Source organism: Panthera pardus, unplaced genomic scaffold, assembly GCF_024362965.1.
Source record: "Panthera pardus isolate Hobbes unplaced genomic scaffold, ASM2436296v1 HiC_scaffold_17, whole genome shotgun sequence".
NCBI lineage: Eukaryota > Metazoa > Chordata > Mammalia > Carnivora > Felidae > Panthera > Panthera pardus.
Window position 1 is genome coordinate 150780402 of NW_026526732.1, and position 277724 is coordinate 151058125.

At 45.1% G+C, this 277724-nt stretch overlaps 18 protein-coding genes and 2 long non-coding RNA genes across 44 annotated transcripts; 9 read left to right on the forward strand and 11 right to left on the reverse strand.

Moving 5' to 3' along the window:
- The first annotated feature begins 14684 nt into the window (after nt 1–14684).
- IER3 (immediate early response 3) lies at nt 14685–15992 on the forward strand. Its single transcript, XM_019419978.2, has 2 exons — nt 14685–14937; nt 15035–15992. Exons 1-2 carry the CDS (start codon nt 14728–14730, stop codon nt 15293–15295), a joined length of 471 nt encoding a protein of 156 aa, XP_019275523.1. The 5' UTR covers nt 14685–14727; the 3' UTR covers nt 15296–15992.
- Nucleotides 15993–16359: 367 nt separating this feature from the next.
- On the forward strand, nt 16360–28451 carry FLOT1 (flotillin 1). The gene is made up of 13 exons (XM_019419975.2): nt 16360–16551; nt 16858–16918; nt 17214–17289; nt 17381–17471; nt 17709–17852; nt 17989–18108; nt 18197–18292; nt 18516–18668; nt 25351–25532; nt 25694–25739; nt 25858–25995; nt 26255–26419; nt 27802–28451. The coding sequence occupies exons 2-13, from the start codon at nt 16876–16878 to the stop codon at nt 27829–27831; spliced, it is 1284 nt and encodes a 427-aa protein (XP_019275520.1). The 5' UTR covers nt 16360–16551; nt 16858–16875; the 3' UTR covers nt 27832–28451.
- A 2099-nt stretch (nt 28452–30550) lies between these two features.
- On the reverse strand, nt 30551–34214 carry TUBB (tubulin beta class I). The gene is made up of 4 exons (XM_019419960.2): nt 33972–34214; nt 32478–32586; nt 32093–32203; nt 30551–31792 (listed from the first exon to the last, which is right to left on the reverse strand). Exons 1-4 carry the CDS (start codon nt 34026–34028, stop codon nt 30735–30737), a joined length of 1335 nt encoding a protein of 444 aa, XP_019275505.1. The 5' UTR covers nt 34029–34214; the 3' UTR covers nt 30551–30734.
- A 1616-nt stretch (nt 34215–35830) lies between these two features.
- On the forward strand, nt 35831–50748 carry MDC1 (mediator of DNA damage checkpoint 1). Of its 7 annotated transcripts, none has more exons than XM_019419949.2 (15): nt 35831–36123; nt 38347–38485; nt 39037–39417; nt 39503–39572; nt 39858–41323; nt 42075–42140; nt 42309–42398; nt 43109–43885; nt 43991–44034; nt 44505–46538; nt 46620–46739; nt 46868–47050; nt 47281–47406; nt 47518–47628; nt 49220–50748. In XM_019419949.2, the coding sequence occupies exons 1-15, from the start codon at nt 36115–36117 to the stop codon at nt 49385–49387; spliced, it is 5784 nt and encodes a 1927-aa protein (XP_019275494.2). In that variant the 5' UTR covers nt 35831–36114; the 3' UTR covers nt 49388–50748. The 7 variants fall into 7 exon arrangements, with proteins under 7 accessions (XP_019275494.2, XP_019275500.2, XP_019275498.2 ...); XM_019419950.2 differs by lacking the exon at nt 35831–36123 and adding an exon at nt 36274–36511; XM_053905291.1 differs by lacking the exon at nt 35831–36123 and adding an exon at nt 36274–36507.
- LOC109249514 (uncharacterized) lies at nt 50254–54279 on the reverse strand. The gene is made up of 4 exons (XR_002072612.2): nt 53656–54279; nt 53075–53228; nt 52239–52380; nt 50254–50499 (listed from the first exon to the last, which is right to left on the reverse strand). It is a non-coding gene; the product is annotated as an uncharacterized LOC109249514 (long non-coding RNA).
- On the forward strand, nt 53258–56436 carry NRM (nurim). Of its 2 annotated transcripts, XM_019419970.2 has the most exons (4): nt 53267–53702; nt 54278–54474; nt 55090–55266; nt 55616–56436. In XM_019419970.2, the coding sequence occupies exons 1-4, from the start codon at nt 53570–53572 to the stop codon at nt 55895–55897; spliced, it is 789 nt and encodes a 262-aa protein (XP_019275515.1). In that variant the 5' UTR covers nt 53267–53569; the 3' UTR covers nt 55898–56436. The 2 variants fall into 2 exon arrangements, with proteins under 2 accessions (XP_019275516.1, XP_019275515.1); XM_019419971.2 differs by lacking the exon at nt 55090–55266 and having other exon boundaries at nt 53258–53702.
- Nucleotides 56437–57260: 824 nt separating this feature from the next.
- Nucleotides 57261–66743, forward strand: PPP1R18 (protein phosphatase 1 regulatory subunit 18). 2 transcript variants are annotated; one of them, XM_053905294.1, is made up of 4 exons: nt 57261–57397; nt 58254–60101; nt 64752–64962; nt 65853–66743. In XM_053905294.1, exons 2-4 carry the CDS (start codon nt 58470–58472, stop codon nt 65870–65872), a joined length of 1863 nt encoding a protein of 620 aa, XP_053761269.1. In that variant the 5' UTR covers nt 57261–57397; nt 58254–58469; the 3' UTR covers nt 65873–66743. The 2 variants fall into 2 exon arrangements, with proteins under 2 accessions (XP_053761269.1, XP_019275504.2); XM_019419959.2 differs by having other exon boundaries at nt 58404–60101.
- Nucleotides 66744–68311: 1568 nt separating this feature from the next.
- Nucleotides 68312–84374, forward strand: DHX16 (DEAH-box helicase 16). Of its 2 annotated transcripts, XM_019419957.2 has the most exons (20): nt 68312–69018; nt 70458–70705; nt 70792–70954; nt 71263–71319; nt 74927–75181; nt 75368–75571; nt 75652–75843; nt 76491–76601; nt 76773–76888; nt 78543–78753; nt 78950–79048; nt 79153–79305; nt 80714–80854; nt 81480–81642; nt 81741–81859; nt 81973–82040; nt 82747–82909; nt 83014–83175; nt 83466–83639; nt 84154–84374. In XM_019419957.2, the coding sequence occupies exons 1-20, from the start codon at nt 68812–68814 to the stop codon at nt 84280–84282; spliced, it is 3135 nt and encodes a 1044-aa protein (XP_019275502.1). In that variant the 5' UTR covers nt 68312–68811; the 3' UTR covers nt 84283–84374. The 2 variants fall into 2 exon arrangements, with proteins under 2 accessions (XP_019275502.1, XP_053761267.1); XM_053905292.1 differs by lacking the exons at nt 68312–69018; nt 70458–70705; nt 70792–70954; nt 71263–71319; nt 74927–75181 and having other exon boundaries at nt 75372–75571; nt 75652–75790.
- Nucleotides 84375–84425: 51 nt separating this feature from the next.
- On the reverse strand, nt 84426–88309 carry CUNH6orf136 (chromosome unknown C6orf136 homolog). 2 transcript variants are annotated; one of them, XM_019419968.2, is made up of 6 exons: nt 87976–88309; nt 86199–86597; nt 85840–85928; nt 85457–85657; nt 84802–84871; nt 84426–84722 (listed from the first exon to the last, which is right to left on the reverse strand). In XM_019419968.2, the coding sequence occupies exons 1-6, from the start codon at nt 88045–88047 to the stop codon at nt 84609–84611; spliced, it is 945 nt and encodes a 314-aa protein (XP_019275513.1). In that variant the 5' UTR covers nt 88048–88309; the 3' UTR covers nt 84426–84608. The 2 variants fall into 2 exon arrangements, with proteins under 2 accessions (XP_019275513.1, XP_019275512.2); XM_019419967.2 differs by lacking the exon at nt 87976–88309 and adding an exon at nt 87398–87664.
- Nucleotides 88310–88427: 118 nt separating this feature from the next.
- Nucleotides 88428–102875, reverse strand: ATAT1 (alpha tubulin acetyltransferase 1). Of its 6 annotated transcripts, none has more exons than XM_019419963.2 (13): nt 102725–102875; nt 102239–102299; nt 102021–102112; nt 101841–101901; nt 101700–101723; nt 101311–101412; nt 94109–94154; nt 93921–93989; nt 92284–92355; nt 91873–92116; nt 89262–89341; nt 89128–89170; nt 88428–88795 (listed from the first exon to the last, which is right to left on the reverse strand). In XM_019419963.2, exons 1-13 carry the CDS (start codon nt 102829–102831, stop codon nt 88621–88623), a joined length of 1176 nt encoding a protein of 391 aa, XP_019275508.1. In that variant the 5' UTR covers nt 102832–102875; the 3' UTR covers nt 88428–88620. The 6 variants fall into 6 exon arrangements, with proteins under 6 accessions (XP_019275508.1, XP_019275506.1, XP_053761270.1 ...); XM_019419961.2 differs by having other exon boundaries at nt 101610–101723; nt 102725–102874; XM_053905295.1 differs by lacking the exon at nt 102725–102875 and adding an exon at nt 102405–102715 and having other exon boundaries at nt 101610–101723.
- Nucleotides 102876–103343: 468 nt separating this feature from the next.
- MRPS18B (mitochondrial ribosomal protein S18B) lies at nt 103344–109322 on the reverse strand. Its single transcript, XM_019419972.2, has 7 exons — nt 109191–109322; nt 107894–108002; nt 107687–107784; nt 107491–107559; nt 106086–106152; nt 104498–104557; nt 103344–103921 (listed from the first exon to the last, which is right to left on the reverse strand). The coding sequence occupies exons 1-7, from the start codon at nt 109266–109268 to the stop codon at nt 103626–103628; spliced, it is 777 nt and encodes a 258-aa protein (XP_019275517.1). The 5' UTR covers nt 109269–109322; the 3' UTR covers nt 103344–103625.
- A 470-nt stretch (nt 109323–109792) lies between these two features.
- Nucleotides 109793–128610, forward strand: PPP1R10 (protein phosphatase 1 regulatory subunit 10). 2 transcript variants are annotated; one of them, XM_019419958.2, is made up of 20 exons: nt 109793–109904; nt 110127–110649; nt 116834–116951; nt 117628–117714; nt 117869–118004; nt 119250–119301; nt 121559–121636; nt 122020–122193; nt 122401–122506; nt 122619–122731; nt 123870–123970; nt 124230–124377; nt 124455–124613; nt 124715–124961; nt 125146–125209; nt 125310–125504; nt 125653–125728; nt 125979–126092; nt 126252–127052; nt 127348–128610. In XM_019419958.2, exons 3-20 carry the CDS (start codon nt 116845–116847, stop codon nt 127455–127457), a joined length of 2868 nt encoding a protein of 955 aa, XP_019275503.2. In that variant the 5' UTR covers nt 109793–109904; nt 110127–110649; nt 116834–116844; the 3' UTR covers nt 127458–128610. The 2 variants fall into 2 exon arrangements, with proteins under 2 accessions (XP_019275503.2, XP_053761268.1); XM_053905293.1 differs by lacking the exons at nt 109793–109904; nt 110127–110649 and having other exon boundaries at nt 116876–116951; nt 117628–117652.
- Nucleotides 128611–133664: 5054 nt separating this feature from the next.
- On the reverse strand, nt 133665–148546 carry ABCF1 (ATP binding cassette subfamily F member 1). 3 transcript variants are annotated; one of them, XM_019419940.2, is made up of 25 exons: nt 148405–148546; nt 144017–144063; nt 143708–143797; nt 143466–143592; nt 143279–143316; nt 143086–143193; nt 141569–141643; nt 141371–141487; nt 140421–140525; nt 139739–139861; nt 139231–139331; nt 139052–139137; nt 138639–138778; nt 138405–138553; nt 137993–138076; nt 137674–137798; nt 137373–137485; nt 137082–137253; nt 136842–136916; nt 136679–136749; nt 135218–135250; nt 134967–135135; nt 134723–134787; nt 134564–134636; nt 133665–134439 (listed from the first exon to the last, which is right to left on the reverse strand). In XM_019419940.2, the coding sequence occupies exons 1-25, from the start codon at nt 148475–148477 to the stop codon at nt 134273–134275; spliced, it is 2526 nt and encodes an 841-aa protein (XP_019275485.1). In that variant the 5' UTR covers nt 148478–148546; the 3' UTR covers nt 133665–134272. The 3 variants fall into 3 exon arrangements, with proteins under 3 accessions (XP_019275485.1, XP_019275484.1, XP_019275486.1); XM_019419939.2 differs by having other exon boundaries at nt 143466–143595; XM_019419941.2 differs by having other exon boundaries at nt 143466–143595; nt 144017–144082; nt 148405–148544.
- Nucleotides 148547–155086: 6540 nt separating this feature from the next.
- Nucleotides 155087–160473, reverse strand: PRR3 (proline rich 3). Of its 4 annotated transcripts, none has more exons than XM_019419944.2 (5): nt 160210–160473; nt 159403–159465; nt 157317–157499; nt 156674–156964; nt 155087–156378 (listed from the first exon to the last, which is right to left on the reverse strand). In XM_019419944.2, the coding sequence occupies exons 1-5, from the start codon at nt 160313–160315 to the stop codon at nt 156272–156274; spliced, it is 750 nt and encodes a 249-aa protein (XP_019275489.1). In that variant the 5' UTR covers nt 160316–160473; the 3' UTR covers nt 155087–156271. The 4 variants fall into 4 exon arrangements, with proteins under 4 accessions (XP_019275489.1, XP_019275490.1, XP_019275492.1 ...); XM_019419945.2 differs by lacking the exon at nt 160210–160473 and adding an exon at nt 159716–159920; XM_019419947.2 differs by lacking the exon at nt 157317–157499.
- A 689-nt stretch (nt 160474–161162) lies between these two features.
- GNL1 (G protein nucleolar 1 (putative)) lies at nt 161163–168431 on the forward strand. Its single transcript, XM_019419943.2, has 12 exons — nt 161163–161507; nt 161921–162086; nt 162460–162596; nt 162758–162909; nt 163016–163087; nt 164063–164270; nt 164439–164534; nt 164934–165128; nt 166903–167081; nt 167159–167321; nt 167568–167708; nt 168082–168431. The coding sequence occupies exons 1-12, from the start codon at nt 161435–161437 to the stop codon at nt 168321–168323; spliced, it is 1824 nt and encodes a 607-aa protein (XP_019275488.1). The 5' UTR covers nt 161163–161434; the 3' UTR covers nt 168324–168431.
- A 49057-nt stretch (nt 168432–217488) lies between these two features.
- Nucleotides 217489–220164, reverse strand: RPP21 (ribonuclease P/MRP subunit p21). The gene is made up of 5 exons (XM_019419938.2): nt 219068–220164; nt 218895–218995; nt 218716–218798; nt 217779–217904; nt 217489–217632 (listed from the first exon to the last, which is right to left on the reverse strand). The coding sequence occupies exons 1-5, from the start codon at nt 219122–219124 to the stop codon at nt 217535–217537; spliced, it is 465 nt and encodes a 154-aa protein (XP_019275483.2). The 5' UTR covers nt 219125–220164; the 3' UTR covers nt 217489–217534.
- Nucleotides 220165–220284: 120 nt separating this feature from the next.
- On the reverse strand, nt 220285–233650 carry TRIM39 (tripartite motif containing 39). 3 transcript variants are annotated; one of them, XM_053905296.1, is made up of 8 exons: nt 233556–233650; nt 231083–231542; nt 229808–229903; nt 224931–225161; nt 223725–223747; nt 223023–223138; nt 222122–222306; nt 220285–221823 (listed from the first exon to the last, which is right to left on the reverse strand). In XM_053905296.1, exons 2-8 carry the CDS (start codon nt 231533–231535, stop codon nt 221752–221754), a joined length of 1176 nt encoding a protein of 391 aa, XP_053761271.1. In that variant the 5' UTR covers nt 231536–231542; nt 233556–233650; the 3' UTR covers nt 220285–221751. The 3 variants fall into 3 exon arrangements, with proteins under 3 accessions (XP_053761271.1, XP_019275481.1, XP_019275480.1); XM_019419936.2 differs by having other exon boundaries at nt 220285–222306; XM_019419935.2 differs by lacking the exon at nt 233556–233650 and adding an exon at nt 232853–233487 and having other exon boundaries at nt 220285–222306.
- A 181-nt stretch (nt 233651–233831) lies between these two features.
- On the forward strand, nt 233832–260888 carry LOC128777762 (uncharacterized). 2 transcript variants are annotated; one of them, XR_008423122.1, is made up of 2 exons: nt 233832–234563; nt 259446–260888. It is a non-coding gene; the product is annotated as an uncharacterized LOC128777762 (long non-coding RNA). The 2 variants fall into 2 exon arrangements; XR_008423123.1 differs by lacking the exon at nt 259446–260888 and adding an exon at nt 235256–235564.
- Nucleotides 260889–267857: 6969 nt separating this feature from the next.
- LOC109249401 (DLA class I histocompatibility antigen, A9/A9 alpha chain-like) lies at nt 267858–269263 on the reverse strand. The gene has a single exon (XM_053905297.1). It carries the CDS (start codon nt 269193–269195, stop codon nt 268929–268931), a length of 267 nt encoding a protein of 88 aa, XP_053761272.1. The 5' UTR covers nt 269196–269263; the 3' UTR covers nt 267858–268928.
- A 29-nt stretch (nt 269264–269292) lies between these two features.
- On the reverse strand, nt 269293–270153 carry LOC109249400 (WASH complex subunit 1-like). The gene has a single exon (XM_019419769.2). It carries the CDS (start codon nt 270013–270015, stop codon nt 269509–269511), a length of 507 nt encoding a protein of 168 aa, XP_019275314.1. The 5' UTR covers nt 270016–270153; the 3' UTR covers nt 269293–269508.
- Between the last annotated feature and the right edge of the window lie 7571 nt (nt 270154–277724).

Genomic DNA, 277724 nt, shown 5'->3' on the forward strand with positions numbered 1-277724 from the left:
GCATACATATAATGTACACATATTAATGTATACATGTATGTATATAATATACACACATAAATACACGTGTATATATGTACAATTATATAGTTGTTATGTGTTTCCCTTATTTTCCCTTCATTGGGAATTGTGATCCCATGATTCCCCTTCATTGGGGATCATCACGAGATGATCTCAAGTCCTTATGCTCTTGAGATAAAGAGCTGGAGGAGATTTCTTGGGCATTATTTGTTATGTGTTTCTCTTATTTTCCCTTCATTGGGTTATAAGCTTCTTAAAGCATATTTTATCCATCCTTCTGTCTTCTACTGCTCTTAGTTGGAACACAGTTGTTACTCAATCTACTGATGTTTTGAGTATGGGGATTTACCTCCACCATTTCACAAGTACATGACCTTCAGCCACTTACCTTCACTGCCCTTCTGTGTCCTACAGGGCTGTTGAGAGGACCAGATGAGATAATGGGCACAAGGCACCCTGGAAGGGTTAGTTCCCTGTGGCCTATGACAGAAAGAAAACTGTGGCTTTAGTTCCTCCTTCAATCTCCTGTCTTCTTTTTCTCAGAAGTTTGGGTCATGGGTGTGATCAGAGATATATTTCTCTTTTTCAATAATAGATTTCTGAAGTGATTCCGAGACTTCTAAATGGGCAGTATGCAACATAATCTAATGAGAGAAGACTGATCTAGGCTGTTTTTATATTATTTATTTATTATTTATTTATTTATTTATTTATTTTTCAATATATGAAATTTATTGTCAAATTGGTTTCCATACAACACCCAGTGCTCATCCCAAAAGGTGCCCTCCTCAATACCCATCACCCACCCTCCCCTCCCTCCCACCCCCCATCAACCCTCAGTTTGTTCTCAGTTTTTAACAGTCTCTTATGCTTTGACTCTCTCCCACTCTAACCTCTTTTTTTTTTTCCTTCCCCTCCCCCATGGGTTTCTGTTAAGTTTCTCAGGATCCACATAAGAGTGAAAACATATGGTATCTGTCTTTCTCTGTATGGCTTATTTCACTTAGCATCACACTCTCCAGTTCCATCCACGTTGCTACAAAGGGCCATATTTCATTCTTTCTCATTGCCACATAGTACTCCATTGTGTATATAAACCACAATTTCTTTATCCATTCATCAGTTGATGGACATTTAGGCTCTTTCCATAATTTGGCTATTGTTGAGAGTGCTGCTATAAACGTTGGGGTACAAGTGCCCCTATGCATCAGTACTCCTGTATCCCTTGGGTAAATTCCTAGCAGTGTTATTGCTGGGTCATAGGGTAGGTCTATTTTTAATTTTTTGAGGAACCTCCACACTGTTTTCCAGAGCGGCTGCACCAATTTGCATTCCCACCAACAGTACAAGAGGGTTCCCGTTTCTCCACATCCTCTCCAGCATCTATAGTCTCCTGATTTGTTCACTTTGGCCACTCTGACTGGCGTGAGGTGATATCTGAGTGTGGTTTTGATTTGTATTTTCCTGATGAGGAGCGATGTTGAGCATCTTTTCATGTGCCTGTTGGCCATCCGGATGTCTTCTTTAGAGAAGTGTCTATTCATGTTTTCTGCCCATTTCTTCACTGGGTTATTTGTTTTTCGGGTGTGGAGTTTGGTGAGCTCTTTATAGATTTTGGATACTAGCCCTTTGTCCGATATGTCATTTGCAAATATCTTTTCCCATTCCGTTGGTTGCCTTTTAGTTTTGTTGGTTGTTTCCTTTGCTGTGCAGAAGCTTTTTATCTTCATAAGGTCCCAGTAATTCACTTTTGCTTTTAATTCCCTTGCCTTTGGGGATGTGTCGAGTAAGAGATTGCTACGGCTGAGGTCAGAGAGGTCTTTTCCTGCTTTCTCCTCTAGGGTTTTGATGGTTTCCTGTCTCACATTCAGGTCCTTTATCCATTTTGAGTTTATTTTTGTGAATGGTGTGAGAAAGTAGTCTAGTTTCAACCTTCTGCATGTTGCTGTCCAGTTCTCCCAGCACCATTTGTTAAAGAGACTGTCTTTTTTCCATTGGATGTTCTTTCCTGCTTTGTCAAAGATGAGTTGGCCATACGTTTGTGGGTCTAGTTCTGGGGTTTCTATTCTATTCCATTGGTCTATGTGTCTGTTTTTGTGCCATAGGCTGTTTTAAAAGTATCAAAATCAAGGTAAAGCTATCAGCCTTCAATAAATGTTTTCCCCTATGCACCAGTTTTCCTTCTCTCACCCCATCATCTAACCCAGTGTTGTCCAATAGAACTTTCCGTGATGATAGAATTGTGCTATATCCATGCTTTCCAATATGATAACCATCGTTATCTTCATTTAAATTTTCTTTAATTCAAATTTAAATAGCTACATGCAACCCTATGGGACAGCACAGAGCTAAACTAAGAGAATCTGGGTCCTTTATTCATTCATTCAATCAGTCAATCAACCAATCAGTAAAAATCTATTGAGTACCTAATATGTGCCAGGTACAGTATTAAGCCCTGACAAGGGGTTCAATGATTGTCTCTCATCTGAAAGAATTCAAAATTTGTTTATGAACCCAGCAATAGCACTACTAGGAATTTACCCAAGGGATACAGCAGTGCTGATGCATAGGGGCACATGTACCCCAATGTTTATGGCAGTCCTTTCAACAATAGCCAAACTATGGAAAGAGCCTAAATATCCAACAACTAATGAGTGGATAAAGAAGATGTGGTTTATATATACAATGAAATACTATTTGTCAATGAGAAAGAATGAAATCATGCCATTTGCAGCAATGTGGATGGAACTGGAAGGTATTATGCTGAGTGAAATAAGTCAGTCAGAGAAGGATAGATATCATATGTTTCACTCATATGTGGATCTTGAGAAACTTAAGAGAAGTCCATGGGGGAAGGGAAGGGGGAAAAATAGTTACAAACAGAGAGGGAGGGAGGCAAACCACAAGTGACTCTTAAATACAGAAAAATGGAATGAGGGTGTGTGGGTAGGGGTGGGGGAGAGGGGGAAATGGGTGATGGGCATTGAGGAGGGCACTTGTTGGGATGAGCACTGGGTGTTGTTTGTAAGCCAATTTGACAATAAATTATATTTAAAAAATTTGTTTATGGAAGCAAATAATCCCTTCAGATGATCTCAAGTCCTTATCCTCTTGAGATAAGAGCTGAAGGAGATTTCTTGGGCATTATTTCTGCAAATAACTTACCTCCCTGACTTTGCCTGCTAGATTAGGATTCTTGCCTGAGCTAGAGGCAGTTCTCAAAGGGCAGTGATATAGCCAGGGGTACCCATGCCCAAAAGTCCTACCCACCAAAGTTATTCCATCCTGGGGAGTGAGTGCACAACACATTCAGAGTTTGAAAGTGAAACCTAAGCAAAGATGCAAATGTCAAAGCAGTGTAAAACCCCAAAGACACTAAAAGCCAGGGCAGTGAGCCAAATAATAACATTAATAATGAGGATTGTTGAAAGACAGGAAAACATAGAGGTTGGTTGCTCTGTCTCTGGAACCAAACTTCCTGGATGGCAATCCTAGCACTCCCCCCACCCTCCGCTGTTGCATAACAGCCTTGGTATCTCTTCACTTGTAAAATAGATGTTATAAAAGCCCTCTTTTCAGAGGCTTACTACAAATACTATATAAATTTGAACAATGAAATTGAACCCAAGTGGACTAGCTCTGGACTTCACTCTGACCAATATGCCACACAGCTGGACTGCAGAATGAGATAGACCAGAGATCCAGTCTAACTCCTACTACTTTATAGTAATGCAGTCTTGGGAAACTGAGCTGCCTCATTGAACCTCTCATTTTCTTCCTCTGTAAAATGAGGGTATAAATAATAATAGTAGGGGTTTGTGAAGACTAACTAAATTGATTCATGTATAGCAGTCAGAAAGAACAGTGCCTACAAGGGAGTGGGAAGCAAGGCAGACAGAGATACTGAGCCACAAGGTTGTTGGGTGAGGTCAGGAGGGTGTGTTCTTGGAGCTGCTGCAGTTCCAAGGGAAATTGCTGCAGCATCCTGAGGACATGCCAGTCCTTTAGAGGATCAATAGCTAACCAAGGACATAGCTGCATTCCATCCCATCCCTGTCCCTTGAGGTAATCTAAAAGAGAACCTGTTCTCTGATGAAGAAAACATTTTCACTTGGCAGATTTGGTTGACGGGGATTTTTTGTTTGTTTTGTTTTTAAGTAAGCTATACTTAGCCCAAAGTAGGGCTTGAACTCACCACCCTGAGGTCAAGAGTTGCATGCTCTACCAACTGAGCCAGTCAGCTGCCCCAGCAACAGAGATGTTTTGAGGCAGCTTCCTTAAAATAGTCCTGTCAGGGGCGCCTGGGTGTCTCAGTCGGTTGAGCGTCCGACTTCAGCTCAGGTCACGATCTCGTGGTCAGTGGGTTCGAGCCCCGCGTCGGGCTCTGGGCTGATGGCTCAGAGCCTGGAGCCTGCTTCCGATTCTGTGTCTCCCTCTCTCTCTGCCCCTCCCCCGTTCATGCTCTGTCTCTCTCTGTCTCAAAAATAAATAAACGTTAAAAAAAAAATTTAAAAAAAAAATAGTCCTGTCAAAGAATAAAATGGCAAACCACTCTGGAAAACAACATGGAAATTTCTTATTAAGTTAAATCTATACTTAATTATACTACTCCTAGATACTTACTCAAGAAAAATATAAGAACGCATGTCCACAAAAAGAGTCATATAAAAAGTTCATGGCAGCATTGTTCATAATAGCCAAAAAGAAGAAAAAAACACAAATGTCCACCAATGGTGAATGAGTAGCCAACTGTGGTATATTTATACAATGGAATACTATTCAGAAATCAAAAGGAAAGACCTACTGATTTGTGCAAGAACATGGATGAATCACAGAGATATTATACTAAGCAAAATAATCCAGACACAAAAGAGTGTCTCATATAGTCTTATTTATATGACATTTTAGGATAGGCAAAACTACATGAATGGAAATCAGATCAGTGGTCGCTAGGGGCTGGGAATGGAGAGCAGGTATTGACTACAAAGGAGCATGAGGAACTTTCTGGGGCAATGGAGATATTCTATATCATGTTGGGGTGACATTTGCACAACTATATGAGTTTGTCAAAACTCATCAAACTGTACTCCTAAAAAGGGTGCATTTTACTGTATGTAAGCTATACTTCAATATACCTGACTTTTTATAAAAGATAATATCATCAAACACTAGCAACTTCTATGTGAAAAGGTGAGAGGATGAGCACAACCCATAGAGATGGGTTGAGAAAACCTGGTTTGTACATTTCTTTCTGATTTTATTTATTTTTTAAGTTTATTTATTTATTCTGACAGAGAGAGAGAGAGAATGAGCAGGGGAGGGGCAGAGAAAGAGGGAGAGAGAGAGAGAGACAGAGACAGAGACAGAGACAGAGAGAATCCCAAGCAGGCTCTGAACTCTGCACTGAGCCTGTTGTGGGGCTCCAACTCACAACTGTGAGATTATGACCTGAGCCGAAATCAAGAGTCAGATGCTTAACTGACTGAGTCACACAGGCACCCCTCTTTTTTATTTTCTCTAAGTGCTGACAATTTAATAACTTTTTAAAAACTTTCTTTTCTTAATGTTTATTTTTGAGAGAGAGAGAGAGAATGAGCAGGTGAGGGGCAGAGAGAAAGACACAGAATTTGAAGCAGACTCCAGGCTCTGAGATGTCAGCACAGAGCCCTATGTGGGGCTCGAACTCACAAACCGCGAGATCATGACTTGAGCTGAAGTTGGCCATTCAAGCTATTGAGCCACCCAGGCGCCCCAATTTAATAACTTTTTTTGCCTTGTCAAAATGTTCCTGGCATCAAAATGGCTGCATCACAGTGTCTGGTCATGGCAACCAGAAAGGGCAATGGCATGTCCAGGCAATCAGAAAGATCAATAAACAAATGACTATAGTAAATTGTGTTTTATGCCTCAAGAGGTTTATGTACAAAGTAGATGGACTAGGGGTGCCTGGGTGCCTCAGTTGGTTAAGTGTCTGACTTCAGCTCAGGTCATGATCTCACAGGTTTGTGAGTTTGAGCCCTGCATTGGGGCTCCGAGCTGTCAGCACAGCCTGCTGTGCTGGAGCCTGCTTCAGATTCTGTGTCTCCCTCTTTCTCTGCCCTTCCCCCACCTGTGTTCTCTCTCTCTCTCTCTCTCTCTCAAAAATAAATAAATATATTTTTTTAAAAAGAAGTAGATGGACTAATTCTGCATGTGGGAGTAAGGGCAGGGTATTCCCAGGAGGATGGAGAGGAAAAAAAGAGAGGAAACTGCATGTGTCATGTGTGAAGGGTCCAATGGGTAAGAGTTTGGCACATGTGAAAAAATAGTGCTGTATCTCCGGTCAGGAGGAAAGCATTGGGGGAGTTGAGAGAGAAAGCCCACGAAGTTGCCCGGACTTAGGTTGGGAAACCAGCGCAGCCCTACTGGAGAGTTTGGAGGCACAGAATTGCTTGGCAAGCACTGACTTGGTCAAGTCCATCTTTTTTTTTTTTTTTTTAAGTTTATTTATTTTTGACAGAGACAGAGTGTGAGCATGAGCTGGGGAGAGGCAGAGAGAGAGGGAGACACAGAATCCAAAGCAGGCTCCAGGCTCCAAGCTGTCAGCACAGAGCCTGACTCGGGGCTCAAACTCACGAACCGTGAGATCATGACCTGGGCCAAAGTCGGATGCTTAACCGACTGAGCCACCCAGGCGCCCCAGTCAAGTCCATCTTTTAACAAGAAAGCTCTGGGGAAGACATAGAAGATGGACAGTGGGGAGGAGAGTTAGGAAGGTTCTTTGTGGCCCATCCTTGTCATAATTTCCACTGAAATAAAAAGTGCATTTCTGGTAGTGGACTGTTCTGCATGCCAAAAATATTAGATAAGTCTCAGTATAAAGCAACCCTGAGGGTAGCTCAGCTGCCCAGTAGTTTGAGACCCTCTGTTTCTTTCCTGAAACAGGGTTAGAGGCCCTCAGGGTTAGAATCTCTTGGTCTATTCCAGAGATTCAGTGGTTACAGGAGCAAACCCAAACAAGTCATGGTTCCTGGTGGAGATCAACAGACCCAAGGGATAGAGTATTTTCAGCCTCCCCTTGTGAGCAATCCCCTTCTGTGCCGGGTGGGATTTCCAACCTGGGGAAACAACTGACCAATCGTCTGGGAAGGGAGACTGTCATAAAAGGGTCAGGGCCACTCTGGAGACAGGATGACGGCAACATGAGGCCCAGACACTCCAGGGAATCTGTGAGGCCACGGAGAGAAAACTTGAGGGAAGGCAGGGCTACTGTCTGCCTGGCCCAGCTTCCTCTTTCATGAGCTCATGGCCAAAGCCAGGCCAGGCAGGAGGGTGCCGGAGATTGAGTGAACATGTTTTTTCCCCTACTTGGTTCTGAGTCACACAGGCACCTACCCTTCCCAGAAAACCAGCTTCAGGGCTCACCCCCTGGCAGGCAGTCAAGCCCTAGTGCTAACACGCAATACCAGGAGGAGGGCCGGCTGGCAGCTGGAGTCAGGCCAGCCTGGAGCTCTTATCCCACCCCTAGAGGCCTCTCCCAACCTTCAAAGAAAAGGGCTTATGGTGGCTGTGTTGAAAATAGGAGGGAGGCCTAGTTTAGCTTTTGAGAACCCATGGGAGACACTGTGAATCATGGGGTTGCAGAGGAGGGAGAGACATCAGAGAGCCTTTAATCTAAACACTTGACTTTACAGATACTCATCCAGTAAATACAGGGTGTCTGAAAAGGTCGGACAAAGGGGGGAATACTTTACTTGTTGCACTTTCCCCTTCCCCACCACCCATATTATGCTTTGAATTAAATCGCAATCATACTCTCCAATGCTGACATGGGAGCACTCTACAGAGAGATGCAAGCTGTTTCCCACATGAACAACTCTGTAACATTGAGTTAAAGGGCCCTACGTGTCCAGCTTTTTCAGGCAGCCTGTAATGATGGAGAAGTAAAGTTCTAGGCACTGAATATAGAGCAGTGAACAAGATGGATAAAGTCCTGCTTTCATGGAGTTATTATCTGATAGGAAGAAATGTGAGGCCAAAGGGAGGAACTACAACACCGGGTCCTAGAAAGCCAGTGTTGGCACAAGAACAGGCACATTGGGTCCTTTCCCAGCTCCCCATTCTCAGCAGCCTCCAGGAAATTTTGGTTGAGTTGGACTGAACTAGCATGGACCAGGCAGTATATCAGGACAGGGGATATCATGCTCTCTTGTGACCTTGCCTTGGTGCTCCAGGCACTCTTGCCTTCCTTTTGCATCAGGGAAAACTGTCAGGGCCTGATCTTGACCTTCCTAAGGCCCAAATGGGCATCTTTGAGGGTCATTTATTAACTTGCTGCCAAGAATTCACCAGCTCACCCTACTGCCATGCCTCTAGCAAGAATTGTTCCAGCTAGAATGTGTGTGCATGGGGCCAGGGGAAAGGTGTTTAAAATCAGTCAACTCGCTGAACAAGAACTAGGAATGCAGAAGTCTCTGCTTCTCTGAAGAAAAGAAAAAAGCCACAAAACCTGCCTGAGATGGAGAGGGAAGCAAGGGGTTGGGGCGAAAAGAGAAAGAGAAATTCCTTTCTTTTTAATTTTTTAAAATATTTATTTATTTTTGAGAGAGAGAAAAGCAGAGTACGAGCATGGGAGGGGCAGAGACAGAGGGAGACAGAATCTGAAGCAGGCTCCAGGCTCCAAGCTGTCGGCACAGAGCCCGATGCAGGGTTCAAACTCGTGAGCCGAAGTCAGACGCTTAACTGACTGAGCCACCCAGGCACCCCAAAAGAGAAATTCTATGTCCTGATGACGTTAGCACTTTGAGGCTATTTTGTCACCCTGGTCTTCTACTCCTGGATTAGCTCACTGCTGCCCATATCTCCCCCGAAGTAGCCCCTCTTCATATAATCATAATAGTGGCCATCATGGGAAAAAGCGCCTGCTATGTGCCTAGGAGCAGTATACTTATATACTTAATCCTCACAGTAACCTGAAAGCCAATTTGCCCATTATTCTTTCTTTTTTTCTTTTTTTTTTTTCTTTTTCTAATTTACATCCAAGTTAGTTAGCATATAGTGCAACAATGATTTTAGGGGTAGATTCCTTAGTTCCCCTTACCCATTTAGCCCATCCCCCCTCCCACAACCCCTCCAGTAACCTTCTGTTTTTTCTCTGTATTTAAGAGTCTCTTATGTTTTGTCCCCCTCCCTGTTATATTATTTTTGCTTCCCTTCCCTTGTGCTCATCTGTTCTGTGTCTTAAAGTCCTCATGTGAGTGAAGTCATATATTTGTCTTTCTCTGACTGACAAATTTTGCTTAGCATAATACCCTCTAGTTCCATCCACGTAGTTGCAAATGGCAAGATTTCATTCTTTTTTATTGCTGAGTAATACTCCATTGTATATATATACCACATCTTCTTCATCCATTCACCCATCGATGGATATTTGGGCTCTTTCCATACTTTGGCTATTGTTGATAGTGCTGCTATAAACTTTGGGGTGCAGGTGCACCCACATTTCAATTGAGGGAACCTTTTCAGAGAAATTAAGTAGCTGGCCCAATATCATATAGTTAATAGGTAGCAAAGCTGGGGTTTAAACCCAGTTTCCTCTAACACCACTAGATTCTAATATGCTCTTTTTGCTACATCATGTCTCCTTTCTACTGCAAAACCAAGTCAAGTCAACAAAGTTACTGAGTATCTACCAAACATCCAGGTGCTGCTGAGCTTTCTGTTTCTGTTCCTTGAGTACCCTGACTCCAGCCCTCTAACCCTGTTACCCTTTTTCAAAAGTTCCCACTTCCAAATATCTGTCTCCTTCCCATTGCCTTTGTCCCCCATACTAGCCTTCAGTCAGCAATGCAGCAATACTCTAGGTGGCCAACAGGCACGACTCACTCTTATGCCAGGGATTTATACAGAGTGAGGGCCAGGGCTTTGCCAACCATCGCCTGCACAGTTATTTCCAATTTAATGGCAGATTCCCCTGAGCCACAGTTGAGCATCCCCCGTCTCCTCTTTGGAGAGGAAGCTTTGGAGGGGGGGGGGGGGGACAGACCTTTGAAGGGACACAGCTGGATAAACAGATACCTCTGAGGGTGAGGGGTAGCTCCTCAGAGAAGATGGATTTAAGAATATTTATGAACCCCCTACTAGGTGAAAGGCCATGTACTGGAGACACCACCAAGACATCATGAGGAAAAGGGCGGATGTGGTCCTGTATATTTATGGAGATTATATTCCAGTGGGGGAGACAAACAACAAAAAGTAAACAAATAGATAAAATGATTCCCCAAGGTAGCAAGTGTTGTAAGAAAATGCACAAGTGGCTAAGAAAGAGGTTGGCAGGAGGTCAAGCTCACGGGTCAAATGAGGGGAGTGAAGGAGCATGGCAATCCTGGGGAAGATGGAAAGGAAATGAGGAGTAGTGAGAGCAGTGGAATGGAAAGGGGCCAGCGGCCTGTTTGCCCAGGATTAGGGCAGTGAGAACTGGTGCAGCTGCCATCTCAGCCCCTGGCCCTTCCTGGCCTTAACTCATCCCCCAGCACTCACCCCCGCACCCTTTCATTGGCTTAATGATTCACTCTCAACCTTTCCCTAGCTTCCTGTGTGTCAGGAGGTGGTGGGGAGAGCTGTGTGTCTCTGAGGGTAGCAGAAACAGGGATGACATTGGTTGAGAAGGAATGGTGAGCAGTATGGGTTGTCTCGTTCTGCTCTGTCCCATTCTGGCCTTGCCACAAAGAAAGGTCTCTCTGTGCCGGGAGGACAGTAAAGATAACTAGGCCCAGCTGGAGGCCCAGATTCCAGATGTGGGAGGTAGTGGTGAAACAAGATCCTGACAGCCGGCTTTGTTTCCCCTCCCCTGCCTAATGCCCTAGAGAAAATTTCCATCATAAACAAGTTGTGCATTCCTGACCTTGGGTGCCCCCACCTCTCTCCCACCAAGCCTGTTTCTTCCATCATCACTATCTCCCCCACCCTCAATTTACATCTGTGTGAGCACGTATGTGGGCCCATGCACGCATGCCAATAGTCATGTATTCATTTTAATAGTTGTGTGGCGTGCAGGTTCCCTTGGAATAAGGATGCAGGTAGCTGTGTGGGCTCACTGTTTGGGTGTGAAAACAAGGATGGTGGCAGGTGTGAAAGGCAGGTATGGGAAAGGGATGTGTTTCTGTAGAGGTGTGTTTTATGTTGGTCAGGAAGAAGTGTTTAATACATGAGTTTAGACAGCAATGATGGGTGTAAAATAAAGAAACATAGAGGCCTAGGAAGCAGTTGTATACACAGAAATAGTGTATCTATTTTAGCCCAGTTCTGGGGATGTCCTCTATTTGCATCCCACATGTCCTTGGTTGAGAAACACCATCATTTGTTCCTTGTTTGTTATGTGTGTAAGAATTGTCCCAGCTAGGGGCACCTGGGTGGCTCAGTTGGTTGAGCGTCCAACTTCAGCTCAGGTCATGAGCTCCTGTTCATGGGTTTGAGCCCCTCATCGGGCCCTGTGCTAACAGCTCGGAGCCTGGAGCCTGCTTTGGATTCAGTGTCTCCTGCTCTCTCTCACTTGTGCCATGTCTCTCTCTGTCTCTCAAAAAAAAAAAAAAAAAAAAAAAAAGAATTGTCCCAGCTGTTCTTAAGATGTAACTTTGTATGTGCGGCTTGAAAGAGTGTATCCATGTCTCAAAGCTTGGGGTGACCCGGCCACTGTGTGAATACCACATGTGCATTTTCAGCTTTCATTTAATAAGACTGTTGAGCCACTACTACATGTAAGGCACTCTGCTGGGTTTTATGGAGGGCACAAAGACATGTGTGACACAGCACAGCCTGTAATGGAAGAGATCATATACGTACTCTGTGTGCACCAGGCATAATATGATCTGGAGTAAAGACCTGAGCCAGATGCATTTCAAATCCCTGGAGTCAGCCTTAAAGCCTTCATATTCTTAACTGTCAGCACCGCACTCTCCATGCTCCGTGATTCTAACGATTCCCATCTCATTATTAAATCTCTGTGGTCTTGTGCTACAAGTGTCTCTTACTGCACCCCTCTTCCTGGTTCCCTCTGCCATAGCCCATCTCAGGCCCTTGTTATCTTCCACCTGAACCTTTCCAATAGCCTCCTATCCCATGCCCTACTTAGTTCCCAGCTTGAACTGTCCTCCTTTTATATCCTCCCATGACCCACAGAATCCACAATCTAGAGTCAAACTCAATTTCCTGGCCTGGCAGCTAAGTTCTCTTCACTCTGCCTACCTCCTTTCAAGTATCATTACTTCCCACTACTCCTTTACAGGAAACTTACTGTAAGATTGTTTTTCTTGTGATTCCCCAAACATATCCTGTACTTTTCCAGCTCAAGGCCTTTGCTGATTCCATTCTCTTCCTCACAGTCATCTTACATATCTGACTCTGTGGTATCCCACCCACAGTTCAAAGTCATCTCAAATGCCACTCTTCCATGAAGTCTTACCTTTTTGTTTTTTCCACCTTATTGATTAGACAGGCGTGAACACTAGTTCCTTTGGGTCCCCCTTTACGCTTAGTCTTCAGTTTCCTTAAGACCCTCAAAACATGGGAATGCAAGCTGGTGCAGCCACTCTGGAAAACAGTATGGAGGTTCCTCAAAAAACTAAAAACAGAACTACCCTATGACCCAGCAATTGCACTACTAGGCATTTATCCAAGGGATACAGGTGTGCTGTTTCTAAGGGCACATGCACCCCCATGTTTATAGCAGCACTATCAACAATAGCCCAAGTTTGGAGAGAGCCCAAATGTCCATCGATGGATGAATGGATAAAGAAGATGTGGTATACATATACAATGGAGTATTACTCAGCAATCAAAAAGAATGAAATCTTGCCATTTGCAACGACGTGGATGGAACTGGAATGTATTATGCTAAGTGAAATTAGTCAGTCAGAGAAAGACAAAAATCATATGACTTCACTCAAATGAGGACTTTAAGAGACAAAACAGATGAACAAAAGGGAAGGGAAACAAAAATAATATAAAAACAGGAAGGGGGACAAAACATAAGAGACACTTAAATATGGAGAACAAACAGAGGGTTACTGGAGGGGTTATGGGAGGGGGGACAGGCTAAATGGGTAAGGGGCACTAAGGAATCTACCCCTAAAATCATTGTTGCACTATATGCTAACTAACTTGGATGGAAATTTTAAAAAATTAAATAAAAAATTAAAAAAGACCCTCAAAACAGTTCTCCTGATTGGGGTCCCCCCCCTGCATGCATAAGGTAAGGCCCACAAGGGTGAGGTGCCCACTAAATCTGGCTTGCCTCACTCAGCAGCCCATATGCTGGAATTCATAGCCCTAGTACTTTGATCAGTACCTTCAACAGGGTACCCAGCACCAGTGAATGCTCAAAGGATGTTAAATTGTGTGTCCATGAGCAGCTGTCTCTAAGGCAGTTATGAAAATGTGTCAATTCTCTATTTTTTTTTTTTAGCCAAGCGCCTCTCCCTTCTTATTACCATTACCATATTTGTATAACATCTCACAGTTTAAAATGTTCTTCACATAAATTTTGTTATTTTTTCTATATGACAAGGGACAAATCTGGGTGGCTGCTAACCTCTTGCCTTTCTGCACCAGCCTTATGTGAGCATTTCTGCACACATCTAAGTGGGTAGCTTTGTTATGTTATCCTTGCAAAGTCTCTGCACCTTTGCTCTGTGTGTGTGCGCGCACACGCACATGCATGTGTTATGTACACGTTAAAGAAGAGCAGAATAGGCCACCCCAAAATGTGCCACTATGCCATGTGAATTATTTTGAGCTGAAGGCAATCAACACCCAGAAGACTCAGGAAAAGCTTTTTACCTCTCTCCCTCAACTGGCTAAAAGAATTTAGATAGAGGCCTGAAAGATAAAGAGAGCTATTACACAGATAACCTTTTATCTGAAAGACTTACTCTTGGCAAGGCAAACTTCTGACTCCCAAACTTCGGTTCTTATCTTCCTCTGAATTGGCCTCCTCCTCTTTGAAGCCCCAGGCCACTGATCCATTCCCTAGCTCAAGATTGCTTATAAGCCTCAATTGCCTTACTGCCTTGAGTCTCATGGCTTCCTGGGTTCCAGAAGTAGGTAATTAAACTTGTTGTTTTTCCTGTTAATCTATCTTATATCAATTTAATTATTAGACCAGCCAAAGAAGAGACCATTTTTACTGCCCCTACAATACAGTGTGTGTTGAGGCAGGAAGCATTGTGTCTGTGTGTAGTTCATTTTTCCATGTCGTCTTGGCTATTTCACTAATAACTTTCTTCTTGGGGTGTGTGCGTTTTCTGCGTGCATCTACGAGGGTATAAATGTGCCTGTGTAACTGTAATTTCTTGACTTGCTAGGTCACTATTGTAGCAGTAAGATTTCTTTTTTAAGTCCTCCTGCTTCCCAAGAGATGGGACCTGTGGCCCAACCACCTTCTAAGCTGTCTGTTGGCCCCTCTCCATCTACCACATGTCCCGACATGTGCCTGAAGTCCGGGAACTCACCCACTCCACTCACAACTCACACACTCACAACACACTTGGGCGCCTAACCTTGCATAGGCCACTCCCTCTCTCGGCTTAATCTTCGGAATTTCCAGCTCGCTCCGGCCACCACTCCCAGTCGTGGGTGGAGTCGAAAAGGATCCGCCCATTCCAGGGCGCACAAAAATTGCTCCGCACGACCGCGGGTCCTCATCCGGCCTTCCGCCCAGCTCAGCTCACGATGTGTCACTCTCGCAGCTCCCTCCCCACCATGACCGTTCTGCGGGCCCCAACCCCTGTCTCCTCCACCAGCCCCGGACCCCGGCGGGGATCTGGTCCTGAGATCTTCACCTTCGACCCTCTCCCGGAGCCCGCGGTGGCCCCTGCCGCGCGCCCCAGCGCCTCCCGCGGGCATCGAAAGCGCAGCCGTAGGGTCCTGTACCCACGAGTGGTGAGTGTCGAGGAAGTAGGCAGCAGGTGGGGCAGGGCAGCCGGAACAGCCGAACCCCGAGATCTCAGCTAACCTTCCCTTCGTTGTCTCTCTTCAGGTCCGGCGCCAGCTGCCAGTCGAGGATCCGAACCCTGCCAAAAGGCTCCTTTTTCTTCTGCTTACCGTCATCTTCTGCCAGATCCTGATGGCTGAAGAGGGTGTGCCGGCACCCTTGGCTCCAGAGGACACCTCCAGCGGCGCATCCGCCACGCCCACCCCTGCGCCCCCGGTCCTCGAGTCCCTTAATCTGACCTCTGAGCCCTCGGACTACGCTCTGGACCTCAGCACATTTCTCCAGCAACACCCGGCCGCCTTCTAACCGGGACTCCCCGCATCCCCCTCAAAAGAATCCGAAAAACCAAAGAAACACCAGGTGTACCTGGTGCGCGAGAGCGTATCCCAAACTGGGACTTCCGAGGCAATTTTAACTCACAACACTGCAGCGGAGACTCCAGCCCGAGCCTGGGATTAGAGGAGCACCGACACTCCGGGGCGAGATCGGGTGGGGAAGAGCGTCATTAATTTATTTCTTATTGATCCTAATTAATATTTATATATGTATTTATGTATGTTCCCCTAGGTGATGGAGGGGTGTATGTAATATTTATTTTAACTTATGCAGGGGTGTGAGATGTGCCCCCCTACTGAAAATGCAGATCTCTTAGTATTTGAGCTTTGTGGGAAACGTGGAAGCAGGGCTCCCAGAACTTAGGGAGACCCTTCTCCCGAGAAGGAATGGAGAGGATCTGGGTCCTGGAGAGCGCCCGGGCTGAGGCAAGGATGGTGGCGGGTCTTAGGTTTAGGGACTGGTATTCCGTCCTCCAGGATGTCACCTCCGCGGATCTATTGTGTGAGGCTTTGGCGGACTGTTGGGAATAAGGTCCTTGTCCGAGGATCTCCTCGAAGTTGCCCCCAAGGGGTGGCTACAGTGTCAAAGGTCGGTGGGCTATCGGGGGCGGCTGTGGGGTCGCCCGGTATGTTCTGTGAACACAAATAAACTCGATTTACGGTCAGCAGTCATCTGAATGTATCTTTGCAAGCGGCGATTCCCCATTCTTCCTCGGACCGGCGGGAGGAGCTGGGTCCACGTCCCTAACGGGCGCTCCGCCCCAGGTGACCGGATACGGTCGTTTTTTGCCCAACGCGTGGTTTTCCCAGTTAGTACAGCCGAGCAAATCCGAGATGAAGCAATGTCCCCCGCCCTGGGTTGCCAGGCCCACGGAAGTCACGTCCTGCATCCCGGGGCGGAGCTCGCAGCTGGGGAAGGGCGACGGCGGGGGCGGCCGCTAGCCCAGCAGCCTCGGTAGGCCGGGCTGCTGGCTGGCTGTCTGCGAACCAGAGAGTGGCCTGCCGGGAAAGGGGCGGGCCGAGGGCGCAGGGGTGAGGGGGGCTGGCTCGCCGCGTGGGGCGGGGTCGCGTTTGCCGCAGCAACAGGGTGCGGCCGGGTGAGCGGCGCGGGCGCAGGCCCAGCTTTGCGGAAGGCGGTGCGTCGGGACCGCTGCTCAGTCCCCAGATCGGCTGCGCGCCCCAGCTGTTGCCGAGACCCCAGCCCGGCCGCAGCCAGCGTGCAGGGAGGTGGGTGGGGAGGGGAGATGTAGTCGGGCTGCGGAGGAGCGGGGAGGGTGGCTCAAGGTCTGGGGTCCGCTAGGCGCGGGAGAGCATTATCAGATAAGCAAGAAACCGTCCTCACAGAAGGCGGGACGGGGCAGGGGCAGGGAGTGGCCGTAAGCCGGCGTGGGAGGGAGCCGCTGGGGATCTGTGGGACTGCAGAAGGAAATGTCTTAACGGACCCACGGGTGTGGAAGGGACTGGGCCTTGGAAAGAGAGAGTATTCACTTCTGTGGACCTCGCCCGCAAAGTTTTTCTCTCCCTTTCCTCCAGCTCTAACTAACCTGAGCCATGTTTTTCACCTGTGGCCCAAATGAGGCCATGGTGGTCTCCGGTAAGTAATGTTCTCTTCTCAGCCAGTGCCCCCCAGACTCTTGCGGTCCTGCCTCTGTCCTTTACTCTTCTCCCTACCAGCTCCCCAGCGCCAAGCCTTCTGTCCACCCCACCCCCCCATGGCTGCAAGCCACCCATTTGTGATTACCAGTCGCTACCCTTACGAGGCCCAGACTGTCTCCCCTCCAGCTCCCAGATTTCCTCGTGGGGATTATCCCCCCAACCCCAGTTTTTCAGTCTTCCATATTCTAGCCCTACCCCTCACCACTGCAACTTACTGCCCCCTCACCTTGCAGGTTTCTGCAGAAGCCCCCCAGTCATGGTAGCTGGAGGGCGTGTTTTTGTTCTGCCCTGCATCCAGCAAATCCAGAGGTAAGTAGGAGAACCAGGGAAGGGGAACCCTAGTTTTCTCTCTTTCCTTTTTTTTTTTTTTTTTCTCACTGTCCACTCCTTTTTCCCATAGGATCTCTCTCAACACACTGACCCTCAATGTCAAGAGTGAAAAGGTTTACACTCGCCATGGGGTCCCCATCTCAGTCACTGGCATTGCCCAGGTGAGGCTTTCAGAGCCTTTCCCCTGATGTCCATTCCTTCATCACCTTCTTTGTCCCCAGACATTAAGAATCTTCTGACCATGGCCTTCCCAACCTCTGGCTGCAGAGAAATTTCTCTGCGAAGTCTCACTTTCTCCAGGGACTCCCGAGGCGCTTGACTCTTCCATTCTTTTCCTGCTTCCTACCTGGCTTCATGAGACCTTCACCACACTCCCTCTATCCCTATTCTGGCTACAGGTGAAAATCCAGGGGCAGAACAAGGAGATGTTGGCAGCTGCCTGCCAGATGTTCCTGGGGAAGACAGAGGCTGAGATTGCCCATATTGCACTGGAGACTCTGGAGGGCCACCAGAGGGCTATCATGGCCCACATGACTGTGGAGGTGGGCTTGAGGGCAGGGAAAGATCTGGGAGGCATACCAGAGTGAGTTGGGCCTCTGGGCCAAGCTAGTCTGTGGGAGACAGTAGCCAGAGGACTGAGAGCTTAAATTCCTCCTTCCTACCATTCTGTTACCCTAGGAAATCTATAAGGACAGGCAGAAATTCTCAGAGCAAGTTTTCAAAGTGGCCTCCTCAGACCTGGTCAACATGGGCATCAGTGTGGTTAGCTATACCCTGAAGGACATTCATGATGATCAGGTATACCTAGGTGGCTGATCTTCTCCAGTTCCCTGCTCCCATCTCTTAAACCTTCCTGAGGATTCTGATTTCTGCTTCTCTCCCACAGGATTATTTGCACTCTTTAGGGAAGGCTCGAACCGCTCAAGTCCAAAAAGATGCTCGGATTGGGGAAGCAGAAGCCAAAAGAGATGCTGGGATCCGGGTGAGATAGATCCCACTTGGGGGGTCAGTTGGTCACTATGGATTTGTTGGGCATGCAGCGGGAGAGGGGATGGAAGAGGCACATCTGAGTGAGGTCTGGTAGAGCTGGGTTGGCAGAGGATATAGATGAGGCCACGTGCAGGGGAGCCTGGTGAGGAGTAGGCTCTCCCCGCGGGGCCTTCCTCTCCCTACTCTGACTTCCTTCCTGATCTCTGTGTGGACAGGAGGCCAAAGCCAAGCAGGAAAAGGTGTCTGCTCAGTACCTGAGTGAGATCGAGATGGCCAAAGCACAGAGAGACTATGAGCTAAAGAAGGCTGCATATGACATCGAGGTCAACACCCGCCGAGCACAGGCTGACTTGGCCTATCAGCTTCAGGTCAGAACTACCACACTGGGCAGTTCCTCTCAGGCCCTCCATCTCAGGCTACCACACTTTCTCAGGTTCTAACTCTGATCCCTTTACTCTGGCTGTCCATTTCTGACCCAACTCCTCCATATGAGGAAGATTTGAAAAACCTAACCATTTCAGTTGAAAAGTAAAGGCCAAGAAGGGATATGGTCAATAGGACTGGTCATATGTTTGGGCAGACTGTTCCCTGTGAAAGGGCACCTGGGTGAATGGGGTGAAGCAGAGCTAGGATCCAGCCCATGCTCTGCTCACCATACTGTGCATTCTGCCACAGGTCAGTGGTTCCGCATCCACCCAGGGGAAGGGGCACCTTTTTCTGATTTTCCGTGGGCTCAAAGCAGCCCTGGTGATCCAAGAAGGGCGTGAGGAAGAAAAACATGGATGTGAGCTTTGAATCCTGCAAAGTGAGATATGGGCAGCCCTTGATATTGCAAGGAGGCATGATCAGTCCTCTTTGTTTGCAGATTCTGTATTTGAGAATTTGCCTACTCAAAAATTTATTGGTAACCCCAGAAACAGTACTTGTGGCACCTTTGTGGTCATTTGCACACAATGCACAGAGCAGTGAAAACTTTGAGTTGCCTAACGTGCAGCGGAGGTTGAACAAGATGTTCTGCCTTCCTGTTTCAGCTCTCATAAGGTAAAAAGTGTCATTTTCACAGTATATTTACTGCCATGTTTTTTGCATTTTTGTACTTTTTGTTGGTGATTTTGCTGTTTAAAATGGCCCCCAAGCGTACTGCTAAAGTGCTAAGTATTTCTAAGTGCAAGGAGGCTGTGATATGCCTATAGAGAAAATACATGTGTTAGATAAGCTTCTTTCAGACAGGAGTTATAGTGCTTTTGGCTATGAGTTTGTTGTTAATGAATTAACAATGTATATTACATAAGGTATCTTTTAACAGAAACACATGTAAAACAAGGACATATACTAATCTGTCGATGAAAATGTTGTGACCAAGGGCTCACAGGAACCTAATAGCAAAATAAGTATTTGCTAATTCAGTATTCATGGCTACTCTATAGATCTACCACAAATAATGAAAATCAACTGTATTTTGAGACCTTTACCCAAAGGATGGCAATATTATGAAATTTGGTTTTGCCAAGAATTGGTACAGGCTGAAAGCCTAATGAAGTGCAAAACCTCTTTAGTTTATGATGTTAAATTCCTGGTGTTTTGACAGGTAATTGAGTGTAGCATAGTGCTTTGCTCCTCAGCATGGTCTGCCTACCAGCAGCATCAGCATCAGCATCACTGTGGAACTTGTTAGATACAAAATCTCAGGCTCCAGTCCTACTGACTGAATCAGAATCTGCATTTTTTTTTTTTTTTAAGTAGGCTCCAGACCCAGTGTGGGACATGAATGCACGACCCTGAGGTCAAGAGTCACATGCTTTACTGACTGGGCTAGCCAGGTGCCCCCAAAGCCTGCATTTTTAACAAAATCCCCAGGAGATTCATGTACACACTGGAGTTTGAAAAGCACTAACATTGTGGAAACCATTTGCTTGAGTGGTCCTTAACCTTCTAAAAATGGCTTTATTTGTCTGAAGATCAAAGGATTGAGCTGATTTTGGCTCTGTTCCAGCTTTTATGAGTTCTTTATTTTGTGCCAGGCTTTGTGCTAGGTGCTCATGAAATAAGAATTCATTCAATAAATATGTATTCAATAAATACATATTCATTCAATAAATATGTAAGTGCTTACTATGTGCCAGACATTGTTTTGGAGGTAAGGATATAAGGCAGAAAAGATTCCTGCCCTTGTGGAGCTTACATTATAACACAGGAAACAGCTAATAAGCAAGTACATAATTTTTATGGGTTCTTGTTTAAGTGCTATGATGGAAATACACAGAGTGAGCAAAAAACAGTGGAGAGGTACTATATTAGGTTAGGGGTGATCCAAGAAAGCTTCAGTGAGGAAGTGACTTATGAGATGAAACCTGAACATGAGAAGGAGCCAGCAATGTAAAGAGTTGTGGACCAAGAACATTCTAGGCCAAGGCTGTTCAAATAGAACTTTCTATGATGATGGAAGTGCTGTAAATCTGTGCTGTGATTTTTTTTTTTACACATTTTTTAATTGTTTTTATTCGTTTTCAAGTTTATTTATTTTTGAGAGAGAGAGAGAGACTCACACACAATGCAAGTGGGGGAGGGGCAGAGAGAGAGGGATACATAGAATCTGAAGCAGGCTCCAGGCTCTGAGCTGTCAGCACAGAGCCCAGTGTGGGACTTGAACTAACGAACTGCGAGATCATGACCTGAGCTGAAGTCGGATGCTTGACCACTGAGCCACCCAGGCGTCTCTGTGCTGTGATGTTCAGTGCTTCAAATGTGGCTAGTGAAATGTAGGAACAGAATTTTTAATTGTATTTAATATTAATTTAAATATAAATAGCCATATGTGGCTAGGCAGAGGACCATCATGTGCAAAGGCCCTGAGGTAGGAAAGCTTGGTATATCCCAGGAACAGAAAGGAGGGTTCTGATCTGGTGTGGCTGGTATGCAGTGAGATGGCAAGGTAGGCATGGCCAGGTCACATAGGGTTCAGGTGGTCGTGATGGAGACTTAGAATTCAAAACCCAGTAGAATGCTATTGGAGAACTTTTTTTTTTTTTTTTTTTTTTTTTTTTTTTTTTTGAGAAAGAGTGTACACACAAGAGCAGGGGAAGATGAGAGAGAGGGGGAGAGAGAATCCCAAGAATGCTCCACACTACCAGTGTGGAGCCCAGTGCAGGGCTCGACCCCACGAAACTTGAGATCATGACCTGCATCAAAACCAAGAGTCAGATGCTCATCTGACTGAGGCACTTAGGTGTCCCATACTATTGGAGAACTCTAAGCAGCGTGCTGCCATGGTCTAATTTACATTTTCACAAGGATCAGTATGGCTGCTATGAGGAGAATTGATTGTCAGAAGACAAGAGAGGAAGCAGGAATTTAAGTTGGAAGCTTTCTCAAAGATGATGGATTGAATAAATATAGTTAATTGCACTCCCTCTAAAACCTCACTAAAACCACATAGAGTGATTTTTGAAAAGAAAGGGAAGACAAAAACAGATGCAGAGAATAGAATCAGAGGGAACAGAAAGCATTTTGGAAGCCAGAAAGCCATCGTAATTGACTAAGCCAGTCTGAGACAGCTGAGCCAGAGCTGCAGGGAGAAACAATGTAATCAGCTGAGGCTCAGGAGATAGCAGCAACAGGTGCCTCTGGAGTTGTGATGAGACTGTTGAAATGAGGAGAAATGAGGTAAATGTGATAAAAAGTCACTTCTCAGCTCCTCTGGCTCCCTATGTCTTTGGTCATAGGCTCTTCTCTGCCCTAGTAGACATTGGGAAGTTTATTATCTGACAAGAGAAAACTAGAGGATATGATATGAGCCAGCTAGGCACAGGTGAGGGCCTGGTACTTTATCAATGACAGGCACGATGTGACTGACCATTGAATACTAAATGCTGACAGCCTCCCCTAACTCCCTTACCCCATTTGCCCCCCAGACCCTCCATCTTCCAAAGAAGACATCAGAAGACCATGCTGAGGAACATGACCAATCCAAAGGGAAAGTCTTAAAGATTCTGAATCAGAGGTTCCTCAGCAGGTGACCTGCCCAATCACCCTAGAGTGAAGCTCAAAGTCAACAAGCTTTATCCACATGCCCACAGTTTCCTTTCACTGTTTTAAACTTTAAACAGTTTTAAACTGTTTAAAACTGTTTTAAACAGTTTTTTTACTGTGAGCAGACAGCCAAGAATTACCTGATATATGAGGGAATACTGCAACATGGAAGACTGAGACCAAAACCACAAACAGCAAAGTGATTTGAAGGATATATATACTATGCAGGGAGAAGAAAGTTAAAAAAAAATTTTTTAATACCCCCAGTGAGATAAGAGGAAAATTCACATCCAGAAAATCAGGACATAGAACAGAAAACAAAAAAAGAGCTCTTAGGGGTGCCTGGGTAGTTCAGTTGGTTGCATGTCCGACTTCAGTTCAGGTCAAGATCTCACGGTTTGTGTGTTTGAGCCCTGTGTTGGGCTCTGTGCTGACAGCTCCGAACCTGGACCCTGCTTCGGATTCTGTGTCTCCCTCTCTCTTTGCCCCTCCCCCACTGGTGTGTGCGTGTGTGCTCTCTCTCACTCTCTCAAAAATAAAAAATAATAATAATAATTAAAAATAAGTAAATAATTAAAAGAGCTCCTAGAAATTAATAAGATGGCAGAAATGAGGGCGGAAATCACATTGAAAGAAATTCTAATCAAGGGATTTATTAACCTAATTCTAATAAATTATTCTAATTTTAATAAATTCATTAATCCTAATCTGTAGATTTATTAATCTAATAAATCAACAGAACAAAGTAACTGGGAGGAAAATTGCCAATGGAAAACATTTTTAAATGGTTATTCTGAAAGGTATGACTTTCTAGGTTGAAACCCTCTACCAAGTATGTAATACAATGAATGAAAAACAACTACACCGTGAAATTTCAGAACATGGAGAACAAAGAAAGGATCTAAAAGCTTCCACAGAAAAAGAACAGATCTCAAAGGGTCAGGCATCAAAATGACTTCAGATTTCTCAAGAAACTAGAAGACCATGGAGAAATGCTTTCAAAATGCTGATGGGAAATGAATTCTAAAGTTTACTTATTTTGAGAGAGAGAGAGAGAGAGAGAGAACAAGTGAGGGAGAGACAGAGAGGGAGAGAGAGAGATTCCCAAGTAGGCTGAGCTGACACAACGTGGGGCTCAAACCCATGAACTGTGAGATCATGACCTGAGCTGAAATCAAAAGTCGGATGCTTAACTGACTGATCCACCCAGGTGTCCCCCCCCCCCAACCTTTTTAAAACTTTATTTATTTATTTTGGGAAAATGAATTTTAACATAATAACTTGTACTCAACCTAATTGTCATTCAAATAGAAAGGTAGGGGAAAACCTCAGAAAAGCAAGATCTCAAAAAACTTATTGTCCACATACTCTTTCTGAGGAAGCTGCTGGGGGTTATTTCATCAAAAGGTGGGCTTAAACAGGAGGGGTGCCTGAGTGGCTCAGTGGGTTGAGTGTCAAACTTCTGCTCAGGTCATGATCTGATGGTTTGTGGGTTCAAGCCCTGCGTTAGGCTCTGGGCTGACAGCTCGGAGCCTGGAGCCTGCTTCAGATTCTGTGTCTCCCTCTCTGCCCCTCCCCTGCTCTCACTCTGTTTCTCGAATTGTCTCAAAAATAAACAACATTTATCTTTTTTTTTTTTTATTTATTTATTTTTTTAATTTTTTTTTTAATTTTTTTTTTTCCACGTTTTTTTTTTTTTATTTATTTTTGGGACAGAGAGAGACAGAGCATGAACGGGGGAGGGGCAGAGAGAGAGGGAGACACAGAATCGGAAACAGGCTCCAGGCTCCGAGCCATCAGCCCAGAGCCTGACGCGGGGCTCGAACTCACGGACCGCGAGATCGTGACCTGGCTGAAGTCGGACGCTTAACCGACTGCGCCACCCAGGCGCCCCAAAAAATAAACAACATTTAAAAAAAAAAAAAAAAAGGTGGGCTTAAAGCGGGCAGGAGGGACTCCAACACAGAGAGATCCTGCACTCTGGGGTAGAGAGCAACTAGTCCAGTTTGGGACCTGTTTGGAATTTTAGGGTCAAAGACACTGGAGGGTGCCATACTCAGAAGCATTGTTCTCGAGTGAACAGATGGCTGCATTAGAGGCTGGGCACCATCTCTGGTATTGATAAGACCCACAGAGATGTTGGTACATGGCTGAGCCAGAGCAGTGAGATAATAAAGACACATGTTTTTCTCTGGTACCTCTCACCAAAGTCTTGGCAAGAGCCTTCTGATCTCTGTACTCTACAAGGAATTAGAAAAAGAAATATGCCTAAATAAGAGGAATTCTATATGTACACATTCTTGTAGATGCTTTGAATGTCCCTGGGAGAAGAATACACAAGAAACTGGTCACAATGGTTGCTTCTGGGGAAAGGAACAAGGTGGTTTGAGGAAATAAGTGGATGGAAGCCTTGCTTATCATTATTCGTTTTTTTTTTTCTTCTGAATTTGTACCATATGCAAAAAATAAAAGTGAAAAAGATACATACATACACCCGCCCCTGCCCCTGCCCCTGCCCCAAGCCAGTTAGGCAGCTGTTGGCAGGTCAGGCTAGAGTTGAGGGTGACTTGCAGGAAGTTTACAGGAGTACAGATGGAAAGAAGTACATGGGTTTGAGTGAGCCTAAAGGTGGAAGACGGCCACTGTGCACCAGAGCCCTCCAGTGCTCGTACTCTAGCAATGGACACTGTGGAGAAATAGACTAATAGGGGAGCTCAACAGAGGGAAACTTAGCATGGCCAAGGGAGAACAGGGACTGGATCCCAGCCCTATGCATCTCTTGATGCTGAGGCTGCCTAGAAAATGCCCTACCCTTGATATTGCCTCTGAGAAGGATCAGGCCATCCCCCAATCTATGACTGGGATCCATATGGGAAATGGACTTTGCTGGGCTGGCTGAACCCGCCAAGGACTAACTTCATGTACCTACTCTGTTTATATCTCTCCTGGAGCTCTGGCTTCTCTCTGTGGTTCCTGGGAACTTGCCCTTCAGCCCTGATGTTGAGCATCTCTCCTACCCAGGTGGCCAAGACTAAGCAGCAGATCGAGGAGCAGCGGGTACAGGTGCAGGTGGTGGAGCGGGCCCAGCAGGTGGCAGTGCAGGAACAGGAGATCGCCCGCCGAGAGAAGGAGCTGGAGGCCCGAGTTCGGAAGCCAGCCGAGGCTGAGCGCTACAAGCTGGAGCGCCTAGCTGAGGCAGAGAAGTAAATGCCCCTTCCCAGGCCCCATCCTGGATCCTTTACCATGTGGGTGCCCCCATATGAAGAACTGAGTTCTATGGAACTCGGGTTACAGGAGCCTCTGTCTCTCCAATGGGGTCTGCCTTTTGCCCCTCCTCAGCCCCTCCCTCCCCTTGTGTGCCCAGGTCTCAACTGATTATGCAGGCTGAGGCAGAAGCTGAATCTGTGAGGGTGAGTTAAGAGGGGGCTCTTGCTGGCTTGTGGAGGGAGTAGGGGTTGCTGTATCAGCTTGGGTTCCTTATCCTTAACTACAGCCATCAGTACCACAACTTTCCTGTACCCTTCTCAGATGCGTGGGGAGGCTGAGGCCTTTGCCATAGGGGCTCGAGCCCGGGCCGAGGCTGAGCAGATGGCCAAGAAAGCGGAAGCATTCCAGCTGTACCAGGAGGCTGCTCAGCTGGACATGCTGCTGGAGAAGCTGCCCCAGGTCTGGAGGTTGTGTGGGCACCAGGAGAGGAACAGAACCAGGGAATGTAGGGTGGGCGGAAATGAGGGGCAAGAGCTTGGGGAGAACCAGGCTAGGGGACCATAAATTAGGGGTGGGAATTATAAGCCAGCAACCAAAGTGAGGAAGGATGATCTTTACAAAGTGAAGCAGATCAAGGATCTTGAAGCCCAGGGTAAGGCGTTTTAGGAAGGAGTGTGGTCAGACCACAGGTGCTGAGTGGGCATCTCTCACCTACCAGGTAGCAGAGGAGATCAGTGGTCCCTTGACCTCTGCCAAAAAGATCACACTGGTGTCCAGTGGAGGCGGGGCCATGGGGGCGGCCAAAGTGACGGGGGAAGTACTGGACATACTGAGCCGCTTGCCAGAGAGCGTGGAAAGACTCACAGGCGTCAGCATCTCCCAGGTGAGGGTCTGTAGGGTGGGAGCTGTGGAACAGAATTTCTGGGTTCCTGGGGCATGTGATGCAGTGGGCCTAGTAGTGGGACCAGCACTAAGGAGGCTTGGGGACCATTGACGTTTTTGTTTTCTATGTGCCAGACACACTGCTAAGCTTCTACACATATGGTTTGTTTTTTAAAATCAAAGTATCCTTTGGGTAAGTAGTATTTTACAAAGTAAAGAAACAACTTCCAATATGTTAAGGAACTCAGCCCCTGTCATACAGCTGGTGAAGCTAGGCTTCAAACCCAGGCTTACCATCCTCTAGAGCCTTGTGGCCCCACTAGCACAAGAAACTAGTTGCAGCCTGTTGACAATTAATTCCAAGCCATATTACTACTTTTCTTGGTGTCTGTTTATTCACCTATAGATTATGGTAGAGGTCAGAAAGCAGGCCCTGGAACCAGACTGTTCTGGTGTGAATCTTGGCTTCAGTGCCTGCTAGCTGTGATCTTAGACAAGTTCTCTACTTCCCTGTACCTCTTTCCTCACCTTAAAATCATGTTAATAATACTATTTACTATGTTGAATTGCTGAAGGGATTTTGTATATATATATAAATATATATATATATCTATATATAAATATATATAGATATATATATAAATATATAAAGTCGATTGAGCATCCAGCTTCAGCTCAGGTCATGATCTCACGATTTGTAAGTTCAAGCCCCACATCAGGCTCGCTGCTGTCAATGCAGAGCCAGCTTCAGATCCTCTGTCTCCCTCTCTCTTCTGCCCCTCCCCCGTTCCTGTTCTGTTGCTCAAAAATGAATAAACATTAAAAAAAAAAAAAAATATATATATATATATATATATATATATATATATATGGGGGTGCCTGGGTGGTTCAGTTGGTTAAGTGTCTAACTCTTATTTCAGCTCAGGTCATGATCTCAGTTTTGAGTTTGAGCCCTGCATTAGGCTCTGTGCTGACAGTGCAAAACCTGCATGGGATTCTCTCTCCCAGTCTCTCTGGCCCTCCCCTGCTCGCTCTCTCTCTCTCTCTCTCTCTCAAAAAATAAAAATTAAAAATATATAGAAGTGCCCTTCAAGTTAGTTTCCTTGGAGTCTTCTTGAGGCCTTCATTGAAAGCACTGAGAGATTAGGAGCTGAGGAAGGTCTGTGAAAGGGCTCTGGCCCTCTCCGCTCCTCTTCAGTGATATATTGCTGTACATGGGGCCTAATGACCACTTGACAAGAGGGTAGGGTAGGGTGGCAGAAAAAAAACTTCTTAGAAGACTCCTGGAAAATGCATGTCCTCCCTTCAGCCTTCATCCAAATGGGGACCTGGGAGAATAGGGTACCTGGTTCCCAAGTGTCATCACCATTGTCTTTTTGCCAGGTTAACCACAAGCCTTTGCGAACAGCTTGAGCCGTCAACCTTCGCTGATGCCTAGCCTCATGGCTTAAGTTGCCAGAATGGTTCCCATACTGCATGTACAACTGGCTTCCCTGAGCATGTCCTTTTGACATTGGGGTCCCACCCCTCATCTCCTTGCCAAATTGCCTGTGCCTTGCCTTGAAGGGGAATGGTCACTCCCCTTGCCAACCCTACACTGCCAAGAGTATCAGTCCCCCAGGATTCCCATGCCAGTCTTCTGATTATCCTACTCACCCAGCTTATTTAACTTCCTAATTACACTGTGTGAGCCTAATTACACTGTCTAGAATTTTCCTGACCCAAACTTGAGGGATGGCCTGGAGGTTCGCAACTTTGTCAAATCAATTGCTGTTAAGAAGCACTAACACTAGTGTCTGGGTGGCTCAGTCAGTTAAGCATTCGACTTCAGCTCAGGTCATGATCTTGCGGTTTGTGGATTCAAGCCCTGCATTGGGTTCTGTGTTGACAGCTTGGAGCCTGGAGCCTGCTGTGAATTCTGTATCTCCCTGTCTCTCTGCCCCTCCCCTGCTCACACTCTCTCAAAAATAAAAAAAATTACAAATTACAAATACTGATGAACAATTAATAAAGCAGAATTCATTCAAAATGAATGCTAGTATGTAGCTTATTCCCTTCGTTCAGTAGACTTTTGGGGCACCTGGGTGGCTCAGTCAGTTAAGCATCCAACTTCAGTTCAGGTCATGATCTTGCCATTCCGGAGTTCAACCCCCGAATTGAGCTCAGTGCTGATATCTCAGAGCCTGGAGCCTGTTTCAGATTCTGTGTCTCCTTCTCTCTCTGCCCCTCCCCCACTCATGCGCGCGCGCAGCGCGCGCGCTCTCTCTCTCAAAAATAAACATTAAAAATTTTAAGGGGCGCCTGAGTGGCTCGGTCGGTTAAGTGACTCACTTTGGCTCAGGTCATGATCTCACGGTTCCTGCATTTGAGCCCCACATGCTGACAGCTCAGAGCCTGGCGCTGGCTTCGGATTCTGTGGCTCCATCTCTCTCTCTGCCCCTCCCCCACTCATGCTCTGTCTCTCTCAAAAACAAAAAAGATACAAAAAAAAGTTTTTAAATACTTTCTAGAATGGGAGAAGTTACTTGTACACTGTTAAAGTTGCACAACTTTTTTCCTGCAAAAAAGTTGGCTACAGGCGGAAAGCGTGCTGAAATGGGAGGAATGGAGAGAACTGCACTAGTCCCCAGAATTACTGAAAATAGGGCCAAGGAAAATTATGTTGACTTAAATTTCTAAGGTAGCTTTGAGACTTATTTTGTGTACTTAGAAGTATGGGGTAGGTTTTAGGTGTAAGTCACTTTAGACCATAACGTGGCATCCCTCACTAGTTATCTTTCCCTTGTGTTAACTGAGAAAATGCCAAAGGGTAACAGAAAACAGGACACAGAGCCATAACCCAAATGAACCCTGGATGTGCTATACTTTGGAAGTGGTGCAGTAGTAACTTCCAACTCTTCATTCATGAGATTCTCCCAGACTACGGTTAAAACAGATTGCTGTAGTCAACTGGTTTCTGGTTTAGTACATCCCAGTAGGCCTGAGGATCTGCATTTCTAGAAGTTCCAAGAGGATGTTGATGCCTGCTGGTCTGGGAACCAGTTACACAAACATTCATCTCCGTTCCCATTTCTGTCCATAGATCCTGCATCTGAGCCTAGGACTATCCCAGTTACTGAGACTGGTAGTAAGGGTGGTGGGGTGGTTTGGGTACTAGGGCTAAGAAATGAAAGTCAATTAAGTATAAGGATATTCTCGTCAGCTTATGGAAAGCAGAGTATATGTATAACTGAACTTGAGCTTCATGTGTCCACTGGCAAGCTTTCCCTAAATGAGCACACATCTCACAACTTCTTTTCAATTCTCATTTATTTTTGGCTCTTGGGGCAATGTCATCTTTTCAATATGAAAAAAAGCAAGTTCAACACAAAATAGAAATTTGAAGTGTAGGACAGGACAAAACCAAGGGCAGGTGGATAAAAGGAATAGCAAAAGGACGAGATGAGATGTTGCCAAAAGATGGAGGGTTCTCCTTGTCCCTTCTCTGGAGGAATGACTCAAGTATTTAGGTGGCAATACACACCTTATACATGGCAGGGCTAGGTTTGTAAGAAAAAGTGGGGATGGGGAGGGCCTTTCTGGAGGCTTTAGGGACCAAAGTCAGTCCCTCTTCCCCCTTTTGGCCTTCTTCTCCAACCATGGGAAAAGGAATCCAACATGTGAAAGAGGTTGCATAGAAGAGGGAAGGATCCCACTCAACAGAGTGGGCAGACCCCTACAAAGGAAATAGGACAGAGCTTGGAAGGGGACTAAAAATGGAGATAATACTGTTAACACCTTCCCTAAAGCTGAGAAATAACAGGGAAATTCCCGGAAATCAGGACTTCAATAGCCTGTATAGCCTTCCCCAAAACCACTCTGGAATAGAAAACCCTAACCCTTCCTTATAGGTACCCCTACCTGTTATGAAGTGGGTTGGTTTCCTTTCCCTTGGGCTACCACATGGGCTTAGGATGGTGGCCATCTACTGGGTTTTCAGCATATGGTTCTAAATGAGATCTAATGAATTCCAGCTTCTTAAACAAAGGGAAATATCAACTGGACAGATGAGAGAAATGTATACCTAAGGGGAATACCAGGTTACCCAGAATGGCAGAAATCTAGGTTTTCCCAAAGTGGAAGAGAGGAGACATTCAACAAACAACAAATATTTATTGAGCGCCTATTATGTGCCAGGCACTGTTCTAGGAACCCCCCTCCAAAAAAGGAAAAACAAAAAACAAGATAGAGGCAGAAAATGCAAATTCTGAGGGAGAGGACAGGGGCAGTTGAGGAAGAAGGCTGAGGGAACAGAGAAGGCTACGGTGATGATGCTCTTAGGCCTCCTCTTCAGCCTCCTCGCCAAAATCCTCTTCTTCTTCTGCGGTGGCATCCTGGTACTGCTGGTACTCGGAGACAAGGTCGTTCATGTTGCTCTCAGCTTCAGTGAACTCCATCTCGTCCATGCCCTCACCTGTGTACCAGTGGAGGAAGGCCTTGCGCCGGAACATGGCCGTGAATTGCTCTGAGATGCGCTTGAAGAGCTCCTGGATGGCCGTGCTGTTGCCGATGAAGGTGACTGCCATCTTGAGGCCACGGGGTGGGATGTCACAGACAGCCGTCTTGACATTGTTGGGGATCCATTCCACGAAGTAGCTGCTATTCTTGTTTTGCACATTGAGCATCTGCTCATCTACCTCCTTCATGGACATCCGCCCACGGAAGACAGCAGCTACAGTGAGGTAACGGCCATGGCGGGGGTCACAGGCAGCCATCATGTTCTTGGCATCGAAGACCTGCTGGGTGAGTTCAGGCACAGTAAGGGCCCGATACTGCTGGCTTCCACGGCTGGTCAGAGGTGCAAAGCCAGGCATAAAGAAGTGGAGACGTGGGAAGGGCACCATGTTAACTGCCAGCTTGCGGAGGTCTGCATTGAGCTGACCAGGGAAGCGAAGGCAGGTGGTGACACCGCTCATGGTGGCTGAAACAAGGTGGTTCAGGTCCCCGTAGGTTGGAGTGGTCAGCTTGAGAGTGCGGAAGCAGATGTCATAAAGGGCCTCGTTGTCAATGCAGTAGGTCTCATCTGTGTTCTCTACCAATTGATGGACGGAGAGGGTGGCATTGTAGGGCTCAACCACAGTGTCAGACACTTTGGGTGAAGGTACCACGCTGAAGGTGTTCATGATGCGGTCAGGATATTCTTCTCGGATCTTGCTGATGAGCAAGGTGCCCATTCCAGAGCCTGTGCCCCCACCCAGTGAGTGGGTCAGCTGGAAGCCCTGCAGGCAGTCACAGCTCTCGGCCTCCTTCCGTACCACATCCAAGACTGAGTCAACCAGCTCAGCCCCCTCTGTGTAGTGGCCCTTGGCCCAGTTGTTGCCTGCCCCAGACTGACCTGGAATGGGGTCAGGAGGCAATCTTGGTTAGTAAGGTGAGAGATAAAAGACCAAATTCCACCTTCAACTTTTGGAAAAATGTCCATGAATGTGCCTTCTTTCTCACTCACCTGTGATATACCGCCCCCCCCCCCATTATTTACAACCTAGGGTAGTCACTACCAACACCCTGCATTAGAGATTTCAGAACACAGCCCCAGGTAAGCTCTCCAGTATAACAATTATCTCCTAATTCTTCCTGTTTCCTTCATACTAGTAAATTGAACAGCACATTATCTACTAATATGTGTATAACTCACCGAAAACAAAGTTGTCTGGTCTGAATATCTGCCCAAAAGGACCTGAGCGAACAGAGTCCATGGTCCCTGGTTCTAGATCCACCAAGATAGCACGAGGAACATATTTGCCACCTATATGGAAGAAAGTAGAGTAAAAATTGGCAGACAAGATAAATTGGGGCTGGGAGACCAAGGACCCAAACTTGTGATTCCAAGTGCTGCCACCAGGGGGCAGGAGAGCCAATCTTTTGCTCCACGGGGAAGTCAAATTAAGTTGAGTTCTCCTTTAAAAAAAAAAAAAGACAGACCCATCCGAAGGTGGTAAAGGGTTCTCCAGGGCTGGAAAGAGACCCCAGAGAAGGGGGAGAGGAGATAGGAGGCAAACTTCCCAGGCTCCCGCCCTTACCTGTAGCTTCATTATAGTACACGGAGATGCGGTCCAGCTGCAGGTCGCTGTCACCGTGGTAGGTACCGGTGGGGTCAATGCCATGTTCATCACTGATTACCTCCCAGAACTGCCGAGGGAAAACAATGAGACCTCAAAAGCTCTGGTCCCAGCCAATTAGGCTCCCCCGATCCACACATTTTAATCCCAGACACCCCGGTGGTGAGCCTGGTTCTAGGGCCCGGTATTCCCATCTGCCTGCCACTTCCTTCCACGAGCCACCCGCAGGTTTCACTGCTTGGGATGTGAACGGAGTTGCGGCTGAGGATGCCCGGCGATAGCAGGAAATTGTGGGGTGGGAGTGTGCCGAGGGGGATGGAGGCGGCAGACCAGACTGGACAAGCGCACCTCCCGGACTTGTACAAAGGGCAAGGGGTAGAGAAAGAAGCAGCTGCTGCGGTGGACCACCCTCCCTCCACGATTGAGGCGCACGCGCGCGCCATGCCACTGACAAAGGGTGCGTCGCGCGTGGGCGGGGGCGCGAATTCCGCGCGAGGCGGGGCTCAACTCGGACTAGCGCGCCCCCAGCCGGTCGGCAGGGCCGCATTGTCCCCGCGCGCCAGGGGCGCCCGGCCCCGCCCTTCTGCTACAACGTAGCAGCAGCACTTCCTCCCCGCCCTTCCCCCGCTACACTGTAACGGCGCGCAAAAAAAAAAAAAAAAAGAAAAAAGAAAAACCACCACTCCCCAACTCTGCCTTGGTTGGCCTCGGTATTTTATTCCTTGGCTAGCTTTTAAGCCCTCGCTTTAAATACGGATTATCTTCCTTTCTCCCCCTGGTTATTCCTGAGGGACCCTTTAAAGAAAAGGACTCTCCCGCCCTCTTTCCCGGTATCTGTTCACGCCCTAAAAGGGTCTCTTTACGGGAGATGAAAGGAAATAAAATTAATTCAGCACCTATTAGTCTTCCATCCACGAAGAACTACGGGGCCGCCCCTCAGGGATCGCGGGCGCGCGAGATGCCTATCTTTTGCGAAGGGCACCGCTCAGCGCAGCCCACCCTGGCGCACCGCGTCCCCCAGCCCACGGGTGGGATTCGAGCTCTCCGCAGCCGCCGCCCAACCTCTCTCCTTCCCCCTCCGACGAAACCCAGCCAAGGGGGATGCACATGGGGGAAACCTCGCTTCGCTTTGTCTCGAACCGTTTCCGCATCTTCCTCCCTCCCCGGTCCTCAGACCGTTAGAACACTTTCAGGTAAAATCTTACAGAACCACGGTCTTCCCACCCCCAAACCCGAAAGGTACTTAATAGCTTTCCCAAAATAAGCCAGCCAAGAATTCCCCATTTTTCAAAAGCGAAATCTAGCTACAGAGGTCTATTATGTATAGAAAACTTTTGGGGGGCAAAGTTCAACTATGGATGAAATGCAAATATATCCCACAACTATTCTTCATCATTTATCTGGACTTTTTCCATCTCAAAAGAAATATAATTAGAAGAGGTTTAAAATCCTTACCTTGGCACCGATCTGGTTGCCACACTGACCGGCCTGGATGTGCACGATTTCCCTCATTGTTAAAATTTATTTTAAATTTTTTGCTCGCCTCAAGATGTGTAGGGGGCAAGAAAATGATACGGAATTTTTTTTCTATACTGCTAGTCGCAGGCTGGAAGGATGGGACGTGTCCCGGAGCCTAGAGCAGCGAGGTCCGAACGCAGCTGCAGGAAGGTTCTGAGAGGGAGAAAGAAGAGGGGAGGGCAAAGGAGGGAAGGCGGGCAGGGCGGGGCGCGCGTGCGCCCAGGCTGGGAGGCGGGAGAACGCGCCCCGCGCCGCGGTCCCGAGACAAAGCCTTATCTAGGCTGGCCCTGATTAGTCGATGCCACTCACGTATGAGACGTCCATTGGTCTCTGCTTGGATGGAGGAACGCAGGCCTCACTGGGAGTTGTAGTCCTCCATTGTTGTCCACGCTGGAAAAGGAAGGGAGGGATGGGTGGATACTGGATTTTTGGTTTGGGTTTTGTTTTTTGTTTTGATGAAAAGTGATCTTGCGCAAGATTTCTTTCCCCCATGCCTGAGTTTTTGTACTAAGAGGGAGTAGTTTTCGGGGACACACTAAGTGGGAACCCTAGGGTGCCAGGCGTTGGAAGGTGGAGTGGGCACGCCCCGAACGCTCCCTGCTGCGGTAGCTCTTGGGAAGAGAGGGCCGCTTAGCTCAGCGAAAACGGGAGAAATGCGGCACCCTGCTCTGCTAACGGCTGGTCCTTTGGTGCCCCTAGGCATGAGCGCCAGTGAGCCGCTGCTCCCCCAGATAGAAAGAGCGTATTGCCTCTCTATTTCTTTGTAAGTTTTCTAATGATAATGTTTAGAAAGAAACCAAATTGCAGCAAGGGCTTTTTAGAAGAGAGATATAATTGTCTGAGGGTGTGTTCAAAGAATAAGTTGAATGGTTTAGAGAAACTGTATCTGGAATCTGTGAAGCCAGAAGTCTTTGTCTACGTGTAACGGGTTCTGGGCCTTAGAGCAGCACTAAAGACGCTTTGTGTCACAGAACTGTTGAGATGAAGTGCGTGGTAGAATTTTAGTGTCTTCCAGCCTGCCTCTCTAGACACTTCAGTGGAACTGTTTTTCAGTTTGCTGAATTCACTGACTAGGTGGCTGGTCATTGCAATCTTTCAAAAGCCTCAGGATTGAAACAAAAGAGGGGAGCTGATGGGAGAAAATTGGATGGGCTCAAGTCAGGGTAGCATGCCTCTTCTTAGGGGTTAATTCGTTTGATAGAAACTAGGTATCCAACAAACCAGAAGCTACGGATACAAAAAGAGTAAAAATTAGCTCCCGGGTCTTCAGGATCTTGCAATTTGATGGGAAGTGTGTAAACAATGGAGTGTGGTAAGCACTGTAACAATATGGGACAACAAGATCATTCACAATCCATTCAACACATTTCTCCTCACCTAAAAAAATAAACATCAAGTTGTATAAGACCCCCTCTACCCACTAAAAAGAGAATATTTCATGTTTTGGAGCATGATCACCATGAAAGCAGTTATTTTGTGGTAGTGGGGAGGGCTCAGAATTTAGAATTAGAGGACTTGTTTCAAGTTGTCTCTACCTAACATTAGCTGTAGGAACCTCGGGAGGTCCGCGCAGACCTTCAGTTCCTTCTGTAAAATCTACTTCTCCTTATTTGATTGTTGTGGTCGGAAGAAAGTGAGATAAAGAATGCAAAAAGACTCCCTAAATTATACACATATCGAATTGTTACTATTCTCTTCTCCTCTTAGTATGAGATCATGAAATAGATGATTTTATCATCCTTTCTACACCTCTTGAAAGACCTTGGTCAACCTTTAAGATAGTTAACAAAACAGTTCTCTCTCTTCGCCTACGGATCCTTAGGAAAATGACCTCCAAATGTCCATCAGGGATGTATTCTCAGGGAGCAACAGACATGACTTCTACTAAAAAAGCCAAATCAGAAGGAAATGAAGTTCCATGAGGGAGTCCTCAAGCGCCACGCCTACGGGCCGTTCTCCAAACTGCAGCCTCCAGCCACGACTGCAACCCACACCTCATTTTCATTTCTCATGAGTCAGCGGACTCCATGTCTCGGAGGACCGGGGAAGGGCTCTCTGGTTGCAGTAAACGCATCCGGCAATGACTATGGTAAGCCCCTCTATCCGCCGGCGGCAGCCAGACTCTGTGGTTGCGGTTTGGAAATCTACGCGGGAAGTGGGCGGTGGGTGGTGAAGCGGTGGTGGGTTGTGCCTCGGAGCTGTCCAATCGAGGTGCGCGATTCTGTGCGCACAGAGCAACCTCCGATTGCCGCCTCCCTCAACCGATTTCGGGTTCCCGGGAGAAGCAGCCCCTTGAAGCTGTTAAGGGTGGGGCGGGGCTTTGTGTCTCGGCGTTGGGAGCTTCGTCAATCGTCGCGCAGCAGGGCTGTGAAAGACAGCAGCAGGAGCCAATCAGCGAATCGGCTCCCTCCCGGCACGAGCTCTAGCGCCACTGGGTCGTGGCCGTTACTGGTGGCGCGCGCGGGGACTCAAAGTAGGTGAGTTCTGGGGGCCTCGCCCACGACTCCTCGGGTGCCATCTTTGTTCTCCCGGAGGGCGGGAGGGGCGTGCCTTGGGTGCGACTGGGCGGAGGATACTTGGAAGTTTGCTTCTCGGATTGTAATACTCATCCTTACTTGACGCTCCTCCCCGAGTTTAGGTATGAGACATTGGGCCTGGAGGGAACCCACTGGGGTAGGGATCAAAGATGGTGGTCCACTGGATTGGAGCCAAGGGTCCCGGGCTCCCGCCGAATCCTCCAGTCTTAAGGACGGAGTTAGCACTGTCCCCATGGACGCGTCCTACTTTCCCTGTCAACAATTAACCTATGGGATGGCATCCTTCTAAGTGAGTTCCACCCATCCTGTTTTGAGTTTTCATCCCCTTTCAACAGGAGGGCAGGGTTAATTTTATGTTTGGTTTGAACAGTACCAGGTACACAATAGGTACTGTCGAGCGAATATGGTGTGCCCTAGGGGAAAAGACACAGTTCTGCTGGTCCAGTTCTCGAGAGGGTGTGTGAAGGCAGAAATGGAAAGTACTGGTTACAATATAGTGAGAAAGGTTAGGGGAAAGACAAGTTTACTGACCACTGTGGAACATGTGGGTACACAAAGAACACCAGAAAGCAGGGAAGACTCCAGGAAAGGCTTTGTTGGAAGTGACATTTGAACTGAATCATAAATCATGGGTAGGAGTTGGATCAGAAAACTAGGAGTTAAGGGCCAAGGTACTGGCTAAAGCATGCAGGTGTGGGAGACAACAGGAACTGTGTTGGGAAATTGGGGAGAAGGTCCATATGGCTGAACCATAGGCTTTGGGGGAGGGGAGCATACATTGTAGGACCTGAGGTTCAGATCATGGAAGGTCTTGCTATGGAGTTGAGATTTTACTTTATTCTGTGGGCATGAAAAGCCACCAAATGTTAAACAGAGGATGGACAGTATCTTGGTGATCTTGGGCAAGTTCTTGAACCCATGTATGTTGCAGTTTCCTAATCCGAGAAATAGAATGTAGTAATAGTTGTTTACAAGATTCTTGTGAGGACTGAATCTGTATATATAAATATATGTACTTATATGTATATATGTACATATATAGAGATAGGTAGATAGATATAAAGTAACTAGAGCAGTGCTTCACACATAGCAAGCATGTATGTATATCAGCTGTTAGGATTCTTTGAAGTTTACTCTGATCATACTGAGATGTTCTGGTAAAGTGTAAAAACCATGGGCTTTGCCTCCAGAAGCATATTTATTCTTGTCCTTTCCACCTACTTGCTATGTTATTCTGAGCAACTCATTTAATATTTTTAGCATTACTTTCCTAAATGCATGCCTCCTATGTCTGCTATGCCTGACATATAACACAATGCCCAACACATAGTTGATGCTTAGCATAATTTGGCTCCCTTTGAAATGTTTTTTTTTTTCAAACTGTGTGTTGCAAATCAGCATTTAAAAAATAGAGAACGGGAATGAAAACTATCAGTATATTGTATATCCTAAGGCAAACATTGTTTCTGAAAATGTTTGTCTCTGTATGTAAGCACGTGTGTTTGTATATATTTGTGTACTTGGGACCTTGTAATATTTATCCCCCACCAATATTTATTTTTTATCATAGTCACAAATTTTTATTTAGTTTTGAGAGAGGGAGAGCATGTGCATGTGTGTAAGTGGGGGAAGGGCAGAGAGAGAGGGGGACAGAGGATTCAAAGCTGGCTTTGTGCTGACAGCATAGAGCCCAATGTTGAGCTCCAACTCACTAACCATCACAAATATTTTTTAAATGTTGTGATAGAGATGATGATAATGTGTTTCTTTCCCAGGTCATGGAAGACACCCAAGCTATTAACTGGGAGGTTGAGGAAGAGGAGGAGAAAGAGATACCCAGTGAATCCTTGGGGTGTAGCTTGGAGCCCGTAGGACGACTGCATATCTTCAGTAGTGCCCATGGACCAGAAAAAGGTCAGAGGTTATTAGATGCTCGAGTACTGACACAGGCCCCTTATTTTTATGGGGAGGTAGTTGGAAGGTTGCAAGACGCTTATATATATTTCAAGGAGATCTGAAAATGTTTTTCACTGGGAATGGAGAAGAGGGGGCTGATTGAGTTGATTGTTCCAGGCAAGTGCCCTGGACTCAATGGGCTCAATTTTACTTTGGTAGGAGAAGGTGAAGAGATTCAGATAGAAATTGAGCATAGTCTGGAAATGGATGGTGGTGATGGTTGCACAACAATGTGAGTGTACTTAATGCCCCTGAACTGTACACTTAAAAATGGTTACATGGTAAATTTTAACATATATTTTACCACAATAGAAAAAAACCCAATATGGATGGATGGATATTGACAATGAATAACATTGCTTATATTCTTCAATACTTAGGTGTACTACAGCCTTTATTTTCTTATGTATGTGGAGACCTTGAGTTAGTAGTGGGGTACTTAACAGGAATATTTTCCTGATAGCAGGCCAAGACTCTGGCCTTAATCTATCTACCTCTCTAATTCTTAGATTTCCCTCTGTATCTCGGGAAGAATATGGTAGGCCGAATGCCTGATTGCTCTGTGACCCTGCCCTTTTCATCCATCTCCAAACAACATGCAGTGATTGAAATCTTGGCCTGGGACAAGGCACCTGTCCTTCAAGATTGTGGCAGCCTCAATGGTACTCAAGTCCTAAGGCCTCCTAAGGTCCTAAGCCCAGGGGTGAGTCATCGGCTGAGGGACCAGGAGTTGATTCTCTTTGCTGACTTGCCCTGCCAGTACCATCGCCTGAATGTTCCCCTGCCCTTTGTTTCCCGGGGCCCTCTAACTATAGAAGAGACACCCAGGGTACAGGGACGAACTCAACCCCAGGGACTCCTGTTGGCTGAGGACTCAGAGGAGGAAGTAGGTATGTTTGTGTATTGGGAGGGTGGGTGAGAAGATGGGGATGGTGAGTTTAAAATAGTCAACTTACTCCTTTCTATTCTTTATAGATTCTCCTTCAGAAAGGTGTGTGGTGAAAGAACCAAGAACCTGCCCTCTAGCTGCAGTGGTTCCAGAGAGGTGAGTGCAGAAGACCAGATACTTGAGTCTTCAAAAGGAGGAGGAACCAGGGCTATAGGATCCATCTCTGAGAGATGATTATCATGAAAGTGGGGCCGGGGAATTGCACATTGTCTTTTGCTCAGCTGAACTTTCATTAACCTGACATGCCAAGTAGAGAACTAATTGCTGGAGAGAAAAAAACAGCTACTGCCTTGTGTCTGCTCTCAGGGAGCTCCCTGTTGAGTAGAATATTCCTTCTTGGGAAACATGCTTTAGATTCTTTCCTTTCTGTTCCCTTCACAGTGATGAAGAGGGGCCTTCCCCTGCCCCAGATGGCCCTGGGCCACCTTTTGTATTCAACCTGGACAGTGACACAGATGAGGAAGAAAGTCAACATCCAGCATCAGGAGAGGCCTCCTCAACTGCCAGAGGAGGCTCCACTACAGAGACAAAACAGTCTACAGCTATGGCAACTGAAATCCAGCTTGAAAAGAATCAGTGTTCAGTAAAAGAGAGAAACAATGACACAGAAGTTGAAAGGGATGCAAGGAATGGGGTGGTTTCACTTGGGGTGATACTGGAGAGGAACCAACCTACTGGGGAAGACAGTGACACAGATGTGGATGATGAGAGCAGGCCTCCAGGAAGGCCTGCTGTGGTCCATTTGGAAAGGGCTCAGCCTTCTGACTTCATAGACAGTGATACTGATGTGGAAGAAGAAGAGATCCCTGCAACCCCAGCTGTAGTTCCTATGAAGAAGAGGCAAATCTTCCATGGAATTAGTACAGAGAGTCCTCGGACACATGCCTTGGTACATCTACAGGAGAGCCCAACTGGTAATGATACAGATGTGGGGGAAGGTGAGATCCAGCTGGCAGTCCCTCTAGAGAGAAGCCAAGCCTCTGTGGTGATTGACAGCAATACAGATGGTGAGAAAGAAGTCTTAGCAGCACTCGCTTTGGCACATCTGAAAGAGAGCCGAGCCACTACATGGAACAGAGATACAGATTTGGAAGAGGACAGGGCCCAACCTGTGGCCCTTCTGGAGCAAAACCAAACCTCTACTGGGAGAGACAGCGACACAGACATGGAGGAGGAGGGGCTCCCAATGGAAAAGAGAGGAACTGTTTTCAAGGGTCACACAGACCAGGCATATTCAGAAAACAGGCAACCTCCTCCCCAAAACAGTGATCTAGGGGTGGACAAAGATAAGAGCTCACTTGGGGTCCATCTGGAGAGAAGCCAAGCCTCTGCCACAGTGGACATCAACATACAAGTGAAGGAGAAAGTCCCACCAGGGTCAGCTGTTATACTTGTGGAGAAACATCAGGTGCCTGTGGTATGGACAGATCAAACAGATGTGGAAGTAGAAGAGGGCCAAGCAAAGCTGCCTGTGATGCATCTAGAGGAAGCCCAACCTCCATCTGGGGACTGTGAGACAGATGTGGAGGGCATATCCTTAGCAGCTTCAGTGGTGGCAGATATAAGAAAGAGCCAGCTTCCAGCAGAAGAGGATGCTGGGGCAAAGAGGGCTGTAACTGTTCTTGAGCACAAGAGAGATCTTGAGGCGAGGGCCCAGGGTGGGTCACTTGTGTCACAGGTGGAGCAGGATCACCTCCCTGTCTCGAGGGAGGACATTAATGATCTGGTGGTCACAGGCACTTCAGGGAAATCCATCCAGCCACAGAGAGAGGGAACCCAGACCTCCATAGAAAGGGAGAGAGAACCACATATGGACAGGACCCAGGACTCTGGAGACAACCACGGTGGTAAGTGCTGGCCTTCTCCCTTGACCCCTAAAAGAAAGAATGCTTATAGAGTATCTTAGTCCATTTGGGCTGCAATAACAGAATACTGGTGGCTTATAAATAACAGAAATTTATTTTTCACACAGTTGTGAAGGCTGGTAAGTCTAAGATCAAAATGCCAGATTGGTCATGTTCTGGTAAAGACTTGCTTCCTTGTTCATAGGCAGCTGTGTTCTTACTATGTCCTCACATGGCAGAGGGCACAAGGGAACTCTCTGGGGTCTCTCTTTTTTTTTTTTTTTTTAATTTTTTTTTTTTTAACGTTTATTTATTTTTGAGACAGAGAGAGACAGAGCATGAACGGGGGAGGGGCAGAGAGAGAGGGAGATACAGAATCTGAAACAGGCTCCAGGCTCTGAGCTGTCAGCACAGAGCCCGACGCGGGGCTCGAACTCATGGACCACGAGATCATGACCTGAGCCAAAGTCGGATGCTTAACCGACTGAGCCACCCAGGCGCCCCTCTGGGGTCTCTTTTTAAGGGTACTAGTCCCATTTACGTGTGTTCTATTCTTATGTACTAATCATCTCCCTAAGGCCCCACCTCCTAATAAACTCACGTTGGAAATTATATTTCAGCATATGAATTTGGGGGATACACACATTTGGTCCATTGCAGAAGGATTTGGGTTAGGGAGAAAATGGTAGAGAGAGTAAGGAATTAAGGGTCAGGTAGAGTTTTTATTATCTATCCTCTATTCTTCCTCCACCAGATTCTGAAGACCTGGACCTACAGGCTACTCAGTGCTTTGTGGAGAGAGACAGTCAGAATCTGGAAGGTGAGGACATCCATGTCATGTGGATGTTGGTGCAGGTGGGACCTGGGAGCCCAAAATGGTGGTCCTTGAAGGTTGTGAAAGCTAGCATGGGTGAGGCAAGAAACCAGGAATGGGACCCTGGAGTTCTGTGGAGGAGCTGTGCTTGAGTTGGCTTTTCTTGTGCAACAGCCCAGAGCATGGAGGATGAAGCCACCCAGGCGTTTCTGGTTACTCTACCCCAAGAGCCTGGTCCTTCCTGCCGTAGCTTCCAGGATACAGGTATAAGCTATTCTGTCTTTCATGCCCCTAACTTGGCATCATTGCTTTCTCCCTCTACATGCTTTTTTCATATTGTTTGACTTTTACTGATGTTTCTCCATCTCCATCATCTTTTTAAATTTTTTTTTTTAAGTTTATTTATTTATTTGAGAGAGGGAGAGAGAAAGAATCCCCAGCAGGCTCTCGTTGTCAATGCAGAGCCTGATGCAAGGCTCAATATCCCGAATCATGAGATCATTACCTGAGCTGAAATCAAGCCGGACACTTAACCAACTGAGCCACCCAGGCGCCCCTCCCTCATTTTTAAAGAGGCTGCTATGAGAACTTTTTTTTTTTAACTTTATTTATTTATTTTGAGAGAGAACGAGCTGGAGAGGGGCAGTGAGAGAGGGGGATAGAGGATCCGAAGCGGGCTCTGTGCTGACAGCAGAGAGCCTGATGTGGGGCTTGAGCTCATGAACCACAAGATCATGACCTAAGCCAAAGTTGGATGCTTAACCAACTGAGCCACCCAGGCACCCCTATGAGAATTTATGTACGTGTGTGGGGTCTTATTTTTTAGAGAAATACTAAATGTTATAACTGTCCTCCTTATTCCCAACTTTCCTTTAATAATCCATTTAGGTTTATTATTCATGAATTTATCTTAATCTTTTCTCAACCTGTTACATTTTCAATCTGTATCTCTCTCTCTCCCTCTCTCCTTCCAGGTACCTTGGATGAGCCGTGGGAGGTCTTGGCAACACAGCCATTCTGTCCGAGAGAGTCTGAGGCCCCTGAGCCCGAGCCCATTGTTGCTCCTCTTGATGCCCATGGATCCTGCCTCTCTACACCTTGGACAATACCACAAGGCCAAAATCCAGGAAGCCCAGTTCACATAGAGCCATTGGGGATTCAGGACAAAGGGATGCAGACTATGGAGAAAGACATGGGGATACCAAGAGAAGCAGCAGAGGGGGTGGCCCCTGAGAGAGGACCATTGGACAGGGAAACTGAGAACCTGCCATCAGGAGAACAAGAAGATGTGATAGGAGAAGAAGAGTTAACCAGAGGGATACAGGTGTTAGCTAGAGATACTCAAGGACAAGAGTCTGACCAAAAGGTGAAAATTGCAAGTATTAAAAGAAATATGGAGAGTTTGAACATAGAAATTGAGATAACCAGGGAAATACAAGAGAAAGAGATAGAAAAGCAGATTCTTGCAAGAGAAATATTTGAGAGAGAAACAGAGAAACTAGTACTAGAGAGAGAGGGTGAGCCAAATGGATTAGGAGTTGAGGTACCGGAAGTAATACTGGAGAGAGGCCCACAGAGAGGGGAGACTGAGAAAGGGAGCCAGGACCAGGAAGGGCAAGCCTCCAGTCCAACACTAGAGCTTGAAACAGGGACAGGCGGTCATCAGGGACTTGCTTCAGCCTCAGTAGCTTCTGGGAGCCAGTCAGGTGGAGGAGAGGGAGTCCCAATGAACCCCAGGAGGCAGCAGAGAGGTAAGTGAAGACAGAGGGGAACTCCAGGTTAGCCTTCGTGCTAATCAACCCCCAAGTGACTGACTGCTTAGACTTCAGCTACACTTGTTTTTACTTTCTGTCTAGGCCACTTGACTTGTGAGGTGCCACCTGCTGAGAAGGCCTTCGGGGTGAGAGCTGCTGTTTCTGCCTCCTCCTATTCCACTGTTCCTTCCCCTGACCTTGCTCCAATCTACTCCTTTCTCTGTCTTCCCAGTTTTAATCTGTTGTCACCACTCCTTAGCTGGTTTCTTTCCCTTTCCCTTGGCACCTGTCATTTTCTGTATCTGTTTTTCAAGTTCTGTCTCCCTGTACCTAACTCAGAATATCCATTTTTTTTGTGTCTTTTCCCTCTTTTTTCCAACCATCCTCTTATTGCCATCATCCATCTATGGAGAACACTATTCTAGCATGAGGCGGGGTCTGTGGGAACGAGGACTGCTCCCTCCCCAGGAAGTTTCCAGTCTTAGGAAGGGAGGTCATAGACAAGTGAAATGCCAGGAACACAGTCTAACCATAAACAAGTATCAAGAACAGTATTCAAGTACTGTCTTTCTTCTTTCTGCCTCTTTCTCCCTCACTTGCTTCTATTTCTCCTCAGGGTGATCAGGAATCCACAGATGCTTGTCAGCCTCCTGCAGTACCTGAAGCTTCAGCCCCACACCAAAACCCCCTCCTCTTTCAGAGTCAAAAACATCCTGTGCCTCAGCCCTTCTGTTCTTCCTCTCCATCTTCTTTAGAGCCCATTCCCAGGACCAGGCAAAACAGGAATCAGAAAGTTCCAGAGACTCCCTTGCCAAAACCCAAAGTCAGGCTCCGAGGGTCCTCCAGGAAGACACCCTCTCCAGTTTCTTCTGTAGCCCTTGAACCTCATACTGCCATTCCCACAGACCAACCCCTCAGTGCTGAGCCCACATCTCAGGTCACTCGGGGCAGGAGACGTAGGTCCTCTGTGAAGACCCCTGAACTGGTTGTCCCCACAGCCCCTGAGCTCCAGCCTTCCATTTCCAAAGACCAGCCTGTCACCCCTGAGCCCACATCGCGGATCACTCGGGGTAGGACACAAAGGTTCTCTGTCAAGGCCCCTGAACTAGTTGTCCCTACAGCCCCTGATGTTGAGCCTTCCACCTCTAAAGACCAGTCTGTCACTCCTGAGCTCATATCTCAGGACAGGACACATAAATTTGTAAAAACCCCTGAACCGGTTATTTCCACAGCCTCTCAGCTCCAGCCTTCCACCTCCAAAGGCCAGTTTGTCATCACTGAGTCTGTATCTGGGGCTACTCAGGGCAGGGCACGTAGGTCTTGTGTCAAGACTCCCAAAGCAATTGTCCCCACAGCCCCTGAGCCCCAGCCTTCTACTTCCAAAGACCAGCCTATCACCCCTGAGCCCACATCTCGAGTCACTCGAGGCAGGACACGTGGGTCCTCTGTCAAGATCCCTCCTGAATCAACTGTCCCCACGGCCCCTGAACTCCAGCCTACCACCTCCAAAGACCAGTCTGTCCTCACTGAGCCCACATCTGGGGCCACTCATAGCACGATACCTAGGTCTTCTGTCAAGATTCCTGAGCTAGTTGTCCCAACAGCTCCTGAAGTCCAGTCTTCCATCCCCACAGACCAGTCTGTCACCCCCAAACCCACATCTCAGCGCAGGACATCCAGGTCTTTTGTCAAGACCCATGAACCAACTGTTCCCACAGCCCCTGAGCTCCAGCCTACCACCCCCAAAGGCCAGTCTGTCACCCCCAAACGTAAATCTCAGGGCAGGACACCCAGGTCTTCTAGCAAGACCCCCAAACCAGTTGTCCCCACAGTCCCTGAGCTCCAGGCTTCCACCCCCACAGACGAGCCTGTCACTCCCAAACTCACACCTCGGGCCACTCGGGGCAGGACACAAAGGTCCTCAGTCAAGACCCCTGAGCCAGTTGTCCCCACAGCCTCTGAGCTCCAGCCTTCCATCTCCACAGATCAGCCTGTCACCCCTGAGCCTACATTTCGGGCCACTCGGGGAAGGATACATAGGTCCTCTGTCAAGATCCCCCAACCAATTGAATCTACAGCCTCTGACCTTGAATCTCTCAACCCCATAGATCAACTGGTCACCCCTAAGGCTATAGCTGAGGGTGGTCAGGGTAAGACACTAAGGTCTACAGTAAGTGCTGTGCCAGTTCTTACCACCCCTGAGTCCCAGAATCCTGACCCCATAGGCCAGCCTGTTCCCCCTGAGCCCATCCCTCAAGCCAACTGCAGCAGTAAGCGGAGGGCCACAAGGAAGCATGGGTCCTTCACAGCTCCCATTGTCCATGAGCCCCACTCTGCACCCTCTGAACCTAACTCTCGATCCTCAAAGAACCAAAGACGAGCAGTGAGAGCAGTGGAGTCTCTTAGGACCATTCCCGAGCCTGCTCTTGCCCAGCTTCCTGAGGCCCCCACTCATGCTACCCAGATCCAAAAGGTAGAGGCAGCAGGCAGATCTGAGTTCACCCCAGAGCCCCAGTCTAAGCCCTCTCAGAGCCGCAAGAGGCCTTTGGCTACTGTGGATTCACCCCCACTTCAAAAACGGCTCCAACAGAAGACCGTGTGCCTCCACAAAGAGGAAGAAGATTCAGCAGAGAGCCCAAGGAAGGATAAGGTGAGGTGAGGGCTGGGGCCATGAAGCTAGGAAAGGGCTTGGAGGCTCAGAAACTCCCAGCAAGATCTTTCTCAATCCCAGGTTGCAGTGATTCCAGGACCAGGCAAGAGAAAGAGAGACCAAACAGAGGAGGAGCCCAGGGGAATCCCAAGCCGCAGCCTTCGGCGGGTCAAACCTAACCAAGAGTCCACAGCACCCAAAGTAGGAGAGAAGGGGCCTGGGGCTTGGTGGGAGACAGACATGGGAGGATGGGAGGAGACTTAGGGGTTCAGAGATAGACACTGATGGCGTGGGTTGCCGTGACCAGCTTAGGCTAACTCCCTCCACAGGTACTCTTCACAGGTGTGGTGGATGCCCGTGGAGAACGGGCGGTGCTGGCCCTGGGTGGGAGTCTGGCCAGCTCAGTGGCAGAGGCTTCCCACCTGGTGACTGATCGAGTCCGCCGCACGGTCAAGTTCCTGTGTGCCCTGGGGCGGGGGATCCCCATCCTCTCCCTGGACTGGCTGCACCAGGTGAGAGGCCAGGAGGTGATAGCACACCAGCAGAGATATTGATGGCAGAAGACTGCTCACATGATGCTCTAGAAAGTAGTGAGGGGAAAGAGGGTAAAGGAAGACAAGGGAGGTGAATGAGGCAGAAAGCTTAATTCAAAGAACATTTCATAAGCTCCGTCCACATGCTAAGCAGAAGAGCTGGGTGGTAGGCTGGGCTGAGCTTTGATGCTCACTGCTGCTATCCTTAGTCCCGCAAGGCTGGTTGCTTCTTGCCCCCGGATGAATATGTGGTGGCTGATCCTGAGCAGGAGAAGAACTTTGGCTTCAGCCTTCGAGATGCCCTGAGCCGGGCTCGGGAGAGAAGGTTGCTAGAGGTGAGAGGCTGTCTTCTACCCCATGTTTCAGGCCTCCTTCCTGAGGCTCTCCAGCTGTTCATGGGCTCTCAGTGCATACATCTATGGTCTTCACTGTTTTCTTCTGCTTAGGGCTATGAGATCCATGTGACCCCAGGAGTCCAGCCACCACCACCTCAAATGGGAGAGATCATCAGCTGCTGTGGAGGCACTGTCCTACCCAGCATGCCCCGCTCCTATAAGGTATGGGTGGTATGTTTTGGGTCTAGTGAGGTGGCAGTTAAAGAGGTGGCTGGAATGGGAAAAGTTTGGAGAATACTGGTATGGATAGAAACACAGAGTAGTGAGAGGGTGGGGGTAAGCTCTGTGGTATATAAAGGGATAGGAATGTAGGAGAGGTTTGCTGATTCCAAATGGATTTTTATTTTGCATTTTTAATATTTTAAATATACACAAAGGGAGAGAGAACTTCCATATATCAATGAACCTCCACATATCAGTCACTCAGATTTAACAAGGTAGCTTAGATTTTGCTACATCGTCTGCATTTATCCCTTTTTTTTTCTTTGCTGAAGTACTTAAAAAAAAGTTTTTTAAAGTTTATTTATTTTGAAAGAGTATGAGCAAGATAGGGGCAGAAAGAGAGGGGAGACAGATCATCCCAAGCAGGCTCTGCACAGAGCCTGATGCGGGGCTCAGACTCACAAACCATGAGATCATGTCATGGGCTGAAACCAAGAGTCAGATGCTTTACTGACCTAGCCACCCAGGCGCCCCTTTGCTGAAGTATCTTAAAGGAAACTACAAGCATCATATTATTTCCCCTTACATACTTAAAGTATACTTCTGTAAGAAATGATGTATGTTTGTTTACATAATCACAATGCCATTATTGATCCATAACAAAATTAACAATAGTTTCTTGTCATTTTCTCAGAGTCCATTAGTCAGATTTTTCCAATTGGCCAAAAATGTGTCTTTATAATTCAAGTCAAGATTCAGATGAGGTCCAAGTATTGCCACAATTGCAATCTCCTTTTTTTTTAATGGTTATTTAAAAAAACTTTTTTAATGTTTATTTATTTTTGAGAGAGAGAGAGACACAGTGCAAGCAGGGTAGGGGCAGAAAGAGACAGAATCTGAAGCTGGCTCCAGGCTCTCAGCTGTCAACACAGAGCCTGAGGTGGGGCTCAAACCCACGAACTGTGAGATCATGACCTGAGCCAAAGTTGGAGGCTTAACCAACTGAGCCACTCAGGCACCCCTGTTTATTTTTGAGAGAGAGTATGCTTGCACATGTGAGCAGGAAGGGGCAGAGAGAGAGGATCCCAAGCAGGCCCTGCCCTGACAACACAGAGCCCCAACTCAGGGCTCCATCTCATCACCCCTGAGATCATGACTTGAGCTGAAATAAGTTGCTTAACTGACTGAGCCACCCAGGCTCCCCTCACAATTGCATGTCTCTTAATTCTCTTTTACTCTAGAAGATCCTCCCCCCCCCCCCCCAACCCACCCAGCCTTTCTTATTCCATTGACTTCCTGCAGAAACTATGTCAGTTGTTCTTTAGAATGTTCCAGTCTGGGTTTTTCTGTTTGCTCTTTTGCTGTGTAATTTATCTTGTTCTTCCATCTCTTACATTCCTTGTAAATTGTAGTTAATTTTAAAAGCTCGAATAAATTCAGGTTCAGTTTTTCTGGGAAGAGTACTTCCAGCAAGTGTGCTTCCTATCAGGAGGTATATTGTAGCAATGCTGAAACTGATTTGTGGACTCCAAACCTATTTCTAGGATTGTTTTTCACCCATGACTTTGTCTTTGCTCTCTGTCTTTCCCAGCCTCAGAGAGTTGTGATTACATGCTCCCAGGACTTCTCTCGATGCTCTATTCCATTTCGGGTTGGGCTGCCCATTCTCTCACCTGAGTTCCTGCTGACAGGAGTGCTGAAGCAGGAAGCCAAGCCAGAGGCCTTCATCCTCTCCACTTTGGAAATGTCATCCTCGTGAAAACATCACCACAGTACTTACTGTTTTCCCTCCCAGACCAGTAAATAAAGTGTTAGAAAAGATTTGGAAGAAAGAACCTAGGGCTTTAGAAAGAATTGGGGTATACTGACCTGATTTGTCTTGGAACATGGGTGGGGCTAAAAAGGCTTATGGATAAACAAAAAGATAGTGAGATTTTAGCCACAGGTTTTTTTTTTTTTCTGGTTTTTTTTTTTTTTTTTTTTTTTTTTCAGTAAACAACCTAGTCTTTTATTTGCCCAAGGCTGGCTGTTGCAGGCACTAAGGCCCCAAAACTTCCAGAAGGGATGGAGGAGGGAGGGGCAAACCATCCTGCCTACCAGGTGCTACCTGCCCCCATCCTGCTTCCTGCAGGAAGCGGGAAAGGAGATGAAGTCTACATTTGTGCCATCAAGTATCAAGCCTGCTTTCAGATACTATAAATACTCAGTTGCTATTGAGGAGGAAACTGAGGCACTCTGACTCCCCAGGCCTCTATCTGCCAGTCCAAGTTTTTGCCTGCTCTCTCTCTCCAGAATGAGCTGCAGGCAGCCCTTTGCTGGGGGAGGGTCTCAGGAGCCCATCTCGTGGCCTGTGTGTGGGGGAGAAGGCCAGCCAGTGTCAAGGGCTGGGGCAGCAGGAGGAGGGGTGTGTTTGGAAGAGAGCAGCTGCTAGGAGGGGGGAGTCAGCACTGAATAGGGACCCCAGCTGGGGTTCCATAATGATATCAGTGGGGGACAGCCAGAGCCCTCTGCTCTCTAGAAGGGGAAACTGAGGCAGAGACCCCTCCCATCTTTGAGAAGGGAGGGGCCTCCTATAAGCTATTCAGGTCTATTTACCATCTCCACAAAGACACTACAGCCCAGGAGTTGGAGCATGTCAGTGGTCACTCAGTGTTTAGATTGAGACACAAGGAGTGGGAGGCAGCTGGGTCACCTGATGAGACACAGATTTCTCAAATGGCCACTTAGAGTTGGGTAATCCCATTCTCAGATATCATAAGTGGCTGCCCTTAGCAGGACTGATGTACTTACTTCTGTGTGGCACACATGGTGTCCTGCCTCCTGTTTGGAAGCCATCTCTCTCCCTCTTTGACTGGGATTCTTATTCATCCTCTGAAAGAGAGTAGAAACAATTTTAGTGTCAAGAACTTGAAGGGATGCTTGGAGTAAGTAAATTTGAGGTTGGAGGTATGGAATGCTACTAAAATATTTTCCTCTCTCCTCACCCCATCTTGTTAGAAGTGTTCTTTAGTTTTGACTTTGAGCAGATCTTTGCACTTTTCTGGCCTGCTTTTCCAGTATTTATAAAATTAGAGCTTACGTTTAATTTCTGTGATAAATAAATATTCACTCTGTGCCTTATGGTGTAGTGCAGGTTTTTTTTAAACATCTTAAATTTATGTATTATTTATTTATAATCTTACATCTTATTTATGTATTTGTTTATTTTTGTCTTTAAAGTAAGCTCTACACCCACTGTGGGGCTTAAACTCACAACCCCAAGATCAAGAGTTGCATGTTCCACCAATTGAGCCATCCAGGTGCCCCTTAAATTTAAAGTTTAAAAGTTGGTTGATTTCAATGATGTGGAGAAATTGGAACCCTTATCACATATTGCTGGTGGGAATATAAAATGGTTCAGCTGCTGTGGTAAACAATCTGACAATTTCTAAAAAATTAGACAGAGAATTACCAAAAGACCCAGTAATTCCACTAGTAGGTGTGCACCCAAAAGACTTAAAACACATGTTGAAACAAATACTTGTACACAGATGTTCATATCTATACTTCATTAGAGCCAAAAGGTGAAAAGAAAAATGTTCATTAACAGGTGAATAAACAAATGTGGCATATCCACACAACAGAATATTATTCAGCCATAAAAGGAGATGAAGTATTGATTCTTGCTACAATGTTTTGAGAATGAACCTCAAAAGCATTATACTAAGTGAAAGAAGCCAGACACAAAGTCGCCTGGGATGATTCCACCCACATGAAATACTTGGAATAGGTAAATTCATAGAGACAGAGTAGAGTAGCGGTTGTCAGCAGCTGGGAGAAGGGGGAAATGGGGAGTGACTGCTTAATGGGTATAGGGTTTTATTTTGGGATGATAAAAACGCTTTGGAACTAGATAGAGATGGTGATTGCACACATTATGAATTGTATTAAATGTCACTGGATTGTTCTCTTTAAAATAGTTGTTTTTATGTTATGTGAATTTCACTTTAATAACAAAGATGGGTGATTAGTTAGTGGCTTTTCTGCAAGTAAATTATACTTAAGTTTGTAAAACTTTGGTGTAGTAGAAAGAGCATGAGCTTTGCCACTACTGCTGACTTTTAAACATATAAACATGTCTCTCTTTTTTAATGTTTATTTATTTTTGAGAGAGAGAGAGCACACACGCGCAAGGGGGGGAAGGGCAGAGAGAGGGAGACAGAATCTGAAGCAGGCTCCAGGCTCTGAGCTGTCAGCACAGTAGGACCCAAATAAATATTAGTCCCCTTGCACACTCAGAATCTTGTACTGTGTAAAACTGTCTATGGCCTTGAGGTTCATGGGACGCCTTACAGTACTAGCTGTCTCTATACTCCCATTTTAGCACTCATCTGCACCTTGACTTAGTGACATTGAAGTGCCCCAGTTTAAACTTCTGGAGAATAGAGATCTTTTCTTACACTTCCAATGAATACTATAGTAGTACAAATAATGTATTTCTATCAGGGTCCTAGCAGGAAATAACAGCACAGTCAAATTAGGATAATTGGAGAGAGTTTAATACAGTGAAAATGACAAGGAAGTTGGGAGAGTGTAGAGAAATCATAATGTTACAGTACCCTAGTACTCACAGCTCTATTGTGACCACCTCTAAGTCCAAAAGGTTGAGAGGAGAGAGCAGTTATGCAGAGAGGGCTTCCTCAATAAAAGCTGTGATTTTCATTGATTTAGTCCATTCGGGACAACCTTGAACAAGAAGGGTGAAGGGTGCATCTGGAGGGAAAACATAAGACTGGTATAGTTTACAACAGCACTGATTCAGAGGAGGGTGGGAGTACTGATCCTCCAACAGAAGGAAAGTAAAGGCTGTGGGATGCTGCCTGGCAATTTTCTCATCCATGAGCCCACAGGACTAGCAGCAACTTAGTTCTCATCTTGGTCAATTTTCTTTATATTCTTATGTCTGTAAGCTGAAGGATTTCGCTACATGATGTTCTAAGGTCCCTGCTATGGTCCTAGGTACTGTGACTAGGTCCTTAGCAACATGATGTTTAATTCAGATGGAGGAAAACCTTATTTTTACTTTGCTTTTCAAATATGTTATTCTGTAGGTATTACAAACAGGTCTGAAGGAAAAAATTCAGACAAAAGATCTTAGCGGTTTCTGACTCGTGGATGGTGGTCAGGCTTATGAGCTTGCAGAGTAAAGTCATAATTATCACAAGCTTGGGTAAAATTAACCTACTACAAAGTTTACAACACAAAATTTTCTATCACAAATATTTAACATTGTTATTCTCATGATTATAGATCAACAGCCTTTGGCATTATTAGAAATAATCTAAGTGTTACAGAGAAATTCTCTGTCCTTGGCAAGTGGAGAGAATAAGTTACAGAATAAACATTAATTTACTTTATGGTAAAATGGTCACTAACTTTTTAACAAGATACAATAGGTGATTCAGACCTTTGGGTTTTCAGCCTCGGTCAACAGTCTTCCGTTCTCTCACCGTTTCCTATTTGAAGTGTTAACCGACGCTTTGTAACCTCTGACTTTGGCTATGTTTAGTGGCTAAGGTTACAGAAAAGGGGGTTTATAATTCTCGTTTTCTACAAGAACCCTGAAAGAAACGAACGAACTGTCTTCATTTTAGATGAGACAACTAGCCGAGCTGCGACTCAACCCACACGAGTGGCTGCAGAGCAGCTACGTTTCCACTTGTCACTCAGAATTCTAACATTCCCTTCTATGACGCGGCAACCGCAGGCTCAGTCAAGGCGCCGGGACCCGCCCTAGGGACAGTGTGGAAAAAAAGCGCGCGGAGAACGCACGCCGAGGCAGCGGCGCGAAGGGGCCACGCCTTCCTGGGCAGGACCCCAGGCTGGAGGTGGGGGCGGGGGCGGGGCCTGCGGCCGCGGGAATCCCATACCCGCCCTTTTCTCAACCCCTCCGAGTGTCGCCATGGCCCCAACTCTGCTCCTGGTCCCTGCTGCCCTCGCCTCTTTCATCCTGGCTTTTGGCACCGGAGTGGAGTTCGTGCGCTTTACCTCTCTTCGGCCACTTCTTGGAGGGCTCCCGGAGCCTGGGGGTCCGGGTGAGCGGAAGGGATCGAGGACGAGCTCTGTGGCTGGAGGTGGAGCCGGACGAGAGCGAGGGAGGGCGGGGCTTCGAGACAAATGACAGGGGAAGTCCGGGAGAGGGAACTAGAACCTTGAAAGCCCGAGAAGCTTCAGGGCTGACCGGAGGGCTAAATTAGGAACTCAGGGATTAGCGGTTTGGAGAGGCGGAAGAGTTAGGACTGAGTGGGGAGGGAAAAAGCGATAAGAAGCAGAGGAAAGGAAAGTGCTTTTGTAGAGAGGACTATGGAGAGGGGAGTGTTAAAAAGAGGGCACATTTGGAGTACCGAAAACACGAGGATCAGTCCAATGGTGGCCTCTCCAGCCAAGCCTTTTGTGATTGAAGGAATCCTCCTCCCCACTCTGAAGGAGGCCTGGGGAAAAGGGAAAGGGCAGAGAATGGAAAAGCGATATGGGAAAAACCAGGAGAGGAAGCATTAAGGCTCGTGAAAGCATTAAAGGACATGGCCTGGGACCCCCAAGAGGAGATTAGGGTAGGGGGTGTTTCCTGAAACTTTCTTGATCTTTTGTCCCCTTCTTGAACTCCCCCTAGATGCCCGCCAAGGATGGCTGGCTGCTCTGCAGGACTGCAGCATCCTTGCCCCCCTGGCTTGGGATCTGGGTCTCCTGATACTATTTGTGGGGCAGCACAGCCTCATGGCAACTGAGACAGTGAAGGCGTGGATGTCTCGATATTTTGGGGTTCTTCAGAGGTCACTGTACGTGGCATGCACTGCCCTGGCATTGCAGGTATGAGGCCTTGGCCACTGAGTCCCCAAGGGAAACAATCTGTGAGAAGGGTGCCCTCAGTTGAAGGGGCAAGGACCTTAGCCTTCTGATAAAATGTGGGTTTAGGGGAATTTAGGTTGTTTAGGACTCTAATCTCAGCTTCCATTCCTCCACAGCACATATCCTTCTTCTTATCAAGAATGGTGTACCATTCCTCATTCCCCAAGCACCATATGTGCATTCTCACCTTTGCAACTTTGTTCATGTTGTTCTGCTTGAGATCCCTTTGGTGACACCTCTTTCAGTCCTACCCTTTCTTCAGAATCACTTCCTGAGGTCTCAAGAGGAGGCTTCCCAGTTAGTACACATTTGTTTTCTCAGTGTGTGCTTGGCACAGGCTACTTTATGTACCTATCTGGTCACCCCCATCTGTTCTCTTAAGTCCTCAGGGTAGATACAGGTTATCCTTACATCCTTGGGACCCCACCTAGCATGCTCCACATGGTGAATTTTTGTTTATGATGCTCATGGTAGAGGTGGGGAGAACTGCAGGCCAGCCTGGGGTGGGGGCAGCCTCTGGGTCTAGGTCTTTCAAGGGTAGGCTGCTGAGATACCCAGCCCCTCATCCTTTCCCAGTTGGTGATGCGGTACTGGGAACCTGTACCCAGAGGCCCTGTGTTGTGGGAGGCTCGAGCTGAGCCATGGGCCACCTGGGTGCCCCTCCTCTGCTTTGTGCTCCACGTCATAGCCTGGCTCCTCATCTTCAGCATCCTTCTCGTCTTTGACTACGCCGAGCTCATGGGCCTCAAACAGGTGAGGCTCCCAGATTCCTACCTGAGACCTCTGATTCCCTCTAGAATGCCTCTTTCCCTTTCAAGGATTTCCCTCCTCCTCCTCCTCCCATGCTCTTCCACCTTCCTCTTCTTTCAACTCCCTCACCTACTTCCTTTTCTTATAAGAGAGTCTCCCCTCAGCTTTCCCTCAAAGGTCAGAAACCATAGGCCTCCTGGGCCTAGCAGAGATGAGAATCAGGAGTCCAAGTCTCAGAAGGGTGGTTCTTGGGCCTGAGTTATAGAAGGGGAAGTTTCCTCCAAAGGGAGGAAAGAGGTGGCTAAGTTGCAAAAAGGGTTTGACTTCATTTCTAAGCTGTTCTCCCTCCTAGGTATACTACCATGTGCTGGGGCTGGGTGAGCCTCTGGCCCTGAAGTCTCCCCGGGCTCTGAGACTCTTCTCCCACTTGCGCCACCCAGTCTGTGTGGAGTTGCTGACAGTGCTGTGGGTGGTGCCCACTCTGGGCACTGACCGCCTCCTCCTTGCTCTCCTCCTTACACTCTACCTGGGCCTGGCTCACGGACTTGACCAGCAAGACCTCCGCTACCTCCGGGCCCAGTTACAAAGAAAACTCAACCTGCTCTCCCGGCCCCAGGAAGGTGAGGCTGAGTGAAGAGCTAGCCTGGTTCCAAGCCCTGAACTTCCTCTCCTTTAACATCCAGGCCCTGGCTGCTTCAGACCAGAGGCCCAAATCTATGGACTGAAGGGGCTGTCCCTTCCCTTGTTTGAGCCTCCACTTCTTGGGCCCAGCTCCATACCCTAAATTTTGAGTTTCAACCACTGGACCTCCAAGATCTTCTTCTCACCAGCCAAGAAAAGGAGGTGGGAAACTTATGTCTCCTCACAGTTTAGGGCTTGATCCCCCCCTTCCCCTCCCACCCACCTGCCTCAAGAACCTCCTTATAAAGGAAGAAGGGTGGGCCTGACCACTTCTCTCCCACTGTTACTTGATTCTGTGCCTCAGGGATCCCCTTCTCCTCCAGCTTCCCTTCCTAGGAGCAGAGTCTGCAGGTTTGATGGTAGTGCCTGCCCCACTGGCCTCTTTAGGCCCTGCCCCTGGCTCTGTCCTCTAACCTAGTTGAGAGGATCCTTCCGCTCTTCTGTTCTCCCGAGGAACACGCGCAGCAGAAAAATAAAATTCAGCCTTTTTTTTCTACATATGCCATGTAGTCTGTCAGTGTCTTCTCTAGCCGGAGGGCTAACTTTGGGACGGAAGGCAAGCGGAGCCAGGGCACGCCAAACTCGAGTCTGGGCAGCCACCGCGCCCTCTGGCGACAGCTGGGCGGCGACCACTCCGGCAGACCCACCCCCATCTCCCTGGTCCCCCTTCCTCCAAATTCCCCAATTTTCCCACTGCAGACCAGGGGACCCATGGAAGACAGGATGAAGCTAGAGAGTGGGGCATTGGCTCTGGTGGGGGAACCAGTTTCCAAAGTCGTTGGCTTCTGAGCACTTCTCCAGCCGCCCCGGCTCTCCACAGACCCACCGCAGCCTGGTGGCGGCCCTGGACCCCGCAGTAACAAAGGCTGTCGGGGTGGGGGGCGGGGGGGAGGCAAAAGCGTGGGGAGGAGCGGCAGGAGATGGGAAGGGCGGGCCCGGCTCGCAGCAGCTGCTGCTTCCTCTCCAAGTCCCTGGAGGGGCCTGAGTCATGGGCCGCTGCCTTGAGTCTGTGAGCTGGGGGCGAGGGTCTGGACACCTAGGTTCTCCAGGACTACTGGGAGATGGGGGTGGGTTGAGGGTCCTGAAGACAGAGAGCGGAGGGCCAGGGGTTGCGGCGGGAAAGGGGTGAGTCGAAGAGTCTAGTCCCACGCGGGGATCTCTGGAGCGAAGCCCCGCCCCCTCTGGCACCGCCCCGCGCCCCCTTCCCTTTCCCCATTGTCCTCAGACAAAGCGGTCGCCGCCCCCCGCCCGGCCCCCAGGTCTCTGTCTCCGTCCCTCCTCCTCTACTCCCTCTTCCCTCCTCCTCCTTTCCTTCCCTCCTCCTTTCCTTCCCTCCTCCCCTCCCTCCTGTCTCCGGATCTCCCTCAATCCCACTCTCCTCCTCTTCCTCTCTCCTCCTCCCTCCGGACGCCAGGCTCCTCCGCACCCCCTCCCCTGGGAGCCCCGCTGGCTAGTGAGTTGACTGAGGGGCTTCAGACTTGGGGAAGGGGTGTCTCCTCCCTCTGTCCCCGCTCCTGCCCCCAGCCAGGACCTTGGGCTGTCTCCTCTTTGTGCCGAGATTGTCTGTGCGGTCCGAGCTGGGTGGGGATGGCCGGCTATGTCAGGGTTCGGTGAGATCGGAGACCCGGGCATAGGACTCGAAGGTCCGGAGAGCAGAGTCGTGGAGCCGGTGCTCCGCACCCAGGGTCCCGGGCCCGGCCGGTGGGAGAGGCAGGCGGTGGTGGCGGGACGGGTGGGGGTGGACGCCAGGGTTCCGAAAGTCCCCAAGGGACGGTATTTCCCCCCGACCTGCCTGGGGGCGGAGTGCAGGGCGGAGGGGTGGCGGCTGGGGGCCGGAGAGGTGTGGCCCGAGCGGATCTGGGAGGGGAGCCAGGACCTCCCCGGCCCGCGCTGAAACGCGCGCCCCGCTCCTCCCGCGGAGCTCTATTTCCCCTCTGCCTCCGGAGTCCCCTTGCTCCCCTGGACCTCTCCACTCTCCGCCCCTCCTCACCTCCCCGCCCCCCCCTCCTCAGGTCCCACCACCCCTTCTCGGGCGGGATTCCCTGACCTCCCTTCCCACTCTAACCGCCTCTGGAGTAGCTGTGGGGAAACCTCGCCTGACCCCTACTCCCCCGCAACCCCCCCTCCCCCGCCTCTCTTTTCTCTCTCCTCCCTCATGCCGGCTTCTTTTTCCGCCTTTCTCTCCTCTCACATCCTTGGGACTGTCTGTGATACCATTAACCGTACATTACCAAATCTGACTCCTGCCTCTTTGCCCTGAATCTCCACTCTTCCTCTCTGCCACGACCCCACCCCCACTTGGTCCACAGCTTTTTCTTCACTTTCTTAGTTTTCCCCTTTCTCTGCTTTCCGTCTTCTCCCTCTTTCCCTCTGTCTTCACCCTCAGCTCCTTTGCCCATCTCTGTGTCCCACCTCTCCCCCTCTACTTCCTCTCCGCCCACCCCCAGTCTCACCCCCAGGGCCTCTGGAGCCTCTCCTTCCTGTTCTCTGGCCCCAGCGCTCGGCACCCTTAGCTCAACGCGGTCATGGCCACCATCCCAGACTGGAAGCTACAGCTGCTAGCCCGGCGACGGCAGGAGGAGGCAGCCCTTCGTGGCCGGGAGAAGGCAGAGCGGGAGCGTCTGTCCCAGATGCCAGCCTGGAAGCGGGGGCTCCTGGAGCGCCGCCGGGCCAAGCTTGGTCTGTCTCCTGGGGAGCCTACCCCTACACCTGGGACTACAGAGGCTGGACCTCCAGACCCAGACGAGTCGGCTGTCCTCCTAGAGGCCATTGGGCCAGTGCACCAGAACCGATTCATTCGGCAGGAGCGCCAGCAGCAGCAGCAGCAGCAGCAGCAGCAGCAGCAGCAGCAGCGTAATGAAGAACTACTTGCAGAAAGAAGGCCTGGGACTTTGGAGGCCAGGGAGCAGAGATCCAGCCCTGGGGAGATGCGGGATCAGAGCCCCAAGGGAAGAGAGTCGAGAGAAGAGCGGCTCAGTCCCAGGGAGGCCAGAGAGAAGAGGATAGGGGGAGCCCGAGAGTCAAGCCCCAGGCCTTCAGAGGCTTGGGACTGGAGGCAGAGCCCAGGAGAGGCTGGAGACAAGAGCTCCAGACTGTCAGAAGCGCGGAAATGGAGGCTGAGCCCGGGAGAAACTCCAGAGTGGAGTCTGAGACTGGCAGAGCCTGGAGAACAAAGCCCGAGGAGAAAAGAGGTGGTGGAAAGTAGACTGAGCCCAGCGGAGTCTGACAACCAGAAGATGGGCCTGACAGAGGTCCATAAATGGAGGCCCGACTCTGGAGAGTCTCAGGAACAGAGTTTGGTACAACTGGAGATATCAGAGTGGAGGCTGAGCTTAGAAAAAAGAAAAGACTGCTCAGAGGAATGTGGGAGAAAAGAAGAGAAGCCAATTCCAACACTGGCCTCAGAAGAGATTACAGAGCTGTCAGAGACCCTGAGTAGGGAGGCTCCAGACAGCAGCTCTGGAGAAGTGGAGGCAGCAGAACAAAGGCGTAGCCCTGTGCAGGATGGTGAGAGGGGACTGAGGCTGACAGAAGGATGGAAATGGACCCTGAATTCTGGGAAGGTTCGAGAATGGACACCCAGGGACACAGAGACTCAAATTCAGAAACCAGTCCCCCCAGAGTCTGCTGAGAAGTATCTGGGGCCCTTTGGTACAGAGGCTGGAGAAGGCGAGGCTGAGAAGGAGAAGGCGGGGGCTCTGGGCAGGCCTTTGAGAACCCTGCAGAACTGCAGCTCTGTGCCCTCCCCCTTCCCACCAGAGGACGCTGGGACTGGAGGCTCTAGAGGGCAGGAAGAGGAAGCAGTGCAACCCCGGCCCCCACCAGCAGCCCCTCTGTCTCCCCCACCCCCAGCCCCACCTGCCCCCCAGTCCCCTGGGGATCCCCTCATGAACCGACTGTTCTATGGGGTGAAGGCAGGGCCAGGGGTGGGGGCCCCTCGCCGCAGTGGACACACCTTCACAGTCAACCCCCGGCGGTCCCTGCCCCCTGCAGCCCCCACCACTCCTCCGGCCACCCCAGCCACAGCTGATGTTGCAGTCCCCGGAGCTGGGAAGAAGCGGTACCCAACTGCTGAGGAGATCTTGGTTCTGGGGGGCTACCTCCGTCTCAGCCGCAGCTGCCTTGTCAAGGGGTCCCCTGAAAGGCACCACAAACAGGTAGGGAACAGCTAAGCCAGCTTTCTTTAGAAGCCTGCTCATTGGTTCTTTCTGTACTCCTTTCTTTTTTTATATCCCTATGTTCTGGTCTTCCTCTATTCTTTCGTGCTAATTCCTGCCACAACCCTTCCTCCTCTGCACACACACCCTTCCTTCTTGTTGCCCTCCTTTTCCATTCATTTCCAAGCCCAAGAATCCTGCCCTAAATCAAGTGCTGTCTCTGGGTGTGTCTCTCTCAGGGTGTGCCCAGGCTGCTCACTCTTCATTCCCTCAGGCTCTGAGTCCCTCCCTGCCCCCCATTTCTTTCCTTCCTTTCCTCTGAGTCTGGGACACAACCCGTCTGGTGGAGACCTGAGCTGAGGCTACAGCCTAGAATCTATGAGAGCAGGGTCCTCAGATTGAAAGCACACACAGCCTCCCAGGGGAGGGAATGTGGGGCCAGGAAGCCTGAAGAGGCACAGGGGGTGCCTTTGGGGTTCTAGGGGAAAATGGCAGGGAGAAGTGAGTGGAGGAAGTTCTCAGTCCCAAGGCAGAGGGGGCAGAGCCAGTGAGGGAACTACTGGGATGAGGGTGGGGGAATGGAATAAGGCTGGCCAAAGAGAAGACTTTTGAACCCCAAGTCTGCTCCATGGGAGAGGCACACACAGAAGCCATTTGAAGTGGGTGACCTCAGGGTTGCACACCCCCAGCTGGGCCACTGCTTTAAACAGTGCTCCCTTCTCTCTTGGGACAAGAAAAGCCTTCTCTTCTTCCAAAATACCCCCACCCCTCACTCCCCTTCTTCCTTCCTCCCTGGACTTCCCCTCCCTCCCCAGAACTGGCTCAGCAGTTGGTTTTCCCCTCTCTTCCTGTTGCCCTGGCCTCTCCCTCCCTTTGGGGTAGCAAAAGAGAGAAGTGAATTTGGAGACACTGAGCTGAGAGCAGGGAATACAATGGGAGTTGGGGACAGGGATGGGGGCTGAGGCCAGCAGAGGGTTAGAGGTTAAACTGGAAAAAGGACAAAGTGCAGGAAGTGGGAGCAGCCAGGCTTCTTGCTGTGGCTTCAGCCCAACCCCTTCCTTACACACCAATCAGTTTCCAGCTTGAAAATCTCTAAGGAAAGAGAGGTCCCTGCACCTAACACATCTCCTCAGAGACTGAGAAGCCCTTCATAGTGTCCAGTTGTCATCTCATCTGACGTCCTCAGATTTGTCTTGTGTGTGTGTGCGCGCGTGCGTGCTTTGTCAGTGGGAAACCACAGGGACCAAAGACCTAGATTAAGCTTGCAGGACACTTGATCCCCCAGTTCATCCTCATGTGCAGCTCAAGCTCCCCTCCCTGAGCCATGGTACCTGAGTCTATCCTGAGCACTCTGACTGCTACCCGCCCCTTCCCCTTTGGGCTGGACAGATGTTAGGAGGTAGGCCAGGAACTGCCAGAGTGAGGTGTTCAGACAAGTCACTTCCTATAGAGGTTGGCCTGTGCCTTCGGGGAGGAAGAGCAGAGGGAGGCATGAAATTCAGGGCCCAAAGCTGGGGACCATGTGAGTGCAGGACAGGACCTGTGATGGTGACCATACCTAGGTTAGGGAGCAGGGAAGCCGGAAGCAGATCACCCAAACAGGAAGCCTGGGGTGGGGGCCGGAAGGCTGGTGGGGCTGAGTGGGGAACCGCTGGGCCCTAGGCCTGCCAAAACTGCTCAGGATGTGGTGAGAGAATGAGGAAGCCATAGCTGCTCTAGGGGTGGGGGTGGAGAGAAGCAGCACAGAGTTTTCTAGACCCAGACACCTCCCCCTCCACCCTGTCTGAGGCCTTCTTCCCTCTCTCTGCACCCTGCTCAGCAGGGACTGACATGCTTGTTCCAGCTCTGACCCAATCCACTTGCTCTGGGACCAGAGGACTGCCCCCTCACCCCCTTCCCGAAATAACTCTTGTTTGGAAGCTAAGGCCATCAAATGCATCCTTGCCATGGGAGAGAAATCCCAGCCCTGTCTTGTGGCTGGTGTCCTTCCCCAGAGGCCCTTCTAGCTGAGAGATGGGCCCCTCCCCTCTTTGGCCCCCTTGTGACTTTATATAGCTGATGGGAGAGGAGCAAGTGAGTCACACCCCTCTGTACTCCCTCCACCAAACTCCCATGGAGGCTGTGCATTCCTGAGAAACCCAGTCAGAAGTTGTGGGGGGGGGGGGGGGGGTGAGCAGAGAAGCAGGATTGGAGAAGAGAGACAAACAGATTGAGAACAAATAAAATGAATCATTTTTCAGAGTGGATAACAAACCATGGAGCTTGTTATCCCAAAAGGGAATGTGAAAAGAAAATAAATGGGTTCCCAGAAGTTTGGGTAAATCTGTCAGTAACAGAACCAGAACTGGTCCTTCTGAAGAATTGGGATATAAGGGATCTGGTTGCTGTCATGCATTTCTACCAGCAGTTCCACAGATAGACTGTGTACCTTCCACACTGGTCCCCAGTGTTGGTTGTCTGTGGGGATCACACCTGAGGTCTGAACCAACTCTTCCTTACTCACCATAGCAACTTTCATGCTCTTATGGACAGTGGACACAGAATAACAAGTAAATTCTCTGGTAGATTAGGAGGTGGTAAATGATTATGGAAAAAAATTACAACAGGGTAAGTGGAACGTAGACAGCGAGAAAGTTGGGGGAGTGAATATGAACTTTAAATAGGGTGACTGGGAGAGAGGGAGCTATGGGGGTATTTGGGGGAACAGTGTTCCAGGCAGAAGGAATAGCCAGTGCAAAGGCCTTAAGACTGGAGTGCCCCTGTTGGCCTTAGAGGAACTGTGACCAGGGTGGCTGCAGTGGGAGCAGATAGTTGCCTGAGAAGTGGGGGGTAGGGAGAAGTGGTACAGTGGGAGTACCCTGTGGGCCTTCGTCAGGCTCTGGCTTTTCCTCCCAGTGAAATGGGGAATCAATGGTGGGTTTGGAGCCAAGGGGTCTCTTAGTTCCAGCTTCCCATGGGAACCCATGTTGCACATTCTGTACAGCCCTTAGCATCCACTTGTCCAGCCACCCTCCCGGTTTCTCTTTTCTCACACCCCAGTCCATGTGGAGACTCAAGGATGCAGGGCCCAAGCTCCAAGTTTCCCAAACAGGTCTTCTGGGAAGACCTGAATAGATGGTCTGGACCTTTCCAAGTAGTTCACACAGAATCCTCCTGTTTGTTTCCTTAATCGCTTTGGCTCCCAGAGTTAATCCCACTCTGCCCCTGCCCCTGAGCTTCTTAAAAGGGCAAAGGGGAAGAGTAGAAAGGGAATGAGAACATCTGGGGCTCGCCTGCTCTTGGGACAGTGTGTTTGTGGAGGATTTCTGCCCCCTCCAGGTCCCCTCTGGCTTTTTGCCTCTGTCTCTGCATGTTTCTCCTGTTGCGCTTTCCACCCCAACCTGTGTTTGCATGGACTTTCTTCTCTGCCCCTGACGCCTCACCTAGCTTCCCTTGCAGGGACTCAAGGGCCCATCTCCTCTCTGTGTTAGGGGAGAGTCTTGTTTCCTCTGGGCTTTTCAGCAGAGTCTCTTCTTCCCTCCCAGGCCCCAGCCCCACTTTGTTGTGAGTTCACTCCAGCTGTAGGAGAGGAGTGAGGGGGGGGAGCAGGAGGGCACAGGTGTCCAGGGTTTCTCAGGAACAGCCAAGGGTCTGAGGATGTGGAAACCAATGTGCTCTTCCTTGCTTTTGCCTGGGACTCCCTCTAGCCACCTATTTCCTGCCAACTCAAACTTCCTACCTCTGGGAAGCCTTCTTGATTGCCCTCAGGGTACCCAAAGATTCGGTTCTGATCACAGGGGTTATCTCCACGTATTTTCTTTTTACCCTTCTGCCACCCACAGTCTAAAGAGTAGGAAGCTGGGTCCTTTATTACTCACTTCTGCACCTGTGTCAAAGTTCAGGCAAAAGTCTGATGTTTTGGAAATGATATGATAGAAGAAGGGAAATCTGGGATTGGAGAGCCTATATCAAAAGGAAAACTGGGTGGGATGCCTGGGTGGCTCAGTCGGTTAAGTGTTGGACTCTTGGTTTTGGCTCAGGTCATGGTTTCACAGTTGGTGAGTTCAAGCCCCCTCACGGCTAGCTCCATGCTGACAGCAAGGAGCCTGCTTGGGGTTCTCTTTTTTTTTTTTTTTTTTTTTTAACGTTTATTTATTTTTGAGACAGAGAGAGAGTGTGAATAGGGGAGGGGCAGAGAGAGACACACACAGAATCTGAAACAGGCTCCAGGCTCTGAGCTGTCAGCACAGAGGCCGACGCAGGGCTCAAACTCATGGACCCCAAGATCATGACCTGAGCTGAAGTCGGCCGCTTAACCGACTGAGCCACCCAGGCACCCCATGGGGTTCTCTTTAACTCTCCTCACGTTTTCTCTCTCTCAAAATAAACAAGTATTAAATTAATAAATGCATAATAAGTAATATTTATAAATAATTTATTATTATGTATTATATTATATTAGTGCTATATATATTATAATAATTAATACATAAAATAATAAAAATTTAGGGGGAAAAAAAGGAAAACTGGATCCCTGGGCCCCAGAGTGGATAGGGAGGGTAAAGTCAGTAGGGTGCCCAAATCCAGCTCCCCTCCCCACCTGGCACGTGCTTCCCTAGGAGCTTTCCCAGGCTGAACTCCATGCCTCCTGCGTTTCTCTCCTACTCTCAGCTCAAGATCTCCTTCAGCGAGACAGCATTGGAGACCACGTATCAATACCCCTCTGAAAGTTCAGTGCTGGAGGAGCTGGGCCCAGAGCCTGAGGCTCCCAGTACCCCCAGCCCCCCAGCGGCCCAACCCGATGACGAAGAGGATGAGGAAGAGTTGTTGCTGCTACAACGGGAGCTCCAGGGCGGCCTGCGCACCAAGGCCCTGATCGTGGGTGAGCTGAGGCTCTGCTGGTCCGAGGACACCCCCTGGTGTTCCTATTGGGCACTGCAGTCCAGGAGGGAAGGGGAGGAATTAATTAATGTTGTGCTCCTGGAAGAGACTTGGTAGGATCTCTAACCCCACCCACTCCCTTGACAAATGGGGAAACCAAGGTCTTAGAAAGTGAAGTGCACAAGGGATCTCCAGATTTCAAAACCATAACTCTGAGCACTCTACTGTGGTTAAAAACACAAGGTTTTGGTCAGACAGGACTGTGTTTAAATTTTTTTTTTTTTTAATGTTTATTTATTTTTGAGATAGGGAGAGACAGAGCATGAACGGGGGAGGGTCAGAGAGAGAGGGAAACACAGAATCTGAAACAGGCTCCAGGCTCTGAGCAGTCAGCACAGAGCCTGACGCGGGGCCCGAACTCCCGGACCGCGAGATCGTGACCTGAGCCGAAGTCGGACGCTTAATCGACTGAACCACCCAGGCGCCCCAAGACAGGACTGTGTTTAAATTCCATCTTGTCTCTTACCTGTGGTGTAATCTCCAGGAAATTACCTGCTCTCTGGCCTTATTTTTAGCAATTATGACATGGAGCTAAAAATAACCACCTCCTGGGGTTTACTGAGAGGGTTCAGTAATTTTTATGAAGCATCTTGGAACTATGGCTGGACATTAAATTACTTAAACTCATCTGGGGTTATTGTGTGATTAAACAGGTTGTAAGAATGCCTGGCACAGAACGCAAGCTTAGTGAATGATGGCTGCTGTTATTGTAGTAGCAAGCACTCAGCATGAAAGATATAAAGACTTATCTTCAGTGTGGAGAGTAAGGGGGAAAGGCAGGTGGCAGAGGCCCTCACTCATTCTCTATCGTTATTGCCTCCTCTCCCACAGATGAGTCCTGCCGGAGGTGACCCTCTTCCAACATACGGTCTATACCTTCCCCTTTCCCAGAACTGAAGATCCTGGAGCCCAGAAGATTGAGAACAGAGAAACCCTGAACATGAGCTTGGAAGGGAAGGCAACCGACATCTTCCAACTTGCTTTCCTCATCCTGTTTATAGGGGCAGAGCTAGTTACCCACAGTTTCCACATTCACCAAAGGTCTCTGATGTGAGTGCATCAGACATGCTGGTGCACCCTGGGTGATTCAAGAGTGAGCATCAAGTCCTGGGGAGGAGCACAGAGCTCATGGGGGTGAGGGGTTGGGGGAGGGAGATGAAGCACCTCTTACATCTCCATGGACAGAGTACACTCTCCAGCCTTCCTTTACTCCCCACCACCCCTTGAGGGCTCTTACAATTTAAACACTCATCCTGGGCAGCCTGCCCCCATTCTATTTACAGGCCCCTCTCCTTCCTGTTCCTTAGGTCACTGCCCCTTTGTTTACAGCTCCTGCCACCTCCCTTGACCACCAGCCTGGTTTACAAACCCCACTAGCTCCCAGCCCTACCTGCCAAAGTCCCAGGTTTACAACCACACCTACATGTTGAGTCTATGTGGAATCCTCTCCCCTGTCCCTGGCAGTTGCCTCATTGGGGGTGTGGCTTCTTCCACTTTTGCTCAGTCTGTACCTCTGTTTTCCCCAAGAGGAAAGTCTGGGAATCCTAACCCTAACCTTGTACCCCCATTTAGTTATTTAATTCTGTTCCTCCTAGTGGTTCACAATTGAATTGCAAGGGTGTGGAGTGACAAACAATGCACCTCAACTCTTCTCTCCCATTTCTCCTTCCTTATCAACTGCCTGTTTGGTTTTTGTTTGTTTGTTTGTTTGGTTGGTTGGTTTTTTTTTGAAGTTTTCCATAATAAAATGGAGATCTCTCCAACTCTCCTGCTGCTTTTCCTTCTTTAGAAAAAAAGTATGTGTGTGGGAGGTTCTGTGTTTCTCATACCAAGCCTCTCCCATCTTCCTATTGACCTTGAAGAGGTAGTGGCTACGGCTGCAGGAGGGAAAAATGATGGAAGTGAAACAGGAACTCAATACTGACATGAAGAAAGGGCTCTGTAAGAGCCCTGTATCTGTTTCTCGAAGGACTAGCAGGAAAAGGACTGGTTTGAGGAAGGGCAGGAAGAATCCACTAAACTGGAAGTGCCACAAGGGCAAACGATGTCAGTTGGGTTTAATGAAGTAGCCCAGGCCTCACAAAACTATTACTAGATTGAATGACTGAACAAATACAGGAATAGATGAAAATAGCTAAAATATTGGAATTGAAGAATTTCAGTATTTAGAAGCCTGCTAGAAGCAGCCAGCTAGTGTATAACACTGGCTAGTCCAGGGGCATTTACTTCAAGACTTGGGACCATATATAACAAGACTAAAATTGCTGCAAAATATAGTGTATGTACAGAAGTGCAGTTTTCTGAAAACGAGTCCGCTAGACAATGGGTTTTATACCTAAAGGTTTAAGAGCCATTGATAATTCATGGGTTTGTTGCCCAAGTACACTGAATGTTGGCATTTCAAAGAATTTCTATCTTCTATAAATGTGGAAGATCTATACATGTAGTTTGCTTATCAAGTCTTTTTTTTTTTTTTCTTTCTAGTTTGCTAAGGTAGTAAAGACTTGTTTGAGTAGTTATAGTCCTACTATTACGGGAGTTTTCTCAGCCTAGTCAGAGGAGACTCCCTTTTACTAAATACAAAATAAGACAAAGTGATCTTAAACACATACCAAAAGTCTTCAATTTACTAGCAAAGGAACAAGCAAGGTGTTAGAACAATGAGCCAATTTAGAGAGGGTGTGAGTATAGAGGGAAACAATGCTTACATTAGTAGCTAATTAAGTAAAGATCCTAATCTGTTGTAACCCAGGAAAGCAGGGCAGGAAGCTCTGATATGCCTGTGGTGCCCAAAGTCCATCTCAGAAACAGAAAACAATGCATCTAAGAAGTCAATGCTAAGGAGCTACCTGTGGCTGTTGGATTATTTCATTTCCCAACAGTAGTGTCTGATCAGTCCAGTTAGTCATAAAAGTATGAAACAGGGTCAAACCGACGTCAGATAAGCAGAGAGCAAGGTAACAAGTTCTGCTTATTTTTTGATTAAATGCCACCAGAGAATTCAAGCGGTTAGCGAAAATGTAGAACACAGTTTACACATTTCTTAGTTTGGAGACTTTTAAAAATAACTTTAAGACAGCACAAAGAAAAAAGGGAACCTTTGTTTTTTTCCCAAATCCTGTTTCTTCCTGCTTGGAGGTCCTTGCTTATTCCTAACCTGTATTCCTTCCTGCTGCAGGTACAGTGCTAACAAAGGTAACTCCTAAACAGCATGGGCTAATCTTTCATCAGCATGTACCTGACCTTCCATTTGAAAGAGAATCTCCCCCCACAACACACAAACCTTGCATTATTTTTTGACATATTTTTGACCATAGGACTTACATGTTTTATTATGTATCTCGTCTTCGACCCTCCCTTCGGTAAGGGATTTTTTCTGATTAGTTCTTTGCCATATCCCCAGCAACTAAAATTGTGCTTAGCACACAGCATTTGTTGAATGAATAAATGAGAGAGGCATCCACAGACCGACCATCAGGGGACGACTGAGGAACTTAGTAGAGGCGGAAATAGAACATTTTATCCCGAGCCTCAGGGGCGGTACCGCGAGGTTTGAACTCGCTCGGCCACCATAGTGCTTAGACCGGAAATGATCGGACGCTTCCGGCCTCGGTGGTCCGGGAGGAAGGTTTGGGGCTGTCGAAAACCAAACCTCAAGGTCCTAAGGCAGGTCCTTTGCGGAGCTGAGACTCCAGCCTAGGACTCCAGGTCTCCGGGCCTCCGACGGGACGGCCGCCAGCGTGGCTGCTCGAGAGAATTCAGGGCCAGGAACGGGGCAGCGTGGGTCACCATGGCGACGCCAGCTGGGCTGGAGCGCTGGGTGCAGGACGAGCTGCACTCGGTGTTGGGGTTGAGCGAACGGCATGTAGCCCAATTTCTGATCGGTACCGCGCAGCGCTGTGCCTCGGCCGAGGAGTTCGTGCAGCGCCTCCGAGACACCGATACTCTGGACCTCAGCGGGCCGGCCCGGGACTTCGCCCTGAGACTCTGGAACAAGGTGTGGGAAAGGGTGAGGCAGGGCCCACCGGGAGAGGAGGTGGAGCAGGGGAGGGGCCCCAGTTTATTTGTCCTGGTGAGACTGGGCTAACTGTTGTTCGGGGAATTAAATAAGCTCAGTTTACAAGCACCTAGCCTTGTCCGTTGTCGCCTGGGTCCTGTGCTAGGTGCTGGACGTCCAGCTGTGGGGAGAAGTTCAAGGAGGGTTAAGTGCTACAGAGCAGTGTTTCTTGAACTTTAATATGCAGAGACTCATTCAAGACCCTTGTTAAAGTGCAGATTCCGATTTATTAGTTATGGGATGGGATCTTAATTTTTGCATTTCTAACTAGTTTCCGGGTAAATCCGATAGTCCACAGACTACACTTTGAATAGCGAGGCCAGAGAAGAGAGGTGCTGGGGCACTTGGGTGGCTCAGTGGGTAAAGCGTCCGACTTCAGCTCGGGTCAGGATCTCCCGCTCTTGAGTTGGAGCCCTGCCACCAGCTCTGTGCTGACAACTCAGAGCCTGAATCCTGCTTCGGATTCTGTCTCCCTCTGTCTCTGCCCCTCCCCCGCTCACTCTCTGTCTCTCTCTTTCTCTCTCAGAAATAAATAAACATTAAAAATTTTTAAAAAGAGAGAGAGAGAAGTTCTGTGGAAGGGCAGAAAAAGGTAGCAGTACTGATCAAGGCATGAGGGCCCAAAAATTCCTTGAAATTTGTCAGAGAAGGGGAAAGTAGTAAAGGTGTAAAGGTGAGCTTCTAGAGGACAGAACTGTGTATTTCTTGTCTTTGTATTTCTCTCACCTGACAGCACCTTACAAAACAGGTATATGGAAGAGTGAAAGTGTTTGGCATGTTGCTAGAATGGCATATAGCCTGCTTTAGCTGTCTGGTGAGAGATATGGTGCCTGGTGAGAGATAAGTTTAGAATGTAAGTAAGATGAGGGTAGATGATTTATGTTAATCTGTTTAGCATCTCTGGAATCTGATACAGTGCCAGACATATGACAAGCCTTTGCAAATCAATCCTCGTAGCATGTCGGCCGCCAGCATGGCTGCTTCAGAGAATTCAGGGCCAGGAACGGGGCGCGTGGGTCATCATGACGACACCGGCTGGGCTGGAGCACTGGGTGCAGTGGTATCAGAATGACTTAATCATGAGGAACAACAGAGGCTGAGCAACTGAGAATTGATTTTGAGAATGCAAAATAAACTCCATGAAGGCAGGGATTTTTGTCTTTCGTTTATTCCTGTGTTCGTACCTAGCAAGTACCTGGTGCATTGGACAGGTTTCAATAAATGTTAATTACTGGATGAACATGGTGTGAAGCCATTGGAAAGAGGGACAATGAAGGCTGGTTTAAGATCAGGTCATTCCTTAAATTTGGAATGGGGCAAACTTGGTGGGCAGAGATCAGGAGTTCCTCACATCCCATTATCTTCCCTCCTACTGAAAGGTACCACGGAAGGCAGTGGTAGAAAAGCCAGCTCGAGTGGCAGAGCGAGAGGCCCGAGCCCTGCTAGAGAAGAACCTATCCTATAAGTTGCTGGAAGACAGTGAGGAGAGCAGTGAGGAGACCGTAGGTAGAGCTGGGAGCAATGTCCAGAAGAAGCGTAAAAAACGGAAACACCTCAGGAAGAAACGTCAGGATGAAGAGGAAGAAGAGGAGCAAGAGGTTTCTGAGAAGGAGAAGAGAAAGACAGGGTAAGACAGAAACAGGATGGGGCAGGGGATGATGGGATGATAAACCTTCTAGGAGGCCTTATGTGATCCTTCGGGCTGGGCTGCAGAGGAAGTAAACAGCTGACTGAGAAGCCAGAGTCGGAGGATGAGTGGGAGAGGACTGAGCGAGAGCGCCTTCAGGACCTGGAGGAACGTGATGCCTTTGCTGAGAGGGTTCGGCAGCGGGACAAGGATCGGACTCGAAATGTCTTGGAGCGGTCAGACAAGAAGGTACATAGGAGCAGCATGTTTTGTAAATCCCCAGGAATATTCCTGGTTGGGTGTGATTGCAGAGATAGTAATCTTTGGGAAGACCAGCGATGGCCTCTGGTGGTATTCATCTGTATGGTAAAAGGACCCCTCAGGGTGCTTTGGCTAAGGCGACCCTCTGCTGAACCTGTAGCCCTAGAGATTCCCACTGAGAAGGGACATTTCTTCATGCTATGGTATATCAAAACCTTGTGATTCTAAAGGGGGAGTGACTGTGGCTTTGGGAGATTTTGTCCTCACAGTGCTTTACTCTTGGCTTCTTTTCCTAGGCTTATGAAGAGGCTCAGAAGCGCCTCAAGATGGCTGAGGAAGACCGGAAAGCCATGGTGAGTCCCAGTGCCCAAGAAGCCAACATCAGAAGGCAAAAGGAAAGACTTTCTAATGAAGTGGTTTGGGGTAGGGGAAAAAGGACACGAAATACAGCGGGGATGCTGATGGGGTGTCAGGTCCCTGTTGACAGGAGCCTACCAAGGACAAACTTAAGTTGTAGAGGGAAGGAAGCTACACACAAACCCTCCTGACTCCTTAGAATTAAATCACGCTGTGTTCGTAAAGGAAGTGTGAGCTTTCCCTTTTCCTGAGACTTAATGAGATGTAATCAAAAGGCATCTGGAACATCAAGGGGGGTGGCTGGAGGGCAGGGGCAGGGCAGCTATCCCACTGCCCAGGGATCTGCCTAGGGATATGCTGACCATTCAGTTTGGACACACCCAGTTCCAAATACCTTCGTACCATCTAGTCTCTCTATCCCGGACATGGCCTTGTGATCTTCCTCTAGTTTCCTGAGTTGGTCTTCTTACTGAATGGGGACACAACCCTTGTAATTCATGAACTGCACTTGTTATGGTATAAGTTTAGTTAGGGTAGGTGGTTTTCCAAAGGTTTGGTCTTCCCAAGTAAGGTTATACTTTGGTTTCTCAAAAGAATTTTGAGACTCTTGATGTCCTAAGAATGACCTATTAGAACTCAGGTCTCTCCTGACCAAGCCGTCTCGTGACCCACCCCACAAAACAATTGTGGTCAGAGAGTACTAAGACATTTGTCTGTACAGGTGTAATGTTTTTATTTGCCAGAATTTAATTTTCCTTTTCTTTTTGAATCATGAAAACTTCCAAACAAATAAGAATGTTGAAAGCATTAGTATAATGAACATTCATATAAACTGGATTCAGAAATGGTTAATTTTTTTCTTAAGTTTTTTTTTTTTTTAATGTTTATTTTAGAGAGCGAGCACATGTATGAGCGGGAGAGAGGCAGAGAGAGAGAGGGAACAGAGGATCTGAAGGGGACTCTGTTCTCAGAGCAGAGAACCCCATGCAGGGTTCGAACTCACAAACTGTGAGATCATGACCTGAACTGAAGTAGGATGCTTAACCAACTGAGCCACCCAGGCACCCCTAGAAATGGTTAATATTATGTGTAGTATTTGCGATGTCTGTGTGAGTGTAGGCTTTTTTTTCTTTTTGAACCATTTAAAAGAGTTTAGACATGGCATTTTATCCTATTAACATGTACCTTCTAAAAATAAAGATATTGTCCTCTAAAGCCACAGTGCCATTGTCACACCCCAGAAGATGAACAGTACTTCTCATGTGTCAACTAGGAACCTGTCCATAGTAAAACTTCCCCAGTTACCCCAAAATGTGTTTAGTAACTGCTTTTCCAAGCAGGAACCCAGTTAAATTTCCTACATTACATTTGGTGTTTCAGACTGTTATATATTTTTTTGTTTCATTCTCTCTCTCTCTCTCTCTCTCTCTCTCTCTCTCATCTTGTACTATGTCCTACATTCTGGATTTATCTGACGCTTATCTTGTGGTATTGAGTTCTTCTATGCCCCATGCTTCCTTTAAAGTGGAAATTATATCTAAATCTTGCCTCAACTCAGATTAAAAAGTTGTGACAGGAACACCTCTTGGGTGGCGATGTGCACTTCACATTATACCACATCAGGGGGGACATCCTATCCGATGGCTACCTGTTAGTGCAGATATCCTTTTTGCCAACAGCCTTTCATCTAATGGTTTTAGTAGCCATTAGATGCAGATCCTTTCCTGAATCTGCTGTTTCACTGGGGATTGCAGAAGGTGATTTTTGGAGTTTGACATCCCTTCTACATTTTTTGGCTATCCTTGTTATGTAAAGAAGAGTTTTTCCTTAACAAGTAGGAATGAGCTATCATTCCTTTTTAAAAGGCAGGGAAAATGTTTAATTACTAATTTTCAGAGTAAGGAGTTTGGTGTAACAGCCACCTCACTGGGGGCAAAAGCTTTTTCCCATTCTTAGTGTGTATGTGTGTCACATTGGACTCACGAATTTCTATTTTGCAGTATTTTATAGTTTCATATCATTATTCTTTTTTTTTTTTTATTTTGAGAGACAGTGCATGTGCATGAGTGGGGAAAGGGCAGAAAGAGAGGGAGAGAGAAAGAGAGAGAGAGAGAGAGAGAATCCCAAGCAGGCTTCACTTTGTCAATGCAGAGCCCAATGTAGGATTCCATTCCACGAACTGTGAGATTATGACCTGAGCTGAAATCAAGAGTTAGATGCTTGGGGCGCCTGGGTGGCGCAGTCGGTTAAGCGTCCGACTTCAGCCAGGTCACGATCTCGCGGTCCGTGAGTTCGAGCCCCGCGTCAGGCTCTGGGCTGATGGCTCGGAGCCTGGAGCCTGTTTCCGATTCTGTGTCTCCCTCTCTCTCTGCCCCTCCCCCGTTCATGCTCTGTCTTTCTCTGTCCCAAAAATAAATAAAAAAACGTTGAAAAAAAAATTAAAAAAAAAAAAAAAAAAGAGTTAGATGCTTAACTGACTGAGCCACCCAGGTGCCCTATCATGATTCTTTTTGATGTTTATATTGCCCTGGGTTGTTTTTGTTTGTTTGTTTGTATGTTTGTTTGTTTGTTTGTTTGTTTTAGTAATAGCTACACCCAGTGTGGGGTTTGAACTCAGGATCCTGAGATCAAGAGTTCCATGCTCTTCTGACTAAGCCAGCCAGGTGCCCCTCAAATTGCCCTGGTTTTTTGTCCATATTTTAAAAGGATATCTTCTGCTTTACCCATCAGGTTGGAAGGGTATTTGATTGTGTACTCACATTAGATCATGAGCATAAACTTTTAAGTCTTCACAGAACGAACAAGAAAAGCCAAGCAATTAAACCGAATTGGAGCCCCCAACGAAAGGGCTTAATGAGGTTTTGCCACCACAGTAGAGGAGGTTGTTGTGATCTGGAGAAGACAATGTTGCCACAGTGGGAGGGCTCAGGATGAGAGCTGAGAAAGGTCTTATGGATGTGGCCAGTCTTTTATTGGTATCCATAATATGTCCTAAAAAGCTCATATCAAAGGAACCTGTAGAAGCCAAATGACACATTGTAGGAGGCGGGGAGAGGTTAGTTTCAGAGAGCTAGGCCTTTCTAATTACATCTTGCCTTACAGAACACTTTCTGATGTTATACTTCCATTTTTTTGTATATAGTGTATTTTTCCCCTTTTCCCAAACCATAGTCATTTGATTTAAGACCAGGGAGCATCTAACAGACTGAAGATTACCTACTGTTTTTGGCACAGCCAGTGGTTTTCGTTTGAGACCTGTGCTTCTAAATGCTGGTATTAGCCCTTTTGTTTTCCTCCTTTCCACTAAGTTGAATAAAATAATAATATAATCTAAAATATTCAAATAATTGCCCTGATGTATTTGTGTTGACAAAGATGGTGAGACTGTCCAGAAGTCCTTCCAGTTGGATCGTGCTGCTAGAAGATAGTGTGTGGGGTCAGTGTGTGGCTTTCAGAGAGGCCCAGCTTGGAGTATACCATTAGGTTGGACATTGCAGAGGGACATTGCCAGCCTGTTGGGGAATTTGTCACTTTTACAGATAGATAAGGAAAGGGGTTGCTATTCTAATAAGATAAGGATTTGGTTGCCCTGTCCTGACCCAGGTCCCTGAGCTGCGGAAGAAATCCCGCCGAGAGTACTTGGCTAAGAGGGAACGAGAGAAACTTGAGGATCTGGAGGCTGAGCTGGCTGATGAGGAGTTCCTTTTTGGGGATGTGGAGCTGAGCCGACATGAGCGGCGGGAGCTCAAATACAAGCGGCGAGTGCGGGACTTGGCCCGAGAGTACCGGGCTGCTGGGGAGCAGGAGAAGCTGGAGGCCACCAATCGTTACCATATGCCTGAGGAAACCCGAGGACAGGTGAGATTAAGCAGAATCAGCTTCAGCCCTGCTCCCCAAGCTGAGGGGAGGGAGGTCTTGAAGGCATTGACCAGGGCTGTGGCTAGCCCCTTCTTTGTCTTGCCTTTCCTGGTGGGCAGGGGTAGTGACTGGGGAGGAGGGGCCTGGAAAGAAGGCATCACCTATCTTCACATGTCCTCTCCATAGCCAGCACGAGCTATGGATCTAGGGGAGGAGGAATCAGGTGCCCCTGGGGAGGAGCAGCGGCGCTGGGAGGAGGCCCGGCTGGGGGCAGCGTCCCTGAAATTTGGGGCCCGAGATGCTGCCTCCCAGAAGCCCAAGTATCAGCTGGTGCTGGAGGAAGAGGAGACCATCGAGTTTGTCCGGGCCACTCAGCTCCAGGGTGACGAGGTGAGCGGGAGAACTCTGGGACATCCTAAGGAGGTTGGGAAGCTGGCTCTGAAGCTCATGCCATTCTTTCTCCTTCTCAGGAGCCATCAGGCCCACCACCTCCAACCCAGGCTCAGCAGAAAGAGTCCATCCAGGCTGTCCGCCGCAGCCTCCCAGTGTTCCCATTCCGTGAGGAGCTCCTGGCTGCTATTGCTAATCATCAGGTCCTCATCATCGAGGGTGAGACAGGCTCCGGGAAGACCACCCAGATCCCGCAGTATCTCTTTGAGGAGGTACAGTCATCCACACCCTCCAGGTTGCTGGGCACTGGCCCTTGACAAGCACAGTCCTGTCAGACCTTCTTTTACATGGTGTTTTGAGTAGCTGCTTACCTTTTCGTCTTCAGTCACTTAGTCTTTTCCTCTAAATTGTGAGTTTCTTAAGAATAAGGACAAACCCTTTATGTTTCTATTCTCACTTGCTGCCACAATGTTTGTGTCTGGTTCCATACATTCATGTTGGAAGAACATGTAAAGCGGATAGATGGTGGGCTGTGGACCTTCCCATGCCAGCCAGCTCAGCTGTTGCTCCTCTGCAGGGGCCAAAGAACGAAGAGTCAAAGGACTCATTTTCCTTTTTCACCTTCTTTTGTTTTCCATTGCATCTGGGTCTGCCCCAGTTGTCTGTCCTGTTCCCCCTCAAATCTAGCAGGGCCTGAACATGATTACCCAGACGCTGGGACTCTCAGGGCTGGGTGACGACGCCCTCAAGGGCCCTAGGTGTGCTGTCCTATCCGTTTGCCCTTGTGGTCTGGTTTTCAGGTTCTGTCTGTTCCCTCCATTCCCCCTGCCCTGTCATGAATTTACATCTCTTTCTCTGAATTGTCCTGGGTTCCAGGAGCATATTTAACAAAGAGAAAACCTCTTCTCTTGTCATTCAGGGTTACACAAAGAAGGGAATGAAGATTGCCTGCACCCAGCCCCGGAGAGTGGCAGCCATGAGTGTGGCTGCCCGAGTGGCCCGGGAGATGGGTGTGAAGCTTGGGAATGAGGTGAGATATGTGGGGACCGAAGGGCAAGGGGAGCCTCTAGGGTCTGGGACGTAGCCCACACTGCACAGGGCTTCACACCACAGGTCCAGGCCCTGGCACCTCGTCCCCTAGCCCTGCACTCCCTTCAGGGAGCACCAGCCCAATTTTGATTGCTAATGGCCCCCTTAACAGGTTGGCTATAGCATCCGCTTTGAGGACTGCACGTCGGAGCGAACTGTCCTCCGCTACATGACAGATGGGATGCTCCTCCGGGAGTTCCTCTCTGAACCTGACCTTGCAAGTTACAGGTACACAAGGGGTCCCCACCTCCCACAAGAGAGCCACCATCTTCTCCTCTACCCCATCTGCTGCCTTCCTCCCCCTTCAGTATCTTCCTGTATCTCCTTTAATTTCTGGCCTTTCTTCTCTTTAGTCTTACCCAGCTAGTTTGGCCTTTGTCTTCTGACTAGCCCACCACTTCTTAGATCTTTATGGTGTGGATGGTACTAGGACTGAACTGCAGGCGCCATAGAGATGGGGTAGAAGAGACTGCAGAGAAGTCCTCTCCCTTCCCTGCCCACCCACCGCCCCCTGCCCTGTTGCTTCCAGAGTGTAGAAAATACCAGGATGGTAAAGTAGTGCTGTAGAGACTTGAAAAGCCATGTGAAGACCCTTTGAAGAAACTTAGAATGTTCAGCTTAGAGAGAAGAAACTCAGGGGACACATCCTGGTTCCCTCTAAACATGGGAAGGGGTGTTACTTGGAAAAAAAGGTCAGACTTGTTTCACGTGACTACAGACAGTACATGGAGCAACCATGGGAGAGGTTATAGTGAGACAGATTTCAGCACAATACCAAGAAGCCAGAGTGGTGATTGGAGGGGCTGTCAGTATGCCTGGACCCTCACTCTTGGGCCTTTGGCCAAAGTCTTGGAGTGCCTTGGCCTGTGAATAGTGAGTTCTCAGTGTTGGTGTTGGCCAAGCAAGGCTTTGCATGAACATGTGTTTAGGAGGAGAAGGGATCTGTGCATGGGCTAGTGGTGGGGTCAGGCCAGCTGAGCAATATGTGCCTTTTTAACTTTTAGGAGGCTATAGATTTCTGGTCCTAGGATATCATATATGGAGCAATAGAACAAATATAATTTGAGCCTTCACATCCCTTGCAAAAATCTCAGAACCCCTAGAAGGCTAGCCAGTGTAAGAGTGTTTGGGGCATGGAGTTTTCCCATCAAATCAGCCTGCTTTGTGAAACAGCTGGGGACTACACCAGCATAGTCAGGGTTAGGCACAAAGGGTTGAGCCAGGGGGTGAGCTCCTGCAGGCTTGACTGTCACTTGGAAATCCAAAGACTTGAGCAAGGATAAAGAAGCATGGCACACATGTAACTAAGGAGGAAACCAAGAAGCCTGCAAGGTCCTTTAAGTTTGGGGTAGAAAGACTTAACCGCTCCCTCTCTCCACAAAGAGGCAGCAGGACCAACAGGGACACATCACAGCAGTCCATTGGGAGCCTGGGAACTTCTGGGCTGTTCAGATCGTGGTGGCTCAGATCTGTCTGTTCATCCCCAGCCAGCCTGGGGAGCCCAGCCTTATTTGAAGAGGCCCTGCTCTCACTTTTTTTCCGCTTTAAAACAGATATTCTTACTTCTGTTGACTCTGACAGACCTTTGACTCTGATCCAGAGAGGATTGTCTGACTTGTCCTGGCCTTGGCTTCCAGCCTCCAGATCTTGGTTATTGTTGTCTGCCAGGCTGGAATAGGCTGCAGACCCTGGGGTCTTGACCTTCTTTAACTTTTTGTTGGTCTTCCTTAACTGGGGTGATTGGCTTCTCCTTGGAACTCCCTCCTCCCACATTCACCTTTGGGCTCTTTACTTCCATTTGTGCCCTTATCCAGGGCACCCTAGTGTCCTCTCCTGCAATGCCCAGCTTTCCTTGCTCACTGCTCCCCTGTTCTTTCCCCAGCGTGGTGATGGTAGATGAGGCTCATGAACGGACCCTACACACAGACATTCTCTTTGGGTTGATCAAGGATGTTGCTCGCTTCCGGCCTGAGCTGAAGGTCTTGGTGGCTTCAGCCACACTGGACACTGCCCGTTTTTCCACCTTCTTTGATGACGCCCCTGTCTTCCGAATCCCTGGACGCAGGTTTCCAGTTGACATCTTCTATACCAAGGTGCTCCCCTCAGGGAGGATGGACTTAAGTGTGAGGCACCAAAGCTTGAGCCTTTGGAGAAGGTTGTTCTAAAGATGGAAGGGGAAATGGAGAGTCCAAAGGGGAACTGGGATAAAGTGGTTACTGAGCTGGGAGAAGAGGAAGAGGTTTCCTGAGCAGATGGCCTTCCTGTGACCCTTCTCCTCCTCATCCCCAGGCTCCAGAGGCTGACTACCTGGAAGCTTGTGTGGTGTCTGTGCTGCAGATCCATGTGACCCAGCCTCCCGGGGATATCCTGGTGTTCCTGACAGGACAGGTGTGACATGTAGGGGAGGGATGATGATGTGTGTATCCCAGGGGAAGACAGAGCTGGCATGTCAGCTGTATGTCACTGGACTGTTCTCCCCATCCCAAATCTAGGAGGAGATTGAGGCCGCTTGTGAGATGCTCCAGGATCGCTGCCGCCGCCTGGGCTCCAAAATCCGGGAGCTCTTGGTGTTACCCATATATGCCAACCTGCCTTCTGACATGCAAGCTCGAATCTTCCAGCCCACACCCCCTGGGGCACGAAAGGTTAGTTGGAGAAACCCACACAACTAGTAATGGAAAAGAGAGTATGTGCCTGCCCTGTGCAGGATATGTCCTGGGCACTGTTGCAGCTACAGGGTTCAGTAATAGTCCCTCACTTCCAGAGCTGGAGAGAGAGAATAATTCAGCATGAACTGAGACATAGCCAAATACATGATCTGTTAAGTAGCACTGTAGGGGTGCAGAGGAGGAGGGAGGTCCTTGGTGTGCCAGCAGGTTAGATTTGATCTGGACCTTTAAGAAAAATGGTGGGGAATATCAGAGCAAGGCCTAAGGTGAGTTTGAGATCAGAGCGTTATCTAGAAGGCTGAGTGGAAAGTTCACAAGGTGAAAACTTTGGACTGATATTAGGGAGGGCCTTTCATAGCAGTTGAAAGCATTTGGACTTCAGACGATTGGGTGGCATTCAAAAGGTTTTGAGCAAAGATGTAACTTTCATTCAACAAATATTTAACAAGCTCTCCCACATGCCAGTTACTGTTCTAGGGAACGAAGATACAGTGATAAACTAAGTCCCTAGCCTCCCAGAGTTTATAGTCTAACAGAGGTTAGGAGACAGTGGACATGTAAATACACAATGCTGATTTATGACAAATGCTAATGCTGTGGAGAAATACAGTGCAGCTTGGGAAGATGGAGACTGACTCTAGGGGGTGGGAGTGAGGAATGGCAGGGAAGTATTTTCCTTGGGGTGTAGGGAAGGCCTCTCCCTCTCCAGTAAGGTGAAAGGGAAGCTGAGGCCTGAACCTGGTGAGGGAGGGAGCCAGGCTGATAATCTGGGAGATGAGTGTGTCCAGCAGAGGTAAGAGCTTATGCAAAGGACCCGAGTGAGGAGTATGCTCGGACCAGCCTGGGAGCCTGGCTGGGAGCCCTTACTCAGAGGTAAGGTCAGAATGGTAGCCAGGGCTGGATGACTGAGGGCCTTAAGGGACTTGTATATAATTCTCAAGTAGGCAGGAAGCCACTGAAGGATGGGGTTAGAGACGTGACAAGTTAACATTTTTAAAGAACCATCTGGATGCCAGGTAAACAGGGCTTGGAGTAAAGCCAGGAAGACACATGAGGAGGCTATTGCAGGAAGTAGCGGGGGAGGGTGAATGTGAAAGTGGTGTTGGACAAGATGGAGGCAGGGACCTGGACCCACCCTCTCCCATTTCTGAAAAAAGTTCTAACTCCTCTTCTCCCTATTCCCTTTCCACATCATGTCCCTGTTTATCCCTACTTCTCCCTTGCCTCTGCCTGGCCTTGGACCTCTCTCCTGCCTTTGGATATGAATGCCCTCAGCTCTTGCCCCTTGTCTGCACCTGCTTGTCTACTTGAATCTTCCAGGATTACTTTTTCTAGGTAACTTGGTGGGTGGGGTCCCTGGGTGATTCTACATCCTTTCACTCAGGTGGTTGTGGCAACAAACATCGCTGAGACGTCACTCACCATAGAGGGCATCATTTATGTGCTGGATCCAGGGTTCTGTAAGCAGAAGAGCTACAACCCTCGCACAGGCATGGAATCCCTCACTGTCACACCCTGCAGCAAGGTCAGCCTGATTGGGCTCTAGCAGGGTCTCCATGGGGAAGGTTCAACTCAGAAACCTGTGGGAGCTTCTCAGAGGACAGGAAATAAGCAACCTACATCCTCTCAGATTTCTTTTTTTTTTTTTTTTTTTTTTTAACATTTATTCACTTCTGAGAGAGAGAGAGACAGAGCATGAGTGGGGGAGGGGCAGAGGGAGAGGGAGACACAGAATCAGAAGCAGGCTCCAGGCTCCAAGCTGTCAGCACAGGGCCCGACGCGGGGCTAGAACTCATGGACTGCGGGATCATGACCTGAGCCGAAGTTGGATGCTCAACCGACTGAGCCACCTAGGTGCCCCCTTTTTTTTAAATGTTCATTTATTTTTGAGAGAGACTGAGTGCGAGTGGCAAGGAGGGGCAGAGAGAAAGGGAGATACGGAATCCAAAGCAGGCTCCATGCTGTTAGCACAGAGCCCAACGTGGGGCTCAGACTCACTAACCATGAGATTGTGACCTGATCGGAAGTCAGATGCTTAACCGACCAAGTCACCCAGGTGCTCCCATCCTTTCAGATCTCTTGCATAAATATTGCCCTTTGTCTTTTCCCTCATCAGATTGTCAGCTGTCCTGCTTCTCCTTTCTTTCCAGGCCTCAGCCAATCAACGAGCTGGTCGGGCGGGTCGGGTGGCTGCAGGGAAGTGCTTCCGCCTGTATACCGCCTGGGCCTATCAGCATGAGCTGGAGGAAACCACTGTGCCAGAGATCCAGAGGACCAGCCTGGGCAATGTTGTGTTGCTGCTCAAGAGCTTAGGTTATTGGGGTCCCCCAGTTTTCCTGAGAGGAGGGAGGTGGGGTTAGAGTCACTGGTCCTTGCAGAGAAACTGTCTATTCCCTCATATCTTTCTTTAGGGATCCATGACCTAATGCACTTTGATTTCCTGGACCCTCCACCATATGAGACCCTGCTGCTAGCCTTGGAGCAGTTGTATGCTCTGGGAGCCCTCAACCACCTTGGGGAGCTCACCACGGTGAGGTGGGAGGGCAGCATGGGCTGGGCAGGATGAAGGGATTGGGGGTAACCTCTTGAATGGTGGAGAGACACCTGAAGGAGGACTGGCCTCACCTCTCTTTCCTTCCTTAGTCTGGTCGAAAGATGGCAGAGCTACCAGTGGATCCCATGCTATCTAAAATGATCTTGGCCTCTGAAAAGTAAGCAACCCTCACCCTGCCCAAACCCCCAGCACACAAACCAGCTGTGCCTCTTTCTGTCTCTTGGGGCCATCTTTGTTATCTTGCTTTTTTTCTCTACTGTATTATTCTTTAACAAGTAAGTTAGAAAGCTCTTACTGCCCCTTTTGAGGCTCACAAGGGGCAGTAAGACACTGTCTTGCCCTTCCTTGATCGTGATATGAAATGGATAAGATTGACAGAAAATTTGGGGGCATGAATGGATGTGGAAGTCCCTTCACACCTGTGCAGAGTGCTATTTGTGGACTGGTTTGGGGACTTACTCATTCCTAAGGTTTCAGACTGTAACATTCAGATGTAGTTGTGGAGGGATCACCTTTAAATGCCATTCCCCTGCCATGGTTGAGGTCAGAGGTGATTACATGAAGTGCTGTCTTTCCCTGATGCACACAATACACACCTTCCTCCTATAGAACCCTCAGAAGTCCCAAGTGCTTTCCTGTCCCCACCTCCAAGGATAGCCCTCCTCTGTTATGTTTCATGTCCTCGACACGCATATTGCCATTGCTGCAACCAAAATCTGTCTGCTCTGGTTTGTAGCCATTATCCTAACCAACAGTTTCCATGTGAGGACATAGCTACACACAGTGATCACTTTTCCCCTCACCGTGTGTCTGTTCCTGTGTGTCTTCCTTTGAATCCTCATGTTTTCCCCTTCCTGCCCCAGGTATAGCTGTTCAGAAGAGATCCTGACAGTGGCTGCCATGCTCTCTGTCAACAATTCCATCTTCTACCGACCCAAGGACAAGGTCGTCCATGCCGACAATGCCCGTGTCAACTTTTTCCTCCCTGGTGGGGACCACCTGGTTCTGCTAAACGTTTATACACAGGTCACTGGGCATGGATGATGGGAATGAGGGAGACATGGGGGGAGACTCTGGTTCTGCTACTTATCCCCCCCACTTCTCCCCCCTTTTTTTAACCGTCTTCACAGTGGGCTGAGAGTGGTTACTCTTCCCAGTGGTGCTATGAAAACTTTGTACAATTCAGATCAATGCGCCGAGCCAGGGATGTGCGGGAACAGCTGGAGGGGCTCTTGGAACGAGTGGAAGTTGGTCTCAGCTCCTGCCAAGGGGACTATATTCGTGTACGCAAGGTCAGCGTTTCTTTAGTCTGCTGTTCCCCACACCCCCTCAATCTATGGAGCAAGCTTCTCCAGCGGCCTGCAGTCATCCCTCCAGCCTGAGGATATGTCCTCTTCCCCTGTGGAAAGTGTGCTCTTCTGTGCTTTCTCCCCCACGCCAATGAAGGTTCCTTCTCAGTGGGTTCTTCATGCATCCTTTACCTTTCTAGTTCTCCAGAAGCCTGAACTAAAAAGGTAGTGAGTGCTTAGGGTGCTTGGATATCTGGCTTTCTGGTTGACTTTCTTTCCTGTCTGCCCTTAAGGCCATCACAGCTGGTTACTTTTACCACACGGCGCGACTGACTCGTAGTGGCTATCGCACAGTCAAACAACAGCAGACAGTGTTCATTCACCCCAACTCCTCTCTCTTTGAGGAACAGCCACGCTGGCTGCTCTACCATGAACTTGTCTTGACCACCAAGGAATTCATGAGACAGGTGAGGGGACCTTCCCCTGCCCAGGAAGGTGGAGATATGTGGGGCGGTGGGATCCTAGCAAGCTCAAAATCCAGATTCAAGTTGCTGAGACCAGCAGAGAAAGGAAAACACATTGATTTAAGGTAGGATAAAATAGAAAGACATTGTTTCTAACAGCTGTGTCAGCATCTACTAAGATCTGCATACTCATTCAATGAATTAATGAATGAGAATGCCTGTTGTCTCAGTATTTTCAGATGCTGGGATGAGAATGGTGAACAAAGCAGATGTGGTCTCTGTCATGAGTGTAGTTTATATAGCTTTATGATCAGATTTTTTAGGGATAGTTTGCTTGGGATCCTGAATGACATGTAGAGGTGTGTCTGCCTTTGGGGTATATAGTATTAGAACCTGGCACCTTTCCCCTAGCCCTGTAGTCAAAGGTGGAAAAAAAGAAACTTTCTGGTCAAACACGTACATTATGAATCTAGTTTGGAAAAAGGGGAACCCTGCTAATTTTTTTCATCTCTTCTAGGTATTAGAGATTGAAAGCAGTTGGCTTCTGGAGGTAGCTCCCCACTATTATAAGGCCAAGGAGCTAGAAGATCCCCATTCTAAGAAAATGCCAAAAAAAATAGGCAAGACACGAGAAGAGCTAGGGTAAAGAGAAGGGAACACAAACACAACCCAACGCCAGCTCCTTTTCTTTCTGTAGTATTATTTAATATCTATTAATAAAAGTATTTTTGGAATAAAGCTTTGTAGGAACTTTTGAGATGCAGAGAAAGTGACGTGGAAATTCTCATATATTTACTTAGACTTTATTATTTACAAATTAAATTACACAGCAGCTTTACATGGCATGAGATGGCAAAAAAGGAGAGAAAAGAGAGGAGGAAGCTGGCTCCCAGAGATTCTAGGCCACCTCCACCTCCACCACTTGTGCGTATGTAGCAAAGTCTTCAGTGCTGCCTCCACCCAGTTCCTGGATCAGGTCTTAGAACACAGGTGTAAGTTGGGTTCTGGCTCTGACAGTCCTAGAGCCACCAGGGCTCCCACTAGCAGTTTCTTCACAGGTGTTGGGGGTGAGTGTGAAGGCATCAGCTGCAGGAACAAAGGTTAATGCCAGCTGGTGGGATGTTCTATCCCTTCACCCCATCCCCATCCAGTCTAAAGGACTCACTTTGTCTAGGCGATGGCGACAAATGAGGCCATTGGAATTCAGGAAGAAGGTGGAATAGGCATCATAAGTCCTGGTGAAGGGATAAAGAAAGGCTTACTGAGGGAGGTGACTGATCGCAAAGTTTAATTCAAGCATTTGTTTAAACCAGTAGTTGCTAAATTTTGCTACACACTAGATCACCTGGAGAACTCTGAAAAGTCCTGATTGCCGAGGCTGTACCCTGTCCCACTTAAATCAGAATGTCTGGCACCAATATTTTTTAAAGATCCTTAGATGATTCCACCATGCAGCAAACTTTGAGGACCACTGGTTTGGGCTGAGCCTAACAATTTCTTGAGATTCTACTCTCTGCCAGAAACTTACCAAATACTCTACCTAGGGTTGCGAGGCTCAACTTATTACACAGGAATTTTCATTTGTTCAATAAATATTTGAATGCCTACTATGTACCACACAATGTACATGAAGAAACCCGAGTTTAGAGGTTTCCTTACGCTCAGTCCCTATTTCTGTATATTAAAGTAGACTAAAACGAAATCCCTGCCCTCAAGAAAAAGCTTGCAGTCAAGTCAGAGTAGATCAAGGATTGTCTGGAAGACTAGACCATCAGAGTCCTAAAGTAGGATTAGGAAACTGACTGGATCTTTTCTCTTACTGGTAAAGCTCTTCCTTGTCACGCTTGTAGAAACGCAGGAAAAGCATGTGGATGGGCAGCCCCACAAGCCGCCAGCGGGCTTGCAGGGTCCAATTCTCTGGGTGGCGGGTCAGCTGTAGAACCTCCAACCGAAGTTGTGCAAAATAGTTCCAGGCCAGAAAGCGGCAGAGGGTCAGTGACAGAATGTACCATGTTAGGCCCCTGTGAAGAAGGGATGGGAAAGCTATCTTATGATGGCATAATGAGAAAAACCTCACTGGCCTCTGGGGAATGGGAAACAGTTGTGAGAAGTAGCAGGACCTTCTCTGGTAAGTGAAAAAGGTCAAATATAAAGCATTGGGTGGTTTTCTTTCCCAAGGCCCTACCCGTGCCTGGATTCTCACTTGGTGCGTATGTTCAGGATCTCATTGATGAATTCCACATCCGATGAGTAGAGAGTATAGTCGTGGGAGTGAAGGAAGAGATTGGGAAGCTAGGTGGAAGAAGAAGGCATCAGTCCAGTAGGAAAGAAATTATCCTATTTCTCAGTTTTCTCTTTTTGGTGCCTCTTTACTCCCCTCTGAAAGGAAATCTCATTCCATGTCTAACTTCCCTTAAATCAAAACTGAAGAACATCTCTTCCTTGGGAAATGACATAATACATATATTTGCCTGCCTCGTGATTTCAAGAAAATCCTCTATTTCCAAGTATTGCCTACATCCCTTCTCACTGTGGGTGAAGCCCACTTTCAGGCTGACTTACCTCGTGTCTCAGTCTCTCATACATGATAGCCAGGTGCTCCTCCATACTCGGATCTCCTGATGGCGTGGCAGGGGAAGGGCAAGAGGTCCCAGGGGCTTGGAAAGGTATCAAAGCCCCAGGATAGGGGCAGGGAGGTCCCTCAAATAGGCTCCTAAGCCCATCCAAGCAGCCGCTATGCATCTCAGGTCCTGGTCCCTCCTCTCCCTTTCCTGGAGGGAGAACCACCCATGGTGAGCTGAGGGCCTGGATCTGAGGAAGAGGGAGGGGGGGAGCTCGGGGAAGCAACCAGATAGGAGGGGGTGGGAGTGGGGGAGACCAGAAAATAGAAGATGGAGAAGTGGTTGTTGTGGAGTGGGGCCAAAGTGGAGGAAATGGTAGAGCCCGTGGAGAAAGCTGGTCCTAAGGAGGAAGAATAAAAGGAAAAAAGGTAAGAATCTAGCTGCCTGATACCCCCGCATCTAAACTCTGTTCATTAATATGCTTCCAATCCTGCTCCTCCTGACAGGAGAGAGAAAATTATTAGAGGAAAATGGGATGAATTCACCTCTACTGAAAACAGGAGGAAAGAGTTTCCTGTGACACAGGTACCAGTACTTCCCCCAAAACAGTACACTTGTTTAAGATCCTAACACTGTTTTGGGGGCAATTCCACCTCTCTTACAGGAAGAATCATAATATATTTTTTGAAAAAAGAACGAGTAACAGATTTTCGCTTACTGTGGATGAAATAACGTAGCCTGTAAGGGAACTCCACCAAGCAGTGTTTAACAGAAAAAAAACATCCAACTGGAAGTAGGAGACATTTCTCTGAGCTCCGATTACATTGTGACACCTTAGGCATTCTCATTACCTATGCCTATCTCTTATAAATGTCTTCTTATAAACGAGGACGATGAAGCCACACTGAGTTATTATGAGGACTATATGACCTAATAAATGTAAATAAAACTCCGCGACCTGTAAAGTAGTATGTAGATGTAACCTACTATCATTTCGGGCCCCCCTATGACAGAAACAAGCCCAGGAGACCGTTAAAGGTCTCCAGACCTTTAACGAAGGTTAATGAAACCAGAGGGCTTCATTCCTCTGGTTTACCTACGCTTAAAGTGCGATGAGTGGGAGGCCACTCATAGGCCTAGACCAAGTCTCTCCGCTCTCAAGGAACCCCCCCCCCGGGGGGGGGGGGGGTGTCTCACTACCGGGAAGGCTGGCGGGCCGTGCAGGTACCTCTGTCCCCAAAGGTGTCCCTGAGGCACCGTCTCCGCCGGGGGCGTGGCCATCTTGCCCACCCTGGAGCTGGGGCCCGAGCCCAGTCCAGCCGGGCCGGCCTTTCTGCCAGGACCGCTATCCGGGTGGAAGATGCGCGAGCTGCAAAGCGCGGCCCCTAGGTCTTTCCGGTCGGGACTTGGAAACTCCCGGGGCAGCTCCGCGGCCGGGCTGCGAACCTCTCCACCCACTGCCCTTCAAATCACCTCCAGGCACAGGTAACCGCAGAAGCTGGGACGAAATGCGGCCTCGCCCCGCCGTCCCAGCTTCAATCCAACCTGCACAACCCAGACCCGGGAGAACCAACATCCTGTGTACGCCACCGATGGCGGCGCAACCCTCCAATCCTCGCGACCCCTCGCCCCTCCATGCACCGCCCAGCCCAGGTGAAAAGGGGCGGTAGGACGCCACTGCGCCTGCGCGGACGGGGCGCGCGCTCCGCCCTACGCGCCGGCTCTGAGGAGGGTCTCACCCCGCCCCCTCCTCTCCCGGGTTTCCTCTTTGCTCTCACCTGGGGGCGAGCCTGGTAGGTACGGAGGCAGGGGCCGAGACGCCGGGCCGCCCCCCGGCTGGGCTGATACATGATCTTCCGGGAGCGGAGACAGCGCCTCCCGTGTCCGGCCTCTTCACAGGGGTGAGCGCGCCCTGGAGCCGGTTTCTTGAAGGGGAAAGGAGGTGGGGGGGGGGGGGGGCTGAGAGGAGGGAAACGGAGATGTTGCGCGCTTGCGCACTGCAGCGGATTCCAGGGAAGCGGTGAGGCACTTTGTCTGCACTAAGTGCGCCTGCGCTCGCCTGTTCTTGAGGCTGCCTCAGAGCGCTTGCGCAGTAAACTAGCGTTCAGGGGAACACAGCTGCCTCACGTGCGGCGCTTACGCAAAAGTCTGGGCGATGATAGGCCTGAACCAGGTGCAACAAAGAACGAGGGGTGGGACTGAAATAACGACAATCAAGTTTTTTAGCAGCTCTCGTGATAAAAATAAACTTTTATTGCTCTGGTTAAAAATAAAATACAAATGACTTGGCACTGGTAAGAAAAGCTGTTGAATGAATGAAAGAATTAATGAATAAATATTTCCATTATGAGGGAGGGCTTTGTTTGGCTACCTCCTGTAGTGAGAAATTATACTGACTTTGAAGGTGTGAGAAAGGGTTTCCGTCACCAAGGCCTAGTGCTGCGACGGTCCTGCAAGTTTCGAATGAACCTGGCGTTGAACATGTCCCCACCCATTGTCCAGGACTGAGCTGGTAGGGTCTGGGCCTGTGGAGGAACTGTGTGCATGAGTTCCTCCCCAGACCCATCCTGTGACAAGACCTGCTCCTCGCTGGCAGACCTGGTAGGTGAGAGGGAGATGGAAGGTGAATTACTGGGGTACTAGAGTGGCAATTAAGATCAGGGGCTCTTCAAGGTCTGGCCCTAATGTAGAGTAGGATACATGATGGAGTGAGTATGAGGCTGAAACCATTAGTGCTATGTGTCCAAATCTGAAACCCCTTAGTGCCAAAGTAAGCACGAGTTGAACCTATGGGGAAAGAGGGTTTAAGGATGTTAGGTGGAACAATTTATGGGAGGAGCTGGTGTTCAAAGGAGAAAGTAGCAGACAGTGATGTTAGGAAAGGAGTCAGAAGTGGTGGGAAGCTGGTAGAGGAAGGGCTCAGACCTCACCTATTCTGTGTTTCCTGTTCCCCTTGCTTCCACTCTTGATTGCCTGTGGAAACACCAGGCATGTCATGGGAAGGCTGGAGTAGGTAGTGAATATGGTCTACTTGGTTTGAGGATAAGGAAGGATGAATACTTACCTGTATTGGGGGATGAGGAACTCAATCCCCCATGGCGGCTGTAGCAGCAGCTTTGGGCTACCAGCCCTGGGGGAGCCCCCCTGTAGAAGAAATGGGAGATGATGGGGAAGAGGCTACAGGAAGAAAGATAAGTGGGTTTGGAGGGGGGAATCAGAGAAGAGAAAGGAAAGGAATAGTACAGGATAAAGACAAAGGGGTAATTACCATTCCTATGGGGTTTTAATCTAATCTATGCTTCAGAAAAGGGTAGGGAGCTCATTTTATACCCCAAGATTTTTTGGAACAGTCCTAGTTTGCTGTAGTCTTAGTTCTAGTTGAGGTAGTGTGTTAAAAATAAGGCTAAATGTGATTCGAGTTATGTCAGAAAACCAGAATCACATATAGGCAAAAAAAATTGTTAGACCAGATGCCCTGGTGTTTGGTTTAGAAAACATGGTTATTTTAATTATAGGATATGTCAGACCAGAGGGAAATAGGGAGTGACAAGGCTTAATTTAGGAGGAAAAGAAATTGTACGGAGAGAGGTCCAAGGGTGGGAGAGGGGCAGGAAACCAGAATGGGAAGAGGAATCCAGGGAACAGTCAGGAGGCAATGAGCAGGTCCCAGAGATGTTGGCAAATCTTGACATCTCAGCAATGGCTGGCCTATGCAAAAGGGTAGAAGTCACTGGGGAGAGCTGGAGGTTTCTGGAGGGAATGGGAGAGTAGATCCAGAAGCCTACCCAGAGGATCCAGTGACTGCATGGACAGGAGAAGGAACCTGCAGAAGATCCAGTAGATCTCAGAGGTAAGGAAGATGAGAGGCACAGAGGTCCAGAGATCCCAAGGAAAAAAAAACAGGTGACACACAAACGAGGCTGAGACCTGAAGTTTGGGGTTTTTTTTGTTTTTTTGTTTTTTGATTTTTCTTTCATTGAAAATGTCCATTTAAAAAACACAAAAGAATGCAGTTTATTCAAACAACAGTGAGAAGGGGAAGGAAAAGGAGTGAGTTGGGAGAGAGGGAGATCCTGCTCCCAAGTACTGGGATGGGGGAACACACTGGGAGTAACCTGATCTACCACACATTCAGAAGGTAGGGAGGGGGAAGGATGTTCCATACCCTGGGTATGGAGCAGGGAAGGTTCTTGCTATGGAAGAAAGAAAGGAAGGCCAGAGGAAGAGTTCCTCCATCATCTCAAGACAACCTCACCAGACAGGCATTTATCAGCATCTAGCTACTGGGGAGGGATGTATACAAGAGGGGATCCCAGGAGCTAACAGATACTTGAGACTCAGGGCCTATCTTCTGAAACATGGCTAAGAGTGATCACAGGGTGCTCAACAGGATCTGCTGCCAAGAAACAAACTCCCTCACAGTATCTGGATCTGGGGGACGTGATGGTATCTTTAGAAGTGTGGGGAGTCTAGAGCCTCAAAGCAGACATCAGCTTGGGGGTTCCCAATACATACACAAAACATGGGGAGATTTAGAGTTTGGCAACGTTGAGTGGATCCCTTTGGGGAGCTGGTAAGACCCTGTCCTAGATCACTGAGCTGCTCTGAAGCAGAGCTCATTAGTTGGCTTCAGCAGGCTGAGAAGATAAATGTGGTAGGCAGCACAAAGCAGTATTAGAGCCACCAGTAACACTGTGGAAGGACTATGGGATTTATTCCATGGATAAGACTCCTTAAAAGTTTCCCTGGCAGAGGAGGCCCTTGGACCTTCCTTGGTGTTCTAGGGTCTAACACAGCAAGCAAAAGTGTGCTTCTCTGGATAATCAGTATGAGCCACCCAATCAATGGATCTGGCAGCAAATCAGGCTGTCTGTGGGAGTGTTCGCAGCCCACTTAGGAAGAAGGCAGAAAAGCTACAAAGTATTTGGCCATGTAGGACCCTGACAACACTGTTGCCCAAGAAAGTGGAAGAGGGAATCCTATGAGCTCTGTCAGGTTCCACCGAACCCTAGGGACTACAATGGAAGAGTGGGTCTGGGGTTCTCAGGGAGAGGGGGCTCTGCCCATCCCGGGTCTCCACGGGAGGGGAAGGGGTAGCTGTCTGTCAGTATCGACTCTCATCAGAGCGGGGAAGGGAGCTGAGGAAGGGTGTTATGGACAGGAGAAAGAGAAAGGGAAAGGGAAAATGGGGGAGAGAGAAAAACAGAAAGCAAAGTCAGAAGTGAAGAGAAAGCTAGGGAGAGAAATCAATGAGATGCCCACTCCACCTGTTAAGATGGGCTGCTGCCATATAAAGCACTAACATGGGGCCAGTGGCTCCCCAATATGTCAGAGACACTGCATCTTCCCAGTAAGTATTAAACCAAGATTTCCCCAATTTGACTCCATTTCCCCACCCAATGGATCTGTGTTTTTCCTTCCTCCTGTCTCTCACTTTAAAACTAGAGTCCCTAGATTCCGTATAAAGTACTATTCTGCTCCTTCGTTTATTTCTATACCACTCCTACCACTCCATACCACTCTGTTCCAATATATTCTTATCAAAAGGTTTCAGGCCTCTCCAATCCACATGTCCTACTGCTTCACATCTCTGGTGGATTCAAACTGCCCTTTGCCATTTCTAACAACCTCTCTGACAGTTTTGAGGCTCCCTAACCTTCCCTAACTCCTATTACCTGGTGCGGCGACGCTGGGCTGGACTGCCCCCAGGGTCGGTAGCAAGCAGAAGGCGGGCAGTAGGGTGTGGAGGGCAGAGGCGCAGGGAACGCAGCAGCTCCTGCTCTGGCACAAAGGGGCGGAGGGGACCCCGTTCTGGTGAGTTTCCCAGGCTGCTGGAGCGGGGGGGTGGGTGAACTGGAGGCGTAGCACGGCGAGGGGCCCTGTTTAGGGGCCAAGGAGGCTCCACAGCTACCTTCAGAACTGGCAAGAGGGAAAATACCACAACAGAGAAAGAAGAAAAAAAAGAGGGAAGAGAGTGATGACAGCAAAGATTTGGGTAGAAAAAAGAGAAATCAGAGCCTTTAGAGAGAACTAATCCTTCCCCTGGATTAAGGTCCCCAAGCCCAGGCACCCAACCCCAGTCTTACATTCTCGGTCACTAGAGGAATATGGCTTAATGTCTCCCTCTGCTCTCTTGGGTGGCAGCTTTCTTGCTGGAGCTGTCAGTGAAGAAGACACAGGCAAAGCAAGCATTAGGAGACATACCCTGCACCCCTCCTCCCAGCCACTACCCCCATGACCCCAAACCTCTACTCCCTGACACCACAGTTCTTCCCAGGGAAGGAGAGTTCAGCTCCATCACAGAAGCAGCTCTGTGGCAATGCCTTCACACCAAGAGGGAATTCAAGGAAAATGTTGGAGCATTTTTGAGGGGAGCCAGAAGGAGTAGGTCAAATGCAGAGTTGGGGGAAAAGTTCCAGGGGGAGACTCTGGGGCCTGGGTGATGCAGGAGAAGGATGGCTAAGGGAGGTGAGCTCTTACTGTCAGTGGGTGCTGTCGGGCCCCCCTGGGATTCTGGGGCAGTGGAATGGTCCCAGCTGGGCCAACGAGGACCCCAGGTCCCTCTAGATGAGATGGACAAAGCCCTTGGTTAATCAGGATTGCTTTGGATAGGTTGGGGTGGGGCAGAACCTCTCCTTCTGGCGCAAAAATAGGACAAAACTTAAGCTTTTTTTAGGAAAAACAAAAGTTTGAGGAGAAAACAAAGACATCTGGAGTTAGCAGAGTAAATGGGAGGCTAACATATTATCCAAAGCTCTACTTTCCACCCCCTTACTTTCCTATTTGCTCCCTCCCTTTCCCTTTCCAGAGGTTCTCTATCATGTGTGGTAAATGAGAGACTTCTCAACAAATCCACTTAGGCTTTATCTGTGCTCTCCTCCCCTGTGGATATTGGTCCTCACTGTCCTTGTTGGCTCTCACTCCCTCTTACAGCCTGTAAGTCAGCAGGAGCTAGATGGAAGAAGCCTTGGCAAGCAAAGCAAGTCATGGATATGAATTGCCTCCCAGTGCCTGACACTGGTCGAAACTAATAACTGGTAACAGACTGTTCTTTGGGTGGCTGCTACTCCCTTTCCTGGCCATGGACGAGGTGAGAGCTAGCCACAAAACCAGATCAACAAGGGAGCACTTCTGTGCAAGCTGTGCTTCTCTACCTGTGGGAGGCAGTGAGGAAGAGTGAGGAGTGGGGCCCAAACTGGCAAGGAACATGTGTGTATGATGGAATGGGGAAGCTGGGCAGCATTTCAGTACCTCCTAGGTTTGGTTTCTCCAGATCAATTTCATTATTTGGTTGGAAATACTAAATTCTGAGCATTGTTTTTTAAAACTAATATATATTTAAACTTTGGACCATTTGTGTCACTATTCTATGATTGGAAATGGAAGGGCTGACTACACTTGTCTGTCCCTCACTGACTGACAGAAACCTGAGGGGTTTGCAAAGAAACGTGACTCTGGCCTATTTTGACGGACCTGAAGGGGCAAGAGACTCCATCAATACCAATCCTCAAACAGGCTCCCAGTGAACTCACTTGGTTAAAGTTCTAACAAACCTAAGATGCACTAAGCTCACAATGGCAATGGCAAATGGGTAACAATTGCCAGAGACTTCGGCTGCTTTAGAATTCTCCCAAATTGCCCATGATTGCACTATGCTCCCTGTGGCCTCCAGAGGAACTACCCACTATGGCCCTACAGTTCTACCCATTCACTGCAGCTTTACCAGCAGGTGTAGGATCAACCACAGCAGCACGAGAATGTCGAGATGCTCTCAAGGAGGGAGCAGGGGGCCCTGTGAGGAAGGAAGTGGTGGTGCCCCTCAGTGAGGGGGCCAATGGGATCAAGAATCCACCTCTTTCCTTCCCCTCACCCCAACTACTTGGCCAACACACACAAATTGAGAGAACTTACGGTGCTGATGGGCAAAGAAGCCTTCGAAGATCACAAAGTTGTTGACCTATAAGATGAAACAAGTGAAATATAGTTGTCCATTCAGCACTACCCGGGACAGAACTTGTCCTAAAAAAACATAGTGGGAGGAACAAAAAGCCAGCCTTCCTGTCCTTGTTGACAGAATCAGTCAAAAACTCAAACCCTGATAAGCTGATCCTAAAAGTTGATATGGAATTATAAAAGATCTCAAATAGCCAAGACAATCTTGGAGGATTCACACTTCCTGATTTCAAAACTTTCTACAAGGTATGGTAATCAAAATGGTATGGAAGAGGCCTAAAGATGGACAGAGAGAGAGACCATTGGAATGAATAGAGTCCAGAAATAAACCCATGTGTTTATGGTCAATTTTCAACAAGGATGCCAAGATGATTCAATGCAAGGAAAAGCAGCTTTTTAAACAAATGGTGCTTGGCACTCTGGAAGGTTCCTCAAAAAGTTAAAAATAGAACTACACTGCGATCCAGCAATTGCACCATTAGGTATTTACCCAAAGGATATAAAAACACAGATTCAAAAGGGAACATGCACCCCGATGTTTATAGCAGCACTATCAACAAAAGTCCAACTATGTAAAGAGTCCGTGTGTGTGTGTGTGTGTGTGTGTGTGTGAGAGAAATGGTATATCTATAATGGAATATTACTAAGCCATAAAAAAGGATGAAATCTTGCCATTTGCAGTGACATGGATGGAGCTAGAATGTATTATGCTAAGTGAAATAAGTCAGAGAAAGACAAATACCTTATGATTTCACTCATATGTGGAACTTAAGAAATGAAACAAATGAACATATGAGATGGGGGAACAAACTGTAAGAGACTCTTTTGCTTTTTAATTTTTTTAAGCTTTATTTTTTTTGAGAGAGAGAGAGAAAGCATAAGCAGGGGGGCGGGAAGAGAGAGGGAGACAGAATCCCAAGCAGGGTCTGTGCTGTCAGTGCTGGAATTCACGAACCATGAGATCATGACCTGAGCGAAAATCAAGAGTCGGACGCTTAGCTGACTGAGTCACCCAGGTGCCTCAAGAGACCTTAAAGATAGAGAACAAACTGAGGGTTGATGGAGAGAGGTAAGTGGGGGATGGGCTACATGGGTGATGGTTATTAAGGAGGGCACTTGTTATGATGAGCACCAGGCATTGTATGTAAGTGATGAATTGCTGAATTTTGCTCCTGAAACCAATATTGCACTGTATGTTAACTACAATTTGAATAAAAATTTGAAAAGGAAAAAACAAAACAAAACAAAAAACGGTGCTTGGACAACTGAATATTCACATGCAAGATACTGAATGTAGGCCTACACCTCACACTAGACAAAAATAACTTCAACTGGGTCAAAGATATCAATTTCTTTTTTAATTTTTTAAAGTTTATGTATGTATGTATGTATGTATGTATGTATGTAGTCTCTGCATCCAACATGGGGTTCAACTCACAGCCTAAAGACCAAGCATTGCATGCTCTTCTGACTGAGCCAGCGAGGTGCCCCAAAGATTTAATTGTTAAGAGCTAAAACTATGAAACTCTTAAAAGGAAACATAGGGAATAATATTCATGACCTGGATTAGACAATTGTTTCTTAAATATGACACCAAAGCATAAGAAAGCAAAGAAAAAAATTAATTGGACTTCATCAAAAGCAAAACCTTTTGTACTTCCAAAGACACAATTAAGAAAATGCAAAGGCGGGACACACCCGTGTGGCTCAGTTGGTTAAGTGTCCAACTCTTGGTTTCAGCTCAGGTCATTGTCTCCTGGTGTTTGAGTTAGAGCCCTGAATCAGGCTCTGCGGCTGGCAGCATGAAACCCGCTTGGGATTCTCTCTCTCTCCCTCTCTCTGGCCCTCCCCTGCTTGTGCTCTGTCTCTCTCAAAATAAGTAAACTTAAAAAGGAAGGAAGGAAGGAAGGAAGGAAGGAAGGAAGGAAGGAAGGAAGGAAGGAAGGAAAGAAGGAAGGAAGAAAGGAAGGAAGGAAGGAAGGAAGGAAGAAAAAAATGAAAAAACTCACAGAATAGAAAATATTTGCAAATCATACATCTGATAAGAGTGTTATATCTAGAATATATAAAGAACACTTAACAACTCAAGAACAAAGAACACAATTTAAGGGAGGGTGTAAATGGGTGGCTCAGTCAGTTAAGCGTCCAACTTCAGCTCAGGTCATGAACTCATGGTTTGTGAGTTTAAGCCCCACGTTGGGCTCTGTACTGACAGCTCAGAGCCTAAAGCCTGCTTGGGATCCTGTGTCTCCTGCTCTCTCTGACCCTCCCCCCTCTCACGCTCTGTCTCTCTCTCTCAAAAATAAACATTAAAAAAAATTTAAAAAAAGAACACAATTTAAAAATGGGACTTGATATTGGACTTGGAATAAACATTTCTCTGAAGATAAGCAAATGGCCAATAAACATTTGAAAAGATGCAGATCTGCATTAGTCATCAAGAAGATGCAAATCAAAACTGCAAAGAGATAACAGTGCATAGCCACTAGGATGACAAATGTTAGTAAGGATAATGAGAACTTGGAATACTGTATATTGCTGGTAGAAGATGTAAAATGTTGCAGTCATTGTGGAAAAACATCTTGTCAGTTCCTCAAACAGATAAAGAATTACCATTTGACCCAGCAATTCTACTCTTAGCCATATACCTAAAAGAACTATAAAGATATGTTGAAACACAATCTTGCCCACAAATATTCACAGCAGTATTATTCATAATAACCAAAAAGTAGAAACAACCAAATCTGAATCAGCTGATAAATGGATAAACAATGATAAATTGATAAACAAAATACGATATATCCAAATAATCGAGTATTATTCACCCATAAAAAGTGATGACGTACCAATACATGCTACAACGGATGAACCCTCTGAAAACATTATGCTAAGTGAAAGCCAAACACAAAGGCCACATATCGTATGATTCCATTTATATAAAATGTACAGAATAAGCAAATCCACACAGTAAATTACTGGTTGACAAAGGCTGGGGAAAGGGGAATGGGAAGTCACTGCTTAATGAGTTCTGGGTTTCTCTTTGTCATAGAAATGGTCTAGAATTAGCAGGAATAATCACACAACATTGTGAAAATACTAAAAATCACTAAACTGTATATTTTAGATAGTTAAAACAGTGCATTTTATCTCAAAAACAAAAAACCCATACCCTACTTTTTAGTTCTCCCAGGACCCAAGCAAATGGGAAAGACAGCACACAAAACATCAGGGAAGATGAGGCATCCCGAACTGTCAAAACAAAAACTTAAACATTCACACACATTAACAAGACCAAATAGTTTAAGTATATAAACAATGAGAAAAACTAAGAATTAAGCAGGGTTCAAATGGGTGGAATTGTTAAGAGAAGACATGCTGGAGGACAGGGTGCCAATTGACCATTTTAGAGTTATTTTGTCAAACCACATTCAATTTGACCTTCACAACAATCCTTGTAGTCATAATGTTAAAGAAGAATAAAAAGGCTTGGAAACATGGCCTGCCGAAAGCCAAGTAGCTAACAAGTGACACAGCCAGGACTTAAGCCCCAGAATCTTGATTCTAGCTGCAGCATTTCGGCCAGGAATATAGTGTAGTCATAAAGAGTGGCCAATAGCTGGGATGCCTGGGTAGCTCAGTTGGTTATGCATCTGACTTTGGCTCAGGTCATTATCTCACAGTTCATGGGTTCTAGCCCCATGTCAGGCTCTGTGCTGACAGGTCAAAGCCTGGAGGCTGCTTCAGATTCTGTGTCTCCTCTCTCTGCCCCTCCCCTGCTCACACTTTGTGTGTGTCTCTCTCTCCCTCAAAAATAAATAAAAAATTAAAAAAAAAAAGAGTGGGCATTGGGTTCACGTTATTGCCACTTATTAGCTGTGTGAACTTGGTCAAGTTGCTCATCTGTATAAACCCCTAAGTGGGGTCAATAAAAGCACCCATCTCAAAGAGAGGTACAAAGATCAACTAAGATGATGCATGTAGACAGCACACAGAGCTCATGAATCATTATTTACATAATTATACTCTACAATGCTTTGGTCTACAGGTTACCTTGGTATGCCCAATATGGTATGCTCCTCCCACCACTCTCCACTGCCTCTTAATGGAACAAAGTATTAGGGGAGGACATTCTAAATATAAATAGATCCTGCCTATCTCCTGCCTTAACCCTGTCTACAGGCCCACCCTCCTACTCCAGCAATAATTATTGCACATGCACAGCATTCCTGCCACACCATACTGCCTGTAGTACCCTAAAAGGTATCTGAATACCTATCTGCTTGTGCTCATGCTGGTTCCTCTATAGGAAATGCACTTTAGCCTGCCTACTTCTGTCCCCATGACATTCAGCTTTCACGATTAAACTAAGTCAAGCCTTCCTTTACCCAACCCCCACCCCAAGGTAGCACTCACCACCATGTCTTTATGCCTTCTTCTGTAAGTACATCAATCAAATCATGTTAGTGGATTGTCCATGCTCCTATCCAAAGCTAACTTGTCAACCCAATCCCAACCCCTCCTGCCCATTCAATGACATTGCTTCTGCAATTCTCCCTATGTTCTGACATCACATTTTCTATTAAGTCATTCTTATATTGCTGGTTCTTCCAAACGGAAACTGTCAACCCTGTCTTAATCCACTTTCCCCTCTAGCTCTTGCTCTATTTCTTTGTTCCCCTTAAAGCAGCATTTATGGCCTATTCTTGCCCTCTCCACTTCCTGGCTTCTCAATCTCCTTAAACCCAATCCATCCAGGCTTCTACCCACCACTACACCAAAACCCCTTGTCAGGATCACCAGTGGCCTCAGGCAGCTAAATACAACAGTCACCTCTCAGGCCTCTTCTGACCTCACTAATCAGCAGCATTTGACTCAGTAAGCCATTTCTTCCTCCTGGAAATGTTTTCTTCATTAGTCTTCCAGGTCACCCTACCTACCTGTAAATTTTCATCTACTTCACTAGTCGCTCCTTGGTCACATGTGCTGGTTCTTCTCCTCCTCTGGTGACACCCCTTAAAAGAGTGCTTGGGGTACCTGGGTTGAACACCTGATTCTTGGTTTCAGCTCAGGTTGTGATCTCATGGCTCATGGGACCAAGCCCCACAGTAGGCTCTGCACTGACAGTGTGGAGCCTGCTTGGGATCTTGGGATTCTCTCTCCCTCTCTCTTTGCCCCTCTCCCACTCACAGCTCTGTCTCTCTCAAAGTAAATAAACTTAAAAAAAAAAAAAGAAGTGCTCAATGGCTCAAGTCCTTGAACCACTTTTCTTTCTATTCTCACTCCTTGGTGATCTCCTCCTATCTCATCGCTTTCAACACCCTATGTATGCTGAGACCTTTCTATTCCAAATCTCTTCTGTGGACTCCAAAGAAGTACCCAACTGTCAACTCAACCTAGGATTAACAAAATCAAAATGGACTCCTACCATTTCCCTCCAAAGGTGCTCCACCTACCATCTCGGTTAAGCAAATTTCTTTTTTTAAAAAAAAAATTTTTTTTTTTAACGTTTTATTTATTTTTGAGACAGAGAGAGACAGAGCATGAACAGGGGAGGGTCAGCGAGAGGGAGACACAGAATCTGAAACAGGCTCCAGGCTCTGAGCTGTCAGCACAGAGCCCGACGTGGGGCTCGAACTCACGGACCGCGAGATCATGACCTGAGCCGAAGTCGGCCGCCCAACCGACTGAGCCACCCAGGCGCCCCTAGGTTAAGCAAATTTCATCTGTCCAATGCCTCAGGCCGAGTGTGGGATCATCCTTAACTCCTTCTTTCTCCACAGATCATCTATTAGGATATCTTATTTAACTTCAAAATATTTAAAATCTGACCACCCTTTACCCTCTCTAATGCTACCACCTTGGTTTCAGCCCCACCATTTTCCATCAGGATTGTTGCTTCCTCACTAGTCTGCTTGCTTATATCCTTGCTCCCCTATTGCTATTCTTAATAACCAAAGTGGTCTCGTTAAATCAGATTGTATCATGTCTCTGCTCAAACTCCTATGATGACTCTCCTTTTTTCACTTAGAGCAAAAGCCAAAGCCTTTGCAATACCTGTAAGGTCTGAAATGTTCTTCCTCCCCCTTGCTCCTTGATCCACCACACTCCCATTCACTCAAACTGCTCTAGCCACACCAGCCAATTCATTCTCATTCAGGCACATTCTATCTCATGGACTTTGCACTAGCCATTCCTTCTGCCTGGATGCCCTCTCTCCAGATATTACCTGGCTCTTATTCTCACTTCCTTTAAGTTACTGCTCAAATGGCACTTTCTCAGGGAGGCCTTCCCTGATTATCCCATTTAAAATTTTTGAAGCTTACTTATTTTGCAAGAGAGAGTGAGCAGGGGAGCGAGCAGAGAGAGAGAGACTCCCAAGCAGCCAAGTACAGAGCCCAATGCTGGGTTTGAACTCACGAACTGTGAGATCATGACCTGAGCCAAAACCAAGAATGGGATGCTTAACAGACCACCCAGGTACCCCTGATTATCCTATTTAAACTCGCAACCCCATGAACTCCCATCCCCACAATGGTACTTGCAAGCCTTCTCAGTGGCTCTCCTCTTTCCAGAGCACTTATCATCAACCATACTACATAGTCATTTGTTACGGTTGTTTCCCCAACGAGAATATAAACTGCACAAGGGCAGAGACTTTTGTCTGTTTTGTTGAGTAAGGTATTCCTAGTGTGCAAAACAGTGTCAAGTGCCCAATAAATATTTGTTAAATGAATGGATAGCATTAGTACATTGTATCATATTTACTTATACACAAACCACCTTCCCTATTAGGCCAAAACTCCTCCAAAACAAGGAATATATATTACTCTGGGCCTTAATAAATATTGATTAAAGGCCTGTGTAAAAACGAGGTGAAAACTGGCTATGTTTGGGGCACAAACATATTATTGGGTATACAGAACAGCCAATAACGAAAAATCAAAATACATGAAAGTGAATAGCTGCAGAATGAGAGATGGTACCATAAAAAAATGGGCGGGGGGGGGGGGGGAGCCGGGGGAGAAGAGGTTAGCTACGCAGAATAAATCCTATATAATGGGTAATAAGGAATGCATGGAAGATGCCATTTCGTTGCCCCCAAATAATAAATACATTCAATGGGAATGTTCAATGAGGATCTACCCTCTGAAGCCTCTAACCTGTGGGACTGTGGTCTCCAGGTTGTAATGTTTATTCAGGAACTTAAGCAGCTTCTGTGATGGTCGGTCAATGGCCAGTTGGTGTGGTTCAACCCGCTCCTTCTGCAAAGACAGGAGACTCAGGGTAGGAGAAGTTTGGGGGAAAGCATGCCAAGAGGAACGCAGCAGCCTGGGAAGGGGATAGGAGGATATGGGAATGTGGCAGGGAGGAGGGTGGAAGTCAGGGCCTTTGGGAGGGGTCAGGGCAAAGGGGCCTTTGATCTCTATTTTGGATGGACTAGTGAAAAGCTAAATGACACCTGCAACATATAGTGGAAGAGTTCTCGTCCATGGCCATGGCGTTGAAGTGACTCATGGATGTAAAAGTCCAGAATGCAAAGTGGTTCTACCTCATTGTGAGCCTCACGATCATCCTAAGAGGTAAAGAACAAATATCTTTTAGGACAGACATCGTTGCCCCCTCCCAACATCCAGCCCTTTTATTCTCAAAAGCCAAGGCATGTGAACTCTCAGCTTCCAGTAACACTCACCAGTACAAAGAGTTTCTTGTATCCAACTTTCAGGAAGCCAATAATGGCTCCTTTTCCAGCTCTGCAGGATGGGAAGAATAATGAAACAAGCTAGTAGCATCTATTGGGAGAGTCAAAAAAGGGAGAGGGGCTGGAGTTGGAAGGAATAAAATATGGGATGGAAGGGCATTTGGCACTTACGGTCGCGCTGAAGTGTCTTTGAGCACATACATAACATGGCGGTTACTCTGCATCCTTGATGCACTGGTGATGGGAGCAGGAAGATGCTGGGCCTGCCGGGAAGATGAAGACAGACTTTCTGCAAGTCCATTCCCAAGGACCTAGGCCTCTCTTATCTACTGGCCCCAGAGAGATTCCCCCCACCCCGCCCTTTTCTCCATCTAAAGACTCCCCAGTACCTTGGCAGAAGCCTTGCCCAGTTCATCTACAATGGTCATAATTTGCTGTTGCAGGTCAACACTACAGAAAGAAAGAAAGAGTCAGATACTTACTGAATTAGAGGATCCTGGTAACATTGGCCACAACCTCAATCCAGGTTCAGCACTTAAGACTCTCTGACTTTACCTTTCCAATCTGATTTTCCACCCCACCTTTCTGGAACCCAAGCTTTTGCCACACCTCTTTTCAATACAGTACACTCCTTCCCTGAGGTTATTGTGGGGAAGCCGGAAGGGCTTTGGTTAGAACAAATCAGGCCTAAGAGTGAAAGGTCACAGATGCAAGTGGCGACCAACTCCACCAGGTCTAGGGTCAAAGGTCACCAAAGGGCAAGCCAGGACCACAAAAGGCAGGGCCACTATTCCGTGAAAAGGGGGCGTGGTGCCTGGACCATTTTTTGAGAGAAACTAGGAGAGAAGGGCCTTGGGGCGAATTTGAGATGTCACCGGGCCGGCGTTGTGGTTCCGGGTCGCCGAGCTGGGGGTCGCAGGTGCTGGTCCAGCACCGTGATCCGCTCCGGCAGCAGGGCGTCCACATCGAAAGAGAACTCCATGGCCCATTGTGCGTGGACAGACCCGCCCCGCGACACGTCACTTCCGCTCCTCCTCGAAGGAGGTGGAGGGGAGGAAGTGCTTCTGGGAACCCTTATTTCCTGGCAGTGGAGGGGCTCAGGACCCGCCTCTAGGGGCAGCACGAGCTTCCTGGCAGCCAGCCCTGGAGAAGCCATTCTCCCCAGGCCAGTCAGTCCCTTAGCAATGCCACTCCCCTACCCCACATCCCACATAGCTAGGGCCATAGCAATGCATTTTTCCTAGCCTAAAGACCCATTCTCCAACCCTTTAACATACCACCCCGCCACACAGCTGGTATGGTGGGAACACTAACACAGAGTTGGGCACAGGAGGCCAGAAAGGTGATCATCACCTAATGGCCCAACTGCTCATTTCTGGTGGCTCCTGGTTCCAAGAGTCACTGGCTGGTCTGGTGCAAGCTTCACCCCTCCCCTCCCCACAGCAGCACCCATTCCCCCCACACAAATGGCATTAATCTGAAACTCAGACCATAAACAGAGATATAGCTTTATTGTGGAGAGTTGAGTTAGCAGAAGTCTGAAGCAGTAACAGAATGTTTAGCCTATTTACAATATATAGGGGTTGGGGTTTCCCATACACATCTGTCCTGCCCTCCCTAAGCCTCAAATGTATTTTTTCCCTTCAACAATACAGTCATTTCTTTTCTCAGGCCCTGGGCCTGCCACTGGCCACAAACAGACACAAGTCTCCAGAGTCAAATCCCATCATGCAATTTTTAGGCACTATCTCTTAATCCCTTCCCAAGATACAGCTCCTACAGAGCACTCTGGGGGCTCTCCTGCTCAGTGGAGGAGGCTTCAGCTGGGGTTGTGAGTGGCAATTCGGCCATTGACTCAGGTGGGGGACCACTCTCTTCTCGGAGATGACTCTGATAGAGGCGTCGAAGACGGGACAGCTCTCTCTCTGGTGGCTGTTTCCAGCTGTACCATGGGTACCAGGGGTCACCTGACACCAGGCTGGGCGCTGGTGGAGTAACACTCACAGCTCCATGAGAGGTACTGAAGTCAAGGTCCCGAGGTTCAACCTGAGGAATGTGGTACCTGAGGAGACCTAGGGGATTAAAAACAGAGAAAGTGAAGGAAGCAAGCAAGGAAGAGTAGTTCAGGTCAAGACAATAAATAAAATGACCTACAAAGGGAGGGAGGAACCAGTCAGAGCCACTGGGTACATTTATGCATGTTGTACACTGCACAAAGGCAACTGGACAAGGGGCAATGAGGACTGACATACTTACTGCCTGGGCTCTTGCCTGTCAAACCGTGCAGCTCTGCACCAGGACTATAAAGATGCACCTGCCCTAGCAGAGATATACCTTTTTAAAATTTCTGCGAAGGTGTCATGGAGCCCAGGGCCAGAGATTTATACAAAGATCCCCTATGATTTATCTCTGGCATTGAGACCAATAGTTAGGGAAGAGAAAGGAAAGAGGAAGAATAAGGGAATAGGACAAGGACAAGGTAAAAGATTCAGGAGAGGGAAAAAGGGACCAGTGGAGTGCTGAAAGGAGATTTTTTGGGAAGAGCACGTTGGGTACCACCTTTTCAGATCGGTAGCATTTATATCCGCCCTCCAGCCCTAAATCACCTTCTTTATGGCACAAAACTGCACTGTGCCCCTTATGCTCACCATGATCCCTGGCTTTCTGGATGGCCTGGGTCAACTTCTTGTGTTGCTTCATACAGACCCCTGGAGGGAGAAAGAGAGAGAACCTGGTGCTTGTTCCGAAAAGCACAATAAATAAAGTATATAACTACTTCTATATGATGATAAAGAGCTGGGTTTGAAAAAGTTGCTCTAATAATCCCAGTTCTCTGACCCCTCAATGGGCCTCAGTTTCCCCATCTATCCAATGGAAAGAATCCCCCCTTTCTGAGAGCTGAGATGAAGACTCTAAGAGGATCTAGCCACCACAGAAAAGCCATTTGATGGTAAAGCCTCCAAGACAGCAGAACAAAATTCAAAGGGCAAGTATGGTTGATTAAAGATTTAGATTGGACAATCCACAAAGAATGAGTCAATAAAGCAAGAAAGGGGGGTGCCTAGATGGCTCAATCTGTTAAACATCTGACTTGATTTTGGCTTAGGTCACGTTCTCACAGTTCTTGAAATCAAGCCCCGCATTAGGCTCTGCGCTGAACATGGAGTCTGCTTGGGATTCTCTCTCTCTCCCTCTCTCTCTCTGCCCCCCCACCCCACTCACTCTTGCTTTCTCTCAAAGAAAATAAATAAACCTAAACAAAATATAAAGGAAGAAAGGTTTCCAGATCTGGAGAAGGTGATCTGAGAGAGTAGCAAAATAGTCCCTTTAACTTTCTATAGCTTGACTATAAATGCTCCTCTTTAAAACTCCCTGACAAACCAAACTCCACTGATCATGCTGCCTTCCCCAAAATGGTGGATTCAGATTAGTTTTGCAAATTTATCTTGCTTTAGAGCAGGGGTTGGCAAAATTTTTGTGGTGGGCCACATAAATTTCAGGCTCTGCAGGTCCTACAGTCTCTGTCTCAGCTACTCAACTCTGCCATTGTAGTTTGAAAGCAGTTGTAGACAACATGAAAATAAATGGGAACAGCAGTGAGCCAGATTTGGGCTGTGACCATCGTTAAGGAATGGATGTAACCTTGCATTGTTAGGATTACAATTCCAAATTTGAGAGAGTTAGAGCTAATTGGATTGTCGATGACAAAAAGAACTTACATGCAGTCAATTTATCAGTCATCTCCGAGAAGAGAGTGGTCCCCCACCTGAGCCAATCAATGCTCAAGGTGCCCCTCACAAACCCAGCTGAAGCCTCCATCGAGCAGGAGAGCCCCCAGAGTGCTCTGTAGGAGCTGTATCCTGGGAAGGGATTAAGAGATAGTGCCTAAAAATTGCACGATGGGATTTCACTCTGGAGACTTGTGTCTGTTTGTGACCAATGACAGTCAATTTTTGTAAAAGCAGAGACTCTACAGAAAGGAGATAATCACCACGACTTATCTTTTAAGAGCTCTGTTGAGATAGTTTACTTACATTGGTACTTGCTTATATTTTTTGTCCACATATAATTGCTTTAGCATGTGAATATTCCCATTAAGGCAGGATTTCCAAACACGTTCAATCAATGTTTTTTATGCCATACGTAGGAACCACCAAATACCTGTTGTGTGACTGAATAAACAAGAAGTGCTCCAAGGAAAAGTTATTCTGGTGGTGACAGGAATGATGGGCTAACCTGTGTACGGAGCATGAAAGATGACACCCGTGTGGGCGCAGACAAATTGTTCCAAGAGCTTCAGGTTCTGTGGGAGGAAAGTGGTGGGGAAACATGAGACGGCAGGGAGAGCACCAAGACCTTGAGAGACTGGAAGTGCACAATCTGTACACGTGTGCACAGACACCCTTAACTCCTCTGTGTCTCTTCAGGTGTTACCCTCCTTCTAGCCCCATCACTTTGCTAAACACATTCTTAAAAACTCTAGCAAACGTTTCCCCTTTCTTGACCTTGCAACCATTTTATGTGCACACTCTACATTCTGTCACTGAGACTTACATAGAATCCTCTCCCGCAGGGGTTAGGTTCTAAAATCAGCCTTTCATGCAAAACAAATTGGGGATAGTCAGTTGGCAATCCATGAAATCACCCAGAAATATGTGTTGTAATGCACACGTGTAAAATATTAATGTACACAACAGCATACTATGTATAACATATACATTTACTAAGAACAATTTTATAGTCTTAATTGTGTTACGATGCCTGTTGGCCAGCAGGTCAATCAACAGGAGATGACACCCAAGGAAAAAAGTAGATACGTGTGTGGAGTAAAAGAGCAAGCAGAATCATCTGAACTATTCAACCTATAACCTGTGTCTCTTCCTCGGTCATGTAATGGCTTCTAAACTGTATACAACTGCTTATGTTCTCTTTTTATAACCAACTGTACACAGTTGAAATTGAGATATTATCTATCTATTGGACCCTTCCACAACTGTGTCTGAAGGGACCTGAGAGCAGTCAGACACCCCCATCTGCTTACTGATACACGAATTTCCTCCAACTCCCTTGATGACCATTCAGCTTCTGCTCTAATGCCTTCACTGCAACCTCAGAATAACATTTTTCCCATTTTTTCCCCATATTTTTATATGGTTTTTTTAACTCTTTAGGGAGGAAATTCTGTCCTGGCAATAAAGGCTTTTTGAAAAATAATTAGACTCTGTATCTTGCTTCATGTATCTGCTCTCCAGCCCCAAGTCTCAGCAGGCCATCACACAACATGACAACAATAAAACAAAAACAAACACATGCACAGAAAAAAACTAGCCCAATCTACTTGCCAATAATTGTGATGGATACAAATGAACCTTTGGGTATTGCTCTCCCATTAGAAACAGGTATTCTTCTGGCCTTACAATGTAAACTGTAAATTTCACATATAAGAGATGAAGCTTTTTAGTATGATCCACAATAGAGAACAAGAGGCTGGAGAGAGGAATGTTTTTCTGTTACTAGAAAGTCAATGCAAAATAAACTATAACAGTACTACATTATGAAGAAGAGTAGGACACCTATGGTAATCTCTTTAGCACTATGAAGAAACTCCAAGTCCTTACTCTGAAGAAAAGATTCCCCTTACCCTAAAGTCAACATGCAGCTTGGGATCCCGGCAGATGGGGCAGGGATTCCCAGCAACTTTGTCTCTACGCTGTGGAGAGAGAAAACTGGTAAGTGAAGATGTTCAAAGTCCTATGAGAAAAAGTACTGCTGCCATGGTCACTATGGCCTCCATCCACACTCTACATCCCATCCGTGTACCACCTTCAGAAACTCACAATACAGGTCTTTCGAGTTCGCTGAGGGGGTATGCCACCTTTGTGGTTTCGACGGTAGTCAGCCCACACAGGGCGAGAACCATAGCGATTCTGGTATTCTGAAATGAAAAACCACACAAGTTATTTCTGGGGGGGGTGGGTAATAGAAATGTCTCTGTCCACTTATTTCAGACCGCTGTGATCCTCCCCTTTCCCATTTAGAGGTACCTTCTGAGTCCAGATATTTCCAGGGTTCATTCTTATAAGGGGTTATGGGATCTAGGGGCAAAGAATCATCCTCAGGAAGGGCTTTGGTGCAAAGAGTCTGGAGGGGAACCTATAAAAAGAGGGCCAAAAAAATCAGAAAAAGAGCTCAAGGAAAGGACCTGATTGTCTCACTGCCCACATGTTAGCAGAAGGGGAATTCATGTCCACTGTATTAATGGAATATAGTAAGAATATACAGAGAAAGTAGCATTTTTGTTAGGGTAAAATTGGTATCATCAACCACTATTCCTGTCTCTGACTGGACCCTGAAGGAAAAGCTAATATGAGAGGGTAACTAGGTTAAGTGACTGGGAAGCAGGCGTATTTGAGAAGACACCTATGATATAGTCGTGCTTTTGAGAATGTACTGAGTCTAGTGGAGGAAAGTGAGAAGAAAGGAAAAGGGATAATGTCTAACTTCTTGGAAGGAAGATGCCTGGCAGGGAGAGGATGCATATGACAGGGCAATCTCCAACTCAATCCAATCCTGGATCATGAAATTGCCCAGTCTTAAAAAAGTTGAAGGTCAACATTCCATAGGTCAGAACAAACTTGAGTCCTAACGCTTGCTTTAAAGCTACCAAAGCTGTTATTAACTCCGTGGTGACCCCCTGTCACCAGTCTTCAGTCCCACTTTAGGGAGTGGCAGCTGTGCAAGCCTTTCTATCTCACCCTGCCCTACCAAGAACCTACCGTGCCCTACCAAGAACTTCCAGTGTGGTGAGTACATGAGGCTGGAGGGAAACCTCAATCCAAAGGACTGAGTTAAGGTCTCATGTATGCTCTGATTAAAATAATAATAATAATAATAACAATAATAAAATAATTTAGTGAGAGAAAGCGGAGAAATTGGTCCCCACGTCTTGAGAACGTATCCTGGCTTTACCGGGAGATACCACAGCAGGTAAAAGTTAGTCTCCCTCAACCCAAGATCACTCTAGAGAATCAGATTTAAACACCATACGCATACTTAAGAGCTGGTTGTGTATGACCAAGAGATCCAATCTTTTACCTAGTTCTTTAGCCGCGATGGTAACGGGAAAAGAATGATATCTAACCCGGGCTCTTTGCCCTGGGCTAAAGATTAAAAAGCCGCGCAGCACTGAAAAGGGTGAGAAGGAAAGGGTGGTGGAAGCAGTGTTGCCTAGCCGGCCAAGGCATAAGCACTTGGGAGGGTCTCCGCTCCTGGATTCCCAGCAATAACCTAGAGAAAGTATAACTAAGTTGCGGTTGTGCAAAGTGTGCTCCAAGGAGTTACCTGAACTCCGTGGGCACCTCTGAAGGGCGAAAGGTTAAGAAGGCGCCTCAGCAACGAACACGATAGGGACGCCGCCATCTTGACGTACGCCCAAGGCTCGAAAGGCGACTGCGCATGCTCCAAGAAACTGACTACGGTAGGGCCAAGGGCTAGACCGCAGTGCGGGAGGCGGCCCCGCACTTGCGTCAGGACGGAAGCGTAAAAGGGGGGGGCTATGGGGAGAAGCCAATTTCAACTGCGTCACAATTGAATTTGGCCTCAAAATTGCGTTTTTCCTAAACCAGTCATTACGATTCTTAGATCTCATACTAAGGGCTTGCGTTTTAAACAATTTTGAAGGGGATTTCGACCGACGTCTTCTCAATGCGCACGCGCCGGCCCGGTTCTACCAACCAGGGTGAGAAATGTTCTGGAGGACGGAAGTGGTGGAAGCAGAGGAAAGGGAGGTGCTAGGCTCTGCGGTCACGCGCTTGCCGGGGGGGCCAGGAAGGAGGCGGAAGAAGGTCCCGGGGGAGGAAGGGGCTGAGCGAAGGTGAAGGAAGGATAGCCAATCAGCTAGCGAGTTGTCTTTCGCGTTGGCCAATGAATTCATGCCTCGCGCACAATGTCTCGCGACAAGGGCGTTTCACTAGCATGTTTGGGCGCGTTGGGCGGCGTCCGGGTATAAAAGACTCCGCCCGAGCAGACAGCCGCCATTCTGGGGTTCGTTTAGAGGTAAGTTTGGGTGTTTTGTCGGTTGGAGGGTTAAGTTTTGTTGATTTTGTTGGACTGAGGAGGGGGTTAGGGATGGGTTCTGTGGAGGGTCATGGCTTATAAAAGGCGGCTGTGTTCGGGATGGGACCTGGATGTGATTGGAGACAACAGATATGGTACTTTGGGTGTTTAAAGCAGCCCGTATTGATTATATCTTTCTCCCTTGTGTTCCTTTTATCCTAGGTTTGAATTTTCTCGGAGAAAGACAGGCCGGCCACGAGGAAAAAAACAAGCCGCAGCAACATCTAAGCCCTTGAAAGGATCCTGAGAGAGGGGGGAAAGGGAAAACCGCAGCCACCAGCCCAACCACTTGTGTCTTCTGCCCCTTCCCACCTATCTTGCCCACCCCACCAGCCCACGCTGCATGGGACTTGCAATCTGTGGCCGAAGGACCGTCACCACATAACTTCAAAAATAATCAACCACCCACCCTTCCCAAACCCACCCAAATTCACTCATCCAGCGTTTACTTTTTTGAATCCACTCAGAACTTTTTTTCTACGACCCCCCCTCCCTAAATGGAGTTGGGTGGGGGGAAAATGAATACTGAGTTGGCCTTCGTTTTTTTAAGAGACTTTTTGATCCAATGAGGCCCCCCAAATAATTGAGTTTTGGGTCTTGGTTGGTTGTTTTATTTTTTTTCTCCAAAATTTGAGCCCCCTCCCCCCCTGAGCCCGAGGTGCTGACGTCGCAAAAAAATTGGATAGTAAGTGTCGAATTTTCCAAAACCAGCCTTGCAACAAGAAATCAACGTTTCCCGTTGTGAAACCAAAAATAATGAGAGGAAGAAATGAGACAATAGAACAAAATAGAGAACTGGAGAAGGACCAAGCCGGTCACTTAATCTCCATTAAAAAAGGGCCTTTGGTCTAAACAGTCTTGTTCTCTCTCCCCTGCCACCTACCTTCCTGCCCTGCTGCAGGCAAGGAAAGGGTGGAGGGAGGGCCAGCAAGTGAGGATTTTGATGGTTAACCCTTGGTAATCCAGCCAATTTCCAGACTGCCAAAGCCATAAGTGTTTGCTTTTTATAAGGAGGAATGGTTAACTTCCTCGTTAGCAGTCTTCAAAAGGGTTAATGAGCTCACATACAAAAGATGGTGGATCTTGTGGCCCAGAAGTCCCACTTCTTTGTGTGTGAGACAAGCAGGGCGCCTTTCAATTTGCCAGATTAATAAGCAATCTGTACATAAAGATTGCAGGGTAAGGAGATGGGCAGAGAAATAATAGCTGGCTATGACTTTAAATGATTGTTAAATCCTCTCAATTTTAATGTAATTTGCTTGGGATATATTTGTGTGGTTAAAATAGGTGGCAATCTAGGAATAAAGATTGCAAGACACTTAATTCAGTACAAAACTATAATCTTAGTGCCAGTACATACAAGATAATGGGGAGGTAAAGAATGTTTTTAATTGTTGCAGGTTGCGCAGGTTATTTAAGAGGAAAAAAGTGATTAACATTTTAACTTGATAACGTTTTGGTGGGTGGGAATACAGTCTAATAGGGGGTGGAAAGGTTGGGAAATGTGGAATTCAGGAGTATAATTTTAAAAGCCATGTAGTGCAATTGAATGCTAGCTTTCTAAAAGATTTGTGTCGTTAAAAGGAATTTTTTTCTTCCCTGCTTCAATATGGCGACTTTCCTTGTCCTTTTGTCTTCAAAGCGGTGTTGCAGGTTGTGTCTTGGCCCATTTTTCTCCTGTCCTCCCACCTCAACCCTATTTGTTGAGAGGGGTCCAAGTCCTCCCCCTTTCCCTTTATAGGGAGGATGGGGGTGGTCGATGGTAGCAGGTTGAACCTCAATTGCAAATTCAATTCTTCCCCTCAGAAAAGTGTTCTTTTAAATATTTTAATTGGTTTTATTTTCACAACTCTCTTACTCAAATTAGGTTAAAGACCATTCAGGGTGGGTGGCTGGTTTGGGGTATTTTACTGAGAAGGGTTGTTTTCTAATGTAACTAGCTGCCGGCAGAGCCGGAATAGCTTTTTTAAGTTTTCCTCTTCTCCATTACAAAATGGCGTCGTCCCTGCTTCTTTGTTGTTTTTTCTCCCCCTTTTGCCATCCAGAGCTTAGGGCCGCCCTAGAAACTTGGTCAAGGGGGAGGAGCAGCATGGAAAGGTGATGTAATCAGCTTTCTTCCTCTCCACCCTCTTGAAACTCCACCCCTGAGCAGATGCTTTCTGGACTCCCTGTGCACGCTGCTGCTAGACAGGAAAAGACATTTTCTGTATTTTCTTTAGAGTATCTTTTATATTCTTAAGAGGGAAAAGCTTACAGGGATTAGGTCTTGAAGTTGTCCATCTCCTGGGCAGCTCTAGTTTTTATATTTAACAATCAAAGCCTGTTGCTTTTATTTTCATCTTCCTTCACTCATCACAACAGCTTGGAAATTTTCCCCGCTTCAGTTGCCAGGGGTGGAAAACCAGTCAAACCAACTATACTTTAAGACTGGGAGCCTTCTGGTGGTGTGTGCATGTGTGTGTGTGTGTGAGCTGTGTGTATGTATGTATGTAGGTGTGGCGTGGTGCGGGGGATACTGGGGAAAGGAGAACTTGTGGAAGTGACTTGAATAGACAAGTGGGGCCTGATACTGAAATGTGCCCTTTCTGTCCAGGAACCAGTCCTTGGGCCTGCATTTGGTCGCTTTGTATAATGAGACGGGGGAGGGTGGGTACCTGAGGACTTCTTTTAAATCACCCTTATTCCCTTATCCCACCTCTGGGTTTGGGGATAAACTCTTTGTGTTCAGTGCTGTGTCACGTTCTCCAGTTGCTTAGCTCCTGTACATTGGTACTAGGATGAGAAGTGAATAGGAAAGGAAGCGGCAGTTGTAAACTCAAGGCAGGGGGATGCAAGCTACGGTGTCTGGTAAGCAAAACCTTTCTGGTATTACATTTCAAAACCTTCATTTCTTTTTTCCAAAGAGCCACCCTTTTTGAATTTCTTTTTCCTTCCCTTTAGAAAGAAATTCCTTAAAAACATTAATGGGAAAATAATGTCTTCATTTTTCAACTTGTGCAGTGCTTTAGCAGTTGGTGCATGTTCAAAGCCATGCCCTATCTGAGGGTGGTATTGGGTATCCTGTCCCTTATCTATCTTCCTCCAACTTTTTCAGTCAAATCTTTGTCCAACTCTCCATATACTTTTCATTTTTTAAAGTCCTGCCTTGAAGCGTGGAGTTTCTAGGCAAAATTGGAAAGCCCTTTTGAACACCTGTCCTGTGGTGACTTGGTGAGACTTCAGGGCTAATTTTCTGTTGGGTACTGATTCTCAAATTAGTGCTTAAACTTCTGGATTGGGTGGGAGGGACTCTTCCACATGTCTATTGACCACAAGTTTTTTATCTTTTAAGCAGTTTGCCATGTGCCTCTGCAGCATACCTTCCTTGGGAGCTGAACATTCTACCCATTGGGGTTCCTGATCTCTAGTGAACAGGGGATTAATAAAGAAGATCTTCTTTAACATGGGAGATAGGGAAACCACATCCATCCAGAGAACCTTGGAGAACCTGATCCTTGTAGTTTGTGGCCAGAGTTATTTTCTGGGATACTTTGCTGGCAGGTGGGGGGTGATTTTACATCCTTACTGAAAGGCAAATAAGGTTTCTGGGAGATCACTGTATCAGGTTTTCAAAAGAAGTTTAAGGGGTAGGGCTTATGCTTAGGAGAGGTAAGACCTTGTACATCACCCAAGAGACCTCATTCAGTTCACTGAGTCCTATTAGGAAATACCTCAAACACCAAGGAAAGGAAGGGTGGGGGGAGTGTAAGAGGTCAAGTACAAAACATTTTCATTTCCAGAAGTGCTAAGACTTCTCTAAGTCAAGGTAAACTCAGACTCCTTCCTTGTTATGAGTGTTGTGATTGTATTTAGAAGGGCTCTGATTTGCATAGGGTTTTTCTCCTGAACCAATTAAGTTCTTTTTTCTTGGTGATGGGTATGGAATAATTTTCGCCAAGCTAGATATTTTTCACCTTGTTAACTGAGTAACCCTCAAGGAAAACTCATTTCAGAGGCAGGAGTTGGTGTCACTTAAGGACTTTTTAAATTTCTGGTAAGAAAGGTAGAAAATTTCCCAGTGCCTTGTGTCAGTAGTGCTCATCTCTGCTTGCAAATATCCTCCATAAGAAGGAATGCACAGCTTAGAAGAAGGTGGAGATAAGGCTGGGGTTATTTCCCTCTCCCCGGCCCTTCTTATTCTGTATGTTCTATCTTGGAGGAAATTAAAAGAGCAAACGTCATGCCCTAGATTATTTTTGGTTCCAGAAAGCTTCCTCAAGCATTCATTCCAAGCTCCAGATATGACTAGGTAATGTTGACACTTAGTTATTGCCCCTCCTTCCCTGTTCAACTCCTTTGCCTTTTCCACTGTAGGCCTGTGCCAGGAATTTAGGTTCTTCATTTCTTTCCACTTGAGTGCCTTGTAGCTTCTTTCAGAATGTACTGACTTTGAAGTAAGGAAATTTGGTTGTAAGACATTTGGAGTCCTTAATTTTAGTGAAAACTAATTTGCCTATAGGAAAACCATGAGAAAACCCATTTACATTTTCTCACAATTGGCACTTAGGAGACAAAACTTAGTTTTTGTTAATTATACTTCCAAATTATAAATAGGAATAACAATGGTGGAAACCTAATATTTAATATATCTGCTTTGTCTTCTAGCTTCCCCTGATTATTCTTGCTTTTTATGAATGGGAATGAAAAAGTTGTCCCTTGTACCCATTTCCAGCAGAAGGCACTGGACAGAATTTAGCTTTGCACTCATTGGTCTCTTTCCTGGGGATGGTTATTCTCTTCTCTCTCACCCTCTTAAGTGAAGGAACATTTGAGCTCAGGTGACACTTTTTTTGTTTCTGAAGGAAGTAGGGGGAACAGTCCTGTTGATTTAGCTCGGACTTGGATATGCCAAAGGTAGTTCTCCAAGGCGATGTATATCCTACTCTTGGTTTGAATCATTGGGATCAGCTGTATTTGGCTGGAAGGGGTGTGGGGGGGTAGGTAGCACTGGTTTAAAGTGTTACTTAATTGAAGGTTTTTGTCAAATTGTGTATATTTTGGTTGATGAAATGTATTACTTTGGATTCACTCATTGCTTTTTTAGTCCCCAACAAATGGGAAGTCGGTCTATATATATCCCATTGTGTCTGTGTATCTCTTGGTATAGTAGTGTCTATGGATCACTTTATATGGTGTCTTACTACATGGGAAAAAATGCCTTTATCTCCATGTCTGTCTCTAAGAATCATCACATTTCAGTGGATTTGGCTCATGGGCTTCTAATCTTATCCAGTATTCTACTTCAGTGTTTTTTTCTCTGACCTCAGGTTCTACCTGTCTTTGTGGAGGTTCCAGGGCAGCAGCAACAACAGCACAGTTAACCCAGAGTTGCTCACCTCTCGGAATTTCTTACCTTATCTCCTCTCTATTCAGCCCACAGGTTATGATCTCAAGAACCAGCCTCTTCCCTGTTTCTGCTGCTTCTTCCTTAGGTTGTTAGGACCTATCTATTTAGAAATTTGTTGGCCTTTTTGTTGAGAGGACTAAAAGGTTGAGATTGTTATGCTTTTTGATTTGTCTGAGAACATACAGAACGAATTTATGTTATTTTATAAGAAACTTGTTCTCTTTCCTGCACAAAATTCAGTCATCGTTGTAAAACACTGATTTTCCCACCCTTCTGCTGAAATTCTGTCTGTTATCTGTACTAGAAGCAGGAGGCAAGAAGTAGTTCTTGCCTCCTTTCTACCCAATGTTAACCTTATATTCCAAATGCAAGTATTACTGAGGGGGCTTTCTTTTTTGGTTCTCAGAAGTTTATATTTAGAGGTATTGTGGATAAAAATCCCAATCAGAGCCACATTGATTCAAGATTATCTTGGGTTCTGGCCTAGAAATTGCTTCACACTTCATCCCATAACAGAGTTTAGCTTTTAATGAGCTCCTTTTCTAACCTGGTCTAAAGTAGCTACTTAAGAATTTAATGGCATTTTTCCAGCTTCTAGCTCTACTCCATTCTTTTTGCCTCTGTGGTTTCTAATTTCAGGCCTTTCTTGAAGATCTTGGATGGTGGTGTGATTTTGGAGAGGAGTAGTGCTCAGATTTGTGTCTTTGCTTTTGAAATCACAAAGCAGTCTTTCTCTTGACTTTAAAACAATAAAAACATGTACAGTATTTGGTTAATGAATGACAGTTCTATTTAAGACTGAGGAGTGCCAGCTTGATATCTTTTATGTCCATTTGTCTCCATTTCTGGGAGCTCCCCTCAACTCTCTTGAGGGAAAGTTTCTGTTACCAAGTTTTATATCACCTGCCATTTTAGCTGATTTTCTCCTGGTGCAAGCAGAGCTCATCCTACCACTTGAGGTGATTATGGCTAAATAAGACTAAGATAAAAAGGAACCGACTAATCTTAGAAGACATTTAGCCCTGTCCAAGATTTGCCCAGTTCTTATTAAACTACAGGTTTTTTTCAGGCCAAATTTATCAGCTGCTAAGTAGAAACAGGAACTAATTAAGCAAAAATGCCTTGGAATGTTGAGTGTTTTGTTACAGGCACTTGTTTTTTAGCCCTAATACAATTTAGTGAAGTTAGCTATCTAGAAGGGATGTAACTGGGAGGAAGAGAGAAAGGTGTACTGCCCAGTCCATTGTCTTCCCATTCAGTCCTGTATTAGTACCATGCTTAACTTGCCAGGGCTTTTTTTCTCAGTGGTGTGATGGTCTGTGTTGATTTTTTCATATCTAGAAAATGGTGAGAGTAGTTCAATATAGATTGAATAATTAGTCACAGAATTTTGTCACATATAGAAATGGAAGTTATTAGAGGGCATAGTGGGACTGTCCTTGCCACCCACTTATTCTGTGGGTTTGCTTTGTCCTTGTCTTAGAAACCTCGATCATGGGTTCGGGTCCCATAGATCCCAAAGAGCTTCTCAAGGGCCTGGATAGCTTCCTTAACCGAGATGGGGAAGTCAAGAGTGTGGATGGCATTTCCAAGATCTTCAGGTGAGTCTGCCTATCTTTGGATTCATTGTGAGTAGAAGATATTGTATGTTGTAATATAACCTTAAGTAAGGCAGACAGGAATGAGTGTTCTTGGAGGGGAAAGGGAGAGTCAGTGAGAATATGATTGGAATCCAATAATTTTAGAGTAAGTGATAGGAAAAGGTGATCCTTTGGTTCCTGGCCATAATGGAATTTGAATATTTGGATATCCACAGTCTTGAGGGAGTCACACTTTGGAAGGAAGGGAGCAGAATTTTTGGTTGTTTTAGGTCACATTCCTTATACCCAAAGTGTTATTTTCCCTCAGGAACCTTCCAGTTCCCCAGTGGAAGGGAAAGAACTAAACCAGTCCTGAACAGACTATGAACGGATGGCTGTTAGTGCTAGGTCTCTTGACCAGGAAGCAGAATCACGTGTGTCCTGTGTTAGAAGCAGTGATGCTTACCTCCCTGGATCAGAGACTTCAGTGTCTCCTGAATTGTCTTCCATCCTCTCATAGGTTTCCATTTCACTCTGGATCCATATCATCCTCCAAGAGGCTTGTGTGACCCTCCTACCCTGTAGCAAAGTCCCAAGTCATTAGGATTATTAATGCACTCCCACAGTTAGAGATGCTTCTGCTGAAAGAAGAGGCATTCTAGCTGCTCCATGTCTAACCTTAATTTCCCTCCTACAGTCTTATGAAGGAAGCACGAAAGATGGTGAGTCGATGCACTTACTTGAACATTCTCCTGCAGACCCAGTCACCAGAAATATTGGTCAAGTAAGTGGGGAGCTGGGCGGCTGAGATGGGAAGATGTTAGAAAGTGGGGGAGGTGAGGCCTGGGTTTCTAGATTATTGATGGGGGAGTAAGAGTGTGGGATGTGGCACTCCAAAACCTAGGAAGGTCATTACAGATTCTCCTACCTGCCTACAGGTTTATTGATGTTGGTGGCTACAAGCTTCTTAACAATTGGCTGACCTATTCAAAGACAACCAACAACATTCCCCTCTTGCAGCAAATTCTGCTGACCCTGCAGCACCTACCACTCACTGTGGACCACCTCAAGCAGGTACCTTAAGTCTTTACAACCCTAGTGCTTCCTTTTTGCATTAGCCTAACAGATAAAATACCCACAGTGGCACTGATGGCGTTGCAGTCTTGGGCCTGTGAAGGAGAGTGGTAGAAAAAAATAGGAATTTGGGGTACCTGGGTGACTCAGTTAAGTGTCCCGACTTCAACTCAGGTCATGATCCCAAGGTTCGTGGGTTCAAGCCCCGCGTCAGGCTCTGTGCTGACAGCTCAGAGCCTGGAGCCTGCTTTGAATTCTGTATCTCCCTCTCTCTCTACCCCTCCCCTGCTCATGCTCTGTCAAAAATAAATAAATGTTAAAAAAAAAAAAATTGAAAAAGAAAAAATAGGAATTTAGTATCAGAAAACTAAATTTAATAGATGTGTGGTTGGGGCACTTCATATATTTGAGCCTTAGTTTTCTCATCCATTACTGGGGTTTTGTTTTTTTTAAGTGACGTGCCACGTTTTTTTTTTTTTTTTTTTTAGGTTTTATTTATTTGAGAGAGAGAGAGTGCAAGTGGGGAAGGAACAGAGAGAGGGGGATAGAGAATCCCAAGCAGTCTCCGTGCTGCTAGGGCAGAGCCCAGTGTGGGGCTTGAACTCCTGAAACCACAAGATCACGAACTGAGCCGAAACCAAGAATCGGTTGCTTAACCAACTGAGCCGCCCAGGCACCCCTATTGTTGGTTGTTTTCAGGGTTAAGTATGAATATGTCTACAAAGGGGTGCCTGGGCGGCTCAGTCAGTTAAAGTGTCTAACTCATGGTTTCAGCTCAGGTCATGATCTCACAGTCAGTGAGTTCAAGCCCCATATCGGGCTTTGTGCTGTTAAGCCTCTTACTCTTGGTTTCAGCTCAGGTCATGATCTCACGCCTTCATGGGTTCAAGCCCTGCAACAGCAAGCCTGCTTGGGATTCTCTCTCTGTCCTCTGTCTCTCTGCCCCTCCCCGACTCATGCTGTCTGTCTGTTTCAAAATAAATAAACTTAAGGAAAAAAAAGAAATTGTGGCTGGAGCACCTGTCTGGCTCAGTCGGAAGAGTGTGTCACTCTTGATCTTGGAGTTATGGGTTCAAGCCCAAGCCCCACCCACATTGGGTATTTAAAAATACCCAATACTTAAAAATACTTAAAAATAAAATCTAAAAAAGAATAAAAGAAACTGTGGGTGAGTTTGTGCAGTTGTTAACTCTGAGAGGATTTATTTTCCTCCTGGCACTTAACTTTTCTCCCCATCTCTCATAGAACAACACCGCCAAACTGGTGAAGCAACTGAGCAAGTCAAGTGAGGATGAAGGTAGGGGCCAGTCCTTACTTTCTGTCACAGCCCTTCCTCATTACTTCTACTTAGTTAATGCCATGTCTCACTTCCATCCTTGAACTGTCCTGTCACTCCTTGCTACCTCACCTTGCTTTTCTCTTTCTTTTAAAAATTGAGCTTCTCTAACCTGTCCTCTTTTCCTGTTCTCAACTCTGAATGGGATTTGTCCATTTCTCTACTGTTGAATGTAAAACAAGACACCACACTTTAGAAGCTGATTCTTAATATCTCTTGGTGTAAAAGGTATACACTTAAAATTCTTTGGGGAAAATAGCATCATCCTAGAGAGTGTCATCATCACTCTGTTTTTCTAAATATAAAGCATATTCTGAGACTTTCAGTGTGTATTTTCTTAACAACAGATACACTATTTCTACCAGTAAACACCTTCCTTTAGGGCACGGACAGAATCCTGACTGCTGGAGTAGATAGATTATAGCTTTGGTGGCAACAGAGTCTTTCCTTTTCTAAGACAAAGCGTTGTGGACTCTTTGGCAAGGGCCATACAGTTCTGGCTTGAAGACAGAGCCTGGCTCCAGAAAGTTACAGCCTTTTCTTTAGTGGAAAAAAAAGGGGGTTATACCCAGGGTACAAACCACAAGTACAAGACACCAGTATCCCACAAGTGAGCAGTATTCTAGCAGAGCTAATCCCCTGATCAGAATACAGGCTTGCTCTTTTGGCTGAAGGGAATGGTGTGCTAGGTCCTTTTGAAAAGAGGCTTTGGTGGTTTGGGTGTGGAAGGAGCATGTAGACCTGGGTAAGCCTATCTGAAGTTCCTTTAGCTATAGAGGAAAACACAGAAAACGTACAAAGATAAAGGGTTTAACTCACAGAATTGTTTCAGTGAAAGACCTTTTCTAGCTTTCTATTCTTTTAGCTGTATTAATTCTTGGTTTTTAAGCCCTTTAAATACTGAGCACTTCTGATTTGTGACATCACAAGTATCTTTAATAATAATTTGTAATGTAAAAATACATTACAGAAGATCCTTTTAAATCATTGCCCATCTCTTGTTTCTTCATTGTCGGGTATATTGTTCTCTGTTTTCCAGTTGGCTCAATTGTATGCTGCCACTTTTGAATATAGGTGTAATTCTTGTATAATTTCTTTGGATACTGTAATTTATATATTCCTTATAGACTGTAAAGTTTCATTAGACCATAATTTCATTTGGTCCAAAAAGGTTTATAATATCCCTGCATTGGGGATGCCTTGGGGTTCATGTTGCCTTAAGTATAGAAATTGCTGGTTTTGTGAATATTTGAAAAGTTAGGTTTTAATGTTTTAAACAATCTCATTATTAAGTGAGTCTGTAAGTGAAAGTGTTGGTAAGAGGAGGGGTGCCATAGATAACGTTATTTGCCAAGTACAAAAGCCAAGAGCTGTAAAGGATTTTTTAAAGTTTATTTATTTTTGAGGGGGGGAGGGGCAGAGAGAGAGGAAGAGAAAGAATGCCAAGCAGGCTCAGTGCTCTGAGCATGGAGCCTGATAAGGGGCCTGATCTCACGAACTGTGAGATCATGACCTGAGCTGAAACCAAGAGTTGGATGCTTAACCAGCTGAGCCACCTGGGTCAGACTCTTGGTTTCGGCTCAAGCCATGATCTCACGGTTCCTGGGTTCCAGTCCCAAATCCAGCTCTGTGCTGGCAGCATGGAGCTTGTTTGGTATTCTCATATTCTCTCTCTCCTTCTTTCTGCCCCTCCCTTGCTCATGCTTGCTCTCTCTCAAACTTAAAAAAAAAAAAAAAAAAAAGATGGATCTAAATCTGCCTCCTTTGAACTTTGTCTTTAGGCACAACACAAACTAATACTGGTTAGGGGAAGAGCATTGGCACTGGCTTCGTTCTGGTTTTCTAGCTTTCTCTTTCTCACTTTGTGAAGGAGGTTTAAAAATCTTTGGAATATAACAACCACATGAAGTATATATAAAACAACTGATGTAGTTTTTATAATGTATTCTGTGTGTAATTGATGTTCATTCTCCCTCTTCCCCACCTCTGCCCCGCCTCCCCTCCCAGTGTTGAATTGGAATAGAAGACTGCTATATGATTCATCTTTCCATTTTGAAGAGTTTGGTTTTTCAGCCTATCCCATGTTTTTCTTAAAACTCTGAGTTACTTTTTTTGTTACACAGGTTTTCACAGTATATCTTTAAACATCTCTGTTTTCTGTTATTGGAAGAGTAATATTTTTAATTACTTAGGCATTTCCCCTTACTCTCACCTGTAGAGCTCCGGAAATTGGCTTCAGTCCTTGTCAGTGACTGGATGGCTGTCATCCGCTCCCAGAGCAGTACCCAGCCTGCTGGTAAGCTCCTTAGTCTTTTATCCCTTGTATTTATTTCTTTCCCACTGGGACATGGCTTTCAGTACCTTTAGCCTGCTTCATCTCTGAGAGTCTTTCTCTTTAAGTAAAATCCTTTTCTGCTTTGTTTTTGTTTTTTTTTTTTAATTTTTTTTTTTTTTTAACGTTTATTTATTTTTGAGATGGAGAGAGACAGAGCATGAACAGGGGAGGGGCAGAGAGAGAGGGAGACACAATCTGAAACAGGCTCCAGGCTCTGAGCTGTCAGCACAGAGCCTGACGCGGGGCTCGAACTCACGGAGTGTGAGATCATGACCTGAGCTGAAGTCAGACGCTTAACCGACCAAGCTACCCAGGCGCCCCTCTGCTTTGTTTTTTAACAACAGAGAAAGATAAAAAAAAACGTAAAGAAGAGGGGAAGAGTCGAACCACCCCTCCTGAGCGACCCTTGACTGAGGTGAAAGCTGAGACCCGGGCTGAGGAGGCCCCAGAGAAGAAGAAGGAGAAGCCCAAGTCTCTACGAACCACAGCACCCAGTCATGCCAAGTTCCGTTCCACTGGTAGGGCTGTTGACCAGTCTTGGGACAGTCTGTGGGCGGATGCATACCTAGGGTCTTGTGGTGGAATAGCCGATTTATGAAACGGCACACACATGGAAGAGGGAAGACTAGTGGGTGAAGCTTGGACTGGATGAAGATTTGGGGTTGGACCAGGGAAGAAGAGTTAAGAGAGTTCAACCCCAATATCGTGTTTTTTCCTTCCGCCAGGGCTAGAGCTGGAGACCCCATCTTTGGTGCCTGTGAAGAAGAATGCCAGTGCAGTGGTGGTTTCTGACAAGTACAACCTTAAACCCATCCCCCTCAAGCGTCAGAGGTATGGACCACATCCTGGGTTTCTGCGTGGGTTATGTCTGTGGACACGAGGGAGAAAGAAGGGGCAAGTCACAGTGAATCAGAGATGTTGTTGACCATTCCTCTTCTGACAGCACCACAGTTGCTCCAGGAGATGCTGCCCCCCCTGCAGAGAAGAAATACAAGCCACTGAACACCACACCCAATGCCACCAAAGAGATCAAAGTGAAGATCATCCCACCACAGCGTGAGTCTAAAGTGAAGGAATATACTTGGAATTGGGAACAAACCCTTTTCATGGGAATGATTGTTGGGGGGTAGGTAGGGGATTGATTTCTTCATGTCCTAAGTGTGTGTGTGTCTTAATTTTTGCACTTCTGGAGCTCCCCTTTCATAGGATTACTTAGGGGTACTTTTAGAGATGGTATTGGGAGGTATGTGACTGGTTAGGAGCACTCCCAGCTGCAGGATATTCTGTCATGTCAATGGGGGCTGGCTTCTTCAGTTATCTGAGCTCTAATTCATACTTAAAGCTACAAATTGTTTGCCTTTAAAAGAAAGAAAGAATAGGGGTGCCCAGCTGGCTCAGTTGGAGGAGCATGCAATTCTTGATCTCCAGGTCATGAGTTTGAGCCCTGCATTGGGTATAGAGATTACGTAAGATAAAAATAAAATTTTTTAATAAATTTTTCATAAATTTTATAAAAATAAAAAATTTTTTTAGTAAGAATAACAAGCATTTCTTATATGAATCCAGCATATGCTTCCTGGCACCTTGAACTTATTATGTCCTAAGTTTTGTTGTTTGTCTTGTTTTGTTTTTAATCCTTTTCTTTTTTTTTCATTACTACTATTATTTTTTGAAAGTTTATTTTGAGGGGCGCCTGGGTGGTTTAGTTGATTTAAATATCTGACTTTGACTCAGGTCATGATCGAGGCTCAGGTCACGTGAGCTCGAGGCCTGTGTCAGGCTGTGTGCTGACAGCTCAGAGTCTGGAGCCTGCTTCAGATTCTGTGTCTCCCTGTCTCTCTGCCCCTCCCCTGCTCACGTTCTGTCTCTCTTTCTCAAAAATAAATAAACATTAAAAAAAAAAAACTCCATGAAAGTTTATTTTGAGAGAGAGAGAGTGCATGTATGGGGAAGGGGCAGAGAGAAAGGGGAAGAGAATCCCAAGCAGGCTCTGCACTGTCAGCACAGAGCCCTATGTGGGGCCTGAACCTGAGCCAAAGTGGGACTCTTAAATGACGGAGTCACGTAGGCAGCCCTTATGATGTCCTAAGTTGGAGTAGGGTCTCCATTGGCCCATTTTCTGCCCAGATTTGTGTATAGGAATAGAATTGTGAAAGAGTCTAATGATTCCATGTTATGCTTTTTCCTTTTATAGCTATGGAGGGCCTGGGCTTTCTGGATGCGCTCAATTCAGCCCCTGTTCCAGGCATCAAAATTAAGAAGAAGAAGAAGGTGTTGTCACCTACAGCTGCCAAGGTATGAGCCCTGGGCAGTAGGTGTCAGTGACAGGATGTCAAAAGTAAAGTAGAAGGAAGGGAAGGGTTTAGCAGGTAGGGGTGGTTTGGGAGGACAACAAGATGTAGGCTGGGGTGCGGGTGGGAGGTTGGCAATGTGAGAGACAAAGTCTTCCTTTATAGGAACTCATGGGAGATTCTGTCTAGGACCATGGACTAATTGCCTTACCTTAACTTTGGCTTTCTTATCAGCTCATTAACTTCTTTTTCTTTCATTATAGCCAAGCCCATTTGAAGGGAAAACGAGCACAGAACCAAGCACAGCCAAGCCTTCTTCCCCAGAACCAGCACCTCCTTGTGAGCCTATGGACACAGACCGCCCAGGAACCCCAGTTCCCCCTGTTGAAGTCCCAGAGCTCATGGATACAGGTAAGTCTAGAAATTGGTTCAGATTTGGGGGTTTTCTGAAAGAAAGGGCCTGCGTCTAAAACCTCTTTTGCTTACAGCTTCTTTAGAGCCAGGAGCACTGGATGCAAAGCCAGTGGAGAGTCCTGGAGATCCTAGCCAGCTGACCCGGAAAGGCAGGAAGAGGAAGACTGTGACATGGCCTGAGGAGGGCAAACTGAGAGAATATTTCTATTTTGAACTGGATGAAACTGAACGAGGTTAGCGTGTGTAGATTCCTGTATAGTAGGTGGGTACAGAGAGTTTAAAAAGGACGTGGTTGTACTTACTTTTGCTCTTGTTTTTTTCTCCTTGCCAATAGTAAATGTGAATAAGATCAAGGACTTTGGTGAGGCAGCTAAACGAGAGATACTGTCAGACCGACATGCGTTTGAGACGGCCCGTCGTCTGAGCCATGACAATATGGAGGAGAAGGTGCCCTGGGTGTGCCCGCGACCCCTGGTTCTACCCTCACCTCTTGTCACCCCTGGAAGCAATAGCCAGGAGCGATATATCCAGGCTGAGAGGGAGAAAGGAATCCTTCAGGAGCTCTTCCTGAACAAGGAAAGGTGAGCAGAACAGGGTTTACGCTCTAGGCATGAACCATATCCGTATTAAGTGCTTGGACTGCTGAGGGGAACATGCGCTCTGGGGTAATTCAGAAGGGGGTGTAGGCTAGGAGGGAATGTGAGAGCTTGAATAAATAATTTGACTATCTTTTTTTTCCCTTATTACCTGTGATATTCCTAATAGTCCTCATGAGCCTGATCCTGAGCCCTATGATCCTGTACCCCCGAAGCTCATCCCCCTAGATGAGGTGAGCGAATGCTATGTGGCAATGGAGACTGTGATTGATTTTAATGTGTCTTTCACATTTCATTTCCATTTCAAATGGAATTGTTCTCCTGTTCTTGCAGGAGTGTTCTGTGGATGAGACCCCATATATTGAGACCCTGGAACCCGGGGGAGCTGGTGGCTCACCTGATGGGGCAGGTGGCTCCAAGTTGCCTCCTGTCCTAGCCAATCTCATGGGAAGCATGGGTGCTGGAAAGAGCCCCCAGGGTCCTGGAGGAGGGGGCATCAATGTCCAAGAGATCCTCACCTCCATCATGGTAAGAGTCCACCTTCCTCATTTCCATTTTCTCTGGAATCTGCTTGTCTTTTTACGCTAATACTCATCTTCTCACTTACCCCCTCATCTGCCTCTCTTTTCTCTGCCAGTTGTTAACCTTGCTCTCTATTCACCTTGCCTCCTCACAGGGTAGCCCAAATAGTCATCCCTCAGAGGAACTGCTAAAGCAACCAGACTATTCAGACAAGATCAAGCAGATGCTGGGTAATCACCAGGGCCAGCCCTGGGGCCTGGGGGGAGAAAGCCTACTTTGGGGTGTGGGGAGCAGGGTTCACAGACAGTGGTGAGCCAGGGGTATTGCTGCTAGATGGGGAGGGGAAGACTGGATAGAGCATTGCTCTGCCAAGTTGGTCTGAGAGGGCCAGAGGGGCGTACCTAAGTAGGAAGTCATGCCACTCTTCTAGAATCCTCTTGCTGACTGTTCTCTTTTTTTTTTTTTTTTTTAAATTAATAGTGCCACATGGATTATTAGGCCCTGGTCCAATAGCCAATGGTTTCCCACCAGGAGGCCCTGGTGGCCCCAAGGCCATGCAGCACTTCCCCCCTGGACCTGGGGGACCTATGCCAGGTAGGTAGTAAACGAGAGGTTGGAATGGGTTTACCTGCTTGATTTTGGTATGGTAATAGTGTAGGTTGACCAAAAGGTGGGAGGAGATAGTTTAGGCTGGGAGAGGCTGTCCCTGAGTGTAACAGGTAACTGTTGCTGTTTCTGTTTTCCCCCTAACAGGTCCTCACGGAGGCCCCGGTGGGCCAGTGGGTCCACGTCTCTTGGGTCCCCCACCCCCTCCACGAGGGGGTGATCCCTTCTGGGATGGCCCGGGTGACCCCATGCGGGGTGGCCCAATGCGGGGGGGTCCAGGACCAGGTCCTGGACCGTACCATAGAGGCCGTGGTGGCCGAGGAGGAAATGAACCTCCTCCTCCTCCTCCCTTCCGAGGGGCCAGAGGAGGTCGCTCTGGAGGAGGACCCCCAAATGGAAGAGGGGGCCCTGGTGGGGGCATGGTTGGAGGTGGTGGGCATCGTCCTCATGAAGGCCCTGGTGGGGGCATGAGCAGCAGCAGTGGCCATCGTCCCCATGAAGGCCCTGGCAGTGTCATGGGTGGTGGGCATCGCCCCCACGAAGGCCCTGGTGGTAGCATGGGTGGAGGTGGGGGACATCGTCCCCATGAAGGCCCTGGCGGTGGCATGGGCAGTGGCAGTGGACATCGTCCCCATGAAGGCCCTGGCAGTGGCATGGGCGGAGGCAGTGGACATCGTCCCCATGAAGGCCCTGGTGGAGGCATGGGTGCTGGTGGTGGACATCGCCCCCATGAAGGCCCTGGTGGGAGCATGGGTGGAAGCAGTGGACATCGCCCCCATGAAGGTCCTGGACATGGAGGGCCCCATGGCCACCGGCCTCATGATGTCCCTGGTCACCGAGGCCATGACCATCGAGGGCCACCGCCTCATGAGCACCGTGGCCATGATGGCCCTGGCCATGGAGGAGGGGGCCACCGAGGGCATGATGGAGGCCACAGCCATGGAGGAGGTGAGAATAGTTCCTGCTCCCTGTATGGTTTTTGGTGTTCCATACAAGTTGTTGGGGGAGCATTAGTACCCCAGGTGTGCTAGGCCAAACATGAGGTCACCTCATTCTCAGCATGCATTCAGTTCCTACCCTTTGCCCTTCCCCCAAATCCATAAGATTCCAGGTCTCCCTGAAAGAGAAGTTTTCAGGATGCTGTGGATGGGGTGGGGGTGGGGGTGGGAGGAAGTGGGGGTGAGGGTGGCATTGACCTCTGTCTGCCGTTTTTTATCTAACCATTCCACCGTCATTTCCACAGACATGTCAAACCGCCCTGTTTGCCGACATTTCATGATGAAGGGCAACTGCCGCTATGAGAACAACTGTGCCTTCTACCACCCGGGTGTCAACGGGCCCCCTCTGCCCTAGGGACCACCTCCTCTGCCCCACCCACACACACCCCTGTGGACTGCAGCCTTGCTCCTTCTACCCTGTTATGGCTTCTGTGAGGCCCACTTTTCCCCTTTCCCCAGCTGATGAGGAGCCGGCCCCCTCAGTTCCCACCTGCTTGGGTTTCTGGGGGTTTTCGATCACTGGTGCGTATTGATGTACATATTTTCCTCCAGTCTGGGGAGGAGAGACTGGATACATTCTGTACCCTGGACTGCTGAAGAGAAGACCCAGTTGGCTTCATTTTTTGAGGAGATTTGCCCTATAACCCCAAATCCCTTTCCAGTATTGCCCTTAATGCCTGAGAACCTAAAGCTGGTTATCCTGGAGAACACCTCTAACTCTCCTATTGTGGGTCCTCCACATGCACACAGAACTGACATGGGATCAGCTGCACTTATGAAATCATCCCAGCCAAGTTCATTATTCCTCATGGGGGTGGGGAGATGGTAAAAGGGGTATTATATATCCCACTGCACTGAGAGGGCTCAATTAGGCTGGATTTGAGTTCTGGAAAATATCATCCCCACTTCTGCCCTGACACAGGCTTTACATTGAGTCCTTTCTCAAGACTTTGCAACCTTCTGTGAACACCCAAGTCTGCATCATGGGTCTGTTAGGTTCAGTGATGGCCAATTCACATCTGCATCCAGTGGAAGTTTTAGCTGGTATAGGTAAGGCTGCTGGTGTTGGTCCACCCTTGCCTACAACTCATTCTGGAAACTTTGTAAAACACTTCAGTGAGACCAGCTTTTCATCAACTTGCCCAGCACGCTGGGCCTGACAGTCACACTACATGCACTGCCTTCAGGAGTTGGCGCACTCTTTGCCCCCACCTGGAACCTTGTTGGTGTGAGGCCTCTGGCTCCCTTGCCCTGTCAGCCACCTCTGAATCCCACCAGGTGCCTTCCTGGGTGGGTGCAACAAGCTGACTTGCCCTTCCCCAGCCCTCTCCTTCACATGTCTCGGCATCAGTTGTTTTCTGTGAAAACAGTGGATTGGTTGGCTTTTGTGCAGGGTCTTGGGTTAGAGCCACAATGGATTTGAGGGATGAGTATTTTCTTTTTTTCTTTTGGTTTTGTATATTTTGTACATTAATAATAAACAGTGGAAAGAGAAGCAGCTTATTTAACCCCTAGTGTGTTTGGGCTCTTTGTTTAAAACCCAGCCATTATCTGCTGTTTGAGGTACATTAGGACAAACATTTGTGGAGTGTGTTTTCAGTTCTTGAGCTAACATTTATTCTGTGAGGTCAGTGTTGGTATTAAGTGAAACACTTAAGGAATATTTTGAACATAAAACACCCATAGGTACAGAGTAAATCCCATGGGTCAACATTCTTTGAGTAAGCATTGGGACCTAGGGGAACACAGCTTTTCACAGATTGCTGGAGCTACAGATGGTGTAGGTGGACATTCACTTCAACATCCCTGTGGAGTTGCTTAGGGAAGGAATTTAAGTGAGGGTGGGTGAAAGGAGGAAAAGCTGGTGGCTCCTATTAAGAGCAGTTCCAGTGGAGAAAGTGAAGAAAAGCAGAAAATGTACGCTCCTCCTCCCCCAAGAAGTGTCTTTGCAAAATAGAGGTCACTATACTAAGGCTGCTGCTAGATGATCCTGGATTTTTTTTTTTTAATTATTTTTTAGAGAGTGCATGAGCAGGGGAGGGGCTGAGGAGAGAGGGAGACAGAGGATCCAAAGCGGGCCCTGTGCCAAGAGTGGAGAGCCTGATGTGGGGGTTGAACTCGAACTATGAGATCATGACCTGAGTCAAAGTCAGATGCCCACCCAACTGAGCCACCAAGGTGTCCTGATGATGCAGGATTCTTAAGGGCAAGTATTGAGAGCCTAGTTGATGGAGTAAGATTCTTGGGGAGACAGGTCTTAGAGATCAGAACATAGGATTACTACAAATAATAAGTTTTGCTAATTTTGAAATGGGAAATTAGAATTATAGTGCATTTTGAGGAGGAAGGTGGGGATATTGGGGCATGGGTTAAGAACAGTGGTCTTCAGGAGCACCTAGCTGGCTCAGTAGAGCATGTGGCTCTGGAACATGTGGTTCATCAGAATCAACTGAGGGGCTTATTAAAAGACATGAGGAATGGGGTCCAGCAAGTTTTCTAATTGAGTAGTTCTGGGATGGATCTAGAGATTTTGCATTTCTAACAAGTTCCCATGTGTTGCTGATGCTGATCTGGAAAACACTGAAAGACACTGCCCTAGAACACAGGATTGGTCACACGAGGGCATAACCTAAATTTCACAGGTGTCATTTACATTTAGCAAGGCCAATGGGGCTAATTTTATCTTCTCTTTGCTGAGTCCTCAGAGGGGTTGTGCCCAGTCAGCGTATACAAGCTCTGTGCACTTAGGACCTGAGAAAAGCACCTAAAAAGAGGTAAAATATGAGGTAAAAAAAAAGATTTAAAAATAAAAAATAAAATATGAATGAAGTAGGGGTGCATGGCTGGCTTGGTCAGTGGAGTGTGCAACTCTGGAGCTTAAGGGTGTGTGCTGGAGCCCTACGTTGGGGGCAGAGATTACTTAAAAATTTTTTAACGTTGAAAAAAAAAATGTAGTAGTACCAGCTCAAGTGGAAAAATCTAGTGGGCCACTCTCTGGCTTGTGCTTCCCTATCTCTGGCATCAAGCCACAAGAACTTTTAGAGCTCAAAGTTTTTTCTACGTTAATTTAAAATTTAGTTCAGCCATTTTTCTTTCAAATTCTCCATGGAAATCCAAAGCGACCCATTTCCATGCCTTCACCAATTCCCCTGCAGGCACTTCTCTCCATTTCAGCTGGTCTGTTCTTCCTTTCTGCTTCCATTCCCCCTGCCCCTGAAATACCCTTTCAACTTTAGACATTCTCTGTCAACCCCACCCAAAGCACACCAGTTCCATCTCCAATTCTAGATCATCACTGTTCTAGTTTCCCCATTCCTGCTCCTGGGCAGTAAACCTAATGTTGCAAAAAACACAAATCCTACCATCTTGACACCAACTCAACACTTACTGCTACTTGGCAATTCCTCTTGATTGGCACCCAAGCTCCTGAATGAGATCCATCCAGTGTGAGCACCATTTCCTCTTCACCTGAAAATATCTGAGCCTATGTGATCTTCCTTTCCCAGAGGAAGAAGGGTATCAGTTTCCAAGGCAGTATCTAACCCTCTCTCAGCATCTCCTCTACCCACTCAACTATTCACCCAGCAGCCAGAACAATTTTGTAAAAATCAAAACACGGGCACCTGGGTAGCTCAAATGGTTGTGTCGGACTCTTGATTTTGGCTCAGGTCATGATCTCCTGGTTCACGAGATGGAGCCCCACGTTGGGCTCTGTGCGGACAGTGCAGAGCCTGCTTGGGTGTTCTCCCTCTCTGTGCCCCTCCCACTCTTTCAAAAACAAATACACATTAAAAATAATAAATTCTCACCACTGTGTGAGAATGGCCTCCCATTGCTCCTCAAACAGTATCCCAACTCACCATCAAGGCTTACAGGCTCTGAGTGTCCTGGCCCCTGCTCTATCTCAAGCTGCCTATCTTGTCTATGTCAAGCTCTTCTGGCTCCAGGGTCCCTGAAACACTATGGTTTCTTCCCTGAGGGCTCTTCTTTTCCACTCACCTAGTTCCTTCACTACCTTCAGGCCTTGGCTTTAATGTTATTCCTGAGAAGTCTTATTCACTGGATTTAAAGCCCACCCCCTACCCTTTCTATCCTAGCTCCAAAGGCAGCAGAGTTCCTATCCTTGCACTAACAGAATCCCAAGCGATGCTCATGCTGCTGGTCTGGGACACTTTGAACATCACTACCCAGAACAGCCAGTTCGGTGTCCCAGTTGTTGCATTTAGCACTGGCCACAAAATGGCAACTTTGGATACTCCCATGCTGTATGGCCACAAGGCTCATTCCTGGTTTTCACTTTTCTTATTGTAGTTTCTTACTGTAGTGTACTGGCACTATTTCCTAAAACCTCTTTGTGTGTTCCTAAAACACAGTGCTATCCTGGCTCTCATGCTCTTCCAGGACTCACGCTTTGGTTACCCTGTCCACATTTTACACAGAAGGAAAACATCCAGGACACTGGAGTCAGCTAAACAAGAGCCATCATATCAGCAACAACCATCTCTGTTGAGGGCAGATGATTGTGGGCAGGTCGGTGTCCTCTGTTTCATTAGGAAGGTATGCAGAAGAATCTCTGCTTTTCAAAACCATTTCTATGGTAGTTATTATGTACATTAGTGCATGACTTATAGATAATAAAAGTTGTCTATGAGTAAGAATATTTGTTAACAAAATTCCATTTTCCAGGCTTTGGGTTATCCATACATACTGTACCATATAAACCATATTTTTTGTTCTTTTTGCATTGTATTTTTTTGCCCACATTTAAGTGCATTATTAATAACTCCATTACTAAGTATGTATATTGAAGGAAAAAGTACAATTTGTGTCCATGTATGGAAGCTGTTTTGAAGCATCAAGTACTTGTAGTGAAGTTGATAAAAAACTTGAAATGCAAAATTTTGGTATTCGTTTTATAAATAACATTCCTATATATTTTATGCATCATCTCATCTAGACCAGTGAACTGAAAAGTGTAGAGTGTAATGTGAAACACATCTAACAAAAAAATTTAAAACACTTTAGAAAATAATTGCCTAATCCCTTAATAATCCTACAAGGTACTTTTTTTTTTTTTGGTTTATTCATTTATTTTGAGAGTGCACAAGCAAGGGAGGGGCATAGTGAGAGAGGGAGAGAGAGGAACCCAAGCAGGTTCCGTACTGTCAGCACAGAGCCTGATGCGGGGCTCCATCTCACAAACCATGAGATGGTGACCTGAGCCAAAATCAAGAGTCAGTCAGTTAAGACTGAGCCACCCAGGTGTCCCTAGGTACACACTTTCAATCTTTTTACAGATGAGAAAACCAGTACCAAGAGGCTAAGTAGCCTGTCCAACATCATACTGTTAGTAAGTAGACTTGAAACCTGGCTCCCATTACTTCACATAATTGTGGAAATTACTTTACATAAAACATCTTACTCAGGTGCTTGGTTTAAGACCCTGATTTTTTCCCCTCAAATTCCATAAGAGGAGTAGTTCCTTTCTAATTTGAGATGTTCCCTAACAACACTATTTCCACACCAAAACTACAAAATCTGTACCTCAGGCTATTACTTATTCACTTGGTCAAAAAATAGTCTCCCCAAAATAGATATCCAAGCTGTCAGACTTAACCAAACAGCTCCTCATATTCCCTCTGGAACTGGATACATCAGATCATTCTCTTCTTTCTCCCCAACTCCCACACATCTCTCCCATCCTTTCCTTCCCATGCCTCCCCTACCCTAGTTCAGCATTTAGTTACCTCACCCACAAGTTATGGATTCCATTCCATTCCATTCCATTCCATTCCATTCCATTCCATTCCATTCTATAGTCGACCTCACCCATCACCACCTAAAGTCACCAACCACCTGCCACTGGTTACTTTCCAAAACTACCTCTCCAATATAATAGTAAGAAAAATGGCCACACCAGCTACGCTTTCTCATTAACTCCCAAATAGTTTTTTCTTCTTTCCAGGCCTGAGATCTCTCTTTTCCTACATTCCAAAAATGACTCCCTATTTTCTCATTATTCAAATTCTTTTTATTTTTCAAGAGGCCCACCCTGAAGTGATCCTGTCTATCAAATAATCAAGTTCTGGATCATCTTTCCCTTTTATGAGCACATGGCAACTTATAGAATCTAGAGGACACACATTTGGCAATTAACCAAATCACCTTTACACTCATGTCTCATTTTCTAAAGTCTTCTGTAGCTAAACTATTGATGCAGGCAGACCTTGTCTTTTCCTTTTTGTACACTCCACAGTGCTGTATGAGATGTCAGTTACTTAAGAACTTTTCAGAGTATCAGTACTGTGGGGCCCTGACCACAGAGCAAAGCTTGGACAATGGGAGGCCCAAGAGTCCCAGATGGAAGGGATGAACCCCTTTCTGTTCCTATCTGAAGGGCTGGAGAATCCTCAAACAGCAAGCACCATCTAAAATGCATAAGACTACAAATTAGATCCATCTGTATTAGTGGGGAAGCGTGGATACTGAATGCTGCTAGCAATAAAGTGAATCAAAACTAAAAATAGTCCCAATGCCCATGAATCTCCAAACAGCGACAGGATGGCAACAACAACTTTCCTTTATTTCCTCCCCTTGTAAAGGGAGATTCAAGTTGAGGGGCAATTTTCTTGCCCCCAAGTCCCCAACTACAAAAAGACTGCAGGCACCAAGCTCTGGGCTGGGTAACAGCCTAGGCCTCACAACTTGCCTCCAGCACTGAGCTGCAGTAACTGTTTGTATCAGTAAGTCAGCATTAAATCCACCAGAAAAGAACAGCACCACTCAAAGACCAGGGGACCAGATAGGCCTGAAGCTTTCTGGTGGACCACAGGCAGGGTTCTTGGTGATGAAAGTCTCTAGACAACTGGCCACATAAGTTAGGCTAGATGGAGCCCACAACGATGAAGGTCATCTCTGTGTATATGGAGGAATGTCAAGGATAAGGCCAGCTCAGTTATCTGAAGAAAACTGTAACAGGCTAGTTTTTCAGAGAAAAGGAACCAAAGTGGTACCCTGGTCACATCAAGACCATGCTCTGCCTTCCTGTGCCTGAGTAGTTGCTGGGTCAGCTGCAGACCAGAGGCAGGCTTCCAAGCAGAGAAAGGGAGACAACAGGGGACTTCTAGGCCACACAAGCTTGTCTTTCAGGAGACTTCCAGGAAGGAAAACTCACTCTCGGGGTCTGTTGACCATGACTTCACCCAGAGCCTCCAACACCTCCCGCTTGTAGTCCTCAAAGTCACCATCGATCTGGCTTACACTCTGCTCCTCCACCACCCACAGCTGGCAGTTGGTTTCGGTGATGAGTCGGGCATCATGGCTGACGACGATCACAGCTTTGAAAAAAGATGTGAGAAGGGAGAGTAGGGACGAAGAAGGCAAAGACAAATGAGAATGTGAAGAACAAATGAGACAAATGAGAACCAGGAAAGGAGGAGGGTGCACCCTGAGCTGACTTACCACCCTTGTATTCATTGATGGCTTCCCCAAGAGCATCAATAGACTCAATGTCCAAGTTATTGGTGGGTTCATCCTATGGAAGAGACATTCCATGACCAAGTGTTACAATTCTTTTCATTACTGTCACCTTTACCCCCTCCCATAGTCCAGCTCACTCACCAAGATGAGGACATCGGGTTCCCGACAAGCCAGCTCAGCAAACACAACTCGGGCTTTTTGCCCACCTGTAGCAAAGGAAAAAGAGGGCCATCACACTTCACTGCCTTACGTTTCTGAAGATAAACTCTGAAGATGTGTGTGTGCAGAGATTCCCCAAGTCCTAGCTGTTCTTTTCTGACTCTAGGTATAGTCTGGAGGTGTGAAAATTGAGGAGGACACCTTCCCTAGCCCCCTACAGTGGTACCAGAGAGTTTGCAGATCTGGATGGTGTGGGCATGACTCTCAAGGCCAAAGCGGCCTAGGCACTTCCGGGCATCCTGGTAGGGCAGGTTGAAGCCCCGCTGCAGATATTCAGTGGGTGTCTCCTCCATGCGCAGCTGTTCTGCATACTGCTGGTTGAAGAAGCCAATTTTCTGCCCAAGAGAGGAAGGCAGTCTGTAAAAATCATACTTCCTCTATCAGGCTCTTCCTCCCTAATTCCCAAAGCCAACTTACCAACCGGTGGTTCTTTCTCATTTCTCCACGAGTCTGCAAGGAAAAAGCAAGTGGGAAGATAAGGGAATGGAGAGGAAGATGCTGCCCCTCCACATCCTCACTTTTCTTAAGGGGAGACAAATATCAGAATTGGGCTGGGAATCAGTCCATGCAAGAAGGGGAACCCAGATGTCCTCCCTAATGTGACAAAGGCACATCCAGGAAATGACAAGAGTATGGGGCAAAGGGGAGTGAGATGACAATAAAGGAGGGGACACAAAAGGCACAGATTCAGAACCAAGAGAGGGCTGACCACAACCAACAAACACCCCCTTCCCACCCAGTAAGATCCACCAATGGCAACTTTTTCAGGGTTCTGCCTCACATGGGAGTTAAGAGACTGTGAGAGGATCTAAGAAAAAACACCTTGAGGTGTATGAAGAAATGGGCCCTTCTCAACATTTTCCTGGAGGGAGTAAAGATGGTTACAACCAATCAAAAGCACTGTATAAGCAGTATGTTGTAAATCCTAAAAACAATTCTAGAAAGTTTATCCTAAAAAAAAAAACTACAGTCATGAACATGTACAATAATATTTACTGGAGCACTTGGGTTGCTCAGTTGGTTAAACACCTGACTTCGGCTCAGGTCATGATGTCACGATACATGAGTTTGAGTCCCGGATCAGGTGAGCTCAAGCCCCCCTTTGGATGAGCCCCACCTTCTCTCTCTCTCCCTCTCTCTGCCCGTGGGATTCTCTTTCTCTTTCACTCTCTCTGCCCCTTGCTCACTTGCACCCTCTCAAAAAAAAAAAAAAAAGTTTACTATAGGATTGACCTTCAGTGAAAAACCAGAAAAAAATCTAAACGACTGTGATCAAATAAACTATAAATCCACAAGAAACAAATGTACACAGGTAATTATTGGCATGGAAAAATACTTGATGTGTATTATCTGAGAACTGGCTATGAAACAATTCATCTGAGAACCCACTTTTGTTAAAAAAAAATTATATGCACATTTGCAGAGAAGAAAAAGAGAAAGTAATCCATCTAAATTAATACTGGTTATCTCCAGACTTTTCTGACTCCTGCAATTTCTTTTTTTCTTAAGTTTTTTATTTTTGAGAGAGAGGGAGAGGGCAGAGAGGGAGACAGAATCCCAAGCAGGTTCCCTGCTGTCAGTACAGAGCCCAACATGGGGCTCGATCCCAGGAACCGTGAGATTATAACCTGAGTGGAGATCAAGAGTCAGAGGCTTAACCAGATGAGTCACCCAGGTGCCCCTAGTCCAACCCTTCTCCTGGCTCTCTCCCCTGATCTACAGTGTTCTCCTCTCTAGCACCTCTGAGGAAAAGGAAACATCTACGATGAATTCTGTATTTAAATCTCCAGCACAGAGGGGGCTCCTTGATTCTAGCATTTGGTGAACAGCTGCCTTTTCACACTCGTCATGCTCTCTGGTCCTGGCACCAGGACTTACTGGTGTCAGCTTGCCCGTCAACAACAGAAGCAGGGTGCTCTTCCCCACACCGTTAGGGCCCACGATGCAGACTGCAAGGAGGAAGACAGGTGGTCAAAGAGGTCCTCAGAAACTGTCCCTGTAGCCCTGCTTCACGTCCCCAAACCACTTGACACCAACTCACTCCTTGAATCCATGTCAATGCCAAAATCCAGGTTCTTAAAGAGTGGTTTCTGCCCCTCATAGCCAAATGTCACACCTGAGAATCAGGAAAAGAAGTGATATACTTTCTTTTCAGAATCACTCTGAAGGTGTCCTAAAGTCCTTTCCTGGCCTTGGAGAAAAGGAATGGATCCCACGCTGGGTGGAAGACGTGGGGTGCACACACTTCCGCCCTGCGTTGGTGGGGTCTGCAGCTGCTCACCATGCAGACCCAGCACAGGAGGGCTGAGCGGTGGGGGATTAGGGAAAGTAAAGCGCACAGTGTACTCCTTGGGGCGCTTCAGGAGCTCAGGGGCCTCTTGCGATTCCTCATCTTGGTTTTTCCGCCGGCATTTCTGCTGCTTTCGAGTCAGGGCTTCCTTTGTCTGCTTTTCCTGGAGAGGAAGGGGAAAAGGAGAAATTCACACCCTTCACAGCAGTCCTTGAAATGGAGAGCAGTGTCACAGAGTTCCCTCTTTCTCCATATTGAGAGAAAAACCCCCCAGGTGCTTACTGCCTGCTTGGTGGACTTGCCACCTGCCTTTAGCTCCTTCAGCTTCTTCTCCTGCTTCTCATACTGCTTCAGCAGTTCTTTCTGCTTCTGCTGATACATCTTCTTGAAGGTCACTGAGGCAGAAAAGGAGGATGGGCAACAACGGTTGTCTTCCTCCCCAGCAGAGGGACAACCAGAACTGGTGAGGACAGAGTTGGGCATCACTGTCTAGACTCTTTTAAGATTTAGCTAATCATTGCATCCCTATGGGTCTTCCCTCCAAGGCCTCGTCTCTTTCCTCCCCCCAACAAATGATCCTTACTGTAATTGCCCCGATAGTAATGGAGCCGCTGGGCATCGAGATGAATAATATCGGTGCAGACATCATCCAGAAAGCCCTGGTCATGGGAAACGATGAGCAATGTCTTCCGCCAGCCCTGGAGGTAGCTGGGTTTTAGAAGAGTGTGGACAGGTCACAATGGTCAGTTTAGGGTTAAGTCAGGGAAACAGACTGACAAAACAGGGAGGAAAAGAGAAAGGGGCTGGATAGAGTGCTGTCAAGGACAGAGTGTAAACAGCTAGAGGAGACAAGGACAGAATGACAACCAATGACGCAAAGACTGCAGTCAAAGGTGACGCACTTATTGAGCCAGATGACAGCATTGAGGTCCAGGTGGTTGGTAGGTTCATCCAACATCAGCAGCGTGGGCTCCATGAACAATGCCCTAGAAGGTGAGGCAGCAGAATGTAGGGTCAGGGGTAGGAAGATTCTCGCTCAGAGAACTCCACAGAAGCCTCTGGCAGGTGAGACCATGAACACTCCTTCCATATCTCTCCTCAGAGAGCAGGAGATGTTGAAAAGATTATGCCCCCAGGTAGGGACGAAAGATCTTGAGTCTGGCAATGCAGACAATACAGGAAGGAGCAGGAAGACTTGAAACTCCCTACTGGCCTTAGAAGAACAGGAAGAAGAGAAAGCCCCGCCCCCCGCCACCCCCACCCATGCGTGGATTGATGCTGCAAAGGGGAAAGGCAGGGAGGTGGGTGGCCCACCTGGCCAGGGAGACACGCATGCGCCAGCCCCCAGAGAACTTCTGTGTGGGCCGATTCTGCATTTCAGGGTCAAAGCCCAGACCAGCCAGGATCCGCCGGGCTTTGGCCTCTGCAGCTGCCGCCCCAGTCGCCCGCAATTCCTCATATACCTGGAGGAGGGAGAAGAGGACACATGTCCAAAGGTTCCAGGAACCCCCAACTCTTAGCCCATGTCCCCTGCGCCATCTCCTCTACCTTCTCTAGCCTCTCAGCAGCTGCATCATCTCCCTGCTCCAGCTGCCCCTGGAGCCGTCGCTCCTCTTCCAACAGTTTCAATCGCTTGGTGTCGGCCCGAAGAACAGCCTGCACAGCTGGTGTCTCATCTGCTACCACCTCTGGGGGGTCAGGGGAGAAAAGGCCAGTTGCCCTGAGGGCCAAGTCTCCCATTCCTTCTTTTCTTCAGCTAAATTTCAGGTTTGTCTGACCTTGCCCAATTCTTTGTACTTATTCCAAAGAAATTTTCTCAAGTCTTTCCTTAGCATCCATCTCCCAGTCCCCAATCTTACCTTAGAACCTTTCCCACTCCATAACCACAATTTCTTCTGTTCTTGGTTGACTCTTCTACCCCAACTGCCCACCCCTCAGGCCCATCCCACCACTGGCCTCACCCTGCTCACACAGCAGCACGTCAATGTTGGGAGGTATGCTCAAGGCCCGGTTGGCAATGTGCTTGAGGAGAGTAGTCTTGCCCTTGCTGGGGAACGAGAACTATTAAGACCAGGCCATCCCTGAAAAACCTTTTTTTTTCCAGCCCCTCCCCTTTTATAGCTCCAGCCCTTCTCCTCACCCGTTGGGTCCCACTAGCCCATAGCGGCGGCCAGCTACAATGTACAAGTCTGCGTTGACAAATAACTCCTTGCCGTGGGCCGAGATGCTGAACTTCTCCAGCTGCAGTTGTCAGGGAAGCAGTGGCAGAAGAAAGAAAAGCACATGAGAACCCTCCTCTTTCAGACAACTTTCTCCCTGCTGGGAAGCCTCTGACAAAACAGATAGCTCCAGCATGACCCTCTTCACCATGCTGGTCCACTTCCTGTCCACAGCTTTGAAGGAGAGTCTCCCAAATTCTAAATGAGTCCAGCCAATCCCACCCTTCCTGCCCCCCAAGGGTGGACCCCTCTAGTTGTGTTGGTTTTCCTATCTTCTCACTGAAGCTGGCAGAAGTCAAGGTATGGAAAACACCTCCAAGCTTTCTTCCAATATACCACTCATACCTGGCTTCCTCGGCTGCCATGGCCACTCGGAAAGGTGGCACTTCCTTGAGTAAACTGGTTGGGAGGGAGCCTCTCAGACCTTACCTTAATGTCAGATGCATTTTCTAACATGGCTTGGCGGGAGGACACCTCTGCTTGGGACACAGAGAAATCATTTTCAGCAGCATTGGCTGCTTTTAATGAAGCCACCTGGCGCTCATACTCCATCTGAGAAAGAAGGAAAGCCCACATGAGGCCACTGTCTGCCAGTTACCCATCACAACACAGCCACACGTCATCAGACACCAAAAAAAAGGTCCACAAAATACATCTGTTTCTTTATTCCAACTGTTGTTCTTGCAGTAACCTCAAAAGCTCCCTTTTGCCCCAATTCAGATGTCCCCTAGTTTAAAAAAAAATTTTTTTTTTGAAGATTTTATGAAATCTGTACACCCAATGTGGGGCTGGAACTCGATCAAGAGTTGCATGCTCCACCTACTGAGGCAGCCAGGAGTCCAACTGAAATATTAAAAAAGTCAAACGCGGGGCGCCTGGGTGGCTCAGTCAGTTGAGTGTCCGACTTAGGCTCAGGTCATGATCTCAGTCTGTGGGTTCGAGCCCCACGTCAGGCTCTGTGCTGACAGCTCAGAGCCTGGAGCCTGTTTCAGATTCTGTGTCTCCCTCTTTCTCTGACCCTCCCCTGTTCATGCTCTCTCTCTGTCTCAAAAATAAATAAATGTTAAAAAAAAAAAAAGTCAAACGCTCCTAATTCTGACCGAGATCTTACTTGTTTCTTTAGCTTTTTCTTCTCCTTTTTGCTAAGGTGCACATAAGGATCATCAGCCTTAGACTCCCCTTCTTCTTCCTCCTCTTCTCCTTCTTCCTCTGAACCCTGTGAGAACGAGATGATGAAAAACAAGAGACCCCTTCTAGAACTCAGATTTCATGTCATTCACCCAGCCCCACAGTTAGCTCGTTCCTTTCCCAGAGTCCTGAAATTTCTTGGTGGGTCCTCTCACTCTCTCACACACACTCCTGGGCTCCCTGGGGTCCTTCACCCACTTCTGTGTCAGGAATGACAGAAGACAAATAGTATGAATGTGTATGTACAAAGTATAACAGTTCTACCCACCTACAAACAAAACTGCCCATACCACTGGGGAGGAAATAAATGAAACAGCTTTTACTCATGTATCAAATGAGTTTCTGTGGCTTACATGTTAACATGCAAAGAAAACGTCCAGAAACCCTAACATACAGCACTAAGAAATCTAACAGAATCCAGAATTAGAATGTTCTAGAGGTGGAAAGACTGCAGAGATCACTAGATCATACAGATAACCGTGCCCTGAGAAGGTGGAAAGGTCACACAGGTGGTGAGTGGCAGAGCCAAAACCCAGATCATCTGAGGCTACCACCAGGGTCCCTTCCTCTCTGAATCAAGAGCTAAATGGTTTGTGGGCCAAATCTCACCTGATGCCTATTTTTATACAGCCCAAGCGCTAAGAATGGTTTTACATTTTCAAAGAATTTTTTTAAAAAACAGGAATATGCATCAGAGATTGTATGTGGTCCACAAAACCAAAAATATTTACTATGTGGCCCTTTACAAAAGCCTGCTAATTCCTGCTCTGGGTAGTAATGCCACCCCCAGATCCTGCTCCCCTCCCCCAACCAAGAGCCACAGAAGGCCAGTCCCTCAGCCAATCTTCCTTCCCCCAACACCAAAATACACACCTGCTCTGCCTTCATGGTCTTCTCCCTCCCTTGTCTGGGTGGCTCCTTTTCTTTTGTTATTTCTTCTTCTTCATCCTCCTCCTCTTCATTGTCCAGAGCAGCAAATTTATTTTGAGGCTAACAGGGAAAAAACAACAGAGCTGATGAAATGTTCTAATTCCTGAGACCCAGCACCTCCTCCTGCCAATACTCCCTCACCTTGGTCTTCCCCTTTGACTTCTCTTCCTTTCCCTTTCTGCCCTTCAGCCCAGGCTGTTGTTCCTCAGATACAGCCTGGAGAACACACACACACACAGAAAATTAATTTGTTAACTTATTTATCAAGCATTTCTAGGGAGTCTAGAACTAGGAGCTAACTATACTGAGTGCTCCTCAGAAAACAAATGAGACCTAGGAAAACCCTAGTTTCTACCTTGAGGTGAAACAGTGAAAAAATAGCTAGATGATGTCAGCAAAGCTAAGGGAACACGAGTCAGGAAAACGAACATGGGTGGGGTGGCACTAGCACTGGAGGGCTTCCTCGAGAGGGCACATCTTGAGAGGAAAAAATGGACTTGAGCTTAGAGAGAGCATTCTAAGGAAAAGGGAAGACACAACATAAAGAAAAAAGAAAGGCTTTGGGGTGCGTGTCTGGTTCAGCTGGTGGAGTACACGACTCTTGATGTTGGGGTCATGGGTTCAATCAAACTCTATGTTGGGGTAGTGCTTAAAAGGGTGGGGGGGTGGGGAACCTGGCTGGCTCAGTCAGTACAGCATGCAAGTCTTGATCTTGGGGTTAAGTCTGAGCCCCAAGTTGGATGTGAAGATTACTTAAAAAACAAACAAAACCACAAATACTTCAACACAGGCATAAAACTGAATGCCAAGGTGTGAACAGGCTAATTTGAAACATATACACAGAAGAATCCCAAGTAACCTTGCAAAAGGGGTCCGAGTGGAAAAGCAAAAACTTGAGGCCCTTTGCTTTAGATTTTGAGTCTAATCTGGGGTGCCTGGGGTGGCTCAGTCAGTTAAACGTCCAGCTTCGGCTTGGGTCATGAGCTCGAAGTTTGTGAATTGAAGCCCCACATCAGGCTCTCTGCTGTCAGTGCAGAGCTTGCTTTAGATCCTCTGTCCCCCTTTCTCTGCCCCTCCCCTGCTCACATACATTCTTTCTCAAATAAACGTTAAAAAAAAAAAAAAAAAAAAAAAGATGATTTTGATAGTGTGAGACCTAAAAGAACTAGTTTGTTTTTTTTTTTTTAATTTTTTAATGTTTATTTTTGAGAAAGAGAGTGTGAGCAAGGGAAGGGCAGAGAGAGGGAGAGAGAGAGACAGACAGACAGACAGACAAACAGAGAATATGGAGCAGGCTCCAGGCTCCGAGCTGTTAGCACAGAACCCGACACGGGACTCGAACCCACAAACCATGAGATCATGACCTGAGCCAAAGTTGGACTCTCAACTGACCGAGCCACCCAGGCACCCCTAAAAGAACTAGTTTAAAAGCAGGAAATGGGGAGTGTGGCTTGCTCAATCAGTGACACATGTGACTCTTGATCTCAGGATTGTGAGTTCGAGCCCACACTGGGTATAGAGATTACTTAAAATCTTAAAAGGAATTAAAGTTAAAAAATTAAAAAAATAAAAGCAGGAAAAAAAGCAGGGGAATTACCACACCATGGCCAGAAGGTGCTACATGGGGTGGGAGTGACCAGTAGAGTGGCCACTTTCACCTTATTAATCCGATTCTTTTCCAACTTGGCAGGCTTGGGAGGATGTTTTTCTTCCTCCTCCTCATCCTCACTTTGATCCTGAATCAGGGCTGCAAAAACATTACCACCCTAGAGAATGAAAGGGCCAGAGAAATCAGTGGGATGGTCAAGTTTGCCGCCCTGGGGTCTCTTGTTTATCACACAGATGGCTTACCTTGGTTTTCTTCCCTCCTCGGGGTATTGGGGCAGGTACTGAAATGACACGACAGTTGGGAAGATGAAGTAGGAAAAATTATAATGTCTGGTTACTCAATCTAATCCAACTCAAAATCAAGAAATGAGGCACTTTATTATTCATGACTCAGGGATTCTGGGAACCCATTTCCCCTCAGGTCATTTACCCTCATCCTCCTCATCACTGGCTGGTACTGAGAGCTTCTTAAGACGCTCCATGAGCTCTTTCTCTTCTCCATCATCGTCCACATCCTTCTTCCGCCGGCCTTTTCGGGTGTCTCGTTTCTTTTTTTGCTGCTGAAAGGAAAAGAGAGTAAGACAACGAAGCCCAGGCCCCTCTCTGCTGCACAGAGAGTTCCCCACTAACCGACTGAACCAACGTGGGCTGGACCCCCTGACACTTGAGAACCTGCTGTTGCTGTTGCGGCTGCTCCTTCTCCTTGAGCACTTTCTCTTCTTCCCCAGCCTGTTTATCTTCTACTGCCAGTTCCTCAAAGAACTGTAAAAGGAGTTAAGAGATAGGTAAATGTGGCTCAGAGACCAACCAAGTCCTTCTCTGCCACACACAGGCCCACTGAACCTCCAGTCCACCCTCACCTTGCTTCCTTTCTTGAAAAGATCTTTCCTCCTCCCTTGGACCCCCTGCCTCCTTCACATGGGCTTATTTTGATTGGAAACACCCACTGTCATTTCTCATCCACAACCCTCATTTACTCACCGTCTTTTTGGTCTTTTTGTCCTTCTTCCCTTTCTTCACCACTTTGTCTAGAAGGTTAAGCAGACACTGTGAATGCTTATCTACAAATTCCAAAGCAGCCTGACCTCCCCTGCAAAGCCCTCAGTGGCTCCATCCTATTTTACTACTTTCTATCGTTCCTTAGGCATTTGTACTGTCCCAACTGTGCCTTGGTCTAGAGTGGCAGTGGAAGGGAGAAGTAGAATTTATAGAGTGAAGACAGAAGTGGGAAGACACAGTACTCAGAGAGGACTCCTACATTTTCTTTTTTTTTTTTAAGATTTTATTTTTAAGTAATCTCAATACTCAACATGGGGCTCAAGCCCACAACCCAAAGAGTCCCATGCTCCTCCAACTGAGCCAGCCAGGTGCCCCAAAGACTCCTATGTTTTTAGCTGGGCAAAATTAGTTGGGATAGTGGTACCATTTATTAACTCAGGACATACTGGAAGAGAAGGTCCTCTCTAAAAGGACAAAGATAGTATAAATTTGGTTTGCCATATGTCATTTGTGAAAAGCTGCAGACTGTGTAAACGGAGCTGTCTGGTAAATAAATGAACATCTGGGTCTATGCCCCACCTGGTCTGCTCAAATAACATTCTAGCACAAATCACACTGTTATATTTAACTGTTTGTACATTAGTCTTTCAACCCAGAGAGCAACCTGACAGACTGTTTAGCTTGCGTTCCCATGGAACAAAGTAGGAAGTCTTATATAAAACCTGACTGACTGAACAAATTCCAGCTCCTCCCCTCTATCCAACCCTGTTTCCCTGAAGGCAGGGGACTATGTCTAACTCCCTCTCTCCCTGCCCCCATGAGAATGGAAGGCAGCCAGCAGCTTTATGATTTCTCTTCCTGTCCAGGCCTACCCACTATCACATTCCCCTTCAAATCATCCTATCCATCCACTGCTTTCGAATTCTATCCAGAAACACTTCTGTAATCTTAGTTTAAAAAAAAAAAAAAATCAGGGGCACCTGGGTGGCTCAGTCAGTTAACTATCCAACTTTTGATTTTGGTTCAGGTCATGATCTCGCGGTTTGAGGGTTTGAGCCCTGCATCGTGCTCTGCCCTGAGAGTACAGAGTGTGCTTGGGATTTTCTTTCTTTCTCTCTCTGCCCCTCCCCTGCTTTCTCTCTCAAAAATAAATAAAAATTAAAATATATATATATCAGTGGCTTTCTGCTACCTACATTAAGTATTTTTCATTAAAAAAAGTTTTTTTAAATTTATTTAGTGCGAGTGGGGGAGGGGCAGAGAGAGGACAGAGAGAATCCCAAACAGGCTACGTGCTGTAAGCAGAGACTGACATGGGGCTTGAACTCACAAAACCACAAGATCATGCCCTGAGCTGAAACCAAGAATTGGACATTTAACCGACTGAGCCACCCAGGTCTCCCTATTTTTCATTTTTTTTAAAAAGTAGGCTCCTAGGCTCCACACCCAATGTGGGGCTTGAACTCGTGGGGCACCAAGTGTGGAGACTGCTTGGGATTCTCTCTGCCCCTGCCCCTCCCCCTGTGCCCCCATGCACATGCATCCTCTCTCTCTCACACAAAACATTAAAAAGTCACATGCTTTACTAAGTACTTTTAAATTAGAATTCCACATAGTCTGTAGTAACCAATTATTGAGGAAAGTTTTACTGACCACCCATATGCCCAAAACTGGAGTTATCAAAGAACAATCCCTATAACTTAAGACTTTACAGATTAAAAGGGTCCTATTCTATCTTTTCTGCTATATCTCTGTTTTCCTACCCACACCTATGTTCTGGACACTGACCTGTTATTGCCCCCTGATTAAGTCTCAGGCATATGTAGGTCTGTCTTTGCTTAATCTGTATCTTCCAACCAGAACACATTTCATCAAAATTTGATCCCCCATATTGGGTGAATAGTGTCAATGAATTGGAAAGATGTGCAGGAGAAATAATGAAAGGCTTTATGTGCTATTCCAGAGAGTTTAATCCTAAAGACATTAGGAGGGAGGACCCACTGCAGTACAGAGGAAGGAATGGCATGATCAGCTCACCTTGACAACACTGAAGAGTGACTCCTCCCAGGTATTAATCTCTCCCCAAGGACTAACACAACGCAACCATCTCTCCCTTCCAATTTTAATTCTCTTTTGAACTTTAAACCTCACTTTGATCCTCCTAACCATAGAAAGGAAAATCCTATGCACAGGTTCAAGTGCGACAAGGTATGATCACCAAGGAAGAGGAAAAAGCTAAGTACCGCTAAAGCAATGCGGTATCCTGCATCGCTCCTCCCCTAATAGCCCCTCCCCTTCAGCACACAACTTAAACTAACTTGAAAGCCTAAGAACACTTCCTTACTATCTCTTCCCCCAATTACTGCTTTCTACTGTGGTCTCCACAGGTTCACACTAGCTCTGCTTCCTCATTTCCCATTCCTTTTTGAGCATACTCTGATCTGATTTGGGTATCATCTCCTAATGACTACTACCTTTGCCAAAGTTGCCACTGTCCCCTTAGTTGCTCAACCCAAGAAGAATTTTTTTAGTCCCGATTTTGCTGACTTCTCTGCAATATTCCATGCTACCACCTCCTCATCCTCTGCTTCCCTCCTGTCATGACTTAATTTCAGGGATCCTGTTGGCTCCTGGTTTGCCTTCAGTTTCTCTGGCTGCTCACCTTTCTCAGTCTCATCTCCTCTACCTCCTTCCTTACCTTCCCTTAATTGTTGAGGATCTTTTGGGTTCCTGTCTTCTGTCCTCTTTTGGCTTCAATCTGCATACTCTCTCAGGGGACTCCTCTGAATTCAACGTTTCAACAACACTTGCTTGTGTGTTTACTTCTAGCCTAGATCTCTTCCTGCCATCTCCTCTTAGAAGTTCCCCAGGAATCCCCAACTTGACATTCATAAAGCTGACCTTATCTCTTCCCACTCCCAACCCTACAGCCCATTTCTGATCTCAAACAATAGTATACTACCCTTTGAGTTACTTAAGTGAGTGTCATCCTTAATTCTTCTCCCTTCATTCAGTCTGTTCTCAGACCTGCTCAATGCCATTTCCTTAGTAACTCTTTAATATTCACTGTCTTGGCTTACCCTGGTACTGCTTCTCACCTAGATCATTGCCAGCACCTCTTACATAGTAGCCCTGCCTCCAATCTTGACCAATACAAGTCATTCTCCACTGCTCAGTGTTGTCAGGATGAGCTGATCACACCATGCCTTATGCACTTCAATTAGTCCTAATGTCTTCAGAATTAAAGTCTTTGGAATACCGTGTAAAGCGTTCCATTATTTGTCTCCTGCACACCTTTCCAACCCCATTACATTAGTCACCCAATATGGGGAATGGCCAGGCTCACCTACGTCTTTACCTTTGCACAAATTTCTTCCTCTGCTTGGAATGCTCTTCCCCTTGCTAACTCATACTGATTCTTTCAGAATCAACTCAGCTGCCACGTATTTCTGGGAGGCTTTGCTGACATTCCTACCCTAGCTGTCTGAGTAGATGCTTCTCCTCTCTTCTCTAGTCTCACAGCATTCTCAAGCATTCATCACTCTGTCAACCACTTTTGGATTCATGCTGTCCCCTCTACTAAACTGAGTGCCCCTTTGGGGCAAGTCTGATCTTTTGTATCTACATTCTCAGTTTCTCTGCACAGTATCAGGTATACAGCAGGCATCCAAAAATCGCTTGTAAAATGAGTCACTGTGTATCTACTGTAATTATTTTATCTCCCCTTGAAGTGCCTTCAAATTTGGGAGGATGTCTTCATATTTTTTCTCCCTTCCCAAGACACAGTATAGGTGCTGCTTACTTAATTAAAAGCAGCTGTTTAACAAACATTCGCTGCTTTTAAGTAAACCTTAACCTTCACTGCAACACCCAGCAGCTACCCTGCACTCTTGCTCCAGATGAGTCTGATGCGTATTATGAAAGAACCCAGGGAGTCATCCTCTTGCTCCTGAGAGGGTGTGGGTGGGTGGATGTGTGACGTTTTATGTGTGCGTGAGCGCGCAGTGGGTGAGGTGTCGCACTGCTTGACAGATTCCCATGGAACGTGGAATACAGCGCGGTGGGGAAGATGTCCAAAAGGGAAGAAAAGAGGACTTTCTCATTTCTACCCATCTCTTCCACGGTACCATACGCATTCCCTCGTTTCTTGCCAAATCCCACTGAAACTCGTGCGCGACAGCCAGACACCTTCACTCCCACCCCAAACTGGCGTGCTGGGTAAACTCTTTCCGGCCGGCCCCATTACACGCATGTGCAGTAGCCTCCCTCACGGCCCGGTCAGTTTCACAACCCGTGACCCCCCCTCCTAAAATACGTGCGCTCTCTTCTTCCCTTTTCTATCTCGCTGGTTCCCTGCCTATCAGCCTCACCTGTGGGGCTCGTGCTCTCTCCATCCCCAATCCACTCGGGCTCCGGCGGCTGCTGCTTGGGTCCCTTCGGCATCTTGGTGGCAGTTACAGCTACTCTGGCGACCCCGGGCGGTATTTCCGCTTCCGGCAGCGTGGTGTCCCGAATGGGGCGGGCTCTCCACTTTGGCGCCACGGTCCGGCCCCTGGGCGGTGCACGTGCGCTCCGCGGCGTCATCTCGTGGGCATGCCAGCGGCGATGGGGCGGGGCCGGCGTCTGCTTGGCCCAGCAAAGTCAATAAAGCATTTATGGCTGTGTGTGAATGCTGCGGCAGTGAGTCCGCGACGCCTCGTGAATAAGTACTGAGCATAGTAATTTCGGATTGGTACGAAGGAGCAGAAGCATCCTTCTTTTTGTTTTTGTTTTTTAAGTGGTTAGGAGCAGAAAGACGTAGTCCATCTACTTGGGAAGAGGACGGGTGTTGAGTGTAGGGTTGTAAACTAGGAATTGTAGCCTAACAGAAATAACGGTGTGATAAAGCTTGGGGGCAGTTTGGGGGGCGGGGGGAAGTCACAGTTTTACTGGGATATAATTGGTGTATGATAAACGCACATACAATAAATTGACAGGCAATAAATTGCACTTTGATCAAGGTTTTTACATATATACACCCATTAAACTGCCACCACAATCAAGATTTGAGTTCTCTTAACCCTACCACTTAATAGGTGTGGGAGCAAGACGCTCCCATAGCTCTTTCAGCTCTCCTTAACCCATTATAATCATGCTCTTGTCCCTACCATTGCTTGAGTCCACTCTTCCCAAGGTCAACTGATAGGGGACCAATTCTCTGTCTTTATCATACTATGCTAGCAGCATTTGACACAGATGATCATTCCCACCTTCCTTTTTTTTCAGGGACACTGCTTTCTGCAGGTTTCCCTTCCATTTCAGAGGCTGCTCCCCTTCTCTCCTTTCCTGGCTTTTTTTCTTTTTTCTTTTTTTAAATGTTTATTTATTTTCAGAGAGACCGTGCATGAGAGCGTGCTCCAGAGGAGCAGAGAGAATCTCAAGCAGGCTCTGCGCTGTCAACGCAGAGCCTGACTCAGGCTCAATCTTGTGAATCGTGAGACCATGACCTGAGCCGAAATCAAAAGTTGGACACCTAACCAACTGGCTGAGCCACCCAGGTGCCCCTCTCATGGTTTCCCTTGAAGTCTAAATGTTTTGGGGCACATTCTTTGACATTTTTCTCTATCTAGACTTATCACCTATGTCTCATGACTTTACTATCCATAACTGATGAATATCCCTAAATGTCTCTTATTTTGACCCCAACTTCTGCTCTAAGCTCCAGGCTCACAAATCTAACTGCTTATTGGATATCCTCTCTGAGATCCCTAATAAATATCTCAAATTAGTATATACTAAACTGAGCTCTTGTTTTTACTCGTCAACTCTGTTTCTCTTCCAGGTTTTCCATCAAGAAATCGCACCACCTTTCATTTGGTTACTTGGGCCCAAACTTGAAAAGTCATTCTCTTTCTCAATTCCCCCTCATCATACTTCATTTCTTTAAAAAATATATTTATTAGGGTGCCGGGTGGCTCAGTTGGTTAAGCCTCCGACTTCGGCTCAGGTCATGATCTCACTGTTCGTGAGTTCAAGCCCTACATCAGGCTCTGTGCTGACAGCTCAGAGCCTGGAGCCTGCCTCGGATTCTGTGTCTCCTGCTCTCTGCCCCTCCCCCACCCACACTCTATCTTTCAGAAATAAACATTAAAAAATTTTAAATATATATTTGTATATATATAGATATATATATATCTATATATATATAGATATATATATATATATAGAGAGAGAGAGAGAGAGAGAGAGAGAGCGCACACACATGGTATATGCCAGGCTCTCTTTTAGGCTCCTGGGATCAGTGAATGAAATAAAGATCTCTGCTTACATTTCTAGCAGGGGAGATAATGCTAAGGAAAAAAGAAAATACAGGTCAAGGTAAAAAGTATCAGGAGGGCAGGGGTTATAGTACTAGAATGTTCATGAAGGCTCAGTGAGGTGAAATTCAAGCAAATTCTTGAAGAAGGTGAGATTTTTGGCTGTATGGATTTCCAGGAAAGGAGGCTTGCTGGGAGAAGGTATAGCTAGAGCAATGTTCTATAGCAGAAGTATACTTGGCATATATGAGGAGCAAACAGCAAGGAGGCCAGAGTGGCTGGAGCAATGTGAATAAGAAGTTGTTGGAGAGGCAAACAGAGAAGTAAAGCAGTGTCTGGATTGGGAAGGGTCTTGCAGGTCAAGAATTTGTCTTCTTGGAGTGCCTGGGTGGCTCAGTTGGTTAAGTGGCGGACTTCTGCTCGGGTCATGATCTCATGGTCCGTGAATTCGAGCCTCACCCTCACGTTGGGCTCTGTGCTGACAGCTCAGAGCCTGGAGCCTGCTTTGGGTTCTGTGTCTCTGTCTCTCTGCCTCTCCCCTGCTTGCACTTTGTCTCTCTCTCTCTCTCTCAAAAATAAATACACTTAAAAAAATTAAAAAAATTTTTTTGCTTTTATTCTTGACTAAAATAGAAAGTCATTACAAGGTTTTGAGCAGAGCAGTGACATGACCTGGCCTACATATTAAGAGGATGACTTTGAAGGTCGAGCTGAGAATAAATTGTTCAACAGTTTATTCTCATAAACTGAGGGTCACAGGGTGGGGAGGAATGGCAGAAGCAGGGTGACATGTTAGGGGGTGTTGGTGACTCAGAGCAGGGCAATGGTATTGGAGGTGGAAAAAAGGACTGATTTCTGGATATGTTTGAAAAAGTGCCAGCAGGTTTTGTAATGCGTTGGATTTTGGATGTCAGGTGTGACAATAAATAAATAAATAAATAAATAAATAAGAAAGACTCTAAGGTTTCTGGACTGAGTAAGTAGGAAGGTGGAGTTGCCATCAACAGAGACTTTAAGACATATCCCAAATCTGCCCACCTCTCTCCACCTTTACCCCAGACCAAGCCACCATCTCTTTTCCCTGGACCACCAATGTGGTCCCTAACTGGTGGCCCTGCTGTCATTCTCATTCTCTAGTCTATCTTCACACCTACATTAGTAGTAGTTTTAAAATGTAAATCAGTTGGGGCACCTGCGTGGCTGCAGCTCAGGTCATAATCTCATGGTTCATGAGTTTGAGCCCCATTTTCGGGCTCTGTGCTGACAGCTCAGAGCCTGGAGACTGCTTTGGATTCTGTGTCTCCCTGTCTCTCTGCCCCTCCCCTAGTCTCTCTCCTCTCTCTCTCTCAAAAATAAAACGTTAAAAAAAATTAAATGTAAATCAGTTGTGGGGCACCTAGGTGGCTGTTGAGTCAGTTGAGCATCTGACTCTTTAAAAAAAAAATTTTTTTTTATTATGTTTCTTTATTTTTGAGAGTCAGAGAAGGACAGAGTGCGAGTGGGGGAGGGGCAGAAAGCGAGGAAAACACAGAATCCGAAGTAAGCTCTAGGCTATGAGCTGTCAGCACAGAACCAGATGTGGGGCTCAAACTCTCAAACCGTGAGATCATGACCTGAGCTGAAGCCAGACTCAACCGACTAAGCCACCCAGATGCCCCAAGCATCTGACTCTTGATTTCACCTCAGATCACGATCTCTGGTTCAAGCCTGGAGCTGCTTGGGATTCTCTCTGCCCCTTCCCTGCTCTCGCGGGACTGACTTGCGCGTGCACGTGCACGCGCTCTCTCTCTCTCTCTCTCAAAAATAAACTTAAATGTAAATCAGCTGTTCAAACCCTCAGAATAAAATTCAAGTGCTTTGCCAAAGCCTACCAGGTTCTGTATGACTTGGCCCCTGTTGAACTTCCTGATCTCATCTCCCATAGTCTAGCCGTACTGGCCTTCTGTTTTACTTCAAACTCATTCCTGCCTCAGGGCTTTTGTGATGTTCCCAATGCTTGGAATGCACTTCCCTCAAATATTCATATGGTTGCTTTTTTATTCAATTTCAGCCTCTATTCACATCTTATCTCCTCTAAGAGGCCCTATTGTAGTATTGATTTATTCTCTTCCACCTGTCACTCTCCAGCCTCTTCCTTCACTTTTTCTTTAGAGCACTTATTACTTAAGATTATATTACACATGTACTTATTGTCTATCATCCTCAATAGGTTGTAAGCACCATATAGGTAGGAATTTTGTCTTTCTCATTTTTATATCCCCAGCCCCTAAACAATGCCTAGCCCAGAGTAGGCATTAAAGTATTTATTGAATGAATGTGAAACTTACATAAGACAGTAAGTATAAAAACTTGACATGGTACCTTGCACAGAGGAAGCAAAGAGAAGACGCTACACTCTGAGATCTCTCCTCAAACCTCTCTGGCCATCTCTCCTCAATCCCCTTGTCAGGTTCATCCTTGTCCTTATTTGGCCATCAAATGTCAGCCCTCCTCAAGGCTGTCAGGTTATCCTGAGCCCTCACTTCTTCCCATTTGACATTCTCCTCAGGTGATTTCAGCAACAGATTCTTCAGAGTTCTATTCCAACCACCATGTCTTGAGTAGCCCCCAACCATTATTCTCTATATAGTACCCCCAATCACAACCTGTAATTATTCATCTGTTCACTTTTGAGAAAAACAGCCCGACGATGGGATCCTAACAGCTAGGCCATGGAGCTCAGGTTGAACATAACCTCATAGAACACCAATGTCAGACAAGGTTACTGTGACTGTCATAAAGTAAGACAAAGTTTAGAATCTTTCTAAACACAAAGATAAGATCATTGTGCAAACCATAAATATTAAACAGCCCCCTCTCAGCTAAAATGAATGTTTTTTTTGACCAGCCACAGCTTTAGCCATGTTTCATTCCTCCCTCCTTTTAGGTAAGATTAAGAAGTGCAATCATAGAATTGCCCTCACTTCCTGACAGCACCCAATCCACAATTTCATTTCCTTGAACCCTCCCTCCAAATCACCTAACACAAACCTTTAATTCTGTCATTCTTAACCCTCTTAGGGAGATGGTTTCTGCAGACGAAATAAATCCAACTGTTTAACCACAGGTGTGTTATGTTCCTCATGGTCTTTGGCTAGAGGGTATTGACACTTTGTCTTATTCTCTGTTGCATCCACAAATTTTAGCAGAGTGGCTGAGGACATTCATCCCGAAAGTCCAATTATTTTGCGTAATATGTAGCTGCCTGAATAAAGAGTACTTTTCCAAGCCTCAGTGGCAGCTAGGTATTGGCCACAAGACTGTTACGGCCAGTGGCACAAAGTTGAAGTTGTGTTAGCTTTAAGGAAATTTCCTCCAACACAGGTGGTATCCTCTGCCCTTCCTGGTCCATACTGAGTCTTGGAGCATGGATAAGCAAGCTAAAGCTTCACTTCCCAAACCATGAATAAAAGAATCTTGACTCAAGGAATTATGGAGCTGAAACCTGGAGGGATGGGTTCTGAATACCTGAGGACCTTGTGGTGGCATGATGCCTTGGACTACCTCTGAAGCTGTGAAACATAAACTTCTAAGACTAATTTTGTTCTGTTACAACTGAACTGAAAAGCTGATAAACTGGGCCATAGCAGGCACTTAATATTTAGGGAATAAATGTTTCTATGCGTATGGTTTAACTGCCACCTATATGCAAAAAACTCAGATATGCAGCATTTATGTCACTAGTTTTAATCTAAATACCAAACCTATATGTGCAAATACCTTTTTTATCTCTCTTCTTGGAAGTCTTAAAAGGAAGCTCACTAACTTCAAAAACAAATTAGCAGCATTATGCCTGTTTTCTTACCTTTTTTTAAAATGGTAGTTATGCAAACCAGAAAAACCTAACATACTAAAAACTAAAACCTAAAATACTTTCATTTTGATCTATTTTCAAATTACTTTTCTTCCATTCCAGTCCCCAAGTCTATACCATCATCACAACTCACCTGGACTACTGAAGTTCCCTTCGAAGGCATTTCCAAGCCTGGCCAGCTGTATATATTGAGTGGATCTTCTTGAAAAACTAATCTAATCCATTATACTCACCTGCCTAAAACTCTTCAAAGGCTTCGGTCTTAAGACCCAAATCTGTGTTCTGCAAGGTTCTGAGTGGTCTAGTTCCTCTTTCTTCTGCCTCATCTCCTACTCTTCCCAACTCTAAGCAAACACCTTTGCTTAGACTTCACTCTCCCACCTCACTTCCTTCAGGGCTTGTGTAAAGGTCACCTTCCCAGTCTCCCTTTATTACATACTCCCTTTTCATCATGTCTTGCTTTTGACAAATGCAACCTTACACATGTTCATGATTTTATGACTAACGGTGTCCCCTATAAATTCATTGGTTTTGTCTCTGTTATTTCTAGTGCTTAGTGTATTGTCAGGCCCACAGTCACTCCACATATATTTGCTGAAAGACTGTTTTGTCATTACCACTCCCATAAACATCAAATCTACAAACATGGGTAAAGTCTTTAAAAATTACTCCATGGATACTTGGCCTTTCTTTTTTCCTATAAAATTTTACCCTTGAACGTAATACAGCCTGGTGTGTACTTGATGCTTATAGGTTAATGGGACCTCACTGGTTCCTTCAGATTGAAAGAAACTCAAGCATTGTCTTCTCTATTACCACTGTATATGAACAAATGAAAGAATAAAGTTGACTCCAACAAGAACAGCCTCATCTGTACCTCCAGAGATGACTGGAACACAGGGATTGAAGAAAATGCTTGTTTCCACTGCATTTATTACTAATATAAAAAAATGTTAAAAAGAAAAAAAATTCATTCTTTCTCCAACGGCTCTCATCCTTCCCTCTTGCCCACACAACTCCTGACCCATTTCCTCAGGGCCAGTTCAAAACTGAGCCTGTTCACTGCCGTTTTCACAGAAAACAACCAGTGCCAGGGATGCAGGGAAGAAGGTTAGACGAGGGCGACAGTACTGTCCAGGTTCCACCCAAAGGTAGGCCGGGTGGAGATTCACAGAATTCAGACGAAAGGGCTGGTGGCCTCACAATGACATAGTCTAACTAAAGTGGGCTGGAGAGGAGACAGGGTTGCCCATCAGAAGCTTTAGAGGACATCTCATGGGCTTGTGTCAAACCCAGAAAACCCGACACCAGGATGGGGAGACCAGGGAGGCAGTCTTGCAGAAAGGTTCACAATTCTCCCATGTTGGGAGGTGTGGAAAGTCTAGAGGGCACCGAGTCTCACTTGTTTTGGCAGAAAAACTTACTCTAGTGTTGGGAAGTCACAAAGATGCCACGGACACTGAGAGAGGCTACGTACGAGGGGATGCACAGTTTCACAAAGCACAGTGATCACAGACCAGAGCGGTGGGGATCATGCTACTGACGCAGAAACTACAAAATCCAAAAGCAGGGAGAGTGGCCTTTCAGGAAGTATCTCTGCACCAGTCATCCATACTCAACCCCAGGTCAACCTGGTGAGTTTCACAGAGCAACTGGCAACTTTTGGGGTAAGGGTTGTCACATAAAAAGGATTTAAGCAGCTAGATGGGAATGGTAGGAAATTGCTCCAGAGCTCTCAGGAATCGAGGGCAGTACTGGGGGCTGGGTGGGCAGATGCACAAGAAACAGCACCAAAGAGGTTTCCTGTTCAGCAGTCAGTTGGTGAGGGGGAAGAGGATCCAGGAGGCAGTTGAAGGGAGCAAAGATGGGGTCCCGAAGGCGAGTCTCTGGAGGCTGGATCACACACTGGGCACCAGTGATGAAACACAACTCTGAACCCCAAACAGGAAAGTGACAGATGGGGGTGGGTGTCACTGACTGAGGGTGGTGGGTGGAACAGCCTCACAGTAGCCATCACAGGGCCACAGGGAAATATATGGCCGCTAGGTCACAGAGGGCTCCTTCCAGCCTGGATGGGAAGGCACAGTCTCACAGAGGCGGTCCATTGACGCCTGGGTGGTAGAAGGCACAGAGGTCCTCATATCGACAGTGGCCCTTTTTGGCAAAGTGTCGGCAGACAGGGCGGTTGGATTTGTCTGTGAACAAGTAAAAATTGGGCAGTTTAAAATATAAGAAAGAAAATAAGATATAACAAAAACCAGAAATAGAGAGGGCAGTCAGATTTCCTACTCCCTACCATTTCCAGGTATTTATTTGGTAGTGGTAGTGATAACGGTAGTCATTCTCTGGCAGAAAAACACATTCAGGGCTACTTCTACTTCAAAAGGACAAAGGATAGCCCAAAAGAGAAGAGTCACAGGCATTCTGGGAGTGATGAGTATTGAATGTGTATAGGCATTTAAAAAAAAAAAAAAAAAAAAAGGACCTCACCTTCCATAACTTGGGGGCCATCCTTGGGTGGGCAGGCATTTTTGATAAGAGACCAACTTTTGAGCCTTCGAGGATTTCTCTGCTCTTTGTGAAAGCCTCCCCTGGAAGGACCCCCATGGCCTGGTCCAGGAAAAGGAGGTTCAGTATTGGCCCCCCACCAACCACGACCATATGGGCCACATCTGGGGCCTACGCCCCCCCGAATTGGGCCTCTGCCCCGGGGAGGAGGTGGGAGACTCAGCAGTGGTGGAATCATTGGTCCCCTTGAGCCTGGAGGACCTCTGTGAAGAGCTGGAGAGAAAGAGAAAGACAGACACGGAAAGGTGATCAGTGGCCACCTTAATCCTGAGAAAAAAGCCCTGTGTTTTTGTTCTTTTACTTTTTATTGAAGTACAATATACATAGAGAAAAATACGCCAATTTTAAAAGCACAACTCAATTACCATCAAAGTAAACACACCTGTGTTTTTACCACCCAGGTGAAGGGATAGAGCCTTCTTAGCACTCAGAAGTCCTCCCCCCATTTGTGCCCCTCCTCCCCCACTATTCCACCCTCCTCCCCAAAGGGAACCACTATCCTGACTTCTAGCACCATAGGTTAGTTTTTGCCTGTTTTTTGAACTTCGCATAAATGGAATCATACAGTCTGCATTCTTTTCTGTCTGGCTCCTTTCGCTCAACATCGTGTTTGTGAGATTCATCCAAGTTGCCTGTAGCAGGAGTTCGTTCATTTTCATTGCAGTGTAGTATCCCATTGCATGCACACACAACAACTTATTTATCCATTCTACTGATGGTGGACATGTGGGTGGATTCCAGTTTGGGGCTATAACGAAAAATGCTGCTATGAACATTTTTATACATGTCTTTGTTACACATATGTATGCATTTCTGTTGAGGATAAACGTAGTATAGGTATTGTTGGGTCCTAGGGTATATGTATGGTAAAATTTAATGAAGTCAAACTTTCTTTTTCAAAGTGGCTGTACCAATTTACACTCCCACTGGCCATTGTTCCATAGCCTTGACAACACTTAGTAATATAAATTTTTTTCATTTTTGCCATTCTGGGGAGTTTTTGTTTGTTTTTTGTTTTTAAATTGCGGTAGAACACGTAACATAAAATTTGCTTTTTTTTTTTAAAGCAAACTCCATGCCCAACATGGGGCTCGATCTCACAACTCTGAGATCAAGAGTCGCATGCTCTACTGAATGAGCCAGCCAGGCACGTAAAATTTGCCATCTAAATATTTTTAAGTGCATTTTTCAGTAGTGTTCAGTAAATCCTCATTGTTGTGAAACAGATCTTTAACAACTCTCCTTTCCTCCACTCAGCTCCTGGCAACCACCATTATACTTTGCTTCTATGAATCTGACTACTTCTGATACCTCAAATAAGTGGAATCATACAACATTTGTCTTTTTCTGACTGGCTTGTTTCATTTAGCAAGATGGCCTCAAGGTTCATCCATGCTATATAACACACAAGGATTCTCTTCCTTTTTGGGGATGAATAATATTCCATTGTATGAATATACCATATTTTGTATATCCATTTATCTCTCAATAGACACTTCGGTTGCTTCTGGCTCTTGGCTATTGTAAATAATGCTGCAAGAATAGGAGTGTGCAAATATTCCTTCAAGATCCTGCTTTCCACTCTTTTGGATATGTACCCAGAAGTGGGACTGTTGTATCACATGGTAGCTCTATTTCTAATTTTTTTGAGGAAACGCCATAGTGTTTTCTATAGAATTGCATCATTTTACTATCTCAGCAACAGTGCACAAGGGTCTCAACTTCAAAGTGGTGTGTTTTTATCTTGCAGTTATTTGACAACTAATGATACTGAGTTCTTGTTCACATGTTCTTGGTCACTTAGATCTCAGTTTTTGAGAAACAGCTGCTCTGGTCCTTTGCCCACTTTTCTAACAGGTTGTCTAGAAGAGTTCTGTATATATTCTAGATATGAGCTCTTTATTGGTTATACTTATTGCAAATATCTTCTACTCTCTAGCTTCCTATTAATTTCTTAATGGTGTTATTTGGTTGATAAAAGTTTAATGTAGTTCAGTTTATCAATCTTTCCTTTATGGTTAGTGTGTGTGTGCTTCTTGTCTGTTTAAGAACTCGTATCTCCTCTAAGACTATGAAATGTATTTATTTTCTTTACCTTTAACACTCAGATCTACAGTTCACGTGGAATTGATGTTTACACATGAATAGTTCAGATTTCATCCCCCCCACCCGTGAATATCCAATTGATCCAGCATGATCTACTGCAACATCCACTATTTCAGCTCCATCTTCATCACAAATGAAGTGTCTACATATGTGCAGGCCTGTTACTAGTCTCTTTGTACCGAGATACTGATTTATGACAATACCACATCATAGTAACCATAGTTTTACAGTAATAAGTCCTCCTATTTCAAGACTGTCTTTGCAATCTCTCAGCCTGATCCTTTGCATTTCCATGTAATAACACAGAAGGCTTATTTCCATTATAGGGATTGTAACTGGGAATGCATTGAATCTGTAGATCAATTTGGGAAGAAGTGACATTTTTACATCATTGAACTTTCCAATCTGTGAATATACAACATTTTTCCATTAATTTACGTAAAGAATCCCTGATGTTTTGGTTTTGAGTCCTTCCTGGGTTGTAGTCCCTCCCTTGCTCCCTTCTCCAGGATCTAATCAAAGGATCAGAGCCCCCTTGTCCTCACCTGACTTGGGGTCACCAGGCTTTCCATTGGCCATGGGGGGAGGGCCCAGAAGGCTGGGTGGTCCTAAGAGTAGACACGAAAATATAGTCACCAGAATGGACTAAAGTACTGATGATCCTGTTATGGTTTTCTGCTACTCATCTTTTAATCCAATCAGTACAGCCAGATATATTCTCAGCAGTGTTACAAGTTGTTAGCCCATCTATCTGCCCTTTCCTCTGCAAAGCGTTCTCAGAGTTTGAAAAAAAAAAAAAAAAAAAAAAAAAGTAGAGACTCAGTCAAAATGAGCACACAATGCGGAAAGGATACTTACAGCTTTCTCTTTCCCTCACATAGTTGCTATCCAAAACATCCCAGGTGATTCGAGAGGTAATCCAATTCCTCTCCCTAACTATTGGCCAATCAGAGCGATCCCTTCACACCTCCCGCCCCAGAATAGTTTAGAGAAGGCAGCATTTCCACTTTCTCTGTGCAAGTCTGGTCACAAGTTGTTATTCTAGACATCGCAATCTGCAACCTCTCCAGGCCCCCCCCCCCCCCCCCCCGCTTGCCTTCTGCGGCTGCGCACACGAGCTCTTTATCCTTTTCTCCCTTGTCTTCTTCAGAAAGGTTAGGGGCCGGATGGAAGTTGAGGAGTCAAGGAAGAGAACTCGCTCAGGACTCCACATCGGACAGCCTCCTATCCCCGCCCCAGCGCTTGCGCCCTTCCTCCTTCCGTTAGAGCCCCCTCCCCCGCGCCTTTTCAGACCCCATCCCCTTGCCTTGACCAGCTGACAGGCATGTGCACACCCCTCCCGGGCTCCTCACCTATGGGACTCCCATCCTCCTCGTCTCCAGTCTCTTCCCGCTCTGGCAGCGGGGGCTGCTGCAGTGGCGGCTGCTGCTGCTGACTCTGCTTCTTTCGTTTCGGCATCGTGGTTGCGGCAATGGCTGCAGCGGGATTTGGAGGGTAGTGAGGAAGGGGCACGCTGGGATTCTGTTTCCGCTTCCGTTGGGTGGACTGAGAAGCTGAGGCTCCTGCCCCTTCATTTCCGGAAGGCTCCGGGGAGCCTTTGTGGGGCTCGGTCTCTGCCAGACGATAATGGAGGCCGAAGCCTTCTTTTTGTTGCGTTCCTATAAATGCTTAAAAGAAAATTCCTCTCTTCTCTCCTCGCTGAAAAGACCCCACAACCGGCTCCTCACAATGTGCCATAGAGTCGATAGGCTGTCGGGCCAGAAGGCCTGAGACCGCTGTCGCACCTTTAAGTCGCCACATCCGGTCCCGGGTTACCATGGTAACAGCTGAAGGCACAACTTCGTGCCCTCTGACCTCTCTTCAAAAGTCCTTGTCCCGCCTGGGTTTCCCTCCTCGCCCGCGCTTGCCCGTATGATCTGTGCCCTTATCATCGTCCCACAAAGAATTTTGGTCCCACGAAGGTGGCGCGCCCAGGACTCTTTAGACTGCCACCCGTCCCTCAAGACGTCTGACCCTGTCCCCAGTGTAGCTCAGCAACTTGACTTCATTGCCAAGACACGCAGTCCGGTCTTTCCACAAAGGTCAAGCCCGGGGGTTGCTAAAATATCTTAAGCGCATCCACGCCTCTCTCTCCCCCAGGTGGTAGGACCCGCCCTCTGCTCCACCCACCCCTCCAGGTGAGTGGTAGCTTCCCCCAGCGCGCAAGGTAGTGATGACACGCGTCCCCCCTCTTCCGAACGCGAGTTGGTAGCGTCCGTGACGAAGTTAGCTTGATCCTCCCACGCACGCCTCCTTCCTCGCCGCAGCTGCGCCCTGTCCATGCCACTGAGTCTCACGTGCGGGTAGCCCACCCCGCATCTTCCTCTCGCCTCGCTGCCAGAGGAAAGTGGCTGTATTTCCCTTCGTCCGCCTTCCACCCAGGCCACTGGGGCGAATCGGCCAGGCCCGCTCGCTGACGTCACCTCATAGCCCCGCCCCCTCAAGGGTCCCAGGCCCTTGCGGCGGGGGTTGCCCGGGGGGAGTCCGTTGAGGCGGCCGGAGCTCGGCGGAGGTTGGGCCAGGTGACTGGTCCAGGCCATGCCGAGAAAGAAGCCCTTCAGCGTGAAGCAAAAGAAGAAGCAGTTGCAGGACAAGCGGGAGCGGAAGCGAGGTCAGTGCAGGAGCGAGGGGAGGGGGCGGGGCTCGGGCTCCCGCACCTCTGGAAGGAGGGGTGTGACGGCTGCACCTCTGCGGGGCGTGGGAGTGGGCGGTGGCCGCGCGCGGACGCTCGCGGGCCACCGCAGAGGGGATTCTCTTACCCCAGGCTCCTTGGAAGGGGTGGGAAAGGATGGATAGTTGGGGGAGGGGAACCCCTCCAGCTCTAACCGGGCGCCATCCCCGCAGGTCTCTGGTGGAGGAATGACTCCCCCCACGCACATCCGGTAGGGTGTTGAGCGGGATGGCTGGGAGCCCCCGGCCTCAAAAGAAGTGGGGTCTTGTGAGGAGAAGCCAGGCTGACCGAGGAGGGGGGTCTTACAGCCCCTTAGAACCCGCCAGCTCGGCGTCACCAACTCCTCCCCGCAGGGCTCCAAGATGGGCTGCGATCCAGTTCCAACAGCCGCAGCGGGAGCCGGGAGCGGCGGGAGGAGCAAACCGACACCTCAGACGGGGAGTCTGTGACCCATCATATCCGCAGGCTCAACCAGCAGCCTTCCCAGGGGCTGGGTCCTCGAGGCTATGACCCAAATCGGTGAGAGTAGGCGGGGGAGGGGGGTGTACTGGTCCGGGCTTCCCCGCCTACCCGGATGTGAGAGTATTGGGGGAAACTCGGCTATTGCTGGTGGAGGAGATGGGGCTGGGATGCCACCGTTCTCCGCAGGCAGCTGGGCTCACCGGAGCAGGCCACAGTTCTCTCTTCCGGAGGGGCTGGAGAGAGTTCTTGGTTTTTAGAAGGGCGAGGCTTAGGGGAAGGTCGAATACTGTGGGAAAGAGAGACTTGAGGGAGGGCTTACTGAAAGGAGACTTGAACAACTCTGAAGAGAAAGCTCTACGAAGTTGTCTGCCCAAGAGGGGAGTTTGTGGTCACAGGATTGCAAGAGATGGCGCGGTCCCTGTCCCATTAGATACCGGCTGCATTTTGAGCGAGACAGCCGGGAGGAGGTGGAAAGGAGAAAGAAAGCAGCCCGGGAGCAAGTGCTACAGCCGGTCAGTGCTGAGCTGCTGGAGCTGGACATCCGAGAGGTCTATCAGCCTGGCTCAGGTGAGAGCTCAACACACGGATGTTTGGGAGAGGCAGTGAGTGGGCTCGGGGAAGGAGCTTGGAAGAGGAAGACCTGACTGCCGGGAAGGAGAGGTCTGCGATGTACTCTTGAGCCCTGAAACTATTCTTAGACTTACTTGGACTTTTTCTTGATTTCACAGTCCTGGACTTTCCCCGACGTCCTCCTTGGAGCTATGAGATGTCCAAGGAGCAGCTAATGAGCCAGGAGGAACGTAGCTTCCAGGAGTATCTTGCAAAGATTCATGGGGCTTACACCTCTGAGAAACTCAGCTACTTTGAGCATAATCTGGAGGTGAGAATGCAGTGGGGACAGGAGTGACCTTTCATCAAATTGGTCTGGGGTCAGGTAGGAGAGGGACTCCAGGCTTAGGTACTCTTCACTGATGTTGTCTTTTTAGACATGGAGGCAGCTGTGGCGCGTGTTGGAGATGTCTGACATTGTCCTGCTTATCACTGATATCCGACATCCAGTGAGTACTGGGAATGAGGGTGGCAAGGGGGAGGGGGAAGGAAGATTCTTGTAGGGTAAAGCACAGAGGCAGAAATTGGGAGCTGGAGAAGTATCTTTCATTTCTAGTCTTCTCTATCAGTATGACTGATGTCTGCAGTCAGGAACTCAGTCTTTTATTCATCAGTATCACAGCTTGCCACTTCTGCTCTGGTTAATTGATCCTTTTTTTTACTTCCCTTTGATGAAAAACTACATAATTTGTTTCCCATCCCACCAGAGCTAGACCCATAGAAAGTTCTAGTGTGGAGCTCCAAGGGATTCTGTGAAGGCAGCTAGGGCTTCCCCTGCTCCATCATGTTAGTCACTACAGAATTCATCCTCACCTGGAATAGTGGTTAAGACAGTGGTTAAGGCTCTAGTCTCTGCTGCTAGATGACCCTTGTGTTAATCTGGCTTTACCACTTCACTGTTGTCCTCTAGTGAGAGAAAGGGAGGTCTGTGGGAACATTTAGGTTGGAAGTCCTTAACAACATATATACACGCATTGGTACACATATGTGTGCACTCACATGCACTCACACAGCCACACATGCTTGCCACAAACATGCACACGCGTATGTGTGTGCATACGCATGTGTATAAACATAAGTGCGTGCACATACAAATAGGTGCGAAGTTTGATCCCAACCCCCACCCCTATTCCTGACCCCAGCCTTTATCCCAGTGTGCTAGGTATCACTATTTCCTTGTCTTGTGTTTGGCTCATTTCCATTCCTAATTAGGGCCTGTAAGAAGTTCCCCAGACACAAATGCACAGGTATTGCTTACCATTACTTTATTTTCCTAGTTTAGTTTGGCTGATTTACCCTTTTACCCCAGAATCTGCTACCACTAGAGTCTTGTCTCTGAGCTGTGCCTGGTGAGTGGGGAGCTAGAGGCAGAGAACTCTGGGTTGATCTCTCATTGCTCCCTCCTCTCACCAACCCTGTCCCAGGTTGTGAATTTCCCACCAGCACTTTACGAGTACGTGACTGGAGAACTTGGGTTGGCCTTGGTCTTGGTCCTGAACAAGGTGGATCTAGCCCCACCGGCTCTCGTCGTTGCCTGGAAGCATTATTTTCACCAGCACTATCCCCAGCTCCACATAGTCCTTTTTACCTCTTTCCCTCGGGACCCACGGACCCCACAGGACCCTAGTAGCGGTGAGTGGGCAATGAGGAAGGCAGTATGGGAGAGGTGGGTGGTAGGGGACAACAGGGAGAACAGAGAGGCTTGTTGACAAAGGAGTCCCTGATATTGGTCTTAAGGGTGGTGGGTGAGATGGGGTGCATAAGCCCATGTGCTAACACTTTTGTGCCCTCTGATCTCAGTTTTGAAGAAGAGTCGGAGACGGGGGAGAGGATGGACTCGGGCACTGGGGCCGGAGCAGTTACTGAGAGCCTGTGAAGCCATCACTGCGGGGAAAGGTATATACTTCTTAAGAGGGGAGCTGTGGGACGATATGTGGAAAGCCCAAGTTTTGAAGTCATTTTGCTTACCTTCCTTAAAGTCAACCCCTTCTTTATGGATGTAGGCAAGAAGCCAGAGGGAGGGGTAGAAGAGGGAGCAGACTGACTTGGTGGCAACAGAGGCAGCAGGTAGACAGGAGCCCCAGTGGTCTGTTGCTTTCAGTCTTCCCAGTATTTTTCTGAAACAAAAACATTCATATGATTTCTGTGTGGGGTCAAGTGAAGGCTGGGGAGAATGTATTGTGCAGGTTGGCACTCTCGGGGCGCCAGTTACATCAGCTGTGCAGTGTATAGTCTGTGCAGTCATTTATGGTGGCCCTAGGGAGAACCTTCATCATATTCTGCTTCTTGGAACAGTGGACTTAAACAGCTGGCGGGAGAAGATTGCCCGAGATGTGGCTGGGGCCACCTGGGGAAATGGCTCTGGGGAGGAGGAGGAAGAAGAGGATGGACCTGCAGTCCTTGTGGAGCAGCAGACTGACTCAGCAATGGAGCCAACCAGCCCAACCCGGGAGCGCTACAAAGACGGAGTGGTGACCATTGGCTGTGTGGGTAAGGAAGCAATGGCCCATGCATGGCAGCCTCCTATGAGGTACAGAGTTTCACTCTTTGGAAAAGGAGGGTGTCGGCAATAGTGGAAGTATCCTGGCACCCCTGAGTTAAATTCCCCCTTTCCTTAGCTCTTATTAATTTTGAGGAAGTTATTTACCCATTCTGAGTCTTAGTTACTTTGATTTTTAGAATGGGGATGCTGATACCCAATTAGAATGGATGTCAGGAATGAAGGGAATGGCATACAGAGAGCCTAATGATGCCTGACAGATAGTGATAATGGTAATAATCACGATTGTTGAAATTTAATATTTATGTGGTACTTACTATGTACTAGGCGTTATTCTGAAAGACATAGATTTTAACTGTTTACATGGTAGTAATCAATAGTAGAGCAATCATTAAATCAGAGCAGGAGCTTTGTTAGCATTAGTATCTTTCTGAGCCTTATCCCATTAAGTTTGTTGTCAAGGAGCATCTTCCCTGAATTAATAGCCTTGTCTCTGCTCTTTTTGGGGAGGAAAGGAATGTATGATTAAGGCCCAGAGACCCTTTCCTTTGCTGTGGGACAGGCAGTCCTGAGGTTTCATTTACCTCTAGTTCTTAGCAAATATTTACTGAGTGCCGGGTGCTGTTCCAGGGACGGGTTATGCTGTTGTGAAAATGGCAGAGAAGTCCTTACCCTCACAGAGCTTATTTTCTTGAAAGTAAATTGATTCATGATTTGAAATCATATTATTTAGGGGCATTGAAAGGTAGAGAGTGATCCAGTGAGGAGGGTTCTCATGCAAAACTCCCTCTGAGAAGAGCCCAGGATGTTCAGAGGAAGTAGCTATTTGGAGATAATGGGAAAAGGGCCTTCCTGACCAAGGGGTCAGTAAATGAGAGGGTCTTCATGTGGGAATGAGCTTGGTGATTTTTGGATAAGCCTGAGTGTCAGGGCATTGGGGGATGGGAGCCATGGGGTTGAGTAAGATGGAGGAGAGGGGCAGGACCGGGGAGTTCAAGGTGAACTCAAGTGTGAAAGCTACTGGCTATAGAGCTGGGGCCTGGGATCTCAGTTGGGTAAGAAGAGAAGTAAGGACATGAGTTCAGTATTGAATAGTGGTTCTGTACTAGGGTCAGAGTTAAAGATGTGTTGGAACTGAGGAAACAGAGTAAGTGAGCTGAATTGATAGGATGTCAGGGCAGAGAGAGTGGTGCCTGTGGTTGATATTTTGAAGGTGTGAAGTGACAAGGTCCAGAGTACAACCTTGACAGTGGGTAGTTGAGGAAATGATCTTTGGAAAATAGATGCAGGCACCGAGAGGTCAGAGTGCTAAACAGAACACCTGTGCAAATACCAAAGTCACCCAGAATGATGGAGGTGGTCCTGAAGAGAGCAGCAGTGAGCCCCCAAGGATTTATAGTCTTCTTCTTGGACAAGTTGTAATGATTATGAGATACATGTTTCACTTGTGTTGGGCATTTGGTCTGCTGCAGGCACTGAACCACACAGTTCTATTTGTTTCTGTTTTATTTAATCCTGACTACTCACTTGTAAAATGAGGAAAGAGGCTCAGAAAGTGAAGCAAATTGCCTTGAGGTTACAAAGCTGATAAGTGGAGAGGCCAGGATTCAACCCTGCCAGCCCAGAGCCTGATTTGTTTGAAACTTTTAAGGTTATACTGCTTCCTTGATTTCTGAGCTTTACTTCCCTTTTTCTCTATAGCTGTTGTCTTACCTGTCACAGAGTAGGGATCTGTCCAGTGTTAATTTTCCTTGCCTTCTTTAGGTTTCCCAAATGTGGGAAAGTCCTCGCTGATCAACGGGCTGGTGGGGCGGAAGGTCGTGAGTGTCTCCAGAACCCCCGGCCATACCCGATACTTTCAGACCTACTTTCTCACCCCTTCTGTGAAGCTCTGTGACTGCCCTGGCCTCATATTCCCCTCCCTTCTGCCCAGGCAGTTGCAGGTATGAGGTATGATGGGGCAGGGAGGGAGAGAAAGCAGAAGGCCAGGAACGGGCTGAGCATTCTTGTTTCCCCTCAGGTTTTGGCGGGGATCTACCCCATTGCCCAAATTCAGGAGCCATACACCGCAGTGGGCTATCTGGCCTCTCGAATCCCTGTGCAGGTCCTGCTTCACTTGCGCCACCCAGAGGCCAAGGATCCCTCAGCAGAACATCCCTGGTGTGCCTGGGACATCTGTGAAGGTGGGCTCCATGTTCCTGGCTTCTCCCCTTGCCCTTTACCCTGCTCTATCTCCTCTCCTCTTCTCAGAGGTTCTGCTCTTGGTAAAATATCTGGCTACTCATGCTTGGATTTCTGTCATGGAGCCAGCAAGATCTGTGGCCTGGGATGTTCCAGAGAAAAGTGGAAGGACTACGTTATGGGAATAGGGTGATGGTGACTGGGTCCGGTTAACGGCTTCCCTCCCCATTATTCTTTTCTCTCTTCAGCCTGGGCAGAGAAACGTGGTTATAAGACAGCCAAGGCAGCCCGGAATGATGTGTACAGAGCAGCCAATAGCCTCCTGCGGCTGGCACTGGATGGCCGCCTCAGCCTGTGTTTTCATCCGCCAGGCTACAGTGAACAGAAAGGTCAGACAGCCAGTGTTCCTGTGCTATGATGTAGGCAAAAGGCTTTGTGGCCCAGGGTCAGATCTGGATTCTACACCTGTCAGCCAGCTCTGTGTTACTAAACATCTTTGAGACAGTTTCCTGGTCTGCAAAACCAGGGTGATAGTTGCCTCCTGGTAAGGTGGTGGTAGAAAGTAGAGTTAATGTATGCAGAGCTATTGTTCGGTGCCCAGCCCATGGGAGTTTGAATGAATGAATTAATTAATTAATGAATGAATGCCAGCAGCTACAGAACTGATTGTTACTCTTAGTTTTTGCTTCTTCCCCATCTTTCTCTGGCTTTAGTTCCTTGCTTAAAACTCTCCTCCATTCTTTTCTTGTTTTGGTTCCCCAGGCACCTGGGAGTCCCATCCGGAGACCACAGAGCTGGTGGTTTTGCAGGGCAGGGTGGGGCCAGCAGGTGACGAGGAGGAGGAGGAAGAAGAAGAGCTGAGCAGCTCCTGTGAGGAGGAGGGAGAGGAGGACCGGGATGCGGATGAGGAGGGGGAAGGGGATGAGGACACCCCGACTTCAGCTCCAGGGTCCAGCTTGGCTGCCCGAAACCCTTATGCCCTTCTGGGCGAGGACGAGTGCTGAGTCCTTGCCCTGTGCCATCTGCTCCACCCAGTATCTCTGCTTTTGGACTGACCTGAGGGTACCTCCCCTCTGCCATCCCAATTGTGAATAAAGATTGTCTGCTTTGTAGCCCCTTCCCCAGATGGGCTGAGGTGAGAGCGGCTGTTTTAGGCCGACAGTTGTGGGAGACTTCTCTCTTCTCCTTTCTTTTCTCATGCATTCTTTTTGGGAAGGAAGAGCTCTCTTAAGGGTTACTTCACTGGGTTCTAAGGCTCTGAAATCCACTGTCTCTGCTCACTTTCCCATTCTGCACTTTATGGATCCTGTTATCAACATGGGGCGGGGAAGTCACTTCAGGCTTTGAGGCCTGGTCTAAATCCAACCCTCTTTTTGAGTTCATGCCATTCCTTCCTTCTCAGATTTGAGCAGCAGCCTTGTGTGTTCCTTGCTGCTAGACCTGGGTTATACTAGGATCTTTTTGGAGAAGAAGTGGTAAGAGGTGTGACAAGCTGATGTCTCCATGTGAGATTTTTACAGGATTTATTGAAGTTCAACAATTACTTTTTGAGGGTCAACTGTTTGTCTGGATCTGTGCTAAGTACTGAGCATATAAAGATGCACGAACAGGACCTGACCTAAATGTGCAGCTTTGCCGTGATTAAGATCCCATTTTCAGATACCCAAGTTTTTGGATTAAGAAGGGTATGTGATGTTCTCCAAATCTTTGGGGCTCATACACTATAATTCTAGGACTTCCTGTTGATAGAATTTTTAGTTAAGACAATGTTTGTGAAAATGGTGATTAAATGTGTAGAAGTAGCATCTTAATTACTGGCAAACAACTAGTGTGCACACTTACGATTTGAGCAGACCAGCCTCTTAAGTACAGTGTTAAGCTTTATTATTTAAAGGTCTACATGCATGGAAGGTCTGTGAGATTCATAAGGGAGGGCACAGAATCAGCCTTCTGAATCCCATTTGCCCTGGTTTTGGAATGGAGCTAAAATGAGCAGTGCAGGGTCTGAGCTAGAAGTCAGCAGGTAGACAGCTGTCTTATGGAGTCATGTGCATTTCAGCAGCAGTTAGTTCTCTTGTGAGTCAGGGTATTTTAACATTTGCTGTACTTTGTTAAGCAAGCAACTGGACTCCTAGACTTAATTCTTGGAGGAAAAGGAGAATGAGATTTGTTTTGTTGGCTACCACAATGTTGTCTGGGTTGAGTGGTAGCAAAAAGTATTGTTTAACAGATTGACAAACCATTAGGTGTAGGGGAAGGAGAAAATGCGAGTACCAGATTTTTCCCCTTCACTCTAAAGCATCCCATGCAGGATCTGGGTCATGGGGCAGTTTTCCGTAATGCCAATAGAAACCCTGCAATCCAGGAGTGAAGGAAACTAAGTATATTTAGGAGAAGCTGATATGTTTGGCTTTTGAGGCCTAGTCACATACTCCCAAGCTCATCCTCTGTTGGTCCAGTGCAGACATAAGTCCTGGAGTTTGCATTCCAGAACAAAGATTAAATACTGTGAGCATGTGAATGTGCTTAAAGGTTGCTCAAAATATGCTATAAAAGAGAAAAAGTCCCAGTTAGAGAAAAACCCACCTGTCTCCCATCTTTGGCTCTTCAGAAGGCTCTGATAGAAGAAAGGGGCTCCAGGCTCAGCTTCCTCTGAGGGTTCATGATGTTTAGGGAAGCAAGAGACTCATCTGCTGCTTAGACGTAGGGACATTAGTGTTCTCAAAAAATGGAGAAAGGGGAGAAAATCAGAATTCTACTTGTCCGCCCACCCCCCGCCTCCACCACAACGCTGCTTCTCATTTATCTTTTTATCTTTGCTGTCTCTCTCATGAGTTTCACTAGGGCCATAAGGAGAATCTGGGGGTGGGGATGAAAAGTTGAGGCCTGGAGCTGGAGGGGAAGCTGAAGAGGGGGTAGGTTTATGTTAAAGACTTAGAAGGAGGCAATTCTAACATCCCCAATGGGCTATACTGTAAATGATTCTTCCCAGCCCCTGTCAGTGACTCACTCACTGTAGGAAAGTAACACTGGGAAAAGAACTATCTTAGCAATAAATAGATTCCAGAGAAGGACAAATAATACCTTAATACCAGTGCTTGGGCTGAAGGTTGAAACTGTCTAAAAGAGACAAGCCAGGGTCCATCTCCCTTCCATGCTGATATACCCAACACCCCCGTCCTCACACTCCTTGGCCTGGGTCATGTCCACTATGGGGATACTTGACCATGGAGGTCTGGGGCCCTGACAGTTCCCATTGCTTCTGGCCTCTCTCTCTGTCTCTCTCTAAGGTTATGTATTTAAGTAATCTCTACATCCAATATGGGGCTCAAACTCATGACTCATGTGACTCAAGAGTCACATGCTCTACTGACTGAGCCAGCCAGGTACCTCTCTGACCAGTCTCTTGATGGAGAGAACTCATTGCTTCTCTCATTCATGCTGGCATTCTATTTAGACATTGAGCAACTTCCTCCTCCCCCCCCCCCCCTTTTTTTTTCTTTTTCAGACTGAGTTCTAATCCTGTTTCTGGGACAAGGTAGCTGTGTACAATATAGGGTAGTTCAGTTATCTGGGCCTCTCTATCTTAATATCTTATGATCACCAATACAATCAAGTTGGTTGAAAACGATATGTGCCAGGCATGCTGAGTTTTCTGGAACAAATGAATTGAATAAGGCATAGACTGTACCCTCAAGAAGTAAAACAGCCAGATACTAATAATACTATAATTCTATAGCACTATGCAAATTAATTATATGTATCTATTGAACTTCATAACCAAGGTGGATAGAACTATAATCACCCCAAGGATTCATTCACCCAATGAAGTTTTGTTGAGCAATCACTATCTGCCAGTTGCTCCTAAGTGGTAAGTGATATAGAAGTGGTCCTTTATGGGGTTCACAATTTACTAGAGAATGGAAACAGACAATTACTAAAAGAGTATAGTAAGTGCTGTGAGAAGAGTCATACAAGATCCTGTGAGTTAGTAGTGGCTCCATTTGGTTGGTGGGGGGGGGGGGGTGCTTGGGATCTGATCAGGAAGGAGTGGTATAGGGCTGGAAGCTGTGTTTGGATAGCAAGTTATATAAGGATGCAAGAAAAAAAATCAGTAGTCTATGGTAAATAATTGCTATGGAAATACTAAGCAGGCAGCTAAGCTAGTCTTGGTGAGTCAGAGGAAGCCTAGAAAAACAGAGATCCAAGCTGAGACCTAAAGACAGAGCAGGAGTTAGCCAGGCATTGAGAAGGCAAGAGGATTCCAGAGGGAACAGCAAAGCTCAAGGAACAAGCACTTGACGAGCTGGGAAGACCAATGTATTCAGCATGGCTTAGGGGCCTAGGGTGCAAGGTAGAGGTGGGGAAAAGTGAAGCTGGAGAGGGAGGCTTGGGCCAGCTCTTGCTAGGCCTTGTCAGCCATACTAAAGGTGTAGAGTTTATCCAGAGGAATAGCGAAGAACTTTAAGCCTAAGAACAAGGAGAGATTTGTGCCTTAGATCATTTTGGTTTCAGTGTGGAGACTGGTTTGGAAAGGTAGAGAGATCCAAGGCTTTTGCAGTGATCCAAGGGAAGAGAATGGAAACAAGAATTAAGGTAGTGGCTGATGGAAAGAAGAGAAATAGTTTTATGGGGTACTTAGAGGGTAGAGTTAATGTCTGGGGAATAGTTTTGCTGTGTGGGGGAGGGAGAGAGACAAGGCAAGATTTTGTACCATTTCTGACTTGGAACCAGAGTAGGTGATGGTGCTATTTCCTGAGACAGGGTTTATTCGAGTGGAGCTTGGAGGAAGGGGGGGAGTCATGGCTGCAGACAGATTTGGGCAGCATCAACACACTGGGAGGAGAGTAAAGTAGATAACCCACAGAAAGTTCAGCATGAGAAGAGAAGAGGGCCAAGGAAGAAAGTGGAGAACATACATAAAAGGGTGGGCAGGGGAAGAGAAGCCAGCAGACAGGATGAAACCTGGAAAGTGTGGTGCAATGAAAGCCCAGGTAAGAAAGAAGGAAGGGTGAAGTGTGGGATGTTCCCAAGAAATGCTGACACCAAGAATGAAGAGTGGCTACTGGATTTGGCAACAAGAAGCCTTGGTGATATTGGTGGGAGTAGTTCCGTTGGACAGGTGAGATCAGAAGCCCCAGGATGTAAGGCAATGGAGGAGTAATTTGGAGGAAGAAAATGGAGGCAGTGGAGGAAGAGATGTCTTCAATAAATTCGGCTGTATTTGCAAGGAAAGAAAAACGGAAGGGGCAGATTATATAGAATTGAGAAACTTTTTTTTTTTTTTTTTTTTTTTTTTATATAATACTTTGTGTTAACATGTTGGGAAGAAGGATCAAGTGAGGAGGAAAAGTTGGAAATGCGGGAAAGTGGGAATTAGGATGGAACAAGCCCTGGAGAGCAGGTGATGCACTGAGAGTCCCAGTGCAGGGAGTACCCTCCCTCAGGAGCTGAGTGGCTTCTGTCTTAATAGAAGGAAACAGCACTGACATTCAGCTGGTCTGCCCTGGTACAGCTCAACCAGTTGTTAAAACACTTTTGTACCAGTTAGTAAGTAGTATAAGAATAACTTCAGTAAGCAATAAACGTAATTAATAAAACAAATTCTGATATGAACTCATCAACTCAAGCTAATTAAGAGATTGCAACAGCCATGGGTAAAGGGTTTTCCCCTGCACCTGAAATGCTCTGTAGCATTATCTGCTGGTGTGGCAGCATCACTGCAGGCTGAGAGTTGCTTTGCACATTTATGAAGCACTCTTTAAAATTGCCTGTTTAAATTATCTTTGAATTATGGAGTTGCTACTGCTTCTAAATAGTTTAGCTTCATTTTGATTTTATTGCTAGTATATTGTCATTCTTGTGCCAGTAAGTTGCAGTGTTTTAATATTTAAAAATTCAAGAATTTTTAATAAAATACTGATGCCAAACTTGCATAACGAGACAACAAAGTTTGGATGTTTCTTAATATGTCTTGAAATCTGAAGGTGAGACTCTCTTGATTGCTGATGGGAACAAAGAAGAAATATTAACGAGATGCATCCTGGAATGTCTTCCATTACTGTGTAAAAATCAGAATATTCATGTAGAAATTCTTTCTAACTTTTTATTTTGAAAATTGTCTAACACACAGAAAAACTGAGGAAAAAGGATGATAAACACCCAAACACTCAATACAAGGACTCAACAAATCTTAATATTTTGCTGTATCTGCTTTAATAGTCTCTGTTGTCTATCCATCTGTGTACATATCTTTCTTTTCCTGAACTATTTGAAAACAAGTTACAGACACCATGACCATTCATCCCTAAATCTTCAGTATATATCTTGCATCACTTAGATGAAATTATCATCCCTAATGAGTTAATAATTCTTAATATCATCTAACATTAATCTATATTCAAACTTCCCCAATTTAAATCTTTTATAGCGTTAATTAAAAAACCCCCAAGATCCAGTCAAGTTCCATATGTTGCTTTGTTGTTGTTGTTGTTGTTGTTGTTATGTCCTCCTCTCTCTTTTTTTCTTTTTAATCCAGAACAATCAGTATTTTTTCTTCATAGAATTGACTTTTTGAAGACATAAGGCTAGTTGTTTTGTTTTGTTTTGTTTTAAAGTAGGCTCCACATCCAATGTGGGGCTTGAGCTCACAACCCCGAGATCAAGAGTCAGATGCTCCACCAAGTAGCCACCCAGGCACCCTAAGGCCAGTTATTTTATAGAATGTCCAACGTTATGGATTCTGTTATTATTTCTGTCTGGGCATTTAACTTGTTCCCCAATCCCTCTGTATTTTTTCTTTTCAATTAAAAACTTAGATTCTGATTACCCAATTTGGGGACTAATTCTTTAAAAGTGCCATGTACTTAACATTGCCTCACATCAGAAGGGATGAGATCATCTCACAACTAATGATGCTTAGTGTGATCACTTGGTTAAGGTGGACATTGTCAGATTTGTCCTGTAAAGTTTCCCCCTTTGCAATTAACAAGTCATCTGCAAGGTTCTTTGACACCATGACTATTCTAAAACACTTTCACCTAATAATTGGCATCTATAGTGATCCTTCCCTGAGTGAATTTATTTCATCAGTGGTTACAAAGCGGTGCATTTCTAATTCTCCCCTTCCTACATTTATAAGGGAGTAGTTATCTAGAGAGGAGCTTTCCTTCATCAACTAGGACTCTAGAGTTCCTTCTAAAAAGGCAGGGTAAATGCTTTATTATCTCTCAGTAATTACCAATTTTCAGAGTAAGGTGGTGGCATATTAATCTACACAGGTGGAAAATCAGTCTTTTTCTTTAACTGTGAGATCAGGGTTTTTATCCATTTAGTATTTTACAACCAATTACAGTCATTCTTTTTGTGCTCAAACTGTACTAAAATATGTCCAGTGGGCATCCTTTAAAACTTGACTCCTGTGTCCTTTTGAGGTGCCCCCAAAGTTGTCTGTGAGCACTTTCTTGCTTTTGGCACAAGATGTCCCAGGCCCAATCTTACTTTCCCAAGCTCTGGACATGGAATCAGCCATTTCTCCAAGGAGCACTGGTTCTTTTAATGAGGAATGATTTTTAGAAAGCACTGTTTAGGAGCTGGGAGAGTTCATTGCTTCAGAAATATCACTGCTTTCAGACATTTAAGGCAGTGTTTAGAAAAATCATGAATTTATATTGATATTTTCAATTCAAATTTTATATTATAGTTTTCTCCTTTCTTTGATTTTATACTTTACATCTTTTATCAGGGTAATTGAAAATCTTGTAGGTTTCTTTTCTTTTCTTTTCTTTTTCTTTTTAGTAGCCTCCATGCCCAACATGGAGTTTGAATTCATGACCCTGAGATTAAGAGTCCTGTGCTCTGTCAACTGAGCCAGCCAGGTGCCCCCAAGGTAATTGAAAATCTTGGCTCTTAATAACCTGGACATATTTACCTATTTGCTTTATCTTAAGATATACATAAAATAGCTTCAGAACTGCAACAATCATAGTACTACTAACAATAAAATCGCTAAATGAAATTTAATATTTATTTGCTGTTTTTTTACTCCTTAGAGTATTTACTGTAAAGGATGTACAGAGTACTGTATTCAGAAGTCACCTGAGATAATTATTTTCTCTAATGGCTACCTTAAAATTTGCTAAATAAATAGGTTTATTTCCTTTAGTTTTCAGTTTTAGACTTTTATTTTTTCTTTCAAAATTAATTTCATTTTTATTATGTAAAATGCTTAAAATGTTTAAAAGTAAAAACACAATTAAAAACAGATTACTCAGACAAGTATATTTATCCTATCCTCTCTTTCGTTTCTTCCTTCCCCCTCTAAGTAACCATTTTTATTAGTTTCTGTTTTATTTCACAATTTCTTTTTACAAAAATAAACACATATGTATAAGATTCTTATTTAGTCTCCCTTCTTATACAAAGAGTAGCATTATATAGACATCTTTGCACTTTGCTTTTGTTATTTAACTATATATCTTGATGGTTAATCCATATTAGTATGTATAGGTTATTTTCATTCTTTATTTACAGCTGCATAGCATTGTTGTCTGGATGTACCATGGTTTATTCAGTTTCCTACAGATGGACATTGTGTCGTTTCTAGTGTTTTGCTATGACAAACAATGCCAAAATGAATACTCTCATCCATGTTCACATTTGTAGAAATATGTATTGTAAGTAGATTACTAGAAATGGGATTTCTGAGTCTAAGGGTAATTATAGATGTAATTTTGTTAGATGGTGCTAAATTTTATTCCACAAGGATTCTAGTAAACATTTTGCCCTCCCATCAGCAATGTTATAGTGGGCCTGTTTCTCCACAGTCATTAATAGGTTGTTTTGAAAAACTTTGGCACTTTTGTCACTCAGATCAATGGGAAATTGTATCTTGGTGTAGTTTTATTTATTTATTTTTTATTATGAATACAATTGAGCATCTTTTCATATGTATTAAGGCCATATGCCTTTCCTTTTACTTTTTTTAATGTTTACTTTGAGAGAGAGAGAGAGAGAGAGAGAGAGAGAGAGAGAGAGAGAGAGAGAGAAAATCCCAAGCAGGCTCCACACTCAGCATAGAACCCAATGCGAGGCTCAATCTCATTGAGCCACTCAGGCTCCCCTGCTTTTCCTTTCCTATGAACTCTCCACTGATGTCTTTTGCTCAGTTTTCTTGTTTTGGTATGTGTGTTTGTGTTCTGTATTTTTAAGAACTGTAGCAGGGAGATAAGCTATAAATTATTTGTGATATGTTATACATCTTTATAATTTATCCTTCAATTTTGTTTATTATTTTGCAAAAACACATGTATTTTTAATTTTATATAGTCAGATTTGTTAATATTTTCTTTTATTACTTCTGTATTTTGAATCATACTTAGAAAGGCCTTCCCAACCCACAGGTTATAAAGGAATTAATCAATGTATTCTTTCAGCACTTGTATGGTGTCATTATTTATATTTAAATTTCTGATCTATTGGGGTTTATTTTAGTATGTGAAATCAAGTATGGCTCTAATTTTATCTTTTCCCAGAGGCTATTTAGTTGTTCAATACTATTAATTAAAAAGCCTATCTTTCCCCCAGGCATTTGAGATGCCACTTTATTGCACACTAAATTTTTATATTTACTTGATCCTATTTCTTAACATAGTATTCTTCCCCAGTAATCTCTTTCTCTATTCACTTGCTAATACCATACTGCTTTAATTATGGAGGATTCATATTACTTAAATATCTAATCAGATTGCCCTGCCCTCAAATGTTCTTCCTTTTCAGACATTCTTGGTTGTTAACTTTTCTATATGAGCTTTAAAATAAGACTAAATAACTCCAGAAGAAAACAATGGGAATATATGAAATTTATCAATTAACTTGGGCAAATCGATATATTTATGATGTTGAGTCTTTGTATTCCAAGGGAAGATCTTTTGATATTGTGCAGGAAGTAGTACTAAACATGGCAAGTAATTTGTGTTTTTAAATGAAAAGCAATTTGGGTATCTAAAAAGAATAGTGGGGTGGGGCGCCTGGGTGGCTCAGTTGGTTGAGCATCTGATTCTTGATTTTGGGCTCAGGTCATGATCCCAGAGTCATGGGATCAAGCCCCATATCAGGCTCTGTGCTGAGTGTGGAGTCTGTTTAAGATTCTCTCTCTCTCCCCTTCTGCCTCTCTTCCCTGCTTGTGTACATGTGTTCTCTCTTTGAAAGAAATAAAGAAGGAAAGAAAGAAAGAAAGAGAAAGAAAGAAAGAGAGAAAGAAAGAAAAAAAGAAAAGACAAAGTAGTTGGTATAGCTAATGATGTAAAAGTTGGGTACAGAGTGTACTCAAAAGCAGTTTGATAAAAAGTAAAAATGCTAAACAATGTTAACAGAAGCTACCACTACCTTGCTCACCCGGTGAACCCAGCCAGTCCTCTCAATTTGGACTTGCCTTCATTGTCAGCCTGGCTTGGCTGAGTTTCAGGGCTTCCTCAGTGGTCCAAATTTGGAGCCAGAATTGAATATCCCAAGGCCCAAGGAAGGGTTATTCACCAGCCACCTCACTCCGCCAGGGAGAGAAGGAGCAGGGGTCCTGTTCACAGAGCCCAGGGTCACTCTCCAGAAGCCCTCTGGGATAAACCTCCCTGCTCTTCCCCTTCTGCTAACCCTTGAAACCAAGCAGGCAGCCTTAAAATATTTCAGGTTTTGGCTCCTTTTGCAGAGGGCTGAGGTTTGGCCTGTCACCTTGCTAAACCACAGGTCTCTCTTGTTTATCAGCTGGGTAAGCTTGTATGGGGTTAGAAGACCACACCCATTCCTAACACAGGTCCTTTCGACTGCACAGCCTGATCTCCCTTAGTCCAAACTACTCAGCAAAGGGCATGGTGGGGACTCTCCAGAGGAGGCCAGACCGAATTGTCAGGAGAGACTGGACCGAAAATTCTGCCATATCAGAGGGAGCAGTGCCCATGATGAACCTGAATCCAGAACTGTGGATCTGGGAGACTGGAGTAAGGAGGGGGAAAACGGGTCCCAGGGTTTAGGAGGAGACTCATGGTCAAAATGTGACAGGGTTCAGCCTTCAGCACTTGGGGATCTCAAGGAGGGAAAATCTGAGCTGGGGTGGAAACTTTATTTATTTATTTTGCATATTTAGGCCCTATGAGGCTAGACTGGGTTTCTCATCTGTGAGTACAGGTGACTGGGCTTCAGCTCAGGGGAGTTGTCTTCTACCTTTTGTCCTCGAGTCTCATTACAGGAGTAGAAACTGAGGGGTGCAGGGCCAGTAGCTGAATAGGATTTGGAAATGCAGGACTCAGAGCTGAGTGTCGATTATACCATACCCTAGCTTGTTTTTAAAAAATATATAAATATATGAACATGCATGTAATCTTCTTTTAGTAATTATATTGAATCCTCAAGAACCCACTTCCTAGTCAGGAGTTATAACCCCAGCCAGTGCCCAGGAAGTCCTGAGTGCCCCTTCTCCGTCATAATCATCTTTTCTCCCCTCACCCCCATCCCAACTAAGCATGGTTCCCTCTTCTGTGGTAATAGTTTCTTTGCTTTGCTGTATGCTTTTCCATTGTGTTTGCACTCTCTGTGAAATAAGGAATAGCTTCCCAATTCTGATTTTTCCTTCCTGCCCACAGGAGATTTCCCCCTCAGAGCTGAGAATCTCACTGGGCACTTCAAGTTCTGGGTTGTGGTGGGCTCTGGTGACCACAGGAGTGTTTGGAGCTGCTTCCCTCTCGCTGTGGTGGGTAAACTCCCCTTCTATCCTCTCTCATCAGCTGGCAAAAACAATCCATGAATAATGTGCAGAACATCATCTTCATGAAATGGTGGTGGCGAGGACTGTTAGGAAGTTGGGAGAAGAATTCTACCCAAGTGAATGAATTTAGAGGCAGTTTGTCATATTAATCCCATGAAAGGAGCCATGAGGGAGACTAGAGTATGCCAACCTGCTCAGGTCAAAGGGTTCGTAACTCCTCTTACCTCTCTCTTCATTAAGGCAGCCTCAGTGACCTTGCTTGGCTTGAGTGCTGGTGCCCCACTCCCCAAGAACACATCCTCCCATGCAATTTTACCTTCCTGGTGCAGGTATATGGTAGTTTGGACTGGACTGGGAGTCAGAGTTACAATTATTTACTTATAAGAATGTTACTGACGTCTCAGTCACGCATTAAGCTCCCTTAATTGTCCTTTTCATACACACTAATGTTTCTCAGGGATTTAATAATTGCCTGATGTTTTCATTTTCTTACGTTTCATGATATTTTAATTTTATAAATGTGAATCCTTCTCAATCCCTTCAGATTCATTATGGTTGTTGTCTAGGTCATTTTGTTGGTGAAGGCTCCCTTCTGCCTTCCCAGCACCTAGGACACCCTATCCCTTCTAGGCCTCTCCCCGCTGTCCCGTAGACTCTTCTTCCTCCTGACTTTTCTTGGTGACTCCCTTTTCCCTCTTGTGGGTTGAGGCTCTGGTTTCCAAGATTCCACAGCTTTTTTGGTATACACCCTCCTTTTCCTGGAGTACATCCCTATACTTCCCAAAAAAGGTTCACAGGAAGAAAATCTTAGTTTCCTTAATGTCTTATTTTCCTTCTATTTTATGGGAGTGGGTTTGGGAGTCATGGTCATCCCCAGCAGGGACATCTAGGGTCACAGGAAGATCCCTATCAAGGTGCACAGATGGCCCTTCTCCTGATGAGGAATCTGAATCATCCCTATCCCGATTACCCAAGCAGGCAGCACAATAATACCAGGGCCTGAGGTCTTCTCTGACTCTTAGGTCCCTTATAAGTCCCTGTTTGGGGAGATTAAGCTGAAGGAGTGGGTGACCTTGTACAAGCATCATTAGGCTCTGGGTCTTAGTTTCCTTCCCTGGGCAATGTACTGATTGGAAGGCCTTCCTCACATAACTGAGGATCAGATGTGGGGGGAAATGCTTTGATAATAATAAAGCAAAATTTAAAAAGGGGCACCTGGATGGCTCGGTCAGTAGAGCATGTAACTCTTGTTCTCGTGGTTGTAAGTTTGAGCCCTGTGTTGGGTGTAGAGATTACTTAAAAAAAAAAAAAACAAACATATTTTAAAAAACAAAAAGCAAATGACCTCAGCCTGCATTTATGTTCCTTCCTGAACTTTCACGGAGGAAGAAAGAGAGGAGAGGCAGAGCAAATGGGAATCACAGCCAGGAGAACAGAAGGATGGAGGGAAAAGCAGAAGAGGTCGGAAGGGGAAATGAGGAGGAAGGATAGTCTGATGGGGGAAGAGCCTGCAGAATGAGTCACAGTAAGTGTGATAGAGGGGTGGAACCTGGGAATATCTCTGGAAACCCACATTTGGCTGCTTTTACAGTTCTCACTTCTCTATCTACCAGGAGATCCATACCAACTTGGTTAGAAACCTACTAAAATGGAACTGAGCTCCTGATTTTTAGACTGGCACCATCACCATCCCCAAGCTCTTTCTTTACTTCTTTGCTCTCTACCTCCTCACCCCCCATCCCCAACTCTTTCCCTTGTGCTCTTCTTCCCATCATGTTATTCTTCCCATCATACTCTTCAAGGTAGCCACTTTTGGGACTCCTGTCATGACCAACAAAGCCTTGAGTGACCATAGCACTCATTTCCTTGTCATTCTGTAGTCTGGAGCTTCCTCCTGTCCCCCAACTCCCTCTCTTGTTCTGCACTCTCCACACACCCTTTCAGCGCCAGAACTTGCCTGATAGGAACATGCAGGACAGCCTGCAGGACAACCAAATAGCCCCAGTGCCCCAACTAACTCCCTGTACTCACTCACCTCCCTCTGCACTTACTCACCTTCCCCCGACCATGCTCTTCCTGCATTCTAGGCTATAATCTGTTCTAGGTGTTATCAGTTCCCGAGCAGTGTTTGATCAAGCAGAGTGGCAGGATATGGGTGCTGAATTCAAGGCATGGGAGGTAGGATCCCCTGCTGGGGGTTCTCTGGTTTTTAAGATTAGGAGAGTTCCAGTTTTATTTTTTATTTTAGAGAGACAGAGAGCGAGCAAGCACACACTCGCATGAGTAGGAGAGAGGGGCAAAGGGAGAGAGAGAGAGAGAGAAAGAGAGAGAGAATCTTAAGCAGGCTTCAAAGCCTGATGCAGGGCTCTATACCAAGACCCTGGGATCACGACCTGGGCTGAAATAAAGAGTTGTCCCCTCAAATGACTGAGCAACCCAGGTGCCCCTGGAGAGATCCAGTTTTAAAGGAGAGGTACTGGATAAGAACCTAGGTGACCAGTTTCAGTTCAAACACCATCCTCTCTGGGACCAGTTAATTGACAAACTGGACTTGTTAGGGGATGGAAAAACATCTAACTTGACTTTTTCATTATATAATTCTCTCCAAAGGCATCCTTTGCCCTAGGCTTTTCTGAGCACTACATGGTCTGGTACTGTCTTGCCTGGTGTTAATCTGGGGAAGCTGAAAATCTTCTTGAATTTGGCAGGTTTTGTTTTTTTTAAGTTTATTTATTTTGAGAGAGAGAGAGAGGAGAGAGGGAGGGGCAGAGAGAGAAGGAGAGAGAGAGAGACTCCTAAGCAAGCACTGCACTGTCAGCACAGAGCCCAATGCAGGACTTGGACTCACAAACCACGAAATCATGACCCAAGCCAAAACCAAGAGTCGGCTTCTTAACCAACTGAGCCACCTAGGCAACCTGAATTTGGTGGGTCTTGATGGTTTACCTGGTGGTGTTATCCAATCCCTTATCCCCAAGGGATCTGAGGCCCTGGTAATCATATTTTTGTCAGCTGGGGTTGCTGCACATGTGCTTTCATAGTCATAATTGGGCATGGAGTACCAAGAGACACCCACATGGATCATCTGAGTTCTACACAGACTCCTACCTGCCTTCATAATGGAGGCCCACTTCCTCTTCCTGTTAGAGTTACTCCTACCAGCACTGAATCTCCTTTTTTCTTCTATTGGTGTTTGGATCCAAGGAGACCAGAGTGTCTAGACAACAGTCACAGTTTTAGGTCAGTATGACCCTTACTGTATCACTTGGCAAGAGGGTTCCATGACTTCTAATCCAGCATAGCCAGGACTAAAAGAAGCAAGAAGCACAAATTCCCCCAATGGGTTATTGGCTGTAATAGAAAATGAGCCCACTCCTCCCATCCCTTCATTCTTGGACCAATGTCCTGTGTACTGTTCTCACTGGGGACATAACACCAGATAAAGGTCTCTGATTCAATAAATACCCTACATTATGAACATTGACACCTTATCTTGAAAAGTATTACTTCTGAGCTGATGCTTCAGCAGCACTATCAGCAGATTATCCCAGTGCTCTGCCAGCAGCTTCAGATTGGTGCAATGTGTGATATTGTCAGTGGATACCATGGTCATCGGCCCACTTTTCACTTCTTGTTTGTTGTGAAGTGGGTCTCCTGGACAGAGCTATGTTGTATGGGCCAGACACTCTGTAATTCCCTTGATAGTGGTATTTGGCCAAGGTTCTAAGAACAGAAAATGCAAATTCTTACCCAGAATCAGTGTCTATTTGTAAGAAATGAACGACTGGCTCTTGAAGGTGGAGGAAATCCAATGTAGTCAACTTGCCATCAAGTAGCTGGTTGGTATTTTTGAAGAATATTGCCATATTGTAGGCTGAGCATTAGTCTCCAGTGCTGGCAGGTAGGCCATTAAAGAGGCACAACTGAAAATGGAGTTAAGAAAACAATTCAATTCATAAAAGCATCAAATACTTAGGAATAAATTTAAGTAAATAAGTGCAAGACTTGTCTGCTGAAAATGGAAACATTGCTGGGAGAAATGAGTGGTCTAAATACATGGAGAGACATTTAATGTTCTTGACTGGAAGACTCAGTACTGTCAAAATGACAATTCTCTCTAAATTGAATAAAATCCCTATCAAAATCCCAGCAACTGTTTTTTATAAAAATTGACTCACAGATGCTAAAATTTGTACAGGAATACAAATGACTTAGCATAACAAAACAATTTTGAAAAAGGAGAATGAAGTAGGAGGACTCATACCACCCAGGTTCAAAATTTACTATTGTGATCTTATGATTCATATATCTCATATATATTTGGTCTTTCTCCATGGTTCCTGGTTCCATGAAGCCCCCCAAACCCTTGGAATTTCCTTAGTGTTAAGAATGATAAAAGTGTCTTTTGTTATGTGAATGACATGACTTTTGGAAAGCACCTAAGGGAGGGGGCTATTTGCCAATAGAGCCAAGCAAGTGATTAGAAGATTGGAACTTTTAGTTCAACCCCTGACATCCAGGGAGGGAAAACGGGCTAGAGATTGAATCCATTCAGCAATGGCCAATAATGTAATCAATCACACCTATGTAATAAAGCCTCCATAAAAACCCAAAAGGACATGTTTGGAGAGGTTTGAGTTGGTAAACATAGGGAAGTATTAAGAGAGTGGCACATGTAGAAAGGGCTTGGAAACTCTGTGCCCTTTCCTATACATCTCTTCCATCTGGCTATTCCTAAGGTATATCCTTTTATAAGAAAGTAGTAATCTAAAATGTATTTTTTTAATGTTTATTTATTTTTGAGAAAGAGAGACAGAGCGCAGGCAGGGGAGGGGTAGAGAGAGAGGGAGACACAGAATCCGAAGCAGGTTCCAGGCTCTGAGCTGTCAGCACAGAGCCCTACGCAGGGCTTGAACTCACAGACTGGGAGATCAAGACCTGAGCTGAAGTTGGATGCTTAATCGACTGAGCCACCCAGGTGCCCCGAAACTAGTAATCTAGTAAACAAATGTTTCTCTGAGTTCTGTGAGCTTCTGTATGCAAATTAATTGAACCAGAGGAGTGAGTCCTTGGAACCTCTGATTTATAGCCAGTTGGTCAGAAGCACAGGTAACAACCTGGGCTTTCAACTGGCATTTGAATTTAGTGGGTTGGAGGGGGGCAATCTTGTAGGACAGAATCCTTAACCCATGGAATCTGATGCTAACTCTGGATAGTCAGAATTGAGTCACATTGTAGGACACCTAGCTAGTGTCGGAAGCATTGTTTGTTGTCTGTATGGGGACCCCCACAATTGGAAATTGGTAGCAGAATTCCATTAACTATACAGCCATAGTAATCAAGATAGTGTTATATTGGCACAAAGACAGGCATATAAAGCAATGGAACAGAGTTGAGGATCTAGAAATGCATTCGCATATTTATGGTTAGTTTGTTTTCAAGGTGTCGAAGGAGAGTAAGTCTTTTCAACAAATAGTGCTTGGACATTTCAATATCTGCATGCATTGATTAAATTTTGACCCTTACCACACATCAAACACAAAAATTAACTCGAAATGGATCATAGACCTAAATGTAAGGTCCAAATGTAAGGCAAATAAAAAAACAAGCCACTAACTGGAATAAATTATTTACAGGCCATACATCTGGTAAAGAACTAGTATCCAGAATATATAAAGAACCCCTATTAGTCAATAATAATATAAATAAGCCAATTAAAAATTGAACACTCAAAGAATACAAAAACACTAATTCAAAGGAATACATGCATCCCTATGCATAAACATTATACAGCAGTGTTATTTACAATAGCCAAGATACAGAGGCAGCCCAAAGGTCCATCTATTGATGAATGGGTAATGAAGATGTGAGATACACATACATATTAGTGGATATATATATGTATATATAATGGGATATTATTAAGTCATGAAAAAGAATGAAATCTTGGCATTTGTAACAATATGGGTGGAGCCAGAAAATATGCTAAATGAAATAAGTCAGTCAGAGAAAGAGAGATAGCATATGATTTCATGCATAGGTGAAATTTAAGAACAAAAAAAATGAGCATAGGAGGAAAAAAGAGAGAGACAAGTCAATAAACAGACTCTTAATTATAGAGAACAAGCCGATATTTACCAGAGGAGAGGATAGGTGCTAGATTAAGAAGTGCACTTGTGATGAGCACCAGGTGATGTATGTAAGTGTTGAATCACTATATTGTATACTGAAACTAATATTACACTGTATGTTAACCAACTGGAATTAAAATAAAGAATGGACAAAAGATTTGAATCACCATTTTACCAAAGAAGATATATGAATGCCTATTATGCTTATGAAAAGATTAGTATTTCAACAATTTAGTCATCAGGTGGAAAACTACAACCAAATGAGATTCCACACTGAGATACAATTATAGCATGGCTATTATAAGAAAAAACATTGTATAAAGAGAAGAGCATTGCCAAGGAGAAACTAGAACCCTCATACATCGCTAGTGGGAAAGTAAATTAGTAGAGTCACTTTGGAAGACAATTTGACACTCTCTTAAAAATCATTAAACATAAATTTAAAATAGAGCTTAGCCATCCCACTCCTGTGAATCTACCCAAGATGAAGAAAAACACAAGTTCACACAAAGACATATAAATGACTGTTCATGGCTTCAATATTTATAATAGCCTCCAAAATGGAAAGAACATAAATGTCTACCAACTGATGGTGGGAAAAGCAAACTTTGGTAATCTATACTTTGAAGTACTTACTATTCAGCAATTACAAGGAACAAACAACTGATACATGCTATCACATGGATGAACACCAAAGGCATTATACTAAGTTAATGAAATCAGACACAAAAGACCGTGTAATGTACAATTTCATTTATATGATACACCTAGGGGTGCCTGGGTGGCTCAGTCGGTTGGGCGTCCGACTTCGGCTCAGGTCGTGATCTCGCGGTCTGTGAGTTTGAGCCCTGTGTCGGTCTCTGTGCTGATGGATCAGGGCCTGGAGCCTGTTTCAGATTCTGTGTCTCCCTCTCTGACCCTCCCCTGTTCGCGCTCTGTCTCTCTCTGTCTCAAAAATAAATAAACATTAAAAAAAATTTTTATATGATACATCTAAAAAGGGCTAAAAATAACTGATCAGTGGATGGCTAGAACTAGGGCTGGGAGTGGGGATTAGAACAAGGAAAATTTTGGAATAATGGAAATGTCCTAAAACTTAATTTTGGTGATAGTTGCACAACTTCATAATCTTACTAAAATCATTGAACTATTGAATTGTATATGTAATAAAGTGGGTGAGGAATGGTGAAGGTAAAGATTTAGGTTGTCAAAATGTTCCTTCTGAGAAAGCAGTTGCATTACCACCATTCTCTTATGCTTCCCATCATTAAAAACAGTAGGTTTTTTGAGGGTGGTGGTGGTGGTTAAAGTAATTCTGGGCACAGAAATGAGTAGATAGAATCCTTGAGGATATATAATTTCCTCAGAGTACTAATGGTACCTCACAACCTCCTTTGTCTCCAACAGGAGCCCTCCTGCTCCCTGCTGCATTTTCCAGGATCCTATAACTAGTTTGACATGGGACTTTTCAAGACTATGTCCAATTTTTCAGATCCTGTCTTCTCTATTTAGAAGGGGATGGGCAGCATATTACAGACCTAATTCATTCTTGGTCATCAGATAGGGGATTTAGAGATTGTACACCCTTATACTTGTCAAGAACATTGAGATGTCTCAGTCTGAGTCCTTCACTTTTTGGAGGCGTGAGCTAGGGTCTGAAACTGATGACTGCTTTAACCAAAGCCTGGTAGAGAATTAGAGGCAGTGTTAGAACCCAGAACTCCTGAATATGAGGCCAGGGTGCTGTGTGCTGCAGAGCACTTGAGTTTGTAGCAGCCAATAGAGAAATGAGGCTCAGAGTCTTTGCCACAATGAGCAAGTGATTCTGAGGGTGATGGTTCTGGTGAAATTTGTAGACCTTCAGGATCCAGAGCCCAGCTCCATTACTGCATTACTGGGGAATGAGAATGAAGGTGGGGTAGGAGTGTGGTTAAGAGGATGTGTGTGTGTGTGTGTGTAATCACAAGAATCTAGCCCTGCTTTGTGGTAGTAAGATCCATCCACTCTCATCTGTTCAAACTTTGCAGATGCAGGGTCTCAATAGAGATGAGGAAACTGAGGATAGGAAGGTTTAGGTATTCAGTGGGGTCATGGAGTTAGTACTTGGTTATATTTGCAAAGGTAAGTACTAGGTCTCACTGTGTTTTGTATGACACCTCCTCTTTTTTTTTTTTTTTCTTGAAAGGGTTTGATCTCTTGTTCTTTTCTTTTTTAATATTATGAGATATAAAATATATGCAGAAAAGTACTGAAACCACATGTAAAGTTAACTAGTGATTATGATCATGTAAGCAACATGCAGGCCAAGAAGCAGATGGGGTCAGAACCCCACAACTGTGCACCTCTCACATTATTATACCCTTTCTCAGCGCCCCTAGTAATTACTCATCTGACTTGTGATAATAATCTCTTCCTCATCTCTGTTTGCAACTGCTGTGATAAAAGGATTGCTTCTCAATTCTGGTCTCATCTTCCCTCTTGAGGCCATGTTTCTGAGACCCTCTCTGTCAGTGCAGGCCACAGACCTTGGTGGCTTCTGGTCCCTGTGGGAGTTCTTGGAGCTGATTCTGTCTGGCTGTACCAATGAGCTCTTCTTGTTTGCTCACACATTTGCTCTATGAACATTCATGCACACTTGTGTGTGTGTGTGTGTGTAAATTTAAGATTACATTTCTCTGGGATAAATGTCTAAATAGTGAATTGCATGTTAATTAAACAAACAAAAAAGACTGCCATACTTGTTTTCCAAAGTAGCTATACTATTTTACATTCCCACCAGCAATGAATGAATTCAGTTTCTCTGCATCCTCACGAGCATTTGGTGTTGATCACTCTTCCTTATTTTATCCATTCTGATTTTGGTTTTAATATGCATTTTCCTAGCGGCCAAAGCTGTTAATCATCCTTTCATGTCTTTATTTGCCATCTGCATGTTCTCTTTAAGGAAATGTCTGTTCATGTCTTTTTTCATCTTCCTATTGTATTGGTTGTTTTTTTAACTGTTGAATTTTTAGATTTTTAAAAAATGTATTCAAGATATAAGTCCTTGGTTGGACATGTGGTTTGCAGTGGTAAACTTCTGAGGTCATGCATATGGGATTTTCTTCCTCTTTTTCAGGGGCAGATTCTGGAGTCAAGGCTAGCTGTGGCTGGGAAAGCTGAGTCTTGGCAGTCGCAGGGTGCCCAGGCTCAGGGGACCTATTCCCCCCTTTCTCGCACCTCCTCCCCAGCCCAAAGGGTGCAGGGGAAAGTTAGTGCCATTTCTATCCCTATTTCTGAAAACAAGATGCAGAATATAATGTCCTGGACTGGGGTCTCTGACTCTTGGGGGTCTTGGGAGATGGCCTCCATCACAGAGAAGCCTGGATTCTAGTCTAGCTGAGGGGTTCTGTGTTCTGGCCAGCCTCTCCGCCTGCACCTCACTTTCCTTACCCAGGCACAGGGTGATCAGACAGCCTGCCTGTCATAGCTGAGGAGAGGAAATCTCTTAGGAAAGTATCCTGTAACCAGAGAGCATGCTGTCAATGGTAATGCCTGAGAGGGCAGCTCCTGGGATCTCTCCAAAACCCTAACTGGAGCGCCTGATGCCACCCTCGTTTCACTCCCTGAATTCTCTGAGGGGAAGGATGGTTGAGGGGTTGCAGCCTAAGGGGCAGGAGGAGGGGGGAGAAGCTGGCAGAGTTGGAAGAAATAAGAGAGATGAACAGGGCGGGAAGGAGCGGTGACTTGCAGGCGCTGGGCCAAGACCCCCTTGCGGAGCCCACACGTGGTGGGTCTCATCCCAGCGCCCTGGGTCCCGCCGCTGCGTTGTATGAAACGGGATAAAACGTACCCCACACAGCTGGTTCCCAGCCTGGTACCCCTAACCCCGCCTCTCTTTGATCCGTTTGTGCTTCGCTGTACCCCACCCCCATCCCTCATTCTCATCCTACTCGGACTGGGCAGCCAGTTCCTCAGCTCGGTTCTTGGCTTCTAAAGCCACGAGTCACTAAATCACTTGTGGCGTTTTCACAAGCAGGTCTGAGGTTCCCAAGTCACCATTCCTTGGCTCCTGCCTGGAGGGCCTTTCACTGGCAGAATCCACGGCCTCAATAAGCTCCCTAAAGGGCTCTGCTGTCCTGGTGAGACACCGGGAAGGCCTTTTCTGCTCCAGGACAGGCTTTGGGGGACTGGCAGGACGGTCTGCACGCCAGCCCCCCTGCTGAGCTTCACTAGTCTCCAATGTGTCACCTACCGTGGGCACTTCGGCCCCCTTGGAGACGGTTGTCTTGGCGTCCGGTGGTCGGCCTCAGGGAGGGGATAGTCTGCAGGGGCTCAGTTATCCGGAGAGCGGAGGGGACACCAGGCCTGAGGGACAAGCTGCACAAAAGCCAGGAGGCCCATCGTCCTCCACTAACTCGTGTCCTGGCACCGGTTTATTGGCATGCTGACCTCGGTAGGGGCCAGCAGGAGAACGTGTCTTTTTCTTGGTATACTTCTCTCCAAAAACAGCATCAGCCCTCAGCTTCCTGGGGCTCAAGGGAGGCCTCTCCTTTGGGGAAGCTAAAAAGCCTCTTGGGCTCTGTCCTCCGCTGAAGCTGCTGAGACCCGTGTTTGGTGGAGCTGCGGTTACCTGGAGGTCAGAAATGGGGGGTGGAGTTGGGGGTGGGGGCAGAAAAAGAAAGAAAAACAAATACCCCCCCAAACGAACAAAACCCTCAATTTCCCAAATCCCTGCTCCTCCAATTCCATTTATATAACCCATCTTTTAGCAATTGATAAAACAACTAAACAAAATATCAATAAAGACAGAGAACCTGAAAAAAACCCAACAACGAACTATCAACTACCTTGATCTAATTGTCATTTATAGACCATTACCTCCCAGCAATTGAAGAATAAAACTTTTCAAGTGCATGCAGTAGATAGGTAATATACTGTGCTAGAAAACAAGTCTCAATAAATTAAAAAGGATAGAGATCATACAGAATGTATTCTCTGAATATAATGTAATTAAATTAGAAATTAATACCAATCGAATATATAGGAAGGCCCAAATATCTGGAAATCAACACACCTCTATATAGTTCATAGGTTGAAGACAAAATTACAAGGGAAATATAAAAATATTTAGAATTAAAAATTTCAACAATACAACTTATTAACATTTGTAGAATGCAGTCAAAAGAGTCACTTGAGGAAAACTTAAAGCTTTGGATGTTGAGATTAGAAAAGAAGAAAGACCTCGGGGCACCTGGGTGGCTCAGTTGGTTGAGTATCTGACTTCGGTTCAGGTCATGGTCTCACGGTTCATAGGTTGGAGCCCCAAGTAGGGCTTTGTACTAACAGTGCGGAGCCTGCTTCAGATTCTCTGTGTCCCCCTCTCCCTGACCCTTCCCTGTGGGTGTTCTCTCTCTCTCTCTCTCAAAAATAAATAAACATTAAAAAATACTAAAAAAAAAAAAAAAAGAAAACCCTAAAAGCAGTAACATGAATTTCACCTTAAGAAACTAGAAAGAGTAAAATTAATCCAAAGGATAAAAGGAAGGAAATAACAAAGAAGAAATCAGCTAAATAAAAAACAGACAGCAATAGTGACAATTAACAAAGGCAAAACTTTGTTCTTTGTTGACTTGACAAACCTTTAGGTAGACTAATCAAGAAAAAAAGTGGGGTTCTGGGTGGCTCAGTCGGTTAAGCTTTTGACTCTTGATTTCCCCCCAGGTCATGGATTCTGAGTCCGTCTCCCCTTGGGCTGGCTCTGTGCTAACAGCACAGAGCCTGCTTGGGATTTTCTCTCTTGCTCTCTCTCTGCCTCTTCCAACCTCTCAAAATAAATAAATAAACATTTAAAAAAGACTCAACATTGTTAAGATGACAGTTCTCCCCAAATTGATCTATAGATTGAACAAAATCCCAAAACAAAATTTGAGGATAACTTTTGGTAAACATTGGTTAGCTGATTTTAAAATTTATATGAAAACATTAAAGACCCAGAACAACTAAAGCAATTCTTAAAAAAGGCGAATAAAGTTAGAGAACTTATTTTCAGCTAAAAAAGCTGAGATGATTTGTTGTGTTTATGACCACTTCTATACAGTTATACATACTATCTACTTGTACAATTTCTGTTGATTTTCTTCCCGTTATCCATCAAAGAAATGCATATGTAACCACTTTGGGAAAGGACAGGAGAATGGGTGAGGGAAACTAGAAAATCAAACACTAGCCTCCACAAGGCACAGAAGGAAATGCTATTTTAGAGCAGATTCTAGGCTAAAGCTGAGACCACACAGAGATGGAGGCCTCAGGCCAGCAGAAGAGGAACTGTGGGTCCATCGGAGATAAATGTAGAATCAGACTGAGCAGCAGGCCTTGGAAAGTGGTTTAGGGCAAAGTCTAAGGGAAAGAAATCCAAGCAAAGCTTGGTCTCCAAGATCAGTTTCAAAGAGAAATTGCCTTTCAATTATTTCTGGACGTCTTTCTCCCTACCTTCCTTCCCCAAAACCTCTTATTCCAAAATGATCCAGAAAGCAGTGGCCCTGGGTGGGGGTAAACTGTCCTAGAGACCCAGACAAATTCAACCTCTCCATCAGAACCCCTTAAACTATATGGAAGGTTCTCTGATCCCTGCCTTGTTCCCATTCTTAGGGACAGCGCTACAGACACTGTCCCAGTCAAAAAGGAGGTCCAAGGAGGCTGCTCCGTGGTCCCCAGGTACCTAGGTGAAGAAGCATGCCCTCCTGGTTCTCCAGGGTTCTATGTGGGGGATCCAGGCAGTACCCTTCAGGTAGGTCTGGAAGCACACCACCGACCAGGCTGCCTTCCCTTTCGAGTAGTCCAGCCTCTACTCCAGAGCTCAGGTCCCTGTTGAGGAAGACGCAATGTGCATAGGGGTAGGAGGCAGCTCACAACTGCGCAAAGGCTCCAGTTGGGGCATGCACAGGACGGTATGAGACCCTGGCCCCAGCCCCGCAGCATCCCCTTTCCAAGACAGTGGTTAGCCAGATCAGGGGTCATTCACAGTTCTCTTCTATGTGGGACCAGTGGTGTCCCAGGAATACAACTGTGTGCATTATCCATGCCTTTGAAGTACCCAGGCTTTGCGAATCTGGGCTGGGGATAGAGTGGTGTCGAAGCACCTCAAGAAGTGGGACCCTCTGAGGTAGGCGGGTCTCGTGTGTGTGTGTGTGTGTGTGTGTGTGTGTGTGTGTGTGTGTGTTGGGGTGGTAGGGAAGGTGACGAGGATCAGAGAAGGCAGGTGAGCAAGGGGGCAGGAAGGAGAAGAGATCCAAAGGGATATACCTCTTTTCCTTCCTCCTCAAAGGCAGTTTCACTCCAGATCCCACATTCACTCTCCTGGGTCTCTGTCGGAATTAGCATCCCTGAGAGGACCAGGTGGAGATTTTGGACCACAGTAATCTGATGCCTCAGGACTTCAGAGTCGGGGAACTCTGGCTACCTTTCTGCTCCTCTGTAAAAATAAACTCCATCTAGTTGGCTTCTCTAGAACAGGATACCCAGTGGAAACAGATATTGACAAGTGTCATGGGTCTCCAGGCATGAAAGAGATTGTGAAATTGAAAAGTGAAACTTCTGAAAAAAACAAACATAAAACTAACCCTTGTGTGAATGGGGATTCCCAGATGCCTCCTTCCACATTTGGCCACACTACACCACCACAGTTATTTTCTGCATCCCAGAGGTTACCCTCAGTGCTGGACCCCTGAGATCAAAGTTGCAGACATTGGTACCTTTCTCTGAGCCCTCTCCTCTGCCACATAGGGAACCCTTGCCCATTGTCTCAAGACCAAGTCCTGCCCCGAAACACTCAGAAGGAGGAGGAAAGAAGACAGAGTGATATTAGCTTGACTCTCAGCTTACTTTTCTTCTTCATTTTCTAGAATCTCTGCCCTGAACTGGGCAGGGAAAAGGACTCAGAGACTCTTGACTCAAGATTCTCCTCAGTCTTTCCTATTCCCTTCTGGAAAAATATCTTTCTTCAAAGAGCTCAAGGACAGATAATAAGCACCTCTGGACAATGGAAGGTGGCAGGATGGAGGCTCTTTCTTTAGTTCAGGAGACAACTGATGGCTGCATCGGGTCAGATAGTGATTCTCTTACAGTTTTTGTTGTTGTTTGTTAACTTCTGTTTTGAGAACTATACCCCGCAAAGAGCCAGGAGCCCAAGGTAGTTTCCATGAGGATTTTGGCCACTTCTCATATGCCAAAGTGTCCTGCAAGCTTCGCATAATGCACCTGAGTTCATTCCATCAAGGAATATATTTGTGTGACTTTGGGATTGAGGTGGATTACAATTGTTTGTATATCATATCCAGGGATAATAGCACAATGTGGATCATATGTGTATCAGTCAATGTAGACAGTCCCTCAGGAAGCAGAATTTATTCACAAAGTTTAACAAGCAGTGTGTGGGGCGCCTGGGTGGCTCGGTCGGTTAAGCGTCCGACTTCGGCTCAGGTCATGATCTCATGGTCCGTGAGTTTGAGCTCCGCGTCGGGCTCTGTGCTGACCGCTCAGAGCCTGGAGCCTGTTTCAGATTCTGTGTCTCCCTCTCTCTCTGCCCCTCCCCTGTTCATGCTCTGTCTCTCTCTGTCTCAAAAATAAATAAACGTTTAAAAAAAATAAAAAAAACAAGCAGTATGTACAAATATTAATCAATACATTTTTTTTTCAATATATGAAATTTATTGTCAAATTGGTTTCCATACAACACCCAGTGCTCATCCCAAAGGTGCCCTCCTCAATACCCATCACCCACCCTCCCCTCCCTCCCACCCCCCATCAACCCTCAGTTTGTTCTCAGTTTTTAACAGTCTCTTATGCTTTGGCTCTCTCCCACTCTAACCTCTTTTTTTTTTTTTTCCTTCCCCTCCCCCATGGGTTTCTGTTAAGTTTCTCAGGATCCACATAGGAGTGAAACCATATGGTATCTGTCTTTCTCTGTATGGCTTATTTCACTTAGCATCACACTCTCCAGTTCCATCCACGTTGCTACAAAAGGCCATATTTCATTCTTTCTCATTGCCACGTAGTATTCCATTGTGTATATAAACCACAATTTCTTTATCCATTCATCAGTTGATGGACATTTAGGGTCTTTCCATAATTTGGCTATTGTTGAGAGTACTGCTATAAACATTGGGGTACAAGTGCCCCTATGCATCAGTACTCCTGTATCCTTTGGGTAAATTCCTAGCAGTGCTATTGCTGGGTCATATGGTAGGTCTATTTTTAATTTTCTGAGGAACCTCCACACTGCTTTCCAGAGTGTCTGCACCAATTTGCATTCCCACCAACAGTGCAAGAGGGTTCCCATTTCTCCACATCCTCGCCAGCATCTATAGTCTCCTGATTTGTTCATTTTGGCCACTCTGACTGGCGTGAGGTGATATCTGAGTGTGGTTTTGATTTGTATTTCCCTGATAAGGAGCGATGTTGAGCATCATTTCATGTGCCTGTTGGCCATCCGGATGTCTTCTTTAGAGAAGTGTCTATTCATGTTTTCTGCCCATTTCTTCACTGGGTTATTTGTTTTTCAGGTGTGGAGTTTGGTGAGCTCTTTATAGATTTTGGATACTAGCCCTTTGTCCGATGTGTCAAATATGTATATGATCTATTTTGGAGAATGTTACATGTGCACTCAAGAAGAATGTATTCTGTTGCTTTTGGATGAAAAGATCTGAATGTATCTGTTAAGTCCATCTGGTCCAATGCGTAATTCAGAGCCATTGTTTCCTTACTGATTTTCTGCCTAGATGATCTGTCCACTGTTGTAAGTGGAGTATTAAAGTCTCCTACAATCATGGTATTGTTATCTATACATTTATTTATGTTTGTGATTAACTGATTCATATATTAGGGTGTTCCATGTTGGAGACATAAACATTTACAATTGTTAGCTGTTCTTGATGGATAGGCCTCTTAATTATTATATAATGCCCTTTTTCATCTCTTGTTAGTCTTTGTTTTAAAATCTAGTTTGTCTGATATAAGTATGGCTACTCCGGCTTTCTTTTGACATCCAGTAGCATGACAGATCATTTTCCATCCCCTCACTTTCAATCTGCAGGTGTCCTCGGGTCTAAAATGAGTCTCTTGTAGGCAGCATATAGATGGATCTTGGGTTTTTTTTTTTACCCATTCTGATACCTGTGTCTTTTGATTAGGGCATTTAGTCCATATACTAAATGAGTGATTATTGAAAGATATGGATTTAGTGTTGTTATGTTATCTGTAGGTTTCATGCTTGTGGTGATGTCTCTGGTCCCTTGGAGTCTTTGCTGCTTTCCACTGACAGAGTCCCCCTTAGGATCTCCTGTAGGGTTGGTTTAGTGATCATGAACTCCTTTAGGCTTTGTCTGGGAGAGCCTTTATCTCTCCTTCTATTCTGAATGACAGTCATGCTGGATAAAGGATTCCTGGCTTCATATTTTTCCTATTCAGCACATTGAAGATTTCCTGCCACTCCCTTCTGGCCTGCCAAGTTTCAGTGGACAGGTCTTCTATTCCCCTTATATGTCTACCTTTGTAGGTTAAGGCTCATGTGTCCCTAGCTGCTTTCAGAATTCTCTCTTTATCTTTGTATTTTGCCAGTTTCACTATGATATGGCATGGTGTTGACCTGTTTTTGTTGATTCTGAAGGGAGTTCTCTGTGCTTCCTGCACTTGGATGCCTTTTTCCTTCCCCAGATTAGGAAGTTCTTAGCTGTAATTTGTTCAAATAAACCTCTGCCCCTTTTTCTCTCTTCTTCTTCTGGAACTCCTATGATACAAATATTTCATTGCATTGAAACATTTAGGTTTCTGAATCTCCCCTTGTTGTCCAGTAATTTCCTTTCTCTCCTTTTCTCAGCTTCATCGTTTTCCATAATTTTATCTTCTATTTCACCTATTCTCTCATCTGCTTCTTCTATCCTTGCTATCACTGTATCTAGTTTATTTTGTATCTCATTTACAACATTTCTTAATTCATTGTGTCTATTTCTGAGTCCTATGATCTCTGCAGCAATAGATTCTTTGCTGTCTTCTATGCTTTTCAACCCAGATATTAGTCTCATGACTATTATTCTAAATTCTTGACCAGATATATTGTTTATATATTTTTTGAACAATTCTATAGCTGTCATTTTTTCCGGGAATTACTTTTGAGGAGAGTCTTCCATTTCATCATTTTGGCCAGTTTTATGTCCTTTATGCATCTTAATAGCTTGTTCTGTGTCCTGCACCTGTGAGTACTACAATATTAAAAAATGTCATACCTTGTCAAGGTCCTAACACCTCAGGAAGTGTTTTTAGAGTGTGTTGCATGTACTCTGTTATTGTGTCTTTGGCTGCTTTATCTCATTACTTGTAGCAGTGGATTGGGCCTTCCATCAGGTGTGCTTTGATTTATTCATTTAAGTAACCCTGGAAAAAAAAGAAGGTGGGGGGAGGGGGAAGAAACCTTACCCCAAACAGAGAAATGACAAGGGCGGAACATAAGACCAGGCAGAGAATCAAAGAAACTATAGGGCTTATACGAGAAAGAGAGAAAGAAATAAAGAAGAGATACAGAAAAGGTGTAAAAAGAATAGAGCAAAAATGTCTGATTAAATAAACAACCAGAAGAGATAAAAAATAAAGAAAAAATATAATAAGAATTGACAAAAAATTAAATCGGAAACTATGAGGAAAACCACAGGATAGTTTTCTCTTGGTACCTTGGAACCAGTGGCTGTGCTGGTCTGGAGGAGAGGCCTTTGGTTTGGTCAGTTTCAATCTTCTTCCAGTAGATAAGCAGTTATCAGGCTTGGAGATCATGATCTGAGCTGAAATCAAGAATCTTATGCTTAAGTGACTGAGCCACCCAGGTACCCCAACACTACCTTCTCTTCTGACCCTTACTCTTCTGCCTTCTCTGATAAGAACCACTGTGATGACATTGGGCCCACTATGAAAATCTAGAAAGTCCTCTTCTTAAGATCTTTAACTTCATCACATCTTCAAAGTCCTTTTTGCCACAGTCATAGTTTTGAGGGATTAAGATATGATTAGAGGCCAATATCCAGACAACTATCAAGAGTAATTTGTAAGTAAAATTATGACAGAGAAGCAAATTAATTACATCCTAAAATTTACAGTGCAATGTTTTTTATTGTACATTTGACATGCATTTTCTGCAATTAAAGTGCTTTAAAGCACTAAATGTTGGTAGCTTTTGCTTTATTTGTACTCAAGACTTGGCATGCAATTTGGGGCTATGTTTTCTAGAAACATACATAGTAACAGGGTATCTGAGTGGAATTTGTACAAGGAAAGAGATGAAGAAAATAAAAAAATGAAACCAAAGCTAAGAACTCACTATATTTCTAGGTTTTCCCAACATCTTTTACAAATATAACTCATCCAAAGTTCAAAATTCTGATTAGGCATTTTCTTTAACAACGCAATAGAAAATTTGATTTTGGTACACTCTTACAGGATTCATTAAATTCTATCGAAAGAAAGTACGCATTACAACTTTCTCAAAATATTCACAAGATGACTGAAAATACCCTAATACTTAAGTTGGGTGAAGGAATATGGTGTTATTATGGGAAATTGCATTTCCTTAATCTGACATACATTATGATTTATGTTTGGTCCATAAATTGGCAGTATGCTTCCTCCAATTCTTTCAGTTCCTTCCTTTCTCACTCCCCCACCTGTACTGGATCAATCCACCTCTTTAGGACTGAAGGAAATACGATATTGCATGTATCCATGCAGACATCCATGCAGACATCCATGATGTCTGGCTTCCTACATGGTTGCTGAGAGGCTGGGGGTAGAATCAAGTTTCCTAGTAGCCACTAAGGGGTGAATGGCACAAGGAGAAATGGAATTTAGAAGGGATATGGACAAACCAATCCCTCCTTCTTTCTGTCTTTTGTGGACTATAGTGAGCTGCTCTTCCATCTTGCAGTCCTCCCAAACAATCCCTGTATGCAGAATAAATGGATCAACTGAGCTCAGTTTTCATCTCAAGGCTTGTTCTGAGGCAGAGACAGAACAGTACTGCATTTCTTTGCATTGTGTCACATTTTCCCTTGACTTAATTCTCTCTTCTATTAGCCTTCACAGGCCTAGGCCTGTTATTCACAAACAATTATTAGTATCTTAAATATTTGACTCAGTCTCTGCTCTCTAAAAGACCCAGGCTAAGACAACTGGCATTGTAAATAGTCCTAGAAAATTAATTCTTGGGTTGCCTGGGTAACTCACTTGGTTAAGTGCCCGACTCTTGATTCCGGCTTAGGTCATGATCTCATGGTTTTTGGGATCGAGCCCTGGGTCCCACTTTGTGCTGACAGAGCCTGCTTGGGATTCTCTCTCTACCTCTGTCTCTGTCCCTCCCCCACTTGCACATGCGTGCTCTCTCTCTCTAAAAATAAATAAATAAACTTAAAAAAAAAAAGAAAATAAACTCTCAGGCTAGGATTTTGGAGTAGATGGCTAAATTGTCTGCAAGCAATAAAAAACTCTTTGCTGGTTTCTTGGAATAAAAAACAGTTTCTTGGAATAAAAACTTGGAATAACTCTTGTCATGAAAAAGCAGTGTAGTTATTCTTTTGCCTGTAGTTTATTATGATGAAGTAGAAGTGGAGAGCAAGGTGGGTGGTCATATGTTTATGGCACTTAAGACGGAAATAATGTTACTAATGAAGATTTTGGAATAGTCAAATTATTAAAGCTTTTTGGAAATATGTCTTTTTTATTGTGGTAAAATATATACGACATAAAATTTACCATTTTAACTATTTTTAAGTGTACAGTTCTGTGGTTGTAAGCACATTCCCATTGTTGCATCCATCATCGCCATCCATCTCCAAAAACTTTTTGTTCTTTTTTTTCTTTTTTCAAAAATTAAAAAAAAAATCCAGTTAGTTAACATATAGTGTATTATTGTTTTCAAGAGTACAATTTAGTGATTCATCACTTACATATAACACCCAGTGCTCAATATAACAAGTGGCCTCTTTAGTACCCATCATCCATTTAGTCCATCCCCTAACCATCTCCTGCCATCAAACCTCAGTTTGTTCTCTATCATAAAGAGTCTCTTAAGGTTTGTTTCCCTCTCTTTCTCCCCCTACCCATAAGTTCACCTGTTTTGTTTCTTAAATTCCACATATAGTGAACTCATATGGTATATGTCTTTCTCTGACTGACTTATTTCGCTTAGCATACACTCTAACTCCATCCACGTCATTGCAAATGGCAAGATTTCATTCTTTTTGATGGCTGAGTATATGTACCATGATTTTCTTATTCATTCATCAGTCAATGGACATTTGGGCTGTTTCCATAGTTTGGGTATTGTTGATAATGCTGCTATAAACATTGGGGTGCATGTACCTCTTTGAATCTGTATTTTTATATCCTATGGGTAAATACATAGTAGTGAAATTGTTGGATCATAGGGTAGTTATATTTTTAACTTCTTGAGGAACCTCCATACTCTTCTCCAGAATGGCTGTGCCAGTTTACATTCTCACCAACAGTGCAAGAGTTCCTCTTTCTCTGCATCCTTGCCAACACCTGTTGTTTCTTGTGTTGTTAATTTTAGCCATTCTGACAGGTGTGATGTGCTATCTCATCATGGTTTTGATTTGTATTTCCCTGATGATGAGTGATGTTGAGCATCTTTTCATGTGTCTGTGAGCCATCTGGATCTCTTCTTTGGAAAAGTGTTTCGTTGCTGGATCTTTATAGATTTTGGCTACCAACCCTTTATCAGATATGTCATTTGTAAATGTCTTCTCCATTTCCACAGGCTGCCTTTTAGTTTTGCTGATTGTTTCTTTCACTGTGCAGCAGGTTTTATCTTGATGAAGTCCCAATAGTTCGTTTTTGCTTTTGTTTCCCTTGACTCCAGAGATGCGTCTAGTAAGAACTCGCTCTGGCTGAGGTCTGCCTGTTTTCTCCTCTAGGATTTTGATGGCTTTATGTCTCACATTTAGGTCTTTCATCCATTTTAAATTTATTTTTGTGTATAGTGTAAGACAGTGTTCCAGTTTCATTTTTTTTACATGCTGCTGTCCAATTTTCCCAACATCATGTGTTGAGGAGACTGACTTTTTTTTTCCATGGATAAACTTTTCTGCTTTGTTGAAGATTAGTTGACCATATAGTTGTGGGTCTATTTCTGGGTTTTCTATTCTTTTCCATTGGTATGTACCTGTTTTTTTGTGCCAGTATAATACTGTCTTGATGACTACAGCTTTGTAGTATAGCTTGAAGTCTGGAATCGGGATGCCATCAGTGTTGCTTTTATTTTTCAGGATTGCTTTTGCTATTCGGAGTGTTTCTGTGAAAAATGCTGGTGGTATTTTGTAGCAGGATTCTTGCACAGAGAGTCATGACACCGAGGCTTTTTTTCCAGGAAGCAGCTTTATTTCTGCTGGCACCACTCAGTTGAGTTTGTACCCAAAGAACTGAGCCCTGAATGCCGTGTGGTGTAGTTTTTTAAATATATTTTTTACTTCTTTGTCTCCCATATGTGGTAACAGACAAACATGTAGTCTTATTAAGTGGTCTCATGTTACAAGGTTGTGAGGGATGTTGTCACGTACATGTATAGTCAGGTTGCCTTGAGGTTTTTTCTTTCCTTAGGGAGGGGTCCCTTCCACATTCCCCCCTTTGATGCTCAGACACCTTTATTTTGGGACAAAGAGCATCATCTTGGTTTAAAGGTTTATATTTTTATAACATCATTACATGAGTGGCCATCTTTTTATTTATTTATTTATTTTAAATTATGGCCTCAATGAGAGTGGAGGCAGACCTTACAACCAGGGGAGCTAAACAAGGTAGAATTAAGCAACCTATCAGAATTAGGAGGATAATTTTTATGAGAGTTTTGAATCCCCTGAAGGTTGAAAACCATCCTCCAAATAACTGCCCAGGGTTTTAACCATTCTGTTTCAATTTGGGTAGTTTATATATTTCTAGGAAGTTACCCATTTCTTCTAGGCTGTCCAATTTATTGGCATATAGTTTTTCATAGTATTCTCTTATAATTGTTTGTATTTCTGTAGAATTAGTTTTTATTTCTCCTCTTTCATTTGTAACTTTATTTATTTGAGTTACTTTTCTTTTTTTCTTGATTAGTGTGGCTAGAGGTTTATCAATTTTATTATTATTATTTTTAAAGAACCAGATCCTGGTTTCATTGATCTGTTCTGTTTTTGTTTTTTAAGTTTCTGTGTGACTTATTTCTCCTCTAATCTTAAACATTTTTATTTATTTATTTTGAGCAAGTGAGAGACACCACGAGGTGGGGAGGGACACAGAGAGAGGGAAAGAATCCCAAGCAAGCTGTGCATTGTCAGCCCCGATGCTGGTCCCATGAACTATGAGATCATGACTGGAGTTGAAATCAAGAGTCAGATGCTCAACTGTCTGAGCCACCCAGGTGCCCCTCTTTTCTAATCTTTATCATTTCCCTCCTGCTGTTTTTAGGTTTTGTTTGCTGTTCTTTTTCTAGGTCCTTTAGGTGTAAGGTTAGGTTTTTCATTTGAGTGTTTTCTTGCTTCTTGAGGTGGACCTAAATTGCTATATACTTTCCTCTTAGGACAGCTTTAGCTGCATCCCAAGGGTTCAAACGATTGTGTTTTCATTTTCATTTGTTTTCATGTTCTTTTCTACTTCTTTTACTTCCTGGTTGACCCACTCATTGTTTAGTAACATGTTATTTACCCTCTATGTATTTGTGGTCTTTCTAGGGTTTATCTTATGGTTGACTTCCAGTTTCATAGCGTTGTGGTTTGAAAGAATGCATGGCATAACTTCAATCTTCTTGGGTTTGTTGAGGCTTGTTTGTGGCCTAATATGTGATTTATTCTGGAAAATGTCCCATGTGCACTTGAAAAGAATGTGTATTGTGCAGTTGTAGGATGGAATGGTTTAAGTATATCAGTAAATCCATCTGTTCCAGTATGTCATTCAAAGCTACTGTTTCTGTGTTGATTTTGTTTAGATGATCTGTTCATTGATGTAAGTGAGGTGTTCAAGTCCCCTACTATTATTGTATAATTATCAATGAGTTCCTTTATATTTGTTTTAACTGTTTAATGTACTTGGGTGCTTCTATGCTGGGTGTACAAATATTTACAATTGTTAAAACTTCTTGTTGTATCGTCCCCTTTATTATGATATAATGTCCTTCTTTGTCTCTTGTTACTGTCTTTGTTTAAAGTCTAATTTGTCCAAAAGAAGTATTGCTATTCTGGCTTTCTTTTGACATACATTTACATGACTGATGTTTCTCCATCCCCTCACTTTCAATCTGCAGGTGTCTTTCTTTTTTTTGTATTTTATTTATTTTTATATTTTAGTCAACATACAGTGCAATATTGGTTTCTGAAGTAGCATTCAATGATTCATCACTTACATACAATACCCAGTGCTCATCACAACAGGTGCCCTCCTTAATACCCATCACCCATCTAGCCCATCTCCCGCCCACCTCCCTCCATCAACCCTTAGTTTGTTCTCTGTCATTAAGAGTCTCTTGTGGTTTGTTTTCCTTTCTTCTCTTCCTCCTTATTTCCCATTTGTTCATCTGTTCCACATATGAGTGAAATCATATATTTGTTTTTCTCTGATTGACTTATTTCTCTGCAGTTGTCTTTGGGTCTAAAATGAATCTCTTTGTAAGCAGCATATGGGTAGGACTTTTTTTTTTATTCATGCTGTCACTCTATGTCTTTTGATTGGAGAGTTTAGTGCATTTATGTTCAAAGTAATTATTGATAGATATGTATTTCTTGTCATTTTATTATTTGCTTTGTAGTTGTTTCTGAAGATTTTGTCTGATCCTTTATTTTTCTCATGGTTTGCTGATTTTCTTAGTGATATATTTGGATTTGTTTCTTTTTATTCTTTGCATATTTATTAATGGCTTTTGATATGTGGTTACTGCTAGGTTTTATATAATCTCTTCTGCATATAACAGTCTGTATTAGGTTGATGGTCATTTAAATTTGAGCCCATTCTTTACTCCTTCCCATGTTTTAGATATATGTCATTATATTTTACATTCCTTTATTTTATGAGTTCCTTCACTGATTTTTTACAGAAATATTTATTTTCACTGACTTTGTGTTTACTTTCCTTTATACTCTCAGTTTTGGTCTCTTTTTCCCAAAGAGTCCTCTTTAATATTTCTTGCAGGGCTGGTTTAATGGTCATGAGCTCCTTTAGGTTTTGTTTGTCTGAGAAACAATTGCTCCTTCTATTCTGAATTATAGCCTTCCTTGCTGGACAGAGTATTATTGGCTGCAGATTTTTCCTAATCAGCATTTTGAATATATCATGCCACTCCCTTCTGGCCTGAAATGTTTCTGCTGAAAAATCTCCTGATACACTTAAGGGATTTCCATTGTAACTTCCTACCTTCTTTTGTCTTGCTGCTTTTAGAACTTTTTTTTTTGGTCACTATATTTTGACAGTTTTTTTGTTAAAAAAATTTTAAAATGTTGTATTTATTTTTGAGAGAGTGCAAGTGGGGTAGGGGCACAGAGAGAGGGAGACAGAGGATCTAAAGCAGGCTCTGTGCTGACAGCAGTGAGCCCAATACAGGGCTAACTCACAAACCATGAGATCACGACCTGAGCCAAAGTCGGACACTCAACTGACTGAACCACCCAGGTGCCCCTATATTTTGCCAATTTAGTTACAATATGTTTGGTGTAGCTCTGCTTTGTTGATTTTGATGAGGGTTCTCTGTGCCTCCTGGGTTTGGATGTCTGTTTTCTTTCCTAGATTAGGAAAGTTTTTAGCTATTATTTCTTCAAATAGTTTTTCTGCCCTCTTTTCCCTCTCTTCTTCTTTTGGGACTCCTATAATGTGAATGTTGTTATGTATGATTGAGTCACTCATTTCATTAAATCTATTCTCATTTTTCATAATCTTGTTTTCTTTTGTTCAGCTTGATTACTTTCCATTTCTAGGTCATGAATTAATTCCTCGGTTTCTTTCAGCCTGCTGTTCATTCCATCAAGTGTTCTTCTCATTTAATTTAATGAGTCTTATACCTCTACGTTATTCCTTATCTCTATGTTAAGGGTCTGATTCATGTCTTTCACTCTTAAGTCCAATGAGTATCCTCATGATCATGGCTTTAAATTCTCCATTATGCATGTTACTTATATCTCTTTTGCTTAGATCTCTGGCCATGGTCTTGTCCTGTTATTTCATTTGGGATACATTTCTCTGTCCTGTCATTTTGTCTAAGTTTCTGTGCCCGTTTCTCTGTTAGGAAAGTCAGCTGTGTCTCTTGTTCTTGGGGGTAATGGCCTTATGAAGAAGAGTTCTGTAGTGCTGTATAGTGTAGTGTCCCCTATTCCCCAGAGCTTGGCACTTCCAGGAGTGTCTCCAATGTTGTTGTGTGTGCTCTGCTGTTTTGTCCTGGCTGCTTTATCCTCCAGGCCAGTCATCTGCAGAGCCTTTCTTTGCCTATTGTGGGCAGTTTTTTGCCCCTGGCACATTTTAACTAGGTATGATCTGGCCTCTTTGTGAAATGAGATCTGTCACCACTGCCACAGGAACCAAGGCTCCAGAAAATTCCCATGTGGGGAGATGTGGTCTGAGCAGGGCCAGTGTTCTGAGGCAGGGGGTGGGGGGGGGTGGGGTGTCACTGCGCTGGGACTGATGCAAGTGTGACTGGGAAGGGTAGTTCCATTGGAGCTAGGGGACAAGGCTAGATGTAAGCAAGTTAGATAGCAAGTGTTGGTGCTGCACTGGTTCCTGCAGGTGGCCCTTGCTTATGCTAGGGTGTGTGAGGGGGGGCGGGGGGGGGGAGGATGGCATTGGCAGTTCCTTTGTTCCCAGAGGGATCTCCCTGTGAATGCTCTCTGGGATGTGCTCGATGAGCAAATACCTCCCCACTGTGTATTCCAGACACCTTTCAGATCACTGTTTCCACACTGTATGTCTGAGGGCTGTTTGCCCTGCCTTTTCTCCAAGGGCAGCACAATGTGTTCTGGGCTGTATCCCAGCAAGCCTGCTGACCTTTAAAACTCCAGGCTTTAAGCTCCTTTCATTGCAAAAACTCATGAAATTCAGCCTCTCTCAGTTTCCAAACCACCTGCTTGGGTATTTGTTTTCCCTGTGTGCTGGTCTGTTTCTCACCCTTCTCCATGACTGTGGCCACAGGCATTTCTCTCCAAAACTGCATCTCTGCACTTCCTACCTTCTTCAATGTAGCCTCTTCTCTACCTTTAGTTGTAGAGTTTGTGCTGCCAGTCTTGAGGTCAATTTCTGGGGTATTTAGGATGATTTGTTAGTTATCTAGTTGTATTCATGGGATGAGATGAGCCTAAGGTCCTCCTACTCTGCAGCCATCTTTAATAGCTATGTTTTAAATTAGAGATACACAGCTATTTATTTATGGTTGAATTTGGATTTGCATAACAAATACTGTGGTAGTGAGATGCCTCCTAAGGTCCCTGCCTCCTGAGATTCATGCCCTTTTGTAATCCTTTCCTCTAGAGTATGGGCCAGACTTATTCATGCAATTCTGGTGAACAGAATACGACAAAAGTGACGGCATATTGCAAAAGACTATGAACCCATGGTGAGCATCCTCTGTTGACCCTCCCTCTATCTCTAATGAAAGCCAATTGCCATGTTGTAAATTGTCATATGGGGAGGCCCACATGCCAAGGAACTAATGTGACCTGTCAATAGCCAGGAGGGACCTGAGGCTTCCTAACAGCCATGTGGATGATCTTGAAACCATATCCTCCCCTAGTGAAGCCCTTAGATGGCTGTAGCCCCAGCTGATATCTTGATTGCAGACTTCTGAGGGACTCTGAGCCAGAAGATCCAGCTGAGCTATGCCCAGATTCCTGTTCCTTAGAAATTGTTATAAAACTGACTTCAGAAGATGGCAGCATAGGAGGACGCTGGGTTCACTTCGTCCTGCTGATCACTTAGATTCCACCTACACCTGCCTAAATAACCCAGAAAACCACCAGAAGACTAGCAGAACAGATTCTCCGGAGCCAAGTGCAGATGAGAGGCCCACGGAAGAGGGTAGGAAGGGCAGAGAGGCGGTGCACGCTACAGGGACTGGCGGGAGGGAGCCGGGGCGGAGGGGCGGCCGGCGGGCCAAGCAGAGCCCCCAAGTCTGGCTTGCAAAAGCAGAGGGGCTGGACGGAGTGTGTTCGGACAGCCAGGGGGACTTAACATCTGGAAGGTTATAAGTTAGCAGCTCTGCTCGGAGAGCGGGAAGGCTGGAGGACAACGGGAGGGAGAGTTGCTAAGCCCCAGGACGACAGAGCTCAGTTAGCGGGGAACAAAGGTGCTCACCAGCGCCATCTCCCTTGCCCATCCCCCAGCCAAAATCCCAAAGGGAACCACTTCCTGCCAGGGAACTTACTTGCACCGCGCAAACACCCAATGCTGTGCTTCTGCGGAGCCACCCCTCAGGAGGCAGGTCTGACTCCCTCCTGCTGCTGCAGGGCCCTTCCCGAAGTGGTTCACCAAAGGAGAAGCAGGAGAAGTGAGCTGAGCCTGCCCCTCCCGCCCCCGTGCACCTTGCCTATCCACCCCAGCTAATAGGCCAGATCCCCAGCACCACAAGCCTGGCAGTGTGCAAGTAGCCCAGATGGGCCATGCCACCCCACAGTGAATCCCACCCGTAGGAGAGGGAAAGAGAAGGCACACACCAGTCTGACTGTGGCCCCAGTGGTGGGCTGGGGGCAGACATCAGGTCTGACTGCCGCCCCACCCACAAACGCAAGTTATTCAAAACAGCACAGGGGAAGTGCCCTGCAGTTCCGCACCACTTCAGGAACTATCCAAAATGACGAAACGGAAGAATTCCCCTCAAAAGAATCTCCAGGAAATAACAACAGCTAATGAACTGATCAAAAAGGATTTAAACAATATAACAGAAAGTGAATTTAGAATAATAGTCATAAAATTAATCGCTGGGCTTGAGAACAGTATAGAGGACAGCAGAGAATCTATTGCTACAGAGATCAAGGGACTAAGGAACAGTCAGGAGGAGCTAAAAAATGTGATAAACGAGCTGCAAAATAAAATGGAAACGACCACGGCTTGGATTGAAGAGGCAGAGGTGAGAATAGGTGAACTAGAAGATAAAATTATGGAAAAAGAAGCTGAGAAAAAGAGAAATAAAAAAATCCAGGAGTATGAGGGGAAAATTAGAGAACTAAGTGATGCACTAAAGAGAAATAATATATGCATAATTGGTATTCCAGAGGAGGAAGAGATAGGGAAAGGTGTTGAAGGTGTACTTGAAGAAATAATAGCTGAAAACTTCCCGGATCTGGGGAAGGAAAAAGGCATTGAAATCCAAGAGGCACAGAGAACTCCCTTCAGACGTAACTTGAATCGATCTTCTGCACGACATATCATAGTGAAACTGGCAAAATACAAGGATAAAAAAAAAATTCTGAAAGCAGTGAGGGATAAACGTGCTCTAACTTATAAAGGGAGACCTATAAGACTTGTGACCGATCTCTCTTCTGAAGCTTGGCAGGCCAGAAAGGAATGGCAGGAGATCTTCAATGTGATGAACAGGAAAAATATGCAGCCGAGATCCTTTATCCAGCAAGTCTTTCATTTAGAATAGAAGGAGAGATAAACGTCCTCCCAAACAAAGAAAAAACTGAAAGAATTCGTCACCACAAACCAGCCCTACAAGAGATCCTGAGGGGGATCCTGTGAGACAAAGTACCAGAGACATCGCTACAAGCATAAAATATACAGACATCACAATGACTCTAAACCCATATCTTTCTATAACACTGAATATAAATGGACTAAATGCTCCAACCAAAAGACCTAGGGTATCAGAATGGATAAAAAACAAGACTCATCTATTTGCTGTCTACGAGACTCATTTTAGACTTGAGGACACCTTCAGATTGAGAGTGACGGGATGGAGAACTATTTATCATGCTACTGGAAGTCAAAAGAAAGCTGGAGTAGCAATACTTCTATCAGACAAACTAGACTTTAAATTAAACGTTGTAACAAGAGATGAAGAAGGGCATTATATAATAATTACAGGGTCTATCCATCAGGAAGAGCTAACAATTATAAATGTCTATGCACTGAATACGGGAGCCCCCAAATATATAAAACAATTACTCACAAACATAAGCAACCTTATTGATAAGAATGTGGTCATTGCAGGGGACTTTAACACCCCACTTACAGAAATGGATAGATCATCTAGACACACAGTCAATAAAGAAACAAGGGCCCTGAATGATACATTGGATCAGATGGACTTGACAGATATATTTAGAACTCTGCATCCCAAAGCAACAGAATATACTTTCTTCTCGAGTGCACATGGAACATTCTCCAAGATAGATCATGTACTGGGTCACAAAACAGCCCTTCATAAATATACAAGAATTGAGATCATACCATGCATGCTTTCAGACCACAATGCTATGAAGCTTGAAATCAAGCACAGGAAAAAGTCTGGAAAATCTCCAAAAGCATGGAGGTTAAAGAACACCCTACTAAAGAATGAGTGGGTCAACCAGGCAATTAGAGAAGAAATTAAAAAATATATGGAAACAAACGAAAATGAAAATACAAATATCCAAACGCTTTGGGATGCAGCGAAGGCAGTCCTGAGAGGAAAATACATTGCAATCCAGGCCTATCTCAAGAAACAAGAAAAATCCCAAATACAAAATCTCACAGCACACCTAAAGGAAATAGAAGCAGAACAGCAAAGACAGCCTAAACCCAGCAGAAGAAGAGAAATAATAAAAATCAGAGCAGAAATAAACAATATAGAATCTAAAAAAACTGTAGAGCAGATCAACGAAACCAAGAGTTGGTTTTTTGAAAAAATAAACAAAATTGATAAACCTCTAGCCAGGTTTCTCAAAAAGAAAAGGGAGATGACCCAAATAGATAAAATCATGAATGAAAATGGAATTATTACAACCAGTCCCTCAGAGATACAAGCAATTATCAGCGAATACTATGAAAAATTATATGCCAACAAACTGGACAACCTGGAAGAAATGGACAAATTCCTAAACACCCACACGCTTCCAAAACTCAATCAGGAGGAAATAGAAAGCTTGAACAGACCCATAACCAGTGAAGAAATTGAATCAGTTATCAAAAATCTCCCAACAAATAAGAGTCCAGGACCAAATGGTTTCTCAGGCCAGTTCTACCAGACGTTTAAAGCAGAAATAATACCTATCCTTCTCAAGCTATTCCAAAAAATAGAAAGGGAAGGAAAACTTCCAGACTCATTCTATGAAGCCAGTATTACTTCGATTCCTAAACCAGACAGAGACCCAGTAAAAAAAGAGAACTACAGGCCAATATCCCTGATGAATATGGATGCAAAAATTCTCAAGAAGATGCTAGCAAATCGAATTCAACAGCATATAAAAAGAATTATTCACCATGGTCAAGTGGGATTCATTCTTGGGATGCAGGGCTGGTTCAACATTCGCAAATCGATCAACGTGATACCTCACATTAATAAAAGAAAAGATAAGAACCATATGATCCGGTCAATCGATGCAGAAAAGGCATTTGACAAAATTCAGCAACGTTTCTTAATAAAAACCCTCCAGAAAGTCGGGATAGAAGGAACATACTTAAAGATCATAAAAGCCATTTATGAAAAGCCCACAGCTAACATCATCCTCAATGAGGAAAAACTGAGAGCGTTTTCCCTGAGATCAGGAACACGACAGGGATGTCCACTCTCACCGCTGTTGTTTAACATAGTGTTGGAAGTTCCAGCATCAGCAATCAGACAACAAAAGGAAATCAAAGGCATCAAAATTGGCAAAGATGAAGTCATGCTTTCACTTTTTGCAGATGACATATTATACATGGAAAATCCCATAAACTCCACCAAAAGTCTGCTAGAACTCATACATGAATTCAGCAAAGTTTCAGGATACAAAATCAATGTACAGAAATCAGTTGCATTCTTATACACTAACAATGAAGCCACAGAAAGACAAATAAAGAAACTGATCCCATTCACAATTGCACCAAGAAGCATAAAATACCTGGGGATAAATCTAACCAAAGATGTAAAAGAGCTGTATGCTGAAAACTATGGAAAGCTTATGAAGGAAATTGAAGAAGATATAAAGAAATGGAAAAACATTCCGTGCTCATGGATTGGAAGAATAAATATTGTCAAAATGTCAATACTACCCAAAGCTATCTACACATTCAATGCGATCCCAATCAAAACTGCACCAGCATTCTTCTTGAAACTGGAACAAGCAATCCTAAAATTCATATGGAACCACAAAAGGCCCTGAATAGCCAGAGTAATTTTGAAGAAGAAAACCAAAGCAGGAGGCATCACAATCCCAGACTTTAGCCTCTACTACAAAGCTGTCATCATCAAGACAGCATGGTATTGGCACAAAAACAGACACATAGACCAATGGAATAGAATAGAAACCCCAGAACTAGACCCACAAACGTATGGCCAACTCATCTTTGACAAAGCAGGAAAGAACATCCAGTGGAAAAAAGACAGTCTCTTTAACAAATGGTGCTGGGAGAACTGGACAGCAACATGCAGAAGATTGAAACTAGACCACTTTCTTACACCATTCACAAAAATAAACTCAAAATGGATAAAGGACCTGAATGTGAGACAGGAAACCATCTAGAGGAGAAACGCTAGAGGAGAAAGCAGGAAAAGACCTCTCTGACCTCAGTCATAGCAATTTCTTACTTGACACATCCCCAAAGGCAAGGGAATTAAAAGCAAAAATGAACTACTGGGACCTCATGAAGATAAAAAGCTTCTGCACAGCAAAGGAAACAACCAACAAAACTAAAAGGCAACCAACAGAATGGGAAAAGATATTTGCAAATGACATATCGGATAAAGGGCTAGTATCCAAAATCTATAAAGAGCTCACCAAACTCCACACCTGAAAATCAAATAACCCAGTGAAGAAATGGGCAGAAAGCATGAATAGACACTTCTCTAAAGAAGACATCCAGATGGCCAACAGGCACATGAAATGATGCTCAACGTTGCTCCTCATCAGGGAAATACAAATCAAACCCACACTCAGATATCACCTCACGCCAGTCAGAGTGCCGAAAATGAACAAATCAGGAGACTATAGATGCTGGCGAGGATGTGGAGAAATGGGAACCCTCTTGCACTGTTGGTGGGAATGCAAATTGATGCAGCCACCCTGGAAAACAGTGTGGAGGTTCCTCAGAAAATTAAAAATAGACCTACCCTATGACCCAGCAATAGCACTGCTAGGAATTTACCCAAGGGATACAGGAGTACTGATGCATAGGGGCACTTGTACCCCAATGTTTATAGCAGCACTCTCAACAATAGCCAAATTATGGAAAGAGCCTAAATGTCCATCAACTGATGAATGGATAAAGAAATTGTGGTTTATATACACAATGGAGTACTACGTGGCAATGAGAAAGAATGAAATATGGCCCTTTGTAGCAACGTGGATGGAACTGGAGCGTGTGATGCTAAGTGAAATAAGCCATACAGAGAAAGACAGATACCATATGTTTTCACTCTTATGTGGATCCTGAGAAACTTAACAGAAACCCATGGGGGAGGGGGAGGAAAAAAAAAAAAGAGGTTAGAGTGGGAGAGAGCCAAAGCATAAGAGACTCTTAAAAACTGAGAACAAACTGAGGGTTGATGGGGGGTGGGAGGGAGGGGAGGGTAGGTGATGGGTAGTGAGGAGGGCACCTTTTGGGATGAGCACTGCATGTTGTATGGAAACCAATTTGACAATAAATTTCATATATTGAAAAAAAAAACTGACTTCAGTGGGCAAAACAGCACCCCCAAGCGGGGGCCAGAGCCACTTACACCAACACCTGCCTCTGGGTCCACCCCCGCCCCCCCCACCCACACCCTGCAGGTGCATCTCCAGTAGGGCAAGTCCACCTGAGAATCAGTGCAGCCCGCCCACCTCCCAGCAAACCAGCACAATACCTTTAACTACAACAGAGTGCTACAAAGCTTCAGCTCTAGGGTGAATAGGATCTAGCTTCCCCCACCCAACCCCACCACCCCCAGGATACAGAACAAGCAATTTATATTTTTATTTATTTTAAAAGAAGTTTATTTATTTATTTTTGGATCTAGCTTCTTTTGACAAACAGACAAAACCACAAAACACAGCCTCCCCCCCCAACCCTTTTTTGAATTTACAACATGAGAAGATGGAGAAATTCACCCCAAAAGAAAAAACAGGAAGAAGGAATGGTCAGAGGTTTAATCAATACAGATATAAGTAAAATGTCTGAACTAGAATTTAAAACAATTATAGGGGGCCTGGGTGGCTCAGTCAGTTAAGTGTCCAATTCAATTTCGGCTCAGGTCATAATCTTAAGGTTTATGGGTTCAAGCCCAGTGTTGGGCTTTACACTGTCAGTGTGAAGCCTGCTTGGGATTCTCCTGCTCTCCTTCCCTCTCTGCCCCTCCTCCACTTGTGTTTATGCATGCTCTCTCTCAAAAATAAATAAATAAAATGAAAAAAAATAAAACAACAATTATAAGGATACTAGCTGGGTTTGAAAAAAGCATAAAAGTCACAAAAGAATCCCTTACTGCAGGGATAAAATAACTAAAGCTGAAATAAAATGCTGTAACTGTGAGCAAACCAAAACCAAAAAGAAATAAAAGGTCCAAATCGTCAAGAAAGAAGTCACACTTTCACTATTTGCAGACAACATGATACTCTACGTAGAAAACCTGAAAGACTCCGCCAAAAAATTGCTAGAACTAATACATGAATTCACCAAAGTTGCAGGATAAAAAATCAATGTACACAAATCGGTTGCATTTCTATACACCAATAAGGAAGCAGCAGAAAGAGAAATCAAGGAATTGATCCCTTTTACAACCGCACCAAAAACCAGAAGATACCTAGGAATAAACCTAATCAAAGAGGTAAAAGATCTGGACCCTAAAAAGTACAGAAAACATATGAAGGAAATTGAAGAGGACACAAAGAAATGGAAAACATTCCATGCTCACGGACTGGAAGAACAAACATTATTAAAATGTCTGTAATACCCAGGGGTACCTGGGTGGCTCAGTTGGTTGAGCGTCTGACTCTTGATTTTGGCTTGGGTCATGATCCTAGGGTCGTAGGATCCCATGAGCTCAGCATGGAGCCTGCTTGGGATTCTCTCTCTCTCTCTCTCTCTCTCTCTCTCTCTCTCTGTCTCTTCCCCCCAACCCTGTCTGTAAAAAAAAAAAAAAAAAAAAAAAAAAGTCTCTACTACCCAAAGCAATCTACACATTTTTTTAAATTAATTTTTTGGGAGTCTATTTATTTTTGAAAGAGAGAGAGAGAGAGAGAGAGAGAGAGACAGAGCAAGCGAGGGAGGGGTAGAGAGAGAGGGAGGCACAGGATACAAAGCAGGCTCCAAGCTCTGAGCTGTCAGCACAGAGCCTGACGCAGGGCTTGAACTCACGAACCGCGAGATCATGACCTGAGCTGAAGTCAATGCTCAACCGACTGAGCCACCCAGGTGCCCCACAATCTACACATTTAATGCAATCACTATCAAAATGACACCAGCATTCTTCACAGAGCTAGAACAATCCTAAAATTTGCATGGAAACACAAAAGGCCCCAAATAGCCAAAGCAATCCTGAAAAAGAAAAGCAATGCTGAAAGCACCATAATTCCAGACTTCAAACTATATTACAAAGCTGTAGTCATCAAGGCAGTATGGGTCAAAAACAGACACATGGATCAATGGAACAGAATAGAAAATCCAGAAATAGACCCACAACTATATGGTCGACTCATATTCAACTAAGCAGAAAAGAATATCCAATGGCATAAAGACTGTCTCTTCAAAATGGTGGTGGAAAAACTGGATTGCAAAATGCAGATGAAACTGAACCACTTTCTTACACCATACACAAAAATAAATTCAAAATGGATGAAAGACCTAATCATGAGATGGAAACCATCAAAATCCTAGAGGAGAACACAGGCAGCAACTTCTTCAAACTTGGCCATTGCAACTTCTTACTTGACACATTGCCAGAGGCAAGGGACACAAAAGCAAACATGAACTATTGGGACTTCATCAAGATAAAAAGCTGCACAGCAAAGGAAACAATCAACAAAACTAAAAGGCAACTTACAGAATGGAAGATCTTTGCAAAAGACATATCTCATAAAGGGTTAGCATCCAAAATCTATAAAGAACTTACTAAACTGAACACCCAAAAAACAAACAATCCAGTTAAGAAATGGGCAGAAGACATGAATAGACATTTTTCCAAAGTAGACATCCATATGGCCAGTAGACACATGAAAAGATGCTCAACATCACTCATCACTAGAGAAATACAAATCAAAACCACGATGAGATACCACATCACACCTGTCAGAATGGCTAAAAGTAACAACACAAGAAACAACAGGTGTTGGTGAGGATGTAGAGAAAGGGGAACCCTCTTGCACTTGGAATCCCTCTTGGTGGGAATGCAAACTGGTGCAGCCACTCTGGAGAACAGTATGTAGGTTTCCCAAAAAGTTAAAAATAGAACTACCCTACAATCCAGCAATTGCACTACTCAGTATTTACCAAAAGGATACAAAAATCCTGATTTGAAGGAGTACATGTATGTTGTTTATGTTGAAGGAGTCCTGATGTTTATAGCAGCATTATCAACAATAGCCAAAAAAGAGCCCAAATGTCCATTTGATCAATGGATAAAGATGTGAGATACACACACACACTGCTGTCAAAAGAAATGAAATCTTGACATTTGCAATGATGTGGATGGAGCTACAGTGTATTATGATAAGTGAAATAAGTCAGTCAGAGAAAGATATCATTTGATTTCATTCATGTGGAATTTAAGAAACAAAACAGACAAACATATGGGAAGGGAATAAAAAAGAGAGGGACACAAACCATTAGTAACTCTGTAAAAAAAATTTTTTTAACGTTTATTTTTGAGAGACTGAGCACAAGTGGGGGAAGGACAGAGAGAGAGGGAGACACAGAATCTGAAGCAGGCTCCAGGCTCTGAACTGTCAGCACACAGCCTGATGCAGGGCTTGAACTCACAAACTGTGAGATCATGACCTGGGTTGAGGTTGGACACTTAATTGATTGAGCCACCCAAGTCACCCATAGAGACTTTTAATGATAGAGAACTGATGGTTGATGGAGGGAGTTGGGTTGGGGATGGGTAAATGTGTGATGGGTATTAAAGAGGGCACTTGTTATGATGAACCCTGGGTGTTGTATGTAAGTAATGAATCATTGAATTCTACTCCTGAAACCAATATTACACTATGTGTTAAGCAACTAGAATTTAAATTAAAAAAAATTAGTAAACATGAAAAAGGACACAGTTTTGGAAGGATGAATATGACTTCTAGTTAGAGGAATCTATTCTGATGAAAACACAAAACAGATGAACAAACCACAAACACCTAAGTGAACCATATTCCACATGGTTTCATCTATTTCCCAACTGGAACATGATTTCCACAGTCTCCCCAAAAGAGGGATATCACTTAATGAACTCAGCCATGAAATCAAAACTCAAAGTTCCCTCATTATCCCACTATGGGCATGTTCAGTCATGTGCAATCAACAAAACACTCCAAACAAACTTAGCCAAAAATCACACCCAGTGTACAAGAATGAGTAAGATCAGAAATGAGACTCATGGATGGAGCCAAGGAACAAGAACTGAAGATGAAAAGGGTCCAGGTCTACAGGAGGTGCACTTTCAGGCTACATGTTTATGTTGGTTGTTGCAGTTGACCCAGGTAGACACTATCTCCAGAAATAAACTGTTACAAAGTAACTGAGAAACAGTTACTTGCACACTATTTACTATCTTTCATGCAATATAGTTACTTGCACATTATGTACTACTTTTCATGTAATTTAGTTACTTGCACACTATTTACTATTTTTCATGCAAGTAACCTATTGACCTACGGAGTCAATGGGAAAACTGAGTCAAGGATGAAGGCAAAATAAAGATGTGGTAGATTGCTACACTGGTGGTCCCCAGGGAACAAATGAACCTTCTGGTATGCATGCTCCTTCCCTGTTGAATCTGGGCTTGGTTACTTGCTTTGTCAAGGGGACATCAATCAGCAAGTGTGATGAGAACAGAGGCTTGATAAGTTCTTGCACCTTGGAGCTTGACCTCTTAACTGCTTTCGGTGGAAGCCAGAGGGCATGTAAGAGGTCCAACCTCCTTGAGAGACCTATGCTGTAAGAACATCAAAACCAGCTATGTAGTAGGCCACACAGAAAAGCAAGGAGGTGGCAGACATGCATATGAACCTTCTGGGCTCTTCTAGACCAGGTACCACAGACAGCAGCTAAATGCAGCTGAGTCACTCCAGCTGATGCCATATGGAATAGAAGAAACTAGCCAGTTAGGCTCTCAGAAAGCATAGTCCACAAAATCATTGTTTGAAGCCACATCATGCAGTGATTTTTATGCAGCAATAAATAAGTACAACACAGGATTTATAAGAGCAAGAGAAGAAAGAAAATTGTATTCTGGGAATCGTGAATTTTGTTTGTATATGTTTGAGGGAAATTGATTAGCTGGCACCCAGCAAGAGGTCAGTCTGAAATTCTGTCTTTGAGTAAGTTCCCTAGGGACATCAAATAAAACAATTTTTGTTGTTTACTCATTCTCAAGAAAATCCTGAGGGTTTATCTATGCGGCACAGTTGTGTACTGTCCACCAATTGTCCTTTCGTTATCACTTTTGACCTTGTTCAGGTTTGTACCACTTCTCATATTAGAATTTTATAGAAGAAAACCAAGAGATTGGGAAAGATCAGCTTGGAGTGAGCCTGGAGGATCTGAAGCCATTCTGACCCCCTAAACTTTTTTTCCTTGTCTAAAAACGACATCAGTGGCATCAGCAGTCTGTTTAGCCCTTTAGTCAACAGTGAGGGCTACCTAAATAAAAAATATTCTATGAAGGCTCAAGCTCTTGCCAACAACCCTGGATCCTGAGTTCCAAATGTGGCATTACACTAAGGAAGCAGGGATGAAGGAGCACTGGGGTCAGTATCCTGGAAATGGAAGCTGCTCAGTGGGCAAGTGGTTTATAGAAATCAGGATCTCCCCAAATTGTAGGAATATGAACATGGTAAAGACAGAAAGGTTAGCCAGTGACAGAGAAATACAAACTGAAACAGAGGAAAATAGAATGAAGAGCTGAAATACTCACAGAATCACACAAAGTGAGACACCAATATACTTTATTTATTTCGAAGATAAGGTGAATCCATCACTGGTGGCTGGAGCTCTCATGCTGCACTTTCTCCTCACAGAGGTGGGCTAGAATGGGGTGGGCTGTGTTTGGCAGGGGTTGTGGAGATTTGGGATCTGTGTAGATGAGAATTTGGGTTTTATAAGACTGTGGCACCTCTCACAGCAATGTAGAATCCACCTGTGTAACCTCATCAGACCTATGCCCCCCATCACTCCTATCTTCCTGGAGTATCCTCAGTTTTCCCCTACAAACCTCTCACCTGCCTGGCTCCCCAGCTGGGCCTCAGGCCGGTCTCCCCAGAGCAGATGATCAGGATCATTGAGGAAACGTTGGCTGCGCTGGCATGTCAGGCAGGTCTGTACTGTCCAGCGCTGTCCCCTGCATCCTGGGGTTTAAGCAGGGGTGGGGTGGGGAAAGAGTGCCCAGATTTAGGAGAAGAAAAGCTCTCCTTCATCCAATTTTGCCTCCACTGTTTTTCGGTACAAATTCCAACCCTCCCCAACTTTGAATACAAATTTGAGATGTCTTACCCCTGCTTAAAGTCCATCAATTTTTTTGTATCCTTTAAGATAAAGTCCAAAGTCCTTAGAAGTCTCTTTAAGATCTGCCCTGTTTCCTTCTCCAGCCTCATGCTTTAACCTTGCCTACCTCAAACTCCAGGCTCCTAAACTCTGGTCTCCTTGACAGCACCACAAGCTCTCTTGTCTCAGAGTCCTCACACATGCCTAGAATTTCCATCTCTTCACTCCTTTTGCTTATCATGAACCTCATCACTACTGGTATAAGTAATGTTACCTCCCCAATTAAAGCATTTTTCTACACTATTTTAATTGTTTCTTAGTCTATTCTATCAGACTATAATTTCAATGAGAATAATGTATCTCATACAATACTTGATACACCTTAGAAAAATCAATATTTGTTGAATGAATGAATGAACAGTGATGTGAATCCTGTCCTCCACAATGCAAAATAACACCTATTATTATGTATGGGTGGGTTACCTCTTATAGCAACATCATTTCCCTATTGTCCAGATCTTAGTTTGTCCAAGAGGAGTTAACAATTTAACCCAAAGCTGGAAAATGTCGGCTGCTGCAAATCCCACGCTAGACGCCCATCTAAAGCGAGGAAGGGGATCCCCTCCGCAACCCACTACTGCTCCTCAGTCACCCCACGTTAGTAGGAGCACTCACGTCTCTGACGCTGGGTGCAGGTGAGACCAGGGATAAGAAGGGAAGAGCAGCCACGACAGAGGGTCCTCTTCACTGAGGGGTCCCTGTGGGCGGAGGGGGATGGTGATCCAAGCGCCTGCGCTCATTCTCCCCATTCTTCCCCACGTCCCGCCCGCCACCAGGCTCCCGGAGCGTCTCACCGCCGCAAGACCAGCCGCTTTGCGATGGTCCTCTCCGTGTGGCAGTAAAACCTCGCCAGCGCCTGGTTCTTGGGGTCCTGCGCAAGGACACAGTGGGCGGCCTAGGGGAGGGAAACCATCACTCGGTGGCAGGCCAAACCCAGTCGCCTCCCCAAACGCCCCGACGGACTTGCCTGGTACAGGAAGTTTAGCCTCTGGAAGGCCTCTCGGTCCTTTACTGGGCCAGCCATCGACGCTGCACTAGCGCCTCACAAACGAGCGTCCGCAGGTCCTGCCCCTCCGATAGCTCCGTCTCGGGCGCCTGCACAAGGCCTCCTGGGAAGTGTAGTTCCTGGGCCTCTCTCAGGGAGATCCTTACTCTGGCGCCACCCTGTGGCCTCACAGACCCAGCTGTTTGTAAACCCATACTCATCCATGCAATCCAAGCCCAGGGCACCTTTCTGAATTTTGGCTTTCTTCTAGTCTTCCTCAAGCCCATAATCAACTGTACTAGGTAGGAAAGGCTAGTGGAACAGGAGATTATCTTAAACTAGGAAATATTTTCAGGACAGAAGACTGGTCTCTTTATGTAGATAGGCTGGGGAGATGGTTATATGCAATGTATTCCTGCTAGAACTTCTTCCCTACTCTCCACAAGCCAAAGGTAGATAGATGCCTGGAAGATCTACAGACTGAAGAAACAGAAGTTATACATTCAAAAAAAGCACTGGTACTGGTGGGAGTGAAATTGGAAAGGATCATGAGGGTGGTGGAGGGAGGGAAGTACAGCTTATTCCCATTCCTTTCCACTTACCCAAAAAACACTTCCTGTTATGCAGTGCTAGACACATAGTAGGTGATCCTAGCTAACTCCTAGTCTTAGGTACTGGAGCACAGAAATTTTGACAGCATCTCCTGTCTCTGAAACTCTCCCCTACCCCAGACCCCTACCCAAGGCATATATTTAACATCCCTTACTCTGACCTCAGTCTCCTGTTTGTTCTGTTTGACATCCTGTGTTTACCTTTGTCTCATAGATAATGACCAGCATTTCCTGAAGTCAAGAGTAGAGGAATGTGGGGTGGAAGGGCATAACATGAATGAACCCTGAGACAGGGAGAGGGCAGAATTAAGTAAGGAGAGAATGAGGCCTCTCTCTCTTCTCAAACCCTATCAGGCCAGGCAGGGAACCAGCCCTTCAGCTCAGAAGAAATGGCCCAAACTTCCTCTGGGACTAATTTCCCAAAGTTCCCTAAACTCAAATGAGGAGTATGTTTAAAATGTAGAGGCCCAGGCCTACCCCAGACTTTGATCAATCACTGAGGATAGCCCCAAGAACATGCACTTTTAACATCAGTGATTCTTATATATCAACACAAGGCCATTGTCAAATTACCACACAACACAGAGATCACTTCAGTGGATCCTTTGTTCCATGTTATGTTTTACCAACCAAAGCATCTTGCCACAAAGAACCACAGTCAAGGCACAAAGGTAAGAGGAGAGTCTGGACAAAGTCCTGTTGAGGTGGTAGGAGGAAGTGAAACACTCAATAAACTGCAGTTTCTTGTCCCAATCTTCTGTGAATCCCTGATCACCCAAGTAGCAGATATTCCAAATCATTTTAGTTTGGTTTGGCATGCATCGCTTTAACCTTTTTTGACAACATATGTACCCTACAAGTTGTTTATTTTGGCCTAATGTTAAAATGATTTACATTCTCTGATAGGGGAAATGGCAAAAGGTGAAGGATGGCAACAAATAAGCAAGAGACTGGCTCTTGTGAACACTAGTTCCAGGCCATATGAACATAGGCTAAAGGAAGTTGCCTATGTGACACTTTACTCTACATACCCTGTCTTCTACCCTGTCCTCAGGGTGAGGAAGACTCCATTTTCCTTCTCCCTTTTTGGCTTGGACACCTTAGCCAAGTAACAAGGCTGACAACTTGGGAGCAGATACTTAGTAACATTCTTTAAGGCCAGGGCTTTGGATAGAAATACCTTTCTCTTTCCTCTAATACTTGACTGTCCTTTCCAGGTCCCCTTGGGAAAGCAGTGAAAGGGTAGACATGTCTTGAAGGGTCTCTGGCACCTCACCTCTGCAGGAGAAAGGTGACTGACCGATTCTTGGAGACAACCAACTCTAAGGAGACAGGCAATAAGCCAGCTTTGCTGAAGGCTGAGGCAGGGACTTGGGTTCTCCTCTCATTTCTTCTCACCCTCTCCTCCCCACATTCCTACCTCTGGCCAATCCTACTCATAATGGCAACTTACTCTGGGAATAGAAGACCAAAGAAACCCTGTTAGGAATCTGTTCCTTTAGCCCCTTTCCCAACTTCCTTTCTAATCTTCTTGATGCCCAATCTCTGCTCTCAAAAACAAAAAACAAACAAACAAAAAAACTCCTTAACTTCTAGACCCACAAGAGCAACTATCATTCATCTTTATTTTAGTCTAGAGGTACACAGACCCCTCTGATCTTTCTCAACAAATAAGAACCCCTTAAAAGAACGTACAGGGGTTTCTGTTTCCTCTTCTGGTTTTGAGCAAGTCAGACCCTCTCACAGACTTTTTGTTTCTGGAAAAGCCTCTCCTTCCTTCCTAACCTATCCATGTGCAATAGAAAACCTGATGGACTTCAGGGGAGATAACCCCTGGGAACTAATTCCCCACCCTGACGGTTAGGAGAGAGACAGCTGTGTGCTCATCCCAGACCAGTCCTACATACTCCTCCATATAAACCATTCTAGAAACCAAGGTGCTTCTCCTAAACAGTGCAGGACTGGAACCAGGCAGACACGAAGACGTTCCAGCAGGTCACAGGAAGGAAGGCCCATAGCTCTTGACCCTGACTCACCCCAATTATTCCCACATCCCTACCTGTCACTCCCAATCTGTTGGGGGCCTGATTGTAAGTGGTGCAGCATTCTTCCGACCAGCACGGATGCCTGGATAGAAGAGGGGCCAAAGTTTCTCAGTAAAAGTATCAGTAAAGGTGTAGATATGAGAGCGGTCTGTGACATTGTAAAAAGACAGTGTGCCGGCCTCATAGTCTAGGAATATGCCTACCCGTTTGGGTTTCACCTTGATGTGCAAAGGGGTAAAAGGCGTGGTGGTGGCTGCATATTTGTCCCCATTCCACAGCCGCACCCGCCAGTAGCCAGTCTCAGGGAGTGGAGTCAGCTCGCCCTTTCGGCTTACGGAGTCCCGGCACACGCCCACTGCCCAGTGGGTCTTATCACCCACCTCCACCTCCCAGTAGTGTCGGCCTGAGGTGAAGCCCTCAGTAGCCAGGACACAAGGATAGAAGGTGAATCGCCGTGGTGTGTCAGGGAGATCCCGGAGTCTTGTCTCCACAAACTTGACGCTCTTACGATCTTCGGACAGGACTAGGTTAGGGTGAGCAGTCTCTGGGTCCAGGGTCACATCCGCTGGCGGGAGAAGCCAGAGTGGGGAGCTAGATGAGGATGGGAATAGCTAAATGCCCCTGCCTCACTCTCCCAGCCTGCCTTTACAAACTTGTTTCCTTAAAGGTCCCCAGAACACCATGGTTTGATTAACTTTCTCAATCCATGCTGTCACCTAAGGGAGAGGAGGGAACAACGGCTTCCCTTCTTACCCTGGCCCTAAAGTAAACAGATAATAATCTCAATTCTGCAAGGGCTGATGGTTTAGGCTCCTGCCTTATCCCTTCTTCATCCCCCTGTGACATCATCTCACTGAGTGATGAAGCACAAGTCACAGTCCAAGGGCCAGAAAGGACAGAAAATGTTAAGAAAGATACACAGCAAGACAGCAGTATGGTCCAGGGATAGGGTGACCATGTATCTGGTTTCCTGGAACAGTCCTGGTTTGTGACTATTTTCTCTGAGTAAATATTAATGGCATTCCCTCTCGTTCTCAAAAAGGGACAAGTTTAGGCCTATTATTTAACTTCTATGGGTCCCTATTTAGAAAAGTGTGGGCCTAAGAGTAGATGACACCTAAGCTCTGTCACTCACAGTGAGATTGAAAGCCAGATAAAGGGGTGGGTGTGGCCATGGGCACAAAATGACAGATGGTACGACTGAAGCCCAGATAAAGTGGGACTTAAAGACTTTCTTCTCTGCTGATTTCCTCTGCTAGTTTATTTTTGGGAACAACTCACCAATTAGCTGTTTAAGGATTTTCCTTAGGGCAAAGTACTGTCGGGGGAAATTGCTGAAGTTCTTTTCCAGCTCTATGGACACTGAAGTCACCTCCATGGTCTTCACCTTCTCACATCTAGGAGGGATAGGGAGATAGGGGAAGAAAGGGCAGGGTCAGGGGAAGCTCCAGCTGAGTGAGTATGCAGATATTGTCATATTTAGGGAGAAACTAAAATTCTCCATCCTCCCATTTTCTCCCTCCTCCCTGAAGACAAGTACTCACTTACTGCTTTCTTTTGCCAATCTATGGAGAGCCATAGGGTCCCCTGGACAGAGTCTTATTTTAAGAATGAGTCTCAGAACTTTCTGGGGGTATTGCTATATTTCATGCAAATGGGTAATCACCCTCCCCACTTTCCCAACCCCTTCCTTTGTCTGTCTTGTTTGGACACATTTCCACCAATGGACAAAGGTAGCATCTGGTTCTACATTACCTTGGTTTCTTCCTTACCAAGTTAGTCCTGATGCTCAACGGGGAAATGGTAATGTACTCTTACTCCCAATGATTTGCTCTCTAACAGACTTCATGGACACAATGAACCTTCTCCCACATCCTATCCAGACACTGTGTGACTTTCCCATCATTCTCCCCTACTCCTTACTGTACCCTTGGTTTCTAAGCCAAGACCTAACTCACTCAAAGAGATGCAAGAATCACTTACTTTTCCAGGGTACTTTTGACATCCTAGAGGGAAGGAGAAAAGAAAGCAATATTGGTCCTGGTAGTCAAGGGTCCTGAAGGCAAAAGGTTCCCCCTCCTCCCCAAAATTCTAGATCTATAAAATAGGAATAGGGCAATCTGAGGGTCAAAATGCAAAGGGAAGAGCTCCAGAGGGATCAGAGTACATCTTTCCCAATCTGATCTCTGTTTTCAACTTTTGGATAACATCAAGCTTGGTAATTTATATCATTTCCAAATGGTTTCTTGTGTGTTTGTCTTGCTCCTCAAGGACACTGGGAGCTCAATGCAAGGGACAGGGATTGTGTCTGCTCTATACTCTGTCCCCCAAGTACCAACCACACACCTGTCTCCTTGAGGATCAGTACAGACTGGTGGCATTGGAATGAATCACTTTCCTGTTGTTGTTGTTATCCCCATCTGGTACTGGTTAATAAACATTGATACTTGTGTGCCAATCCTGATTTTTGAATACTTGGGGTCCAGAAGACAAAGAAGACAAATCTTTGCCCCCCAAGGATTTCCCAGTTTAATGTGGAAGGCAGAACACACATACATGAAAGGACACAAGAATAAGTACCAAGTAATACATAACATGCAGATAAATGTACAATGAAGCCTCACTGATTCAAATGCTGGTAATCTGATCTCTAAAAAGAGATATGTTTCCTACAACCTTGCTAACACCATTCATCTGCTTAAAAGAACAAATTATTTCAAACATTTTAGAGTCATTATTTACATAGCAAAAGTTAATATATTATTTATACATAATTTCAAGTGTCCTTCAAACTAGGTTTCTATTTTTTTTGTTGTTGTTTTTTTTAGCACTAGGTAAATCAAGTTCCAGGACCTAAAAGTAATGGCAACTGCATTCACATAATTTTTAATGTATAGTTTTTTCACTGATTCAGACTAGATTTTCCTCCTTTCAAAGGAGTGAATTTTTTCTTTGGTACAAATTAAGCACATATTGTTCACAAGACATAAGAACACAGAAATGATTAGAAGGGGATGGGAGAAATCAGAAGAAGACTTTCTGTAGAAAAAGATCCTTTGAGTATGTCTGGAAGAAAGAACTGGATTAGAAAAGCAGAGCAGGAGGGTGAGCATCCCAGGTTGACAGAATGGCCTGTGCAAAGCTATACTGCACTTGACCTGAGAGGCTATACAGGGGCAAAGGTCGAACCTTAAGCATCTCGAAGCCCGACTGTAAGCACTTGCCCTCCACCTCAGCAGCCAAGTGGGCCAGGTCCCGGCGCTTGTCTCCAAGGTGAGCAGCATTTTCTCGGAGGCGCTGTAGAATGTCCTGTTCCTCCTCCTCCAGGCGTGAAAGCAACATCTGCTGTTCTTCATCCAGCCGCCTATGAAGCTCTTCAAATTCCTTTAAGATCTGTTGTCGGCGACACTCCACTAGTCTCTAAGAAAATAGGGAAAGCATTATACTTAACAGGGCCAGTGGGGCATAAGGGAGCCTTTCCCTACCCACCATGTGTATGAATTAACAGATTTCCAGTGTCATTGCAAATAGTCTAACAGGACACTCATGTTTCTCTCCATTGAAATCTCCTTCTCTAAGTAATGGCTCCATCCCCATTATCACCCCCTACTGGTGACTTGGGAGTGAAGACTACTGGGGAGATTAAAAAAAAATCAGTGTTTAAAAAAATTTTAATTTTAGGGGTGCCTGAGTGGCTCAGTCAGTTAAGCGTCCAACTCTTGACTTCAGCTCAGGTCATGATCTCATGGTTCATGAGTTCAAGCCCCACATAGGGCTCTGTGGCGGCAACACAGAGCCTGCTTGGGATTCTGTCCCCTGCTTTCTGTCCCTCCCCTGCTTGCTCTCTGTCTTTCTCTCAAATAAAAATAAACTTTAAAAAAATTATTTGAAAAAATATTTAATTTTCTTTATTAAATTAACTTCTAAAAAAGCTATACTTCTATGGTTTGGTGAAAAAAAATGCAAGATATAAGAACTCAATAATATAGAGACATCTATTTTATTATGGATACAAGATATTTTTGCTAGTTCCAATGCTAAAGTTATAGCTAATGAAATTTATCAAGAAAAGGAAAATAATAAATACTGGGAAGTTGGAGACCAGATGATCATCATTTGTATATTGCTAGACATCTACCCACTAAAAACCAGAGACCAACTGGAAAAGTATCAGAATCAGTAAAATTTTAGTTATGAGTTGTTACCAAATATATACAGTTGACTGTTGAACAACATGAGTTTGAACTGTGAGAGTCCACTTATACACAGAATTTTTTGGTTCAATATGGTATAGTACCATAAAGGTATTTTCTTTTCCTTACGATTTTCTCAGTAAGTTTCTTTTCTCTAGCTCACTTTATTGTGAGAATATAGTATACAATACAAACATATAAAATAGGTATTAATCACTTTTTATGTCATCACTAATGCTTCTGGTCAACAGTAGGCTTTTAAGAATTAAGTTTTTGGGGAGTTGAAAGTTATATGCCGATTTTTGACTGGACTGGGGTTGGCACCCCTAACTTTGTTGTTCAAGGGTCAACTGTATATAGATTTCAGGGAATAACATGTTAATAGTTTCAAGTCACTTCAGACAACTGACAGTTCCCATCCCAGGAATAGGTTCCAGAAATTTGTTAGTGAATTATATATTGAAATTTGACGTTTTTCTCTCAGCTACCACACAGACTTAAACCTTTAACATTCCTGAAATTTGATAATATGGGACTAAGACACCAGCCATAATACTTTTTGAGGGTTATTAGCAAGCACATCCTTCCTTCTCTACCTCCACTGCAACAAGTGATCTGCTCAGACATATTCTCCAAGTGTCATATGGCTGATGGGGAGAAATAAACCCAACAGGGAAGCAAGAGAGAAGCAGAGACTGGGACTCTGGAAGTAAAATGCAGATAGAAACTGAAAGGTAGGGCTGAGGGTGAATAGAGAGGGGCTGCAAAGCCTTACAAGCCTGGTGTTTCTGGATTTCAAGCTAATTCTCAGCAGAGGCTGGCTAGCTCCAGTTCTAGAGTTGCTGTTTCCCATTCTACTGCTGCCTTCTCAGGTACACACTGGAACAAAATATATTCTTAACACATTTACTCTGTGAAAATTAATAAAAGGAAACCTGGCTAAAATGGTCAGGTTGCCAGCAGGGGGAGCACTCACGCCCCACCACTGGTCAATTTTTATCCCAACAGGTAGAGATGTACCTTGTAGGTCCATACTACCTTACTACACCAGCAGGAGGAAGAAAGGTTTTCTTTTTGCAGTCAACAAGCCCAGCCAATGATAGACTGTCACAACCTAGCCAATAAAAAGTCACTATACTCTGAACTCCGAGTTTACTCCAAGGATTTTCTTCCCAATTCCCCCCTTTCCTATATAAAAGAGTGGTCCTCTCCTTTGTTCTCTGGACTTGCCTATGGTTTTGCCTTAACTTGCTTATCCTGAATTGCAGTTCTCTGCTATTCCTGAATAAACTCAATTATGCTGATAAAATAACTGGATTTTATTTCTAAGGTTACCAACCCTTGAAATACAACCTTTTTTCCTGTGTGTGTGTGTGTGTGTGTGTGTGTGTGTGTGTGTGTGTGTCTACATGTGTGTCTATGTTGAGAGGTGATGTATGGGTAGAATTTAGGATTAATAACTATGTTTAATAGGAAGCCAAAGGGATCTCTCTTATATAATCCCATCATTCTTCTCTTTTTTTTCCCCACTCTATAGTTGTATGGCAGTGGTTCTTAATGAAGGTGTTACTTCCCACTAGGGATATTTTAGAAACAAGGGGCATCTTTTTGTTTGCCATAATAGGGGGTACTCTGGTGGGCAGCTAGCACTCCAATGTGTGAGATGACCCTGCAACATGCACAGTCCTGCACCATTTTCTATGTTCTGCTGGATATTCAAAAACATAGGCTTAGACTTAAATGCCATTTTATACATAAACAGAGTAATTCTTACCCAATTTTAATATACCTGATTTTTTCAGAAACAGCTGAATAAAACTAAGACTGTATTTTGTTTTTCTTAGAACTTTATTAAAAGTTACTTATCATTTTGAAAAATTATGTCACTAAGAGCTAAGCTGCTTGTGGTGCTTGTCAACATGACTACGCAATTACCTGAGTCTGAATTTGTATTTGTTACATTGTTGATGGTGTCACAGAGAGATGCAAGGATAAAACTACATTGTTGTGTCTTTCAGGATAGTAATGCCCAAATATTTACATACCAGATTTTACTATAAATCACTTTCCTCTATGCTGTGTGTGTGTGTGTGTGTGTGTGCGTGTGTGTTTGGGCATAATAATCTCTTTTAAAATTATGCAGATAAGTTATTTTATCTATAATTTCCACTTCAGCATGGTTAATTACAAATTATTTATTTTTAAAAGGGGCATTGGGTCTGATTCTGGAAATAGGGATGAGGGAGAGGTTTCGGAGATTTCAAATGGTTACAAAAGGAATGTTGGTGGTAGTTTCAGAGACCACTGAATTTTTAAAAATACCACAGTTCTGTTCAAGCATTTAAAAGGTTTTTAAAAATTTTTATTCCCCTCTTTATCCTTTACCTTTAAGAAGGTGATCAACAGGAACAGGAAAGTTAATGACTGGGAATAAGCTTCGTTTTCACATATTTTAAGTTTCTCAGGAGCCCTCCAAAAGAACAAAGAACTTTTTTTTAAAGTTCACCTTTGCAATCAAAATTAATTAAAATTTTAAAAGTTCAAAATCTTGTTTTATTCAAATATATAAAGGACTAAGGTAATACTTAGTAACACTTAATAATACTTGCTTTCTGTCAAAATGTTGTCATTGTTAAAAAATTAGTGTTCCTACTATTTTCAAAGTTGTGTTTAATCTCTGGTGATCCCTAAATCTCAACTCCAAAAGCGAATTATTTCTTCTGGAAGCTTTTAATGAGGTCAAATTTCTATGTTGTCTTCTTATGAATTTGCAACTGTGCTTTTTGTGCCATGTCATTATCTGTTTTCTCTACTTGACTGTAAGCTTAAGCAGGACAGGGACTGTGTGTTTGCTCATCATTGTTCCCCAGTGTCAAACACAGAATTTGGCCTATACTGGAAACTTAATACATATTTATAGATTCATGCAGAGCTAATATCCCTGATTTTGTCCCATACTGGCTATGTGATCTTGGACTAGAACTTATCCAAGTTGTTTCCTCCTGTGATAACTAGGGGTAATAATACTCACTTTACAAGAGATCTAAGTTCACCCTTGCTAAAGATGACCTTCAGGACTTCCTTCCCTTTGTCTGACAGCTCATCTAGGTCCCACTAAAACTTAACACAACCCTGTACATTTGGAATGTCATGGACACCCAATGAATTAACACACAGGACTCAATAAACAGTTATTACTGCTACTATTAGGAATTGTTCACTGTCCAATAAAATAAGACAGTTACCAAAATATCATGCTACAACTATGGTAATACATGAAAGAAGTAAAATTATATGAAAATTAAGAAAATCAATTTCTGAAGGGTCAGGAAAGGCTACATAGGAAGTGGCTTTTATCCTGCCTGAAGGACAGATAGGATCCTACAGATGTAGGGTAGACAGGGGAACAGTTTAGGAATGAACCAACATCATCTAGCATACCTGAGCTTACTTAAGAGAATGTAGTCCTAAAAGTCACTGGGCATTTTTGTGAGCTCTTGGTCAGCTGCTTCTTTCTTCCACCCCAGTGAGCCTTCCAAATTCTCCTCTCCTCAATCCCTCTAAGAAACTCCTATCCCTGCTCTCTCCCTGCCTCTCTTCCTGTTTTACAAGAAAAAAGACCAATGGGCATGAACTCCCTCAACTTGTCAGATGTAAGATATTCTGTCCATCCTTCCTTCACCTCTTACATCCTTCTCTACAATACTTAATTCATGACAAATAATTTAATGCAATGTTTAATGACAAAGAAGCCTAACAAAATACCATTGTTTTTAAGAGAACAGCAGTTTTCCAATGAATCAGAACTGGCGGATTAAATAATGTATGGTTAATTGCCTGCAAAGCAGCCCAAATGGAATCACCTGCCTTTACCTTGAGCTCTCCAGGCTTCTTCTCCTCAGAGGACTTGCAGCGGGTGATCTCCTGCAATTTCTGCTCCAGGGGCTCCAGGCACTTCTGCAGTTTTTCCTGAGGGTGGGAAGTGGGAGAGGTGGGATTTTGGGGTGGCTGGCATATCCTACATTCAGAGGTTAACCCATTAGTTTGAAACCATTTGTTTGCTTCCTGTCTATCTCACCACCTCTTGATCCCACTTCTTTCTTTGTTTGTCATTTGGGGTGTCAACTTTTGGTCCCTCCTCCTGCAACCAGTCTGTCCCCATCATCTTCCTTGCTCACCAAGAACTTTCCTCTCACTGAATCTCACAGTTGTCCAGCTGTCACCAACTCCGTGTCCTTCCCCAATCCTGTCATTTTGTTACTCAAGTGACTGCCTATTATGGTCAAAGTGACTTTCTGTATTCTGATAGCCTTCTTTAAACTTGTCCTCTCATCCAACTCTAACCACCTGCAAATAAATCCGTATTACTTACACTGTAGACTACTTTAAATCTTGCTTCCAAGATTTTATTTAACATAATTAAGCAAAATACTTGATACAGTGCTAACATATTAAAATCTTTAGTTCCTACTACTTGAACATTTACCCTGTGTCCCAGCAGTACTTAAATCAGATGCCACATTATCCATTATCTGGGAAGATGCAAACATCTTAGTCTGGTGGGGATCAGTGTAAACTGATGTTATCTATTCCCAATACCAATGGGAAAATAAGGAACATTTTGAGCAGGGGGATAGAATGAACCAGACTAGGGGCACCTGGGTGGCTCAGTTGGTTGAGTGTCCAACTTCGGCTCAGGTCATGCTCTCACGGTCTGTGGGTTTGAGTCCCGCATCGGGCTCTGTGCTGACAGCTCAGAGCCTAGAGCCTGTTTCCGATCCTGTGTCTCCCTCTCTCTCTGCCTCTCCCCAACTCTCACTTTGTCTCACTCTGTCTCTCCAAAATAAATAAATGTAAAAAAAAAAAAATGAAACCAGACTACTTTTCAGTTTTTCCTAAGTTTCATAATCTCCAAGTGGTTTCATTCATTTATATAATACATTACAACACCACACATATCCCCATGCTTGGGGATAACTGATAAGATGTACTCTGTGCCCTCTGTGTTTGTAGCTCTGAGGGGACTAGAGAGTAAAGACCAGTTATGGTCTTGCTGTTAGGAGCTTAGGATCCTTTACCCAGGGAGTCTCCCATCTTCTGCGCTCCTCCCTCATGCCCCATGTTGGCATCATGTGTGTGGTTCCCCACCTTGTACTCCTGTGTGGCATCATCCAGTGGCACGACGGTGTGGGCCCGGTGGGTGTGGGAAATTGCACATATCAAGCATACAGCCTCCTGGTCCTCATAGCAGAAAAGGCTGAGGGCCTCATGGTGCTGGGGGCAGAGGCTCTCATCTCGGATCTTCCGCTTGACAGCCTGGAGCTGCTTGGCAATTTCCACCATGCTGCCTAGCTGTCGATTAGGCCGGAGACTGCGGTAGCGAGATGTTTTTCGACAGACAGGACAAGGGAAGTCCCTCTCTAGGTCCTCCCACCAGCGGGTGATGCAAGCTTTGCAGAAGTTGTGCCCACACTCAATGATGACAGGCTCCTTCAGATACTCCAGGCAGACAGAGCAACTCGCCTCCACCTGTAAGTTCTCCAGAGCTGCAGCTGTGGAGGCTGCAGAGGCTCCAGCCTCTAACAGACTTGTTTCTGCCATTATTTAACTTAGGGATGAAAAGGGGGCAGAGAAAGAAAAATATTAGTTGGAGGTTTAATTTTTTTGTGTCCCTGGACTGGCATTTACTCCCATGATAAATCCTAACTCCAGTTAGCCCCATCTTGGTATTTTACATTTTCTCTTCCACTAGATACAACCTCTCTTTTGTTTCTCTATTTCCAAACCTTGTGACTCCCAACCATCAATCTAATTTTTTTTCCTGTTCAGCAAACTGACACCCAACCACCAATCTCTTTTGTCTTTTACCTCTGCTTTCTCTTATTAGAGGCTTCTTTCAACTCTAGCCCAGCACACTTCTTCTGATCCAGGCTCAGTACACATGTATCTTAAAAGGAGACCATTGTATCCCTACTAGATATAGTTTTCTAATAGTGAGAAAGGATCTTGGGAAAGTGAAACATGCCATAAAAGTCCAAGTATTAAGATTTCTTAAGTATATTTTAAAGTTTAATGTTACAGAAGAGTTTTATTACAATAGCCCCCTGGAGCATAGGCTTCTCTGCCATTGTCCTCTCTTTCAAGGGTAATAAAAGGAATATTAGGCAAGGGTAACAACCTCTTCTTTTCAGGAAAACTTGAAATTATTCTTCCCTTTATTAGAGTAGTCTAGGGGAAGTGTGTCTTCTTCTTGGAATGACATTATTCACCCAACATCTCATTTCTTTGAGTGCACTTAGACATTTAGAACTGCTGAAAAGTGATTAATACGTGGCAACTACACTAAAGAGTATATACTTCTTGAAAGTATATACTTCTTGAAAAGAAGGCTGACAAGTCTATTCTAAATATTCAGCAGTGACTGGAGTTTTGAAATAGCTACTGATAACTAATACCTTGGATGTACTGTGCCTCCAACTAGTAGGTTCTGGAGTGGCTGGGAATTAGAGAAAGAGGCAATTAAAGTCTCCCTCAAGTTAAGGCTCAAAATGTTGGAGATACATCAAAGAGATTTATAAAGCTGGTCCCCCACTCCTTCCTTGAAAATCACCACTTTTATCGATGAAACCATGGATTTCTCTATCCACCCTCCCTTCCCACAGAAGAAAGGAAATTTAGTAGGTCTAAGTGCTAAGAAAGAAGTGGCCATGTGGTGAGTAGGGTTAACAATGATTACTGTATATATTGTTGTTGGCACACATGAAAAGTGTTTAATTTGGAGTTGGAGCTGATAACTTATTTGGACCTGAATTCTTTCCTCAACTAGGAGAGAAGTTGAGTTAGATGATTTTTCTTTACCGAAGAGAATCCAACTAGTGAACCTGTCCCTTTTTTCTAGAAATTAGGTGGTCTCCTCACCTGGGGTAAGTTGAACTGTATGCAGAGTTAGGGACCAGGATGGATCTAGACTGGCAAAGAAGTGGTGTGAAAGAGAAATGGGGAAAAGGTTAGGGATGCATAGAGAGGACTTGGAGTTACAGCCATAGTGAGGCCTCGGGTGCCTCCAGGTTGGTAATTTCTTTCCCTCTATTCCTTGTGTCTCAGTAGAAGGGCAAACTTGAGGAACGTCCTCATTTTGTTTCTACCACTGTCCGGGGGTCCCACCTTGCGACCCTCTCCTGAACGTCGTCCACAACTCATGCCCACCCTCGTCTCCATCTTCTCTCGCCAGATCTGGCGTAGGGGGATTGGAGAAGGGGAGAGGAAACGTCGTGGTTGACAGGGAGGGAGGAATGCGTGTCCAGGTGAGGAGAAGGTGTGACGTGAAGGTGGGATGCCCGCCGCTATGACGCAGCCGAGGCCCGCGGTGACGGCGTCAGAGTTTCACCCGGGGAGGCGAGCGGCAGCGGGACGGGGGAACGGCGGGGTAGCCAAGCAACGCCGGACGCGCTGACGTCGCCGGGGCGGCAAAACGTCCGCCCGGGCCCGAGGCGGGCGGAGGCAGCTGTGGTTACGTGCGGGGGGCCGGTGACGCAGTCGCGGGGCGCTGGGACGCGGCGTGCCGAGCCGGCCGGCGGGGGCAGGCCCCAGGGCCCGGGCGCGGCAGCGGGACAGCACCTACCTTCCCGGCTTCAGGTCCGGGAGTGCGGGGCGCGGAGCCGCCGGAGCGCTGCCTCCCTCCTTCCTCCTCCCCCCGCCCCCGCCCCGCAGCGCGACACACAATACTCGCCGGAAGCGGAAGCCGCGCCGAGAGGCTCGTGTCAGTGGAAGCCTTGGTGTCGGCTGGCGGCCGCCGCAAGGCCTAGCAGTGCCTGCGGAGAAGGAGAAGGAGGGGGTCAGAGGTGAGAAACAGCGGGAGGAATCAAGAGCGAGAAGGGACCCGGAGGGGCAGGTGGCCGAAATGCGGTCGTTCAGGTGACCCGAGGAATCCTCAGGAGAAAGAGGGCCGCGCATGCGCCTGGTTGAGCGCTGAAGCCCCATTGCCCGCAGGGCGCCGATGGGTGCCAGAGACCGCTGCAGTCCCACTCGGGCTGCGGGCCCCGGCTCTGGCCACGCTTGCTGGTCCCGGGTGGGACTGGAAGCCGCTGGGGGCAGGGCAAGGGCGGTTGCGGACTTTGAGCTACACTTATCCTCTCTTCAGGCCAGTCCAGGGAGAAGGTGGCTAGCTGAGGCGGCGGCCAGTTACGTGGCGGACCTGCAAGTTTCAGCTGTCACGTCACTTCCGACTGGTTGAGTTTTAGCCTTTTAACATTACAGGATTAGGTAAATTGTCCCTGCCGTGGGCTACAAATGCTCCTCGCATTCCTAGGCGGGCTTTAAAGACATTGTTTACCTCCCCCAGTGGAGTGGGAGCCCCGGGAGAGCTGCCATTCTGCTGCTCACTTTTCTATCCTAAGCTCTTCGCTCGCTGCCCGGCCTCTAGCAAGCGTGTGGTAAACACCTGTTAAGTGGGTGCGAGCCAAGTCCCATTTCTTTTCACTTTTCGGGCTATGACTTGAGATCTTCCCAAAGAGCAGATGATGCTTGTGTGGGAACTCCAGACTTTTGCATTATAGCCTTCCTGCTTTCCTCTTCTGTTACTGGAAGCTTTGCACGCCTGTGACTTTGGAGGAAGACTCTGATGATAGAGGTATGATGAGACTGGGGAGGAGGTCCTGAATAGAGGTGATGGAGCTGGGGAGGACCTAGTGCAGGGTAGAGGTGTGATGAGGCTGGGGAGGAGTCAGTGCTAGGAGTGTCTGACATTGTTCATAGAAAAGGCAGCTTGTCCCGCCTCTTCTCCCCCAACACTTGGTATGCAGAATGCTGACTGAAAGAGATGGGCAAATTTTGGTGTACCCTATAGGAGGAAATGGCCCAACGGCCTATCTTGTTCCTATGTAAGTTGTGATATTGTCTACAAACACAGTGCAAGATTTAACCTTTTACTTCAGGGGGCCAGAGACGATATACTTGCAGAAAATATCAAATGTAGGGATTTAGGATCATGCATACTACATATAATTGGTCTACTTCTCCCACCCCCCTTTTTTTTTTTTTGGTAGCCAATGATTTGAAGAGGATTAAACTTGGGAAATTAACATTTACTTTTTTTTCTCCTTGCTGTTTGACCGTTAGGAATTTTAGTGGCGGTAAAATTTAGTTTACACAACGCCTCAATTCTAAGATAGGGTAGTTTGAAAGCCACTAACTGAGGAGTTAGCCTCTTTAGCTTCACCTTGGAGGGTGGCTGGTGGTGGTGAAGTTTGGTTTTGGTTTTGATTTGTTCATTTGTAACTTTTAAGGTGTTGCTAGCACTCCATTCTGGTTTTCTGTTTGTAGGTGATCAGGGATGTGGTTAGACTAAGGACATTCCCAGGAGGAAGTGCATTTCAAAGGTCTATGAAGAATGTGTTTGCCTGGAGAGTAATAGATAATTAACAAGACTTTATGCTGAATATGGAAGGAAAGGCTGGAGAATGTTTAGGTAAAAGTATAAAATCATGTAGGGCATGTAATATGACATAGAACATAGGGGTTGGCAAATCTTTCATGTAAAGAACCAGATAAGCTGTACTTTTGGCCTTGAGGCTCATACTTTCCTCTGTCTTTGTAGTGTGAAAACAGCATTAAACAATACCAAACAAATGACCATTGCTGTGTTCCAGTAAAACTTTTTGTATGGACACTGAAAATTTAATTTTATATGTCATAAAATACATGTATTTTTTGATGGGAGCGGGGGAGCACGTGTGAGGAAAGGGAAGAGGGAGAGAGAGGGAGGGAGAGGGAGAGAGGGAGAGAGGGAGGGAGAGAGGGAGAGAGAGGGAGAGGGAGAGAGAGAGAGAGAGAGAGAGAGAGAGAGAGAGAGAGAGAAAGAGAGAGAGAAAGAAAGAAAGAAAGAAAGAAAGAAAGAGAATCTTAAGCAGGCTCCATGCCCATCGTGCAGCCTGACATGGGGCTCGATATCATGACTGGGAGGTCATGACCTGAGCTGAAATCAAGAATCAGACTCTTAACTGACTGATCCACCCAGGTACCCCTACTTTTCTTTTGATTTTACCCGCAGTCATTTAAAAATGTGAAAACCATTCTTAGCTTTCAGGCCATATAGACAGGTAGCAGACCATAGTTTATTGACCCCTGACATAGAACAATAAGGAAGCGTACCGAGTATTTTTCAAGGGAGATTTGGGAAAGAGGGTGAACACAATGCTATGATTTTATTTCCATCGGTCTATGTAATAATACACAAAATAATAATGAAGGAAGCCTCAATCTTCCCCCACATTTGTTATTATGAGTTGTGAAACTTGGTAGGCTGAGATTTATGAATGTAGTAGGATACAAACACATTCTTTAGTCAAAGAAGTGTCTATTCCTTGTTCAGAATTGAAAGGGATTGTAGTTCAGGAGATGTGGAATAACACTGATTTGTAATGTTGATTTATACCAAGGGATTTCTACCACAGGAGTATGAAAAAATTAATTATTGTAATAAGATAAAGGGTAATTAAAAATATATACATTTTAATACTGTTTTTATATCTGTAAAGGAGAAAAGATATCTTGAAGCCACTGAGTTTTATAGAGGAAATGAGTATAGTAGTAGCGCATGTAGAAAACTGGTTGAGGTCAGATATGGTAGGTTGGGGAGGGAGAGGGTTCACCTGTTCAGACATTTGAGATTCTTAGAAAAGGCAAAGCATCTAATTTTCCCTGACCACTTTTTTTTTCAATTTCTCAAATTATGGAAAAATCACAAACACATAGAGAGTGTTCTGTTTACATTTTATACTTCATAGTGGCTGTTTTTTCTTTCCAGTTCAGTGATACAGAGAGCTATCTCATTTTTTTTCCAAGTTTGTGTTGTTACTTAATTGTGTATATGTATCATTGTGTATATGTATCATATGTATCATTTATTCAACCATTTTATTAAGAGTAAAGATTTAGGGGGTTCCTGAGTGGCTCAGTCAATTGTGTCTGACTTCAGCTCAGGCCATGATGTCACAGTTTTGTGGGTTTGAGCCCTGTGTCGGGCTCTGTGCTGACAGGTCAGAGCCTGGAGCCTACTTTGGATTCTGTGTCTCCCTGTCTCTCTGCTCCTCTCCTGCTCGCACTCTCTCAAAAATAAACATTAAAAAATATTAAAAAAAAAAAGAAAGAATCAAATATGGCCTTTTGTAGCAACGTGGATGGAACTGGAGAGTGTGATGCTAAGTGAAATAAGTCATACAGAGAAAGACAGATACCATATGTTTTCACTCTTATGTGGATCCTGAGAAACTTAACAGAAGTCCATGGGGGAGGGGAAGAAAAAAAAAAAGAGGTTACAGAGGGAGAGAGCCAAAGGATAAGAGACTCTTAAAAACTGAGAACAAACTGAGGGTTGATGGGGGGTGGGAGGGAGGGGAGGGTGGGTGATGGGTATTGAGGAGGGCACCTTTTGGGATGAGCACTGGGTGTTGTATGGAAACCAATTTGACAACAAATTTCATATTAAAAACAAACAAACAAAAAAAGAGTAGACATTTAGTTTCTTTCCAAGTCTTATTAAAGGCTGTAGTGAAAATCTTATCTTGTTTTCCTCTGTTTTATTTAGGTGTATAAATAGACATATAACATTGTATTAGTTTAAGGTGTACAATGTATAATGATTTGATATATTTGCACATACATCATGCCATGTTTTAGTAGGACACATTTCTGGAAGTTGGGCTGCTAGGTCCAAATGCATGGGAATATAGAATTTTAATAGAGTCCTCTAGTTTCCTTCCCATAAAGTTGCACCTGTGTATACCCACACCAGCATATTATGAAATAGTCTGTTTCTCTACAATGGAGCCAGTGCTGAAAGTTTCATATTTAAAAATTTTTGCTAATGTTTTTCATTTAAGATTTGAATGATTGTATAACAGATTTTATTCTGCAGGTGCCATACATTTTTCAACTTTTTATTGGCAGATGGGAATTTATTTAGTTTTCTTTTTTGCCTTAGTTTCCTTTTTTTTTTTTTTTTTTTTTTTTGCTGTTACACTAACAGTGTTATAGTAAATATTTTCTGAAGATATGTCCTTATAGATTTATATGTGCTAATAGATTTATTACTGAGAGAAAAGTTTCTGGGGTTGTTTTAATTAAAAAAATTTTTTTTATGTTTTTTTTTTTTTTTTTTTAATTTTTTTAACGTTTATTTATTTTTGAGACAGAGAGAGACACAGCATGAACGGGGGAGGGGCAGAGAGAGAGGGAGACACAGAATCGGAAGCAGGCTCCAGGCTCTGAGCCATCAGCCCAGAGCCCGACGCGGGGCTCGAACTCACGGACCGTGAGATCGTGACCCGGGCTGAAGTCGGACGCTTAACCGACTGAGCCACCCAGGCGCCCCTTTTTATGTTTACTTTTGAGAGAGAGAGAGAGAGCATGAGCCGGGGAGGGCAGAGAGAGAGGGAGACACAGAATCTGAAGTAGGCTCCACGCTCTGAGCTGTCAGCACAGAGCCTGACGTGGAGCTCGTGGAGCTCGAGATCAGAGATCAAGACCTGAGCCGAAGGCAAACACTTAACCAACTGAGCCACCCAAGTGCCCCTGGGGTTTTAATTTTAATGGATATTGGGGTATTGTTTTTTCACAAGGGTGTTATTCCTTACATTTCCCTGGCAGCAATGTATGCGCTGGCCTCCTTTCCACATCCCCAGTAGACATAAGTATGATCTGTGTTTGTATGCTTTTCTAGTCAGTAAAGAAATGTCTTAGTTACTTGAATTGCATATTCTCTTCCTTAGTAATTTTGGGTATCTTTTTGTTATTGTTTGTTTGTCAGTGGGATTTTTCTTTGTATTTCCAATCTTTGCCCATTTTTCCTGTATGATTCTTTGTCTTTTTTATTCAATTGCTACATATATATAAAATATATGCATGACATGTTGTCTTTATTACAATATCCATCCTGACCTCCAAATTCTTATTTACTTTCCTAGATTTTAAAAAAGTTTTTATTGAAATACCAGTTAACATACAATATAATATTAGGTTCAGGTGTATAACATAGTGATTTGACACTTCCATACATCATCCAGTGCTTATTACAAGTGCACTCCTTAATCCCTATGACCTATTTAACCCATTTCTCCCCAACTGCCTCCCCACTGGTAACCATCAGAGTCTGTTTCTTGATTTGTCTCTCTGTCTCTCCCCCCACTCTCCCCTGCCCTATGTTCGTTTGTTTTGTTTCTTAAGGTCCACATATGAGTGAAATCATACAGTATCTGTCTTTCTCTGACTGACTTACTTCACTTAGCATAATACTCTCTGGCTCTATCCATGTTCTTGCAGATGGCAGGATTTCATTCTTTTTTTATGGCTGAGTAATATTCCAGTGTGTGTGTGTGTGTGTGTGTGTGTGTGTGTGTGTGTGTGTACACATCTTTATCCATTCATCGGTTGGTGGACATTTGGGTTCTTTCCATAATTTGGCTATTGTAGATAATGCTGCTATACACATTGGGGTACATATATCCCTTTGCTTAGTAATTTTAAATGGTTATTTTTAAATGTTTTTTTTTTTTATTTATTTTTTGTTTTTTAAATTTACATCCAAGTTAGCATATAGTGCAACAATGATTTCTGGAGTAGATTCCTTAATGCCCCTTACTCATTTAGCCCATCCCCCCTCCCATAATCCCTCCAGTAACCCTCTGTTTGTTCTCCATATTTAAGAGTCTTATGTTTTGTCCCCCTCCCTGTTATATTATTTTTGCTTCCCTTCCCTTGTGCTCATCTGTTATGTGTCTTAAAGTCCTCATATGAGTGAAGTCATATGATATTTGTCTTTCTCTGACTGACTAATTTTGCTTAGCGTAATACCCTCTAGTTCCATCCACGTAGTTGCAAATGGCAAGATTTCATTCTTTTTGATTGCTGAGTAATACTCCATTGTATATATATACCACATCTTCTTTATCCATTCATCCATCACTGGACATTTGGGCTCTTTCCATACTTTGGCTATTGTTGATGGTGCTGCTATAAACATTGGGGTGTATGTGCCCCTTTAAAACAGCATACCTGTACCCTTGGATAAATACCTAGTAGTGCAATTGCTGGGTTGTAGAGGTTTTTTTTTTTTTTAGGTTTTTATTTGTTTTGAGAGATTGAGAACGAGCAAGGGGAGAGGCAGAGAAAGAAGGGGACAGAGGATCTGAAGCAGGGTCTGTGCTGACCGCAGAGAGTCCAGTGTGGGGCTCGAACTCATGAACCGTGAGATCATGACCTGAGCTGAAGTTGGATGCTTAACCAACTGAGCCACCCAGGTGCCCCAACTTCGATTAGTATTTTTGTGTTCTTTGGGTAAATACATACTAGTGCAGTTGCTGGATCATAGAATAGTTATATTTTTAACTTTTTGAGGAAACTCCACATTGTTTTCCAGAGTGACTGCATCAGTTTGCATTCTCACCAACAGTGCAAGAGAGTTCCCATTTCTCCACATCCTTGCCAATACCTGTTGTTTCTTGTGTTGTTGATTTTAACCATTTTGTAGTTATGATTTGTGTTTCCCTGGTGATGAGTGATGTTGAACATCTTCTCATGTGTCTCATAGCCCTCTGGATGTCTCCCTTGGAAAAATGTCTATTCATGTCTTCTGCCCATTTTTTAATTGGATTATTCATTTTGGGGGGGGAGGTTTGAGTTGAGTTTTATAAGTCTTCATATATTTTGGATACTAACCCTTCATGAGATATGTTGTTTGCAATGTCTTCTATTCCGTGGGTTGCCTTTTAGTTTTGTTGACTGTTTCCTTTGCTGTATGGTTTTTATCTTGATGAGGTCCTAATGGTTCATTTTTGCTTTTGCTTCTCTTGCCTCGGGAGATGTGTCTAGTAAGAAGTTGCTACAGCCAAGGTTAAGGAAGTTACTGCCTGTGTTCTCCTCTAGGATTTTAATGGTTTCATGTCTCACATTTAGGTCTTTAATCCATTTTGAATTTATTTTTGTGTATGGTGAAAGAGAGTGGTCCAGTTTCATTTTTTGCATGTTGCTGTCCAGTTTTCCCAGCACCATTTGTTGAAGAGACTTTATCCCAATGGACTTTCCAGCTTTGTTGAAGATTAATTGACCCTGTAGTTGTGGGTTCATTTCTGCAGTTCCTATTCTGTTGAGGTATATTTCCTATAACCCTACTTTGTTGAGGGTTTTTATCATGAATGGATGTTGTACTTTGTCTCATGCTTTTCCTGCATCTATTGAAATGATCATGTAGTTCTTATCCTTTCTTTTATTAATGTGGTGCATCATGTTGATTGATTTCAGAATATTGAACCCTTGCAGCCTAGGAATAATCCCACTTGATCGTGGTGAATGATTCTTTTAATGTATTGTTGGATTTGGTTTCCTAGTATTTAATTGAGAATTTTTGAATCCATGTTTATCAGGGATAATGGCCTGTAGTTCTCTTTTTTAGTGGAGTCTTTGTTTTTGGTGTTAGGGTAATGCTGGCCTTATAGAACGAATTTGGAAGTTTTCCCTTTTTTCCCCTAATTTTTGGAATAGTTTGGAATAGTTGAGGTATTAACTGTTCTTTAAACGTTTGGTAGAATCCATCTGTGAAGCCATCTGGCCCTGGACTTTTATTTGTTGGGAGATTTTTTTATTACTAATTCAGTTTCTTTGCTGGCAGTCGTTCTGTTCAAGTTTTCTACTTCTTCCTGTTTCAGTTTTGGTAGTTCATATGTTCTTAGAAGGTTATCTGTTTCTTTCAGGTTATCCAGTTTGTTGGCATATAGTTTTTCATAATATTCTCTTAATAATTGTTTGTATTTCTTTGGTGTTTGAGCCTTAGTATTTTTGATCTGTAAATAGTATATAACATGAGAGTGTCATAAAGACGATTTTCTTCAAAGAAATTGTTTAAAGTTAGATTTATGATATGAAAGTTTTATTTGTAGTTTGGTATTCTTTCTAAGATACTTGTCACCTCATGTATTTACATATACTTTATTTCATTTCGAGTTAACTGTAGCATCCAAAATGCATGATGATGAAATTGCAATTTGTCTGTCTGCATTACTTCTGGAAAACAGGTTTGAATGCAAAGGCAAAACCAAAGAAGTCTAGAATGAGAGCCTCAACAAGTAGTTTATTTTATTTTATTATTTATTTATTTATTTATTTGGATGTATGTTTTCATTTTTTTTAATATGAAATTTATTGTCAAATTGATTTCCATACAACACCCAGTGCTCATCCCAACAGGTGCCCTCCTCAATGTCCATCACCCACTTTCCCCTCCCTCCCACCCCCACATCAACCCTCAGTTTATTCTCAGTTTTTAAGAGTCTCTTATGGTTTGGCTTGCTTCCTCTCTAACTTTTTTTTTTTCCTTCCCCTCCCCCATGGTCTTCTGTTAAGTTTCTCAGGATCCACATAAGAGTGAAAACATGTGGTATCTGTCATTCTCTGTGTGACTTATTTCACTTAGCATAACACTCTTCAGTTCCAAGGGCTAGTATCCAAAATCTATAAAGAACTCACCAAACTCCACACCCGAAAAACAAATAATCCAGTGAAGAAATGGGCAGAAAACATGAACAGACACTTCTCTAAAGAAGACATCCAGATGGCCAACAGGCACATGAAAAGATGCTCAACGTCACTCCTCATCAGGGAAATACAAATCAAAACCACACTGAGATATCACCTCACACCAGTCAGAGTGGCTAAAATGAACAAATCAGGAGACTATAGATGCTGGAGAGGATGTGGAGAAACGGGAACCCTCTTGCACTGTTGGTGGGAATGCAAACTGGTGCAGCCACTCTGGAAAACAGTGTGGAGGTTCCTCAGAAAGTTAAAAGAATTACCCTACAAGGCCACAGTAGCACTACTGGGAATTTATCCCAAGGATACAGGAGTGCTTATTTGTAAGGGCACAATTACAAATTGTCTAATATGGGGTTCTTTATAGATTTTGGATACTAACCCTTTATCCATTATGTCATTTGCAAATATCTCCTCCCATTCTGTCAGTGGCTGTTTAGTTTCATTGATTGTTTTTTTTGCTGTGTGGAAGCTTTTTATCTTGATGAGGTCCCAATAGTTCATTTTTGCTTTTATTTCCCTTCCCTTGGAGACATTTCAAGTAAGAATTTGCTGCGGTCGAGGTCTAAGAGGTTGCTGCATATTTTCTCCCATAGGATTTTGATGGTTTCCTAGTTCACATTTATTCTTTAATCCATTTTGAATTTGTTTTTGTGTATGGTGTAAGAAAGTGGTCCAGTTTCATTCTTCTGCACGTCGCTGTCCAGTTCTCCCAGCACCATTTACTAAGGAGACTGTCTTTTTTCCATTGGATATTCTTTCCTGCTTTGTCAAAGATTAGTTGGCCATACATTTGTGCGTCCATTTCTGGGTTCTCCATTCTATTCCATTCATCTGTGTGTCTGTTTTTTGTGCCAGTACCATACTGTCTTGATGATTACAGCTTTGCAATAACAGCTTGAAGTCCAAGATTGTGATGCCTCCAGCTTTGGTTTTCTTGTTCAACATTACTTTGGCTATTCAGGGTCTTTTTTGGTTCCATACAAATTTTAGGATTGTTTGTTCTAGCTCTGTGAAGAATGTGGTGCTATTTTGATTGAGATTGTATCGAATGTGTAGTTTGCTTTGGGTAGTAGAGACATTTTGACAATATTTGTTCTTCTGATCCATGATCATGGAATTTTTTTTTCATTTCTTTGTGTCTTTGTTTCTTTACTAAGCTTTCTATAGTTTTCAGCGAACAGATCTTGGTATTTTACGATTTTGGTGCAATAGTAAATGGGATCAATTCCCTGATATCTCTTTCTATTGTTTCATTATTGGTGTATAGAAATGCAGTTGATTTCTATACATTGATTTTATATCGTGCGACTTTGCTGAATTCGTGTATCAGCTCTAGCAGTTTTTTGGTGGAGTCTTTTGGGTTTTCCACGTAGAGTATTGCGTTATCTGCGAAGAGTGAAAGTTTGACTTCTTCTTTGCCAATTCGGATGCCTTTTATTTCTTTTTGATATCTGACTGCTGCGGCTAGGACTTCCAACACTATGATAAAAAACAATGGTGAGAGTGAACATCCCTGTTGTGTTCCTGATCTCAGGGGGAAAGCTCTCAGTTTTACCCCATTAAGGATGATATTAGCTGTGAAACTTTTATGTATGGCTTTTATGATGTTAAGTTATGTTTCTTCTATCCCAATTTTCTTGAGGCTTTTTATTAATAAAGGATGGTGTATTTTGTCAAATGCTTTTTCTGCATCTATTGACAGGATCATATGGTTTTTATCCTTTTTTCTATTAATGTGATGTATCATGTTGATTGATTTGCCAATATTGAACCAGCTCTGCAGCCCAGGAATGAATCTCACATGATCATGGTGAATAATTCTTTTAATGTACTGTTGAATTCGATCTGCTAGTATCTTGTTGAGAATTTTTGCCTCCAGGTTCATCAGGGATATTGGCCTGTAATTCTCCTTTTTAGTGGGGTCTTGGTCTGGTTTGGGAATCAAAGTAATGCTGGCTTCATAGAATGAGTCCATTTCTATTTTTTGGAACAGTTTGAGCAGAGTAGGAATTAACTCTGCTTTAAATGTCTCCAGAATTCCCCTGGGAAGCCATCTGACCCAGGACTCTTATTTGTTGGGAGATTTTTGATAACCAATTCAATTACTTCACTGGTTTGGGTCTGTTCAGATTTTCTATTTCTTTCTGTTTGAGTTTTGGTGGTGTGGGCGTGTCTAGGAATTTGCTCATTTCTTCCAGATTGTCCAGTTTGTTGGCATATAATTTTTCATAGTAATCTCTAATAATTGTTTGTGTTTCTGTTGATTGTACTCTTTCCTCTGTCATTTGTGATTTTATCTATTTGGGTCCTCTCTCTTTTCCTTTTGAGAAGTTTGACTAGGGTTTTATTAATTTTGTTTATTTTTTTAAACACCGGCTCTTAGACTCATTGATCTGTTCTACTGGTTTTTTGGGTTCTATATTGCTTATTTCTGCTCTAATCTTTATTATTTCCCTTCTTCTGCTGGCTTTGGACTTTATTTGCTGCTCCTTTTCTAGCTCTTTTAGATCTAAGGTCAGGTTGTGTATTTGGGGCCTTTCTTGCTTCTTGAGTTAGGCCTGAAGTGCAGTGTATTTTCCTCTTAGGACTGCCTTTGCTGCATCCCACAGGGTTTGGGCTGTCATGTTTTCATGTTCATTTGCTTCCATATATTTTAAAATGTCTTCTTTAATTTCCTGGTTGGCCCATTCATTCTTTAGTAGGATGTTCTTTCACCTCCATGTATTTGGGGGCTTTCCAGTTTTTTTCTTGTGGTTGATTTCAAGCTTTATAGTGTTGTGATCTGAAAATATGCATGGTATAATCTCAGTCCTTTTATATTTGTTGAGGGCTGTTTTGTGACCCAGTATGTGGTCTATTTTGGAGAATGTTCCATGTGCACTCGAGAAGAATGTGTATGCTGCTGCTTTAAGATTAAAAGTTCTGAATATATCTGTTAAGTCCACCTGGTCCAATGCGTCAGTCAGAGCTGTTGTTTCCTTATTGATTTTTTGCCTAGATGATCTGTCTATTGTTGTAAGCGGAACATTAAAGTCACCTACAATTACAGTATTATTATCAATAAGTTTGCTTATGTTTGTGAATAATTGACTTACATATTTAGCTGCTCTCATGTTGGGGGCATAAACATTTACAACTGTTAGCTGTTCTTGATGGATAGACCCCTTAATTATGATGCCCTTCTTTATCTCTTGTTAGTGTCTGTTTTAAAATCCAGGTTGTTTGATACAAGTATGGCTACTCTGGCTTTCTTTTGACATCCAGTAGCATGATGGATGGTTCTCCATCCCCTCACTTTCAATCTGCAGGTTTCCTCAGGTCTAAAATGAGTCTCTTGTAGGGGCATATAGATGGATCTTGTTTTTTTATCCATTCTTATATCCTGTGTCTTTTGATTGTAGCATTTAGTCTGTTTACATTCAGTGTTTATTGAAAGATATGGATTCAGTGTCATTGTGTTATCTGTAGGTTTTGTGTTCATGGTGATGTCTCTTGTCCTTTGTAGTCTTTGTGGCTTTCCACTTAGAGTCCCCCTTAGGATCTTCTGCAGGGCTGGTTTAGTGGTGATAAACTCCTTTAGTTTTTGTTTATCTGGAAAAGCCTTTATCTCTCCTTCTATTCTGAACGTCAGCCTTGCTGGATAGAGGATTCTTGGCTGCATATTTTCCCTATTCAGCACACTGAAGATTTCCTGCCACTCCCTTCTGGCCTGCCAATTTTCAGTGGACAGGTCTGCTACTCCCCTTATGTGTCTACCCTTGTAGGTTAAGGCCCATTTGTTCCTAGCTGCTTTCAGAATTCTCCCTTTATCTTTGTATTTTGCCAGTTTTACTATATGTCGTGGTGTTGACCTGTTTTTGTTGATTTTGAAGGGAGTTCGTTCTCTGTGCCTCTTGGGCTTGTATGCCTGTTTCCTGCCTCCCTCACCCCCCAGATTAGGAAGTTCTCATCTATAATTTGTTCAAATAAACCTTCTGCCCCTTTCTCTCTCTCTTCTTCTGGAACTCCTGTGATAGGATATTGTTTTGTTTCACTGAATCACTTAGCTCTCTAATTGTCCTCTCATGGTCTAGTAATTTCCTTTCCCTCTTTTTTCAGCTTCATCATTTTCCATAATTTTATCTTCGATTTCACCTATTCTGTCCTCTGCCTCTTCCATTCTCATTGTCACTGTATCTAGTTTATTTTGCATCTCATTTATAGCATTCCATAATTCATTGTGACTATTTCTTAGGTCTTTGATCTCTACAGCAGTAGATTCTCTGCTGTCTTCTACGCTCTTTTTGAGCCCAGCTTTTAGTCTATGACTATAATTCTAAATTCTTGTTCAGATAATTTGTTTATATCTGTTTTGTGCAAATCTCTGGCTGTGGTTTCTTCCTGAATATTCTTTTGGGGGGGAATTCTTCCGTTTCATCTTTTTGGCTAGGTTTCTTTCCTTTATGTGTTTTTATAGCTTGCTATGTGTCCTACACCTGCGAGTGCTACTATGTTAATAAGGGGCCACTTCAGGAAGTGTTTTTGGAGCATGTTGCATGCATGGTTGTTGCATATTTGGCTGCTCTATCCCACTGCCCGTAGTGGTGGATTGTTTGGACCTTCAACCAGGTGTGCTTTGATTTGTTCGTTGAAGTAACCATACAAAACCATACATATATTTGGGTTCTTCCACGTTTGGAGCATAAATGTTTACCCTTGTTATATCTTCTTGGTGCTAGACCCCTTAATTATGATATAATGCCCTTCATCTCTTATTACAGTCTTTATTTTAAAACCTAGATTGTTGATATAAGTATGGCTATTCCAGCTTTCTTTTGGCAACCGTTAGCATGATAGATGGTTCTCCATCCCCTTGCTTTCAATCTGAAGGTGCCTTTAGGTCTAAAGTGGGTCTCTTGTAAACAATATATAGATGGAATTTGTTTTCTTATCCATTCTGTTACCTTATCTCTTTTGATTGGAGCATTTAGTCCATTGACATTTAGAGTGAGTACTGAAATATATGAATTTATTGACATTATGTTGCCTGTAGAATTGGAGTTTCTGGTGGTGTTCTCTGGTCTTTTCTAGTCTTTGTTGCTTTTGGTCTTTTGTTTTCTGTGGGTTTTTTTTCCCTCTTTTCTCTCTTCAGAGAGTCCCCCTTAAAATTTCTTGTAGGGCTGGTTTAGTGGTCATGAACTTCTTTAATTTTTGTTTGTCTGAGAAACTTTTAATCTCTCCTTCTATTTTGAATGACAGCCTTGCTGGATAAAGAATTCTTGGCTGCATATTTTTCTGATTCAGCACATTGAATATATCCTGCCACTCCTTTCTGGCCTGCCAAGTTTGTTGTGGATAGGTCTGCTGCAAACCTGATCTGTCTTCCCTTGTAGGTTAAGGACTTTTTTTTTTTTTTTTTCCCTTGCTGCTTTCATGATTCTTTCCTTGCCTGAGTATTTTGTGAATTTGACTATGATATGCCTTGTTGATGGTCAGTTTTTGTTGAATCTTAGGGGAGTCCTCTGTGCTTCCTGGGTTTTGATGTCTGTGTCTTTCCCCAGATTAGGAAAGTTTTCCACTATGATTTGCTCACATAAACCTTCTACCCCTTTTTTTCTCTCTTCCTCTTCTGGGACCCCTATGATTCTGATGTTGTTCCTTTTTAATGAGTCACTGATTTCTCTAATTCTTTTTTTTTTTTTTTAATTTTTTTTTTTCAACGTTTTTTATTTATTTTTGGGACAGAGAGAGACAGAGCATGAACGGGGGAGGGGCAGAGAGAGAGGGAGACACAGAATCGGAAACAGGCTCCAGGCTCCGAGCCATCAGCCCAGAGCCTGACGCGGGGCTCGAACTCACGGACCGCGAGATCATCGCGGGGCTCGAACTCACGGACCACGAGATCGTGACCTGGCTGAAGTCGGACGCTTAACCGACTGCGCCACCCAGGCGCCCCACTGATTTCTCTAATTCTTAAATCATGCTCTTTTGCCTTAGTTTCCCTTTTTTTGTGCTTCAATGTTCTCCATAAGTTTGTCCACTATATCACTGATTCTCTGTTCTGCTTCATCCATCCTTGCCACCATGGCATCTGTTCGAGAATGCAGCTCAGTTATAGCATTTTTTATTTTATCCTGAATAGCTTTTACTTTTTTTTTATCTCCACAGAAAGGGATTCTAATCTATTTTCTACCCCAGCTACTATTCATATTATTGTGGTTCTAAATTCTGGTTTAGACATCTTGCTTGTATCTGTGTTAAGTCCCTGGCTGTCATTTCTTCCTGTTCTTTCTTTTGGGCTTAATTCCTTTGTTTTGTCATTTTGAAGGAAGAAAAGGAATTAATAAGGTAAAATGTTAAAATTAAAAAATGTAGGGGCGCCTGGGTGGCTCAGTCGGTTAAGCGTCTGACTTCGGCTCAGGTCATGATCTCCTGGTCCGTGGGTTCGAGCCCTGCGTCGGGCTCTGTGCTGACAGCTCAGAGCCTGGAGCCTGTTTCAGATTCCGTCTCTCTCTCTTTCTCTGACCTTCCCCTGTTCACGCTCTGTCTCTCTCTGTCTCAAAAAATAAATAAATGTTAAAAAAAAATTTAAAAAAAAATTAAAAAATTTAAAACAACACAAAAAATCAAAGGCTGCTAGATCTTAGGTGTCTTTTGGTCTGGTTGTTGAAAGTAGCTTGATAGGTTAGAGAAAAAAGGGAAAATAAGAAAAAAAAGAAAGAAAACATTTGAAAATTTGAAAAAATGAATACACCCACATAGAATAAAATTAAATTATGGAAGTAAAATCGTATTTAAGAAATTTACAAAAAAGTAATAAAATAGGAAAAAATTAAAAATCTTTTTAATAAAAATGGAAAATGAAAGTAAATTTTTTCTCCTTCTGTATTCAAGAATAAGAAAAAGAAAAAAAAATTGAATAGATGGACCAGAAAACAGACTGAAATATGATTGAAATTACATCAGTTTCCCCTAGATGTCAAACTATGAAGTACTTTATAGTCCTTAAACTAAGCAGGTGGAGAGACTTGCGGTATTTCTGAAGAGTGAGGTTGGCCCAGTTGGGCAGGGTTGAGTGTAATGGCTCCATTCTCCTCTAGATGGTGCTGCTTAGCTTACTGGGGTGGATTGTTGTAGAGGGTGTAGGCATGTATGTGCATGTGCAGGAGGGGTGAAAATGGTGTCACCCAGCTACCCAGTCTCTCCTATCAGAATTCTGTGCTCTCTCGACTGACAGTCTAGCACCCCTCTTTGTCTCTGGTTTCTCTCCGCTCCCCACTTTTACACTATCCGGCTGCCAGGTAGCACCTCCCTCCTGAGTTTTATCCTAGATGCAGCTGTGTTTCCCAACCCCTCACTTTGTGGCTCAGAATGGATCAAAGGGGGAGGGTCTCACTGAGTAATGGCCAGGTGCCCACCTGCCCCCAGGAACGTTCACAGGACCATGCTGCTGCTGCTGCTCAGAGACCACAGTTGGGTGCCCCGCCCCAGAAAAAGTTCACATGATCGTGTAGCAGCAGCATTTCAGGAATTATGGTAAATCCCACACACATCTGGCACCAGGCTTCTCCCTTAATGTCCTTGTTCCAGCACCAGTGAATATGGTTGTTCTCCAGGGTTTGCTGGGACCTTTGGCTGGGACCTCCACAGCCTCTACCAAATATCCTCCCAGCAGGGGAACTGCCTCTCCCCGTGTGGCCCGAGGACCCCTTGGACCTTGCTGTCTGCTCCTGGGGATTTGCCCTTTCCACCAGAGCACCGCTAGGTATTGAGCTGCAGAGTTTCAGACTCTGCACTGCCCCTGTTTATAGAGTCTTAATGGAATTTAAACCCTCTCCTTTCTCCCTTTTTTGTCCGTCCCTTGTGTGCTCTTTCTTTTCTCTCCAGCTGCTTTGCAGAGGGAGGCAGGGGGATGCTTTCCCGTATTCCCCCTGTCTCTGTTCTCTCTCCACAAGCAAAAAACCTCCTTGCCGTCCCTGGCTTCTCTCTCCCCCCAGTTCACCTCTCCACACCATGTTTCTGCCAAGTTCTGTGGTTTAGGTTGTGCAGATTGTTGTGCTAATCCTCAAAACAGTTTTCTAGGGGTGCAAGATGGTTTAGTGTTGATATGGCTGCATTTTAGGATTGAGAGATGCAAAAAAAACTTACATGCTGTTCTGCCATCTTCACCCCACCCCCTGCCTTTTAATGTTTTTTGTTTTTTGTTTTTTTTAATTTCCGAGAGAGAGACAGAGCCTGAGTGGGGGAGGGGTTGTGAGAGGGAGACACAGAACTTGAAGTAGACTCGTCTTCGCACTGTCAGCACAGAGCCTGATGCGGGTTTTGAACCCACCTACTGTGATGAGATCATGACCTGAGTTGAAGTCAGATGCTTAACCACCGAGTCACTCAGGTGCCTCCCAGCTAGTATTATTTAATCATGGTTCTAAATTTTAGTTTAGACATCATACTTCTATTTGTATTGATTAAATCCCTGGCTGTCATTTCTCCGTGTTCTTTCTTGTAGGGTGAATTCCTCCTTTTCATTTTGGAGGAAGAAAAAAATTAATAAAGAGTTGAAATTAAAATATTAAAACAAAACCAAATCAAGTAAAGGAATCTAGATTCTAGATGTGTTTCAGTCTGCTTGTTGAGAGAAGCTTGATAGAAAAGAGGAAAAGAAGAAAAGAAAAAAGTTTAAAAAAATTTAAAAAATTAAAAAAATTTTAAATAATAAAATAGGACAAAATAAAATAAATATAAAAATTTGCTTCTCTGTAACCAAGAACAAAAAAGAAGAGAAAGAAAAAATTAACATAAAAACAGAAGCAATGAAATGTAACCAATGAACAAGCAAACAAAATGAAACCCAAATGAAGCTAGCTCCAGTTTCCCTAGAACTGAAATTTTGTAGCACACAAAAGTCTGTATTTGTGTTGGTCTCCTAAGGAATGTGCCTGGATGGCACAGATGGGTGGGGTTTGGTTTAACAGTTCTGTTTTCCACTTGGTGCTGCTTAGCTCCCTGGGGTCAATTAGTATGGGTGTGCTAGAGGTGAAAATGTCTTTGCCCTACTCTCTAGTCACCAGTTCAGGAATTTCGAGCTTTCACAGATGCACAATCAAGCACCCCTTCTTTGTCTCAGGTTTCCATCTGCTCCTTGTCTTTACCCTGTAATTGCCTAAGCTGTCTGCCTGCCAGGCGGTGCCTCCCTCCTGAGTTTTATCTTGAATGGGCCTGTGTTTCAAAACTACGCACTTCAGAGATGAACCCCCCCACCCCCCACCACATTTGGCTGGGACCTACACTGATTCTCTGGGGGAAGGTCTGACTGAGCAATGGCCAGGTACCAACTCGTCCCAGAAAATGTTCTCATGATCCTGCAGCAACAGAGGCTGACAGTTCATAGTAAATCACAACCCACAGATGGCACACAACAGGTTTTGCTGCACTTAGCTGGCATCTTTGTCCCAATATCTGGTAATGTGGCAGCCCTCCGAGGTCTGTTTGGACCTTTGCCTGCTTGGAGGCCGTATTGCTTTTACCAAATGCACTCAACCAGGGGAACCTCTTCTCCCTGTATGGCACAGGGAATTCTCAGACCTCACTGCCTGCTCCCAGGGATTTCACTCTGCTTCCTTGCTGGAGTACCGCCAGGCACTGAGCTCTGAAACTTCAGACTCTGTGCTCCACTGTTTATAGAAACTGGAGGTGTTGAAACTCTCTCCTTTCTCCCCATCAATGATTTTGAGGAACAGGTTTCTTGTCCAGTCCCCTGTTAGTGTTTTCACTCTCTTTCTCTCCAGCTACTTTCAGGGGCAGTATTTTTATTGTGTAATCCTGATGTACTGCACTCTGTACTCTTTTCTCTTTCTGGACCCTCTCTCTGGGTCCTCCCTACCCTCTGGAGCACCACGGCTTTTCTCCCAGTTCACCTCTCCACACCATGTACCTGCCAAGTTCTCTTGCTCAAATTATGCAGATTGTTGCATTAGTCCTCAGGTCAATTTCCTAGATGTTCAAAATGGTTTGATGTTGATCTAGCTGTGTTTCAGAGATGAGACAAGCTCAGGGTCCCCATTCTACTCTGTCCTGTGCTAACTTCATTATTATTGTGTGGAAATGTAACATTTTCTGTATGTTGATTTTATATCCTACAACTTTACTGAACTCATGTACTCTGATAGTTAGGTTTTTCTATATATGGTATCATGTCATCTGCAAATAGTGACAGTTTTACTTCTTCCTTACCAATTTGTATACCTCTTATTTCTTTTTCTTGTCTAAATGCTGTGGCTAGGTCTTCCAGTAGTTGTTGAATAAAGATGCCTTGTTCCTGATCTTAGGTGAAAAGCTCTCAGTTTTTCACAATTCAGTATGTTAGATGTGGGTTTGTCACATATGGCATTTATTATATTGAGGTATGTTCCCTCTGTACCCGCTTTGTTGACATTGGGGTGAATTCCTCCATCTTGTCATATTGTCAAGGTAAAAAAAAAAAAAAAAAAAAAAAGAACCTAGATTCTAGGTGTGTTTTAGTCTGCTTGTTAAAAAAAAGCCAAGTCTAAAAAAAAAACCACAATTTTAAAATATTTAAAAATGGCCTTTTCTGATTCCCAAAGGAAAAAACAAACAAAACAAAAAAAGAAGAGAAGCTAGATCTATTTCCCCTAGAGCTGAAGCTTTGCAGCACTCTATGATCTGTTTGGTGTGTGGGAATGGTTTGTGCTGGTCGTCTGGTTGTGGGCCTGCTATGCTGATTCTCAGGCAGTCTTGCTCTAGTGGAGATGGCCCCTGTAGGGTGCAGATGGCCTCAGTGTCCACTTGGTGGTGGTCTTTTGCTCATTGAAGTAGGTCAGTGCTGTTGGGCTGGGTGAAAATGTCCTTGCCCTGTTCTCATGACCCAGAAGCAGAAAGCTGGTGCCCACCACTCTTCAGAAAGCCCTCACAGAAGAGCAAACAATCACCTCTCTTATTTCCCCAGCTTCTGCCAAATCCTGCCTTCACCCTGCGTTGGTCAGAGCTGTCTGCCTGCAAGACTGCACACCACTCCTGTGTTTCACCCCACTCCTGTCTTTTAGCTCAGATTCACAGCAGGGTTTCACTCCATATTTTAGAAATCTGTGCAGCATGGACCCACACTAATTCTGTGGAGGAGTGCCTTGCTGAGCTATGGCTGGCACTGGCTTCTCCCAGAAATCGGTTATGTTACCATGCAGCAGCTCAGAATTTATGGTAAAGCCCAGCAGAAAGTCAGCACCAAGGCTTGTTGCCCTCAGCCAGCATTCCTGTTCCTATGTTAATGAATGGGGCAGCTCATTGGTGCCTGCTAGGTCTTTTTCCTCTGGAAATGCCTCTCCCAAATGCACTCCACACAGGGGAACTGCTTCCCCGTGCAACCCAGGGGACCTTCAGAACACGCTGTCTGCTCCCAGGTCTCCCCTCTCCTTCCCCATGGGAGTATGGGAGCACCACCAAGCCTGCCAGGCATGATCTTGGTGATGGCATGGGTCTCCAAAACTTCAGACGGCATTCAGCTGTTTATAAAAACTTGTGGCTGTCTGCCCGTCTCATTTCCCCATTTAGTGGTTTTGGGGAAGAGTTTTTCTTATGCAATTACATGCTCACACTTTCTCTCTCTCTGTCTCTCTCTCTCTCCTGTCTTCATGATCAGGGCTCCCTTTATCCCAGTACCTGCAGCTTTTCTCTCCCCTAAATAAAATTTCTGTAGCTCCTATCTTCCATGATGTGGCAGTTTTTTCGCCTCTGATTGTGCATTTTTGCTATCTTAATCCTTATCGACTTCTTGGGTGTTCAGAATCATTTGGTATTTATCTAGCTGTGTTTGAGAGATGAGGCAAACTTATGGTCTCCCTACTCTGCCATCTTAACTCCTCTCATTGATAATGATTTATTGCTTAGATATGTAAGTTTCCAAATATTTCTCTTACTATGGTAGATATATGGTTTGCAACTGTCAGAACCATTAATAGAGACTGCAGTGATATACACTACTTACAATCGTGTTAAAGCCTTTGTTTCCATGTAAAATGCTTTGCTTAATTGCACAGTAGATAATAACTATCTTTTTTTCTTGAGAGAGAATGCATGCGTGTGCACGCAGTTTGGGGAGGGGCAGAAGATGAGGGAGAAAGAATTTTTTTAAGTTTATTCCTTTTTGAGTGGGGTTAGGGACCAAATGAGAGGGAGAGAGAGGATCCCAAGCAGGCTCCATGCTGATCGCATGGAGCCTGATGTGCGGCTCTATCCCATGAATTGTGAGATCATAACCTGAGCTGAAATCAAGAGTTGGATGCTCAACCAAGTGAGCCACTCAGGCTCCCCGGAGAGGGAGAATCTTCAGTAGGCTGCATGCCCAACGCAGAGCCTGATGTGGGACTTGGTTGATTTCAGGACTGTGAGATCATGACCTATACCAAAATCAAGAGCTGGATGCCTGATTGAGTCACCCAGGCACCCAGATAATACTAACATCTGATTGTTCTTTTTGATTGTTTGTTCCTTTTATCAACACTGTAAGTATTATTATAGGGATTTTACTATTTCGAAGACTTTACTGTGTGAAGCTAATTTATAATATTCTTCAAACATGTATTTATTTATTTGTTTATTTATGATGCTTATTTTTTGAGAGGGAGAGAGACACAGAGTGTGAGTGGGGGAAGGACAGAGGCAGAAGGAGACACAGAATCTGAAGCAGGCTCCAGGCTCTGAGCTGTCAGCACAGAGCCTGATGTGGGGTTTGAACCCACAAACCATGAGATCATAACCTGAGCCAAAGTCGGATGCTTAACCGACTGAGCCACCCAGGTGCCCCCAAACCTTTTTTTAGTATTGCTAATGATTTTCGTTGAATTTTGAGCACTGACAGAATGTGCTTAGCACTTTAAACTTTCATACAGCTTTTGAACATGATTTGCATCTAATATCGTTGACGCAGAATGAACAAACATTTTAGAATGTCTCCAGACCAGTGGCGGGAGGGGGGGTGGTGCCTGAGAAGTAATCAAATACAGGGACATAAGATATACAGTCTGGGAAGAATGGGGCCCATGTGCTGAGGACAGCCACCCCACCCTGAGTCCCCTGGGCAGTGCTGTGTCACACACTCTTCTTAGGCCCACCCTGGGTGAAAGTACTCTCAGGAGACCACAGGGCTCTGGGTTTGTGGATTAGTACCTATAAATATTTATCTAGAAATATTTAGTTATAGGCTTAATTAGAGGGTAGAGAGTCTTTGAAAAAGGCTCTTAACTTTGGGGGAAAATGTCAGAATGGGTTCCCACCCCCTTGTTGTGGGCCCTGGTCTCACCAGTGTTGGCTCCTATAGGGAACACTCCCTGTCTGACCCTGGTAGGAAGCCAAACCATGAGGAGTTATGGCATCTTGGTCTTTGGAGTACATGCTTTTTAAGAAGACCTTGCCTTAGCCCTCCCTGTTTTGTCTTCTCTACCCTCCCAGAATACATGTGATCCACCCCCTCCCCCAAACTGCAACATCACCCTGAGGTGCTCTGTGCCCTGGGCTTCTGCCCTGCAAATATCACCCTGACCTGGAAGTGTGCCGGGGAGCACCAGACCCAAGACAGAGAGCTTGTGGAGACCAGGCCGAAGGGGATGGAACCATCCAGAAGTGGTGGCCATTGTGTTGCTTTCTTGAGATGAGCAGAGATACACATGCCATGTGCAGCATGAGGGGCTGCCTGAGCCCATCACCATGAGATAGGATAAGGAAGGAGATTAGGAGTGGAGCCACATATCAGGGTAACAGGAGCCCTTCTAGAGGCTTTCAGCAGAGGCAGGGCACAGAGACACCCCTCACTTTTCCTTTCCTCCTCAGATCCATTTTCCCAGCCCACCATGCTCATTAAGCAGCATCTGCTGACTGGGTTCTCCTTGGTGCTCTCATCGTTGGGATTGTTTGAACAGCAGTTTAGATTGTTGGAAGTATAGTTGCTAGAGGCATGCTCTAGAACAACAAGAACTCTTTGGGGAAGAGGTCTAGGTTTCTTCATTCTGATCTAGAACTCTCTAACCCCAGGATACATTGGAAACTCCTGTTCCTATTAATTCTGAAGGAAATATGGAGACATCCTTCTGTGCAGCAAAGCCTGGTGTGTGTGGGTGGGGAGGTGGGGGGGGGGGGCTCATGGCTGGTGGGAGGGCAGCTAGAAGAAGGTGGGAGGCTGGAGACTGCTGGACCCCCAAAGCCCCAAAACCAGGTGGGTAATGCATGTGGTTGCCTCTGCATTCCAGGATCTCGATCTAACTTCATATCTCCTGCTCCTTCATTTAGGAGGGTTCCAGAGCAGACATGGATGAGATCCAGAAAGTACCTGAGTTCCTGGGAAGTAGGTCTCTTTCTGGTGGGATGAAAATTCCCACGTCCTTCTCACTCAAGATCCTAAATATTTTAAAAAGATGAAGTGGGAGTGAACCTGGCCCTAATTGAATTGGCAAATGTGAAGGGAGGGTGTTATGTGTGTGCGTGTGTCTGTTTGGGTGGGTTCACAATCCCATTGAAATGTGTATGGGTATTTGTGTGTGGAGGTTTGTATAGATGTGTGTGAGCATATACAAGCATGTATGTGTGTTTGTATGTATATGTGTACCTGTATGTGTTTGAGCATTGCTCTGATGTCGTAGACTCTAAGTCTAAAGTTCTCTTTAAGAGCAGACACAGAATTAAAAAGAGAGATGGCTAATGTCCGGGAAAAAGACAAGAGCCCCGAATAAGGGTCCTTGCCCCGTATTTATTCAGATCAGAAGGCTTGCAAACGTGATGGGCATGCACAAAGAGACAAAATAAACTAGGAACATTAACTTGTGGATGTGAGGGAGGGAAAGGGGATTTTGAAGATATACAGTGTTTGGGGTTTGGGTCAATATAAAACAAATTCCAGGCGCCGGGCAGATGGGTAGATGGTTGTTAAGAGCAGACAGGAGGTGCCGTTCCTATTTATCTTTGCCAGCCTAGGGGATGAGACAGACAGGGAGAATAACCTCAGGGTTGACAAGACTCCTATTCTTTTGTTAATCATCTCTGCTCTGGGCTGCTTTGCCTGCAGCTCTGTGGTCCAAAGTCCAGTTCACCAATTTACTTGTCCTGGGCCTATTCTCCTATGAAAGCAGCTTTCTGCTGAAGTACTAAACTTGGGGTGCTTTCACCCTGAATATCTAATCTTGTTATTCCTATGTATTGGGCACCTTTGTGCTGATTCTATTTCAGGCCTTGCCTCTATTTTGGGGGGTTCAGCATCCCCTCCCTATTTTGGGGTGCCTTTGCACCTCCCTGTTTTTGGCACCTTTGTGCCTCCCTATTCTTGGAGTGCCAATCTGGTTACCCAAACTTGGGTGTGAGCATTTTATGACTTTGTGTTTCTTTGTGCTTTGTTAACCCATTGGTGTAGGCCCGGGGGAGTCCTAAGCTTATCCCCCACACTCTGAGGATTCTTCACACTCTTGTGGCCACCCTGGCCATTTCATGGTTGCCTTACCCCCACCCTATAGGTTAGAAGTGGCAGAACAGCTTTCCATCTGCAGCACATGAGAGGGGCTCAGGGTGATGAGTGATGGGGAGAACTGGTACTTGTCATAGTAGGAAGAAGAAAACAGGAGCTAAATTGGTGGGACTCTTACTTCCTGGGTTGTACTTAATAAAAGTCTCACACACTGTTTTAAGGGATGTCATGAATTGAATAATTTAAAACCTCCTAATAGCCCTACAAGATGGGGAAAGTTATCAACCCCATTTTATAGGCAAGGAAAGCGAGGGCACTCAGGTTGAGTGACTCAGTTGGCTGAGCCATGATTCTACAAAATGGTCAGGCTACTGAGCCCAAGTGCTGTTTTTGTTTTTTTGTTTTTTGTTTTTGGCTTCTGCACACTGTTCATCTGACTCATTAAGGGTCACCTTAACAGCCTCATTCTGTGGTTCTGCTAGCTTCTTCTCTAGCACTGAGTCTTATCGGGAGTATGTGTTTTTCACTGTACTACTGATAAGTCCATGGGGTTTGAAGTGACAGGAGAGTTGGTTCTACATTAGCTGATGGAGTGTGTTTGCTGGAGGTGGCAGGAATGGAGGGTTACATGTAGGCTGTAGGCAATCAATGGTGTCTGCATCTGAGCTGTGAGGTGTGCTGTCCACAATGCTGAGGGGGGAAGACCTTCGCCATGGGAGGGCAGAGTTTCTCCATCACTGTTTTATTCACAGATCGAAAGTACAGCCCTGTTTGAAAGTACAGCCCTCTGAGAGACACTGGCATGATCACTCATGTCCTTCCAATCCCTGCTGCCCTTAACTTCTCTGTTTCTAAGTGACTCTCTGGTAATACCTGCTCTCCAAGGTGAGAGGTGAGGCAAAGTCTAGCCTCACCCCTGCTCATGGCACTTCCTCCCACCCTGCCTACTGCTCCCTCCTGGGGCCTCCTCAATGGAGTGAGAGGAAAGAACTTGATGTTCATGTTGTAAAGAGAAAGGATGTCTGTCTTCAAGAAAGGGAAGAGCTACCTTAGGGGGAGAATGGAGTTACTCCTTGTGGGCTGGTGGGCTGGGGGCCTCAGTGTCTTGCTGGATGTAGGCGGGATGCTGACCTCAGTTTCTGTCTTTCCAACATAGCTGCTTGCCTCAGCAAAGTTTGCAAGTTGAGAAGACAGTAGAGAGTCAGCCGGCAAGCTGGAAGTCATGATCCAATTTTCAGATCCAGCATCACCACTGCCACATCTTATTGGTTAGAAGATAATTCCAGGTCTTGCCCACACAAATTGGGAGATTCCACAAGGCCATGTGGACCAGGAGGTGGAGACCATTGGGCCTTATTATAATCTGTATGGGGATGTTCCAGGTGACAGATGACAGAAATGGAGGGTAGCACAGTCTCTGAACTGGATGTGTTCATACACGGATTGCACAACCTTTTTTTTTTTTTAATGTTTATTTATTTTTGACAGAGAGAGACAGAGCATGAGTGGGGAAGGGGCAGAGAGAGAGGGAGACACAGAATCCGAAGCAGGCTCCAGGCTCTCAGCTGTCAGCACAGAGCCTGATGCGGGGCTCGAACTCACAGACTGCGAGATCATCACCTGAGCCGAAGTCGGACACTCAACTGACTCAGCCACCCAGGCGCCCCAGACTGCACAATCTTTGACCAAGATGATTATAACTCCAGGTTCCATGTTGGACGAGATGATCTGCCGAGCTGAGCTGTGTTATCAAAGCAAGGTCCTAGATACAAGATTCACACTGTGATTTGGAAAGGCCTATCTCAACTTTGTTGCACCTGGCAGGTCATCCTCTCTAATCATTTCCCCCTTCACTTTTCAGACCTTCTAAACTCTAGGAAAGCACCATCACTAAACTGAACCATTTTTTTTTTTTCTTTCCTGTGTTATGCTGCCAGAGAAATCCTGGTCTCCCACTATTTCTTCCACCCTACCTCATGTGGGATCCCAAAAAGTCACTTCTTGTGATTCTATTTTGTTCATTTCTTTCCCTTCAGGTTATTTCTTCGTGATTTTCTCTTGTATTGGTGAGTCAGTTACATTAGAAATTAGTATTCTCTAACTAAACCTTTCCACTAATTTTTGGGTCAAATGGGCAAAGATTCTCTTTCCAAATGTCAGCTCTGTCCCACACAGGGATAAGCCATGGTAGGAGGGTTCCTAGAAAGTCAGGAATTGGCACAGAAGCTCATCAGCAGGAGACATTTAGGTCACAAAGGTATGTACCTACATCTTCTTTATGTCCCTAGCATGTGGCACAACACCTGGCCCTCAGTAGGCACTCAATAAGCTTCTGTCTGGATTCTGTTTCCCCAGAACTTGTTATACTAGTTGCATTTACTAGGTTATTCATCCCAGTGTGAATTCCTTCATGTTTCTCTCACTGAGGCCTACCAGACTGCTAGACAGCTACTGCCTAATATGCCTAATACATTTCTGAAAAAAGTGGGACTATCTTTGGTAATTCAAAATTTATTGCATTTGATACGTGCACAACGTTTGAAAACTTTATGTAACATAAAAGAGTATATAGAGTGAGCAATAAATTTCCTCCTCCATGCCATCCATAATTCTTCTAATTCTCTCCCTAGACATAACGGTTGTTACCAGTTTCCACAGTTACATAGAGAGAGATTCCATTTTAGCACGTGGCATTTTACCAAATATACCATCTGCATCTTTTCTCAATTACCAATATATTCTGAGACTGCCCCACTATTAACATACAAATCTGGTTGAAGATTTGCTATTGATATTAAGATACTGATAATGACAATTCTGTCATTTGTGATTTAAAAAAAATTTTAAGTAAAGCAGAAATGATCCTTATTCCATAGGGATAGAATTTCAGAGGAGTACAGGGTCACTCAGATTAAAAATAGATTTCATTCACCTTCCTCCCATGAGGTGACTTTTGTCTGTGTGACTATTTTCTGGTCATTATGGTGAAGCAGAATGAGGTAGTACATGTTGCCTTTAAAGGAGAGAAACATCCTTTTTCTGCTTGCCCTGTTCATGGACCATGGACATGGTCTTAAGTACCCTGGCTCATGCTAATAAGGGCAGCTCACCACTATGAGGGAGGAGGACTTCCAGGAGTGGGTGGCCATGGTGGTCTGTTCTGCAGATTAGCAGAGAGTTTTATACAGGGTGCACCAGGGTGGGCTCCCTGGGACAGTGTACTGGGTTGGAGGAAGGGAGAGCTGGGCCCCAGGGACAGCACAGGGAGACTGGAGACTGTTCTCCTCATTTTGTAGCCATGGGGCTGCCCTGGGGGCATGTTTGGCTCACCAGGTATTACATTTGAGAGCCTTTGTTTCTTCTCTTCCCTTCCTGTACTGTTACGGAGTTCCCCTGTTCATTCCAGTCAGGATGGCAATCACTGCTGGTGACCTTTCCTCCTCCTCCTCCTGTCTGATGGCAGTAGTAGTGGAGGTTGAGACTGGAGAAGAAATCCCTCAGATGGAAAAGGAACACAAGGTCATTTGTCTTTGGGTTCTGTCAGAAATCCGTATTTACCCAGCCTGGCTTGGTTGGCCCACCCTGAGACAGTTGATTCCAGGTCCCTCATGTCTTGTGTCCTGGTGATCCCACATTTACATTGCATGATTTCACCCTATTCTGTTTGTTACCAGCAAGTCACTAGGTCCAGCTTAAGTTCTCAAAGTAGATATCACACAAGGGCATGAATACCAGAGGATGGGAACATTGGAGTCATCTTAGAGTCGCCTACAACAGGGGTGACTTTGGGAACCACCTGAATGCATGGCCTCTCACAGAGCTGTGGCTAGAAATGCAGAGACTAGCATAAATGAAGAGGTCATGTCAAAGATTGTTGGTGATCACTCCCCAGGAATCCAGATCAAAATCATGATGCCAAATGTTGCATTTGGAATGGCATGAGGCTCCACCATCAACTGTGACTCAGGATGTGGTGACAGAGAAGCTGGGACAGTGCTGCATGTATTTGGCACAGACGGTGTGAGTGGCAGTCATGTCATCCACCTGTCAGGAGCAGCAGTGATAGCAGTCCTGGCCTCAAGGTCGAGTTGTGTGAACAGTAGCATCACCAGGGGCCAGTGATTCTTATTTGGGCCTTGACCTAGGGTGGAATTGTGGATTCTGTTCCTGGTTGTGTGGCCTCAGGCCTGTTCTATGACTCTCTGGAATAAAATGAGGCCCAATACTCTATACACACACACACAATTTATATTTTATATTTCATATACTTATTTTAAAATGTTTTAATATTTATGTTCTATATAATTTATATTTTTATATTATATATTTATAGTTTATAAGATATGTATATGACTATATATAGATGTTTCCTTATATAGTTTTAATTAAAACAACTTGGAATCTGTTCAAAACAAGGAGTGAAAAATCCATGAGGGAATACTTCCAGAGAGCAGAGATTCAGAATTTTTTTCCACTTTTATTGAGAAATAATTGACATATATCATAAGTGTACAACCTGTTGATTTGATTAATTTATATACTGCAAAATGATTGCTACCATAGAGTTAATACTTGCATTATGTCACATACTTTTGTGTGTGTGTATGTGTGTGTGTGTGTGTGTGTGTGGTGGTGGGAACATTTAAGGTCTACTCTTTTAACAATGAGAGTTTTTTTGTTGAGCGGATAACCACTTCCAAAATCTTCCACCTGGCTTTACCCCATGGGAGAAGAAAATGTGTGGATGTAAGACCTCTTCCTACAATGAGTGCTCTCATGAATGACTTTAGTGCTTCGCTATCTGGTAGAGCCCAGGATTGCTTGTGGATTTGTTACAAAATATTCAGGTCTCTCCCCAGACCTACCATCTTAGAATGCTAGGTGTGGGCCCAGGAATCACTTACTTAATAAGCCTTACAGGAGAGGCTGATGCACAGCCACGTGGGAATCCTGCTTTATGTGCTTGCTGCTCAGTGTGTGATCCGAAGACCAGCAGCAGCAGCACCAACCTTGTTATAAACCCAGAATTTCACACTGCACTCCAGACAGGAAATTCCTGTGCACACTAAAGTTTGGGCCTCCCTAGTCTATGTGTCCTAGATGCAGAACCAGAACTGTTCAGTATGTGTGTGTGCTCTGATTAGCTTGCTTAGTACTAAGGAGTCCATAGTTTGGTCCTGTTCCTTTCTTTTCTTTGGCCATCACTCCCTTGGTGACCTCATCTATGCTGAAGGCTCTAAACATCATTTATATGGTGTCACCTCCCACATCTATTTATCCAACCTAGATATTTCTCCTACCCTGCACTCTATATCCAACTGCCAACCTCACTTGCATTTCTAATAGACATCTCAGATTTGACATTCCTAAATTGGGTACTTGTGCTTTCCCAGATGTCCTACTTCCAGAGTCTTCCCTGTTTCCACAGAAGGCAATCCACATTTCTACTTGCATCTGGAATATTGGATGCCCTCGATTCTTCCTTCTCACAACCCAGAATTAATCCATTAGGAAATGATGCAAAGTCCATCTTTAAGTATATCCAGAAACCAGTCAATTCTATTATTTTCCCTCCTCACACCCTATACATACAGCCAACTTCTCCCTCCTGAAACACTGCACTAGTTATGTACAGTTTCCCCTACTGATTCCTTGCCCTTCACCTTTTGATTCTGCAGAGCAGCAAATAGATGCTTCTAATCTCCTTAGAAGGAGATTCAAAACTATCTGGTAACTCCACATCTCACTCAGAGAAAAGTCAAAACCCTTCTAATCCTAAGGCCTGGACATTGGACTTCATTTTAACTGTTCTCTGCTCCAGACACAGCAGCTGCCTCACCATTCCTTGAACACAAGACTTGCTCTTGCCCTAGTGTATGTGCACTGGAGGTTCCCCTGCCTGGAAGGAACTTCCCCCAGATGTTCTCTTTAACAATTCCTTCATGTCTTTAAATCTCTAAAAGGTCACCTCAGTGAGACTCACAGTTACCACCGTAGTAAAGTAGCCACCTTCCCTGTCCCTGCACAGGCGTTCTCTGGGTCACCTTCCTCAAAGCACTTCCCAACTTCTAACACACACCCTTTCCTTATTTATTAGCACATAGTCTGTCCCTTACTACCAGAACATATGCCCCACATTGTGGGAAAATTTTGCCTGTTTTTAGTTCTTAGGTGTCCTACGTGCTATAATACTGTTCCTGTATCTGACACTCAGTTATCAGTTGGATAAATGGTCAGCATAGAGCACCTGTCTCTTCCAGATGAGCCTCAGGCCACAGCTGTTCGTGGCAGCCACGACTTTTCTCACCAGTGCTGGTCTCCCTGCTACTCCCACCTCCTCCATCCCTACACCCACACCATCCCTCCTGCACAGCACAGGGAACAATTACAGTTCTCTCTTCAGAAAAGGTGTACCTAGGCTTATGGGTCATATATTGCAGACAAATGTGAATTCAGATTAGACACTGCTTTCTCCCTCTAGGAATTAAGGTTGGAGCCAGAACTAGGAGCTCTAGAGCCAAGGGCAGGGGAGCAGCAGGTGAGCGGAGAAGACACTAACAAATTTATTTATTTATTTATTTCAAAAAATTTTCAACAATATTTCAATTCAATTTTATTTTCACTTTTAAAAAATTATGTTTGTCTTTTTAAAAATATAATTTATATTCAAATTAGCTAACATCCAATGTATACAGTGTGCTCTTGGCTTTTGGAGTAGATTCCCATGATTCATCCCAACACCCAGTGTTCATCCCAACAAGTTCCCTCCTCAATGCCCATCACTCATTTTACCCTCCCTCCTAGTCCCTATCAACCCTCAGTTTGTTCTCTGTTTAAGAGTCTCTTATGGTTTGCCTCCCTCTCTGTTTGAAGCTATTTTTTCCCTTCCCTTCCTTCATGGTCTTCTGTTAAGTTTCTCAAATTCCACATATGGGTGAAAACATGTGATCTCTTTCTCCGACGGACTTATTTCACTTAGCATAATATCCTCCAGTTCCATCCACGTTGTTGCAAATGGCAAGATTTCATTCTAATTGCTGAGTAGTATTCCATTGTATATGTATGTGTGTGTGTGTGTGTGTGTGTGTGTGTGTGTGTGTGTGTATATATATATATATATATATATATATATATATATATATATATTACATCTTTACCCATTCATCAGTTGATGGACATTTGGGGTCTTTACATAATTTGGCTTTTGTTGATAGCACTGCTATAAACACTGAGGTATATGTGCCCCTATGAAGTATCATTCCTCTATACTTTGGATAAATTCCTAGTAGTGCTATTGCTGGGCCGTAGGGTAATTCTATTTTTAAATTTTTGAGGAACCTCCATACTGTTTCCAGAGTGGCTGCACCAGTTTGCATTCCCACCAACAGTACAAGAGGTTTCCCGTTTCTCCACATCCTCACCAACATTTGTTGTTTCCTGAGTTGTTAATTTTAGCCACTCTGATTGGTGGGAGGTGGTATCTCAGTGTCGTTTTGATTTGTATTTCCCTGATGATGAGCAATGTTGAGCATCTTTTCATGTGTCTGTTGGCCATCTGGATGTCTTCTTTGGGAAAGTGTCTATTCAATGCTTTCAACAATAGTCAAATTATGGAAAGAGCCTAAATGTCCATCAACTGATGAATGGATAAAGAAGATGTGGTTTATATGTACAATGGAATACTACTTGGCAATGAAGAAGAATGAAATCATGCCATTTGCAGCAACATGGATGGAACTGGAAGGTATTATGCTGAGTGAAATAAGTCGGTTAGAGAAAGGCACATAGCATTGTGGAACTTGAGAAACTTAACAGAAGACCATGGGGGAAGGGAATGGGAAAAAAAAGTTACAAACAGAGAGGGAGGGAGGCAAAACATAAGAGACTTTTAAATACAGAGAACAAACTGAGGGTAGATGGTGTGGGGAAAGGGGAAAATGGGTGATGGGCATTGAGGAGGGCACTTGTTGGGATGAGCACTGGATGTTGGATATAAGCGATGAACCACAGGAATCTACCCCCAAAACCAAGAGCACACTGTACACACTGTATGTTAGCCAATTTGACAATAAATTACATTTAAAAATTTTTTTTAAAAAGAAAAGTGTCTATTCATGTCTTCTGCCCATTTCTTCACTAGATTATTCTTGGATGTTGAGTTTGGTAAGTTCTTTATAGATTTTGGACTCCTTCCTGGAATTTAATAAGGATAAGAAATTATTGCACCCTTTCTCTGTCCCCAGAATCTGCTTTTTAAAAATGATGGGGGAAAAGACTGAAAGAATAATCCAGAAGAGCCCTCAAAGAAGAGATGGATGAATCTGAAAATTCATCTTTCAGTACCATAGACACTTCTGTGTGCAGGGGCTTACTGGGTCTTATGGGAACAATGAGAGGCCAAAGGACCCCAGCAATGGCCACCGACTGGGGGACATCAAGGGAAAATTAGACCAGAATTCATACAGAAGAGGAAGAATAGGCCTCATTCTCTATATAAGTAAAGGAAAAACCCCAAAAGTTGGGGGCTGAGGGCCTGATCCAGGCCAGAGCCTAGGCTGACCTGGTCAGAGGAAGCTCTTGCTGCCTTTGGTCCAATAGACAGGTGATGTCTGAGTCCTGTGATTACAGGTCCTGGTGGGACAAGGTTCCACTGAAGGGACAAGGACAAGGGAGTAGCAAGATGACTCAACTGAGGAGTGATCATGTCAAAGCCCACAAAGCACTGACCACTGACCAGGCCAGTTCCATCCACACTTGGCTTCTCACAGCCTTATATCTGAACTACAACAGACTCAGCACAGCAATCATGCAGATTCTGGAAGATTCTCAGTGCTTCCATTTATTTCCTGTCTCAACTTCAGGAGTTGAGACAAGAATAGGAAATCGGTCCCATATGACAAGAATAGGGGGGAAAAATTAAAGACGGGTGGAGATGACCCAGTCCCACCTCTGCTGGAACAGAAAAGCAGATCAGTTTTGGGGAGAGGTCCCCCACTGATGGATAGCAGTGGGACAATTTTCCCACCTCTTCACATTATGCTAATAGGAACACAGACACATTCAGACATTTTTAGCAGATAGAAATGTCCAGGGCTCTTGATGTCAAAAAGGTGGAAGTGTGAGCAAATCTTGCATCACTCAGTCCCCTACAAGGCAGCTGGCTCACACTGTGAAAGAAAATAATGAACAAATTCAGGTCAATCATGTAAGTGTTTATATCTCAACAGCCCATCACTTGCTTATAATGTCCCACTCAAAGAATCCTCGTAACCCACTCATGTCCTCTCTGCCCCAACCCCTCCCCACTTCAGGCCCTCCGGGGTCTCACCTTTAGGAGTTCTGAGAGACACACCAGAACTCTGGGCACTGTCACTATTTGGCGTAGAACAAACACGATGTGGTCAGAACCCATAGGAGATTAAAGGAGGAGCTATGAGGTGGATTAGCTATCCCATGGGGTCCCATCTACACTACCCAAGGTCTCAAAGATCACTCCATACTCTTTGCCTGTGACTAGCACCCTCCTTTTCCACCTGTGGGAAGAAAACATGTCAGAGACCAGGGAGAGGACTGGGCCATGGTATCCAGAGGAATACCCTAGTCCTGTACCAAATCAAAGTTTCCAAAATTCTTACTGAAGAGTCACAGCTGTATTGGTAAGCATGAAAAAAGGATATATAGGAGCACTGGACCAACTGTCTTCCTGGAGGTCTGTCTACATCAGGGAATTTCCCTTGACCTTCAGCTGCTGGGGATCAGGTCCCCAACATCAGAATATAAAGGTGAAAAACGTCTTCATTTGCACAAGTCTACTAAAGAGTTAGTAATTGGCTACACAGTGAGGAAACACATCTCATTAACAAAGCAGGACAAACTTTAGTCTGGGGTTTGAAACCTCCCAGTGGGATAAGAAAACTCAGATTCCTCCCAACTCCTTTCTCTACCTGAATGCTTCTTTCTCCACATCACAGCTCCAACTGCCACAGCTACAGTGACCACAAGGAGAACCTGGCCAGCAACGATGCCCATGATGGGGATGATGGGCTGAGGAGGCAGTTCATGGGAAGGGAAAGGAAGGTGAAGGGCCCAGACTTCAGGCTTGGATCATGACCTCGCTGATGTTCTACAGAAGAGCTACTTTCTGTGAGAAGAGGCTCCACCCCAAACCCTCCTTATTCCATCTCAAGGTGGTGGGCTTGGGCAGCCCCTTGTGCTGCACATGGCATGTGTACCTCTGCTCTTCTCTAGAAGGTACCACCACAACTGCCCACTTCTGAAGGTCCCATCTTCTGTAGGTCTTGTCTCCACAAGCTCTGTGTCCTGGGTGTGGGCCTCCCCATCACGCTGCCAGGTCAGGGTGATCTCCACAGGATAGAAGCCCAGGGCCCAGCACCTCAGGGAGACCTCATGGGATGGTAGGTCATATGTCTTTTGGGGGTTATGAGGAAGAAGAATCAGAAAATCACACTTTGGGTTGCTTTCATATGACCATCCCGACAATGGAAAGGATAATTGGTTTGGAAGGAAAAAGCACAAGAGCCAGACCAGCCTAGACTTCAGGATGTGGAATTATGTGGAATCAGGGAGAGCGCCCAGGGTAGGAGTGTGCAGGTCTAAAATGGCGAACACTCTAATGGTCTTGTGACTGCAGTGGAGGGTCAGTGACTCAGAAAACACGGAGTCAGACTCCCAAAGATGTTCTCAGATGGAGAACAAGGCCTTGAGAGAAAAATCATGGTTCACAAGGTGGCTGCCCAGGTCAAAGGAACTGCTGATGGGTTATTTCAGGGATGATCTCAATCTGCAACCCAGGAGACTGGGTTCCTCATCGCCCTCTAAGGGAGTCACTCCCTAGTAGGAATATGAATACACTGAGGCGGATCTCCCTCTTCCCACCAGTGGGAGGGGCGCTGTTCTGACACTGAGTCCATTTTCCCTTCCTCTGGAAAGCCAGCCGCAGTGGATGGGAGATCAGGGAGTCCTCGTGGTCCCTGTATCTGCTTCCAGCAGTGTCTTCTTCCCCATCTCCAGATACTTGAGGAACCACTCCATGCACGTGCCCTCCAGGTAGTACCTGTAGCGCTCCGCCTCACCGGCTGCCTCCCACTTGCAGCGGGTGATGTGCGGCGCGGTGTCCCGCCATGGCACCCGCAGGGTGATGTAATCCGCGCGGTCGTAGGTGTCACGAAGGTAACGGCAGAGGAAGTGCCCATCAGGCCCCACGTCGCAGCCTGTCATCCTTTGGAAGGTGTGAGACACTGGCCCCGCCCTGACCTGCAATCATTAAAGCCTAAACTGAAAACCAAACCGAGTACAGTCCCCAGGGGCTCTTACCTATTCGCAGGACGGGGGTGGGGCGCAGACTCCGCGTGGCACTAGGACCCAGACACTCGGGGCGACCTTGGCGCGTCCGGAGGGACGGGGGTCGTGACCTGGACCCGGGCCCAGGTCGCTCACCGGCCTTGCTCTGGCTGTAGTGGACACGCAATTCATTCAGCCTCACTTGAAGAGTTTGTGTGCGGGTCCTGAAGTTCTGCGTCTGCTGCTCCCACTACTCCGGCCCCTCCTGGTCCACCCACTGCAACCGCGGCTCCATCACCGAACTCGGGGTGTCTCTGTCGAACCGCACGAACTGCGTGTCGTCCACGTAGCCGACTTCCAAGTACCCGGGCTCCCCGCGGCCCGGCCGGGACACCGCGGTGTGGAAATACCTCAGGGAGTGGGAGCCTGTGGGCGCCGAGGGGTGAGACCCCTCCCGACCCTCCTCTCGGCGTGGGGCCCGGGTCCTAGGGGGAGGCGGCCGGGAGGGCACGGACGAGGGGGCTTGTGGGACGGAAGAGGGGTGGCAGGTTGGAGAAGAGTCGGGACCAAGGGGTGGGTGAGGCGGAGGTGAGAGCTCTGGGTCCGAGGCGGTGGAGCAGCCTTTCCGTCTAGCGGTCCCCTGCCTCCGCCCACGCTGGGGCGTTTTCTCTCCCGACCCCTCACTCATCCGTCCTGGTCTCAGGGCCAGGGTCCCCGACAGCAGCAGGAGGAGGGGTCTGGGACGCAAGACTGACATCTCATGTTTTGCGGAGAAGCTAAGTCGCCGCCCTTCCAGTGATTACACTATAACCCTGAACGATGGTGTCGCTGATTGGGTTCCCTAGAAACCCTACACACAACGGGAGAGCGAACTGGGGCCGAATCATGAGTATCCCGGTAGAAGGACCTGACATAGGTTGTGACAGGGAGAAGTGAAACCAGGGGAGATAGGGACTCCCCAACACTGGGCTTCCCCGCCCCCGACACCGCCCTGGGGCCTGAGACCCTGAGAGACAGGCCTAGGGATTTGGGACTTTGTCCTGACACCTTTTCCCCAGTATGGGAGTGCTCTTGTCACATTGTCTCCTTGCTGAGGCAGTGATTCTCAGACATTTTATTTTCAGGATATCTATACAGTCTTACAAATTGTCTTACAAATTAGTAAGTATAATTTTGTGTATGTGGGTTGTATCTATCAGTGTTTACCATAGTAGAAATAAAACAGGTTTTAAAAAAATTTTTATGAACTCATTTTGAATGATATTAATAAGCCATTGCATGTTAAGTAAATAATTATTTTTATGAAAAAAAACTACATCTCAAAATAAACAGGGTAGTGAAAAGATTGGATCTTTGTATTTTTGCATTTTTGCAACTATTTTTTTTGTCTATCACATTAGAAGACTGTTGGATGTTCGTATTTGCTTCTGCATTTAATGTTATTTTTGAAGTATACGAAGAAATATACAGCCTTGCACAAATATGTAGGAGTAGTATTTTAATACCTTTTCAGATAACTGTGGATATCCATCTTTGATAATAAGTTAAAAGTACACAAGTCATACTTTCTCAAAGGTTATTTGCAGAGTGGAATCTGAAACAGTATCAGTGAGTATTTCTTATTCTGTTACATTCAAATCTATAGGCTTGTCTTGCACATTGTCTGGATCTTGTAGTAATTCATGATTTTTATTTCTTTTATTATTTCAATGTAAATGTTTTTATTTTATTTACTTATTTTTTAAATGTTTGTTTTTGAGAGAGAGAGAGAGAGAGAAGCAGAGGAGCAGAGAGAGGGAGACAGGACCCGAAGTGGTCTCTGTGCTAATGGCAGACAGCCCAATGTGGGGTTCCAACTCTCGAGATCATGACCTGAGCCAGTCAGAGGCTTAACTGACTGAACCACCCAGGCTCTCCTAATTCATGATTTTTAAAGAAAGGCTTTGTTTCACTAAATTATATAGATCTTCCAGTATTGATTACACTGGAGTCAAATTATCGAAAAAATCACATTGGTCTTAATATTGCCATAGGTCCCAACAGAAAAGTTTGTCAGTACTGGGAAACTGTTAACCTTATTGGTGGTACAAAGTTTTCCAAAATTCTGGTTTTGTCTAGAGAGCTGACATTTTATCAAGGCAACAAGTAACTGTCAGTTGTCATCTGTTAGTTAATTTTCTTGAAGGGACAGGCTCATGTTCATTTTTAAGAAACTTCCACCTACACAAGTCTAAATAATCCAAGTTTCTGTGGCATTCATTACGTCAAGTAAAAATGGCATTCCATACAAAAAGAGGCTATTTTGGTTCATACACATGACATTCCTTGAGAAACAGTATTTAGGAATGTAACAGAAATGATTTATGGGTATATCCCATGTTTTCATATATTTTTAAAATGTGGATTTGAAGATAATTTAGTAAAGATAATTTTTAATGCTTCAGCTAGAATGCTTATTTATTTTAGAGAGAGAGTGCAAGTTGGAGTGAGGGACAGAGGGAGGGGGGTGAGAGAGAGAGAGAGAGAGAGAGAGAGAGAGAATCTTAAGCAGTCTCCATGCCCAGCGTGGAGCCTGTCACCGAGCTCAATACCACCACCTGGGTTTATGACCTGAGCTGAAATCAAGAGTCAGATGCTCAAATGACTGAGCCACCCAGGTGCCCTAGCTATAATGCTTCAAACTGAGTGTAGTTTAAAAAATTATTTTCCAAATATAAGGAAGTGGGGGCAAAGAATAAGCACTATTGTAATTTGGACTTATAACCTCCTTTCTTGCTAAATTTTGGCTCAGTGAAAATGTCAACATAGTGAAAAAGCAAATAATATAAGTAATGTTATGAGAATAGTTTTAACATAATGGATGCCATGAAAGGGTGTCACTGACTTCAAAGGTTCCATGGACCACACTTTTGAGAACTGCTGTTCTGAACCATCTAAGGAGAGTCTCCTAGCTGGTCCCTGTCTTTGCCTCCTCTTCACTTAACAGAATCCATTTACTTGAGCTAGACTCCATGCATACCAAAACTGAGCTTAAAGCTTAGCCCCTGGGCTTATCTAAAGGAGAACTCACCCCCCCCCCCCCCGAAATGTGATATCAGTGTTCCCAGTCTGGGAAGGGATATAGAGGGACTGGTGGTTCTCCTTTGTAACTGGGAACAATTTGTGCCTGAAGGTGTCAAACTCATACATAACCTAACTTTGTTTTTGTTTTACATGACATTAATATGTATTCATATCCCAGAAAGAAATCTGATGTAGTCAATAAGAGTAAAAACAGTGGACTTTTCATTTCACATGGGTCTTATGTACCCGACTTGAGGCACACAAATCTTGAAGAAGAGTACTATAGAATAAAACGTTACATAAAGAAGGAATTTTTTAATCTGTGCTGTCCAATATGGTTGCCACAAGCTATATGTGGCTATTGAGTTCTTGAAATGTGACTAGTGTGTTAAGCAGTTCAATTCTTTTCTTTCTAAAATTTTTAAATTTAAATTCAAGTTAATTAACGTACAGTGTAATATTAGTTTCAGGTGTACAATATAGTGATTCAGTACTTCCATACAACACGTGGTGCTCATAATAAGTGCACTCCTTAATTTCCATACTTGTAGTTTTCATTTGTATTTCCCTGATGATTAGTGATGATGAGAATCTTTTCTTTTTTTTTTTTATTTATTATTATTTTTTTTAACGTTTATTTATTTATTTAAAATTTTTTTTCAACGTTTTTTATTTATTTTTGGGACAGAGAGAGACAGAGCATGAACGGGGGAGGGGCAGAGAGAGAGGGAGATACAGAATCGGAAACAGGCTCCAGGCTCCGAGCCATCAGCCCAGAGCCTGACGCGGGGCTCGAACTCATGGACTGCGAGATCGTGACCTGGCTGAAGTCGGACGCTTAACCGACTGCACCACCCAGGCGCCCCAACGTTTATTTATTTTTGAGACAGAGAGAGACAGAGCATGAACGGGGGGGGGGGCAGAGAGAGGGGGAGACACAGAATCGGAAGCAGGCTCCAGGCTCTGAGCCATCAGCCCAGAGCCTGACGCGGGGCTTGAACTCACGGACCACGAGATCGTGACCTGAGCTGAAGTCGGACGCTTAACCGACTGAGCCACCCAGGTGCCCCGATGAGAATCTTTTCATCTTCTTTGGTAAATGTCTATTCATGTCTTCTGCCCATTTCTTAACTTGATTATTTGTTTTTGGGTGTTGAGTTTGATAAACATACATACATTTATTTATTTAATTTAAATCCAAGTTAGTTAACATATAGTGTAATAATGATTTCAGGTATAGAATTTAATGATTCATCACTTACATATAACACCCAGTGCTCATCTCAACAAGGTCCTCAATGTCCCTTGCCCATTTATCTCATCCCTCCACCCAACATTCTGCCAGAACAAGCCCTCAGTTTGTTCTCTGTATTTAAGAGTTTTTATGATAATGTTTTAAGGTTCTCTTGATAATTTTAGGCTTTCCTCCCTATCTGTTATTATATTATTTTTGTTTCTTTCCCTTATGTTCATCTGTTTTGTATCTTAAATTCCACATATGAGTGAAATCACACATTTGTCTTTGACTGGCTTATTTCACTTAGCATAATACATTCTAGTTCTATCCACGTTGTTGCAAATGGCAAGATTTCATTCTTTTTGATGGCTGAATAATATTCGATTGTATATATATGCCACATCTTCTTTATCCATTCATCAGTCGATGGACATTTGGGCTCTTTCCATACTATTGTATGCTATTGTATGCTATTGTTGATAGTGTTGCTATAAAAATTGGGGTGCATGTGCCCCTTTGAATCAGCACACCTGTATCCTTTGGATAAATTCCAAGTAGTGAAATTGTTGGGTCGCAGGGTAGTTCTATTTTTTTTATGTTTATTTTTGAGATAGAGAGAGAGACAGAACATGAGCAGGGGAGCGGCAGAGAGAGAGGGAGACACAGAATTGGAAGCAGGCTCCAGGCTCTGAGCTGTCAGCACAGAGCCCAATGTGGGGCTTGAACCCACGAACCATGAGATCGTGACCTGAGCCGAAGTCAGGCTCTCAACTGACTGAGCCACCCAGGTGCCCCGCGGGTAGTTCTATTTTTAATTATTTGAGGAATCTCCATACTGTTTTCCAGAGTGGCTGCACCAGTTTGCATTCCCACCAACAGTGCAAAAGAGATCCTCTTTCTCTGCATCCTTACCAACATCTGTTGCTTGATTTGTTAATGTTAGCCATTCTGACAGGTGTGAGGTGGTACCTCATTGGGGTTTTGATTTGCATTTCCCTGATGAGTGATATTGAGCGTTTTTTTCATGTGTCTGTGAACCATCTGGATGTCTTCTTTGGAGAAGTATCTACTCATGTCTTTTGCCCATTTCTTCACTAGACTGTGTGTGTGTGTGTGTGTGTGTGTGTGTGTGTTGAGTTTGATAAGTGCTTTATAGATTTTGGATACTAACCCTTTATCTGATATGTCATTTGCAAATATCTTCTCCCATTCTTTTGGTGGCCTTTTAGTTTTGCTGATTGTTTCCTTCACCGTGCAGAAGCTTTTTCTCTTGATGAGGTCCCAATAGTTCATTTTTGCTTTTATTTCCTATGCCTCTGGAGACATTTCAAGTAAGAAGTTGCTGTGGCCGAGGTCAAAGAGGTTTTTTCCTGTTTTCTCCTCCAGGATTTTGATGGCTTCCTGTCTCACATTTAGATCTATAATCCATTCTGAGTTTACTTTTGTGTATAGTGTAAGACAGTGGCTCAGTTTCATTTTTTTGCACCTTCCTGTCCAGTTTTCCCAACATTTCCTGAAGACTGTCTTTTATGCATTGGATATTCTTTCCTGATTAGTCAAATTTAGTTGGCTGTATGTTTGTGGGTCCACTTCTGGGTTTGCTATTCGGTTTCATTGATCAATATGTCTGTTTTTGTGCCCAGAACCATACTGACTTGATAACTACAACTTTGTGATACAGGTTAAAGATCAGGATTGTGATGCCTCCAGCTTTGGTTTTCTTTTTCAACCTTACTTTGGCTATTCGGGGTCATTTGTAGTTCCATACAAATTTAGGATTGTTTGTTCTAGCTCTGTGAAGAATTCTGATATTATTTTGATAGGGACTGCATTGAATATGTAGATTGCTTTGTGTAGTGTTGACATTTTAACAATATTTGTTTTTCCAATCCAGGAACATGAAATGTTTTCCCATTTCTTTGTGTCTTCTTCAATTTCTTTTACAAACTTTCTATAGTTTTCAGCATATAAGTTTTTCACTTCTTTGGTAAGGTGTATTCCTAGGTATTTTATGGTTTGTGGCACAATTGTAAATGGAATCGATTCCTTGATTTCTCTTTCTGCTGCTTCGCTATTGGTGTATAGAAATGCAACCAATTTCTGTACATTGATTTTATATCTTGTGATGTTGCTGAATTCATGTATCAGTTCTAGCACTTTTTGGTGGAGTCTTTTGGGTTTTCCATATAGGGTATCATGTCATTTGCAAAGAGTGAAAGTTTAACTTTCTCCTTTCCAATTTGGATGCCTTTTATTCCTTTGTGTTGTCTGATTGCTGAAGCTAGGACTTCCAACACTATGTTGAATAACAGTGGTGAGAGTGGATATCCTTTTCATGTTTCTGACCTTAGGGAGAAAGCTCTCAGTTTTTCCACACTGAGGATGATATTAGTGGTGGGTCTTTCATATATGGCTTTTATGATCTTGAAGTATGATTGTTCTATCCCTACTTTCTTGAGGGTTTTTATCAAGAAAGGATGCTTTATTTTGTCAAATGCTTTTTCTGTATCTATTGTGAGGATCATGTGGTTCTAATCCTTTCTTTTATTAATGTGATGTATCACATTAATTGATTTGTGGATATTGAATGAGCCCTGCATCCCAGGTATAAATTCCACTTGGTTGTGATAAATAATTCTTTTAATGTATTGTTGGATATGGTTTCCTAGTATCTTGTTGAGAGCTTTTGTATCCATGTTCATCAGGAAAATCGGTCTGTAGTTCTTTTCAGTGGGGTTTTTGGTTTTGGAATCAAGGTAATGCTGGCCTTGTAGAATGAGTTTGGAAGTTTTCCTTCCATTTCTATTTTTTGGAACAGCTACAAAAGAATCGGTGTTAACTCTTCTTTATTTTATTTATTTTAAAAAATATTTAATTTTGAGAGAGAAAGAGAGACAGAGTGTGAGCAGGGGAAGGGATGAGAGAGAGGGAGACACAAAATCCGAAGCAGGCTCCAGGCTCTGAGCTATCAGCACAAAGCCTGACATTGGACTCGAACTCATGAACTGAAAGATCATGACCTGAACCCAAACTAAGAGTCAGACACTCAATCCACCAAGAAGCCCCCTTTTACTCTTTTTAACACTAGAATCTGCCATGGGCCAATCAGGGCTCATGGTTCAGAGCAATTCCTTCTGATTTTAATTGGAGATTCTGGATGAGTTCTTGTGACAACAGAATAGGTTGGGCCACAGGAGCCCTGCAACTTGCCTTCCAGATCTATATTGACATTAGATATAGGCCAGTGAAAGTACCCAGCACAGAATATTTGTGTGTTGGTAAGGCCAAAGGTTTTGGGAGACAGCTGACCTCACTTCTGGGAAAGGACAGACTGAGACATTTCACTCTTTCTTTCCCTTCTCATCTAAAATGAAATGTTGGCTGGAAAAGCATGGAAGCTTTTTGTGTGTCTCATGTCTATGAAATACAGCCAGAACAACAATAAACCATCCTACACACCTAGAAAACTGATTGGAGGATTAACACAACAATCTGCACAACCTGAGCCACAGAATTCAGCAGGTACGTGGTGTGGAGAGCTGAACTTGAGGAGCAAGAAGCCATGAAAGGTATTTGCCACAAAACAAAGAGCATGAAGAAACAACAGCCAGGGAGTTAACCAACACAGATACAAGCAAGATGCCTGAACCAGAATTTAGACTCATGATAAGAATACTAGCTGGAGTCAAAAATAGATTAGAATCCTTTTCTGCAGAGATAAAAGAAGTAAAAAAAATAGCCAGAATGAAATTAAAAATGCTATAACTGAGCTGCAATCACGGATGGATGGAGCAGTGGCAAGGATGGACGAGGCACAACAGAGATCAGCGATATAGAGGACAAACGTAGAGAGAATAATGAAGCAGAAAAAAAGAGGGAAACTAAGGCAAAAGAGCATGATTTAAGAATTAGAGAAATCAGTGACTCATTAAAAAGGAACATCAGAGGGGCGCCTGGGTGGCTCAGTCGGTTAAGCGGCCGACTTCGGCTCAGGTCATGATCTCGTGTTCTGTGGGTTCGAGCCCCGCGTCGGGCTCTGTGCTGACGGCTCAGAGCCTGGAGCCTGTTTCAGATTCTGTGTCTCCCTCTCTCTGACCCTCCCCTGTTCATGCTCTGTCTCTCTCTGTCTCAAAAATAAAAAATAAACGTTAAAAAATTAAAAAAAA

Bases quoted from the DNA above. Each gene is read 5' to 3' on its own strand.
- IER3 (XM_019419978.2), top strand. From the start codon at position 14,728: ATGTGTCACTCTCGCAGCTCCCTCCCCACCATGACCGTTCTGCGGGCC. The intron at 14,938-15,034 runs GTGAGTGTCGAG...GTCTCTCTTCAG, and splicing joins GGGTCCTGTACCCACGAGTG to GTCCGGCGCCAGCTGCCAGT.
- FLOT1 (XM_019419975.2), top strand. From the start codon at position 16,876: ATGTTTTTCACCTGTGGCCCAAATGAGGCCATGGTGGTCTCCG. The intron at 17,290-17,380 runs GTAAGTAGGAGA...TTTTTCCCATAG, and splicing joins TGCATCCAGCAAATCCAGAG to GATCTCTCTCAACACACTGA. The intron at 18,109-18,196 runs GTATACCTAGGT...TCTCTCCCACAG, and splicing joins AGGACATTCATGATGATCAG to GATTATTTGCACTCTTTAGG.
- TUBB (XM_019419960.2), bottom strand. From the start codon at position 34,028: ATGAGGGAAATCGTGCACATCCAGGCCGGTCAGTGTGGCAACCAGATC. The intron at 32,587-33,971 runs GTAAGGATTTTA...TTCCCTCGGCAG, and splicing joins GCAACCAGATCGGTGCCAAG to TTCTGGGAGGTAATCAGTGA. The intron at 31,793-32,092 runs GTGAGTTATACA...ACCCCATTCCAG, and splicing joins ACCAGACAACTTTGTTTTCG to GTCAGTCTGGGGCAGGCAAC.
- MDC1 (XM_019419949.2), top strand. The intron at 42,141-42,308 runs GTGAGGACATCC...CTTGTGCAACAG, and splicing joins AGACAGTCAGAATCTGGAAG to CCCAGAGCATGGAGGATGAA. The intron at 42,399-43,108 runs GTATAAGCTATT...CTCTCCTTCCAG, and splicing joins CCGTAGCTTCCAGGATACAG to GTACCTTGGATGAGCCGTGG.
- NRM (XM_019419970.2), top strand. From the start codon at position 53,570: ATGGCCCCAACTCTGCTCCTGGTCCCTGCTGCCCTCGCCTCTTTCATC. The intron at 54,475-55,089 runs GTATGAGGCCTT...ATCCTTTCCCAG, and splicing joins GCACTGCCCTGGCATTGCAG to TTGGTGATGCGGTACTGGGA. The intron at 55,267-55,615 runs GTGAGGCTCCCA...TCTCCCTCCTAG, and splicing joins AGCTCATGGGCCTCAAACAG to GTATACTACCATGTGCTGGG.
- PPP1R18 (XM_053905294.1), top strand. From the start codon at position 58,470: ATGGCCACCATCCCAGACTGGAAGCTACAGCTGCTAGCCCGGCGACGG. The intron at 60,102-64,751 runs GTAGGGAACAGC...TCCTACTCTCAG, and splicing joins CTGAAAGGCACCACAAACAG to CTCAAGATCTCCTTCAGCGA. The intron at 64,963-65,852 runs GTGAGCTGAGGC...CCTCTCCCACAG, and splicing joins CACCAAGGCCCTGATCGTGG to ATGAGTCCTGCCGGAGGTGA.
- DHX16 (XM_019419957.2), top strand. From the start codon at position 68,812: ATGGCGACGCCAGCTGGGCTGGAGCGCTGGGTGCAGGACGAGCTGCAC. The intron at 75,572-75,651 runs GTGAGCGGGAGA...TCTCCTTCTCAG, and splicing joins CTCAGCTCCAGGGTGACGAG to GAGCCATCAGGCCCACCACC. The intron at 83,176-83,465 runs GTCAGCGTTTCT...TCTGCCCTTAAG, and splicing joins ACTATATTCGTGTACGCAAG to GCCATCACAGCTGGTTACTT.
- CUNH6orf136 (XM_019419967.2), bottom strand. From the start codon at position 87,478: ATGGCCACGCCCCCGGCGGAGACGGTGCCTCAGGGACACCTTTGGGGA. The intron at 84,872-85,456 runs GTAAGAGAAAAG...TCCCTTCACCAG, and splicing joins GACAAGGAAGAGCTTTACCA to GACTTATGATGCCTATTCCA. The intron at 84,723-84,801 runs GTGAGTCCTTTA...TTGTTCCTGCAG, and splicing joins GTCGCCATCGCCTAGACAAA to CTGATGCCTTCACACTCACC.
- ATAT1 (XM_019419961.2), bottom strand. From the start codon at position 102,831: ATGGAGTTCTCTTTCGATGTGGACGCCCTGCTGCCGGAGCGGATCACG. The intron at 92,356-93,920 runs GTAAAGCTGCAG...CTTCACTGACAG, and splicing joins GGTTGATCCTACACCTGCTG to CTCCAGCAAGAAAGCTGCCA. The intron at 89,171-89,261 runs GTAAGTATTCAT...GTGTTTCCACAG, and splicing joins TTCCTCATCCCCCAATACAG to GCAATCAAGAGTGGAAGCAA.
- MRPS18B (XM_019419972.2), bottom strand. From the start codon at position 109,268: ATGGCGGCGTCCCTATCGTGTTCGTTGCTGAGGCGCCTTCTTAACCTT. The intron at 106,153-107,490 runs GTAAGGGGAATC...TTCCTCCCACAG, and splicing joins AGCTGCATGTTGACTTTAGG to AACCTGAAGCTCTTGGAACA. The intron at 104,558-106,085 runs GTTAGCCCATCA...TTCTCCCTCCAG, and splicing joins CTTTCATGCTCCGTACACAG to GGGTCTGTATGAAGCAACAC.
- PPP1R10 (XM_019419958.2), top strand. From the start codon at position 116,845: ATGGGTTCGGGTCCCATAGATCCCAAAGAGCTTCTCAAGGGCCTGGAT. The intron at 119,302-121,558 runs GTAGGGGCCAGT...TCTCACCTGTAG, and splicing joins CAAGTCAAGTGAGGATGAAG to AGCTCCGGAAATTGGCTTCA. The intron at 122,507-122,618 runs GTATGGACCACA...CTCTTCTGACAG, and splicing joins ATCCCCCTCAAGCGTCAGAG to CACCACAGTTGCTCCAGGAG.
- ABCF1 (XM_019419939.2), bottom strand. From the start codon at position 148,477: ATGCCGAAGGGACCCAAGCAGCAGCCGCCGGAGCCCGAGTGGATTGGG. The intron at 143,596-143,707 runs GTTCTCAAGTGT...TTTTCCTTTCAG, and splicing joins AGCCGCAACAGCAACAGCAG to CAGCAAAAAAAGAAACGAGA. The intron at 141,488-141,568 runs GTGAGGGAGTAT...TTTCCCTGTTAG, and splicing joins AGTCAAAGGGGAAGACCAAG to CCTCAAAATAAATTTGCTGC.
- PRR3 (XM_019419944.2), bottom strand. From the start codon at position 160,315: ATGCCGAAACGAAAGAAGCAGAGTCAGCAGCAGCAGCCGCCACTGCAG. The intron at 157,500-159,402 runs GTGAGGACAAGG...TTTTCGTTATAG, and splicing joins GCCTGGTGACCCCAAGTCAG to CCCCAAACTGGAATCCACCC. The intron at 156,379-156,673 runs GTGAGGTCCTTT...ACTTGTTCACAG, and splicing joins TGGCCCCCAAGTTATGGAAG to ACAAATCCAACCGCCCTGTC.
- GNL1 (XM_019419943.2), top strand. From the start codon at position 161,435: ATGCCGAGAAAGAAGCCCTTCAGCGTGAAGCAAAAGAAGAAGCAGTTG. The intron at 163,088-164,062 runs GTGAGTACTGGG...ACCCTGTCCCAG, and splicing joins TCACTGATATCCGACATCCA to GTTGTGAATTTCCCACCAGC. The intron at 167,709-168,081 runs GTCAGACAGCCA...TTGGTTCCCCAG, and splicing joins AGGCTACAGTGAACAGAAAG to GCACCTGGGAGTCCCATCCG.
- RPP21 (XM_019419938.2), bottom strand. From the start codon at position 219,124: ATGGCTGGCCCAGTAAAGGACCGAGAGGCCTTCCAGAGGCTAAACTTC. The intron at 218,996-219,067 runs GCAAGTCCGTCG...TCCCTCCCCTAG, and splicing joins GGCTAAACTTCCTGTACCAG to GCCGCCCACTGTGTCCTTGC. The intron at 217,905-218,715 runs GTGAGTGCTCCT...CTTAAACCCCAG, and splicing joins CTGCACCCAGCGTCAGAGAC to GATGCAGGGGACAGCGCTGG.
- TRIM39 (XM_019419936.2), bottom strand. From the start codon at position 231,535: ATGGCAGAAACAAGTCTGTTAGAGGCTGGAGCCTCTGCAGCCTCCACA. The intron at 229,904-231,082 runs GTGGGGAACCAC...TCCCACCCTCAG, and splicing joins ATGCCACACAGGAGTACAAG to GAAAAACTGCAGAAGTGCCT. The intron at 225,162-229,807 runs GTAAAGGCAGGT...CTATTTTCTTAG, and splicing joins AGAAGCCTGGAGAGCTCAAG to AGACTAGTGGAGTGTCGCCG.
- LOC109249401 (XM_053905297.1), bottom strand. From the start codon at position 269,195: ATGACAGGCTGCGACGTGGGGCCTGATGGGCACTTCCTCTGCCGTTAC.
- LOC109249400 (XM_019419769.2), bottom strand. From the start codon at position 270,015: ATGTCAGTCTTGCGTCCCAGACCCCTCCTCCTGCTGCTGTCGGGGACC.